The 288,358-nt window shown below is 45.3% G+C and overlaps 1 protein-coding gene across 6 annotated transcripts; it reads left to right on the plus strand.

Moving 5' to 3' along the window:
* The first annotated feature begins 28,541 nt into the window (after positions 1 to 28,541).
* On the plus strand, positions 28,542 to 222,761 carry RASGRP2 (RAS guanyl releasing protein 2). 6 transcript variants are annotated; one of them, XM_088442510.1, is made up of 17 exons: positions 81,451 to 81,494; positions 81,879 to 82,027; positions 85,069 to 85,171; positions 96,055 to 96,105; positions 96,278 to 96,409; positions 98,011 to 98,158; positions 106,263 to 106,436; positions 106,674 to 106,790; positions 108,118 to 108,399; positions 128,231 to 128,308; positions 132,059 to 132,172; positions 137,322 to 137,437; positions 142,970 to 143,111; positions 143,743 to 143,779; positions 154,754 to 154,912; positions 193,290 to 193,356; positions 222,505 to 222,590. In XM_088442510.1, the coding sequence occupies exons 2-16, from the start codon at positions 81,958 to 81,960 to the stop codon at positions 193,346 to 193,348; spliced, it is 1,782 nt and encodes a 593-aa protein (XP_088298636.1). In that variant the 5' UTR covers positions 81,451 to 81,494; positions 81,879 to 81,957; the 3' UTR covers positions 193,349 to 193,356; positions 222,505 to 222,590. The 6 variants fall into 6 exon arrangements, with proteins under 6 accessions (XP_088298632.1, XP_088298634.1, XP_088298635.1 ...); XM_088442506.1 differs by lacking the exons at positions 81,451 to 81,494; positions 193,290 to 193,356 and adding an exon at positions 28,542 to 28,728 and having other exon boundaries at positions 222,505 to 222,761; XM_088442508.1 differs by lacking the exons at positions 81,451 to 81,494; positions 193,290 to 193,356 and adding an exon at positions 47,966 to 47,987 and having other exon boundaries at positions 222,505 to 222,761.
* Positions 222,762 to 288,358: the final 65,597 nt, after the last annotated feature.

Raw genomic sequence — 288,358 nt, forward strand, 5'->3', positions numbered from 1 at the left:
AAAATACACTAAAACAAAACAAAAAAAAATTGGGTGCTAAGCAATAGGTTTTAAAGCCATACTTACGCTGACGGATACGCATCCGCAAATGCGCAAGAAGGGCAGGTGAGCATCTACACAGATCCAACCACCTTCGTTCTAATTGGGCTATAGTCCGCCTGAAGCCCGCCTGAAGCCGCACCTACGCATACGCTTCTCTTTTGAGGCGATTGGGGATGGGGGGCTAGAGGGCCCAAGCGGCAGGCCATAATTTGGACCAAAATGTCCAGCTCTCGCAGTGTGAACGCGGCTGCTCTCATGATGGCAATGGCATGTTTTACAGTAAACAAAAGATGTATGTGTTAAAAGACAAATGATTGGTTAATTAATTTTCATAGTTGACATATGCTAACTTCAATTGGATAATGCATTAATCATGTGACATAAATATTAGAAAATATTGCCATATGAGATTGGCTCAAGGTGTTTATGTGCGATTGCAAAGTTAAAAGTCAATATAACCATACTTAAAATACACATTAGATTTAGAACATGCACTTAACAACATCAAAACATTCAGAATAAATAAAGTAAACTTTAAAAAAAAAGAAAGGTTTACTATAAAAAAGGCTTTGAACAATAAAGTTTATTGACAAATTGTAAATAGAAAAAAAAAACATTTCAACAACACTTAAGCTCATTAATTAAATAATTGACATCAAGCAATTAACAAATGCTCGATGATCGAAACCTGACTTGTTTGCCCCACCAAAAAGACATGCGAGCACAACCATCACAAACAAATAAACAAACAACGAGCGGCTCCCTCGCTAGCTTCTATCGCTCGCTAGCTAGAGGAGGAGCATTGTTCAGGAATGGGCATCAGATTGGTTGCGGGCGACCGGCTGTGCGATGGTAAACAATATGTCGTCTCGCTCGGTCGGCGTACGAGCGAGCGGCCGCTTGCGAGTGGCTCTGAATCAGGTCCTAAGTTTCCATTCACCATTGTCACCGATCACAAGAATCTTCTTTATCTTCAGACGACTCTTCGTCTAAATGCCAGACAGGTTCAATGGTCTCTCTTTTTTGCACGTTTTAACTTTAAGTTACAATTCCGTCCTGGAGTACTAAATAAAAAGGCGGATGCGCTATCACGATAATTTCTGTCTCCTTTGAAGGAAGATCTGCCTCAGAGTCAGACTATATTGAAACCGCTTGTCTTGGCTCCCACACCAATTCTCACACCTCCTCGAAGAAAATTTTTTGTAGATCCTCAAATTCGGAAGAAATTACTGACTTGGGCCCACGCATCTCTCTTTGCCGGTCACTCAGGCATCCACAAAACATACAGGTTCCTGCAACAAACTTTCTGGTGGCCTTCCATGCGAGAGGACGTTCACAAATTCATCATGTCCTGTGCTAAATGTACTGAGCACAAAACCAGTCAAAGTAAAATTGTTGGCCCTCTATGACTACTACCAGTGCCAAATACTCCTTGGACACATGTCTCTATGGATTTTATTTCTGAACTACCATCTTCCAAGGGCTTTAGTACTATTTGGGTTGTGGTTGATCGTTTTTCAAAAATGGCCCACTTCATTCCTCTAACTGGCTTTCCTTCAGCTCCACAGTTGGCTAAAGTCTTTATCCAAGAGATTTTCAGACTCCATGGCTTACCAAGAGAAATTGTGTCTGACCGAGGAGTACAGTTTGTGGCAAGATTTTGGAGGGCGCTCTGTACTACCTGCGGAATAAAATTTAAATTCTCTTTGGCATATCATCCTCAAACAAACGGCCAGACGGAGAGGGTGAACCAGGAGTTAGAAACGTTCATTAGGATTTTCGTGTCCTCTTCTCAAGATGATTGGGTTGACTTATAACCTTGGGCAGAATTTGCCCATAATTTTAGACATCACTCCTCTTCGAACTCTAACTCGTTCTTCACAGTATATGGTAAGCACCCTCGAGTACCAGATTTCCATGACCTACCATCCGTGGAAGTTCCTGCCGTTAATGAATTGATGAGCTAATTTTCTGATCTCTGTAAAGAGGTTCATTGTTCCTTGAAACTAACTTCCTGTAATTATAAGAAGTTTGCGGACAGGAGACATCTTGCCATTGTCCTATTGAGAGTTGGGGACAGAGTATGGCTGTCTTCTAATAACATCCGCTTGAGAGTCCCAAGTATGAGCTTAGCACCTCATTTCATCGAACCCTACCGCATTCTTAAGGTAATAAACCTTGTGGTATACAGATTGGAACTTCCTCCTCAGTTAAGGATTTCCAACACCTTCCATGTATCCTTATTATGGCCGTTGGTACAGTCTCCTCCTAAAAGTACAGATGCATCGGGGGGTTGAGTTTGGAGAAGAGAAGATCTTGGATTCTCGTCATCATTTCAGTGGACATCAGTACCTTATAGATTGGAAAGGTTATGGACCAGAAGAACGGACATGGATTAAGGCAACAGACGTTCATGCTCCTCAACTCCTATAAGCTTTTCATAGAAGATTTCCTGAAAAGCCTTGTGGGCATCCGAAGTCCGCCCTGAAAGGGGGGTACTGTCAGGTTGCAGCCTAGGATCAGCCGTTACTCACCTCAGCGCCGGCTTCCCCTGGTCACTCGTGTGGTCAGGAAACCAGGTGCGGTGAAGGGTGACGCGCTGAGTATTATTCCTAGTGGCAATGTAGACTGCCTTGGTTGTGCTGTGCCTTGGTTACTGCGGTCGACCATCATGGATGCAGCCATGACAGTATGCTTCACCTGACTACCTTGTACCCAATGGTAGCATGGTGGTGCTCAGCTACTGATCTGCCACTGCAGGGTATAAAGCCGGTCTCTGGGCAACAGGAAGTTGCCTGTGCAATGTTGTAGCTTCTGAGTGTATCTTTGCTGTTACCTCACTCCAGGTTCCTCTGCGATTCCTTGTGAAACCAATTTCAGATCTTTGTGCAACAGTGTGTCAAGAACATCTAGCCTGTTTGCCTCTATACCAACTCGTTGTGCTATAGTGCATCCAGAACATCTAGCCAATGTGCCTCTATACCTACTCGTTGTGCTACAATGCATCCAGTACATCTAGCCTGTGTGCCAGCTTTACCTACTCGTTGTGCAACAGTGCGTCCAGTACATCTAGCCTGTGTGCCAACTACATCGACTCTCCATGTAACTATGTCTTATCATCTTGCCTGTGTACATTACTCATACCTGATTCCGATGCAAAGTAGCGTCAAGGACCCCTTTCTAGTGTATCAATCTATGTGCCTATCTCAGCACAGTATTGCGTCAAGGACCCCTTTCTAGTTATAGAGTCTTTTGATGCAGTTTAGCATCTAGACTCTTCTCCTGTGTACTACTCTCAAGAGCTCTCCTTCTCATCACAGGACACCTACCACTATCAGCATTACAGTACATATAGCTATCTCCTGTATTGGTGCTTCTTTTTAGAAGTATATCTCCTGGGCCATTTATATATGTCTCTATTCCCATGGTATCAGACACCAGTCCAAAGGGCTGGAACCTGCCAGTTGGGTGCAGCTAAAACCCATAACCCGATTGGTGGCGTCACTGGAAAACACCTCCCAGCTGGTTAGACTCCGCACCTTTTACTGGTCTCATCAATGTCTGACATCTGTGGATGAGATCATATATATAGGCCCCACGCCTCTGATTCTTCCCTCAACCCGGGACCTCAGCTTTCACTAACTACAAAGGGGAATCCTCTACAGCGGATATGACATTATATAATTATATATATATGTGCATGGACCTTGACAAAGGTCCATGCACAGGACCAAAACGTCGGATTTTGAAATGTTGTAACATTTTTACTGAGATGCAATAAAGAGATGTTTTTAAGAAGACTGGTGAGTGCTACCCCCCTTTTTTTTCTACTTTTATATATATATATATATATATATATATAGACACACATATATACCCACACACACATATATATATATATACCTATACATACACACACACACACATATGTCACACATACCTTGAACACACACACGCCTACTGCATGTCACACATACATTACACACACTTACCTTGCAGCAGCTGCGGGTTGTAGACCTGTGATTAGGATGGGACTTTGCAGGCTGACGCCATGTCATTAGGCCCCTCCCCCTAGCGACAAATTGCCATGATTCTCTGGTCAATCAGGAGGGGCAGAGCCAGATGTTGCGATTCTAATGCAATCATGTCAAATTGGCTCCGCCTCCTCCTGATTGACCTGCAAATCACGACATTTTGCTGCGAGGAGGTTGGGCTTAAGAAGATGGTGCCTGCTCTCCAGTCTATCAGGGGGGTTTCTGGGTACTCTCAGAACCCCCCGTGTGTGCTAGTGGTCATGTTGAAAGGTCTGGGTTTCCAAGTAGGTATGCTTTTACCAATAAATACCAGACAGGTAACAGTAACACTGGAGGCATACCTCCCAACATTTAAGCCTGGCAAGGAGGGCCAGTTGTGCGCACCTGTGGCGTGCCTCTGAAAATAGGGGGTGTGGACTATCAGCAAAGAGCATGGCATTGTGGAAAATGCCGCACCCATGAGCCACGCCCCCATTTTCTTCATCATGCTGGGGGCTTGCCCAGCACTTCGGGAGCTACTGGACAGACTCCCAACCTCTTCAAGAGCCGGCACTGTTTATCTGGATGATGCGCGCCTGCCAGTCACCGCTGCTCAGATCTGCAAAGCAGTGGTGTTAGTGGGTCTTCCCCAACTTCCCCTCGCCCACGGGTGGGACAGTGCCTCTAAAATGGGACTTTCCCGCTGAAATCGGGACAGTTGGGAGGTATGCTGGTGGTGGGTATTGGCTGTCAGGATTACTGTTTTCTCTCTCTGCCCCGGAAATACTACAAGGCTGGCACGAAAAGGATGGTTACCAATCCACATTGTCTTAGACAAAAGAGTCTTAATGTACTCCACTTGCCTCACCTCACTGGACTGACGCTGGACCTCACACACACTGATGCACACATGGGACCCTTGCCTATATATGGTGGGTCTCCACGCATGGCTTCCTGCTCAGTCCCTGAGGTTCCACTTGTATCTTCGTGGTTCGCAAGGGTCCATGTCTCTATTGACACTAATGCTGGATACACACACTATACAATAGTCAGCCCAACAAAGCTAAATCTGACAGCTCGACCCAAGAATTGTTGTGTATGCAACACTAGGGCCCAATGGTCGGCCTAAAACCCATTGAATCTGCGCCCGACATACCAGCATGTGCTGCACAAACTATATCTGTCTCGTCGGAAATGCATCGTACTGACAGTGTAGTATGTACGCATTTCCTCTTATGTCTGCCAATAGTTCATCCTAAACATGACACCATTGTGGACGTTTGTATTTAAATCAGCTATGACATGTCTTCCCTCATAATAAGAATGTAGAGTGTCTGCCGTGTAACTACACATCGCAGCATGCCTTTAGCAGCAACATGTACAGGGTATGCTGGGTTGTATATTTCCATGGCAGCTGGAGGGCCACATGTAGTCAACCCCAGATGTAGCTCTTGCTGATGGCAAGAGTGATAACAATGTGCATGCTACACCACCCCATGTACACACGAATTGTATGAGTGCTGTCACCTGTGCCCAAGTATTCCTGGCATTTGCTTCACTAGACACCTGCAGGAACCCCTTTGACTTCACTTTTGCCCTTTATGATGACCTGCTAATGTGTCTTTCTTCTTCAGGGTCCATAGGGTCCACAGGTTCTACCTTGGGGTATGTAGTTGGAGAGATCCATTGCACCAAACAGCTACAGCTTTAAGGCTCCCAGTATGCACTGGTCCTCCTCTCTATATACCCTGCCTCCAGGCATTCAGTTTTTTTAGTTTGGTGCGCGGCAAGTACCTGTTTAACAGCAGGCTTTTTCTTTTATGATTTAACTTATATAGGACGCAGGTACGGCAACGCCATCCACCTCCGCTGATGCCAAAATGCCAGTATCGCTATATGCCCTGGGGATTTTGGTGGGCCTCAATGAGGCTTAGCTAGCAGCATAGCTGGGGTCTGGACGGCGATCGGATTCACGGAGATGGCAGGTAAGCGATTCCTCGTGAGGGGAATCCTGCATGACGCAGTCAAGGCCTCCGGTGTAGGAGATGCACCAGAGGTGGCTGCGGGTGAATGCCTCGTGTAACGTGTACTCACTAAGGCGGCCGGGGCCATATCGTCTGTCGCAGGGAAGGGGTAGTAGATGCACTAGAGTGCCCGTGCCATCAAAATCACAGCTATGGGGAGATAGGTGCTCCCCCAGCAGCTCCTCCCCTGACCCAGATGATTTCCACCTCTGAGTTGCTACTTCTGACCACCTTGTGTATGAGATGCTCGCAAGGGGCATAAGACACAGTTGTGCGTACTGTTGCAGACTGGTTGTCTCAGAGGTCTGGTCTGTCTCTTTGTATACCTCTCCTCTGGGTCTGGTATATAGTGCTCTATGGCCCTCATTCAGACCCACACGCAAGCGCGTCAATGGTGGGGCACTGCGCACGTGCAGTGTGCGCACTGGGCGTGCGCAAGCCCCGGAGCGAAAGAGAAATTCTCTCGCTCCGGGGCTCACTACAAACGGGGCAGCTGTCGATGTTGATCGACAGCTCGCCCCATTTTGTAGGCGGGGAGGGGGGGTGGCTGGCCAAACGGAGGAACGCCTGCCATTTGGGGGCGGCCCTACTGACATCACGAGTGATGTCAGTAGTGAGTTTGCAGCTCTATTAGAGCCGAAAGCTCACTGGGGCTTGCAGCAGATGAGACCCTACCACAAGGGTCTCGTCGCAAGCCCCGATGGTCACGATGATCAAAACCATCGCGACCATCACCTGGCCGCTCGCTAAAGCTTTGGGTGGTCACCTACAGCTTAGCGAGCAGCCAGGAGGTCGGCTTTAAAAAATAAAAGCAGCCGCCCTCATTCAGAGCAAGCGCTCGCTTTTTGCAGGTGGCTCTGAATGAGGGCCTATGTCCTGCCAATACCCCAGCGGGGCTGGTCAGTTGATTCAGAGTCAATATGCAATAGCAATGGTGGTATTTATGCATTGTATGTGAATTTCATGCTAGCTGCTGTATATATACTGTCTGTTGTTTTCAAACTGGCAGTTATATCTATCACTGTGTTTCTCCTCTTCCATCTGAAAGGGTGTGTGGGGTAACATAGGGTGAAGTGGGTCACATTGCATTTATACTAGGGGTGTGCACCGGCCACTTTTCGTGTTTTGTGTTTTGGTTTTGGATCTGGATCTTTCTTCGTGTTTTGGATCTGGATTGGTTTTGCCAAAACCACCCTTCCGTGTTTTGGGTTCTGGGTTTTGTGTTTTGGATCTGTATTTTTTTTAAAAAAAGCATAAAAACAGCTAAAATCACAGAATTTGTTGGTTTCTCTGCTCCTATGCTATTATTAACCTCAATAACCTTAATTTCCACTCATTTCCAGTCTATTCTGAACACCTCACAATAGTGTTTTCATGTCCAAAAGGTTGCACCGAGGTAGCTGGATGACTATGCTAAGCGACACGAGTGGGCGGCACAAACACGTGACCCATCTAGGAGTGACACTGCAGTGGCAGACAGGATGGCAGTTAGAAAAACTAGGCCCCAAACTGTACATAATGCAAAGAAAAAAAAGAAGTGCAAGATGGAATTGTCCTTGGGCCCTCCCACCCACCCTTATGTTGTATAAACAGGACATGCACACTTTAACAAATCAATCATTTCAGCGCCAGGGTCTGCCACACAACTGTGGCTGAAATGATTGGTTCGTTTGGGCCCCCACAAAACAAGCTGGCAATTAATGTGTCCCTGCACAAACTGGCTCTACAGAGGCAAGATGTCATCCTCATCCTCCTCATCCACCGATTCCTCACCCTCTTCAGTGTGTACATCCTCATCCTCACAAAGTATTAACTCGTCCCCACTTGAATCCACCACCACAGGTCCCTCTGTACCTTCTGGAGGCTGGTCTCCCTGGAAGAGCTGATAATTCATTTTGATGAACATCATCTTCTCCACATTCTGTGGAAGCAACCTCCTACGCCTTTCGCTGACAAGGTTCCCGGATGCACTAAACACTCTTTCGGAGCACACACTGGAGGGGGGGCAACTCAGGTAAAATAGAGCCAGCTTGTACAGGGGCCTCCAAATTGCCTCTTTTTCCTGCCAGTACAGGTATGGACTGTCTGACATGCCTACTTGGATGCTGTCACCGATGTAATCCTCCACCATTCTGTCAATGGTGACAGTATCATATGCAGTGACAGTAGACATGTCAGAAATTGTTGCCAGGTCCTTCAGTCCGGACCAGATGTCCAAACTTGGTCCTGCCTGCCCTGCATCACCGCCAGCGGGTTGCTTAGGATACCTAAGTTTTTTCCTGGCAGCCCCAGTTGCGGGAGAAAATGAAGAAGGAGCCGTTGACGTGTCATGTTCCGCTTCAGCTGACAGTGTGTTCACCAGCAGGTCTTTGCACCTCTGCAGGCTTGTGTCGGCCGGAAAGAGAGACACCACATAGGCTTTAAACCTAGGATCAAGCACGGTGGCCAAAATGTAGTGGTCTGATTTCAACAGATTGACCACCCTGGAATCCTGGCAAAGCGAATGAAGGGCTTCATCCACAAGTCCCACATGCCAAGCGGAATCGCTCCGTCTTAGCTCCTCCTTCACTTTCTCCAGCTGCTTCTGCAAAAGCCTGATGAGGGGAATGACCTGACTCAAGCTGGCTGTGTCTGTACTGACTTCACGTGTGGCAAGTTCGAAGGGCTGGAGAACCTTGCACAACACGGAAATCATTCTCCACTGTGCTTGAGTCAGGTGCATACCCCCTCCTTTGCCTATGTCATAGGTGGATGTATAGGCTTGTATGGCCTTTTGCTGCTCCTCCATCCTCTGAAGCATATAGAGGGTTGAGTTCCACCGCGTCACAACCTCTTGCTTCAGGTGATGGCGGGGCAGGTTCAAGAGTGTTTGCTGGCGCTCCAGTCTTCGGCACGCAGTCGCTGAATGGCGAAAGTGGGCAGAAATTTTTCGGGCCACCCAAAGCGTCTCCTGCACGCCCCTGTCGCTTTTCAGAAAATTCTGCACCACCAAGTTTATTGTGTGAGCAAAACATGGGACGTGCTGGAATTTGCCCAGATGTAATGCCCGCACAATATTGGTGGCGTTGTCAGATATCACAAATCCCCAGGAGAGTCTAAGTGGGGTAAACCACTGGGCGATGATTTCCCTCAGTTTCTCTAAGAGGTTGTCGGCGGTGTGCCTCTTACTGAAACTGGTGATACACAGCGTAGCCTGCCTTGTAACGAGCTGGCATTTCTGAGATGCTGCTACTGGTGACGCTGCTGCTGTTGCTGCGTAAGGTGATACATCTACCCAGTGGGCTGTCACAGTCATATAGTCCTTAGTCTGCCCTGTTCCACTTGTCCACATGTCCGTGGTTAAGTGGACATTGTGTACAACGGCATTTTTCAGGACACTGAGGACACTTTTTCTGACGTTTCTGTACAGTCTCGGTATCGCCTGCCTAGTGAAGTGGAATCTAGACGGGATTTGGAACCGGGGACACACTACCTCCATCAATTGTCTAAATCCCACTGCACTAATGGCGGATACCGGACGCACGTCTAACACCAACATAGCAGTCAAGGCCTCAGTTATACGTTTTGCTTCAGGATGACTGCTGTCGTACTTCATCCTCCTCGCTAAGGACTGTTGGAGGGTCAATTGTTTAGTAAAAGTAGTGGTGTTCCTACTTCCTCTCTGGGATGATGAACGACTCCCAGCAGCAGCAACAGCAGCAGCGGCAGCAGTAGGCGTAGCAATGCAGGATCCTCCAGAGGAATCCCGGATAGGAGAGTCAGTCATGCCAGTGACATGGCCTGCAGGACTACTTCCGATCCTGACTAAGGAGGAAATTGACGAGGAGGGAGTTGACGGTGTGGTTTGCAGGCGCTTGGATACAACAGGACAACGGGATTTAGGTGTCCCTGGACTGCTTACGGTCTTAGCCAAAGTTTCTGAACTTGACAGTAACTTTTTATGAACGCGCTGCAGGTGCCGTATAAGGGAGGATGTTCCTAGGTGGTTGACGTCCCTACCCCTACTTATTTCACCTTTACATATGGTACATATGGCAAGACAGTTGTTGTCCGGATTTGGATAGAAATATTGCCAGACCAAAGAGGTGGAATGTTTGGTCTTCTGCCCAGGCATGACCGTGATGGGCTTTTTCATCCCACGGACAACAACTGTCTCCCCCGGAGCCTGATTTAAACAAACCACATCACCATCAGAATCCTCCTCGCCAACTTCCTCCTCAGCGCCAGCTACACCAGTATCCTCATCCTGTTGTACTTCAACAGTGACATCTTCAATTTGCATATCAGCAAGTGGACTGTGGGTGCTCCTTTCAGCACTTGCAGGGGGCGTGCAAATGGTGGAAAGAGCCACCTCTTCCCGTCCAGTGCTGGGAAGGTCAGGCATCGCAACCACCACCACACTTGGACTCTCCTTGGGGATTTGTGATATCTTCTTAGAAAGCACAGTTCTTCGCTGTGCTTTTGCCAGCTTAACTCTTTTGATTTTTTTAGTGGGAGGAGGGCTTCCATCGTCATGTGAAGCTGAACCACTAGTCATGAACATACTAGGGATCGACCTTAGCCGTTCCTTGCCACTCCGTGTCGTAAATGGCATATTGGCAAGTTTACGTTTCTCTTCAGCTGATTTAAATGTCTTTTTCAAGGTCATTTTCCTGAACTTTGCCATTTGGGATTGTATGTGCCCTCTACTATGACATTGGGCATCGGCCTTGGCAGACGACGTTGATGGCATGTTATCGTCTATGTCATGACTAGTGGCAGCAGCTTCAGCACTAGGAGGAAGTGGTTCTTGATCTTTCTCTATTTTATTTTTATCGGAGAAAGTTTGGTCCTCCATTTATGTTATATCGATTTGATATATACGTGCGGCTAAACACAGAAAATAAAATTTTTTTTGGTTTGGACTGGAGTGTACTTTGGGGGTTACAGCACCCTTTAACGGTCAAGCCAGCCGGCCCTTTACTTATGACACAGGCGCACTCTTGGCACTACTTTGTTGATGCACGTGCGGCTACTGCGCACACAATTCACAAACACAGAAAATAATTTTTTTTTTGGTTTGGACTGGAGTGTACTTTCGGGGGTTACAGCACCCTTAACGGTCAAGCCAGCCGGCCCTTTACTTATGACACAGGCGCACGCTTGGCACTACTTTGTTGATGCACGTGCGGCTACTGCGCACACAATTCACAAACACAGAAAATAATTTTTTTTTTGGTTTGGACTGGAGTGTACTCTCGGGGGTTACAGCACCCTTAACGGTCAAGCCAGCCGGCCCTTTACTTATGACACAGGCGCACGCTTGGCACTACTTTGTTGATGCACGTGCGGCTACTGCGCACACAATTCACAAACACAGAAAATAATTTTTTTTTGGTTTGGACTGGAGTGTACTTTCGGGGGTTACAGCACCCTTTAACGGTCAAGCCAGCCGGCCCTTTACTTATGACACAGGCGCACGCTTGGCACTACTTTGTTGATGCACGTGCGGCTACTGCGCACACAATTCACAAACACAGAAAATATATTATTTTTTTAGCACTTGGGGGGAGCACCCCTGATGGACAGAGCACCCCCTGGACAACACTACAGCACTCCTTTAGGACTGGGACACTGCACAGGACTTTGGAGTGGACACAGCCCCTATGGAGAACTGACTGCACAACACAGTCCAGCCAGCCCCTATGGACTTTGAAGTAGTGGACACAGCCCCTATTAACAACAGCAGCACAGCACAACACAGCCAGCCCCTATGGACTTTGAAGTAGTGGACAACAGCAGCACTACACTACACTACACTACACAGCCCTAACTCCCACCCTCCCTCTTCACTGTCCACAGCCGAGTGAGAAAATGGCGCCGACGCGGGTACCTTATATAGGATCCAAAACCCGCGAGACTCGGAAGGCGGGATGATGACGTTTTGCCTCGATTTCAGATCCGAGTCAGGCGGGAAAAGTCGAGCCTGACTCGGATCAGACTCGGATCGGGGGGGCTCGGGGGGGGTTCGGATTTCAGAAATCCGAACCCGCTCACCCCTAATTTATACTGTACACCTTATACCGATCACACACATGTCTGAGGGTATAGGTGAGAAGGGTGGGCCTCCGGTGCTCAAATCATGTAAATCCTATTTTGCAGGCCTGTCTGAACAGAATTTTGTGCAAAATGGATTGTGTAGTGCCTGTTGTAAACAGCCACCTTTCCTATCCGATACACTTGCACCTACACAAAAGCCATCTTGGGTGGAGTCTTGGTTGCAGGTTTTGTCGAATATGGTGGACAAGGTTGCAGCGTCGCGTGCTCCTACCACAATATTGCCTCATTCTGTGGGATACCCACAGCAGTTGCATCCTTCTATGTACATGTCCCCTAGGAATCCCTGTTTCTGATTCTTCTGCTCACTCTAGTCAGAATATGCTGCTGTCTATAGCCCCTCAGCAGGTGGTACAGGCGAATAGATGAGTGGCAGCAAAGAAGCAGGGGATAAGAGAGGTCCTCTTCAGAAATTGCCTTAGGATTCTGACCCAACCTCCTCATCACACTCTGATACACAGAGTTCTGGGTCTTACTCAGTGGAAGACGACGATCAATCCTCTGTGGATGTCCCCTCACTGGTAAGAGCGGTTAGATCTGTCCTTAGTATAGAAGAAGAGGAGGTAACGCCAAAATGTAAGACTCCGGTATTTAGGCGTCAGAATGTGGCTAAAGATTATTTTCCTTAGTCTGAACAACTGACGAATCTCATGTCTGAAGCATGGTATACTCCAAATAAACATTTTCATGTTACAAGGAATTTAACCTCTCAATACCCATTTGCACTTGGGAGTGTAACTAATGGGAAGTTCCCCCATCAGTAGATGCGCATGTAACTAGATTGATCAAGACCTCTACATTACCCATTCCTGCAGCATCCTCATTAAAAGAGGTTACAGATAGAAAACTTGATAACTATTTAAAATCAGTGTTTTCATTATCTGGAGTTATTACCAGACCAGCTATGGCTGTAGCCTGGGTAGCCAAGGCTATAGTAGAATGGACGAAGTCTCTGGAGGATAGCATGCCTAATATCAAAGAACAGCTGTCTTCCCTCTGTCAGATGCGAGAAGCAGCTATATACTGTATATAGGGGAAGCGGTCATTGATGCAGATTTCTTGGCTTCTAGGGTATCGGCAGCTTCAGTTGCAGCTCGAAGAACCCTTTGGCTAAAAACCTGGAAGGCAGATACAGGTTCCAAGAAAGCCCTGGAATCCTTGCCTTTTGTGGGAAAGGTACTATTTGGACCTGAGCTGGATGACATAGTGTCTTCTCTGGTGACAACTAAATCTGCGGGGTTGCCATCTACGACTACCCCTAAGTATAGGCAGTCGTCAGCTCGGTCCTTTCACCCACAGAGTAGGGCAAAGGGACAGTGTTCCTTTAGACAGGTTAATTCCCACAGGAGACGGCAGACCAAGAAATCCTGATCAACCAACGCGTCCTGCTACCAAGTCTTATAGAAGCCCACTGCATGATGGGACGAGCCTCCTCCTACAGTTTTCTCAGGCCTGGCATCAGACCACGACAGATGCCTGGGTTCGAGAGGTGGTCTCTCAATGTTATACCATTACCTTCCTAAGGCATCCCCCTCAAAGGTTTGTTGGTACAACCCTGCCTCCAGACCCGGTCAGATCCTTGGCCTTCCGGGAGTCTATTGGGGCCCTCCTGAGGTCAGGAGTCATAATTCCTGTTCCTGTGGCGCAATACGGAAGGAGTTATTATTCAAATTTGTTTTTAATTCAGAAACCAAATGGGTCACATCGCCCTATGCTGAATATGAAGTCTCTCAACAGATTCATCCATGTGCCCAAATTCCGTATGGAAACCCTACAGTCAATTATGCTGGCAATGGAGCCTGAAGATTTTATGGTCTCCCTGGACATACAGGATGCATATCTGCATGTTCTGATTGCACGATCCCACCAAAGATTTCTAAGATTGGCGGTAGATCAGCAACATTACCAAATTCAGTCTCTACCTTTCGGGCTGGCCACAGCCTCTCGGGTATTTACCAAGATAATGGCTGTGATGACGGCTCATCTCAGACAACAAGGGATCAGGATACAGCCATATTTGGATGACCTCCTGATATTAGCACAATCGCAGGAGTTGTTACAATGTCATCTTCAGATGACCATTGTCTGCTTACAAGAGCATGGCTGGATAATAAATTGGAAAAAGTCCTCTCTTTCTCCAACTCAGCGGATGATGCACTTGGGGACGCTGTTGGACTCTCTGAGGAGGATTCTCCTACCAGAGGGCAAGAATATGCCACTACAGTCTCATGAGCACAGTCTACTCTGCAAACAAAGGGTGTTGGTTCACCTGGCAATGCAGGTGCTGGGCTCCATGGTATCCACATTCGATATGGTGGCATAAGCCCACTTCCACTCCAGGTCTCTGCAGCAATGGATTCTGGGGGTCATTCAGACCCGCTCGCGAGCACAGGATGCTCGCAAGCGGGTCGATGTTCCCCCACTGCGCATGCGCACGATGGAGGGAGCTCCGTCGTGCGCATGCGCGAGACCCGGCGAGCGACGGGCTCTCCATCGCTCCGGGTCTCGCACCAAAGGGGGCGTGCTGTCGATGTTGATTGACAGCATGCCCCCTTTGGTGGGCGTGCCTGCCAGACGGAGGCGTTCCCATGGGAACGCCTACCGTCTGAAGCCGGCCCCACTGACATCACTAGTGATGTCAGTGGGAGTGATTTTGGCTCTGATAGAGCCAAAAGCACTCCTGGGCTTGCGGCAGCGAGACCCTACCGCAGGGTCTCCGTCGCAAGCCCGATGGTCGCGATGGTGAAGACCATCGCGACCATCATCATGGATGCTCGCATAAGCTGTGGGTGGTCACCCACAGCTATGCGAGTGGCCAGGAGGCCGCTCCATTTTCATGGAGGAGGGCCCTGATTCAGAGCGAGCACTCTGGTCAGAGCGTTCGGCTCTGAATCAGGCCCTCTGTCTCATTGGGATGGTCAGTATCATCGGACAAAGGATCTGATTCAGACCTGCTCGCTAGCTGCTATCACTCGCTCCCAGCGTACGCACATCCAGCGCACGCCCTGCAAGGCAGGTGATCGCACGGCAAGGCATTAGCACGCCCACTATGTCTTGGCGACCAATCACTTTGTGTATGCAGACGCCCACCAGCCATTCATAAGATGCCCACTTGCACACTTTATCTCCTGGAAGAGCATTAAAACATTGGTACATCGAGCACCATCGGATTTGCTCACAGCACTTGAGGTTGACTATACCTGGCCGCAAGCACTGTGATCACTTCAGTGTGAAATACAACCAGGTGACGTGTACAATGACGCTGCCTGCTAATTATGCACGCCTATGAAACGGCGTTGAACCATACAGGCACGCCTGCATTCGTACCTCCACTCCCCGTTTTTAGAGGCCTGCCCCTGTTACCACCCATGAATGGCATCTTCTGTCACTCATTCAACTGGGCTGTCTATGCTGGGCGAGCGAGCGCATCCTGATCTGTCGCAATGGTTCGCGCACGCGCATTGTGATGCATACGCATGCGCAGAATGCAAATATCGGCCATCTACGAGCGATCGCATCCTAGCGATCAGGTCTGAATCAGGCCCAAAGTCTCAGATGATATTCATCTCGCCAGAGGTTTGGCTCTCCCTCGCTTGGTGGCTGGAGATGACTCATTTAGACAAGAGTCATCAGTTATGGGTCCCAGATTGGGTACTCCTCACCACGGATGCAAGTCTGCGAGGAAGGGGAGCGGTGACGGGAAGGTGGACGACTCTGGAGAGTCATCTACCGATAAATACCTTGGAGCTTTGTGCAGTGCACAGAGTGCTCATTCTGGCACAGATCCTACTTCACGGCATGCCTGTCCAGATTCAGTCCGACAACGCGACCACAGTTGCCTTCACCTCAACTGGGAAGCGGACTTCCTAATTCGTCAGGACATACAGAGAATGTAGAATGGGCTCTTCATCCAGACGTCTTTCAACTCCTGGTGGACAGCTAGGGACTACCAGATGTAGACCTCATGGTGTCACGCCACAACCACAAGGTCCCCAGGTACGGCACCAGAACGAGGGACCCCTCTTCGCCTTTGTGGACGCTCTGGCGGTGAGGTGGAACTTCAGGTTGACATACCGGTTTCCTCCAATTTTCTTCCTCCCAAGAGTTGTCAGAAAGTTCAAGCACGAAGGCGGTAGGTTAATACTAATAGATCCGGCCTGGAAAAGACATTGGTTCACCGATCTGACATGTCTATCCATAGACAGGCCACTTCCACTGCCTCTACAACCATATTTGCTAGTGCATGGTCCCTGCCTATATCCGTATTTACCTGGGATGACTTTGACGGCGTGGCTATTGAGGCTTCCGTCTTAAAGGCCAAAGGTTTCTCTGCTTCTGTGATCCAGACGATGATGAGGGCAAGGATGCTGGCTTCGACCTTCATCTATCACAGGATTTGGCATTCATATTTTCGTTGAAGTTCCAAAATAAAATATGATCCTAAGGTTTTCAAGATTTCAAGAGTACTTGCGTTTCTGCAGGCTGGGTTAGACTTGGGTCTGCGCCTGGCTACCTTGAGGGTTCAGGTTTCTACTTTGTCAGTTTGGTTCCAGTGCAGAATTGCCCCCCTGGCAGATGTAAGAACATTTTTGCAGGGGGTTCTCCGACTGCAACTTCCGTTTGTCCCTCCAGTAGCACCATGGGATTTATCCTTGGTTCTCAGGGCGCTGCAAGCTCCCCCCTTTGAACCTTTGGATAAGGTGGACTTAAGATGGTTGACAGCAAAGACACTTTTTGTCCTCGCTATCTCATCAGCTCATAGAGTTTCTGACTTGTTGCTCTCCATATTTGATTTTTCATCAAAATAGAGCTGTCCTTCATACTAAGGCGGGTTATCTTCCGAAGGTAGTATTCCGTTTCCATATGAATGAGGAAACTGCAGTCCCGGCTTTTCAGTCTTCAAACCTGTCTACAGGTGAAGCTTCCCTGGGTGTGGTTCAAGCCCTTCGTATCTACGTGGATCGTACCAGCTCCATCAGGAAATCAGATTCGCTCTTTGTGTTATATGGGTTTCACAAACGAGGCTGGCCAGCAAGCAAACAGAATTTGGCTCGCTGGCTGCGTACAACTATTGCTCAGGTTTATATACGGGTTGATCTCCCTGTTGTGGGTGGTTAGACGTGGCGCCTCAGCTGAACAGCTGTGCAAGGCAGCCACTTGGTCTTCCGTCCATACTTTTATCACATTCTATGCATTTGATACTTTTGCCTCCCAGGATGCTTCCTTTAGGCGGTGGATTCTCCTCTCTGCTCAGAAGCATCCCCACCCTTAAGGGAACTGCTTTAGGACGTCCCCAAGGTAGATCCTGTGGACCCTATGGACCCTGAAGAAAATAAGAGCTATAGTATAACATACTTTAGTTAACTCTTTTTCTTCGAGGTCCATAGGGCACCCACCCTTACGCACCTGGCCTCAGTTGGGATCTGTTCTTTGCTTTTTTTGTATCACTGATTCCCTCTTCGTATTTTGAGAGTGTTTCTTGGGTACATTGTACTTCCTTCTCCACTTTCCGTCTCTTGCTTACAAACTGAATGCCTGTGGCTGGAGGCGGGGTATATAGGGAGGAGGACCAGTGCATGCTGGGAGCCTTAAAGCTGTAGCTGTTTGGTGCAATGGATCTCTCCAACTACATACCCCAAGGTAGATCATGTGGACCCTATGGACCTCGACTGGCATAGAGAGGTCTATTTGAACGAGACGCTTAATAAAGTATTGCATTTGGATTGTATACGTACAGCACCTTAAGGAATTAGTTTGTGCTAAATTCTTTACATAGGAGACTTACTGTCATTTAACAAACGAGGCAGCTTCTTGTTACCATTTGGACAATTATTACATATGAATTAGTCTACAGGCACATTGTGGCTACAAGGACACTATTCTATATTCGCATATTTCAAGCTATATTCTTATTACAGATTTAATTTCTTTGTCATGTTTTTTATTTATATTTATATTTTTAGTATATTTTGTATATCTCACTCTTTATTTTTTTATTTTTCATTCTGTATAATAAATGTGTATTTTATTTATAATAAGCCTTGCTGAAATATTTTTATTTTCAGTTGAGTGATAATAGTATATAGATAATCTCTACTGAATTCCCCCCTCAAGCACTATCCTCTTTTTTGTAGTTTTTGTGTATTACTGTATTGCAGACAGCTGGTAACTGGCTTATTAGGATAAGCAGCAGAGAGTGTGGATGTTTAATTATACAGTCACCTAGCGCAAGGATAAATAGTGGTCGTGATACTGATAAGCTATAAATCTAATTGTTTCACAAAAAAAAAATTACATTGGCTGGTTTCTCTATAGGCCAGGGGCTGCTGCGGCACCCCGGTGACAGTACTGCGGCACCCCAGGGAGCCGCGGCGCACAGTTTGGGAACCACTGATGTAGTGCGTATATTCCACAGCGGCTGTTTTTGGTATTGTTTTGGTTGGTTGGAATTAGTCTAGTCCAGTGGTTCTCAAACTTGGTCCTCAGGACCCCACACAGGTCACGTTTTCCAGGTCACCCAGCAGGTGCACAGGTATGGTCATTACTCACTGACACATTTTGAAAGATCCACAGGAGGTGCTAATTATGTCACTTGTGATTCTGTGAGGAGACCTGGAAAACATGCACTGTTTGGGGTCCTGGGGACCGAGTTTGAGAACCTATGGTCTAGTCCACAGGTTCTCAGACTTGGGGCCTCATTCAGAGGCGGTCGGAGGATGCAAGCGGTCGCTCAGAAACTGGGCGGCCGCCTGCATCCTGACCGCCTGCCTCTGTTGCGGTCGTTAGGCTGTGGGTTAACACCCACAGCTCTAACGACCGCTCCAGTGATGGTCGCGATGGTCAGAGACCATCGCGACCATCGGGGCTTACGACGAGACCCTAGGGTAGGGTCTCCCTTGTCGTAAGCCCCGGAGAGCCTCTGGCTCTGTCTGAGCCGGAAGCTCTCCACTGACATCACTAGTGATGTCAGTGGGGCCTTCCCCAAACGGTAGGCGTTCCCATGGGAACGCCTCCGTTTGGGCTGCCACCCCCCCGGCCCGCCTTCCAAACGGGGCGAGCTGTCAATCAACATTGACAGCTCGCCCCCTTTGGATCGAGACCCGCTACAACCGGCGCTGTCGGTAGTAGCGGGTCTCACGCATGCGCACGACGGCACCGGCGCCGTCGTGCGCATGCTCTGTGAGGGGCCATCGACCCGGTCCGAGCGCATCGGCGCTAACGGTTGGATGGTTGGACAGAAAATCTTTACGTGCGTATGCAGCATTAGACTGAGGGTAGGATGATTAGGGTTTACTGTGGGGAGGTTAGGGTTAGGCACTAGAGGGTGGATTAGGGGTTGAATATTCACCATAATGCTGGATGAAAGGAGGTCTGACCCAGTAGTGACTGTCACATGACCCCGGAGGGTGCAATGGAGCTGCTGTAGCAGGTAAGTCACCGCTGGGCCACCAGAGATGCTATGTCAACATTCTAACATGTTGACATTAAATCAGAATCTACACGCTGAATGTCGACATCATAGCACACCCGCTGCAACCACTATATTAATGTATGCACACTATGTAAGTATGTAGATAAGTGTAAGTATGTGAGAGAAGCAGCTACAACCATAAAATGGCATCTAACAGCCAAGGGATGACGGAGAGCACCATGACAACTTGTACTTACATATACATCTTTCACTTATTGCAGGAATATTATTCAGTGTTTAATATATGTTAAAGTCAGATCACTTTAATGACTTTACTTAATATTTATGCAAACTAACCTTAGAGGAAGACTCAGCTAAGCACCAGGCTCCAATAGTGCTTTGTGTGATGTGGGCTAAACTCTAACTGGCAATTATTATTTCTTCTCTCACCTCATAAAGTCACAAGCTGAAATAAATGAGGAAATGGTGCCGCCAACAGGGCTCTGCGAGTGGGCATCACATGCACACCCCTAGTTACGGCCCTGTAGGTAACCAACACTTGCACCCATTGTGGTGATGAGGGGATGGGCATCCATTGCAGAAGTTTCATTGACCTCACGTGTTGCAATTGTAAGTGAATAGAGCAGCAGCAGTTGGTCAGTAGAACCATAAGGCTGTATCATCATAACAATTTACATGATTTACTAACATTTATCAATGCCATTCAAGCAGGGTTTTTAATTCCTGTGGGTAACTGGCTTCATACGTCCACGGTGTTCTGCTTTATAATATAAATGCAGCTTAAGCAGAATAGTATTCTATTGATCAGGACCACCATGAATGTTACAGGGCCCCCATACTGTATGGTGGGCAGGACACAGAGTGCCTGCTTGTGCATATCAGGCCACTATGTAGATGCTATGCCATTTTTATGCAGCGGAAATCAAGACCACACAATATTGAGGGCATGGTTACACCTCCTTGGCTGGCTTAAACCCCCCATTCGCGCCTTTGCTATTGATCACTATCAGGAAGGCTTTTGTCTATACTGACTAAGCTACGAGGCTGCAGATGCGGTCAGGGGTGCCAAGAGGGGAGTGGGTACTAATTGCCCGGGCTTGATAGAGGGACACGACATGGTGGACCGGGTGCGCTGCCAACCTCTCCCCCTTACCTGTCATCTGCAGCCTGTGTCTCCTCAGCCCAGCACATGCTGCTGTGTGCTGAGCTCCAGTGGGACCAGGCTGGCTGCTGCCGCTGATCAGCACTAGGAATCTACTCTGGCAGTGTAGGAGGGGAGCGATCACACTGATCGCGCCTCGTCCTGGATTTGCCCCTGGCTGAGGGGCACACGGTGCCCACCGTGGAGTGCGCTGTGCCGCTTCGCGGCGCAGAAAATACTATATATATATATATATAATTTTTTTTTAAGGAGGCATGGTCACGCCTACTTACATTAGGCCACACCTCCAGTTTGACCCAGCCCTGGCAAAGCTCACTACAGCTCTGGGTGCAGATGTATTAATCATATGGATCATTCATCTCTATTGCATACACGTCCTGTAACACTGCATGTCTTATCTTTAGTGTTTCAAGCGCGCCAAGTATTTTGACAGAAGCATAACAGACTTCATGCTGGGTTCTACATGAACAATGCCAATGTCCCTGTAGGACAAATAGATTTATATTTTCTCTTTACTACAGCATGGCTTGCAGCACTTCTTTAATTAAACTGAAATAAGGAACTTCCAGGGTCAAGAGATACATTGTAGTTCATGACATTCATTTATTAGCAGTTATTTATATACACACATATTACACAGAGAATATTTAGGGCTCTATTTACTACAATCCGCATTTGTAATGCAGATTGTAGTGTGATATTATCGACTGAATTCGCATTGCGAATTCAGGCAATATCACAGGGATTTACTACAAATCCCTTGCAAGGACAGAGCTTGCGATAAAGCTCTGTCCCTGCGAATCCCCTCCGCACACTAGTCACAGTATTTTCGCAAAAAATACTGTGACAAAGTGCCTGCACATGCGCCGACCGGCCGCCGCTGCTACCCCCCCGGCACTAAGCCCCGCCCCATCATTAAGCCCCTCCCCCGTGATCGTGGACCCCCCCACGACTCCCCCCCCTCGCGATCCCAACTCCCTTAATAGCACTTACCTGCAGTCATCGGTGCTCCGGTGATGTCTTCCTTGCCTCCAGTCAGCTGATATCCCATACTGCACTGGGACCCGATCACCTGATGACCGGGCTGCAGTGCACCATGGGAGACCAGCTGACCGGAGGAAGAACATCACCGGAGCCCCGACCACCGGTCCCTGGACTCAGGTAAGCAAATTTTTTTAGCAGAGATCAGCTTGCGGTCTGTTTAGACCACACAGCTGATCACTGGGACCGGCTCCGGGCTCTGCTCTCCCCGTTAGAGCAGGGCAAGAGTCCGGTAACCGGGGGAGACCCTGGGTAACGCCACCTACAGGTGGCGTTATTATCACAGGACTTTCCCCGGTATTTTTTTACAATTTATTTTTAGTAACTTTGGTCGGATCACATTTCCCATTACAATTATGGTAAATGCGATCTGCTTACTAAAAAAAAGTGATACTTAGGGGTTGGAGTAGAATTTTACGAATTGTACTCCAATTGCCTTGTAATAACTATAGGTGATACTAAAATAATGTGAAAAGGGTGTGAAAACACCCTTTTTCACTTTATTTTAGTAAAAATAATGTTAATAGATAGAGCCCTATGTATCTCACATCAGTCGTTGCCCCATTGAAAAATACAATCTATATACTTTTTTTTTTTAGGAAGTCTATTAACCTAACAGTGTGTTTTTGGAGTGTGGGAGAAGAGTGGTCGACTGAGAGCAAGTCCATGAAAAGAGAACATACAAACTCTGTACAGATAAGTGTCTCTGTATTCACCTGAGCATTTTAAATCAGCACGGATGGTGTAATGCAGGAGTGGGGAACCTTTTTTCTGCTGAGGGCCATTTTGATATATATAACATTATTCATGAGCTAGGTGTAGGCCACGCTCCCTCAAAGTGATGTCATTCGGGGGTGTGGCCACAATTGCCGATGATTAGAGCAATGACTGGAGCATCCTGAGGATGCTTCGGGGAGCTGTAAGGGCAGCGGTGTGACCACCTGAAGCATCCTAAGGACACTCCTGGAGCAGTGCTGCTTAGATTCTGGCTGCAGTGTGCCATTCTAGGCACCATCCTAGCCAGATGAGGCTAGCAGAGAAAAGCTCAGTGGGCCAGACCAAATGAATCCGCGGGCCTTATACGGCCCCCGGGCCTGAGGTTCCCCATCCATGGTGTAATGGTTAGCATAAGTGCCTCACAGCACAGAGGTCTTGAGTTTCATTCCCACCATCGCCCTACCAGTGTGGAGTTTGGATATTCTCCCCGTACTTGTGTGGGTTTTTTCCAGGTACCCCGGTTTCCTCCCACAATACAAAAATATACTGGTAGGTCAATTGGCTCTCCCCCCAAAAAAACAGTGTATATGTGTGGGTGTGCATGTACATGTGGTAGGGAATATAGATTGTAAGCTCCACTGGGACAGGGACTGACATTGTAAATGGCTAAATATTCTCTAGGCACTAGGGTGGCGGTTAGGGGTAGGGATTAAGGTTAGGTGACCCGGAAGAAGACGCTGGAGCAGCTGCAGCCGTCTGGAGAAGATAAGACACCACTGGACCACCAGGGAAGGTTATATCGACATATTGTCTTTGTAGACATGATAAATGTCGACATCACTATCTACATGCTGCATGTAGACAGTTCTCATGTGATATGATGACTGTCGGCAAATCATACCACACCCAATCATGTTCATTAGTCATGTTCATTGGTGGATGACTGAGAGCATATCTGACTTTGCATTGCAGCAGTTAGCCATGACAGTGGCACACCTTAGTGTAGGGATAGCCAATCAGAGCTCCTGCATCAATCTTGTGCATTAAATAGCCATGTATTTTCTAAAATCAATATTATTTTGATGCACCATTAAAAAAAGAAAAAACAAAATTGAAAATCTGATGCATGTGCAGTGGAGCAAGAGAGGTCAGGATTCCCAGGGACCAGTGATGTCACTATGGGGTCCGGTCCACACCGGGCAGAGGAGTAGCGTGGAACCATGGCGCCTGGAGAAAGTGCATGTCATAGCGCCCCCCCTCCCTGTACTGAACTGTGCCAGTGGGTTATGGCCAGCCTGTAGGGGAATACTGAAGTGAAGAGAAAAACAGCAAACAGTGGCAGTATCACGCTGGGCATTGAGGTCTCACTGGGGGAATAGAATGCTTCGGTGATCTGACATTAGCTGCATTGACACGGCTTTATTTATGTATAGCACCTAGGATCTAACTTGTATCTCCTTTGAATCATTGTTATCATTCAATAGAGGAAATTGTATTATATATTCTGATCATTTAACTTAAATTTACAGAATAAATGTGCTACAGTGAAATTCCACAGGATGCACAGCTTATTACTGCAATTACTGCCCCGAGCAGCTGTCACTGGAGTGGGAACACCTATGGGAAGCTCCATTCTCAGCTATGCTCCTATTTCGCAAATATACATTGCACCTATATTAATGTGCATGCTACTAACCATGTCATGTTCTGTCTACCACCATTATTATTATACCAGGTCTCCTAATAATAATAAAATCTGTAACTTATTTAGGATATAGAGCAAACTAACCAAGATAAAGCTAAGAGGCAGCTGTTATACTATGTAGCGCCCCATGAATTCCGGAACTCTGGATGGCGCCCTCTGTCCATTTTGGCACCCGGAGCTCATGCTCCACTGGAACCACCCTCGCTACTCCCCTGACACCGGGTGTCACCTTCCATGTGGGTAACACCAAAATGCCAACTCCTCCTCAGCGACAGGGAGCCAGGCGTTGTACACTAACATCACAGTGCAGCACCCAGCTTGCGGTCACTGAGGACCCACAGTTCAGGGAAAGTCTCTGGGGGTAGCCGGCATCTCCAGGAATCATGGGAACACTCCCACAGTGAAGAAATAAGGGACGCGAAAGGGATCGCTTGTGTGCACCGGCTGTCACCAACCCCGGTTACTAGGAATTTATATACAGTCAGGTGCATAAATATTGGGACATTGACAGAATTTTCATATTTTGGCCTCTATTCACCACCACAATGGCTTTGAAATGAAACAAACAAGATATGCTTTAACTGCAGACTTTCAGATTTATTTTGAGAGTAATTACATCCAAATCAGGTGAAAGGTGTAGGAATTACAACGGTTTCTATATGTGCCTCCCACTTTTTAAGGGACCAAAAGTAATGGGACAAACTAAACAATCCTAAATCTAGCTTTCACTTAATACTTTGTTGCAAATCCTTTGCAGGCAATTACAGCCTGAAGTCTGGAACGCATAGACATCACCAGACACTGGGTTTCAACCCTGGTGAAGCTCTGCCAGGTCTCTACTGCAAATGTCTTCAGTTCCTGCTTGTTCTTGGGGCATTTTCCCTTCAGTTTTGTCTTCATCAAGTTAAATGCATGCTCAATCGGATTCAGGTCATCGAATTGACTTGGCCATTGCATAACATTCCACTTTTTAGCCTTAAAAAACTCTTTGGTTGCTTTTGCAGTATGCTTCGGGTCATTGTCCATCTGCACTGTGAAGCGCCGTCCAATGAGTTCTGAAGCATGAGAATATAATATTGCCCGAAACACTTCATTCATTCTGCTGCGTTTGTCAGCAGTCACATCATCAATAAATACAAGGGAACCAGTTCCATTGGCAGCCATAAATGCCCACGCCATGACACTACCACCACCATGCTTCACTGATGAGGTGGTATGTTTTGGATCATGAGCAGTTCCTTTCCTTCCCCATACTCTTCTCTTCCCATCACTCTGGTACAAGTTGATCTTTGTCTCATCTGTCCATAGGATGTTGTTCCAGAACTGTAATGGCTTTTTTTAGATGTTGTTTGGCAAACTTTAATCTGGTCTTCCTGTTTTTGTGGCTCACCAATGATTTACATCTTGTGGTGAACCCTCTATATTCACTCTTGTGAAGTCTTCTCTTGATTGTTGACTTTGACACATATACACCTACCTCCTGGAGAGTGTTCTTAATTTGGCCAACTGTTGTGAAGGGGTTTTTCTTCACCAGGGAAATAATTCTTCTGTCATCTACCACAGTTGTTTTCCGTGGTCGTCCTGGTCTTTTGGTGTTGCTGAGCTCTCCGGTGCATTCTTTCTTTTCAAGAATGTTACAAACAGTTGATTTGGCCACACCTAATGTTTTTGCTATCTCTCTGATGGGTTTGTTTTGATTTTTCAGCCTAATGATGGCTTGCTTCACTGACAGTGAGAGTCGACGGCAACTGATTCCAAATGCAAATGTCACACCTAGAATCAACTCCAGACCTTTTACCTGCTTAATTGATAATGAAATAACGAGGGAATAGCCCACACCTGTCCATGAAATAGCTTTTGAGTTGATAGTCCCGTTACTTTTGGCCCCTTTAAAAGTGGGAGGCACATATAGAAACCGTTGTAATTCCTACACCGTTCACCTGATTTGGATGTAATTACCCTCAAATTAAGGCCCTCATTCAGAGCCGTACGCTCTGAGCAGAGCGCACGCTCTGAATGAGGGCCGGCCTCCATGAAAATGGAGCGTCCTCCTGGACGCTCGTATAGCTGTGGGTCACCACCCACAGGCTATACGAGCGAGCATTTTGATGGCCGCGATGGTCTTGACCATCGCGACCATCGAAACTGCGAGCCGGAGCCTGCGGTTGAGGTTTTCAACCGCAGGCTCCGGAGTGATTTTGGCTCTATCAGAGCCAAAATCACTCCCACTGACATCACTAGTGATGTCAGTGGGCCGGCTTCTGACGGGAGGCGTTCCCGTGGGAACGCCCCCATCAGGGAGGCACGCCCCCGGCACGCCTACCAAAGGGGGCGTGCTGTCAATCAACATCGACAGCACGCCCCCTTTGATCAGACACAACGAGCGAAGGACTTTCCTTCACTCGTCGCGTCTGGCGCATGCGCACGACAGAGCTCCCTCCGTCGTGCGCATGCTCAGTCCAGAACATCGACCCACTTGCGAGCGGACAGCCGCTCGCGAGTGGGTCTGAATCAGGCCCTAAATCTGAAAGTCTGCAGTTAAAGCACATCGTGTTTGTTTCATTTCAAAGCCATTGTGGTGGTGAATAGAGGCCAAAATATGAAAATTCTGTCAATGTCCCAAATATTTATGCACCTGACTGTAGGTGCTGCAGCATCATGATTTTTGTATTGATTCTAAAATGCATCATGGGGCTGATTCTGAGCCACTTACACAGCTGATGTTTTTCTATTGCATGTGCACGAGTTGTAATACTGATTCAAACATACAGGTTCTGAAATGAATTAGCGATGAATTGGGGGTTCCTGGGTGGTGAGAGTAGGGTGGCTGATCAGAGGCATGGAGCTGCTGCGTCTTATGGCCATGTTATGAGTGTGTCACTGAAAACGGCTGCAGCCCATCCCTGCGATGTCTCTGGTGAGCTGCCGGCCAGTGCAGGGGTTGCTCTGCATGTGTAGTCCCTTGTACAGCAAATGCACATCCGCCATAGCCAGGGAGGGTTCCGGCGGATCCCTTCGCCGGCTAATAGTATGCGGCTAAGGCCATCTTCAGATGGCGTTAGCTGCGAGGGCCAATATCTGGAATGCATCGCATTACGGATATTGGTAAATTTGCGCAGCATCGCATCTCCCATAGAAACCTATGGGGGATGCGACTGCCAGCGGCAATGGAGGGATCACAGCAGGTATCGGAGATACCTGCAGCGGTCCCTCCTTAATACATACGGGAATACTTAGTATTTGAGGTAAACCCCCTCAAAACTGGTGTTTTCGGGGATTATACCTCAAATACACTTTGATAAATGGGCCCCTTAGACACTCAAATACCACTTGGCATGTATTTAGACGCCGCCATCGGTCGCACCATCGACATTTGCACCAGCCCTATGAGTATGGTCTCCATTGTCAGCGATGAAGGGTCTTTGTATGCAGCCGCTTTCAGCGATACACTCATAAGACTGCAGTTATTGGCCCCCGCAGCTAACGCCATCTGAAGATGCCTTTAGCCGCATACTATTAGCCGTCAGAGGGATCCGACGGAACCCTCCCCGGCTATGGCGGATGTGTATGTGCTGTCCACGGGACTACGCATGCACAGCACCCCCTGCACTGGCCGGCAGCTCACCAGAGACATCGCAGGGACGGGCTCCTTTCGGACCCCATCCCGCATGATGCACCCGGCCGATAGGATCGCTTTTTGCAATGCGATCATAGGCGTTACAGGCATTGCAAAAGCGTTCATTGATATATGGGCCCCTAAAGTAGCTTACATTGGTATTCTCAGTCTTTGCACATCAAGACATATGGCTGTACACCAGGGAAGTGCTCTGTAGCAGCATTAGCATAAAGTCACAGACGCGACTGGAGCAAGCGACACAGACGCACATGCGTCCGAATAAGCATGTCTTCATATTCGATCTATAAATCGCGTTTCAGTGGGCATGAATACTTATCGTTTTGAAAAATTGTAGATGCCAATCCCCAGCACACCCATAATACCAACAAACCTGCTTCTAATAGAATATTACTCTGAAATGTGTATATACTGTACCAAAATGTATTAGCAAGTAGCCCTGACTCCCCCATACTACTGTAACCTCTGTACCTCTTTGCCTAGAAATTATCTTTTGGTAATGATGATACTTCTTACAGATCATGTGTAGGAGCCTGGAGATCCCTATAGACACGACCACGTTGTACAAATCATGTAATAACGACAGTAACAAAACGCAGCAGCCTCCCGCGACGCGATGTTAGATCTGTGGCAGCGGCCACACGGGGATAGTGACAGGACTGCCCTGCTCTCGGGCAGCAGAAGAGGATGTTGTTGTGTTGGGGTTAAATGTACTACTACACAGTATGTTGATTATCTGTTGCTGTTTCCTGGCCAGATGCACTGGGAGGAAGTGTAACTTAAATTGTATCAGAGGAGGGTGTTTTGGGCGTTGATAAAGTGACAGACGGGAGCTGTGCGCTGCCACAACTGCTGCAGAGAGGTAAGGGCTATATGTGTGCTGTACTGGTGTCTGGATACTGTTATTGTGTAGTGGTGTGTGCACTTTGCGATGCTGTACTGGTGCAGGTAATACTGTTAATTTTGTGTAGAGTTATATGCACTTTTTGTTGAGTGCTGTTGCAGATAAAATACTGTTATTGTGTAGTGGTATGTTCACTTTGTGTTGTTCTACTGCTATAAAATATTGTTATTGTGTAGTGGTATGTGCACTTTGTGTTCTACTGCTATAAAATACTGTTATTGTGTAGTGGTTTGTGCACTTTGTGTTCTACTGCTATAAAATACTGTTATTGTGTAGTGGTTTGTGCACTTTGTGTTCTACTGCTATAAAATACTGTTATTGTGTAGTGGTATGTCCACTTTGTGTTGTACTGGTGCAGATATAATACTGGTATTGTGTAGTGGTATATGCTCTAGTGTTGTACTGGTGCAGATATAATACTGTTATTGTGTAGTGGTATATGCTCTAGTGTTGCTGTTCTGGTGCAGATATAATACTGTTATTGTGTAATGGTATGTTCTCTAGTGTTGCTGTACTGGAGCAGATATAATACTGGTATTGTGTAGTGGTATGTGCTCTAGTGTTGCTGTACTGGTGCAGATATAATACTGGTATAGTGTAGTGTAGTGGAATATGCTCTAGTGTTGCTGTACTGGTGCAGATATAATACTGTTATTGTGTAGTGGTATGTGCACTTTGGGCCTGATTCAGAGCCGGACGCAATTTGCGCTCGCTCGTCCAGAAAATAGGGGTGGCTATTCAAATCAACTGTTCGCTCTTTGCTATCTGTTCACGCCTCTAGGTCTGAACGAGCGAACAAAACTTGCGGTCGTTTTTTTAAAAAATACGCCCCCTGGCCACTCGCATCCTACGTCAGGTCCACTATTTATTAGATTAATCGAGTACATCGACCAAGGTATGAACTGCTCGCTATTCGTGGGGTTGGTTTTTGCTACCACAATTTTGCGAGCAGTACTGGCTATAAAATAACCCAGTGACGTGGTCAATGACGCTGCTGTTTTAATTATGCACACCCTTAAAATGCCCGTTTTGACCTTTAAGCACGCCTGCGTTCGGCTCTCCACTCCCCGTTTTCAAGCACCTTCCCCGGTTACCACCCACATACGCCTCCTCCTGTCACTCAAATTATGAGGCATTCGCTATTTTGCGAGCACATGAATTTCGACCGCACTGACTGGTTCGCGCATGCGTATAACGATCCGTACGCATGCGCAGTTGGGCAAACATCGCTCGGAGCGAACGAGCGGCCGCTTACGAGCGGCTCTGAGTCAGGCCCTTTGTGCTGTTCTACTGCTATAAAATACTGTTATTGTGTAGTGGTATATGCTCTAGTGTTGCTGTACTGGTGCAGATATAATACTGGTATTGTGTAGTGGTATGTGCTCTAGTGTTGCTGTACTGGTGCGGATATAATACTGATACTGTGTAGTGGTATATGCTCTAGTGTTGCTGTACTGGTGCAGATATAATACTGTTATTGTGTAGTGGTATGTGCTCTAGTGTTGCTGTACTGGTGCAGATATAATACTGTTATTGTGTAGTGGTATATGCTCTAGTGTTGCTGTACTGGTGCAGATATAATACTGTTATTGTGTAGTGGTATATGCTCTAGTGTTGCTGTACTGGTGCAGATATAATACTGTGATTGTGTAGTGGTATGTGCTCTAGTGTTGCTGTACTGGTGCGGATATAATACTGTTATTGTGTAGTGGTATGTGCTCTAGTGTTGCTGTACTGGTGCGGATATAATACTGGTATAGTGTAGTGGAATGTGCTCTAGTGTTGCTGTACTGGTGCAGATATAATACTGGTATAGTGTAGAGTAGTGGAATGTGCTCTAGTGTTGCTGTACTGGTGCAGATATAATACTGTTATTGCGTAGTGGTATGTGCACTTTGTGTTGTTCTACTGCTATAAAATACTATTATTGTGTCGTGGTATGTGCTCTAGTGTTGCTGTACTGGTGCAGATATAATACTGTTATTGTGTAGTGGTATATGCTCTAGTGTTGCTGTACTGGTGCAGATATAATACTGTGATTGTGTAGTGGTATGTGCTCTAGTGTTGCTGTACTGGTGCGGATATAATACTGTTATTGTGTAGTGGTATGTGCTCTAGTGTTGCTGTACTGGTGTGGATATAATACTGGTATAGTGTAGTGGAATGTGCTCTAGTGTTGCTGTACTGGTGCAGATATAATACTGGTATAGTGTAGAGTAGTGGAATGTGCTCTAGTGTTGCTGTACTGGTGCAGATATAATACTGTTATTGCGTAGTGGTATGTGCACTTTGTGTTGTTCTACTGCTATAAAATACTATTATTGTGTCGTGGTATGTGCTCTAGTGTTGCTGTACTGGTGCAGATATAATACTGTTATTGTGTCGTGGTATGTGCTCTAGTGTTGCTGTACTGGTGCAGATATAATACTGTTATTGTGTCATGGTATGTGCTCTAGTGTTGCTGTACTGGTGCAGATATAATACTGTTATTGTGTAGTGGTATATGCTCTAGTGTTGCTGTACTGGTGCAGATAATACTGTTATTGCGTACTGGTATGTGCACTTTGTGTTGTTCTACTGCTATAAAATACTGTTATTGTGTAGTGGTATGTGCTCTAGTGTTGCTGTACTGGTGCAGATATAATATTGTTATTGTGTAGTGGTATGTGCTCTAAATGTGGCTGTACTGGTGCAGATATAATACTGTTATTGTGTAGTGGTATGTGCTCTAAATGTGGCTGTACTGGTGCAGATATAATTCTGTTATTGTGTAGTGGTATGTGCTCTAGTGTTGCTGTACTGGTGCAGATATAATACTGTTATTGTGTAGTGGTATGTGCACTTTGTGTTGCACAATAAGTACTGAAAAACTTTCCCTGTCTTACCCTACCGAGTGACCTTCTGTTCACAGTCAGTGCAGCTAGCCGACGTGCTGTCAGCGGTGTTCACTCTGTCCGTTTTTTGGTAAGCGGCTGCATGATCACTCTGTTCCGTCCTGAGCAATGTGAGCAGATAGTTCAGGGGATCCTCCACGAGAGAGTAAAATCACTGTTGCTGGGTGCCTTCCTTCACCTGGGGATGTACAACAGGAAAAATGCGGTAAAACCCCTCTTTTTGGGGTTTTTACCGCATTTCCATATGCACTAAGCGTCGGCCACCCTATTATCGGTGCGGAGGGTAATGCCAGAAAAACCTGGCATTACCCTATAGAAGCTTATGGGCTTCTTACAGCATGCCGCACCTGTCGCTTCGCCACCCCGCAGTCGCCCAACACTGGCCCTCACCTGAGTCTCCTGGTCGCCGGCCCTAGTCCTCCTAGGTCCTCCGCCTCCTAATCCTCCTCCTAATCTTCTTGCTGGTGCAGGGAGGAGGAGCCCAGGGCTTCCTGCACAGGTCACCAGCAGGAAGCTCCCGAGGCTTGGAGGGGCGGGGTCCCACGGGGACCCCCTCGCCCAGCGTCGGCTGCTTTGCAAATGGCAGCTCTTATCGCAAGAGCTGTCCTTTGAGATACTAATCGCATATGTTAGTACATATGCAATTAGTAAGGTTGGGGTGACTGGCGGAATGTTCACCGCAACCTTAGTACATCCCGCCCATAATACTGTTATTGTGTAGTGGTATGTGCTCTAAGTGTTGCTGTATGGATGCAGATATAATACTGGTATTGTGTAGTGGTATGTGCACTTTGTGTTGCTGTAGTGGTGCAGATATAATACTGGTGTTGTGTAGTGGTATGTGCTCTAAGTGTTGCTCTACTGGTATTGTGTAGTGGTATATCCTCTAGTGTTGCTGTACTGGTGCAGATATAATACTGTTATTGTGTGGTGTTATGTGCACTTTGTGTTGCTGCACTGGTGCAGATATAAAACTGTTATTGTGTAGTGGGATGTGCACTTTGTGTTGCTGTACTGGTGCAGATGTAATACTATTAGTTGTGTAATGGTATGTGCACTTTATGTTGCTGTAATGGTGCGGATATAATACTGTTATACCCCTTTTCCACCAAAATCCCGGGGGTGACCCGGGATTTGGAATACAGGAGCTCATTCAGACCCGTATGCTATGCTGCCCTCTCTCGCAGTCGTCAGTGGGCAGATATGCAAATTCCGCGATCGCACGGCCAGGCTTAAGTACGCCCTCTATGTCTTAAGGCCTCCATACATCAGCAATCTGAAAACCACAATTGAACAATTTGAAGATTTATTGCCCGAACTAAGGATTTCCCAATTGAGCAATCTGCGCCCATACACTACAGATCTTTTTCAGTGATTTGCAGATCGATTGCAGCAAACACAGATCTGGCAATCTTGAAAGGCCCATCATTTTGCTAGAAACGGTCTGCAAATCTGCTGATCATGGCCATACACTAGCAATCTACAGCCCCAATCAATATGTGAAATCCAACATGTTGGACAATCTGATTAAACAATTCCAATCACTTTTTGGTTGCAATCTGCGATCTGTGAAGCCCATACATTGCAGATTTTTATACACAATCGATTGCAAATTGCACGATTGCTGCAATCCATCTCTGATGTATGGGGGCCTTTAGAGAGCGACGGCAGAGTGATTGCACGCCGGTTTAATGACGCCCACTTTTCATTCTAAGCACACGTCATCTCCAGGAAGTGTATGAATAATCAGTAACATCAAGAGCCATCGGAGGTGCTCGCAGCCCTTGAGGTAGACCCTACCCCGCCCAAAGCACTGCCATCACTGCAGGCTGAAATTCAACCAGGTGACGTGTACAATGACGCTTCCATGCCAATTATGCACGCCCAAAGAACGCCGTTTTGACGGTCAGACATGCCTGCGTTCGTTCATCCACTCCCCCGTTTTCCTGGACCTTCCCATCTTACCACCCACAAACAGCATTATCTATCACTCAGAGTAGTGATCAGTCTTTGTGCTACAAGCGCACGATTTCGGAACGCAGTGACTGGTTCGCGCACGCGCACTGCAACTTATACGCATGCGCAGTTTGCAACAATCGCCCTGCTGCGAGAGAGCGCAGCATAGCGAACAGGTCTGAATGAGCTCCTCGGTTCCAAGCCGGGTCAGACCAGGGATTTACCCTATTTCTGAACTTTCGCCCTATTCAATTCCAGGACGTTTTCACCTAGGCAAAAACTCCATAGGCAAAAACAGGCGAAAAAGTTTCCCCACCAAAAGGCAGGAGAAAAGAAGTGTAAAATCCCTATTTTTGAGTAAAGAAGTGGGGACTTGGTTCAGAACCCTTTGGGCACCCCCCTAATGACTAATTAGGCAAAAAAAAATTAAATTTTGGGGTGAAAATGCAAAAAGTGTTTGAAAATTGGGCTAAAGTACTGGGATAGGTATTTTGGGGTGCTGTATGGATGGGACAGGAGTTTTTATGATTTCAGGTTGCTACAACAGGTATATTTTTATCAATTTTGTATTCTGCACTTTACAAACCCCAAAATATACTAGTATCCATTTACATGTACCCCCAATTTAACTACAGCAATTATTTTTCATAAAAAAACATTGCTAAATATCATTTTTCCACACTTATGCAAATATGGGCAGCACAGACGGTGTAATGGTTAGCATTACTGCCTCACAGCACTAAGGTCGTGGGTTCAATTCTCACTTCGGCCCTACCTGTGTGGAGTTTGTATATGCCCCCTGTGCTTGCGTGGGTTTCCCCCGGGTGCTCCGGTTTCCTCCCACACTCCAAAAATATACTAGTAGACTAATTGGCTCCTAACAAAAAATAACCCTAGTGTGTATGTGTGTGCGCATGTGGTAGGGAGTATAGATTGTAACCTCCACTGGGGGCAGGGACCGATGTGATTGGCCAAATATTCTCTGTAAAAGCGCTGCGGAATATGTGTGCCCTATATATAAATAACCGGTAATAATAATAATATGCATGTAACAGCCCTTTGACTCAAAATAAGATCCTTAATTACTTTTATTATGGCTAATAATACACTTCTATATTGATTCCCCAGGTGAGTTAGGCTTTATTGGGGGTACAGACTGATTTCCCCTCAAAAAATTTACCTCTTCGCCAGTTCCGCTATTCGCTTCATTTGCCCATATGCGTTTTCGCCTATTTTACAATTGAATAGGGCGAATAGCAGGTGCGTGCATTGAGTAAGCGGGCGAAAACTTTGCCTCAAAACACGCGAATGAGGCGAAAACATTGCACTTTTCGCTGAACTCAGCTTTTCGTGGCTAATTGAATCCGCTCCATGATGTTCAAAGTATATAGCTTTTCATAGAATGATACTGTATTAAATGTGCATATAATATGCAATGCCCTAACATTGAATACATTATGTTTAACTTTAATATTTAACAATTGCATTTTTTTTTCCACTTACTGTAAACTTGTTTTCTAATACACATTTTCCACCAACAACCCGGGTCTGACCTGGGTTTTCGGACATGGTTCAAACCCAGGTCAGACCCCGTTTATACTGCACCGTTGATCAAGGTTATTCCTGGGTCAGCCCCGTTCACACTGAATCCGGGTCTGCCCAGCTAAACTTGAGGTCACAAAAAGTGGGAGGTGACTGCTCTACAGCCACCAATCAGCTCATTTTAGGCATGACCCGGGTCTGATAACCCAGGTCGCACCATTTACACTGCACCATTACCCAGGTCCATCCCAGTTATTTTTCAGGGACCCTTTTCCACTGAGCTGCTACCCCCCGATCGGAGCGGCGGTCGTCAATGGTTTCTGATCTGTTGTGGAATCGGTGAAATTCTACATGTTAAATAAACCCAATTCGCTGAACATGATCACATCGTGGTCTGCAAATCAGTGAGATACAACATTTCACTGATGTCCCGAACCCGACGCCTGGGTATTGGGGAATTATGTCAATCTGTCTCTAGTGTATGGGGGCCTATATATGAGGAGTCTTTCACATTATTGGTAGGCTCCTCTGGGGGAACTGACACTGTGCATGCACACAGTGTCAGATTCGGGGGCTGGATGGAGGCTGCGGGAGAGGCATAAATCGGTTTATGTTGTCCCAGGGTGGCGTAATCCAATGCGGCCAAACACTGAAAATTGAAGCTTGTCTGAATTTTTAACGTAGTAGGCAGATCGTAGTCCCCATTGATAGCCTTTGCAGGAGATTTCTATTACATATGGTGATTTGCATATGGTGATTTACAACTCACCAAGCTATAGCAACAGATCTTTGTTTCAGACATGTTTAAAAAAGCACAAGGAAAAGTTTTTTTTTTCAGTGTTTATAGTAGCAGAAGATGGAAAGGGACATCAGTTGGCAAAAATATTGGTGACAATAAGGTAGACATTACTCCATTTGTAAAGTAGAGTATTCTGGGGGTCATTCAGACCCGCTCGCGAGCGGCAGTACGCTCGCAAGCGGGTCGATGTTCCCCACTGCGCATGACGGAGGGAGCTCCGTCGTGCGCATGCGCGAGACCCGGGGAGCGACGGGCTTTCCATCGCTCCGGGTCTCGCACCAAAGGGGGCGTGCTGTCGATGTTGATTGACAGCACGCCCCCTTTGGTGGGCGTGCCGGGGGCGTGCCTGCCAGACGGAGGCGTTCCCATGGGAACGCCTACCGTCTGAAGCCGGCCCCACTGACATCACTAGTGATGTCAGTGGGAGTGATTTTGGCTCTGATAGAGCCAAAGTCACTCCAGGGCTTGTGGCAGGGAGACCCTACCGCAGGGTCTCCGTCGCAAGTCCGATGGTCGCGATGGTCAAGACCATCGCGACCATCTTTTTGGCCGCTTGCATATGCTGTGGGTGGTCACCCACAGCTATACGAGCGGCCAGGAGGCCGCTCCATTTTCAAGGAGGAGGGCCCTGATTCAGAGCGAGCGCTCTGGTCAGAGCATCCGGCTCTGAATCAGGCCCTCTGTCAGAACCAAAACTGAACTAAGGGGGTCATTCAGACCCGCTCGCGAGCGGCAGGACGCTCGCAAGCGGGTCGATGTTCCCCACTGCACATGCGCACGACGGAGGGATCTCCGTCGTGCGCATGCGCGAGACCCGGCGAGCGACGGGCTCACCATCGCTCCGGGTCTCGCACCAAAGGGGGCGTGCTGTCAATTGACAGCACGCCCCCTTTGGTGGGCGTGCCTGCCAGATGGAGGCGTTCCCATGGGAACGCCTACCGTCTCAAGCCGGCCCCACTGACATCACTAGTGATGTCAGTGGGAGTGATTTTGGCTCTGATAGAGCCAAAATCACTCCAGGGCTTGCGGCAGCGAGACCCTACCGCAGGGTCTCCGTCGCAAGCCCGATGGTGACCATCACAACCATCATCATGGACGCTCGCTATAGCTGTGGGTGGTAACCCACAGCTATGCGAGCGTCCATGAGGACGCTCCAAAAAAGGTAGGAGGGCCCTGATTCAGAGCGAGCGCTCTGGTCAGAGCGTTCAGCTCTGAATCCCTAAGGCAGAATGGTATGGTCAGAACTGGACTGGCACTCAAAATTAGTACTGGCATACAAACTAATCAGACAACATTTGTGACTTTATTGTAGTGTTAAGGGGCCTATCCATTAGCAGATGTTTTTCTGAACGATGAAAGACAAAAGATATCTATTGAAAATTCCGGTGGCTGTGCTGAAAGATATCGGTCATGTACATGACAGATATTTGCAAAAGACGAACGATGAACGATATTGCATGACATCATTCAGGGAGTGGATTTTTTTCTCTCCAGTGCTTTGTAGCTGCTGCTAATATCGTTCTTTGTTCGTCATTTACCGCATATAAACTGCCAGATATTTCTAATATCTGGCAGCGATATGCGATAATTGACCAACATGTTGGAGAGACAAAAGATAAATTTTATCGGCCGCGGGAGTGCGCATCTGTCATCGTTCAGGGCCTATCCATTAGCAGATAAATTGAACGACTGGACGATATATCGTTAAGTCATTCAATTTATCTGCTAATGGATAGGCCCCTTTACAGGGGAGGTCTGGCTCTAAAGGCGGGTATCCACTTGTCGATTAAAATGAGCGATTGAACGATAACAGTATCGATATCTGGCATGAAAATGTCGCAAACGACCAGCGATGCGCGCTCCTGCTGGTCGTTTCCGACATCAATCATCGTCTGAACATATCGGTCAATCTGCCGTTAACGAGAGATTGACCATGTTCAGGGATGAGGGAGGGTGCCTACACTGAACGAGAAATCATTCAGTGTAGGCACTGCAGGGGAAGAGGAATGACTGTATGATTACAAAGTTGTAATCGTACTGTCGTTCCACTATCTGCTAGTGGATACGCACCTTAAGGCTGCTCTATTTTTACAGGTATATAGATTATTAATTTGGTTTATAATATTACTCCTTTTGGTAAGACAGGTAGTCTCTCAGTCTATGTGCAATAAATTATATACTGTATGTATTTTATATGTTTATTGATTTTGTGTTCTCTGGTCCAATTATAATGCGGACGCACTGTGCATAATTATTTGCGCACACCATATTATAATTGCCTGTTTAAGTAAACCACATTTGCTTATTGGGTAGGAGCATTTATTTTTATACAAAATTTGGTGCATTCAATATATATATATATATATCGGTTCAAATCCCTACGCCGGAAGACCGGCACCAGTGAAGATCCAGCAGGCAGCTAAGGTAAGTACTAACTAACCTAACCCCCTCCTACCTCTCCCTTAGGGGTGCCTAACCCAAACCCCCCTCCCCCACAGCCTAGACCTGTCTCCTGGGGGAGGGGCCTAACCCTAACCCCCCCTTCCCCTAGCCTAACCCTAATCCTCCCGGGGGGGTGCCTAACCCTAACTCCCCCCCCCCCCGGGACACCGCAGCACATCTACATATCTACAATCATAGGATAGAACCAGGGCCGGCCCTACCATTAGGCAGCTGCCTAGAGCGCTGGCCACTTGAGGACGCAGCTGGGTCCCAGAACAAAAACATGTCAGTGGTCCCAGTCAGTGTAGTACGGACCGCGCACTATACAGTAACAAACACACCGGTGCAAGGTAGTTCACTCGTACTACCCAGCGGCTGTGTTTTTGTATTAGCAGCCAATGAGAGTCAGACAGACTCTCATTGGCTGCTGAGCCCACTGCTGGAGCCGGGGTGGAGCTCATTCATGTGCTCCGCCTTCCGACTCCCGTAGTGGGTGATGGGAGAGACGTCATGACGTCTCTCCCATAGTGCTGAGCGTGAGGACGGAGGAGCGAACGACGGCGGGTGCAGGAGAGGGGATTCAGGTGAGTCTTGTGTTATTTGTTGTTGTCTGTGTATAATGGGCACTGCATAGGGGAGACAACTACTGGGGGCACTGCATAAGGGGGACCACTACTGGTGGCACTGTACAAGGGGCACTACTGGGGGCACTATATAAGGGGCATTGCATAGGGGGACCACTACTGGGAGCACTGCATAGAGGGGACCACTACTAGGGGCACTGTATAAGGGCTTTTGTAGCTATCCGAAGGAAGGGGGGGGGGGGGGGCTAGGTTGGAGCGATGCCTAGGCTGCCAAAAAACCTTGCCCCGGCCCTGGATAGAACAGCAAGGAACTTGCAGGTAGTCAGTCATAAAAGAAAATGCTTGTACCTTCCTGCAGATTAATAATTGCTATGACTATTCCAATTGGTCGGAGATTACTATATGCAGCACTGAAGGAGCCTTCTAGGACATATATATGTCTAACTTCACCTGTAAAAATAGTTATTCAAAAAGCTGAAGAGTTGCAACATGTGGCTCTATAACCGGGCACACCTTTTAGAATTGTATGAATAATGATTAAATAATAACGCATAAGAAATAACTTATAAAAATATATAATAAAGCATATATATATATATATATATATATATATATATATACACCAAGCAGGTCTTCCCAGAACAGAAGGAGGCGGCACTCAACCGGACTTGTATTAGAAATTCTAGTGCATATTTAATAAGCCGACGTTTCATAGCCGATATGGTTTTGTCATCAGGGTGTGAAAATGCAACAACATACAGTGATACGTGCTTACCTTATATAGGCTGTAAACATGAATAAGGTGCATTCATTCTGGTGTTCTTACACACCCTGATGACAAAGCCATATCGGCTTTGAAACGTCGGCTTATTAAATATGCACTTGAATTTCTAATACAAGTCCGGTGGAGTGCCACCTCCTTCTGTTCTGGGAAGACCTGCTTGGTAAATACTCTACATAGGAAGGCACCACGGCATATTAAGCAACTACCTGGAGCGCCCATCTACATGAGATTATATATATATATATATATATATATATATATATATATATATGAGTATTTAGAAAAGAAGGCACTCAAAAGAGACTCTAAAATAAAACTTATCTTATATTACATTTTGGCCCAGGACATTACATCATAGTTAATGAGAGGTTCAGGAACTGAGGGCCTGATTCAGACCCGCTTGCTAGTGCCGGCTCCGTCGTGCGCATGCGCGAGACCCGCATAGCCGTCGCTATGGGTCTCGGACCAAAGGGGGTGTGCTGTCGATGGTGAGTGACAGCACGCCCCCTTTGTTGGGCGTGCTGGGGGCGTGGCTAGCCAGACGGAGGCGTTCGGAGGCTCTGATAGAGCCAAAAGCACTCCTGGGCTTGCGGCAGACGAGACCCTACCACAAGGGTCTCATCACAAACCATCTTTTTGGCTGCTCGCTATAGCTGTGGGTGGTCAACGCTCACGAGCGGGTCTGAATTAGGCCCTGAGTTCCTGCTGAAAATTAACACTGGTAATATCCCTTACAGATCAAAATGCTGTGTCACACCCGTGATTTTGATGCGGGTCCCAACACGGATGCGACCTGGCTCAGACCCTTTTCAGACAGGTTGCCCCATTCCCGGATGAGCCATGTCACTGCACATGGGTGCAGTGTCGGCGCTTGGAAATTATATCATCTCCAAGCGCCGGCTGTAAATGTGTCCCGGGTTGCATGACCTGGGTTACCCTTTTACACTACATCGTGACCCTGGTAGATCCCGGGTTCAACCCTTGCAACTACCAGGTTTTTTTAAGGATCCTTTCAGTCTAATACCCTGTTCACATCGCAATGTCTGGCTTTCGCAACGCGCTTCTAATTGTATTGGCTCCCTAACATTCCCAGCACATGCAGGAGTCTGGATGTTTGCCTAACCACCCAAAAAAAAAAATCACTGCAATTTGGCCACTTGTGTAACTAAATTGGACTGATCTGTTTATTCAGGTGGAATGATGGTTCCCATGTTGTCATGGGGGTTATAGTTATTCAAGTTTTTTCATACTCACCAATTCTCACTATGGGGTAGATGTACTAAGCCAGGGGTGGGGAACCTTTTTTCTGCCGAGGGCCATTTTGATATATATAACATTATTCGCGGGCCTGGTGCAAGCCACGCCCATCTGTGTGATGTCGCACGGGGCGGAGCCACAATATTCGGTGATTACAGCAATGCGAGGAACATTCTGAGGATGCTTTGGGGAGCAGCGGTGTGACCCTCTGAAGTGTCCTAAGGACGCTCTTGGCGGCACTGCTGCATAGATTCTGGCTGCAGGGTGCCATTCTAGGAAACCTGCTAGCCAGATGAGGCTAGCAGAGAAAAGCTCAGAGGGCCAGAACAAATGATTCAGAGGGCCTTATACGACCCCCGGGCCTGAGGTTCCCCATCCCTGTACTAAGCCTTGGCTAGAGATAAAGTACAAACCAATCAGCTCCTAACTGTCATTTTTTAAACACAGCCTGTAAAGTGACAGTCAGGAGCTGATTGGTTGGCACTTTATTCACTTTATGTCTCTAAGGCTTAGTATATCTCAAATCAGTTTTCCTTGTTTCTCATTTATTGCTGCTTTTGGTTCCTTTCTGCTATAAAGGGAAAACACACAGATCTGCTCAATCATGTGAGTTGCAGACTTTCAGCTACCAAAACAGGAAGAGGTTGCAGTTCACATGCATTAGCCAAGCGCCATCAATAACGTGTGAATTGAGCGGTCCCATGCTCTATGGTCACAGAGTCTGTGCATCTGCTATTTTATACTGTCTATCTGCTTTATACCAATTCCTTTGCAACAAAAAATACTAACTTTAAGTATTAATTTCACTACTAGTTGGGATGGAATCAGTATGTAATACAGCCAGCAGCATTTTTCGGGTAGCCCCCCGCACCCCGAAAGTGTAGGCAGGTCTCCCGTATCCCGCCCACTTCCAAGTGAAGTGGGCAGGATGGGGAGATTTTCCTAGGAATTCACGGGTCCATCTGGAGGGGGCGGGCTAAAATTCCGCAAATTGCGTCATTTAGCCCCGTCCCATCCTCGCGGACCCGCAAATCGCTGTCTTTTCCTGTGGTGGGGCAGGGCCTAATGACGTCTACAGTCCGGCCAGGCCACCGAAGATGTTTGCAGAGTCTCCTCTCCAGTCTGCTCCCGGGGAGGAGTTCTGCAAAGTCGGTATGGCCTGTGGCATCATATCAGTGCAGTTTTAGGCACTGGAAGACATCCTGAGCGAACTAGCTTAAACCAAAATTTCAAATCAGAGACTCCACTTGGTGGGCACCATGTAGACCTCCATGGCCCTGACGAACTTCAAACATAGCCAAAAACCTAATCCTGGTCAATCTACACCAACATGCCTAATTTAGTGGAGCTAAGTACAAAAACTCTGGCCGTGCATAAAGGACAAACAGACAGACAGACACACACAAACACACTTTCTCGCTTATTATATAGACTAGTTGGGATACTGCCGTTGCCCGGGTTGAATACTGGACCCTGAAGTACACCTGCAGCTTTTATTTGTTTACATTGTCCTCGCCTATAACCCCATTCCATTGATCCTGAAAAGGACCCCACTGTTTGCTAGCATGCATGTAAACAGTGGCATAACTGGTGTGGATGCAAGTGGTGCTGCTGCTATGGTGCCCAAGCTGCCTCTTTGGCCCGCTGCTCCCCCTGCACCCAGACACGCACAGAAGGTGGGCCGGTCCAGTCAGGGCAGGTGAGGAGGGTCTGGATAGCAGCAGTGTTGATTCGGTGCCGGCCACAGCTAATTACAGCTGTCACACCGGCAGGCAGACATGGAGAGATAGCGCCGTCGGTTGCGAGGCAATCTGAGCTTGCGGACTGGCAGCCAATCAGCAGTGGCGGCTACTGATTAGCTGCTGGTCCGCGAGCTCTAATTGGCTCACAACCAGCACCAGATTCTAATTGCGCCGGAACTGTTTATCCATGCATCGGGGGAGGGGAGAGACTGCTGGAGGGAGACGGGGAGGTGTTGCTGGGGACTGCATGTGTAAGAGGTATTACTGTGTGAAATAATGTTATAAGGGGCATTACTGTATGGCATAATGTGTTATATGGGGCACTACTACTATGTGTCATAATCTGTAAAGGACATTACTGTGTGGCATAATGTATAAGGGGCAGTACTACTGTGTGGCATAATGTGTATAAGGGGTACTATGTGGCATAACCTGAATGGGCTCTGTGTGGCATAACATGAATGGGCTTTGTGTTGAGGCAAATGTATGTGTTTTTTTTTAACTCTGGGGGAGCTCTTTTAAGATCTTGCTATGTGGCCCCCAAAGTTCGGACACCGGGGGCCTCAGGGGGAAGGGGGTGAAATACAGCAGGCAATACAGAGGGGGAGGGCAGACGCAGTAAGAGGAAATCCTTATGGATACCTCACTTGTCGGGGGAAAAGTATCACTTTTCCGAAAAGCTGACTCCGCGAAAGAGCAGCTTTTCGGAAGTGATACTTTTGTTAGTGAGGCATGACGAATGCCTTCAAAAGATTTTTTAAACTTGCAGCGAGTTTAAAACATAATTATCACTAGTGATAATTATGTCATTATGAATAGGCCCATAACTCTGGATTTATTATGAACTTGCATGCGTCACAGGTTTTTGGCAGATTGCCAGTTTCCACTGGAGCCAGCCCCGGCACCTGTGTAATTTAAGAGTGTCCCTGTTTTAGAGATTGTGTGACAGTGTGTGGCCATAATGAAGTTCAAACCTAGGCAATAACCTAATCCTGGTCAAACTACACAACCCTGCAACAGTTAGTGGAGCTAGGTCCAAAACTCTGGCCTTGCATAAAGGACAAACACACAGACACGCTTTCTCGCTTATTATATGGATTAGCGCATTAAGACGCAAAATTCAGGAAAAATAACCCAGTCTGGGTAAAAAGCCAAAAGACAGAGGGCCTGATTCAGAGCCGGACGCTCTGACAAGAGCGCTCGCTCTGAATCAGGGCCGTCCTACCTATTATTGGAGCGGCCTCCTGGCCGCTCGCATAGCTGTGGGTGACCACCCACAGCTTATGCGAGCGGCCAAAAAGATGGTCGCGATGGTCAAGACCATCGCGACCATCGGGCTTGCGACGAGACCCTGCTGTAGGGTCTCGCTGCCGCAAGCCCTGGAGTGCTTTTGGCTCTATCAGAGCCAAAAGCACTCCCACTGACATCACTAGTGATGTCAGTGGGGCCGGACCCAGACGGTTGGCGTTCCCATGGGAACGCCTCCGTCTGGGCAGCCACGCCCCCGGCACGCCCACCAAAGGGGACGTGCTGTCACTCACCATCGACAGCACACCCTCTTTGGTGCGAGACCCATAGCGACGGCTTGGCCGTCGCTATTCGGGTCTCGCGCATGCGCACGACGGAGCTCCCTCTGTCTTGCACATGCGCACTAGGGCAACATCGACCCGCTTGCGAGCGGGTCTGAATCAGGCCCAGAGGGCCTATACGATTGACTCGTGCCATGCACAATCATGCTTAATCTTCTACTTTGGTATAATCGTTTACAACACAAAATACTAATCTTAAGTACTTTGTATTAGCAGAGTATTGCACCTGTGAAGGACACTGGGGGCTATGTGTGTTTATTTCACAAAGGGCACAACTTAATATTATGCACTCTCAGATATACAGACACATCACTGCTGTATAAAATGCACTGGTGTCAGTGTACTGAAGACCCACTGCATTGCACAGCAACATATACAAACCATGATAAACACACAGGGGGAGATTCAGACCCGGACGCTAAACTGCGCTCTCTCACAGCCAACAGGGGCCGGGTATGCAAATTCCACAATCGCACTGTCTGGTGTAAGGACGCCTTCTATGTCTTAGAGAGCGACGGCAGAGCGAACGCACGCCGGTCTAAAGACGCCCACTTTTCTTTCTTAACACATGTCATCTCCAGGAAGAGTATGATTAAACAGAACCATCAACAGCCATCGGAGCTGCACACAGCGCTTGAGGTAGACCCTACCCCGCCGCAAGTACTGCGATCACTGCAGGCTGAAATACAACAAGTGACGTGTACAATCTTTACTAATTATTCCCACCCATAAAACGCCGTTTACACGCCCAGCCAGCCTGCGTTCGCAGCACCACTCCCCCGTTCATAAGCACCTTCCCCTGTTACCACCTGCAAACGGCACTGTCTCTCAAATTAGCGTCCAGTCTGTGTACTACGAGCGCACAATTTCCGAGAACACAGGGAGTGAATTGCACATGCGCATAATGATGCATACGAATGCGCAAATGGACGATTATCAGCCATAGCGTGCGTCCGTGGCTTGGCGTTCGGGTCTGAATTGGGTTCACAGTCCAAACAGTAGTTTAACTTGTGCTTGGTTAGCCATGCACTTGCTTCTCTAGTACCCCTGTCTTGTGTGCCCCCCTTAATCTAATATTAATAATCTGTGGGTCCTTTAGTTTAATACAGTAATAAAAATATTTGCCCATTTTGTCTAATAATATAAACTCAAACAGAGCTTATGTTTCCCCTGCTCTCGGGAAACATTTTATTGATTCGCAATCTGGTGACTGCCTCAAATGCCACAGTCCCAATGCTTTATTATCACATAATCTATTGTACTACCAAAAAAAATTAAACATTTGAAAGCTATACTAGGGGGTAAATTTACTAAGAATCGAGTTTGTGTGAGATTGCAATCTCACGTGAGTTTAGGCATGTTTTTCAACTCGCAAATTTACTAAAGACAAACTCGAATGAGTTTGGGAGAGATTTCTCTCTTTTCACTGTTAAAACTTGTGTGAGATAGCAAACTCGAAAAAACTCACCATCGGCCAAACTAGGAAGTACTTTTCATGAAAAAGATGCAACTCGGGAATTTACTAAGATTCAAATAAACCACCTCTTGAGCTGCAAGTTTGCCAGAAACATACACAGATCAGCATGATTTGTGTATGTTTCTGCCTGTATACCTGATGTAAAGTGTTTTTTTTTTTTTTTAAATGATGTAGGGTTCCCCCCCAAAAGCCATAACCAGCCCCACACTTGTCAGCCAGTCCTGGTTCCAAAAATTATGGAGAGCAAAATGAGTAGGCTTCCACCTTAATTTAGGAGCCAGCACCAGGCTGCAGGGCCAGTCCTGGTTTTAAATACAGGGGGGAAAAATTTTGCGAAGAGAGAAAACACTGCAATCTCGGGTGATTAATCTCATCTAAACTCGCAACTAGGGAAAGAAATCTCGATCTACTTCACCATTGGAAAACTCACTTTCAGCTAAACTCACTTCTTAGTAAATTTGCGGTATGAAAAAATGGAAAACTCACTCGAGTTACGGCAAAGTAAAGAGTTTTTAGGGAAAAAAAATCTACAAAACTCGTTTCTTAGTAAATTTACCCCCTAGTAGTCAGACTTCTTCCTACTGACTTCTCCTCCTGGGAAGTGGATTTCTCAATGGGACCAAATATACCTCTCTTGGCTGTTACGGTTACGGATATCACAATCCTCCCCACCTTAGGTGAATTGAAAATTATGTTATTGAGGTCCTTTATCATTTAATATTGAAAAAGTGGTCTTAGCCATATTGTGAGCAGGGCAGGAGTGTGGTGGCGGCCCTGCCCCCTGCTATACAATGCCGATATACCGGCATTGTAAAGAGGTGGCGGGGTTATGATGATCCAGCACGAATCGCATCATCTGCCCCCGACCACCCACTTTCACTCTGTAATTGAGGGGGGGGGATTGTGCATGTGGCGGCCGGTAGGGCAGAGCCGGCCCTAGGCATAGGCTACTGGGTAAATGCCTAGGGGCACACATTCCAAGCATAGGGTTGGTTCAGTTTGACAGCGGGCAGTGGCAGGTCCGGGACAGGCGGTCGCTGTCGGCAGCTTTGCTCTATCTGCCCTACCGCGATCAGAGCTCTCACTTCAGCTCCGATTGGGCGGCAGCTCATACAGCCGGCAGCAGTGGGGAGCAGAGACAGTGGGGGCAGCGGGCAGTAACAAAAATGGCCACTGGAGGACTGCTGCGCATGCCCAGCCGCAACAGCAACTCCTCCCTTGGGCATTTTGCGGAGTCCAGCAGGCTCAGCCTGTCTGCAGGGAGACACACAGTGCCAAACTGAGCATAGAGTGAGGAGCGCAAGCATGGAATATCTGCAGAGCCAGGCAGACTGAGGTTAAGAGGTCACAGTTTTATTGGCCGAGTGAGTGCTGTGCAGTGGGTGTGGGGAGGCTGGGGTGTAATAATGTGTGGCATTATATGTATGAGGGCATTACTAATGTGTGACATAATGAGTAAGAGGCATTACTGTGTGGCATTATGTATATGAGGGCATTACTAATGTGTGGTATAATATGTAAGGGGCATTACTGTATGTCTAAAAGGTTCGCTACTACTGTGTGGCATTATGTTTACAAGGCACACTACTATTTGGTGTAATGTTTATAATGGGCACTCCTGGGTGGTGCAAACTGTATAAAGGGCACTACTGTGTGGTGAAAACTGTATAAAGGGCACTAGTGTGTGGTGAAAACTGTATAAAGGGCACTACTGTGTGGTGTAAACTGTATAAAGGGCACTACTGTGTGGTGTAATGTTAATAAGGAGCAATATGGTGTGGTGTAATGTGAATAAGGAGCAATACAGTGCAGTGTAATGTGAATAAGGAGCAATATAGTGTGGTGTAATGTGAATAAGGAGCAATATGGTTTGGTGTAATGTGAATAAGGAGCAATATGGTGTGGTGTAATGTGAATAAGGAGCAATACTGCGTGGTATAATGTGAATAATGGACGCTACTGTGTGACGTAACGTGAGTAGGAGCACTACTGTAAGGCGCAACGTGTATATGGTAAGAATGTTTGTTTACACATCATCCTCCACCCAACCTCTCCTTAGGCAGGCCTCACGAAAAGTGTGACAAACTTCCCCATCAACAGTCCTAAGGAAGTAGGACCTGTAACGGTGTAAAGCAAACTTCAGAGATAAAGGTAGAAGCATTCAAAATTTGTAGGATGTACAGTGTAAACACGGCCAAGAGCTTCTGTTGCTCTGATACCAGGATGACCATCTACAGCGACTCCCTGTTTTTTGCGCAGAAAAACTTTTGGAGAAGCATTCCATGTGTAATATTTGTGCAGCTCACAGTACAGCAGGGTCCTTGCAAAGTCATCATTTTGACACAGTTGGAAAAAAGAAGTGAATGTTGTTGTGTAATTTGATATAGTCAGAGAGCTGAGAATGCTGGCAAAGCCTGCTAAAGGTCTCTTCGATAATAAACATTAAGATCATGACAAAACATGACAACACAAAACGATTGCTCCGAGGCCCTACCCATATGCCGTGAGGGCCCACAATGAGCGTCCAGAAAAAATTGTGTTTTTTAATTAATTCAAAATTAACAGTAATTAATTTCCATTTTACATTTTTTTAGTTGCCTCCGCCATGTTTTAATACGCTCGTATGTAAAATGTCACGATGTTTGCTTGTAAACTGTGGATTTATATAGAAAGACAGAAGTACAGAAGGACAAATTTTCGCTTTTATATAGCAGAGAAGATAGAAAAGAAAAAATAGTAGATAAGCTAAATCCTTTTGTAATTCCGTACCTGACCTGTAGAGGGCGAAGGCTATGCAAAAATTGTGGTTTTTCATTAATTAAAAAATAACAGTAATTAATTTCGATTTAAATTTTTTTTTTTGCCTCCGCCGTGTTTTAATACGCTCATATGTAAAATTTCATGATCGTGGCTTGTAAACTTTGGATTTGTATAGAAGGACAGAAGGACAAATTTTTGCTTTTATATAGTAGATTGTTCGTAACATTTCCACTCTATGTGATGCTCATTTATGCACCTTGTCTTGATGCTCCCTTCCTTGCATTTCTCATACATTTCTTGTATTTCTGCAACAAGTTTTCTAAAAATCTGACATTGGTGTGGGTTATTGTTGTAATTTTATGCTTAGTACTTCGCATCGTCTTATGTTTTTATTGTCAATTTTGTTTTTTTTATTTTTCTTATATTCACTTTATCTCTCCTTTCTTTTACTTATTTTCTATATTTTCTTATACAAATGTGTTCTTGTATTCAGTTACTGTTCTAAAACCAACTGAAAATGAAGAGGACAGCAACTATGTTGAATGATGTAACCTCGAAAAAATGAAATACTCCATGTACATTTTGTATCTTTGCTTTACTTTGTCGTTATAATGTATTTTTGCTGTACAATAAACAGACTTTTTAAAAATAAAAAAAAACTCCACTTCTGTAAAATAATAATTATATGTGACCCTTTAATCGAATAATAAAAATATGTGCCCTCTTTCATCTATTTGATAACGTGCCATCTTTAGTCGAATAATAATGTGCCCTCTTTAATACATGTAGTTGAATAATAATATGCACCCTCTATAATCTATTTAATAATATGTGCCCCCTTTAGTGATATAATATGAATAATAATTAATTTATTATAATAATAATATATTCATAATTTATTTGTATTATTATTATTAACAATAATATTAATAATTATAAAAAAAAATAAGTGCCCCCTCTAGTTTAATAATGATAATAAACTAATAACAGCAACATGTGTTCCTTTGTATTGCATTATAATAATCTGTGCCCCTTTTTTCTTTTTTTTTTCTAAATATGTGAGTTCCCTTCAGTAGAATAAAAAATGTGACAACTTTTGAAAAAAAAAATACATCTTGCCTCTTTTATTATAATAAGTACTTTCCCACCATTTTTTTTGTAGCACAGTGGATGTAAATACTTTACTTACCATAAGACCCTTCCTCATTGCACCTCTATCCACTAGTATTCCAGCCCAAGGTGTAAATATCTGCAGCTAAATTTATTAGCAGCAGAAAAATAAAAGAAACATAATGTACCTTACCTACACTCCGTACCAGTCATGAATTGCTTACTTGATGTCTCATTTTTCATACTGAGTTAGTGCCTCTAACTAACTTTTGCCATTCACAGATATGTGATATTGGATCATTTTCCTCAAAAAAATGACCATGTCTAATTTGTTTGATTTGGTTATCTTTATCTACTTTTAGGACTTGTGTGAAAATCTGAGGTAGAATGTAATCTCCACCTGGTAGACCCATTATTGCTGCGCGTGGCTCACTGATCCAGCCATTGTCAGTGTACCTCGATAGCTTGCTACAACCTTGTGTGGTTGGCTATCCAAATTATCTTCTTGACACTATTGCATTATTAAAAAGGTTGGGTGCGATCTAAGAGCTTTTTATGCAGTACAGTATTGATATTGATAGTGATAGTCCCATTAAATTTACCAATACTATTGATGCCAGTATAGTAAACTTTTTGGATGCACTGATTACATTGAATGAGGGTGTCATTAGTACTAGAACGGGACCAGGCGGGGGTGCCGACATCGGTAATTGCATACATACTTGCCGGCAGCGACGGAGCGACGGCGGTGGGTAGCGGGGGCCATGCTAGCTACATCATCAGATCTTTCTGTGGAATCGGTATGTAATACCGCCGGCCGCATAGCCGGCAGTTCGAATCCCGGCAGCATCAGGCCAACAGAGGAAGAGATCCCGGCAGCGGCAGCCCGAAAGCACTGGAAATCCCGATCGCCCCCAGGTAAGTACTAACTAACCTAACCTACCCCCTAACCCTAACCCTCTCCCCAAGTGCCTAACCCTAATTCCCCCTCTAAGTGCCTAAACCTAACCCCCCCCTTCCCCGCTGCCTAAACCTAAGTCCCCCCAGGGGGATGCCTAACCCTAACCTCCCCCCGGGGGTACCTAACCCCCCCTTCCCCAAGCCTAACCCTAACCCTCCCGGGGGGGTGCCTATCCCTAAGCCCCCCGGGAGCCCTAAACCTAACCCTACCCCCCCCCCCCGCGGCTGTCCGCTCGCGGCGCCCGGCGTAGGGGTAATGACAGGCGTCTAGATTTTAGATGCCTGTCATTTAACCCTAGCCGGGATTGAGGAGTCGGGAAGCCGGCGACCGGTATTGCGGCCGCCGGCATCCTAAACGTATACCCTTTCTGCATGTACAAAAGATCTGAGGATGCGACGGACAACCCGTGGGAGCGCGCGTCGGCATCGTGTGTACACACTGGAAGAAATGAACGATTTGTCGTTCGGATGCATGGGATTGGCCAAATTGCTCAAGATATAGGCCCTCATTCAGAGGTGCTCGCAAGAAGCGAGCGCTCATTCTGAATGAGGGCGGCCGTTTCTATCTTTTAGTACGGCCTCCTGCTCGCTAGCTAAGCTGTGGGTTACCACCCATGGGAACGCCTCCTTCTGGGCAGCCACGCCCCCGGCACTCCCACCAAAGGGGGCATGCTGTCACTCACCATCGACAGCACGCCCGCTTTGTAGCGAGACCTGGAGCGACGGCTTGCCCGTCGCTATCCGGGTCTCGTGCATGCGCACGACGGAGCCGCCTCCGTTGTGCGCATGCGCACTGGGCCAACATTGACCCGCTTGCGAGCGCTCGCGAGCGGGACTGAATCAGGCCCTGTGTGCGCAGTAGCCGCACGTGCATCAACAAAGTAGCGCCAAGCGTGCGCCTGTGTCATAAGTAAAGGGCCGGCTGGCTCGTCTATTAAAGGGTGGTGTAACCCCCAAAGTGCACTCCAAACAAATAAAAAATTATTTTCTGTGTTTGTGAATTGTGTGCGCTGTAGCCGCACGTGCATCAACAAAGTAGCGCCAAGCTTGCGCCTCTGTCATAAATCAAGGGCCGGCTGGCTTGACTGTTAAAGGGTGCTGTAACCCCCAAAATGCACTCCAAACAAAATAAAAAAATATTTTCTGTGTTTGTGAATTGTGTGCACTGTGGTTGCACGTGAATCAACAAAGGAGCAGCGCCAAGCGTGCGCCTGTGTCCCATAAGTAAAGGGCTGGCTGGCTCATCTCTTAAAGGGTGGTGTAACCTCCAAAGTGCGCTCCACAAAAAATAAACAATTCTTTTTTTTCTGTGTTTGTTTGCGAAATGTATGCGCAGTAGCCGCACGTGCATCAACAAAGGAGCAGCGCCAAGCGTGCGCCTGTGTCCCATAAGTCTGTTAAAGGGTGGTGTAACCCCTAAAGTGCGCTCCACAAAAAATAAACAATTCTTTTTTTCTGTTTGTATGCGAAATGTATGTGCAGTAGCCACACGTGCATCAACAAAGGAGCAGCGCCAAGCGTGCGCCTGTGTCCCATAAGTCTGTTAAAGGGTGGTGTAACCCCAGAGTGCTCCAAAAAAGAAAAAACAATTTTTTTTCTGTTTGTGACTTGTGTGCGCTGTAGCCGCACGTGCATCAACACAGTAGCAGCGCCAAACGTGCGCCTGTGTCATAAGTCAAGGGCCAGTTTGGACATCTGGTCCGGATTGAAGGACCTGCCAACAATTTCTGACATGTCTACTGTCACTGCAAATGATACTGTCACCACTGACAGAATGGTGGAGGATTACATTGGTGACAGCATCCAAGTAGGGATGTCAGACAGTCCGTACCTGTACTGGCAGGAAAAAGAGCCAATTTGGAGACCCCTGTACATACTGGCTCTATTTTACCTGAGTTGACCCCCTCCAGTGTGCACTCCGAAAGAGTGTTTAGTGCAGCCGGGAACCTTGTCAGCGAAAGGCGTAGGAGGTTGCTTCCACAAAATGTGGAGAATATGATGTTCAGAAAAATGAATTATCAACTCTTCCAGGGAGACCAGCCTCCAGAACGTACAGAGGGACCTGTGGTGGTGGATTCCAGCGTGGACGAATTAATACTCTGTGAGGATGAGGATGTACACAACACTGAAGAGGGTGAAGAATCGGTGGATGAGGAGGATGAGGACGACATTTTGCCTCCGTTGAGCCAGTTTGTGCAGGGACGCCTAAACGAACCAATCATTCCAGCCACAGTTGTGTGGCAGACCCTGGTGCTGAAATGATTGGTTTGTTAAAGTGTGCATGTCCTGTTTATACAACATAAGGGTGGGTGGGAGGGCCCAAGGACAATTCCATCTTGCACCTCTTTTTTTTCTTTGCATTAGGTACTGTTTGGGGCCTAGTTTTTCAAACTGCCATCCTGTCTGCCACTGCAGTGTCACTCCTAGATGGGCCACGTGTTTGTGCCGCCCACTCGAGTCGCTTAGCATAGTCATCCAGCTACCTCGGTGCCACCTTTTGGACTAAAAACAATATTGTGAGGTGTTTAGAATAGACTGGAAATGAGTTGAAATTAATGTTATTGAGGTTAATAATAGCATAGGAGCAGAAAAACCCACAAATTCTGTGATTTTAGCTGTTATTATGCTTTTTTAAAAAAAAAATACAGATCCAAAACACAAAACCCAGAACCCAAAACACGGAAGGGTGGTTTTGGCAAAACCAATCCAGATCCAAAACATGAAGAAAGATCCAGATCCAAGACCAAAACACAAAAAATGAAAAGTGGCCGGTGCACACCTCTAGTCTGAATGAGGTCCATAGTGTGTAGGGGCCTTTACTCTCTGTTTATCAGAGCACGGATAATTTGCAGTGATTTGAGTACAGCTGAGATTAATATTGATGATATGATTCAAATATTTTTGAGTAGGGGCTATGAAATTGGGTGTCTACAGAAAGATAAAGCTTCGGCGATGTCAATACCTAGCAAAAGATTACAAAAATGCTGGTCCTAATTGTATGCCATGGATAAATCACTATAATGTGGCCAGTGATAAGATCAGGACAGTTACCAAACAACTGTGGGCTATGCTTAAATCTGATAATGACCTTAATTTGGCTACCACTGATATTATATGATACTGCTGCTCCTGTGGGAAAAACATCAGGGATTGGGTTGTCAAAACTGACATTATTAATCTTACTCAAAGTGAGTCTACTAATTTTCTGCGCCTTAAGAATGGTTGTTATAAGTGTCCTAACTGTACCATAGGTTGGTACATGACCGCTAGTAATAGTTTTTGCCATCCTTCTAGTGGTAAACATTATTTGATTAGACAGAATAAGTTGTTAAACAAAATTTGTTGTTTATATGATAACTTGTCCCTGCGGGAAGAGTTACTTAGGGGAAACTGGTAGGTCTTTTAAAGAACGAATGGCCATGCACCATTCATCGATTAAATATGCGTTACAAAATGGTGGTAGCGACCAACCTGTGGTGCGCCATTTCCAACAGGCAGGACATGGCAGGCATGTCTACTCTTAAATATATGATCATTGACCACATCCCTCCTTCTAATAGGGGAGGTGATGGATCATGTAAATTACTCAGACTTGAGGCATTTTGGGTTCAGACATTGGAGATTTGTTATTGATTTTGCTGTTGTCATAGTCTTATACATTGCTTTGTGATGTGAAACATTTTAGATGTGTTTGTGCCTCGTGATGGTATCTATAGTGCTGCTAAATATGCATACCTCCCAACTGTCTCGCTTCCAGCGGGGGGGGAGTTGGGGAAAGCACAAATCGCTGCCCTGCATAACAGAGCAGCGGGTGTGCAGGAGGAGAACAGATGGCGTGCGCATGCACACGGCATCTGTTCTCTTGTGTACGGGGTGCCTGGGGGCTGCCCAGCATCTCGGAGAGTGCTGGGCACGCCCCCAAAGTGACGAAAACAGGGGAAGCCGCGAGGCTCCCCCCCGGTTTCAATTGACTACACCTCTTTTCCCGGAAGCCACACCCCCTTTCCGCCTTCGGCGTGGGCCCTGTCCCTCCTTCCTTTATTGAAATGATGGGAGGTATGAATATGCAATGTGTAATGTTATGTAAGCAATGTTATATTATTGCTACAATTTTTGTTTATACAAATTTCTATATACAAGTTTATACATTTCAAATTTATAGACTTTATGCTCTGCTGTTACATACTGCTGCCCTTCCAGGTACACAATTTTTATATTTGATATAGTGTTGGCATGGTGATGGTCTCCCAGTGATGATGTCATCAGTGGGTGGCTGTTTCTTGGATTGAATGCCAACAGTGTGAACAGTGTGCTGGTAGTTTATAAGGTTAGTCAGTTTGTATTGTTCTTGTTATGTCCTGAAGACCATGTGAATAATCATCGAAACGTATTTTGATTTACCTACCTGTTCAGCTTGTTTTTACCCGAGTGTTCGCTGAGCTGAGTACCTAAGGCGGGCACCGGGGCAGTTGCTGCTATTAGCGTGAGAGCTGCCCGACTGACATATATATATATATATATAAATATATATATATATATATATATACATAACCCCGGCTTGGGGGTCTACCTATTCGTTCAGGCTAATTTCTAGAACCACTGGACGGATTTTGATGGGGTTTTCACTACTTTACACAGTATTTACAGCATTGGTCGAGGCATAGGCAAGTACGTTGTAGTGTCATGTTTATTATATTTTTTATATATAAACTTGCTCTGACAAGGTGAAATCTGGGATGCAGTTATGATGCCGATGGACGGGATGTTGGCTGTTGAAATCCCTGCGTCGGAATCCCGACCGGGACTAAACATAGGCGCCTAAATCCCGACGCCAGTTTAGATACCGATGCCGGAATCCCGAACTTAAGTGTAGCACGGCGGGTTGGGTGTTAGCCGCGGAAGGGGGGGGTTAGGCATCACTTCTAGGCACTAAGGGGAGAGGGTTATGTTCAGGCATCAGGGGGGGGCTAGGTTTAGGCACTACCGGGGAGGGTTAGGGTGTGGAGTGGGGAGGGTTAGGGTGCAAGAATGGAGGGTTAGGGTTGGAGGCAGAAGGGGGGAGGGTTAGGATACTTACATACCCCTGTCGGGATACTGAGCATCGGGATGCCCTGTCGGCAAGGCCGTAACTAGGGTAGTGTGAACTGTGCCATAGCATAGGGCACCGCAGGGCAGGGGGAGCTGTTCGGGCCTGTACATTTTTTGTTTATTATCATTCTCACTTGTAGCTTCCTCTTCTTTTATCCCCAGAATCTTCTGGCCTCCCCTATCTCTTCCCTGGGCCTTCCCCATGAGACCATGGCCTTTTTGCGGGTGCGTTTCTTATGTCCCTATTTGAAAAATAATGGGAGGGGGCGCCAATGCTCTTTCTGGCAAAAAGTCTAGCTACGGCTCTGACTGCCGGTATTTCATACTCAACCCCGGAAATCTATCTATCTAAATATATCCAGATAAATTCTTGCACTCACGGTATTGTAGGTTCATTTGCAGGGGTGCAAGCATAAAGAGACAAATGGAAGTGCACACTCTAACCATGCTGAACCTAATAATATAACTGCTAAATAGCATCAAAGACGTTCTGTAGCACTTCATACACTTTTTACTATAATCTCCTACTTATGTAGGACTTAATACATAGGCTTTCTTTATTATTCTTTAACCCTCACTTTAAATCTCACACTAGTGTGATGCCATGGGGTGGTTCTGCTGGGTTGGCCATAAGAGTGTTAGGGACCTGCCTGATAGAGGTCACCTGGATGCGGTGGGCAGGCCCATAAGTATAGCCATTATTATGCAAATAACCTCTTTGATGCTATTTAGCAGTTATATTATTAGGTTCAGCATGGTTAGAGTGTGCACTTGCATTTGTCTCTTTATGTTTGCAGCACTACAAGTCTCAGCAGGTAGCACCTCACATTGTGCTTAGGGTGTGCAATCTAGGGCCCCTCCCCCTATGTCATTTGCAGGGGTGCACTCTGTATTGGTCAGCACTCAATAACACATATCTTTATTCAAAACAGAGCAAAAAGCCTTAAGAGCCACTCATCAGATATCATAAGATTATCTGCGGGATGTGCAAAAGGGTGAAATGCGGTCAACCTACGAAAACCCCCGTTTCGGAGTTTTGGCCTCATATCGATCAGTAGCAATCTTTGGAATGCGATACATTCCGGAGCTTGGACCTGGTGGGTAACACCATTTTTAGATGGCGTTACCCAATCAGTGGCGTAACCAGGAGGGTGCGTGTGAGGCATCTTGCCCTTGGTGCCATCTGACAGGCCCAGCAATGGGGGCGGCCATTTGAATTTGGCGCCGGCTGCGAACCAATTACGGCTTACGGACTGGAAGCCAATAGAAAACCGCCGCGACGAGCCAGTTGCTTAGGGCATCCCGCCTTAGGTGAGTACTGAAGTACTTTATTTCTGTGTACCTGTTATGGTACATAGAAACGGTCAGATATGTCAGATGAGCGACTGAACGATTTACCAACGATTTGAACGATTGAAGGATTTTTGCCTGTATTATGGTGCATACACACTGTCTGATTTTCCTTCAGATCTGTACAATAACGATTTAAAAAATCGTTCAATCGTTCATATCTGAAGGAAAATCTGACAGATATGATTTGGACGATTCCATTCATTTTAGGCAAAAATCGTTCAAATCGTTGGTAAATCCTTCAAATCGTTCAATCGTTCATCTGACATATCTGACCGTGTGTATGCACCATAAAAATGAATGGAATCGTCCAAATTTGACTGCAAACACATCAGATGTCAGATATCGTTATCTGACAAACGGGAATGCGCATCGTTCATCGTTCATCTGACAAACATGTCAGATTTTCCTTCAGATATGAACGATTGAACGATATTTAAAATCGTTATTGTACAGATCGGAAGGAAAATCTGACCGTTTGTATGCACCATTACTTTTTGTCATAGAAATAGCATTGATTATGTTATTCTTCAATGCAGCACAATGTATGGATATGATCTTCTAATCAACTTGCAGCAGTTTAGAGAATCTCAACATACAATAAAAAAATGCAATATTTTGATTGTTATTATAGTTTTCAATGTAAAAGAAAAGAGAAATTAAGAAAAAAAATCTTAGAGGAATTTTAACAGATATATAAGAAATATAAGGAATAACAGTGTATGTGCTTAGTTAAGAGGTTGGACTCTTGTAGTTTTAAAGTGCTTTTCTGCAGGTAAAGAGACGGTGGTGCAGTGTTTTCTGCAAACATGCTGCAACAGCTCAGATAATTAGTCAAAGAAAAGATGATTATTTGGCAGTTAAAGTGACAGAAAAACTGAATGTAGTATTTGTTCTTTTTCATCATGTATGGGTTTATGGAATACGCCTGGTGTGAAATAGCCCAAAGACCCCACGCTGAATTTATAGAGTCAACCTCCCCGGCTGGTTCAGCCTGGTGCTGGTTATTGGAGAATAGGAGGAACCCCACACCATTTTTCCCTCAATTTTCCAGTATCGGACCAGGTCAAAGGTCCAGGGCTGGTTATGGACCCTACGCAATTTTATTTTTTTGTAAAAATTAATTATTTCTTCTATTTTTAACATATAACGAGGACTGCACAGATCACACTGATTTATGCAGTGCTTTCAACCCGCCCAAAACTGTGGGAGCTGATTCAGGGAGGAGTAGGAAGTAGAATTTGAACATGACAGGGAGGGACTTATACGCAATTTTGAATATGCGTGAGACAATATTTCTGTGATTATGATGGTGTCCCTCATTTTAAGACCTGAATTTTGCTTGGAGGAACCAAGTCACGCCTCTGTACGACTTGGAACCCCCAAGTTCAGGTGTTTTCAGGTTTCACAGAATCCGAACTGCTCATCTCATATATTAGAGATGAGTGGTTCTGTTTTGGCTTGGATCTTCCCGCCAAGTTCGGATCTCAGAACGAGGCTAAACGTCATCTTTCATACACATCTGAGATGTACTAAGCTCTGGAAAGTGACAAATTGGAATGTGATAAACTACCAGCCAAACAGGTCCTAACTGTCATGTTACCGGCTGTGTTTGAAAAATGGCAGGAGCTGATTGGCTAGTAGTTTTTCACTCTCCAATTTATCAGTTTCCAGAGCTTAATACATCTGCCCCTAAGTTAGTGGCTAACAATCTAATTACACTGGTCAAAGGTTTGATTATTATATTTGTGCAATTGGATTATTATGTAATATTACTATTAGTATTATTCATTTCTTTACAGTAAGTGACACTAATGCAACCAGAGCATAGGCGTAAACTATTTTCCCAAAATTGAAGCTTTATGTGAGTAGTTTAAGTTGAACATATATTAACTTTAAATGCACCTCAAATTACTGTGTATAGATATGCTCAAAGGGGCTGATATAGAGTCACCTTCATCCCAACAATTAGCTTGTATCTAGATTTGTGCATATCATTCACCTACAAGGGCATGTTCATGTACTGTAACTGTAGTCGCACTTTGGAGATACAGCATAATTAGATTGATGTATGCCCACATACGCCTCTTCGGAGGAATAACATTTGTGGGTACTTGGGGTCTGGTGTATTAAAGCTCAGTGATGATGATGACACCAGCAGCGTTATCTAGCTGTTTCTGATTGGCTGCCTGTGTATGAACTTAATTCATTATTGTTAGAACTCATTTAATTTGCAGACATCTGTCCATATTACGTATTTGTCAGTTCCACTTGGACTACTGCAGGAAATAAAGAATTTTAAAGAGATAAACAACTGATGTGAGGATGTTTCTAATTACTTCAAACAAAACCTTTACATTTATGAACAGCACTATTTAATTTGGTGTATTTGATACGGCATTACATTATATTATATTGCTTACAAATACACTGATGCGACTTTTGCATTTACTACTAAAGCTTCCATTTCTTTGTTGTTTTAGCTGTAACCATTCTCATTTACAGGGACATGCAGTCAGGGGAGGCAGAGCCTCCTCTGTCATACTCCTGAGATTTGATATAAAAATGATTAGAATAATACAAAGAAGATATTTATAACTTATAAACATCTTCTTGTTTATTGTAATCATTTTTATAGTTAACACTCACCAGCTTTGTGGAGCGCCCTGGGACAGCAACAGCTCAGCCTCGCTTCTGTGTAGTCAGATGCTGCTTGCAGAGCTAGGGCAGGGCCACATCACAGGCAGTAAGCTGCACAGAAAACAGCATATTATATTTACCTGATAATTTTGTTTCTTCTAGATACCTCATGGCAGCCATTACATGTGGGTTTATATCCCATTATTCCTAATATTAGCCAGGAAGTTTTTTGCCCCCCTCAGGAACGCCCCCCTTAGCGTATATAGGCTCACTCCTCCCCTAGCTCCTTAGTCTTTTTGAGTGTCTCCTCACATTCTGTATGAAGTATCGAAGAAAAAAAATTATCAGATAAATATAATTTGCTGTTTTCTTCTTTCTACTTCATGGCAGCCATTACACGTGGGATATACCAAAGCATAATATATATAGGGAGGGATAATAAATAGTGCAACAGAAAATCTCATACCTAATGATTATAATTATTTATGCCAATGCCCCTTTAAGAACATGGCTTCCAAAATGTGCATTTGAAACATCCAAAGCATAATGCTTAGAAAAAGTATGAACAGACGACCAAGTAGCTGCTGCACAAAATGTCTTTCCCAGACGCTTGAGCCTTCCTAGCCCATGAAGTCGCCATTGCCCTGGCTGACTGTGCCTTCAGATTCTCTGGAACATTACGACCACTTTTCTCATAAACAAACGTGATTAGCTGTTTGATCCAATTCTCTATTGTCTGTTTCTACAAACTGTGTTCCAGAGCCCTGACTTCCAAAGTCTCTATTGGAATACTTGACTCTAAATAATTGTTATTTTTTGGCATCTCTAGAAACTGTGAGGGCGATTCAGACTCATACGCAATGCTGCGCTCGCACGCAGCCGCCAGGGGGCCGGGCATGCAAATCCTGCGATCGCACAGCAAGACATAAGGATGCCCTCTGTCTTAGCATGCGGCGGCAATGTCCTTGCAAGCCAGTGTAATGACGCCCACTTGCCCTTCGTTACGCACGTCATCTCCAGGATGTGTATATAACAATCCGTAATATCGGGAACCATCGGAGGCATACGCAGTGCTTGTGGTAGACCCTACCCTACCAAGAGCACTGCGAGTGCTTAAGTAAAAAAAAAAGCCAGGTGACGTGTACAATGACGCAGCCTTGTAATTATGGACGCCCATAAAACGCTGTTTTGCCGTTCAGACACGCCTGCGTTTGCACCACCACTCCCCCATTTTCCAGGACCTTCCCCTGTCACCACCCACAAACGGCACATTCTGTCAGTCAAACTAGCGGGCCTTCTGTGTTATCTGAACGATCGCTTCCTGATTGCTATGACTGGTTCGCGCATGCGCATTTTGCGGCATGCGCAGACTGGGTACAATCACGTCCGGGTCTGAATCGGGCCCTCTATTCGGTATCCCCGAGACACTACTTCCAACACCCAATTGTACTGAACAGTAACTTTCCACTGGTTGGTAAGTTTGAGAAGTCTGTCCCCTACTGACACTTGTGTCAGGGACTCTGGATTTGTCGATTGTCTCCTATTGTTTCTTCCATAGGACTGATGAAAGGACCTCCTTGTCATCCCTGCAGAATATCTGCCACTATATTGCCGCCCAGGTCTATAACTTCTTGCTTCTTTAAACTGTTGTTTAGGAGATGGCAAAATATACCTGCTCCTTCTATCCTGAGGTAACTTTACAGATTTACCTCCAGTAAACTTAAGTATGATTGCTTCCAACTCCTCTCCAAAGAGCAGCCACCCTTCATAAAGGTAACAGAACCAACCTATTTCTTCAATGTATATCCGCTGCCCAAGAACGCAACCATAGAGCCCTTCTCGCCATCACACCTGCAGATATAGATTTTGCAGAAAATTCTAGCAGATCAAGTGAGGCTTCACACAGGATCTATAGCTTTACTCATTATAGAGAGACTTCTTTGTAAACAATGTCTGGAAATGTTCTCTTCCAAGTCTGTGTTCATAACAGATGCCCAAAGTCTCAAAGTTATAGAGACCGAGGCTATAGACACCAGATTTCAATGAGACCACTGCGGCACTCTGCAATTTCTTAAAGGAGCTTTTCATCCTTCTATCCATACTGTCTCTCAAAACAAGCTCCATCTTCATGAGGAATGGTAGTTTTAGAATCGCACATCAAGCTAATAACTGTTCGTCATTAATAGGATACATGTGATCAATTCTCTTGACATTACCCAGACGTTTATCAACATTTTGCCACTCTTTACATATGATTTCCTTCATAATTTTATGCACTAGAAAATATCTGCTTTTCTTAGATCTGTCTTCAAACAGTAAATCCTGCACATCTTCCACATTCTCTTTATAATTCATAGATTTATATATATTTTTTAACAGACTGTCCACAAGATCCAAGTTAATTATTCTAACTTTATCCTATACTTCACCACACTCTTAAGTAGAGATTTCCTGCATCTCTTGTTCAATCACAAGCAGGACAGATAGATGCAGGGTGCTTCTTTTTACAAATCTTCTTCTTGGCTCCTGAAGCTGGAGACACACTGCAGGATAGGATAGCAACTATCACTATACACCCTAACTATCATATATATTAAAAGAACCCTCTATGAGGACTTACCTCTTTGGGCACATACAGGATTTTGGGGAGAAGGTTTTCTATCCATATTTGAGGACACAGGATCACAGGCAGGATCACTCCAAGTCCAATCTTTTAGAGGAGGGCAAAAGCAGCTCCATAATAATCCTTGTTTCAGCTCCATTTTAAGTCCTCTAGCACCAACGTATGTGCAGCGCGTCCACCGCATAGCCGCTTGCCATTACTAGGAGTACCATTTCGGCCCACCATACCCAAGGTGCGGGGATGGAGGACAGGGAGGGGGGGAGGAAGCAAGCAGCGGTGATATTGTCCGGAGGTCCCTGGGGCAGCGTTAACAGCCTCAGGCGCAGCAGAAGTCCAAATTAAGGCAATAAGTCAAGCATTCACCAGAGTCCATATGACCCCTTCCAGATCGTGGCTGCAAAGAGGCGCATTAACTTGGCATATAAATGAGGTAAGTCCTGGATAAAAATATCAAACTTCCCTACACTGTCATAGCTAGGAGACAGGAAGGAAAGACTAAGGACAAAGGGGAGGAGTGAGCCTATATACCCTTAGGGGCCGGTCCCTAGGGGGAAAAAAAATTCTAATATTAGGAGGATGGGATGTAAACCCATGTGTAATGGCTGCCATGAAGTAGAAAGAAGAAAAAGAGCTAATGGAGGCATGCCACTGAGTATGGGGGGCGTGTCTTGAGCACTGATGGACACCTTGGATGTGTCATGTGACTAGGAAGTGCACTTCAATGTTTAGAGATCGGAACGCAGCAGCAGCAAGAGAAGTCACAATGATGCAGGGAGGAGAAACAATGGACACTGAAGCTTAGTGTATGAGGGGAGAGTAGGGGTGAGACAGGCTCTCAGGACTCAGGTCCATCTCCATGTGTGCCTCCCCAGCCATTGACCTCACTGCACGTCACTGCTCATTTGTACATGTGACCAAGAAATAGTGTTGTTTTTGAGATGTAAGTTTGCCATGGAGATTATGTGGATGTAGTGATGCAGGCACCAAACAGTTAAGCTTTCAGCTCCCAGGATGCCTCACTGTCCACCTCACATATACCCAGCCCCCTGCCACAGGCATTTAGTTGTTCATTTGGTGCGGCAGTATTCAGACGCACCTTTATAACAAGGGAATGCTCAGGCAGTCCCAAGCTTTAATTTTATGTTTTATTTTATTTCTATGTTTTTGAGTTAGCAGTGCTGAGTGTCTGAATTAAGACGCAGGCACTGCGACTCCATCTACCTCCGCCAGGCCGGGGGGTCACAGCAGAGCTTGCTAGCAGCGATGCAGGGGCCCGGACTGCAACCGGACGCATGGAGATGTCAGGTAAGGCGATTCTTCGCTTATGAGGAATCGCGCGGCAGTCCTTGCTTCCGGCGCTGGAGACGCACCGGAAGCCGTTGCAGTGAGGGCCCGGGGCCTTCAGCTCCCTCACTAGACCACCGGGGCCTTAGGGGAGGTAGGCTCTGGCCCGAGCCAGATCCATCAAAGGTTTTCCTGCATCTGGGTCACTCCTCCTACCCTCCTCGTGCGTATGAGATGCTCACAGTTCGTCATCGGGGGTCTGCTGAAGCGGTTTGGTCTCAGGAGGTTTTTGGTCAGTCTCCCTGTATACCTCTCCCCAGGGTCAGGTATATAGTGCTGTATAGCTTTGCGTTTGAGTAGTTGATACAGGGTCTATGACAACTTAATTATATATGCAATGTATGTGTGCTGTGTTGATACTTCCTTTTATTTTCTGACTGTCAATTATAACTACCACTGTGTGTGGTGGTTTTCCTTGGTACTTCACATTTCCTTGTTATTTGTGAAGGCTGACACATTACATTGCATTGTTACCTTTATAATTGATATGTCAAAAGGTAAAGGGAAGCAGAAGGTGGAGGCCCCTATGCTGGTTTCATGTAAATCCTGTTTGGCGAGCTTGTCCCCTCAGGACATTATAAAGGACGGTTTGTGTGCTGTCTGTTATAAAGAACCACCTCACCAGTCCAGTATATCAGCCCTTTTATAGGAGTCATATTGGGTGTCCTCCTTGTGTCAGGTGATGACGCACCTAGTGGATCGTTTGGCTACTCCCACACTGCCTCCTTTAATGGGATACCCACAGCATGCTATGTTTGCCCCTCCTATGCATACTTCCTGGGTGGATGTTTAGGCCCACTGAAGTCAGAGTATGGCCCAGTCGGCTGCTGCAAACAGACCGGTAGTCCTTAAGGCGCCTAAGCGTAGGCTATCTTTTTATCAGTTTGCTCAGCATATAGATTCAGATGCATCATCTGAGGAATCAGATGATGCGCCGGGTTCTTCTCCAGGGTCTGGCTCAGGACAGTAGGACCGTACTTCTACAGTGGATGTTCCTTCTTTTGTGAGAGCGGTTAGATCAATCCTAAATATACAGGATGATGAACTGGTTCCTAGAAAGAAGGCTACAGTGTTTACACAACAGAAGGTGGTAAAAGCTAGGTTTCCTAAATCTGAGCAGCTCACTGAACTTATGGAAGAGGCATGGAGTAACCCGGATAAACTGTTCCATGTTACGAACGGCTACTGATTGTACTAAGTGGGAACTTCCTCCTACTGTGGAAGCTCATGTGACACATTTAGTCAGGAATGCTATTTAGTCAGGAATGATGCCTATTCCATCAGCATCTTCTCTTAAATATCCTACAGATAGCAAAATGTAGATAGCTGAGCGCTTGCAACCGGGTCGATGTTAAGGCCTTGTGCACGTGCAGCGGCCGCACTGCACGTGCGCAAGCCCCGGATTGAGAGAGAATTTCTCTCGCTCCGGAGCTCACTACAAAAGGGGCGGCTGTCGATGGTGATTGACAGCTCACCCCATTTTGTAGGCGGGGCGGGGGTGGCAACACAAACAGAGGCGTTCCTGATGGAACGCTTGCCGTTTTGTGGGTGGCCGCACTGACATCAGCAGTGATGTCAGTGGGGAGCTTCCTGCTCGATCAGAGCAGGAAGCTCCCTGGGGCTTGCGGCCTCCGAGACACAACCTTAGTTTCTCGTCGCAAGCCCCGATGGTCGCGATGGTCTTGACCATCGCGACCATCGACCTGGTCGGTCACCAAAGCTGTGGGTGGTAACCCACAGCTTAGCTAGCGACCAGGAGGCCGCACTTCAAAAGGTAAGCGGCCGCCCTCATTCAGAGCTAGCGGTCGCTTCTTGCGACCACCTCTGAATGAGGGCCAGAGTCTTTGATTTGGCAGCGCTCTCTTGTCGCTGCCCATTTTTGATTTTTCACCAGGATAGAGCTGGAAGGGTCACCTTCCTAAGGTTGTATCCCTTTTTCATGTGAATGAAGAAGTTGTGGTTCCAGCTTTTCATTCTTCAGACCTTTCTGTAGGTGAAGCCTCCCTGGATGTGGTTCGTGCTCTCCGTATCTATGTGGAGCGTACAAACTCTGGGCCTGATTCAGACACGCTCGCGAGCGCTGAGCGCTCGCAAACGGGTCGATGTTGCCCAAGTGCGCATGCGCACGACAGAGGCGGCTCCATCGTACACATGCGTGTCGCACCAAAGGGGGCGTGCTGTCGATGGTGATTGACAGCACACCCCCTTTGGTGGGCGTGCCGGGGGTGTGGCTGCCCAGACGGAGGCGTTCCCATGGAACGCCTACCGTCTGGGGCCGGCCCCACTGACATCACTAGTGATGTCAGTGGGAGTGCTTTTGGCTCTGATAGAGCCAAAAGCACTCCAGGGCTTGCGGCAGCGAGACCCTACCGCAGGGTCTCGTCGCAAGCCCGATGGTCGCGATGGTCTTGACCATCGCGACCATTATTTTGGCCGCTCGCTATAACTGTGGGTGGTCACCCACAGCTATGCAAGCCGCCAGGAGGCTGCTCCAAAAAGGAGAAGGGACGGCCCTGATTCAGAGCGAGCGCTCTGTCAGAGCGTCCGGCTCTGAATCAGGGCCTGTTAGAAAATCAGATGCTCTTTTTGAGCTCTATGGTTTTCACTAATGTATCTCTCAGGTGTACACCCAGGCTGATCTCCCTGTCCTAAATATGGCGTCAGCACATTCTACCCGGTCTGTGGGCCATCGTGGGCGTTTAGTCGTGGCGCCTCTGCTGAACAATTGTGCAAGGCAGCCACGTGGTTTTCTGTCCACACAGTTTTACGCCTTCGATACTTTTGTCTCTCAGGATGCTTCCTTTGGGTGACGAGTTCTCCTTTCTGCAGAGGAGCATCCCCACCCTTAGGGGAACTTATTTAGGACATCCCCATGGTATCCCTGTGGATCCCTATGGACCCTGAAGAAGAAAGTAAGAGTTATGGTAGACTTAACTTTGATAACTTTTTTTCTTCGCGGTCCATAGGGTTCACAGGGCACCCATCCTGATGCACCTGGCTGCATTGGGTAATTTTTCTTTCGGTCACAGATTCCCTAATTCTGAGAGTGTTTCTGGTGTACGATTGTTCTTCCTTCTCCTCTTACCTTCTCCTGCCTGCGCTTATTTATAGAGCTGAATGCCTGTTGCCTGGGGCGGGGTATATGTGGAGGAGGACCGTGAGGCATCTTGGGAGCTGAAAGCTTAACTGTTTGGTGCCTGGATTACTCCAACCACATTATCCCCATGATATCCCTATGGACCCTATGGACGTCGAAGAAAAGAGTTATCAAAGGTAAGTCTACCACAACTCTTATTTGTTTGTGACAGATGTTTCACTCAAACGTTCAGAGCTTAAAAAAGCGACAAACTGAGCGCCTGATTCAGACCTGCACGCAAGTGCATTGCGCTCGCAAGTGGGTCGATGGTGGCCCAGTGCACACGCGCAGCGTGCGCAAGCCCCGTAGCGAGTGAAACCTTCACTCGCTCCGCAGTTCGCAGCAAGATGGGGCGGCTGTCGATGTTAATTGACAGCTCGCCCTGTTTTGTAGGCGGGTAGGGGGGGTGGCTGAACAAATGGAGACAACGGTCTCCTCGCAATGCCGATGGTCGCGATAATCGCGACCATCGCCAGGCCTGCTGGCACAAGCTGTGGGTGGTCACCCACAGCTGTGCGAGCGGCCTGGAGGCTGGAAAAAAAAAAAATACTCCCCACCCTGATGATTCAGAGCATGCGCTCGCAAATAGCGAGCGGCTCTGAATCAGGCCCTCAGGCTTATAATGCATAGATGTGTCCAGACTAAAGATAGGACCATCATCACTATCAGTTTTATTTTTACTGGTTGGGACCAAAAAAATTATAATAATTAAAAAAAAGGCATGCTCTAACCTCCTAAAGGAAACACTGCATGTGTTACCCATTCAAATAGTAGTCTGCCAGGCAGTGCTGGGTCGTACTATAACTTGAAGACTCCAGTGCGATGATAGGGTGAATGAGCCAGTGAATGAACATTTTCAGTAATCTTAAATTTTAGTGCATACAATCTTAGATTAGATCTGTTGACTATGTTTTATTGATGTAAGTCATAGTACTCATTTACTTGTCTGTTAATTTACTGGCATTGTGCCGTCATTCACTGGTCATTTCTAAACCTCTTCTGTTTTTGGTTGTAAAATTGTAACTATTCCTTCAAACGGGATACAGTCAAAATGCCGACGACCGGGAAGCCATCTGACTAAATCCCGGCGTCTAAATACCGACGCGGGACTAAAGACAGGTGTCGAAATCCCAATGCCAGTATCTAGACAGACGGCTTACCGAGCGAAGGTAATCCGGGCAGTGTTAGCCGTAGGGGGGGGGAGGGTTAGGTTTAGGGACCCCCGTGGGGGACTTAGGGTTAGGCACAACCCCGGTAGGGTTAGGTTTAGGGTGCGGTGAGGGGGTAATAGGTTTAGGCACCCCCGAGGGGAGATTAGGGTTAGTCACCACCGGGGGGAGGTTAGGGTTAGGCACCATTAATGGAGGGTTCGGGGGGAGAGAGGGGAGGGTTAGAGTATTTACCAGCCCCAGTCGGAATCTTCAGAATTCAGTTTTGCGGCTGCAGGATTTAGTCAGCCGGCTTCCCGGCCGTCGGCATTTCATACCCAACCCCTTAAAACTTCACACCTAAAATGTATTTTAAATGTATACATATGTAGTAATAATGATGGCACATGTCTCAAATAGTTTTTATGTTGTATCTTCTACATACACCATCCCCTTAATTATGAGAATTTCATTAATTCACCCTAAAGTGATACTAGCTCCAGTTTGGAAAGCATTGGACTTAAATCCTAAGGGCAAATCTGGTCCCCCGAGTACAACTTTGCTGGTCCGCGAGGAGGGGGCGGAACTAAATAACGCGATTTGCGTCGTCTAGCCACGCCCCCTCCATATGGACCTGCAAACGTCTCGGAAAATCTCCCCATCCTGCCCACTTCACTAGGAAGTGGGCGGGATGCGGGAGATTTGCCTACTCTTTCGGGGGTTACCCGAAAAATCGGGAGCCTCCTGGGAGAGTAGGCAAGTATGAGTTGCACACAAGTTGGACAATGTGTTTGTTGAATGATGATATCACTCCTAAAGTGTGATTAAACTTGGTCACAGATTTGATCATACAGTTCAATGACTAGTTAGTAAAAACAGAACATTGCTTTCTTAGTTTTGGTGTTGTAATATATTTTATCTGTACTGTATTTGATTTTGTATCGGCAGGCAGTGACTTTATGTGTAAAATAGTGACATTTTATGTGATTTTATGAAGTCACAGGAGATGCCTTTGTAAAGTGGAACATCATGGCAGAGACCTAGGGCTGTACTACTGAGTCGTTCATTGCTTCACTTCTATATATCTCTACAGAATATATTCCAATATTCTCTGTAGCTTCTGTAACTTTTTGCTTTTTGTGGTGGTACACATTATACATAGCAGCAAGATGTTGAGGTGGGGATTTAGATTACAGGGTATCTTTTTTTAGACACATACCTTATTTCTTCATGACAAGTAGCAGCCATTTTTGTATCCAGTTCTAACTATCGTGTACTAATCGGGATACCTTTAGTATCCCAGCACATGGGAAGCCGGCGCTTAGAATCCCAACACCTGTCAGAATCCCAGTGCCTGCATCCCGACTGCCGGCATCCCTAATGTAAGTGCCAGGGTTAGGGGGAGGGTTAGGGGTTAGGTCATACTTGCCAACTCTCCCTGATTGTCAGGGAGACTCCCTGAAACAGTAGCAATCTCCCTGTCTCTGTGAAGAGCCTAGTAATCTCCCTGATTCTACCTTACCCCCATTGTGAAGATGTTATATATAAAAATAAACAGAGATATTTACATTCAAATGGGATCATTAGTATAATTTCCCTGCATTGGTTTTAAGGCACAATGGCCCTCATTCAGAGCCGTACGCTCTGAGCAGAGCGCACGCTCTGAATGAGGGCCGGCCTCCATGAAAATGGAGCGTCCTCCTGGACGCTCGTATAGCTGTGGGTCACCACCCACAGGGTATACGAGCGTGCAGTTTGATGGCCGCGATGGTCTTGACCATCGCGACCATCGAAACTGCGAGCCGGAGCCTGCGGTTGAGGTTTTCAACCGCAAGCTCCGGAGTGATTTTGGCTCTATCAGAGCCAAAATCACTCCCACTGACATCACTAGTGATGTCAGTGGGCCGGCTTCTGACGGGAGGCGTTCCCGTGGGAACGCCCCCGTCAGGGAGGCACGCCCCCGGCACGCCTACCAAAGTGGGCGTGCTGTCAATCAACATCGACAGCACGCCCCCTTTGATCAGACACAACGAGCGAAGGACTTTCCTTCGCTCGTCGCGTCTGGCGCATGCGCACGACGGAGCTCCCTCCGTCGTGCGCATGCTCAGTCCAGAACATCGACCCACTTGCGAGCGGACAGCCGCTCGCGAGTGGGTCTAAATCAGGCCCTATGATCCCTATGGCTACATGTATTGTCTGAGAAGTATCAGTGTGTTTTTATCACCAAATAGATCTTACTAACTGCTTTGGGGCTCATTTACATTTGGATGTAAGGAAATTTTATGACACGCCTCTCAGATGTAGCAGTACACGCCCAATTTACCGCCGCGCCCATAGGTGCTGCCTGCACAATCTCCCTGAAATGCTTTTTCAAAAGTAGGCAAGTATGGGTTAGGCACTGGGTTAGGTTAGGTTTAGGGTGTGGGGAGGGGGGAAGTTAGGTTCGGGCACTGGGGAGGGAGGGTTAGGGTAGGGAGAGGGGGAGGGTTAGGATACCAACCGTCAGATGTTGGCTTCCTAACCCTGTTGGGATGCCGGCGTCAGGATTTTGATTGCCGGGTTTCTGTCCGCCGGAATTCCGTACCCATCCCGTACTAAACCAGTACCCATCTGAGGTAGAAATTAAATGCTATTAACTGACCTGTTCAGCCCAATTTAACAATTTTTAATCATTTTATTTTTACTATGGTGCCTCTTCCATGGGAAACTGCAGAGATGCTGTTTGGACACACGTTAGGTAGAATTTGGGGCTGCCAAAAGGGTGTACTGGTTCCTATCCTCATCATGTGCGCACACCTATGATTTCAGGGTTTTTTGCCTTTAGCAAATAGTGTTCATTTTAGCACCCTGCACCTGTCACAGTTCCTCTTTCCTTCCTGGGGTTTCACGCTGCTGAGATACAGACCATAGTGTGCTAGAAGCACCAGAGCAGATAGCAACATCCCAGGCAGGAAAGAGGAACTGCGCAGGTTTTGACAGGTGCAGGGTGCTAGAATGAACTCTAAACAAATATACCAATTCCTTTTCACAGCTAGAATTTACAGTTTGCAAGACATAAAATGGAGCACCTTAGTCCCATATCCTACAACAAACTCATTAAATAAATTTCTTTTAAAAAGACTGATGCACATAAACTTTACAGGGGCCCTGCACTATATAGCTAAAAGAACTGCACTACAGAACCCCTGAGATTACAGCAGTGATTAAAGCGCTTTGTCTCTGCCAAGCAGACTCCTGTCACATATCAAGTAAAGTCAAGATGGAAAGCTTCGTACAGTACTGTGAATGCAGATACCAATAGTGATATTTGATAACCCAATCCTTGTCAGTTCTTTTGCATGTTAAATATGCTTAAGCAATGAAGAAAGAAAAATAAAACTATTGAGAATTAGCCCTGGTAGACCTCCATAGGCTTTTGACCATTTGGCTGTTGTCGTTTGCTGCGCTTCTAGTGGTTTCCTGTACTGTAAAGGTGTTCTATATTTAAGAGTACTGTACATGTAAAAACACTGTATTTCAGCAAACTGTTCACTACTCTGTGTGCTCTTACCACTTGGTAAAACCGGATGAGAAAATCGTCTACATCCGAAATCTTCAGGTCCTGGGCAGCCCTCGTTTTCAGTTAGATAGCGGTATTAACAGCGCTTCACAGAGAATGTATATATGTGTGGGAGCTGCTTGACAAGCGAGCAGTCCTATCACACAAAATTATGATCATAGATAAAAAGAGTTATGTCAAGCGCTACACCTTCATGGATCAGAAAATGTGTCAGAAAATGTGGTGGACCAATAGTGATATGAATCAATATAGTGGATGGGAATATAGTGCATCAACTGAACGTTATAATATATAGTTGCTAGTAGCACATAGATAGAGGACAGTTGCTAAGGTGATATCCTTTACTATTTCTGTTTAGATGAAGTACACAAAATTAAAATCAGTGCAAAAATATATACGCTATTCAACACACTGATGATAGCAGTATTAAGATGATGGCAACAATACTGACAATTGGGTGTGTAACAATATCTACCACCACATTTTCTGACACATTGATCCATGAAGGTGTAGCGCTTGACATAACTCTTTTTAGCCCTCGTTTTCAGGTGCACTGTTTTAAGGCATTTAGGTAAAGACACTCTGGATTAGGCAAGTGAGTGAGCCCACTTCCTTGGCTAAGAAACAACCCCACACATGATGCTTTACCGTTGGTATGCCACAGGACGAAGACTTTTGGAGGATGGCCTGGTGTCAAGAAGGGCAGCAAAGAAACCACTTCTCTCCAGGAAAAACATCAGAGACAGACTGATATTCTGCAAAAGGTACAGGGATTGGACTGCTGAGGACTGGGGTAAAGTTATTTTCTCTGATGAATCACCTTTCAGATTGTTTGGGGCATCCGGAAAAACGCTTGTCTGGAGAAGGAAAGGTGAGTCCTGTGTCATGCCAACAGTAAAGCATCCTGAAACCATTCAGGTGTGGGGTTGCTTCTCAGCCAAGGGAGTGGGCTCACTGACAATTTTGCCTAAGAACACAGCCATGAATAAAGAAAGGTACCAAAACATCCTCCAAGAGCAACTTCTCCCAACCATCCAAGAACAGTTTGGTAACAAACAATGCCTTTTCCAGCATGATGGAGCACCTTGCCATAAGGCAAAAGTGATAACCAAGTGGTTCGGGGAACAAAACATCGACATTTTGGGTCCATGGGCAGGAAACTCTCCAGACCTTAATCCCATTGAGAACTTGTGGTCAATCCTCGAGAGGCGGGTGGACAAACAAAAACCCACAAATTCTGACAAACTCCAAGCATTGATTAGGCAAGAATAGGTGGCCATCAGTCAGTATGTGGCCCAGAAGTTGATTGGCAGCATGCCAGGGCGAATTGCAGATGTCTTGAAAAAGAACATCTGACAGAAAGGTCTAAAAACTGAAGCAGCAAACTTTGGGAAAAGCAATACTTGTGTCATTCTCAAAACTTTTGGCCATGGCTGTATATAGATATTACATGAACAACTCTTCTGTAACCAGTGACAGAGCAGTTTGTTAGCTGTTAGTTAACTGTTTATATGACAGATAAGAGGACACATTTTCCCAATATTGCAGCTTGCCTTGTGATGAGCTATTTCATTAGGTGTCGGGCTGAGATGGCCAAAACTGTGTGTCTTGCCATGTGCGCTGTATATTGGACATTTTAGCTGTAGACCTATTCCTTTACTGTTTTTCCCCACTGCATCAACTATTTAATCATACATAACTACTGTATATAACACACAAATTGGGAAGCACGGCTGGAAGGACAGAGGCTTAGCTCACATTAATCATTAATGTCACAATTTGTAAACAAATAAGTAATAATCCTAACAATGAATGAATAACAAGTATTTCATATAAACAAAATCTTTATTTAAAAAAATAAATAAATCTATTTTTTGTTTGATTGTCTTTTCCATTAGCTGCTGTCTCGTGACATGTTATGTTTATCTTCCTTCACAAGTTAAAGTAATTTCATACTCATTGCTGTCATTCTGTCATCAGCCATCTCTGTGCTCATCCCAGTTGTCTCCACCCTGAAGTCCTAATATATGGCTTATTTCTCAGGTTCCAGCTGTGGCTAGATCCAAGTTGAAAAAAGGACCTCTGACACCACGTGACCACTACAGCAGGGCCAGTCAGCTACCAGTGTTACTATCCACATGGGCATAGAGAGGGAATATAAACCTGTGACGAGCAAAGCGAGCCGCCGTGCCCGAAGCGCAGCGAGCCCACGAGGTCTCATTTTTGGCCCCCCGTTCTAAACCTTGCCCCTCCTCCTTTGGTTGCAGGTCACATGGTTGTGATGTCAGAGGTCCTGTCAAGCATCTCGTTCTAGACCTAGCCATGGTATTGACAAATAAAACCACTGAAAAAATTAATTGTTTGATTAAATCTTCCTTTTTACCAGGCCAGATCTTATTGAAATAAATATGGTTACTACCCTGCCCCCCAGAAAAAAAATATTATTGTCTGGCATTAAAAGAAGTAGTTGCAAACTAGCAATATAATTTATTTATTTCGCCCCGACCACTATATTTCATTGTATAGAAGCGTTTTCTTTTAAACTTTTTTTTACACATTATTTTATTGTAGTAGTAAAAGTGGAACACACACCTAGCCTTCCTGTTTCATGCATGCTTCGGGCCACCGCTGTTGCTATAACTCTGCTGCCACGGCAATGAACATTGTTAAAATGCAGCCAAAAAACTATTTGTCCTGTAGTGATAAGAAAATGTAGTGATAAGCAGAAAATGTTCCCTTATTTTGTGATAACTGAGGTTTTAACATGTGACTTACTGTATAATAAATTATTATAACTTCTAATAAATGAAATAAACTAGAACGAATTATGCAACTATTATGAGTAACGTGATATTTCAATGTACGGCATTGGCAGGTACAGTCTCTTTGCCTGGCATATTGTATCTGGTAAGCAAGTTACTCACTACATTGAGAAGCATTTTACTAGCAATTTTATACTCCAGTAAAAACCTGCAAATGGCTATGGTGATGGAACCTATTGGTCCCAATGATGCCATACTCACTTGAGCTGGGAGTTGTAGCGGCATACCAATGTATTTCAGAGGCTTAATCAAGTTATGGAGAAAGGGTCCGCCCTATTAATGTTTTCTATCTGTGGTAATAGATAGGGTACACCTTGTGATGTTTAACCAATAGATACGTTTATTATAAAAATTTAAAATATTGGTGGATTCACAGTGCTCCTGTAGGTATAATGTTCCTCATAAATGATAGCGTTACTGTAGTGATTCACACTGATGAAGTGTATAGGCCGAGGTTGTATTGATTAATATATAATCATAATTGCACTGATGGTACATGGGTGTGGGGGTCGAGTGGGGGTTATAATGCTATGTCTAGCATGGGTTAAGTCTCGATTGTCTTATAGCAAGTTTAGGGTGTATCGTTGTGTCTGGTGGGGCGGCGTCCTGGATCCCCCAGGTGCACAGCTTATCCTCGCTGACTTGCTTCACTCTCCTCCAGGAGAGTGGTCCACTCTGATCCTTCTCTTCTTGGTCGCTTCCATCTGCTGTGCCTCTAGGTAGCAGCGTGTGTCCGGCAACACACGCTGTGGGAACAGCTGTCCACCGACTTGCCGCGAGACTTCCGGGATGCCCGCGATCATGTGAGGTCACGCAGTCCCGGGTCTCAGGCTGGTCAGGCTGCTCACTCGGCTCTAGCCGAGGAGACTTGAAATATAAGCGCTGTGTGTTTCATGGGGTGTGTGGTTCCAACGCGTATCGGCCTTCTGGACTTCCTCAGGGAATAAAGTGATATCATATGTTGGTGTAGTAACTTATTTATAGGCTGGGTTTAGTGAACGCCATCTTGGTTGTGGTATTGTCCACATAGGACTGTGGGCAATGTTACAGTCGCCATCTTTGATATGGTATCAATTGGGTTTTTGAGGTATCTGCGGCCCTCTTGGTTGAGGGATCCACTAAAGCACTATAAGGTCTTGATACTGTCCATATATGTTGGTGGTTATACCTCATCTGCCAGATTATATTAACCTGGACATGGTTATGGGGGGATAGATACTGACTTATTTAGATTATGGGATGGATATTCTCAATAGGATCGTTAATCAATGTGTTAGACAGTTTATTCATTCATGATTACTGCCTTAATTTCGTTATCTAAATTCAGTCCATATGGTTTGAGGGTTTTCATATTGAAAATCCATTTCAATTCTTCCTTATTCAATGTTTTTTCATAATCTCCTCCTCTCCAATTCCTCTCTATCATTGATATTCCTAAAAATTTTAAACCTGATGGATTTTGATTGTGTTTCTCTTTGTAATGTAAGGACAAATTGTGTGTTTCCAAACCTTTCTTTATGTTTCGGATGTGTTCTGATACTCTTACACTTAGTTTGCGTGTGATTCTACCTATATATTGTAGGCCACAAGGGCACTCAATCAGGTAGATCACCCCTGTGCTGTGGCAGCTGATATGTTGTTCAATCCTATAAGTAGTATTTGTGTGATTGGACTTAAACTCCCCTATCCTTCTTGTAGTAGTTTGTATATTTATATAGTTAAGGCAGGTCCCACATTGGTAAAAACCCTCCCGAATTGCAGTCTGGTGTAGAGTTGTTTGTATAGTTTTGATGTGATTCTGGACCAATTTCTGTTTGATGTCTTGGGCCTTTCTGTAGATGATCTTAGGTTTACTGGGTAACACATCTGATAGGTTCTCGTCTTCTAATAGTACATGCCAGTGTCTGTCTAAAATTTGTTTGAGTTTCCTTGTGTCTCGATTGTATTGTGTGATGAATGCAGTCTTAAATGGGTTATTCTCTCCTTCTTTTTCCTTCTCCTTATATACCAGCAATGAGTCCCTATCCATCCCTGCAACCCTTTCACGTGCTTCATCTACCATATGTTCATCATATTCTTCCTCAAGTAGTTGTTCCTTAAGTCCCTGACTCTGGACATGATAGTTCTCTATCTTAGTACAATTCCTCCTAATCCTTGTGAATTGACTGATTGGTATACTCTGAAGCCAGTTTTTGTGGTGTACTCGACAAAATGTAGCTATTGACATCTATGGGCTTCATGTATGTCTTGGTGTGTAGTTCATTGTTTTCAATATATATTGTAATGTCAAGGAGTCTGTTCACTACCCTTCCAAATAAAGAACACATCTTCAATAAATCTGCTCCAGAGGACTAGATTTGCACCGTAGCCATGCCCGGACCAGATGTTATCGTCCTCCTATTGACTTATGAAGAGATTAGCATAGCTCGGCCCATTGTGGTTCCTGTGGTTTGTCGATAGAATTTGTCCTCACACCAGAAATAATTGTGCTTCACAATATAGTGTATGGCTTGCAAAATGAATTGAATCTGTTCCTCCTTTAGAGTATTGTCACTGCTTAAATAATGGTTAATGGCCTCCAGGCCTTGGTCCTGACCTATGACCGTATACAGGGATGTGACATCAGTTGTACACAGTTGTAATTTGTGGTATTCTGCACAACAATACTCCCCCTTTTGTCTGCCGGTTTGATTGTTATTTCTTTGTTCTTACTAAGTTCCCTTAATGCTTGTTGCTCTGCTCTGGTGATATTCATGGTATTACCCTTGTTGTTATTACTGATCTTGTCTACTTCCCTTGTAACCAGTTTCTCAAAAGTGTCCACTAGATGTCCTCTGAAGTGTTGGGGGTAGAATTTGGATCTGGGTTTCAAATTCGTATGTTGGTATTCAGAACTATTTATTTGTTTCACACTTGGTTGGTTATGGTAGTATTTTGCTAATGTCAGTTTACGAACGAACTTATGTATATCTAGATAGGTTTGAAATTTGTCTAGTCTGGCTGTGGGGGCAAACTTTAAACCTTTGTTCAGCAGTTGTTCTTGTGTTTTGGTTAATGTTATATCACTTATATTGATTATGCCATTGTTAATGCTGTTATGTTTGTTTTTTTCTTTGGTTTCTCTAGTGTGTTTTCTTCCTCCTCTCGTTCCCCTTCTCGTGTATCCAGCTTTCTTTTTTGTGTGCTCTTTGTTGTTCAGGACTGGGGACCTGCCTCCTGTTCTAAAAAATATTCCCCCATTTTAGATCACGGTTGTTGGGTGATGTTAGGCCTACTTCTGTGGTCTGAGATCCTCTTCCTAGAGATTGTCGAGCTAATGTTTCATATGTGTCTTCTTCTTCCTCTAAGCTATAAGTGGAAAATGAGGTGTTGGTAGAGATGTCTCCATCCGTTTCTAGTGGAGATCTTTCTGGATTTATCTGTGTTGTTATATCTGTGGGATATTTTACAGTTGTCTTTACTACCTGTGTGTGCAGTTTCCTCATGTACTCCTGGTAAGGCAGATTGAGTCTTTTGTATACCGGAGTTCTCTTGTTCGTTAATTGGTATGTGTCAGTTATTCCACTCCCAGTCGTTGTCTTGTGATCCTTCTTGGTTTTATGGATTGTCCCCCCTCTGTGTGCCCGGGTTTTGTTACTTTTTTTGTGTTCTTTGGGTAGTCTGTCTCTTATTATTTTAGATTTTTTCACAGCTACAATGTTTTCTTGGTTCTTATTAAGTCTGCTTTGTGCTAAATTCTCGAGTACTTTAAACTCCTTATCCTCTCTATATTGGTCTAGGTTGTTATTCAGTATGGTAATCTGTTTGTCAATCTCTACTAATTCTGCATGATGTGTTTGAATTATAAATTGAATCAAGTTCATGGAGCAATCTCGAAGTATGTTATCCAATTTTGTCATAAATTGTGTATTGTCCTTGTTGTGTGTAGACGATTTTTTGATTTTCAGTCGCTTTGGTATAATTGAATTATTCTTGTACCATGTCAGTGTTTGTTTGTCCCACCATAGTTTAGTCTCCTTATATATCAACCTTTCTATATGTAGAAATTTGTCGCAGAATTTTTGCCCAATATCATGGAGTCTTGATGTCCTGTCAAGTTCCGTGAATAGTGTTGCTGCCACTGCAGGTCTGTGTTGTCTTATATCTAGTATCCCCATGTATAGTGGGAGCAGCTAATGCCAATAGTTACAGTTAAATACAATGCAGGGTATTTGGTTCGCCCAGCGCTCACTACTACAGCAGGGTGTAAAATACAGCTGCAGAGAGTAACTGGTCCCTATAGAGGTTTAATCAAGATATGTAGAAATTTCAGAGGCTGTCTTCACTACCTGGCCTACATAGTATTCTCCATTGACCACTACTCCCCAGCAGCAGATGGAGGCATATAACGTTGCAATAATCCTGTGGTTTGTGCTTACAGAAAAGTTACAATGAAAATGGGTTATATACTACAGACATGCAAATGTGCAATAATGCAAAGCAATCATTCAGCCATTTGTTTCATTACTTTACTTTGAGTTTTTGCACATTTGCACCTTTGTACTATGGTACAAAACATGGGCATAGCAGGACACAATTTTACAGCCTGAAATTACATTTAAAATATGGTAGTGGAATTACATCATAAGATAAGTTCAGCTTATTTTACTAACATTTGTTACCATTTATTTATATGGCACCAGCATATTGTGTTGCGTTTTACAATTGATTCATAGTACTGTGTAGGAGTGTGACCTTACCATGATACAGTTTAAGCATAATTTGATCAGGCCACATCCAGTCATCATCATCATCCTGAAGGCTAACATTGAAATAAAACAACCATGTTAAAATAAAACCAACCACATTTCAAACCAGAAGTCATAGCCTGCTAATTCAGGGAACAAATAGCATGGGTCCTCCCGCCAGACCCTACAACCAGAAGCAGGGTAGGACAGGCAAGTCTGCTCGCTTTGTTACAGGGAATCTCACAGCATGGGGGACCGGTTCAGCCAGGCATAATGTGGTGCTGGTTTTTACTTTTTCAGGAGGAACCTGCATTACCAGTAACCAGCCCAGGCTGGGCTCTAAATATTACTGTGCATGAGAGAGCAGACATACACATATCTGCAGAATCTAGCCCGGCAAAGCTGTAAGAGGACTGTTGGAGTTGTGACCTGGTATCTCCGGTACAGCTGACTATTGGCCACAATAAATAGTAATTAAAAACAGCCTTATTGCTGAAAAAAGTGGTCTATTGATAAAACAAAGAATGTTCCTGTTCAGCCCAATTTTCTCGCTGGTCATATTTGGGATCCATCAATTGAACAGCTCTTGTGTATTGTATAGACAGAGTGGCGGCTCCTGCCTATGATCTTGAAGGGGGCTGCCGCTGTGCTGTGCGTCTGAGCAGCACCATGATGTAGGGGAAGAAAAAAAAAAGGCTTGAGCATAGCAACAAGCTGCAGCACCAGTGAAGTGCGCCCCTACTTCTAGGTATTGCATCGGTGGCAGCCCCTAGAAGCACATTACGGCTGGCACATACCCCTGCGCACCCCCACTTCCCTTCTCCCCTGAGGCATCTAGGAACTGCATCAGCTGCTGCCCCTAGAAGCATTAGAGCAGGCAGAAAGGCAGAGGCGTGACTTCCCATTGCAAGCACTGCTGATTGAATTCCAAACTTACTTCCAGCATGTGATTAGCAGATAGTGTTTCCAATTTGAGGGCCTGATTCAGCAAGGGACGCCGTTGCTAATACGCACGCAATCGTCCGATTGTTGCGTACTGCGTATGCATCGCAGTGCACGTGTGCGAAGTAGCCATTGCTGTAGGGACTACGCAGACCCATCGCAGAGTGATTGACAAAAAGTGCTGTTTGTGGGTGGTAACGGGGGGGTGGTCGGCCGAACGCAGGCGTGCCAGTGCGTTCGAACGCCGTTGCAGGGGCGTGCATAAATTATCCACTTCGATGCCCTATACAGCCTGAGGCCTGATAGCGTGCATGGAAGTTAGCAATTTGAGTAAGGTCAGGGCTTGTGCAAGATGCGTGAGGCTGCGATGGTACTCGATTGTACCGATGTTTTCACAGTCCTGCTAAACATTACGGATGTGTATAAGGTAAAGCAGGCGTCCTTATGTTGTGCTGAGATTGCATTGCGATCACAATGGATTAGCATACTATACCGGGGGGGAACTGCGTGCGTTCCGTAGTGAATCAGGCCCTGAAACCACTGCAATCACTGGGGCAGCTGATTTATATTGGTGGGGCTGCAGTGTGCAGCTCTTAGGTAAAATTCGTCACTGTATAGATATCATATAATATGCATCTATTATGAATTGAGGGCCTGATTCAGAGCCGCTCATAAGCGGCCGCTCGTTCGCTCTGAGCGATGTTCACACAACTGCGCATGCGTATGGGTTGTAATACTCATGCGCGAACCAGTCATTGCGGTCGGAAATTGTGTGCTCGCAAAATAGTGAATGTCTGCTAATTTGAGTGACAGAATGAGGCGTTTGTGGGTGGTAACAGGGGAAGGTGCTTGAAAGTGGAGATCAGAACGCAGGCGTGCCAAACGGTCAAAACGGGCGTTTTAAGGGTGTGCATAATTAACAAAGCAGCATCATCGGCCACGTCACTTGGATGTCTTTTAGCCTGAACTGCTCGCATGATTGCGGTAGGAAAATCCTACCACAAGCACTGCGAGCAGTTCATACGCCTTTCGATGTACTTGATTAATCTAATAAATAGCGGAGATGAGCGGCCAGGGGGCGTTTTTAAAAAAATAGCGAGCGCATGTTTCGTTCGCTCGTTCAGACATAGAGGCGTCAACAGACCGCAAAGAGCGAGCGCTCTTTTTAAATATACGGCCCCTTTTTCTGAACGAGCGAGCGCAAATAGCGTCCGGCTCTGACTGAGGTCCTGAGTTGCAGTCAGAGCACTTTATACATTGTACATAACGGAGAAGGTATTATCATTAATAATGAGTTATGTGAATAAACACCACTGATGTTGCAAGAGACCCAGGGGATAACATTCTAGGTAGAGGTTTCCAACGCCAGAGGAAGCAAGCTATGAAAACAGGAAGAAACCAGTAAGATCACAACAGACAGAGGAAGAGGTTACCCAAAATCTGGGAGGGGTAAGGTTGTATAGTGTGTTTACATATCACTTCACCTTTCTGCAATGTGAATAACAATATGAGAAAGCGCTTAATGTATGCCAAACAATAATACAGGTATGTGATTTATCTTAGAGACTTCTGATAAGGTTTTTGTTTCGTAATTTAGGCTCTCTATGCCAAAAATATAATGTATTACTTTCACACAAACCCTGATATTCCTTTCTTTATTGATCTTTAGCACTGCTCCACCTGTTATTTGTGTGTAGGGCGTTTTAACACAGAGCAGCAATTATTTATACTGTATTTCTGGTACTTCCTGGATGATGGGTTTTCGGGTAAAAAAAAAATGATAAAAAAAAAAGTACAGCAATTTATTTTTTGTTTTTGTTATTTTTCATCCAGCTGGTGTGTGTGACAGAATTTATGAACTTTTTGGAACTCATCCTACTGAACCTTTGAAATTGTCAATGAAAAACCAGAAATGGATACTTTGGATCTGGAGAAAGGCCTCACCATTGATGAAATGATAGCAGTATGCATCCAGAACTTTGGTGAGAGCTTAAAAGATAAATGTGTAATTTGTTGACTTTTGTTATTTATTGTTGATGAATGACCTGTTTCTTACAGCAGAAGTAAACATCATATATAGGGTCTGATTCAGAGCCGCTCACTGCTGGCGAGCGCTCGCTCTGAATCAGGGAGATTTTTTTCTTTTTTTTTCTTCAGGCCGCTCGCTAAGCTGTGGGTGACCGCCCACAGCTTTTGCGAGCGGCCTTGGGCCCATTGCGATTATCGCAACCATTAGGCTTGCGTGGAGACCCTGTGGTAGGGTCTCAGCTCTTGCAAGCCCGAGTAGACTAGTGATGTTAGTAGGGCCGCCCACAAACGCCAGTCGTTCCTAAGGGAACGCCTGCGTTTGTGCAGCCACCCCCTCTCCCCACCTACAAAATGGGGCGAGCTGTCAATCAACATCGACAGCCGCCCCGTCTTGTAGTGAGACCCGTAGCAACGGAGCAGCCGTCGCTGGACGGTCTCGCGCATGCGCGCGCCGGAGGTGGCGCATGCGCAGTGGGAGATCATCGACCCGCTTGCGAGCAGGTCTGAATCAGGCCGTTAGAGCATACATACGTGTTATATATATGTATATGTGTTATATATACTAAAACACTTTATATTGTTAATTTTGAAAGGGGTGCTACTGAGGCTGTTATAATAAGAGCAGTCATGAATGGGAATCATCGTCTTCATTATTTGTAACTTTTTTTTCTTCTAAAATACTTTTGGGCTTAGGCTCATTAGTGTTTTAAATAAATTATGAGAGTGACGGGACATTAGAATTGTGTTTATTACATGTCCCTTCTTTTACATTACCTAAAGTGCACGTAAAATTTGAATTATAAGATGAAGTGATTCTGCTTTAGAGATCAGGGACTCGCAGACTTCTCTTGTGGAGTCTGTGACGGTTTCTTGGGACTTTCATATGATTTATCTGATCCCTCCAGTCGTGCTGCTACTGCACATTCTCAAAAAGATTTAGGGGGAGATGTATCAAAGCTTGGAGAGATAAAATGGACAGAGAAGTACCAACCAATCAGCATCTAACTGCCATGTTACGTGCTGTGTTTGAAAAGTGACAGTTTTGAGCCGATTGGTTGGTACTTTATCTCTTTCCACTTAAGGGACATAAGGGAAGAGAGAGGATGGGGAGATAAGGGAAGAGAGAGGATGGGGAGATAAGGGAGGAAAGATGATGGGGAGAAGGGAGGAAAGATGATGGGGAGATAAGGGAGGAAAGATGATGGGGAGATAAGGGAAGAGAGGGTGGAGTGAGAGATAAGAGAAGGGAGAGGATGGGAAGATAAGGAAAGAGAGGGTGGAGTGAGAGATAAGAGAAGGGAGAGGATGGGAAGATAAGGGAAGAGAGAGGATGGGGAACTAAGGGAAGAGAGAGGATGGGGAGATAAGGGAAGAGAGGGTGGAGTGAGAGATAAGAGAAGGGAGAGGATGGGAAGATAAGGAAAGAGAGGGTGGAGTGAGAGATAAGAGAAGGGAGAGGATGGGAGGATAAGGGAAGAGAGAGGATGGGGAACTAAGGGAAGAGATAGGATGGGGAGATAAGGGAAGAGAGGATGGGAAGATAAGGGAAGAGAGAGGATGGGGAGATAAGGGAAGAGAGGATGGGGACATAAGGGAAGAGAGAGGATGGGGAGATAAGGGAAGAGAGAGGATGGGGAAATAAGGGAAGATAGAGGATGGGGAGATAAGGAAGAGAGAGGATGGGGAGATAAGGGAAGAGAGCGGATGGGGAAATAAGGGAAGAGAGAGGATGGGGAGATAAGGAAGAGAGGATGGGGAGATAAGGGAAGAGTGGATGGGAAGATAAGGGAAGAGAGAGGATGGGGAGATAAGGGAAGACAGCGGATGGGGAAATAAGGGAAGAGAGAGGATGGGGAGATAAGGGAAGAGAGAGGATGGGGAAATAAGGGAAGAGAGAGGATGGGGAGATAAGGAAGAGAGAGGATGGGGAGATAAGGGAAGAGAGAGGATGGGGAAATAAGGGAAGAGAGAGGATGGGGAGATAAGGGAAGAGAGAGGATGGGGAAATAAGGGAAGAGAGAGGATGGGGAGATAAGGAAGAGAGAGGATGGGGAGATAAGGGAAGAGAGCGGATGGGGAAATAAGGGAAGAGAGAGGATGGGGAGATAAGGGAAGAGAGAGGATGGGGAGATAAGGGAAGAGAGAGGATGGGGAGATAAGGGAAGACAGCGGATGGGGAAATAAGGGAAGACAGCGGATGGGGACATAAGGGAAGAGAGAGGATGGGGAGATAAGGGAAGAGAGCGGATGGGGAAATAAGGGAAGAGAGAGGATGGGGAGATAAGGAAGAGAGAGGATGGGGAGATAAGGAAGATAGAGGATGGGGAGATAAGGGAAGAGGGAAGATGGGGAGATAAGGGAAGAGAGAGGATGGAGAGATAAGGGAAGAGAGGATGGGAAGATAAGGGAAGAGAGCGGATGGGGGGATAAGGGAAGAGAGGATGGGAAGATAAGGGAAGAGAGTGGATGGGCAGATAAGTGAAGAGAGAGGATGGGGAACCAAGGGAAGAGAGAGGATGGGGAGATAAGGGAAGAGAGAGGATGGGGAGATAAGGGAAGAGAGAGGATGGGGAGATAAGGAAGAGAGAGGATGGGGAGATAAGGAAGAGAGAGGATGGGGAGATAACGAAGAGAGAGGATGGGGAGATAAGGAAGAGAGCGGATGGGGAGATAAGGGAAGAGAGAAGATGGGGAGATAAGGGAAGAGAGAGGATGGAGAGATACTTGCTCATTTCCATTGGTACGTGGTCAGAGAAAGACCATGAAACCATGAAATTACAGAGCCCAGTCCTGTGCTCCCCTAATCCTGCCATATGTGTCAAACTCTAAATGAAGCTTCATGTAAGATATACATGTAAGATATACAGATACCTGTATGAAAGTGGGTGGTGAAAGCTTATATTCAGTATACATATGTATTAATTATGTTGACTATCATACCTCTTACTATTACCATACCTTTCAGTGATCTTTATTTTGTCTTTGTCCCGTTTAGACTCAGATGGAAATACTAAGGATCGAGAACTGCTGCAGATGTTTCTGATGATGCATCCATGGTACATCCCTTCTGGGGATCTTGCCAAGAAACTCTTTGCTCTATATCCTTTTAAAAATACTATCTACATCATGTTTTATTTACCTCTTATAATGTGTGTATATATTACCACCCACAGCTTTAGCGAACGACCAGGTTGATGGTCACTATGGTCAAGACCTTTGTGATTGCGACCTAAGGTTGGGTCACGGCAACCGCAAGCCCCAGGGAGCTTCCTGCTCTGATCGAGCAGGAAGCTCCCCACTGACATCACTGCTGATGTTAGTGTGGCCACCCACAAAAGTAGTAGTAGTAGTAAGGTCCGGAGCGAGAGAATTTCTCTCTCGCTCCGGGGCTTGCGCATGCGCAGGGCGGCCGCTGTACGTGTGCAGGACCTAAACATCGACCCGGTTGCGAGCACTCAGCGCTTGCGACCGGGTCTGAATGAGGTCCATAGTCCATAATATCCAAATGAAAAGAAGTGCATTCACCAGACTTGATCAAAGAAGTGAAAAAATACTCAACACTTTATTCTTTCATATATATCACCGACAGTTGTCCCAGGTCAACGTTTCGGCCAAACAGGGACCTTTCTCAAGACCAACAATATTCTACAAGGTCAGTCATAATGTAGAAACACCCCCATCAGGCACTTGCGTGCTCTTATACAGCCTGCACGTGTGATGCGACCGGAAGTCACATCATCACAAAGAACCATCTATCATATACCACCCTATTAGTGTAGAATACACAAATATATTTCCTCCAATATTGTAAAGCCACCAGAATTGATATGTACCCCAGGAACATCACTCGCATGCGGCATATATCTCTGCAAATACCACCATTAACATCCGGTGGTGCCGCATAACAAATAAAACTCCGGACATCTGGGTAATGTTGGAACGCATAGCCTAGCAACCCTGTGCAGGCTTGTGCTCCACACTAGCCTGAAACACATCGAGGAATTACGTGTAGACATAGCACTCAGCAGTCGTGATTGGAAACACACGATCACTTACATACGGCATAAGTCTCCACCACTCGTGGCGCCGGCCAGAAATGCCGCGCATCGTCTAGCTTCCGGATTTCCGGGTCATATTGGAACGCACAGCTAAGCAACCTTGTGCAGGCTTGCGCTCCATGTTTGCCTGAACCACAAATGTAAACCTAACACTTGGCAGCCACAGTTGGAGTAATCCATAGTAAACTCATTGTATACAGAGCGGGCAAATGCCTGAAGATCCACCCAGATTCAGTATCACTTAAAACCAACGCAAGCTAGCGCTTGTTAAACAATAGACATACACACACCATATATTAACATATATAACAACATACAAAAATACTATTCCAAAAATCATCCAGCCCGATTACCATCTCCTTCAGACACAGTCATGAAAAAATACATGAAAAAAACATAATGTTAATACCAGATAATATCGCTTTTAGAGTACCGATGTATAACACTATGGGGTAAATTTACTAAAGGTCGATTTGCAACTCGATTTGAGGAGTGATTTAGTACTTCTCAAATCGACAAATCAAATGCAGTGAAAAAAGTTTTTTCACTGCATTTACTATGATTCGATTTGTTTTGCGATTTGCAAAACAAATTCGATTTGAGTCGGTTTTGAAGAGTGATTTGCAGTTCGATTTGGCATGTTCATGTCAAAATCGAACGGCAAATCACCCTTCAAAACGAACTGCAAATCCCTGACGCATTAGAAATGCTTCATGCTTTCACTTTCAGCATGAGCAGTTAGTTCTCACACAGATACATGCAGACATCAGTGAGATGCCTGCATGTATCTGCATTGAAAAAGTTTTGTAAAGAGTTAAAAATTAAAAATTAAACATGAGGTCACCCCCCCAAAACAGAACCATCCCGGACTGCTGAAACCCAGTTCTGGTTGACTAAGTACAGGGAAAAAATGACGTAGGGTCTCACTGTACTCAGTACAACCAGCACTGGGCTATGGGAAGCAGGGCTGGTTCTGGATTTACAGGGAAAAATTTGCGTAGGGTCTCCCTGTAAATCACAGAACCAGCCCTGGACCCTTTATAACCGGCGACTGATGCCACAGCCAGGGAGCCCTATCACCGGGCCCCCCAGCCGCAGCATCAGCCCTGACCGTTAGTCAGCCCAGGCCAGGGATCCCTGGGGAGTTGGAGACCCCTTCAAAAAAGGGGTCGCCCTCTCCAGGGCACCCCTAGCCTGGGCTGATTGTGTCAGTCATATGTAAAATTAGAAGTGAAAAAACATTGGACCTCATTCTGAGGCGGTCGCAAGAAGCCTTTTTGGTGCGGCCTCCTGGTCGCAAGCAAAGCTGTGGGTTACCACCCATAACTTAGCTAGCGACCAGGGTGATGGTCGCGATGGTGATCACCATCGCGACCATCGGGGCTTGCGACCAGACCCTAAGGTTGGGTCTGGGCACTCGCAAGCCTCAGAGGAGCTTTCTGCTCTGATGGAGCAGGAAGCTCCCCACTGACATCACTGATGATGTCAGTGCGGCCGCCCACAAAACGGTAGGCGTTCCTTAAGGAACGCCTCCATTTTGGAAACCACCCCCCCGGCCCTCCTACAAAAAGGGGCGAGCTGTCGATCAACATCGACAGCCGCCCCTTTTGTAGCGAGCTCCAGAGCAAGAGAGTTTCTCTCTCGCTCCGGGGCTTGCGCACGCGCAGTGCGCCCGCTGCGCATGCGCAGGACTACCCATTGACCCGGTTGCGAGCACATCGGTACTTGTGACCGGGCCTCAATGACCCCCATTGTCTTTCCAGTAGAACTGCAGGTCCCAGCAAGCCTCCCCCGCATGCTGGTACTTGGAGAACTAAATTAAGGGCCCACTGGGACTTGTAGTTCACCTGTAAAGAAATGTTGCAAGAAACACACACACCTTACAAAGTATAAGTTTAATACATACATACACACTCACACATACTCACTCCAGTGGTCCCCTTGTCCAGTAGGCATCCATGGGTTAAAATAATAAAACGAAAACCCGACCATCGCATTAAGGAGTAATCATCCTAACCAGAATGATTACTCCTTCCCGAATGAAGCACACAGACGCGGCTTCCTCCTTCGAAGCTCCGTGTCTGTTCATTCATTGGCTGAGAGAGGTCAGGCCCCACCTCTCAGCCAATGAACGGCTCTCTCCATTGAAGTCAATGGTGGGAGCCGCAGGATAAACTTTAGTTACCCTGTGGCTGGGACCTGCAGTTCTACTGGAAAGACAATGTTTATCTATTTTTACACAACACCTACAATCAACCCGCCACCCACCGCCCAGGGGTGGCGTGGATAGCCCTGGGCTATCAGCCCAGGCTAGGCGTGCCCTGGAGAGGGAGACCCCTTTTTTTGAAGGGGTCTCCAACTCCCCAGGGATCCCTGGCCTGGGCTGACTAACGTTCAGGGCTGATGCTGCGGCTGGGGTGCCCGGTGATAGGGCTCCCCTGGCTGTGGCATCAGTCCCCCATTAGAAAGGGTCCAGGGTTGGTTCTGTGATTTACAGGGGAACCCTACGCAAATTTTTCCCAGTAAATCCAGAACCAACCCTGCTTCCCATAGCCCAGTGCTGGCTGTACTGAGTACAGTGAGACCCTACGTAATTTTTTCCCTGTACTTAGTCAACCAGACCTGGGTTTCAGCAGTCCGGGGCTGGTTCTGATTTGGGGGGGGGGACTTCTCGTCAATTTTTTTCTAAATTTAACTCTTTATTTGCTTTTTACAGTGAGATACATGCAGGCATTTCACTGATGTCAGCATGTATCTGTGTCAATCCGACCTGCTCATGCTCAAATCGAAAGCATGGAGCAGGTCTATTGTATTGGGGATTTGAAGTCCGATTTTGAGGTCGATTTAAAATCGAATGATAGTAAATAAGTTTTGTGTGTTGGGCTATGTAAAAATACCAATGTTTTTCCGATGGTCGATTTGAGGCCGATTTGACTCAAAATTCGATTTGAAGTCCGATTTTACATTCGATTTGGCCTTTAGTAAATACCCAAAAGCAAAGTCGAAGATAAGTCGAATGAAAATCGCACCTCAAATCACTCAAAATGCCAAATCCACCTTTAGTAAATTTACCCCTATGAGTCCTAACTGAGTAGCACATTTTTATAGAAAAATCGAAAGTGGGTTCATCTCGTTCAGCCCTTTAGGGGCTACAGTATCCAAGTGGTGATTCCACCATGCCTCATTTTTCAATAATTTTAAGCCACGATCACCTCCCCCCAAAAGTGGGGGTATCCAATCGATAATCATACATCAAAGTGTTGATATCTGATGTCTCATTTTCACAAAATGTTGAGCCACAGGTTTATCTGAGGTACCAGTATTGTAGGCCAGACAAATAGAGGACCTGTGTTTGGTCATCCTCTCTCGAAATGTTCGAATGGTCTTACCAATGTAAGTCAATCCACAAGGGCAAGTTAGCATGTGAATCACATGATCCATCTGGCATGTTAAACGGTAACGGAGATAAATCTTCCGTCCAGTAAAAATTTTCCAGTGGTCATCGCACAGCAGGTTGTGCATCCAAGGCACTTATAACAGCCATTCCATTGAGTCAGCCAATTTCTTTCAGTTGGTACTTGGGGTTGCAAGTTAGGTCTTAATAGTGTATCCTTTAGATTAGGGCCCCTCCAAACACTCAATAATGGTCTCTGACTTTGTAGCCTTTTAAATGCCGGTTAACTGGTTACCAAAGGCCAGTGCTTTGTACAGTTCTCAGACTGGTATCACATTGTGTATTTAGGATCATCCGGTTACAAGTCTTATTTGCTTGTTTCACTTCCTTCGATCATCTATTAAATATGTATTTAGCTCTGGTGAGGCAATCTGTCACAATTCTAGGTTGGTAACCACTCAAGATAAACCTCTATTTACATTCCTCCAGTTGAGTATCCGCTCTTGTAATATCAGAATTATTCCTCATTATCCGTAAAAATTGTAAAATGGGGAGCTTCGATTTCAGGGAGTCAGGATGGTGGCTAGAGGCCTTCAGTAATGTAATAAAAAATATAGTGGTCGCTCACATCAGCTTAATAGTATTGCACAGGTGCTTGTAAAGGGTGGGGTTTGCTCTGAACCACAGAAGAAAAGGGTGTTCCCTCCAGCACACTGCAACAATATCAGCAAAAATACTTGAACCCTACATAATAATAGAATTTCAGAGGCATTAGTTGCATACATTTGCAAATATATGATTAAGCGCTGGGCCAGTGTCAAGGCTCCTCTATACCAGCGTCCCTAACATTCAGGGGTTCACGTCTGAGGTGCAGGGTACCCCAAAAAAATCCAGCCAAGGACCATCCCCAGGGCATCAAACGAAAAAAGGTGATAGTGAAGTGTAAAGTATAGATGTATAAAGATAAGCAATAACTGTTAATATAGTAAGGAAGAATTAAAATTACATGAATAATAAACAAACAAATAAAAAGGTGATTTGAAAATGTATCTATGTGAGTTATGTGGTGATGCCCTTAAGAAGCCCAGCCAGATCAACTTAGGGGGGCCCACGCACTAACGCTCACCCCAAAATAATTAATGCTACCTAATAGTAGCACCCACTCTGGGTCATAGAATTACATATTAATGTACTGCATAATAACAGTACATATATACAGTATAGATAAGCCGAGAGCTGACTCACCTAGGAGGTACCCCAGAAACCTCCAAATGGCACTATATGAACCAGCACATCCTCCCAATGCTGGCTCCCTTCATGCCTCTCAGAACTGCAATAAAAAATATAGTGGTCGCTCACATCATCTTAATGGTATTGCAAGGTGCTTGTAAAGGGCAGGGTTTGCTCTGAACCACAGAAGAAAAGGGTGTTCCCTCCAACACACTGCAACAATATCAGCAAAAATACTTGAACCCTAAATAATAATAGAAATTCAGAGGTATTAGTTGCATACATTTGCAAATATATGATTAAGCGCCGGGCCAGCGTCAAGCTGTCATCCAAGCAAAAGGGGGCTACTTTGAGGAATCTAAATTATAAAACATTTTGACTTGTTTAACACTTTTTTGTTTACTACATAATTCCATGTGTGTTCTTTCATAGTTTTCATATCTTCAGTATTAATCTACTATGTTGAAAATAATTTAAATAAACAAAAACCATTGAATGAGAAGGTGTGTCGAAACTTTTGACTGGTACTATATGTATGTATGTATGTGTATATATATTTATATATATATATATATATATATATATATATATCATACTTGCCTACTTTTGAAAAGGCATTTCAGGGAGATTGTGAAAGCAGCACCTATGAGCGTGTGTTACAGTGGGCGTGTACTGATAAATCTGAGAGGCGTGTCCTAAACCTGACTTACATCCAAATATAAACCAGCCCAAAAGCAGTTAGTAAGATCTGTTTGTTGATGAAAACACACTAATACTTTTCAGAAATTCATAGGGATCATTGTGCCTTTTAATAACCAATGCAAGGAAATTACACTAATGATCCCATTTGAATGTGTATATCTCTGTTTTTAATATAACAGCTTCATAATGGGGGTAAGGATGAAATGAGGGAGATTGCTAGACTCTTCAGGGAGACAGGGAGAGTGCTACTATTTCAGGGAGTCTCCCTGACAATGAGGGAGAGTTGGCAAGTATGATATATATATATATCTATATATATCTATATATATATATATACACACACACACACACACACGGGCGCCGAGAGGGGGGGGGGGGGGGGCGGGTACAGTTTACCCGGACCTGGGCTTCCTGAGGGGCCCGGCGGGGGCCCGGGTCTGGTGCCGCCCCTCCCTCCCTCCCTCTGCAGCAGCCCAGCACACAGCGTGTGCTGGGCTGCAGCGGGAGATTGCTTGCGTCTGCTAAGTAGCAGCCACAACAATCTCCTATGCCTGAAGGGGGGAGCGATCACACTGATCGCGCCCCAAACTGGCTTTGCGCCGGGCTGAGGGGCTCACAGCGCCCCCTTCCCGGCGCGCAACGCTGCTTCACAGTGCTGCAAAACACTATTTTTTTTCAAGGGGGCGTGGGCACGCCTTCTGAAATTAGGCCACGCCCCCTCTTTACCTGGCCCGGCATGGCTCTCTACGCCCCTGCATATACATATACACTATGTGCTTTTACATTGAAATTTAGAGTTAAATTAGGACACCACTCACCAATCTATATCTCTCTGCACATTTCAAATTTGTCTCACCTTCACTGCAACATGATTTTGCCCAGTTGCAAATTGCTCCTCTTTTTTTTTTGATTGGCACCTAACTCTGAAAGGCCCAAAGAGTTGCTTCCAAGAGCATCAGTTCATTGCTTCAATATGTTTCCTCAAAAATATATTAATGTGAGCTGGAGAACTTTATTGTTGGAAACATAAATTAAAGAATATTCAAGAGGAGTTATATGTATCAACAATTGGCATAATCAGACCTGGTTTAACATTTCTAAAGTGCGCCAACATAGTTATGGCCATTATAAAAAGAGACTGAAGTAGACTATTATATTGGTTTACTTTACAGTATAATATTAGTCCAATTTATTTACAGTGTGCCTTGATAAAGCCATACAGCGAAACGCCGCGTCGGTCCAGCGGCACTCCACACCACTATGTCCTAATTGTGATAGTCATGTACTTCAGCGCTGCAATCTGAGATGTTTAATGTATTATGATAAAGAGATGTGTATAGCAGCGCAATGTACTAGAGACTACGGTCAGCATATGAGAAATTGTGATAGGAATGAAAATGTGCAGCATTGTCACCAAGCACACTGTTAATGCAATTATGAAGTGCAGTGCTGTTTTATGAAAGGGACTTCCCTGTACATGCACTTGAGCACATAAAGATTTATAAATCAAGCTGAAATGAGTGATAATGAATATGTATGCTAATCTGCATAATTTACTTCCCAGCAATACTTGCACTGACAACTATGAGAAGCCACATGGTCTATGATATATAAATATAGGCTACAGCCTTTTGTGAAAAAATATAAGGGATTGGGAATTTTGCTACAAACATCTAAATGAGATATTAAGAAATAGTATTAATTAAATACAAACTAAAATAAAAATACCAATTTGTTGCTGTGAGTGCAACAGCAATAGAGAGGAATTACACAGCATATTTGCTGTGGTATCCCTTGGTTAAAAATAGAAATAATAAACCTCATACTCATACCAATAGATATAAGATATAATACATGAGTTGACAATTAACCAATAATTACAAGACCATGTATTTGGGATTAATATCCTCTTTCTTTTTCTCATCTAAACCAGTAGTATAATATCCTTGATATGCTGTGAGATATGATGCACCATACATACATTAACCGTAGTACTCAATGCATTAATTTTGTGTGAGGTTAATATGTAGGTGGTGATTTTGTCCATATTGACATTTATAAAAGGACATTCAGTGGATCAGGAGCATACGCTTTTTTAAAATACAGTCATTCACACTACACACACCAAATTCTTTTTAAATATATTTTTGCTTTTTAGTCTCTTGACACTATAAAAAGTTATTAAAAGTTATGTATTATTCTATGGATATTTCTTTTCCTCCTTCCCTTATCAGTATTTAATAACGTGTCCGTGGTAGCACCCCCACCTTTCCGAATTGAGAAAATGATATTTGTGGGGCTTAGTCTAATGAAATATTAGGGCATATATGGTGTCTGGTGCAACCGGAAAACCTTTTTTGAAACTTTAATATATCAAAATGGCCCTTGGAAGAAAAAAGGTTCCCCATCCCCGGTTTACAGTATAATATTAGTCCAGTTTATTTACAGTGTAAGGGGTAAATTTACTAAATTGACAGTTTTTAGAAGTAGAGTTCTTACCCATAGCAACCAATTAGATTCTAGCTATTATCTTCTAGAAGGTACTAGTTAAATGTTAAGTAGAATATGATTGGTTGCTATGGGCAACATCTCCACTTTTAAAAACTCTCACTTTAGTAAATTTTATCCCTAAGTGTATAGGTTGAATGTAGGAGTGACAAAGGGTTAAGATTTTGATGTTCAGGGTTCAGAGATGATATAGGATTTGGGTGAAAGGCGATTGGGATTTGGCACATTTCGGTTAAGGTTATGGTTTGGAAATAGCTATAGGGGAAGGTTTGGTTTTGGTTAGTTGTGTGTTTTACACATTTCACAATACTGCATATTAGGTAACAATTCATTTATGTATTCCGTTAATGTGTGTGATTATCAAACTATTTGTTATTTAAGGAATAAGTAAGTTTAATGTTTTTAGTATCACCCTATTAAAAGCTTTTTTCTTTATCTCTTTAATACATTACCAACACCCTTTGGGTTATTATTTTTTTACTCTCTGTGACAGTGTCTTGTTTATTGGGAAGGGAAAGAGGGGTTGGGCGGATTTATATATGGGTAATAGCTGAACAAGACCAACCAGGAAGATCTCCATGTAGGGTAACACCATGAAAAACCCACATCATACAGTATATTAAGAAGGGGCCCACACTTTGAGAAAAGATGCAGAGAACATTTATTTGCTCGATGCAGAGTTGTCTTAATAGCAGTGTGGGCCCTGGGCAAAGCAATGCACTGGGAATCCTACCCACCCATTCACGGGAAAAAATGTAAATGGTCAATAAAATTAAACCCTCCTGCATGCCCATCAGACCTCCCACACATGCAGAGAGACTCTGTCTGACTGGTCTGAAGCCGGCGGATGAAGTGAAACTGGGACTGAGGTGAGTACTTATCACCGGGGGAATGGGGTGGGGGAGGTTTGATCGGAAAACAGTGCACCGGCAGCCGTCGTATAAAAATATCACAAATTTACCAACTGGCTGCGGCTGCAGGGTGGCGGGTTGGTGGGCCCCTACAAGCTTTGGGCCCTTGGGCAACTGCCCAACAAGCCCAATGGAAGAGATGGCCCTGGCTCGATGTCCATAAGTTTTAAATTGTATGGGAGACTAGTTTTAATATGGGATTGGATTTGCCTTGTGTAATGACTTCACAATAATTAGAAAGGATATCGGTTACTTAAATAGTACACACCAATAAGTTTTGAGAATGTTATTTAGTATGAAAATAACTAAACTAAAATAATGTTATTTAGAATGTTATTTAGTATGAAAATAACTAAAATAATATGGATAATTGATGCATATGCATCAATTATCCACTCAAAAGAAGGGAATATATCCCTGCAAAAAGTATTAATTGGTTAAAAAAATCAGAGATATAACTAAAGTGGAATCTTGACACATTAAAAATATAATAAAAAATATATACAAATCATAAAAATGTTAAAAAGATGAAAGAATAGCAGATTACAAGGGTCTTACTGGGTGTAGCAATTTTCCTTCATTCAAGCTATGCTTTTCATGGTTCCTGACCACTACCTTGGGCTGAACAAAAGAAACAAGGAATATCTCCATGTAGGGTAACACTTTGAAAAACCAACATATTAGATTAAGGAGTGGTTGGCTAAACTATGAAACCCAAGTGACCCACACTTGTAATGTACTCCATTTGGTAACTATACCATTCCCCAATTGCCTCTTGGAGCAGCTGCCCAGGCATCAGAGTTATACTGAATTGCTCCAGTGCGTTAGTGTCAGCCACTGAAAATGACGGCAAATTTCAAACATAATTTCCGTGGGGCCACCAAACTTTATAATGAATAGGCGCCCAAGGCCTCAGTTGCCTTTAGTCAGTTCTGCTCCAGATTGTGTTTTTTTTAATTATTATTATTATTATTATTATTATTATTATTATTATTATTTAGTAACCTAATACACTGAGCTGTTATCTTTTGTGCTCTTGGGTAAAAATGTTTATATGGGTTAATGTTGTTTTTTATTAAACAATATAGCATAGCAAACTATAATTATAAGTATTTACTTCCTATCATTCTACAAATCATTGTGAGATTTTACTTCTGTTTTCCTTGACTACTTTCCACTTCAGAGGCTGGTGATAATGCAGAGCGAGAGAGGATCTGCCATCTTGTAAGGTAGCTGCTTATTCGTGCCTTATTATTTTTATTATTATTACTATTTTTAGATGTAATCAAATGTAAATATTCTATATGTATTAACATGTTCTCAATTTTCAATATATGATCTCTAGTGCATTTGCATCCGAACCCAATCATACAATACAATATACATTTGATGTTTTTGCAGGTTCTGGATAGCTGAATACCCGGCAGAGTTTGATCTCAATCCAGAACTGGGAGAGCAAATTCGAGACCTGAAGAGGGCACTGGAAAACAAGGGAAATCGCAGAGAGAGCAGTCTCATAGACATCGAGAGTGTGTATGTAACAGAGTTTCAGGGATCTGAAGGTGCTAAGTTAAAGTGTAAAATTCACACTTGCACAGGTTGCTGCAGTATGCCAAGTGGTATACACCACATGTCTAAATCTCCCTCTACAGGTTGATTTCCAAGATATTTCTGCCTAAAGGTCACTCTCAATGCCTGGGGATTAAGGAAATGTCATTGAAGAGTATCCCCAAAATCAGTGCGGGAGTGGGTAGTTGTAGCTGAAAGCAAAGGTTTTACCAAACAATAGTGTATATTAATATGGGCAAGTAAATTGTTTTATGGGCAGCGATAATTAACGGGCATCTGACATAGCAATTCAGTTGATTTGGGCGCCCATTAATTATTGTGCTTGTTGCTCCCACAAGCATCTGGTTTAGCCACGTAGAGCAGCTAAACCCGAGCACTGTTTTTTCACACATTTCTGTTCACCACCTCAGTTGGCTGTAAGCAGAAATGTTGGCGGTCGCGGCACTCGTGCCCAATTGGAGAACAATTGACATTCTTCATCGGGCGCCCATTACTGAGTGGTGCACAAAAAATAGTTGAATTCCCCTTCAATGTATCACTAACCTTTTATTGAAGCAGAGTCTCCTTACTAGTTGTTTGGTATATTCCAGTGGTTCCCAAACTTTTTTGAATTGTAGCGCCCTAGTGTATCAGAGTTGTTTTCACAGCACCCCTAAGCCAAACGTTTGTTATTGAGAAATTCAGAAAAAAATGCAGTAAAGTAGTAAAGTGAAGTAAATTGTGCTACCTGTCCTCCTTAGGCTCAGTTATGTGGTGGTCGACAGGTTTGTCTTCTGTTTGTCCATATATTTACATTACATTGACCCTAAATAATTAGATTTGGTGCTGGACCACCAACCTGAGGCACCCCTGCAAGTGTCCCAAGGCACCCCAGGGTGCCGCGGCGCACAGTTTGGGAACCACTGGTATGTTCTATCTGCAATGTGAGATGGGACTAAGAAGGAAAGACCGATTATGCTGGCCATACACACTACAATTATCGGGGCAATCCATCTGATATCGGTCGGATCGCCCCGATAATTGTAGCGTGTGTGCGGGCGACCGAGGGTTAAATATTGCTCGGTCGGGCATGCAGGATTGTCCAGCATACCCGTCCGATGCGATATTTACCCGGTAACTGTCGGCCGCATCGGGCAGTGTATGCCCAGCGCGGCCGACAGACATTTCCTGTGTTCCTTCCTACGGAAGGAACAGGGAAATGTCTCCTCCCCCGGGGTTGGAGCGCGGATGTCGGGCTATACACTGTGAGATTTCTCTCAGTGTATGCGGCGACATCTGCGGCTGGCAGCCGGCCAGATAAAGTGTCTGTCGGTCTGGCAGACATTTTATCTGGCTGTGTATGCCCAGCATTACCCAGGATCTTCTTTGTTTGGAAATTCTGCTCATATTGTAAACGGATGCAAAGTAAATTCAGACACATAACAGAAACTTTCTTTTAAATATTAAATACACTGCATTATATTGAATATATCACATCCCATTTTATTTCTAAACATTATATGATGCTGGCAGGCCTTATTTAGGTAGGTGTTATGTGAATTGGTAATTTCCGCTTTGTGTTACAGCCCATCTTATGGCTGGAAAAGACAAGTGACACAGCGCGGACATGGTGGCCGGATCAGAAAGACATCTCTCCTATTTGATCACCTGGACCCAAATGAACTTGCAGAACACCTAACACATATGGAATTTCACTCATTCTCCAAGATTTTGGTAAGAATATCCATGTTAATTCAGCATGTTCTGACAACACTAAATGTATATGCTTACACTTCCATATTGTAAAGTATCTAAAACTGAGCAAAACCGTATTTTACAAATGTTTATATACTTTATTCCAGACCATTATATAATCACAATTGCTGAGTTTTACGAATATGTAAATACATGAAAATAAATTGCAACAATCCATAATTAAATTAAAGTAATGCTTTGTCTGAATTGTACATAATTGATATATATGAAGTACTTTAGAGGTTTAAAGTTAATGAATTGACATTTAAGTTTTGCATGACAGTGGCCTCCTAATCCATATCATGGTAGCATTTACATATTAATTCATGTTGTAGTAGAGCCTGAGTGATCTCCTAGCTAGTTTCAGAGTTTGTATGAATATTGACATTTTGCACTGCCAGAATAATTTAACAGAACAAAATGATGTTTGGTGCAGATACAGATGAAAAAAAGCCATTTAGAATGCTGGGAAATCACACAGTCACTTTCTACAATATGGAGCAGGAAATTGAGAGCGTTAGAGGAAATTAGGTTAGCAGAAATATTGTACGTGAAACAGTATTGTTTGCTGGGTTGCCAGTTCCTCTTCTTGATACATTCCTTGATATTTGCTGTTACTAAACACAGTTTAAATGCACAGCCTATGCCCTTGTGTGTGCACACACCAATCTATACAGAGCATTTGTATTACTTAAGAAAGTGTTGCTCAACCATTTTGCAGTTGTAACCCCAAGTTTCAGTGTGCAATTGGCTTGCAACCCCAAACTTCAGTGTGTCATTGGCCTTCGGCCCCAAGTTTCAGTGTACCTTTGATCTTGGACCCCAAGTTTCAGTGTACCATTGATCGATTCTAGGACATCAAGTTTCAGCACAGCATTGGTCTGGACACCAAATTTCTGTGTGCCATTGGTCTGCAACCACATTTTTCAGTGTACCATTGGCCTGGAATCACAAGTTTCAGTGTACCATTGATCAGGTACCCCTATTCTCAACGTACCATAGACCTGGGATCCAAAGTAAATTATTTTGTTTATATGATTTATTTAAACATACCTACATTAAATAGCATGTGATATATAATATGCTGTATATTTATATTATGTCGTTTGGTACCATTATGGTTTAATATCTATCCAATAGAATGTCATCTACCCCAAGGGATTGGACATGCTATTCTTTATAAATAACTATTGGTTAGATGACATACATTCTTATTTGAGAGATTTATGATTTGTTTTGATTACAGAAAGGAATCTATTAAAAAATATTTGCTGACATTAAAATAGAAAACCCACAGAGTAAACTGAAAGACAACCTGTAGGTCAGCATGTCTTGTGTGATTTGCACTTCACACTGGAATGTGTTGGTGGATGGGGAAATCACATTACAGCCGTGGTAGCTTTCCTTAAGGTTCTTTTGCTAATAATGAACTTACTCTATCTTGGAAGTACAGAAATATGGTGCATCTATAGGAGAAACTAGAGGAGGAGGTTAAGATCTTTTGACATATAAATCCTTTGTATTATCTGCTTTGTAGTCTGGATATGACTACCCCTTGTTAAGTTCTTTAAACTTACAGATCTATAATAAATATTATTATTAGTCAGACATCTTAAATTCCCTGATTTTAAAGTGTTTTGGGTTTTACACTTTTTCATGGTCCTTTTGGTCTTTAATGCTTTTCAATGTGTTGCGTTTTACACTAAGGGCCAAGTGTAATAGCCTGTGAGTTGCAGTAAGTGCTGAGATTACATTTGATCCCAAATGTCCAGTACAATACAGAAGTCATGTTTTAGTAATGCCAAAGTTGCATAGTCCGACATACCGTGTTTCCCCGATAATAAGACACTGTCTTATTTTTGTTTTTTTGTCAAAAAAACCCCCTTAGGGCTTATTTTCGGGGTAGGGCTTATTTTAATTAAAACATTTTTTAAATCTCCCCCTCCCTGTTGCATGCAGTCTGAATGCGCGCCATTTCCCCACTTACCTTTAGCTTCCTCCATGGTCCACAGCTCTTGATCCGCGGCTCCTCCGACGTTGACCTCGCCCTTCAGAGTCGCACCGTGATGTCACGCGCGCTGACTCCAAAACAAGCTTTATTGAAAGCTTGTTTTGGAGTCTGACTACCGGATCTCACTGTAAGCTGGTGGAGGAGCGGCCCGAGCGGGCCGGGCAGCCTCCTCCAGCTCTATCATTTAGTAAGGGACCGGGTCGGCGGGCGGTAGCAGCGGTGGCCGGGCCTCCTTTCCCCCCGACGGCATCCATTTCATGCGGGGGGTGGAGCTGGGGACATTTTAGTGTAGGGCCGGACAAAATGGGGCTTATTTTCGGGGTAGGGCTTCTGTTGGACCGGGTTTCAAAAGTAGGGGTAGGGCTTATTTTGGACCGGGTTTCAAAAGTAGGGGTAGGGCTTATTTTCGGGGTAGGTCTTATTATCGGGGAAACACGGTAGTACATAGGATTGGAAATGTTTTGTAGTTAAATGACCAGCAGACGGGATGCCGGATGCCGAAATATCAATGCCAGCATCCCGCCGCCGGAGGAAATGCCAATGCCGATATGCCGAAGGACATCAGGATTCCGGCATCGGCATACCGAACGTCGGAATGTCGAACGTCCGGACACTGGTAAGTACAGCTCTGTCCCCGGTGATGGGGGAGTTAGGTTTAGTCACCCCCAGGGGGAGATTAGGGTTAGGCACCCCCCCAGAAGGGTTAGGGTTAGGCTATGGTAGCGTGGTTTTTGTCAGGCACCCCCCCCCCCCCCGGGAGGGTTGGGTTTAGGGTGCGGGAAGGGGTTAGCATTAGGCACCACCAGGGGGAGGTTAGGATTAGGCACTAGGAAGGGAGGTTAGGGTTAGGCACCAAAAAGGGAGGGTTATGGGGGGAGAGGGGTAGGAATAGCTTACTTACCTCCCCTGTTGGGATCTTCAGCCTTCGGGCTTCCAGCGTCGGGATTAGAACCGGCGGCTATTCACATATATATCGTACCCATTCCGTTTTCTTGAGATAGGAACACATTTGACTGTGAAAAGTCCAAAGCATGTGAACAGACAGTTTACATGCTGGAACAACTGTTAAATAATCAAATATGAACAATTAAAAATCACCTTGTTCATTCTCTTCTTACTTTACTTATGGTGGTAGTGGTGGTGCTGGTGTTAGATATTTTTACTCACTTTGCACTGATCAGAATTTTACATGAGCGTTTGACTGTATGATTATTATTATTAGAGCATTAATAGTAATTGTGTAGTTTTTACTATTCAGCCTAATGAAGCTGAGTAAATTAACAGTACAGTTTGGAAATTGTAGCTCATACCACCAATAACCATATCCTATTTATATATCGACATTGAAACTGTTAACACTTCCACATTCTGCTAGTGCTATAATAAAGAGAATTGAAAATACTTTACTTAAGGAACTATTCAATTAAGCTGAAAGAAGGCAAGTTTTCTAGAAGCTATGATGAAAGAGTGTATTTTGTTACTGTCATTTATAATGTCATGGGTCCTACCCCACTATAATATTATTTCACAATGCTGAAAAAGCATTCAACAGAATTTCATGGCAATTTATGCTGAAAACGCTACAACAGTTTGGCATCTCTTGGGATTTTCTGACAGACATTCAAGCATAGCAAAGGTCAAAACTTCCCTTTTCTCCTGCAAACTTTTTCTGTAACGAAGTATACTTGGGTTTATCGCATGTGTTTTCCTCCCTTAGATGTTGATAAGCACTAGGCTAAATTAAAAACTTTCTTATTACTGGCTATGAAGTACTTGATTTAATTGCTAAAATATAGAGGCAACCAAATCCTCCCCCACTCTCCCCCCTGTTTCCTCACTGAAGACTGATCTGGTTTGTTTCTCGCAGGGAGAAGCATCCTGATCATCTATATGTTAGAGATCACTTATCACCTACATGTTAGAGCAGAGATTTTCAACCTTTTTGAACTCGCGGCACACCGAACAAATTTTTTTAAGTACCAAGGCACACCATCTGTCCCCCATGAAGAAAAACACGCACATTGGTCCCCACGGGGGGAAATTAAAGCACATTTATTGGCCTCCACGGAAACCAACAAAGCACATTGGATTCCACATAAAACAAAAATAAAACACATTGGCCCCCATTTAAAAAAAACAATCATACTGGTCCCCACAGAAGGGAAAATAATACACATGGTCCCCACATAAAAATACAATTACACTGGTACCTCCAGAAGGCAAAATAAAACAAACTGGCCCACAAATGAAAAAAAAAAAAATCACACTATCCAGAAAGCAAAATGATATAAATTGCCCCCACATAAAAAAACACATTTACACTGCCCACCACAGACAGCAACATAATACACATTGCCCCCACATACAAAAACGTATTTACACTGTCCCCCACAGACAGCAACATAATACACATTGCCCCCACATAAAAAAAATGTATTTACACTGTCCCCAACAGACAGCAACATAATACACATTGCCCCCACATAAAAAAACACATTTACACTGCCCACCACAGACAGCAACATAATACACATTGCCCCCACATAAAAAAACGTATTTACACTGCCCACCACAGACAGCAACATAATACACATTGCCCCCACATAAAAAAACGTATTTACACTGTCCCCCACAGACAGCAACATAATACACATTGCCCCCACATACAAAAACGTATTTACACTGTCCCCCACAGACAGCAACATAATACACATTGCCCCCACATAAAAAAACGTATTTACACTGTCCCCCACAGACAGCAACATAATACACATTGCCCCCACATAAAAAAACACATTTACACTGTCCCCCACAGACAGCAACATAATACACATTGCCCCCACATAAAAAAACGTATTTACACTGTCCCCCACAGACAGCAACATAATACATATTGCCCCCACATAAAAAAACTCATTTTCACTGCCCACCACAGACAGCAACATAATACACATTGCCCCCACATAAAAAAACGTATTTACACTGTCCCCCACAGACAGCAACATAAAACACATTGCCCCCACATAAAAAAACACATTTACACTGCCCACCACAGACAGCAACATAATACACATTGCCCCCACATAAAAAAACGTATTTACACTGTCCCCCACAGACAGCAGCATAATACACATTGCCCCCACATAAAAAAACACATTTACACTGCCCACCACAGACAGCAACATAATACACATTGCCCCCACATAAAAAAACGTATTTACACTGTCCCTCACAGACAGCAACATAATACACATTGCCCCCACATAAAAAAACGTATTTACACTGTCCCCCACAGACAGCAACATAAAACATATAGACCCCATACCTGGAGCTCCCTGTCCCTCGGTAGCGTTACTGGGCAGATCCTTCAATCCCTCAGCACCGGTTGGTGCAGGCTTGCAGCAGTCACATTCACTGCTCATCAGCAGTGTGAAGTACTGTGCAGGCGGGACAGCGACGCGGCGTGCGTGACCTATGATGTAACGCCGCTGCGTCTCCATTGGTATGGCCCGGGCAGCGGCTGAGCCACGTGGAAGAGCTCAGCGCTGCCCCGGCACAAAGATAGGGAAATAAATAGATACAGCTGTGGGGGGCATCTCCCGGTGGCACACTTGGGAACCGCTCGCGGCACACTAGTGTGCCGCGGCACAGCGGTTGAAAATCGCTGTGTTAGAGAGTTAGAGATCACTTATCACCTACTGTACATGTTAGAGATCACTTATCGCCTACTTGTTAGTTATCACTTATCGCCTACATATTAGAGATCCCTTGTTGCCTACATGTTAGACACTAGCACATGCAGGGGTGGTTTCTGAGTACCCAGAACACCCCCCCTCCTTGACAGACTTGAGAGGCAGGCACCATTTTATTAAGCTCTGCACTCCCAGATCCCGTCCCCATCAGATCTACAGCCCAGCTGTTGCAAGGTAAGTGTGTGTGCAATGTATGTGTGACACACATATGTGTGTATGTATGTATCTGTGTGTGTATGGTATGTGTGACATATGTATGTATACCTGTGTGTGTGTGTGTATATATATATATATATATATATATAATGTGGAAACCCCCCTTTAAAAATCCTGCATTTTAACCTGTTCGAGACCCTGTTAGAGACCACTTACTCCCTACATGTTGGAGATCACTTATCGCCTACATGTTGAAGATCACTTATCACCTACATGTTAGAGATCACTTATCGACTATATATTAGAGTTAGAGATCACATGGGACCAAGGTGCAGTGTGAAAGGAGTATTGAAGCTGTGACCCGGGTCCAACCCGTGTTCAGTAACCTGGGAAAGAGCAGGGTCGAAGTCCCAGCTTTGGTCTGAATGTGGTTTTAGAGCTAACTTATCGCCTACATGTTAGAGATCACTTATCGCCTTTATGCTAGAGATCACTTATCGCCTCCTACATGTTAGAGATCATTTATCACCTACACGTCAGAGATCATTTATAACCTAGAGATAATTTATTTACCACTTGACTCTTTTTAAGATGGGGAGTCCAAAGAATAAAAACGTGAATTGGGAGAACTGAGATGGACCTGAGAGGCATATTATTAATAAATGCACGACTAATGGCTAATTAGTGCACTATAGGAAAAAAATTACAATGCAACTGCGCACTTCAGTTGGGACAATGCATAAATTATTAGTTTTTCATATATTTATTAAAAATGTAAAAAACAAATAAGAACAATACACACACACAATAGTGAAAATAAGTAAAGAATGCAGTACAAGTAAATTGTCACATTAACTCAGCAGGGGATAAACATATATAGTTGTCTTATAAATGCAAGTCACAGTATGTTTGTTCTTATTTGTTTTTTGAATTTTTTATAAATTTCGTATTTTGGAATATTACGTATTTTGGAATATTTGGATATGGGAGACTCAACCAATCAGCTCCTAACTGTTATTTTTCAACACAGCCTTTAAAGTGACATTTAGGAGCTGATTGGTTGGTACTTTGGGATCTATTTACTAAGCCTTGGATGGAAATAAAGTACCAGCCAATCAGCTCCTAACTACCATGTCATAGGCTATGTTTGAAAAATGAAAGTTAGGATCTGTTTGGCTGGTACTTTATCTCTGTCAACTTTATCTCCATCCAAGGCTTAGTAAATAGATCCCAAAGTGTCTCTATCCTCTTTATCTCCATCCAAGGCTTAGTAAATATACCCCATAGATCCCTAAATCTGAATATATTACGTGGCCTTATGCTGAGTTGTACGCATCTCGAGACGCAGCCACATCTACACGTGCACCTTTTTTGCTGCTAGTCATAATCATCAGCGTTTACTTGCACCTGCTTTATAGTAGGCACAAAATGGATATGGGCTACTGAAGAGACATAATGGACATGGGCTGAAAAGACATAACGGACATGGGCCAAAGAGACATAAGGGGGATGCCTGGGGAGACAGAAGGAGGATGGCTCTGGAGACAGAAGGGGTTTGTCTCGGGAGACATTAATAGTACAGAATGTAATTCAGAAAATATGGGGGGCACCAGTCCATTACTTTGCCTGGGGCACTTGGACCACAAGATATACCGCTGGTTTTATACAATATTTTGTAATCATTTTGTGCATTAAACAAAGTTTGTGTACATGGAACCATCAGAAAGCAAAGGTGTCCCTATCTCAGTCACGCTCAAAATTTTTTGTATTTCGGAATATATGGATATGGGACACTTGACCTGTATATAGATTTCTAGAATGCTCTATAATTAAATACACCTAAATCTAGAAAACAATGTAAAGTAATACCTGGGATTATCTGGGATCTTGCGACATTCACCATTCATTACCTTACCAGTGCACAGTTAATTATGGTTTATGTAGTCTTGTTAGCTAGCTGTGTGCAAGTACCTGTCATCCCCTGCATGTAACTATTCATTTCTGTATTTTAATTAAAAACTATAAATACAGCTTCATTTTCTAGTGTTAATAAAAATATCTGAGAAAAAGTTAAGATAGTTAGAAACGTTATATTTGATATCTGATGACATGTAGTACTTTGCTTCTGAAATGCATTACATTGCTGGTTCTATTTTATTTCTAGTTTCAAGATTATCACAGCTTTGTCCTTCATGGTTGTACTGTTGGAAACCCTGTCTTGGAAAGATTCATAGCCCTTTTCAATGGTGTTTCTCAGTGGATCCAGCTTATGGTGCTCAGCAAACCAACTCCACAACAGAGGGCAGCTGTCATTAAACAGTTTGTACAGGTTGCAGAGGTATGTATTCCAGTAGTGATTTACCATGCTGATGTCTCAGACATTTCTAAGCCAAAAATGGGAATATGAATATTTTCTTGTACACTCAAGTCCATGGCACTCTAGGGATAGTTTGTGATGCCTCATTAGGCAAGTGTTTGAAGGTCCTCGCAAATGTATATATTGAATATATGAATAACCTTTTTTGGTACATAAGGTGTTATTTTAAATTAACTAACAACTGCTTCTTTACTACAGACACTTCTACAGCTTCAAAACTTTAACACTCTTATGTCTGTTGTTGGTGGTCTCAGCCACAGCTCTATCTCCCGGCTGAAAGAAACGCAATCTCATGTGTGCGCAGAGACCACTAAGGTAAATGGAGTACCATATGTTTTCTGCATCCTGAGGTTTATTTAGCCTGTGTTTGGATCCTCCCTGGGGTATGTAATATTCCATAATTGTGGCACTCGGAATAAAGAAGAAACTGGAGGCAAGGTGGTATAGACCATCGTTTTATTGCAACTAGTACATTTTTATCAGGATGCACCCTGACGAAAATGAATACAGTAGTTGCATTGAAATGTTGGCCTACACCACCTTGCCTCTAGTTCCTTCTTTAGTCCAAGTGCTGCGATTATGGGATATTATTGTTGTTCTCCATCATTGTGAGAGTCTTTGGAGGGCACCGGACTGCTTATATGATTAGGAGAGTGCCGCTGCTTAGCCATTTGAATATGTATACAGGATATATATTTTTATATATATATATATATATATATATATATATATATATATATATATAGATTATATTAGTGTAATATACTAAATTGTTTTATAATATCTAGATTGCAGAACCGTGTGAATCCTTTCCATAAAATTCAATTGAATTATTATAAATTGCATTAATCACATAAAAAGACGCATTTAAAACATGTTGTTATCATAACAACCTAAAAAGGTAGTTCATATAAAGATATCCGAAAAAAAAAGTCTTGTAGCAAAAAATGTGTGGAGTATGTTCACCAGAACATACTCATGTACTTTGACTCCATTATGGATGGATTAGCACTGTAAATTGTGTTGAGTGCAGGTATATTTACCAACGTCACTTTGTCTCAATGAGAGGTATATGGAGCAGTCTCAGCGGGGTTAGAATAATCTGTAATCTGTGCAGTCCCTTACTTTCAGAGTCTCCCAGGTATGCTGCTATATCAGGTGGCTTGAACTTTGAAGTGACCGGATCTATATATATATCTATCTCATATGTGGGAAACTGACACTCCAATGCTTAGTAATAAGTACTTGCGCCCGGTGCCTTCCCCAATGACCTGCCCGTGCTTGGAGAGTACATGTAGGGGCGGCACTCATCAGCGACTGGATAAATGATACACAACTCCATTTGAATTATCAACGTTTCAGGACTTTAATACATGTCCTTTTTTTGTATCCTGAGGAAAGGACATGTATTAAAGTCCTGAAACTTTGATAATTCACGCTCTTGAAGGTAAACCACATCTGGTTAAGATGATCACCTCATAGAAATGTATTTGTTTCAAATTGAAACTTGTGTACAAAGAATACCAACTGACTTTCAAGTAAACACACAAGGCTTACTGAGGTTAGCCACCTTGTAATAAAGCAGATAATACAAAACTTAGCATTAACTAAAGTTTGCATCTCGCTTTGTCCTGTTTGATAGGTGTACGATTCTCTGTTGGAGCTCCTTACCTCCTCAGATAACTACTCAAGGTATAGACGCAGGTTTGCACTTTGTCAAGGTTTCCGTTTTCCTGCTCTGGGCGTACACCTAAAAGACCTTATGGCTCTGCATGTGGCACTGCCAGACTGGACCGACAAAGCCAGAGGGGCCATTAACATCTCTAAGATGCATCAGGTATATAAAGTTGTTCATGAACTAACGGAAACCCAGAGGCAGAAACTTACAGTGACTGCAAACAATGATCTTCTCAACTTGTTAACGGTAAGAGACTTAAAAACAAGCAAATATAGTATATTACGAAGAAGAGAGATTCAGTTACATTTAGATGCAATATTACAACATTACAGATTTTCTGTGTTTTTTTGCGGCCTGATTTTTTTGTGAGAGAAAATGTAAATCGTGAGGTTTTTTTTAAGACAAATTAGTGTTAGTTTAAAACTTGATCAAAATATCTTACTATGAAACATACTGTTGCCTCACCATATAACAATATTTTCAAATTTTCTAATGTTTCTTATTGTATGGTCCTAGTATTTTAAATACAGCATGTTTAAAGTATTTTGTCACTGTTTTAGAAAATGCCTTACAACTTTCCAGCGATTTTTGTTGCAGTTTTTTTCAAAGGCATAACCCATCATTGCCTTGGTTTGGAAAATATATATAGTTTTGCTTTTAGTAAATCTCCTGGCTCAGAAAGCATACGTAAAATTTTCCAAAAACATGTGGCTTTATAAAACCGTTGCTTAGTGAATCTCCCTTGCCAGTCTCCGGACCCTCATCGCATAGTAGGCAGTGGCAAACGCAGAATTTCTAGAGGGGGATTTCCAAATGCATGATTTTAGAGCGACTTTGGCCAGTCCATGAAGGGGGCATAATTAGACTTAGCCAGCTATAATATGTGTCATATCAACTACAGTCATAATTCCAACATATACAGGGCCAGCAAACATAGTTTATCCATTAGATGCGGCGATAGGACCACCCTATCTGAGCTGGACATATATGTACTCATTGGTTTCCTCGTGCACTGGATAGTGTATGTTATCCAGTATTACTAATTATTTCACATAGGTGGTGTATAGTAGTGCACCCCCAACAGTGCATGTTTTCCATATCTCCTTTTTGGTGCACAGGTGTAATCATTACTGGTTGTGGTATTTGTGATACTGAGTACTTTAAATCATGCAGTTCTAGTAATAATGCATAATAAACTGTTATTATGGTCATGGTTTGGGCTGGGAGGGGGGTTTCCAGGCAACCGGAAAACCCCCTGCATTTGCCTATGATAGGGGAGATGTGTTATTAAGGTACTTATTGTAAGGTGCTTTGCATCTTATCATGGCAAAGCAGAAAGCAATAATACAGAGACATATTAACATTTCAGCCAACCCTTCAACCATCCCTGCACGTCCTGCAGCACATTAGCTTAGTGCTGATACGCTCCATGATGCCGCCTGGCCGGCCCCAGAGCACATGCACAGGTTCTTTTAAAAAAACAACGCAACATCTCATGCACATACGGACGCCACCTCTGTTATGATTAGACTACAGCTGATAAAGTGTAAGACTATATAAAAGTCCTTAGTTTTTTGTGTTTGTTTCAGAATTTGTCAACAGTTGCTAGGTTGTTTAGGTTGTTTTGTTTGTTCTTGGTCAGGATTGGCCTATGAGGGATCTTAGGGGAGTGGCTATTCCTCTGACATAGGGCAGTTGGTGATCACAGCAGCCATCTTGCTGGGTCGTGGTTGTCCCTCTCACCCTTCCTTTTGTTATTTCCAATCTTGTTTTTTTCTCATGTTACTAACTCGTTATTCTTAAGGTACTGTTGGGCTTGAAGGCGCTACAACCAGTGGCCACATAGGGTGTAAGGAGTAGTTGTGGGGCACTTACCCTTTGAAGGATGGCTAGTATGGCCTAACTCTGCGGGAGCACTTTGGGTGTCTGTCTCTGCGGACACGCTCGTACTATGCTTTATTAAGGAATAGTGAGTCTTCACAGCTCAGCTAACATTTGCCACAGGGGGCGTTTCAGTCGCTCCCTCATTAAGTAAATATTGTTGGCTGGAGCTGAGTGTTTGTAGCGTCCTTCTTTGCCACCCAATTAAGTAAAATAGTCAGGGTCATTCTTTTATTAAAAAAGTTAGGACCTTTAAACCAATGCAGTCTGTGTCCATGTGGTTATTTTTAGTATTAAGTTAAGATATTTTGGTTGTATATATTATTGATTAATTGCAATAAATTTATGGAAGCCTTAATACTTTGGCCAGGGGACCCAAACATGGTATGATTTTTTAAACGATATTGCCGTTTTCGACCAATTGGAATGACATTTAATTTAAAAAGTGCAGTGTGTAGGGATGCCGATGCGCGCTCCCGCTGGTCGTTGGTCATGGTCGGTGATCAACATGCAGAAAGATCACGGACCTGTCTTTCACGATACGCCACACATCGTTCCGTGTGTTTGCATGATGAACAATGTCATGGCTGACAAAGATGCATGCACAGATCGGGGAGATCTGTGATGCATGCATCTGTGTGTAAAATTCAGACATAGATTGATTGATTGATTGCAGTGATATCCGTCTGTGCTTTGGTGTAAAAAAATTTGTAAAACAGTGTAATTTTTTTTTAAAAAACTGCGTGCTCCCCCCCCCCTAAAAAAAAATCACAACCAGCCCTGGGCTTTGGAGACCCAGTATTGGTTGTGCTAAATACAGGGGATAAAGGATGTAGGGGCACCCAGTATTAAGCACAACCAGCATTGGGCTATTAAGAGCCAGCCCTGGTTGCCAAGATACATGATACAAACTACGTAGGGGTCCCTTGCATTTAACGCAACCAGCACTGGGCTCTGAGCTGGTTCTGGAAATACAGGGGACAAAAAGCATAGGGCGTCCCCTTTATTCTCCATAACCAGCACCAAACTTTTTCTAGTGGGGGGGGGATGGTAATGCCAGAACCAGGGAAACCCTTTCACCGGGTCCTCCGGCCACAGCATTACCCCTGACCGCTAGTCAGTCCAGGCCACGGATCCCTGGGGAGTTGGGGACCCCCCCCCAATAAAAGGGTCCCCCTCTCCAGGGCACCCCAGGCCTAGGCTGATAGCCTGCGGCATCCCTGGAGCAGTGGGTGCCAGGTTGATTATGTAAAGTGTGGTGTGATTGATAGAAGTAAAAATATAATCTTTTGCAGTGGAACTACAGGTCCCAGCAAGCCTCCCCCACATGCTGCTACTTGGACAACTACAAGTACCAACATGCAACCACTGCAAAGGAAATATAAAAAAAAACAACAGAACACACACACCGTGAAAGTAAAAGTTTATTAAAACATACATACACACATGCACACTCGCACTCACTATCTCACATACTTACCTATGTTTCCCTGTAGTCAATTTGAATCCACTTGTCCAGTAGTAATCCATAGGTACCTGTAAAAAAAATTCCATACTCTCCTCATCCTATGCTTGAATAATGTCCTCTTCGTTCCATATAGGCATCCTCTATGGACAGTACTTCCCGAATGATGACTCAGCGACGGGATTTCACAATAGAAATCCCGTTGCTGAGCGCTCATTGGCTGAGAGAGGCGAGTCTTCCGCCTCTCAGCCAATGAGAAGTTCCCACCATTGACTTCAATGATGAGAACCGCGAAAGTAACCTTAAGTATTTTGGCAACCAGGGCTGGCTCTGAATAGCCCAGTGCTGGTTGTGCTTAATACTGGGTACCCCTACGCCGTTTGTCCCCTGTATTTAGCACAGCCAGTACTGGGTCTCCAAAGGCCGGCGCTGGTTGTTCTTTTGGGGGGGAGGGCATGTTGTTTTTGTTTTTAAATTTTACATCTGTGTCTGATTTTTTTTTTCACACAGATGCAGGCATCACAGATCGCACTGATCCGTGCAAGCATCTGTCTGCTATAGTTCACGATCTAATGATATGCAAATCATTAGATCGTTCACGATAGATCTTGTGATACATCGTGCAGCATTTGCTGCACAAAGTGGCTCTCATTCAGTGGCGGTCGCAAGAAGTGATCGCTCTCTCTGAATGAGGGCGGCCGCTTCTTTTTTTTAGTGCGGCCTCCTGGTCGCTAGCCAAGCTGTGGGTTACCACCCACAGCTTAGCGACCGACCAGGGTGATGGTCACGATGGTCAAGACCATCACAACCATCGGGGCTTGCGACGAGACCCTAAGGTTAGGTCTCGGCAACCGCAAGCCCCTGGGAGCTTCCTGCTCTGATCGAGCAGGAAGCTCCCCACTGACATCACTGCTGATGTCAGTTCGGCCGCCGACAAAACGGCAGGCGTTCGCTTGGGAACGCCTCCGTTTGTGTAGCCACCCCCCCGCCCCGCCTACAAAACGGGGCGAGCTGTCGATCAACAGCCGTCCCTTTTGTAGTGAGCTCCGGAGCGAGAGAGATTCTCTTTCGCTCCGGGGCTTGCGCACGCGCAGTGCGGCCGCTGCACGTGAGCAGGTCCTTAACATCGACCCAGTTGCGAGCGCTCAGCGCTTGCGACCGGGTCTGGATGAGACCCAGTGTCCTGGAGCTGCCAGGGAGAATTCAAGGGAGATCGTTAAAGAGATTGGATCGTTGCCTACATTGTACCGTGTGTAGGCACCTTTACAGTCAGGCACTGCATCATAGTCAAACAGTACACTTATCAACAGGTAATCCTGCCGATATGTGAATAATCGATAAGCCAGGAAGCTTATTGTTTTATAATAAGGTGTGACGGATTACCGATGACATACGATTGTATGGCAATGGTAATCCGACAGATTTTATAAAAAAATTATATTGTACGTGTATTGCAAATACCATAGAGAAAAGTGGTTTACTCTATGGTAACTGCTATAATACATGTGGATATTTGATGAATGTGTCAAATTGCACTGGAACTAGTGCATTTGACACTTACTGATGATAGAGCGGGCAAAATTTACTAAGCGGCGGGTTCTAAAACCTGGCGGTTTTGGCGGCGGTTTGGCTATCCGCAGATTTACTAAGGCCAAAACCACCGTCAAAACACATTTTAGAATAGAATAGAACAGGGTTGTCATTCAGAAACTGCTGCAAAACCGCCACCAAACCCCCGGGGTTTAGAACTCGCCGTGAAACCGCCACCAAACCGCCGGGGTTTAGAACTTGCCGTCCAATCGCCGGGTTTTAGAACCTGCCACTTAGTAAATTTTGCCCAGCGTGTTGCTTGCAATATCTATTTAAGAAACAAGCTCAAGGGTTCAAGATTAATCCATAGGTACATTTAGTCACAGGTGATTTCCTGAGCTTAAATAGTAGTTATCTATACAACTCTGTCACCTGATGCTCTTTTAAATTAGCAAAATGCAATCTCAATGATTAAAAAGTATATCTCAAATAGCTAACGCCGCTCCCCAACATTTCTAAATAGACAAAACACAAGTGGAATAATAAATTACTCCACTTAATTGGTGCGCGTAATAGCAGGTATAAAAACAATTATTAATACTATAAAATTAGGAAACAATAATCTTCAGTTAGACAATAAAAAACATATAATCATGAATCAGTAATAGTGAATAAATGCAAAAATTTATACTAAGCAGTCCAAAAGCCCCAAATCCTCACAGTCCTCAATTATGCTCACCTCTCCGGGGGCTTTATTTACTACAATCCGCATATTGAATGCAGATTGTAGTGTGATATTACCGAGTGAATAAGCCCCGCCCCCCGCGATCGCGGACCCCCCCCGAGAACCTCCCTTAATTACACTTACCTGCATGATCCGGGCCTCCGGTGATGTTCTCCATGCCTCCGTTCAGGTGATCTCCCATACTGCACTGGACCCAATCACCTGATGACCGGGCAGCAGTGCACTATGGGAGACCAGCTGACTGGAGGGAGAACATCATCGGAGCCCCGATCACCAGTCCCTGGAGTCAGGTAAGTAAATATTTTTTTGTACTTTTTTTTAACATTTTTTTAGCAGAGATCAGCTTGCGGTCTGTTTAGACCACACAGCTGATTACTGGGACCGACTCCCGGCTCTGCTCTCCCCATTAGAGTGGAGCAGGAGTCCGGTAACCGGGGGAGACCCTGGATAACGCCACCTCTAGGTGGCGTTATTATCACAGGGCTTTCCCCGATAATTTTTTACAATTTATTTTTAGTAACTTTGGTCGGATCACATTTCCCATTACAAATATGGGAAATGCGATCTGCTTACTAAAAATAAGTGATACTTAGGGGTTGGAGTAGAATTTTACGAATTCTACGTCAATTGCCCTGTAATAATAATGGGTCTAATTCAGACCCGCTCGCGAGCACTGAGCGCTTGCAAGCGGGTCGATGTTGGCCCAGTGCGCATGCGCACGACGGACCCGGCTCCGTCGTGCGCATGCGCGAGACCCGGATAGCGATGGCCAAGCCATCGCTATGGGTCTCGTACCAAAGGGGGCGTGCTGTCGATGGTGATGGTCTTGACCATCGCGACCATCCTTTTGGCTGCTCGCTATAGCTGTGGGTGGTCACCCACAGCTATGCGAGCGGCCAGGAGACCGCTCTAAAAAAAGAGAAGGATGGCCCTGATTCAGAGCGAGCGCTCTGTCAGAGCGTCCAGCTCTGAATCAGGGCCTAGGTGATACTAAAATAATGTGAAAAGGGTGTGAAAACACCCTTTTTTACTTTATTTTAGTCAAAATAAATAGAGCCCTAGGTGTAGTATGCAAAAAGGATCAAAAATGCATTAATAGATATAACCACAGAAGAAGCCTGCATTAATCAGCTGATGAATTACTCCACACTGTGCTCCATATAAAACGCCCACAGATTATTTGCTGGTCCGGCTCATCAGAATGGAAAACAGGATATCTTTTGTAATGGATTTTGTAAGCGCTCGCTCTGAATCAGGGCGTTTTTTTTTTTTTAAGGAGCCGGCCTCCTGGCTGCTCGCTAAGGGAACGCCTCCGTTTGTGTAGACACCCCCCCGTGCCCGCCTCCAAAACGGGGAGAGCTGGCAATCACAATCGACAGCTGCCCCGTTTTGGTGCGAGACCCGTAGCGACGGAGCGCCCGTCGCTGGCCGGGTCTCGCGCATGCCAGAGGTGGCACATGCACAGGGGGCATACATCAACTTGCGAGCGCATAGCGCTTGCGAGCATGTCTGAATCAGCCAAATAATCACCTTATACAGAGATGATTATTTGTTACAATAGGAGCGATCTTTTAGTCTCCTTGTTACCAGCTACTTGATCACATGGGGTGTCTGACTCCAGTGCAGATGGATACCGGCCGCTCTATTATGAGACGTCTTACAGTCTCCTTAGTCAGCCGGCCACTCTATCACAAGCAGCGGCTGGCTCCGATGCACATAGAAACCCGCCGCCTCACGTTTAAGAAACAGTCACTCTGCTGAAAGATCAGTGAGCTTAGGGCCTGATTCAGGTTGGATCACAAGGCTGCAGACGTACGCAACCGGTCGATATTTTCGTTCTGCGCATGTATTGCTCTGCGCAAGACGGCCACTGTGATCGGTAATGCGAAGCAGCGGACACACAGCGGCACAAAGAAATGATTGACAGGAAGTTCCGTTTGGAGGTGAAGAGAGGGGGTGGTAAAAGAATGCAGGCGTGTCTGTGCGTTTGAACGCCGTTACATGGGCGTGCACAATTAAGCCCCAGTGACAGCATAAGCAGCCAGAGTTCTGCATGGTGACAGGAAGCTTTGCAGCTTTTGAGGCATGTCAAGCTCGCGCATAACTCTGTGTATGGCTCCGATGTTACTCTGTTATCAATGTTTTCGCTGACTTGCGGATGTATGTAATGGGAAGTGGGCGGCTTTATGAGCTGGGGGCGTCTTGGTATGGTGCATTCATTTGCATATTTTTGCTACGCACGGGTGCGTGCGATTGCAGACTTGCGATCCGTGCTGAATTAGGCTCTTTATCCCGTCCTCAATTGATACTGTGATAGATTGGACATGCTCACAGAACAGGGCCCTCCTATCCGGTTCAAATGCAGGCGTTCAGCGCTGCGTTGATAGTCTCGTATACCTCACCACACTCACAATTGGCTTGTATAACTCCTTAAAATCACTCATAAACATTTAGGTGGTCAGTACTGGGTCCTACAGAGTCCCAATACTTTGTAATTGACGCGTTTCTCCATCTGATGCAGTGACGGTTTCCTCAGAAGATAAGTAACCTATCTATTTGTGAACCAAGCTCACGAGTTCAAGATTAATCCATGGAAACATATGGGGGAACATTTAGTCACAGGTGATTTCCTGAGCATCTAAGGATGTATGACAGCAAATATAGGGGTAGATGTATTATAGCGGCACATATAGTGCCACTATAACTTTTTCTGCTTTGCCTCTTTAACAAGGGTGAAGCAGGAAGCACTAATGATGAGATGTAAGAACATCCTAGTGCTGATGCGCTGTGTCTCACTCCCTTATGGCTCCACTGGGCATGGCGGGATGTTGCAGGCATCGCAAAATCCTGCGTGCAGCCCCGGAACCTGCAGCCACTGCAGCAGGGACAGTGCTGTCCCTGCTGTGGTGGTAGGGAAATGCCAGCTACAGCTGTCGATATCGATAGCTGCTGCTGATGGACCGGTCAGGTGAACTGACCGGTCATACATTGCCATCTTATCGGCACTGCTATCTTGTAGATAGCAGTGCCGATAATGACAGAGGCTCACAGGGGTGTTTCTAGATAGGAGGGGGCCCCTCTGCAGTCTCCGTCATGGGCCCCCTCTGTCAGGCAGTGCACTGAGTCTAACAGACTCTGGGCCTTAGAGTGTTCCCAGAATCTATAGTGCATGCGCAGGTCACTGGGAAAATGGCTGCGGCGGCCATTTTCCCTCTACTGCACATGCGCAAACAACAAGAAAATGGTTGCAGCGGCCTTTATCACGCCTTTTTTTTTACAGCGCAGACTCCTGCGCCGAAGTGGGACTCCGGACAGGTAAGTATAATATGGGTGCAGGGTGTGCAGCGCGGGACCCCCCTTGGACATAGTGCACCTGTCATTTACCACCCTGCCTCTCAATAATACATTGGGGAGAAGTGGTATCAATGCACATAACGTGAGCTGATATCGCTATGGCGGTTCATATATCTTCCCCACTGTTCCTTAGTTGCACGTAATGCTGATGTCCACAGAGTTGAGGGATTTTATTGCTACTATGCATGTGCTAAATCCCCTAAACCTCGTACACTGTGTGTAATAACAGAGGGGTAGTTGTGATTGAGACGCATGATATCAGAAATGTGTTGGGCATTCTTAGAGGGCGTCTCTGTCCCTGCACAGTCAGACACAAGCTTGTACACCAGGTGAAGGGCTGATACTACCACATAGTCGCAGATGCATCTACGGCAAAAGACGCTAGAGCGGTCGCAGCAACGTGTGACTCAGAATCAGGCCCATAGTCTTCATTTACTGTGTGCAAATACAAAAGGGGCAATATGCATTAGGTACAGTAATGCGCCCACCATCCCTAACTCAGTAATGGGTTTCATTGCTAGTTTTATCCTGAAATATTTAAATACCATTGCAGGATAATCAACTGGTTAAAGCATCTGTTGGTCAATTGGGAGGGAGGCTGGTATTAGTACATACAAAACCATGGCTTGGGCAATACAAATGTCACTGAATGTCAGGAAAGTGTTTGTGACTTGTCCTTACTCTGATGTGAGAATTATTTTTTTATTTATTCAGCCATCAAGAAACCTAGGCAAGTTTATCCTTTTAGACATTAATTATTTAAAATGAAAATGGGCAACACCTCCACTTATTTGTTTTATAAGCTTTAGTAAATCTACTCCTGTATTTTAAATGACGTACTCCATGCTCTTTGTCTCCCCGTTTTTCCAATATCGGACAAGGCAGAAGTGCCAGCGCTGGTTATGCTTACAGGAGGGGACCAAACTCTTTGGTTTTTTCTTTGAATTATTTAGGTATTTCCAGCAAACATGCTGGAAACTCGCTGTAATGACAGCAGTGTACGGCTTTATAATCCACTACAAATTACAGGAAAGTTGCCGACCTATTGTATTCGACAGTTTTCAGATCAAACTCATTGAATATTCGCAGCAGGTTCCAGCGAGTTTAATATCGCTGGATACTCAGAAGTTATTACATTTCCCCTTTGTGTGGATCCGGATTTTTTTGTGATTTCTGATTTTTCTGTGCGTGAATCTGGATATTGTGGTGTATTTATTATGGATCCAGCTTTTACTGTTGATCTGACTCTTTCTGTGTGTTTAGTGAGGATCCGGCTTTTTCTGTGTATTTAGTATGGATCCGACTTTGGGCCTGATTCAGAGCCGTTCGCTATTTGTGGTCGTTCGTTTAAAAACAAGGGGTGGCTATTCAAATGATCCGTACGCAAATTGCAGTCTGTTCACGCCTCTAGGTCTGAACGAGCGAGCAAAACATACGCTCGTTTATTTGTTAAAAACGCCCCCTGGCCGCTCGCATCCTACGTCATGTCCGCTATTTATTAGATTAATCGAGTACATCGACCAGCGTATGAACTGCTCGCTATTCTTGTGGTTGGTGTTTGCTACCACAAATTTGCGAGCAGTTCTGGCTATAAAATAACCCAGTGACGTGGTCAATGACGCTGCTGTTTTAAATATACACACCCATAAAACGCCCGTTTTGACCTTTAAGCACGCCTGCGTTCGGATCTCCACTCCCCATTTTCAAGCTCCTTCCCCTGTTACCACCCACATACGCCTCATTCTGTCACTCAAAATAGCAGGCCCTCGCTATATTGCGTACCAACGATTTTCGGCCGCACTGACTGGTTCGCGCATGCGTACTAAAAACCGTACGCATGCGCAGATGTGCAAACATCGCTCGGAACGAGCGTACTGCCGCTAACGAGCGGCTCTGAATGAGGGCCTTTGTCTCTTAATCTGGCTTTTTCAGCGTATTTAGGACCTGATTCAGAGATGGTTGGTATTGCAGCCGTGTTCACAGTCGTGGGTCGCAATAGTGATTGCTGAAATATGCAAATGTTTATCTCATCCTTCCCTTTGTGCTCCACCATGCGATGGAGTGTGCGAGCACTGAGACAATGGATATTGTAAACATTGATGCAGCATCGATCAGGGGCGGATTTTCCACAAGGCAACATAAGCGGCCGCCTAGGGCCCGGCGGGTCCCAAGGGGCCCGTTGCCGGGGCCCCACAAAATTGAATGGCATGTAGTCAAAATCCATTACTTTGCTGTGCCTCTAAAATCATCCCAGAGGAGCACAGTGTGCACCGTGTGACGTCATGATGTCACGCGGACCCTCCACGCACACCCACAGTGTCTGCACTGTAATGAAGTCTGCTCTACACAGAGCATTGGACGGGAGGTGAGTGGCCTCCAGGCTCCAGCCAGCCCCACTAGGGGGCCCTGCATCCACCTGCATAATGCTGCTGGTGCAGAGAAAGACATATTAGGGAGGAGGCTGCTGCGCTGCCTATGAGGAGAGGAGAGTTGAGCCAGGTCTGTGCCTGCGCTGCAGGGGTGAAACTACTTTATCTGGAGATGCAGGTAAAAGATTCCAGCAACAACCTGCTATAGTCTGGGAGGTTGTGATGTTTCCAGCACCCACCTGCTAATGCTATAGATGGTGGGGGTTGTTTGTCTTCTTGTGCTGTGTGAATGCATTATAAATGAATAAGTCTGTGTCAGTGTGTGTCAGTAAAGGGTATTGGTCAGTAAATGGTGTCTGCGTCAGTCAGTGGTATCTGTCTCAGTTAGTGTGTTTGTGTCAGTAAGTTGTGTGTGTCCGTAATGGGCATCTGTGTCAGTAAGGGGTGTCTGTGAGTAAGTATGTATAATAATGTTCCAGTAAGGGGAATCTTTCAGTATGTGGTATCTGTGTCAATAAGTGTGTGTGTCAGTAAGGGGTGCCTGTGTCAATAAGTGTGTGTGTCAGTAAGGGGTGTCTGTGTCAATAAGTGTGTGTGTCAGTAAGCGGTGTCTGTGTCAATAAGTGTGTGTGTGTGTGTCAGTAAGGGTGTCTGTGTCAATAAGTGTGTGTGTTAGTAAGTGTGTCTGTTAGTAAGTTGTGTCTGTGTCAATAAGTGTCTGTGTCAGTAAGCGGTGTCTGTGACAGTAAGTGTGTCTGTTAGTAAGTGGTGTTTGTCAGTAAGTGTGTTTGTTAGTAAGTGGTGTTTGTCAGTAAGTGTGTCTGTTAGTAAGTGGTGTCTATGTCTGTAAGTGGTGTCTGTCAGTAAAGGTGCCCATCCACTTGTAGATGCGGGGACGATGGCACGATTCCGTCATCGTAATCCCGTCGTATCCTGTGGGGTGAAGTGCATACACTGAACGTTCAGACGTTCAGTGTATGCACATCAATCATCCCCGAATATGGGCAACCTGACGACGGTCGTCAGGTTGACCGTCATGTTCGGGCGATGTTAGATGTCGGAAAGCGGGCCTCGCTGGTCGTTTTAGACATTTAAATGCCCGATTTGCAGCCGATACCTGAGCGATTGCACGATTCGTGGATGGGAACCTTGAGTGTGTCTGTTTAGTAAGTGGTGTCTGTGTCAGTAGATGGTTGTGTTAGTAAGGTGTGTCAGTCAGGGCTCTATATCATTACATAATTATCACTTGTGATAATTGTTTTAAACTTGCTGTGAGTTTAAAAAATGTTTTGTAGACATTCATAATGTTTCCCTAACAGTAGTATCACTTCCAAGAATCTGCTCTTGTTGCTGAATCAACTTTCTGGAAAAGTAATGCTTTTCCCCCTTACACCTGCCATGTCCCTCTGGATTTTCCCGCAGCCAGTGTTCCGCTACTGTGTGTAAACCCCCCAATCCTTTCCCTGGTGTCTGCTATGTCTCCCCCGTGTCCTCTCTCCTTCCCCTGCTGCTGCATCTTCTCTCCCTTGTCTCCTCCACCGAGAGCCTGGACGGGAGCATTCACCCCCCATCCTCTCTCCCTCTCCCCTGTTGCTGCCGGGAGCCGGGGCAATGTGTGTGTGTGGCTTTGGGACTGTGTGTGTATCTAGCTAGGGGGGCAGTGTGTGTGTGTGTGTGTAAAATTGCATGCAGCTGAGGGAGCGGGGCCCCAAACTGATATCTTGCTTAGGGCCCCATGAGGTCTGAATCCGCCTCTGGCATCAATCATAGATTAGACTTTTGTAGTAGCCTAGGTCTACCCTAGCTACTCTCCTCAAATCCAATGTCCTCTGAGGCTGTGGATTTGCTTTTAGGAATGCAGCAGCGTTCCCAGAGACGCCCATGAAACAGCTCCTTTTGCGCTCACTTTAGGTCACCTCCCAGTCTCCACCCTAAAACGACCAGGGATCGCAAACCCTTTCTCAAGTGTTAGAGATGCCGTATGCAATTCCAAAACCATCGGACACGAGTTCGCCCATGCGCTGTAAGGGTTTTCAGGACTTTTCGTGCATGCTCACTAGCAGAAAAACGCTGCTGACACATCTACACTGCATTTGTCTCTGAATCAGTCCCTTGGTGTGAATCCAGCAGGATCAGGTTTTTAACCATGACTGATTTAAAATCACCTTAGCACTGAGAAAGTTGCTGATGGGTGATCTGATTAGAACATAGGGGCAATGCTGACCAGAGTGATGCTAATTACAGGTACCCATTTCTCCCACCACCACCATACAGATGGTGTATTTATATCTCCCATATTGTAAGCCTGGCCTGCACTGCCACTACTTTAGGTTATACAGTATGTGACAGTTGTAGGGATTTCAGAATCATGTCTAAAAATCTAGCCCTGAAAATTATATTTTATGCAATTCTTCCCACATGTTTTGTTTAATCACTTATTTCTACTTCAGGGTCCATAGGGTATCCACAGAATACCTTGGGGTATAGGTGATGACGTCAGGCATCGGGCACCATAGAGTTAAGTTTTCAGTCCTCCCAGAATGCACTAGGGTCCCCCTCCTATACCCCGCCCCCGAGCCAAGGCATCTCAGTTTAGTTTGGTGCCCGGTCAGAGTCGGATGCACCTGTTGGAGTGGGGGCTAAGAAGAGCCCCTGAAGTTTTCTTCAAGCAGCTGCGGCTGCACATCTGGAAGTACAGCATGGACAGTCAGTCCTGACGTCCATGCTGTCTTCCCTACACCCCCGCCGGTACCAGAACGCCGGTACTGATCCGGGGATGCTGGTAGGCATCTGGGGTCACAGCTAGCGGTGACCCCAGATGTTCAGGACCATGGCCGGAATCAAGGGGGACAGCAAGGTAAACAGCGGGGTCCCGCGGTGGGTCCCCGCTGTTACATGGTCCAGAGTCCCCAGGCAGGGGGCTCCCTGGGGACTGGCTGCAGCGTGGAGCCAGGTTCTAACCTGCGCTTCCACTACCCCCCTGGGACAGCTGGACCGCGGCAGAGCAGTAGCGCTGCGGCTTCCCAGGGGTTAAATGCATGCCAGGGGAGCGCGCCTTCCCTGTCTCACAGCCGGCGCCTCCCCCGCTGCACACAGCCCTCTCTGCAGACGCTGACTGGTCCTGTGTCAGCGCTCCTCCCCCAGGCCGGCCTCCTCTCTGCTCCTCGGTGGCCATCTTTGGAAGAAGCATGGTGAGCGCTGCTGGACGCTGAAGAACGGTGGCATCGTGGTCTGGGTCCCCCTGCATACCTCTCCTCCGTTGGATAAGGTCTGTGTATGCAGCGCTGTGTCCTACCAGGCTCTGAGTCTGTGTAGTTGAGGATCAGCGCTGATAGTGCAGGAATTGATTTCTTTGCATTGTATGTGACCTATGCTAGCGTCTGCTGCCTGTACTTTCATTTTCTATCTGTCAGCATTTAACTGTCCCTGTTCTTTCTGCTAAAGCCCTTGCGGTGCGGTGCTTGCAGGGTGGTCTCACACTATACTAACGAGTATCAGTGAGAGGGGTCACATACTTACCATTATGTCTGAAAGTGATTTTCCTCTCCAGCTTTTATGTACTACATGCAAGGTACCTATAGTGGAGGGGGACGGCAGTGCGACGGTGTTATTCGTTGATGCGACCAATTACAGTCACGGCTCCGGTACAGGAACCGCCCTGGGCTTGTTTTGCCAAAGCGCTTACAACCCTCGTGGCCAGTTAGCTCCGCAGCCTGCCCTCACTCAGATGGGTTTGTCCCAGCAGTCAGTGGTGTCGTCACCCATGCAGAGTTTCCCAAGACAATTGATGATACCCCACAGTCTCCCTATTTCCCCTCCTCAGGTCTCTCAAGAGCCTGCGTGGGTTCATTCGTTAACAAGCGCTGTACAGCAGTTGTCAGAAGTGTTGCAAGGTAAGTCTGTGATGCGGCCTCACAAGCGGCAGATGGCGTCTCTGTATGCTCCTTATGAGGATTACGACGGGACGTCCGATGATGGGTCTTTCTGACCAGGAACCTTCCCGTCCTAAAGAGTCGGACGCTAAGTCTAAGGTGTATATACCTGGCCTTATTCGTGCAGTCCGTACTGCTTTAGTTATTGAGGATGAGGAGCCTCCGGTATCAAAGTCCAAGTACGCCTTTTTCAAAGATGTTAAAGGAGATACCACGGTGTTTCCTCTTTCGGGGCAATTAGTTGACCACCTGGAGGAAGCGTGGAAACAGCCAGGCAAACAATATCAGCCTCAAAGGCGTTTAGCAGTGGCGTATCCGTTTGCGGACAATTATTTTGCCAAATGGGAATCCCCGCCTCAGGTGGATTCTCATGTGACACGCCTTGTCCGTAGTGCCACATTACCCATGCCATCCATGTACTCCCTTAAGGATGCTACGGACCGCAATGTGGAGATCTGCCTGAAGTCCGTCTATTCCCTTGTGGGGGGGGGGCAGTGCGGCCGGCTATGGCCATTTGCTGGGTTGCCCGAGCTATGGAGCGCTGGGCTGATGCGTTGGAGGTGTCCTTCGATTCCGACTGTTCGGCTGAGCAGACGGAGTTGATCGGCAATCTCCGGGATTCGGCCACTTATATCAACGAAGCGGCCTTGGATATTAGTACCCTGGTGTCTCGAATTTCTTCGGCAGCTGTGGCTGCTCGTCGCACCTTGTGGTTGCGATCCTGGAAGGCAGACGCTGATTCCAAAAAGGGTTTGGAGGCGATACCTTTTAACGGAGAAGTTCTCTTCGGTCCGGACCTGGACACGATTGTAGCCACGCTGGCAGCAGCTAAATCGGCATGTCTCCCGTCGACTGCTGTTCCTTCTCGTTGAGGTACTCCGTCCTTTCGGTCTTATAGGGCCGAGGGTAGGCCTAAGACACAGTCCTTTCCCCGACCGGCTGGCCCCAAGAAATCGGCCAAGCCCCGGAAACAGGCCTGGAGTACCAGACGTCCGGCCCCTAAGCCAGATGACAAGCCTGCGGCCTGACGGTCCGGGCCTCCCTTTGGGGGATCCCAAAGTGGGAGGCCGCCTGCTGCAGTTCGCCCGGTGTTGGTCGGTCACCACGACAGACACTTGGGTTCTCGAGGTGGTCTCACACGGGTAGGCCCTCTCCTTCCGGCACAGACCCCCGGCTCGATTCTTCACCACGGCTCTACCATCAGACCGGAACAAAGCCATGGAGCTGCGGAAGGTTTTGCACACTATGCTCCAGGCTGGAGTTATAGTGCCTGTTCCATTCTCCCAGAGGGGCCAGGGTTTCTATTCCAATCTCTTTTTGGTGCAGAAACCCAATGGGTCGTTTCGTCCGATTCTCAACCTCAAAGCTCTCAACAAATCTTTGCGGGTGCCGAAGTTTCGGATGGAGACCCTACGGTCCATCATTCTGGCGCTGGAACCTGGGGACTACATGGTGTCATTGGACATACAGGACGCTTACCTGCATGTCCCTATTCTTTTGCGCCATCAGCAGTTCCTCAGGTTTGCAATCCGCAACGACCACTTTCAGTTCCGGGCGTTACCTTTTGGCCTGGCGACAGCACCACGTGTTTTCACCAAGGTGATGGCGGTCATGGCGGCTTCCCTGCGGCTGCAGGGGGTCCGCATGTTGCCGTACTTGGACGACCTTCTCTTAGTGGCAGGATCTCCGGAGCTCCTTCTCCGCCACTTGGTCCTGACCATTGCACTACTGCAACGGCACGGCTGGTTGATAAACTGGCAGAAGTCCACCCTGATCCCGTCTCAGCGGATTCTGCACCTCAGAGCCTTATTGGACTCGGGACAGCAAAGGATCTTTGTGATGGGGGAAAAAAATCACTGCCTTACAGTCGAGGGTGCGCAGTTGTCTGCAGAGCCGCCGAGTGTCTCTGCACTCGGCAATGAGGTTACTAGGCTCCATGGTGTCGGTATTCGACATGGTGGAATATGCCCAGTTTCACTCCAGACCTCTGCAGCACCTGATCCTGTCCAAATGGAATGGACTGCCTCAGTCTCTGAAATCCCAGTCCTCACTCCGGAGGTTCGCCTGTCCCTTGCCTGGTGGTTGCAGATGACCCATCTCAACAGGGGTCGTCCGTTCTGGGTGGCAAATTGGGTCCTGTTGGCAACGGACGCCAGTCTTCGGGGCTGGGGAGCAGTTTCGGGTCCACACTTGTTCCAGGGCAGGTGGACTCCGGCGGAAGCGGAGCTTCCAATAAACATCTTGGAACTCCGAGCGGTTTTCAATGCTCTCCAGCAGGCACATCGGGTTCTCCAGGGTCGCCCAGTGCAGGTCCAGTCAGACAACGCTACCACCGTGGCCTACATAAACCGGCAAGGAGGAACCCGAAGTCGGGCGGCTCTCGTAGAGGTGTCTCGGATCCTGGTATGGGCGGCGCGCAATCTTCCGGCCATATCAGCGGTCTTCTTCCCGGGAGTGCTAAACTGGGAGGCGTACTTTCTCAGTCGGCAGGACGTACCTCCCGGGGAGTGGTCCCTGCACCCGGACGTTTTTCAACTGCTGGTGGACAGGTGGGGACTTCCAGAGAACGACCTCATGGCGTCCCGGCACAACAACAAGTTGCCGGTGTACGGGTCTCGCACAAAAGACGAAGAGGCGTCTCTGGTGGATGCTCTGTCCGTCTGGTGGACGTTCCGGTTTGCTTACCTCTTTCCTCCGGTTTCCCTTCTTCCACGGGTAATCCAGAAATTCAAACAGGAAGGAGGGACGCTCCTGTTGATAGCTCCCGCATGGCCCAGACGGCACTGGTTCTCAGACCTTCAGGGTCTACCGGACCTTCTGTCACAGGGTCCTTGTCTTCACCCGGAAATGCCTCGGCGGTCTTTGATGGCATGGCCGTGGAGACGGCCATGTTAAGGTCCAGGGGGTTTTCCAGCTCTGTAGTGCGGACCATGCTAAGAGCTCGGAAACCGTCTTCCGCGAGAATATACCATCGCGTATGGCATACGTTCTTCCAGTGGTGTCGACCGAGAGGTTATGCACCGCGGGAGTTTCGTCTGTCTCGGGTACTCGCCTTCCTACAGGCGGGACTGGACCATGGGCTTCGCCTTGCTTCTTTGAAGGTGCAGGTTTCTGCCCTGTCTGTCTGGTTTCACCGTAGGATTGCTACAATCCCCGATGTACGCACCTTTATGCAGGGCGTTCTACGTATTCAACCGCCTTTTGTTCCACCTGTGGCTGTGGTCCTGAGGGCTCTCCAAGGACCGCCGTTTGAACCACTGGGCTCAGTGGATCTTAAATGGCTAACAGCTAAGACTGTTTTCCTTCTGGCCATAGCTTCGGCCAGACGTGTTTCTGATTTAGGGGCTCTCTCTTGTAGACCCCCTTTCTTGATTTTTCATGGGAACAGGGCAGTGCTACGCACTCGTCCTGAATTTATTCCCAAAGTTGTTTCCCAGTTTCATGTTAATGAGGAAATAGTTGTTCCGGCTTTTAACTCACCTGGTCTTTCGGTGGGTGAGGCCACTTTGGATGTGGTGCGGGCCTTAAGGACTTATGTTGACCGCACTTCTTCGTTTAGGAAGTCGGATGCCTTGTTTGTCCTCTATGGCTTCCGTAAAAAGGGTTGGCCTGCTTCAAAGCAAACTTTGGCAGCCTGGATCCGTATGGCAATTTCTGAAGCTTATCTTCATGAAGGCCTGCCAGTTCCTCCTTCTGTGAAGGCTCATTCCACTAGGTCTGTGGGTCCTTCGTGGGCAGCTCGACGTGGTGCCTCTGCAGTCCAGATCTGCAAGGCTGCTACGTGGTCCTCTGTCCATACCTTCGTGAGGTATTACAGGTTTGACACCTTTGCCTCTCAGGATGCTTCCTTCGGGCGGCGGATTCTCCTTTCAGCACAGTAGCGTCCCACCCTTAAAGGATACTGCTTTGGGACATCCCCAAGGTATCCTGTGGATACCATATGGACCTTGAAGTAGAAAATATGAGATATGGTAAGAACTTACCTTTGTTATCTCTATTTCTACGAAGTCCATAGGGTTCCACAGGACTCCCACCCTGTCGCACCTGTGCTGCAGATGGGCTTTACTCTGGTCACCGGTTTTTCCGTCTCCCTCTGGTGAGAATGTGATTCTTGTGTGTGTCCAGATCTTTTTTCTCTCTCTTCCTTCTCCTCCTCCGGCCTATGGCTTGGCAACTAACTGAGATGCCTTGGCTCGGGGGTGGGGTATAGGAGGGGGACCCTAGTGCATCCTGGGAGGACTGAAAACTTAACTCTATGGTGCCCGATGCCTGACGTCATCACCTATACCCCAAGGTATCCTGTGGAACCCTATGGACTTCGTAGAAATAGAGATAACAAAGGTAAGAGAACAAAGTTGCAGCCAATTTACATGGAACTGCGTTAAAGCAAAATGGGACTGAGTACATATAATTGTAACAATCCTATGATAGAACATGGAGTTTTCATTTTTTATTTAATTAGAAAGACAAGTTCAGCAGAATCATTATAATAAAGTTGTAAGATATGGCAGATTGCAGTTGCCACTCAAAACTGAATATGAAAAAATATTATTTTGAATATATCGTTATTTAATATTGGCACTTGATAACTGAAGCCTGCTGTTTAATATTTTACTTTGGCAACTACCCGTTGGCAACTGCTGAAACCTAGAACTTGATCACATTTCCAATGATCTTTCACAGGGAAATGATGTGAGTGAATGCACTAAACTGATAGTAAATGTTATTATTTATCTTATTTTCAGAGTTAAATGAAATATTTTCTCTTGATCATTTTGCCCATGTCAATTCTGTATATTAGGTTTCTCTGGACCAATATCGATCAGAGGAAGAAATTTACCAGCTGTCTCTTCAAAGAGAACCAAGGGCACGTTCATCGGTAAAACTGCTGTCATGCTGCAGACTGCCTTCTGATGGAAGTGTGCATACTCTTTCTGTCTGCTGGGGGTGGGCCAGTAGAGTAGGGAGGGAAACAACGCAGGGATTGAGGCATGAAGGGATCAAGCAAGAAATAAATATAGTAAAGTGAATACTGTTGGATTAAACTTTATGTCCATGTGCACAGCATGACTGACTATGCATCCACCATTCTTTGTATATAGGGCTCATGAGATGGTATAGCCAGGTACACACTGGAGCAATGTCGGCTAATATGCTGTTTATCGTAACATATCGCCTACATCACTCAGTGTGTAAAGAACTCTGCTGTAAGATGCAGCCCTTTTATTGCAGGCCCATGATTATGACAGAGAAAGAAAGTGAAGCTTTAGAACACACTGAGGACACACTAACCCAATTCGTAAATAGCAGTTCATCAACCTATTGTTGGAATCGCCACCATTGTTCATGTTTCTTTTTTAGAAAAAACCTTCAGTGATAGGTGTGTGTTAAAAACTCCCACCATGAACACTTTCTGCACCACTCCCTTGTCACGCTGAAGACTTATTTCATCATCTAAGAATTTTGTAGAGATGAGGGGAGGAGAGGTATTCGCAGTGGTGTGAGGTTTCTAGGTACCCTAGTCAAAGCTTCACATTGACACCCATCCCACAGATTCCCCAATACACTCTTCCAAACCATTTACTTAAAGTGTTTATCAAAGTTTATTACAATGTACCCAATCATTTTTCATATACACATCCTTTCTGTAAATGTATTACACTTTGTTGCAAAACCAGAGCACCCAGTATGCCCATTCACCTCCACCCCATTTACCAAATCACCCTTAACTCAGAATCCATTAACTTCCCCAATCCAGCACTCATTAACCCATTCCTTTACAAGAATCCATTAAGCAACTCACCCTCCCAGCACCCATTAACACATTCATTCACACTGTCAGTACCCTAAATGTCCCTCGACCAGGAATGACTCACATCCAGCACCCATTAACCTATTCCCTTCAACAATTCATTAATTAACCACCAAGAAGCCATTAAAAAGTCCCCTTGTCTGCCTGGCTTCTGGTCATTCAGCTCCTCGTTCTTTTGTTCAGCCTAAAAATTGGCTTTATGAGAGGGAATAGGAGGAGATGGGAGAGAAAAGAGGAGGAGAGGGAAGAGGAGGAGATGGGAGAGGAAAGAGGAGGAGAGGGAAGAGAAGGAGATGGGAGAGGAGGAGATGTGAGAGGGAAGAGGAGGAGATGGGAGAGGGAAGAGGAGATGGGAGAGGAAAGAGGAGGAGAGGGAAGAGGAGGAGCTGGGAGAGGGAAGAGGAGGAGATGGGAGAGGGAAGAGGAGGAGATGGGAGAAGCAAGAGGAGGAGATGGGAGAGGGAAGAGGAGGAGATGGGAGAGGAAAGAGGAGCAGAGGGAAGAGGAGGAGATGTGAGAGGGAATGGTTGGGAGCCCATGCTACTGTCTGCATGCTGCACCTGCAATAGGATGACGGCCGCACCTGCAACAGGAGACGATACTGACGGCCAGAGGAGCAGGCTGCAGGTATAAATAAAGAATAGCTGATGCACCTGTCCCCAGCAATAAGCATGATAAGGATATCAGAGACAGCCTTCTGTTCTCTCCCAGGTAACCTCAGCAGGCCGCCCCTCAGGTACCTGTACTTCTAGGCAGCTGCCTAATGGAAGCGCCGACCCTGGAGTGGTGAAAAGGTGAATGAGAAGTTGCCTCCTAGGGCCACCCATGGCTGCTTGCTGTGTGTTACCATATTCGATATCTCTCACAGAAAAGTCTTTATCCGAAGACAGTATTTTAAATGTTTTTTTTCTTCCTGCACACAACACAAATAAAGAACAATTAAAAATATAAAATGAGTGCTAAAGTTTTTTATTAGAAAGCATAAACATATATAATGTTTATAGTCTTTATAGACTTTTTATGGAGGCAGGGTTAAGTCCAGATGTTAAACCGCAATGGTGGTCCATGATACAATGTCTATAGCTGCTGGCCCTATCTATCCCTATCTTAGTGCTGGTGATCTTCCAACTTTCCCCCCATCCAGAGGGGTCCAGCATCTCCTTCAGCGGGATTCCGGCACATGCAGTTTGGGCAGCCGTGGCACTGGATGATGACGTCAGACCCTGGCTGTGGACTTCTCGGACTTAGCGGTGGATTGTCTTTCTTGCCGCTCACCCTTTGTGTACTTCGCCGTTAGTACTCCTCCACTCACCAACGCGTTTCGGACATTATATATGTTTCTATGTTTTCATGTTTATTATGCATTTAAAAAAAAGTTTTAGCGCTCATTTTATATTTTTAATAAACTGGTACCCCATATTGAGCTGGTTAGATAACAAACATAAGCACAGGACACTTTAAATACAAGACAAAAAGAACAATTCAGATGTTATTGTTCTTTTAAAAATGTACATATATTAGGAATCATTCAAACAAAGAAGTAAAGGAAAACAACTAGTAAAGGGACCTGGCATATATGCTAAGTTACCTTAGTCTGCCCACTGCTCCACCTCCTGCTCTCATCCACCCCGTATCCCCTCTCTGTCTGCTGCTCTGACACTTCCCCCTCTCTGTCCAGCCCCGCCCCCTCTATGTCTGCTGCTCTGACACCTCCCCCTCTCTGTCCAGCCCCGTCTCCTCTGTCTGCTGCTCTGACACCTCCCCCTCTCTGTCCCGCCCCGCCCCCTCTATGTCTGCTGCTCTGACACCTCCCCCTCTCTGTCCAGCCCCACCCCCTCTATTTCTGCTGCTCTGTCCTGACCTGCTTTCCTCTCTGTCCCACCACCCCCCGCTCTGTCCCACCAGACCCTCCGCTCTGTCCCACCCTGTTCATGTTAACAATAGTCACCCACATTTTTTCTGCCAATAATTTTTTATGCTACCTCCTTTATCATGTGTTCCCTTGCATCTTTTAGATTGTAAACTCATTTGGACCAGACCCTCTTTAATTTCTGTTTTATATCATTGTATGTAATCTGTTTGAGTTCTGGTCTTCTCTATGTACAGTGCTGAATACATAGAAAGACAATAATATTATGCACCGAGATATGAAAACCATACAGCAAATATTTTACACAAATGTACTTTGTACACAAATCAGTATACAAGACTTGCTGGATAATAGCAGAATCTCTGTAGACAGGCTATCTGAGATATCCTGCAGATTATGTGGAGGACAAATTAAAGAAAATGTAAACCATGAAATAAATATAGAGGGGCTGATTCAGAGTTGAATGCAAGTCGGGCATAATTACTCCCGCATTGATGAAATGCGCATATTTGGCCGTATGAAGAGTTGTACACATCTATGTCTGCTTTCTGAGAGCTTGGTTTGATGTCGGTCACCATCGTCAGTGCGCACTTCCACTAACCCTTTCTTTGGTGCTAGAGATACACCTGAAGATTGGCATACTTATGGGTACTCACAACTCTGCACAGCCCGAAATTCTGTCTACATGCGTTAAATGAACTTAACTTACATAAGAACACCCCGTCACAGCCCAGTTACACCCCTTGGAGATGTGACTGAAATGCGTATAGCTCTGCATCACTTGTATATGCGTACGCTTGATTCCAGAGCACGCACAGTGCAAAAATCCCGCAAGGTACGCTCCGCAGACGTATGTTCAACTCTGCCTCAGCCCCAGTGTCACTAATGATAGAGAATCCTTGATTTTTATAATAATGTATCATAAATTACATTTTTGTCTTCTTCAGCAAGCCACTGTCAGTTCCCCTCCTTCTCCAACACTTCCCATGGAGGAATGGGCTTCTCTCAAAGCAAAGCCAGACCAAGCCTTGTTATGTCAACACATAGAGAAAATGGTTGAGGTCAGTACATCATTTTGGTCCATATGGTGAAAGAAGGAATGTTACAGGACTTCTCTTTAGATTATTTATGCTGGGGACTACAAGTACTCTATAGTACAAAATTATCTGCATGAGGTGAAGTATATACCCATTGGTTTTTTTACGTTAACAGATTTCACCCAAGAGAGAAATAGATGCTTCCCATTGGTGTAGACCACTGCCGTGGTGGTGGGGGTGCAGTGGGTGATGATCCGTGTGCAATGGGAGATTCTTTCTCAGCTACTGACTTTAATTGTCTTTTTATTACTTCTAATTGTGGCCACAATAAGATTTTCCATCCAGATATATACCATATTTTGCCAGAGTTGTCAAAAGAGCACCTATTTGAGTAAGTAATCTCATTATTTAAACTATTGTTAAAGCCTTCCTAACAGATAAAGTTATACTCCTTAAGGGGCCTATCCATTAGCAGATATATTTCTGAGCGATGAAAGACAAAAGATATCCCTTGAAAATTCCGGTGGCTGTACTGAACGATATCTGTCATGTACATGACAGATTTTGGCAAACGACGAACAATGAAAAAAATCACATGACATCATTCAAGGAGTTGGATTTTTTTCTCTGCAGCGCTCTGTCGCTGCTGCTAATATCTTTCGTCGTTCATCGCTTACCGCATATAAACTGCACGATATTGCTAATAATATTGTACAGCTATATGCGATTATTGACCAACATGTTGGAGAGATGATAGATGCGATTTATCGGCCGCGGCAGTGCGCATCTGTCATCGTTCAGAGACTATCCATTAGCAGATATAATGAACGATGCCCCTTTAGAAGATTTTTTTTCTCTGATGGTATTCAACAGTACCTTTATTTTGGTGTAATTTTTAATTCTTATAACTAGTTCCTGAAACGGGAAAAAATCTTGTATCAACTTGTAACTTTGTTAAGGACCACCTCTGCAACTAATATAGGCTACACACTTGTCCAGTCTTCGGGAGATCCGACTCCCAATTGACTGGTCTGCCCGACATTGGACAGGTGTAGACCCTCCGCTGACCAACCTGCACACCCGATTCTGGTCGCCTGTCGGATCTCCTGGTTTTTCATTATGCTTAAAAAGTAGGAGTCCCGACCGCCGACCAGGCAACTGATTTTGTAGTGTGTAAGCTGTGGAGACCGATGCTGGCGACCTATATCCAGTCCTGGCATCCCAACACACCATCAGCGTGGCGGCGGTGCGGGATCCTGAATCATCCGCCACTGTGGCGGGCAAGGCGGTGGGAGATGGCAGTGGGAAGATGCATGAGGTGGCTAGGTAATTATCTATGCAGAGTTTGGCAGCAGTCGACAGCACGGCTTCCCATTTCAAAAATGGCATTGCGGTGCCATTTTTTAAATTCAAGATGGCCGCAGCTCGCCAATCATGGCTAGCCACTTTATCACCCTGCCCCCTTTTATGTTGGCTTATATAAGCCAGCACGATGCAGCGGGTGTCAGTCCGACGGTGGAGGAGGAGCGATGAAGAGCTCCTGTAGACGCCGGGGAAGTCCTGGATGAGCAGCGGCCATGTAAAAGAGCTTAAAGGCCACCGCCCCCCAGGTGAAGATGCAGCAAAATAAATTATTAAAACATTTGGGCCTTGTTTTTATTTTAATATTTATTTTACAGGAGTACTATAGGTACCAGTGGGCCCCTTAATGCCCTGCCTGCTGGTACTTGTGGTTCTCAAAGTACGAACATGTGGGGGAGGCATGCTGGGACCTGTAGTTCCACCTGTAAAAGACGATATTAAAATTTACTAATGGACTATCAACTCGGTACCCACAGGCCAGGGGGTTTAGCCCTGGCCTTGGGTGCCCTGGAGAGGGGGGACTCCTTTATTGGGGGGTCCCCATTTCCCAAGGAATCTCCGGCCTGGGCTGACTAGTTAGGGGAGATGAATGCTTTGGCCAGGAGACGCCCGTCAAGTGTGTCACCTGGCTGTGGCATTACCCCCACCTGCTAGTGGAGACCGGTGCTGGTTCTGAAAATACGGGGGACACCTACTTGTTTTTTAGAACTAGTGCCAGCTCCAAGAGCCTGATGCTGGTTCATCAAATATGGGGTATTTTGTTCCCTGTATTTTCTGAATCAGGGCCAGCTCAAAGAGCCCGGGGCTGGTTATGCCTCTGTGGGGGGGGGGGAGCCCATGCCGTTGTAATTTGTTTTTTGGAAACCTGAAATTCTGCCCCATCTAATAATCAGGTTACTAATTCTCAACCTCCCCTTCTTCACCATTATAATTAATTAAATTCCTCATTAATAAATCCCCTTTCCTGCACAGCCAAATGTATTTTTTCAGTAGAAACACATTGGAGGGCTGCTGAAAATTTGGACAAGTGAGTAGCGAGGATTGGATGTATAATCTGCGAGCAGGTCTGCTGTAGGATCAGTGGTTTCACAAAGTGGGGTGTTAGCCACATCCGAGTGTCACCCGCCGAGGGGTGACACCAAAGTGCAGACTCCTCCTCATTGACAGGAGATGGGTGCTGCACTGTAGCATTACATGCAGCACTCGGGTCCTGATACAATGACACAGGCTGGTCCCTGGGGGCAGTCCGCATCTCCAGACCCCTGGAGTGACTAAAACGAGGGTTCGGGCCACGAGGCCACGCCATCTACCCACGAGCCCACGCCCCCTTCGCCGCGCGCACTACTATCATCTCTGCGGCCCATCCTGGGTATCACCAGGGTGAGTGACGCCACTGAGTAGGTTTGTATAAACAGTCTGATCTACCATGGATTAGACAAGTCTGTACCCAGCATAAGACTAGTCGGAGAACAGACCACATATCAATCAGCTTCTAACTGTCATTTTACAGGCTGTGTTTGAAAAATGACAGGAGGTGATTGGCTGGTACTTTATCTCTCTCCACTTTATCTCTCTGCAAGGTTTGATACACCCCCTCCCCCTAAGAACATCCTTATTCTTCAAAATAACCTGAATTTGGGACAGGTATAGCACAAAAGCTGCCAGTTTGAACTTGGCTTGGAGCACCATGTGAATGAACTATATCCTTCCATCTTACTCAGGTTCTCCTGACATCCCTGAATTAATATATGCAAATTGTGAAATTACAGCCAGGACCGTTCCTCCCATGAGATGAGGTGACAATCTTGTATCAAACGGCAACATTCCAATCTTTATTGTGCTTACAGTTTCATACTGTATATGAAGCCATTGTGATTACCAGAACAAAGACAGGCAGTAGCACAACATACAGTAATTGAAACCGCCTATACAATTTCATATAGAATAGACACAGCCGACTTACAGAACATTACTGTCATTCACTGGTAAACATATATAATGTATCTTGGAAAGTAAATACAATAAGGGTGGTAAGGTTGTAGGAGAGGGGAAATGAAGATGACTAAGGGTAAACAGGTGGGACATGAAATGAGGGGTTCTAGTTGTTTGGCTCTTCTGTGGTTAATATAAATAAAGTTAAAGGTTATTGATTATGAGTAGGTATCAAAGTCCTTCTGAAGAATTATTCTGGGAAGCGGGTCTCTTGTATAAGTACCAAGTTTTAGCAAAATGGTGAGACTTATTGCTTGATGTGATCTTCTCAATTCTACGTTGCAGTTGATGTAATGAAGGGAGCTCAGGATGCTTCAAATGACTGCTTACCAGACATTTGGTTGTGTTAAGTATCTGAGCAGCCAGTTTGTTGGTGTGTTGTCTAATGCCTTAATTAGAAAAGTTGGAAGGTATGAACATATATTTTTAGAGATTGGAAGCTTGGGAGAGTTGTTTACCTTGTCCTAAGGAGATATCAGGGCAAGTCCACCATATATGGAGGTATGAACTTACTGCAACATAGCCTCACCATAATAAGATGGAGGCTGTGGTGAGCAATACTGTATATCTTACTTAGCTTAGTAGGTGCCTGGTCCTATGATTAGTATACCGTTTTTTTTATGTGTGTGGAGATGAGATTGTGGCCCATGCATTATTTGGCATCTTGGCCATATCTGCCTTATGTTTTGTAATGGATGAACGTTTGGCGGTGAGGAAAAAATTTGAAATATTTGAAATCATAATTTTTGTTAAAAGTTTGTGGTAACGATCACCTCAAACTGCTTTATGGGTTTGACATTGTCAGGTTGGTCAGGAGGTACTCAGCGAGTTTTGCTTCTGGGAAGTAAAATTTTTGTCGCAAAGTGCTAAATGATAAACAGGATTATCTCTCTTAGGACGGGATTCAATTAGCCTCTGTAATTTACCGCATGAGCAAAAAAGGTGGTTGCCTCGGGCTTTTATCCAGGCTATTCAAATACAAACTCTTTGTTTTTTTGCACAGTAAAATGCGGCTAACACATGTTAACCCATAGGTTTCAGATTCCGTACCCGGACCTATATGCTAACACGTTTGCGACACCTCCATCAGGCTCGAACAAAAATCCGCGTTAAATGCTGCCTGTGGGCGTATCGCGGGCTGTAACTGGATGACTAATTAGCCCGTGGTTAATCACCGCGGCTAATTGAATCCGGCCCTAAGACGTCTACCGCCATCCTTATGACCCATGTCAAACCATATAATGAATTTTGTTTGGGGACTGCCGGGAAGTAATCCATGATTGTGCCATATAGGAGTAATGTGGGAGGTAAGGGAGTCTGCAGTAATCTAATATTTTACAGGAAAAAAGAACACCATGGTGAGGAACGGCTTAGATCCATGTTTAAAAGATAACTGGTTATAGAAGATAGGGCGAGCACTTCCCAAAATAACATCTCTAAATCAAACCACCATAATGTGCACTTAGGAGCATGACACCTTACTTAGCAGCAGAGAGGTCATATAATATACCTTTTAGAGTAAAAGAAAAAAAATGTGTGGAAATAAAGAAACAATATATATTGTATATAAGAGTTTCATTGAAAACATCTGGGAGTTTGTAAACCTTTTTGTTCAAACCCTGAAAACATCTGTAAATCTGATTAGCTATCAGCTATTTTACTACTAGTGTACTTCCTATTATTTTTTACTGTTGTACCACCACCCCCTAACTGGCTTAGGGATAAATAGATTAGATCTATAATTGTACTTATTTTGTGCTTGGTTTTTCATATGGTTTTCTGTCACACCACTAGCCAATGATGTTCCCTCTATCCACAGTCCGTGTTTAGACTGTTTGATGAAGATGGTGATGGTCACATCTCCCATGAAGAATTCCACACTGTTCGTAGCAACTTTCCCTATCTCTGTGCTTTTGATGAGATAGACCAAAATCAGTAAGTGTAAGCCCACTTTCTTCCATTAGGAGACAACCTATGTTGGAAGAGAAGAACATTGTGTACAGTATTTGCGCAACGTGCTCCAAGGGCAACACTTGTCCCCTTTAGCAGCTAACTTAGGTCCCAGTGGGTGCTCTACAACAGGCCCGGGCCAGGGTAATTACTATACACTCCCCCTTCTCTCTTGGCGTTCCTGGACCTACTAGTAAGTGCTTTATGTAAAGCACTTTGTGATGTGTAGATGCTGTACAAAAAAACCCTGTAAGAAAACTTCATAAATAATTACTTATCTACATCATTTTTACATTTATTTTATTAAATTACATATTCTTTCTATGCCAACTGTGAATATGTGAATGTATGCTCAGAGAGATTAATATAAATTTAAACCATAAAAGAGAAAAACAAAGTGTTAAACATTAAACATGTAATTATGTTTAAAATTGTCTATCTTTGTTTCTCATGTCATTTTTATTTTTTTGTATGAAATATTGGGAAAAACATCCAGATTTTGTTTTTTAAGTACAGGTCAACTTAGAGAATGGCATTGAAGGCTTTTCCTGTGCCCTCAACAAAAATGTTTCTCTAAAAAGGATGTTTTGTCTGTGCTTGTATATTTAGTGCAGAGCTAGATGTTCTATTTTAGCTACTTGTTTTGTTGTTTCTTTGTGTCTGCTTAGCATTATGTTATCTTTCCTGTATTTACTGAGTACATCCTCAGAGCCCCTGTGTAAAAAGTGTATTTTTAAAATATGCATATTGGTCCTCATTCAGAGATGTACACAAGCCCGATGGTTCACGGTCTGCGTCTTCTAACGCAGACTTCCTGACCGTGGGTGAGCAGTTCCGGTGCCTATTCTGAGTAAGCTTAGGCTTAGGGAGGGAGCTTGGACTGTACGCCCTAATTTTAAACATAAAAGAGGTGCTACCATGCAGAGACTTATAGTACAATGCAGCAAAAAGAAAAAGCAAGTGCACACAGAGCCATATTTCCCGCTAGGCAACAAAGGCACCCGCCTAGGACCCTTTGTGTCCCAGGGGACCTGTGGCCACGGTTGTAGACAGGATCGCGAGCTCCGTTGAAAATGTCAGAGGACGTGCGCCACACGGTCTGGCTGAAAAACTGTGCAGCCAGGGGCGTGTTAAGAGAGGAGGGGGCCCGTGTTCACTTCCCATCCGGGGCCCCCTCCTCTCTCCCCGGCTGCCGTCAGCGAACTGACAGCAGCAGTAGATTCCGGGCGGAGTGTGACCGGAGTCTACTGCACAAGTGCAGTTCACCGTGAAAATGGTACGGCAGCCATTTTCCCGGTGATTTCCTACTGCGCATGTGCAAAACGCCGGGAAAATAGCTGCGGCGGCCATTTTCAGCAGCGTTACTCCATGGGACATCGGAGAGATAAGTATGAGAAAACAAAAAGTATGGGTGCAGGGTGTGCAGTTCGGGCCTCCCCTGGACCCAGAGGCCCGTGTGCACCGCACACCCTGCACCAATTATAAATACGCCCCTGCCTGCAGCTGCTTAATTTCTGCACTGACAGTCAGTTCCAGGGGCGAACGCTAGTTCTTTCTGCTGTGCATGTGACGTCATGAAGCACAAGCATATGACATCACACGAGAGAGGAGTCAGGACACGTCCAGAAGTGAGAAGACGAGCAGCCAGGTGCATGCTTGTGGCTGCACCTACAACCTGAATGGCTGCTATTAAATACTGTATAGGAGATGGGAGCCTGCTACTATATGTGGGTGGGTGGTGCTGAATACCTGGCTGCTATTAAATACAGTATAGGAGATGCGGGCCTGCTACTACAGATGTGTTCTCACTCATCATTGCTACTGTCGCGCCAAACAGCTCACCACGGCGAGCCTGGTCCTGTGAGACTCTGCTAGCGACGGACATCTTTTTTTGCAGAAAATGCATCTAAGGGCCTAATTACCTACGGAACGCAACTGTGAATGCAATAGCGATTACACACGCAGTACAACTGTGATAGTATGCTAAATCATTGCCATCGCAGTGCAATCTCAGCATAACATAAGAACGCCTACTTTACCTTACACACATCCGTAATGTTTAGCAGGATTGCGAAAACATCGGTACAAACGAGTACCATCGCAGCTTCACACACACTTGCACAAGCCCTGAACTTACTAAGAAATTGCTAACTTCCATGCATGTTATCAGGCCTTAGGCTGCGTAGGGCATCGCAGTGGATAATTTATGCATGCCCCTGCAACGGCGTTCGGCTGACCACCCACAAATGGCACTTCCTGTCAATCACTCTGCGATGGGTCTGCGTAGTTTGCGTACACGCACTGAGATGCATACACAACAATAGGCCGATTGCGTGCGTATTAACAACTGTGTTCCTTGCTGAATCAGGCTCTAAGTCACAATGCGATGCGGCTAGGACGCACCAGAAAACTCCTTAGTAATTTGATATGCGACATATCTGTGTGCAACTGAGTAAATCAGCATGTGAAGTGCAACGATCCAGCGGCCGCAGCTTTTTTCCACACCAAGTTCCGTTAACAGACTCCGCTGCACAAGTGTCACATATCAAATTGACCGGCACAGTCTCCTGGTGCGTCCTAGTTACATCGCAGTGCAACTTTACGTATTGTCTGCAAATAAAGACGCCCGATACTAGCAAAGTTGTACGGGACCCGATGGCTCACTCACGCCAGGCGTATCATGGTGCATGGCATATTGAGGTAGATGTGCAAGGACACATCTGTATATGTAAAGTTTAAATCAATTATTTTGAATTAAATATACAGTGGTTTTAGTTTCCTATTTAATGTTTGCAATGTCTGCTGTTTAAAGCTTTAAAAAGTTGAATACAAGTAAGAAAAATTACAAATAATATAAGGGGCATGAATCAGTAACGAAAATATAGTGCTATATATTGTTTGAGGGAGGGGGGCCCAAACCGATATCTTGCTTATGGCCCCATGAGGTCTAGATCCGGCTCTATGTGCACACTGCAAGGACTAAGGGCCTTATTCAGCTTTGGGACTAGAGTAAGATATAGCAAGTAATACCCCTTTTACACCAGAGCTAAAACCCGGCTTATTGCAGGGTTAACCCGGGTAACTCCTTGGGGTAAAAGGTGACAGGGTTGGATTCCCGGGTGGAGTGACCCGAAAATCCAACCCAGGTAACTTGCAGGGTTTAACACGGGAATAACCCGTGAAACACTGCAGTGTAAACGGCGCAATCCGGGTCACAATGACCTGGATCGTGCTGCATGCCTGCCAATTGGCCGGCTTCAGTGTTGCTTGGAGATGACGTCATCTCCAAGCGTCCACTTTAATGCCGTAAAAGCCGGGTCTCTGCAGACCCGGCTCTGGTGTGAACGGCGCCAACTCGGGAATATCCTGGGTTGGCGTTGGGAAAATTCCGGGTCTGAACGGGTTTGGACCCTGTTCCAACCTCCGGGTCAGACCCGGAATTTCAGTATAAAAGCGGTATCACTGTGCACCTGGACAAACCATGTTGCAATGCAAGGGGTGCAAATACATAAAAAAAATTGCATGCAGGGTAAATACTGGCTGCTTTTGTATGTAGCCCATAAATACTGCACAGCTTTATTATTACACTGCACTTTAGATATCAGTTTGGACACCTACCTACCAAATCTAAATCTCTCTGCACATTCTAAATCTGCCCCACCTGCAGTGCAGCATGGTTTCACCAAGATGCTCAGTTACTTGCTATAACTTAAGCTGCATACACACACAACGATTGAGTTAATGAACGATTTTAGTAAACGATTTTCTACCTTGAAAAAATGAACTAAAATCGTTTACTAAAGTTGTTCATTTAATATGTTCATTTAAATGTAATGAACGATTTTTATGAACTACAAATGATTTTTGCATATTAACTTAATGAAAATCGTTGAGTTGACAAGTCTGACTGAACTACAAACTACAAATGTGAACGCGCATGAACAATAATCGTTCATCGTTTGACTCAGAAAGTGAACGATTTTTTCAAACGATTATCGTTAAACGATATCGTTTAACAATAATCGTTCAAAAAATTGTTGTGTGTGTATGCACCTTTACTCTATTCCCAAAGCTGAATCAGGCCCTAAAAACAATGATCGTCAAAATAATCCTGATATACTCCATGTTAATTGATGAGTATAAGTGAGGTTCTTAGTACATGTTTGGCCAAAGATGCTTGCCCATCAGCCACCTCAAGGTGAACTCCATCAGATGGTTCCCTAACATTCCTAATATTAACACATTATGTCAATTTTTCCAGGACTTACCTATAATAGTGCCCATTCTATTATGTAAACAGGAATGTATGAACCTGTGCTGGTGTAAAACACCTAAGGGCAGATGGGAGGGGTGTTAATACCAAGCAGGAGTCTCAGCCTTCATGTGTACATTATATACACAAATGTAGAGGAAAGGGGGAGGGAGCTTGGACTGCACACACTAATTTTAAGCTTACTCAGATGGGTGAGTACTGTGCCCATGGCGACTGATTGTCATGATGGTGATCCAATGCTGTGTCTTCGGACACTGAGCCTGATTCAGGTTGGTTCACAAGGCTGCGTTCGCACGCACCCCGCTCGCTGTGAAAATATGGTAATGAATGCAATCGCACGCCAACCGCAGCTCTATACCAAGATGCCCACCACTGTATATAAAGCCGCCCACTTCCCATGGCATGCATCCGCAAGTCAGCGAAAACATCGGTAACATCGGAACCATCTGCACAGTTGTGGTTGTCCTGACCCTACTGCACAAACTGCTAAACTTCCTGCCGCCATCTAGACCTCTGCCAGCGTATACAATCGCAAGGGCTTAATTATGCATGCCCCTGTAATGGCGTTTAAACGCCCAGGCATGCCTGCGTTTCTCTGACCAACCCCCGTCACCACCCTCAAACGGTCACTTCCTGTCAATCACTATGTGAGGACTCTGCATGCTCACTGCGATCGCTTCCCTTTGGCCGGTACGCACACTGCGTCTTATGCGCATGCGCAGAATGCAAACATCGGCTGGCTGCGTGCGAACGCAGCCTTGCGATCCAACCTGAATCAGGTCCCCTGTACTCGGATTGCAGATGCCGTCTTTTTCCTACAGACACTTCCTGCTGCATTACCATATGTTAGCATTAATGCTGCATCCAAGCACACAGCAGTATGCTAACTACGTCCATCTCTAAATCAGGACCATTGCTAACTGGATGCATTTTGCTAGAATAGGAAAAACTCCTACATTATGGTGAATGCAATACAATGTAAAACACACGCTTTTTAACTGGTGACCTTTTAAAATTAGGATTTTGGTCAGCACTTGCCACCGCGCTTTTCAAAACTGTGCACATAGCTTTAAATATATGCATTAATCCATTTATCACGCATCTTCATAACACCGGAATTAAGATTAGATATGTGCTTTAGGCGAACAAGCAAAACGGCCTCTATAGATGTGAGACCTCTCTGTAATGGTCTGCACTCCAAACAAGTGTACAATAATGTGTTATGTTTTGTGTCTTGTGTGTAGGGATGGAAAAATCAGTAAACAGGAGATGACTTCATACTTTCTGAGAGCCAGCTCCGTGTTGGACTGTAAAATGGGATTCATCCATAATTTCTCAGAGCGGACATTCCTACGTCCTGTGTCATGTCAGCACTGCGGAAACCTGGTGTGTGTCTATGCCACAAAATATGTCAGTTCGAACATTAGTTTAAAGATATCTCTAAAACTCATTGATAAATTGGTACAAAACTTATACATTATAATAAATATATGTAAACTTAAGCATAATCATAGTAACCATACACAACATAATTATAGTAAAGTATAGCCATTCTGTAGATGTGAAGGTGTAAAATGACTACTGTTAACCACATGAATACGTGCGCACCGACATCTGAACTGTATTTACTAGACATATCACATTATAACAACGTAAAAGAACAAGTGGTACATCCCGTAACTTACTCAATAAATGTTGTTTTATTTCTGATTACTAGTGTGTTTCAACAGATTCTGCAGGTAGAACTCTGGGTGTCCATGACAAGTCTGTATGTGGCAGCAGTCCTTAGCACACTCTGATTCATCTACTGCATACTGTAGATGTATATCATTTTATACAATAGTTGTGATTTCGGTAAGCCTAGATCTAGACTCCAGAAACTTTTATTTGATGAAAAAGTGGGAACTTCTTTTAAGACGCATTTAACAATTTTGATATTTCATTGTGTTGTAAGCGGACTTGAGATGATATGACATTGTGATATTATTGTAACAAACTGTGACATTGTCTCTTACAGATACTTGGAATCTATAAGAAGGGACTGAAATGTCGAGGTAATATTTAATGTTCCTCATTTGGTAGTAATGATCTGCCAAGGTCTTTTATTACTTTCCATATATGACCTCTGGTAAAGTTTCCGTGCATATTACAGACAAGGACATCTCCGCTATAGCCCTAACACTATTTTATGTGTACCGTTAGTGATTAGTCTACAGATGTGTCCACATACATCTATCCTCTGTGCGCTACAAGTCGAGTTACACTTAATGCGTGAGCGATGCAAGTCTTAGTAGCATAGAGCGACTTTTCGTGCGACTTTCCTTAAAATTTGTGTTATTCTCAAAGCGAATAGTACATACAAGCAGCTTATGTGATTAAAATGATATGTGGTATGCCTATATTCTGTGTGCGACTGCAGTTATATCTGCATGCAAAATGCTACGTTACAGTGTCATCGGCTGTGACACTGCAACATAGCATATCGCATGCAGATACAGCCGCAGTCGCACACAGAATATAGGCATACCACATATCATTTTAATCAGCATGAGCTGCTTGTGTGTACTATTCTTATTGCTTTGCGAATGAGATGCATTTTAAGGGAAAAAGTAGCACTAAAAGATGCTTGGCGCTAGCGAATCACATCAGAGCATGGCACTACTAGAAGGGCTGTTTATTGTGCAAGGAGGCTAGATGTACTGTATGTGGACACTTCTGTACATACATTTTCTCCGCTTACATCTCTACCTGGAATTCATGAGCCTACATATCTACTACAAACTTAGAATTCCTTCACTCATATGCTGTTCCTGATATCTCTATTACTGCCAACGCTCCATCATCACATCATAATTCCCAGGGCTGTACAGGATGACATTCTGGTTGTTTTTGTGCACAAGACTAACAAGATTATTGTCAGCTTAACTATTGCAATTTCCTTCTACTTGACTTAACCCCTTACAGATTCTCATTCACAGACAGGTATTTGCTAATTCTTGCTGCTTTCACTTATATCTCCTATCATTAGTCTGCAATGTGACTCACAGCTCTTCACATCTCTGTATGTATTACTCCTTATTATTAAACTGACTGTCAGGTGTTTGTATTATTAGAGTCACATATTAATAGTATTGAATTTCCTTGTAATGTTTACAGTTGAGAGTATATGAACAGAAGCAAAGGAAAAGAAAAGAAATGTCATACGTGGTGCACTTAATATTAAAACATAACTTTTAATGTTTCATAGATTAATACCAAAATATGGAACAAAGAAATAGCGAAAATAGGTAAAAAAAAAAATATAGAAGTGTCACAAAGGTCAAGAAAATGTGATTTAAAAACAGATTGCGGCACATGTACCTGCCTCTTATTGTGTCACGATAAAGGCGGCTGTTGGGATTATCAATTTATATGTATTGTTTGTAATTATAATATGAGGATTTCCTTATCATTCATTTAATATATCCACAAAACGTATTATGTATCTTCTCATATGATTGACACTGTTGGTTTCAATAGGATTCAGCCAATTAATATGTGTGTATGAATTGCCACATGAATAGTTTATAAACCCAGGATACACTGCTTTATTCTAGCATAACCACATCTGTAAAGACTTTACTTTGACTAATCCAGCAAGTCTTGGATTTGGTGAGATGTTATAGCACTGGAGAGTGTATTTGCATATATTATATGAATTCCCTCTATTGTTAGCACACACAGGAAGTACAGGTCATCAAGGGGTAGTTTATTTGGATAGCTAGTATAATTAGGGTGAGTAAAATTCTGCTAGTAATTGTCTATTTAAACACCACATACAATTCCTTAATTCCTCAAGGGAAATATCCAGAACGGAATTATTCTCAATACTGGTGTAATATACCCTAAAGCAATGTTTGAATGGAGTTACTTTTATTGCAGCAAGTGTTTCTGGGAAATAATATGAGATATGGTAAGAACTTACCCTTGTTATCTCTATTTCTACGAAGTCCATAGGGTTCCACAGGATACCTTGGGGTATAGGTGTGACGTCAGTCGCAGGGCACCAAAGAGTTAAGCTTTCAGCCTCCCAGGATGCACTAGGTCCCCCTCCTATACCCCGCCCCCGGGCCAAGGCACCTCAGTTAGTTACCAAGCCATAGGCCGGAGGAGGAGAAGGAAGAGAGAGAACAAAGATCTGGACACATACAAGAATCACATTCTCACCAGAGGGAGACGGAAAACCGGTGACCAGAGCAAAGCCCATCTGCAGCACAGGTGCGACAGGGCGGGAGTCCTGTGGAACCCTATGGACTTCGTAGAAATAGAGATAACAAGGGTAAGTTCTTACCATATCTCATATTTTCTACTTCAGGGTCCATAGGATATCCACAGGATACCTTGGGGATGTCCCAAAGCAGTATCCTTTAAGGGTGGGGACGCTCCTGTGCAGAAAGGAGAATCCGCCGCCCGAAGGAAGCATCCTGAGAGGCGAAGGTGTCAAACCTGTAATACCTCACGAAGGTATGGACAGAAGACCACGTAGCAGCCTTGCAGATCTGAACTGCCGAGGCACCACGTCAAGCTGCCCACGAAGGACCCACAGACCTAGTGGAATGAGCCTTCAGAGAAGGAGGGACCGGTAGGCCTTCATGAAGATAAGCTTCAGAAATAGCCATACGGATCCAGGCTGCCAAAGTTTGCTTTGAAGCAGGCCAACCCTTTTTACGGAAGCCATAGAGGACAAACAAAGCGTCCGACTTCCTAAACGAAGAAGTGCGGTCAACATAAGTCCTTAAGGCCCGCACAACATCCAAAGAGGCCTCACCCACGGAAAGACCCGGTGAGTTAAAGGCCGGAACAACTATTTCCTCGTTAACATGAAACCGGGAAACAACTTTGGGAAGAAACTCGGGCCGAGTGCGGAGCACTGCCCTGTTCCCATAAAAAACCAAGAAAGGGGGTCTACAAGAAAGAGCCCCTAACTCAGAAACACGTCTGGCCGAAGCAATGGCCAGAAGGAAAACAGTCTTAGCTGTTAGCCATTTAAGATCCACTGAGCCCAGTGGTTCAAACGGCGGTCCTTGGAGAGCCCTCAGGACCACAGCCAAATCCCAAGGCGCCACAGGTGGAACAAAGGGCGGCTGAATGCGGAGAACACCCTGCATAAAGGTGCACACATCCGGGATTGTAGCAATCCTACGGTGAAACCAGACAGATAGGGCCGAAACCTGTACCTTCAAAGAAGCAAGGCGAAGCCCATGATCTAGTCCCGCTTGCAGGAAGGCGAGAATCCGAGACAGACGAAACTCCCGCGGTGCATAACCTCTCGGTCGACACCACTGGAAGAACGTATGCCACACGCGATGGTATATCCTCGCGGAAGACGGTTTCCGAGCTCGTAACATGGTACGCACCACAGAGCTGGAAAACCCCCGGGACCTCAGCATGGCCGTCTCAACAGCCACGCCGTCAAAGACAGCCGAGTCAGGTCCGGGTGAAGGCAAGGACCCTGAGACAGAAGGTCCGGTCGTAGCGGCAACCGCAGAGGACTGTCCACGGACAGACCCTGAAGGTCTGAGAACCAGTGCCGTCTGGGCCACGCGGGAGCTATCAACAGGAGCGTCCCTCCTTCCTGTTTGAATTTCCGGATTACCCGTGGAAGAAGGGAGACCGGAGGGAACAGGTATGCGAACCGGAACGTCCACCGGACGGACAGAGCATCCACCAGAGACGCCCCTTCGTCTCTTGTGCGAGACCCGTACACCGGCAACTTGTTGTTGTGCCGGGACGCCATGAGGTCGATTTCTGGAAGACCCCACCTGTCCACCAGTAGTTGAAAAACGTCCGGGTGCAGGGACCATTCCCCCGGATGAACGTCCTGGCGACTTAGAAAGTCCGCCTCCCAATTTAGCACTCCCGGGATGAAGACCGCTGATATGGCCGGAAGATTGCGCTCCGCCCAAACCAGGATCCGAGAGACCTCTACGAGAGCCGCCCGACTGCGAGTTCCTGCTTGCCTGTTTATGTAGGCCACGGTGGTAGCGTTGTCCGACTGGACCTGCACCGGGCGACCCTGGAGAAACCGCTGTGCCTGCTGGAGAGCATTGAAGACCGCACGGAGTTCCAAGATATTTATTGGAAGCTCCGCTTCTGTCGGCGTCCACCTGCCCTGGAACAAGTGTGGACCCGAAACTGCTCCCCAGCCCCGAAGACTGGCGTCCGTTGTCAACAGGACCCAATTTGGAACCCAGAACGGACGTCCCTTGTTGAGGTGGGTCGTCTGTAACCACCACGCAAGGGACAGGCGAACCTCCTGGGTGAGCACAATCGTCTGGGACTTCAGAGACTGAGTCAGCCCGTTCCACTTGGACAGGATCAGGTGCTGCAGAGGTCTGGAGTGAAACTGGGCGTATTCCACCATGTCGAACACCGACACCATGGAGCCCAGTAACCTCATCGCCGAGTGTAAGGACACCCGGCGGCTGTGCAGGCAACTGCGCACCCTTGACTGTAAAGCAGAGATCTTGTCCTCCGTCACGAAGATCCTTTGCTGTCCCGAGTCCAATAAGGCTCCAAGATGCAGAATCCTCCGAGACGGGATTAGAGTGGACTTCTGCCAGTTGATTAGCCAGCCGTGCCGTTGCAGCAGTGCAATGGTCAGGTCCAAGTGGCGTAACAGGAGCTCTGGAGATCCTGCCACCAATAACAGGTCGTCCAAATACGGCAACATGCGGACTCCCTGCAGCCGCAGAGAAGCCGCCATGACCGCCATCACCTTGGTGAAAACACGTGGTGCTGTTGCCAGGCCAAAAGGTAACGCCCGAAACTGGAAGTGGTCGCTGCGGATTGCAAACCTGAGGAACTGTTGATGGCGCAAAAGAATAGGGACATGCAGGTAAGCGTCCTGTATGTCCAATGACACCAAGTAGTCCCCAGGTTCCAGCGCCAGAATGATGGACCGTAGGGTCTCCATCCGAAACTTCGGGACCCGCAAAGACTTGTTGAGTGCTTTGAGGTTGAGAATCGGACGATATGACCCATTGGGTTTCTGTACCAAAATAGATTTGAATAGAAACCCTGGCCCCTCTGGGAGAATGGAACAGCCACTATAACTCCAGCCTGGAGCATAGTGTGCAATACCTTCCGCAGCTCCGTAGCCTTGTTCCGGTCTGATGGGAGACCCGTGGTGAAGAAGCGAGCCGGGGGTCTGTGCCGGAAGGAGAGGGCGTATCCGTGGGAAACCACCTCCAGAACCCAAGTGTCTGTCGTAGTGGTCGACCAACACTGGGCGAACTGTAGCAGGCGGCCTCCCACCCTGGGATCCCCCAAAGGGAGGCCCGGACCGTCAGGCCGCAGGCTTGTCATCTGGCTTGGGGGCCGGACGTCTGGTACTCCATGCCTGCTTCCGGGGCTTGACCGATTTCTTAGGGCCAGCCTGTCGAGGAAACGACTGTGGTTTGGGCCTGCCCTGGGCCCTAGATGACCGAAAGGACCATGGTCCCGAACCAGAAGGAGCAGCGGCCGACGGGAGACAAGCAGATTTGGCTGCCGCCAGCGTGGCCACAATCTTATCCAGATCCGGACCGAAGAGAACTTCTCCGGTAAACGGCAACGCTTCCAGACCTTTCTTGGAATCTGCGTCCGCCTTCCAGGATCGCAGCCACAAGGTGCGACGAGCAGCTACCGCTGCTGAAGAAATTCTAGACACCAGAGTACTAATGTCTAGAGCCGCCTCGTTGATGTAGGTGGCCGAATCACGGAGATTGCCAATCAACTCCGCCTGTTCGGCCGGACAGTCGGATTCAAAAGAAGCCTCTAATGAATCCGGCCAGCGCTCCATCGCTCTGGCAACCCAGCAAATGGCCATAGCCGGCCGTGCTGCCCCCCCTGCAAGGGAATAAGCGGACTTCAGGCAGATTTCTACCTTGCGGTCCGTAGCATCCTTAAGGGAGGACATGGATGGCATCGGCAATGTGGCACTACGGACAAGACGGGTCACGTGAGAATCCACCTGTGGAGGGGATTCCCACTTAGCAAAATAATTATCCGCGAACGGATAAGCCACCGCCAGGCGTCTCTGCGGCTGGTATCTTTTGCCAGGTTGTTTCCACGCCTCCTCTAAATGGTCCACCAACTGACCCGAAAGAGGAAAGACTGTGGCATCGCCCTTCACATCTTTGAAAAAGGCATACTTAGATTTAGCCGCTGGGGGAACTTCGTCCTCAATCACCAAGGCTGTGCGGACCGCCCGAATAAGTCCAGGAATATATACTTTGGACTTAGCATCAGCGTCCTTAGTATGGAGAGGTTCCTGATCGTAAGGATCCAGAATCTCCCCATCATCAGACGTCCCTTCGTCATCCTCATAAGGAGCGGACAGAGACGCCACCGGCCTTTTATGAGGCCGCATCACAGACTCCCCTTGCAACACATCCGACAAGTGCTGTACAGAACTCGTCAGGGAGTTAACCCACGCTGGCTCCTGAGAACCCGGGAGCGGGGAAATAGGGAGACTGTGGGGTACCACCAATTGTCGTGGGAACCCCTGCATGGGTGACAACACCACAGACTGCTGGGACAAACCCATCGGAGTAAACGCGGGCTGCGGAGCTAACTGGCCCACTAAAGCTGTTAACGCCTGAGCGAAACAAGCCCAGGGCGGCTCCTGTACCGGTGCTGTAACCGTAATAGGCCGCGCCATGGACAAACACTGCCGGCAAAGGCCCTCCGCGCTACCCTCCCCCTCCGCTAACGGTACTTTGCACGTGGTACACTGTAGCCGGAGGGGAAAATCACTTTCAGACATGATGGCACCACGTATGTGACCTCTCTCACCAATTAAGTATTAAATAGGCGAGAGACCACCCTGCAGCACCGCACCGCAAGGGCTTTAGCAGAAGAACAGGGACAGTAATAAAGCTGACAGTTTAGAGCAGCGCTAGCACAGTCACATACAATGCAGAGAAATAACAATTCCTGCACTAACAGCGCTGATTACTCAACTACACAGACACAGGGCCTGGTAGGACACAGCGCTGCATACACAGACCTGAGCCACAGCGGAGGAGAGGTATGCGGGGGGACCCAGACCACGATGCTTCCGTCCAGCGCTTCCAGCAGCGTTCACCATGCGTTCTGGAGAAGATGGCCGCCGAGGAGCAGAGAGGAGTCTGGCCTGGGGGAGGAGCGCTGCCACAGGACCAGTCGGCAGCATGCAGAGAGGGCTGTGTGCAGCGGGGGAGGCGCCGGCTGTGAGACAGGGAAGGCGCGCTCCCCTGGCATGCATTTAACCCCTGGGACGCCGCAGCGCTACCGCTCTGCTGCGGTCCGCTGTCCCAGGGGGTAGTGGAAGCGCAGGTTGGTCGCCTGGCTCCACGCTGCAGCCAGTCCCCAGGGAGCCCCCTGCCTGGGGACTTAGGACCATGTGATCAGCGGGGACCCACCGCGGGACCCCGCTGCTTACCTCTGTCCCCCTTGAATCCGGCCATGGTCCGGAGCATCTGGGGTCACCGCTAGCTGTGACCCCAGACGCCCACCAGCATCCCCGGATCAGTACCGGCGTTCTGGTACCGGCGGGGTGTAGGGAAGACAGCATGGACGTCAGGACTGACTGTCCATGCTGTTCATCCAGATGTGCAGCCACAGCTGCATGAAGAAAAAGCTTCAGGGGCTCTTCTAGCCCCCACTCCAACAGGTACACCCGACTCCGGCCGGGCACCAAACTAAACTGAGGTGCCTTGGCCCGGGGGCGGGGTATAGGAGGGGGACCTAGTGCATCCTGGGAGGCTGAAAGCTTAACTCTTTGGTGCCCTGCGACTGACGTCACACCTATACCCCAAGGTATCCTGTGGATACCCTATGGACCCTGAAGTAGAAATGTAGATGTCACATTCAGTATGAGCAATAGTAACACTCCATACTGATCATTACAGTTGAACACAATAGTCCCTTGTTCCGGGACTCAGGGCCTGATTCAGACCCGCTCGCGAGCGCTGAGCGCTCGCAAGCGGGTCAATGGTGCCCTAGTGCGCATGCGCACGACGGAGGGAGCTCCGTTGTGCGCATGCGCGAGACCCGGATAGCGACAGCCAAGCTGTCGCTCCGGGTCTCGCACCAAAGGGGTCGTGCTGTCGATGGTGAGTGACAGCACGCCCCCTTTGGTGGCCTGCCAGGGGCGTGGCTGCCAGACGGAGGCGTTCCCATGGTAACGCCTACCGTCTGGGTCCGGCCCCACTGACATCACTAGTGATGTCAGTGGGAGTGATTTTGGCTCTGACAGAGTCAAAATCACTCCAGGGCTTGCGGTCACCGAGACACTACCGCAGGGTCTCGTCGAAAGCCCGATGGTCGAGATGGTCTTGACCATCGCGACCATCATCATGGACGCTCGCATAAGCTGTTTGGTGGTAACCCACAGCTATGCGAGCGTCCAGGAGGACGCTCCAAAAAAAACCAAAAAACGTCCTGATTCAGAGCAGGCGCTCATTCAGAGCGTCCGGCTCTGAATCAGGCCCTCAGTGCTCACAAACAACACATATAATTTATATGCATATAAAGAACATGAGGTCAGGTAACATGTGCCGCCACCGACGCAGCGTTTCACTCACAGGCTTTGTCAAGGCAAGCCGAATCTTACATCAGGGTATCCTTATGTATCCTTATCCTTAGGTTTGGACTAATCCAGCAAGTCTTGGATTTGGTCAGATGTTATTACACGGGAGGGGATGCAGTCTGGATGCCGACTGTCTAATCCCGGCAAGTGTTTAATGACCAGTATTGAAATCCCAACACCTGTCATTAGATCTACGCGGGAGCCCGAAGCTCGGCTTACCGATCGAAGGTAAGCCGGGTGCGGACAGCCGCAGGAGGAGGGTTAGGTTAGGTGCTCCTGGGGGGGATTTAGGGTTACTCAGCGCCCGGCTTACCTTCGATCGGTAAGCCGAATATCGGGCTCCCGGCGTAGGTCTAATGACAGGCGTTGGGATTTCGACATTGGTCATTTAAACACTTCCCGGGATTAGATGGTCGGCATCCAGACTGCATCCCCTCCAGTGCTATAACATCTCACCAAATCCAAGACTTGCTGGATAAGTCCAAACCTAGGAGTTCATGTAAAGTCTTTACAGATGTGGCTATGCTAGAATAAAGCAGTGTATCCTGGGTTTATAAACTATTCATGTGGCAATTCATACTCACACATTAATTGGCTGAATCCTATTGAAACCAGCAGTGTCAATCATATGAGAAGATACATAATTTTTGTGGATATTAAATGAATGATAAGGAAATCCTCATATTATAATTACAATACATATAAATTGATAATCCCAACAGCCGCTTTTATCGTGACACAATAAGAGGCAGGTACATGTGCCGCAATCTGTTTTTAAATCACATTTTCTTGACCTTTGTGACACTTCTATATATTTATTACCAATTTTCGCTATTTCTTTGTTCCATATTTTGGTATTAACCTATGAAACATTAAAAGTTATGTTTTAACATTAAGTGCACCACATATGACATTTCTTTTCTTTTGCTTCTGTTCATATAATATATATGTCTGTGGTAGTACCCCTCATTTTGTATTATTTAACCTTCAGGGCATATCATACGAAGGCCTTTGTTCTCCTTTTTTGAGAAGTAATATAATTATTCTTGTGCGACTACACACAGGGAGCTCCGTCGTGCGCATGCGCCAGACGCGACGAGCGAAGGAAAGTCCTTCGCTCGTTGTGTCTGATCAAAGGGGGCGTGCTGTCGATGTTGATTGACAGCACGCCCCCTTTGGTAGGCGTGCCACCCTGACGGGGGCGTTCCCACGGGAACGCCTCCCGTCAGAAGCCGGCCCACTGACATCACTAGTGATGTCAGTGGGAGTGATTTTGGCTCTGATAGAGCCAAAATCACTCCGGAGCTTGCGGTTGAAAACCTCAACCGCAGGCTCCGGCTCGCAGTTTCGATGGTCGCGATGGTCACGACCATCAAAATGCACGCTCGTATAGCCTGTGGGTGGTGACCCACAGCTATACGAGCGTCCAGGAGGACGCTCCATTTTCATGGAGGCCGGCCCTCATTCAGAGCGTGCGCTCTGCTCAGAGCGTACGGCTCTGAATGAGGGCCAAAATGCTCTATTGAGTTGAGAGTATATAAAATAAACCACAATTGGTTGTTCTCTATAAGATGATAGGAACGCTGCCAATATGATCTCCTATGGGGGCTAACTCAATTAGCTACAAGATTCCATCGGATCCTCATGCAGTGTCGTTCCAGGGGATAGTAGTAGTAACAATCCTATTGGGATGTCAGCAAAAATAAGCAATGTTTTTATTTACCATGATACCCAGAAAAGTGCGCAGTCGCACACTGCGCAAATCTCTAATGGGAGCTTGTGGCTAATTGAATTATCCCTATTGTTGACACAGAAAATGCGCCATATACAGATGTGCCCTCATACATCTAGCCTCTGCGTGTTAAACAGCCCTTCTAGTCGCGCCATACCATGGCATGACTCGGTAGCGCCAAGCGTCTTTTCGTGCAACTTTTTCCCTTCAAGTGCATCTTATTCGCACAGCTTCTGCTGAATAAAATGATATGCGTCATGCCTATATTCTGTGTGTGGGTGCATCTGCAAGAGAAAAGCTACCTTCTGTGTCACAGCCGATGACACTGTAACATAGCATTTTGCATGCAGATACACCCGCAGTCGGCATAGCGATCGTAATGGATTAGTATAATATCACAGTTGAACTGCGTGAGTAATCGCTATTGCATTCGCAGTTGCGATCGGTAATGAATCGGGCCCTTAGCCCATTTGCACCTTCCCCCATCCCTAATTACCACCATCAGCCACAAGTGGAGATGCATACAGCTCAGAAATGCCTGCATCTACATGTGCTCGGCTATGGAGCGTGCGCAGTGAGAAAACGTTCAGGATCTGTGTGCAAAACTGTCTCTGCATCATTCCTTGTGTGACAATTGTGAGGATATATAAGATCACCTGAAACAATTACTGAGCTACCCCTTGGTTATGTCTTTGTCTGCAGCCTGTGGGGTCACCTGTCACAAGCACTGTAAAGACCGACTCTCAGTTGAGTGCAAGAAAAGATCTAAAAGTGTCTCTGATAGAAGAGAAAATTCACGTCAAGGGCGTCATTTTTCCTTTACCCTTCCAAGGTCCTTTAAGAGATCTCAATTACCACCAGGTACCCTAAACATCCTCATTACACTTTATCATGTGTTCCCTATCCCTGTCTCCTATTATCTCTTATCTTTACTGTTTGTCCTACCTTGTCTCATGTTTGTCCTTTATCCATACTGTATCTCTTATATTTTCTACCCATAACTGTCTATCAGGTCTTATTCCACTCCCATCTTCCTTCCTTTTTCCTGTGGAAGCACCAGTGCAGCCTGTTTAGCTTTTATAGCAGTGGCGTCACAAGGAGGTGCGGGCCGCACCTGGGGCTCACCCGCCGAGGGGTGACACCAAAGTGCCGACTCCTCAGTGACAGGAGCCGGGTGCTGCAATGTACCATTACGTGCAGCACTCTGCTCCTGACACAGTGAGGGAGCCGGCATTGCACAGATTGGTCTCCAGGGGGCAGTCCACACCTCCAGGACCCCAGGAGTGACTAAAACAGGGGTTTGGCCCATGAGGCCTGGCCCCCACGAGCGAGACCAGGCCCCCTAACCCCTAGGCCACGCACCCTACTATCATCTGCCAGGATTCCGCACAAGGTGTCACCTTGTTGAGTGACGCCACTGTTTTATAGGATTATGATCGAGACAGTGCAAAAAACCTGCTCTAACTGCTAAACAGGCTATGATGGGGCTTCAGCATAAGTAAGAAGTGGGAAGGAAAGAAAAAAAGAAAAAGTTCTCATAAAGTTTACAATAGCTTGGTATGCATATTTAATACTGACTGTGTAAAAGCAATATTTTCAAACTACTACACTACTGGGCACTCTCTCTCTCACTTGCAATATATATATATATATATATATGGAGAATTAGGCCGCACACAAAACTGTTAGCAAAAATAGCGGGTGCCAGGATAATGTATAATATAGAACTAAGTCCAAATAAGGACAAAAAAATCCAGCACACCATTTATAGTCAAAAAGATATTTAAATAGTACCAACAGGGTAGAGAACAAGCCATTTGCAATAGTATAAAAAATGTATACTCAGCACATATTCAATGGGTCAAACATAGTCCGGGGAGCCACGCTCTGAACCCGGTGGGCTCCAACAGCCGTTTCGTATCACCTTCCTCAGGGAACTACAAGTTACACTCAACAAATAGGCATGCTATATACCCCCTGAAATCACCCAAAATGAACTCACCTGTGCCGTGCCAGCCCGCGCACCAAACTCCCCCGCCCGGACCATGTCTCCACCGTCCACGGCGATGCACACACGCTCCGTCCGCCATACCGGATATGACGTCATCCGGAACGAGCCTGCCTCAGCCGGGGATCGGGGGAAGGCATCTTGGTTCCTAAGTGCCGGAGATGACGCCGGCAGTCACAGCACAGCTGACCCCATATAAACAAAACATACAAGTTAATCATACTTTAATCAATATAACATCAAAAATTAATAAGCGGCATAAGACAAACAACAAGACACTAAGAAAAAATATTAAAAAAGCAGATATATAGATATAGATCTACAATCCCAACAGATGACAAAACATCTGCAGAAACTGACATAATGTATGCTTCAAGTACAGAAAAAGATGAATACATTTATCAATAAGCAGCGAATGAATATTAAAGAGATATCATAATCATAGTCAATGCAGAGGGCCAAACCACACCAAAGCAATATTGATCAATATATTTTTTGGAAAATCTTATGAATTTTAATCGCCAACATAAGGCGCAAATGTAAATTCCTCGTTTAGCCCATGGGGAACCATGATTCCAAGCTCGTAAATCCACTTGCACTCTTGTTTCAGAAGCAATCTATGCCTATCCCCACCTCTACGCAGGGGGGGTATATGGTCAATAGGCATTACACGGAAGTCTTTCAGAGAATGTCCCTCCATGACAAAATGTCTAGCCACTGGAGGTGTCGAAGGCTCCATCTTAATGTAGGCCTTTTTAATGGAGGACCTGTGCATTGCGACTCGTTCTTTCAGCATTCTGATGGTTTTGCCCACGTAGATCTTATTACATGGGCAGATGATTATATAAGTGACAAACTTCGTGTCACAGCACATGCGATACTTCAAACGATATACAGTTCCATTCATAGGGTGTATCAACGTATTGCTTGTTTTCATAAAGCGGCAATTGACACAACCAGTACATTTGAATGACCCTCTCTGAGGATTTAGCCAATGTGTAGCACAATGGCTCACTGAGCTGACATCGGAGTGCGAGACCCTTTCTCTCAAATTTCTGCTCCTTTTGTAACAGAAGAGTGGTACGTTCTTACAAATGTCCTTTAATATCGGATCTGTTTGCATAATGTGCCAATGGCGCAAAATGGCTCACTTAACTAACCCTGGGGTAATAGAAAAAGTGCTGGAAAAAATAATTCGCATATCTTTATCTTCATCCTTAAAGGATGTTTTTAACAGGTCCTCTCTTTTTAGGAGCAGACATCTCTGTATTGCTTCCTTAACTTCTTTCCGAGGATAACCCCTCTCAATGAACTTGTTGCCCATAGTTTCCAGTGCCGTTAAAAGATTGCGCTCATTTGATGTAATGCGCACTACACGGACAAGTTGAAAGTAGGGTAAACCCCTTTTGAGGGGTAATGGATGAAAACTCGTTGCCTCTAAGAGCATGTTCTTATCTGTTGGCTTCATAAAGATTTCAGTTGAAAACTGACCATCAATAATCCTCACACAAACGTCTAAATAGTCAATACATTCTGTACTGTAACTATAAGTAAATCTAATTGAGCCTGGCAAATGGTTCAAAACCTCTACAAACTCATGGAGAGCCTTCTCCCCTCCAGTCCACAGCATAAACAGGTCATCAATAAATCTAACATAAAATAAAATAAATCGTGAAAAAACCTGATTGGCCATAATATGTAATTTTTCATATTATGGCCAATCAGGTTTTTTCACGAAGTTTGTCACTTATATAATCATCTGCCCATGTAATAAGATCTACGTGGGCAAAACCATCAGAATACTGAAAGAATGAGTCGCAATGCACAGGTCCTCCATTAAAAAGGCCTACATTAAGATGGAGCCTTCGACACCTCCAGTGGCTAGACATTTTGTCATGGAGGGACATTCTCTGAAAGACTTTCGTGTAATGCCTATTGACCATATACCCCCCCTGCGTAGAGGTGGGGATAAGCATAGATTGCTTCTGAAACAAGAGTGCAAGTGGATTTACGAGCTTGGAACCATGGTTCCCCATGGGCTAAACGAGGAACTTACATTTGCGCCTTATGTTGGTGATTAAAATTCATAAGATTTTCCAAAAAATATATTGATCAATATTGCCTTGGTGTGGTTTGGCCCTCTGCATTGACTATGATTATGATATCTCTTTAATATTCATTCGCTGCTTATTGATAAATGTATTCATCTTTTTCTGTACTTGAAGCATACATTATGTCAGTTTCCGCAGATGTTTTGTCATCTGTTGGGATTGTAGATCTATATCTATATATCTGCTTTTTTAATATTTTTTCTTAGTGTATTGTTGTTTGTCTTATGCCGCTTATTAATTTTTGATGTTATATTGATTAAAGTATGATTAACTTGTATGTTTTGTTTACATGGGGTCAGCTGTGCTGTGTCTGCCGGCGTCATCTTTGGCGCTTAGGAACCAAGATGCCTTCCCCCGATCCCCGGCTGAGGCAGGCTCGTTCCGGATGACGTCATATCCGGTATGGCGGACGGAGCGTGTGTGCATTGCCGTGGACGGTGGAGACATGGTCCGGGCGGGGGAGTTTGGTGCGCGGGCTGACACGGCACAGGTGAGTTCATTTTGGGTGATTTCAGGGGGTATATAGCATGCCTATTTGTTGACTGTAACTTGTGGTTCCCTGAGGAAGGTGATACGAAACGGCTGTTGGAGCCCACCGGGTTCAGAGCGTGGCTGCCCGGACTATGTTTGACCCATTGAATATGTGCTGAGTATACATTTTTTATACTATTGCAAATGGCTTGTTCTCTACCCTGTTGGTACTATTTAAATATCTTTTTGACTATAAATGGTGTGCTGGATTTTCTTGTCCTTATTTGGACTTAGGGCCTGAATAAGAGCTGAATGCTCTGACCAGAGCGCTCGCTCTGAATCAGGGCCCTCCTACCTTTTTTGTTTGAGCGTCCTCATGGACACTCGCATAGCTGTGGGTTACCACCCACAGCTATAGCGAGCGTCCATGATGATGGTCGCGATGGTCTTGACCATCGCGACCATCGGGCTTGCGACGGAGACCCTGCGGTAGGGTCTCGCTGCCGCAAGCCCTGGAGTGATTTTGGCTCTATCAGAGCCAAAATCACTCCCACTGACATCACTAGTGATGTCAGTGGGGCCGGCTTCAGACGGTAGGCGTTCCCATGGGAACGCCTCCGTCTGGCAGGCACGCCCACCAAAGGGGGCGTGCTGTCAATCAACATCGACAGCACGCCTCCTTTGGTGCGAGACCCGGAGCGATGGAAAGCCCGTCGCTCCCCGGGTCTCGCGCATGCGCACGACGGAGCTCCCTCCGTCGTGCGCATGCGTAGTGGGGAACATCGACCCGCTAACGAGCGTACTGACGCTCACGAGCGGTCTGAATGACCCCCTTAGTTCTATACATATATATATATATATATACATATATATATATATATATATATATATATTAGTGAAAAAAGTGAGCGCCTTCAGTGCAAAAATATTTTAAATGTACAGATACATGTCCATTGTACTTTAAGGATTTCCACTGTCTCTGTAGGAATCTTTAGAAATCTTCTTATATTGCTCCCATGTTGAACATACAGTATATGGGAAAGCAAAATAGTGTGATACTGATAAACATATATAAATCTGTGCTCTCATGCAAGAAAAAAAGTGCCAAAAAATGGCCAATTCCAGAAAATGATAATATTTTCTTTTTATACACCACGGTGAGTGTAATACAACACATAACACGTGCCTTTAGGTGACCTGCACCAAAATGTGAATTTTATGAAGAATTATAATGCTCGTACCAACATTAGTTGGATCAAACTCTGATAGAATGCTGCAACTCCCACAGATGGTTTCCTTGTGCCAAAGGTACATAAATATGCAGAGAGATAAAGAGAAACAGCCTCCAATCATGTGATATCACGTAAATACACACTTATAAAATAACAACAATTAAAGACCGGTACAATGAAGTAAAAATAATCAGCTTATCTGTCTCAGTATAAGAGGTGACCACAGGAACTCCCAATGCGTTTCGTCCCGCTGTATTCTCTGGGGACTTCTTCAGGGGAATAGCACTCTCCGGCCGCAGGTACCAACCTGCACTCTCTGCAGGTTGGTACATATATACATGTGAAGGCATTTTTATTACATATACGTACATACAAACTGATTCTCTGTCTGAGTATGGCCTACTATCCACAACACGCCAGCAAAACGCCCATAAGACGGCCAGGACTACCCTAATACATTTTCAACACATTTCTGAGACCATGCATCCCATTCTCAACATGCACATGCTATCTGGATGCATGTGCAGTGCTACTCAGACACATGCACAGAAGAAGAAAAATCGCTTCACTGCGTCCGACATCACCGGTGTGTCTGACTCAGAATCAGGCCCTTTGTAAAAACGCTCCAAAAAAGTATCAATACTCCTCTTTTTTGCCGGGTTGTATTGCGCAAGGATAGTGTATTATTTAAAGCGCTGTCCCAATATACATTTTTAATACATAGTAGGGATAATTGCGTTTAAAACGACTTTACACACCACGATGCCAACTGAAAAAATTGCTGAAAAGTCCCCAAAGCCTAGAATATAAAGATATATAGAATTTTGGATCTATTTATCAATTTGCAGCGATAGAGAATCTATCGCCACAATTTATCAATTAAAATTCGCTTGTGTATGCGCTTGTGGAACTTCCACTTCTGTGGAATAAGGAAAATAAAAGTTGAAATAAAAAAATATTGAATACTTTCTTTTGAATAGTTTACCTATAACAATTACATACGAGGAGCGATATCTCTATTATTACTTTATAACTAGGATACTATCACCAATATTCTGAAACATAGACATGTTATTCCACAATGCACATTTAGAATACTGATGTGCAGGCTTGGATTGGTTCAGATTTTCCCGCCAAATTCAGATTTTTCCAGCCGAAAATCGTGTCTCAGAAAGAGGCAAAACGTCATCTTTCATGGACAAACATCATCTTTCATGGATCTTTTGTCCAGGAACGATGATGTTTGTCCATGAAAGATGACGTTTTGCCTCTTTTTGAGACATGATTTTTGGCGGGAAAAATCTGAATTTGGCGAGAAAATCTGAACTAATCCAGCCTGCGCATCCCTAATTTAGAATAATAACTAGTATGGACCCGATTCTGAGTTGCATGTTCATCTGTAGGAGTCTGCACCCAGAGGATGTTAGTAAACAGTACATGTGCAGTAGCATATTTATGTGTCTTTGCGTAACTGTACAATTCTGAGTTGGGTGCATCTCGGAAGTATCTCTCGGTCAGTGAAATGGGCACTTCAGAGCAGCTACTTTGTTGACAAACAGCGGGCAGTGTGGTTATATGCATGAGGCTTATTAGCAAATGGTACAGTATCTGGTTGCAGATGCCAACCTTTGCGTGCAACTCAGACTCAGGCCCTAAATTTATTAGTAGGGCACTTTGTACACCCTGTTTGTAATGTGATGCAATAATACGTCATTGCAGATTACTTAGGACATCTATTAATTAGGGGTGAGCGGGTTCGGATTTCTGAAATCCGAACCCCCCCGAGCCTCCCCGATCCGAGTCAGGCTCGACTTTTCCCGCCTGACTCGGATCTGAAATCGAGGCAAAACGTCATCATCCCGCCTTCCGAGTCTCGCGGGTTTTAGATCCTATATAAGGTACCCGCGTCGGCGCCATTTTCTCACTCGGCTGTGGACAGTGAAGAGGGAGGGTGGGAGTTAGGGCTGGCTGGGCTGTGTAGTGTAGTGCTGCTGTTGTCCACTACTTCAAAGTCCATAGGGGCTGGCTGTGTTGTGCTGTGCTGCTGTTGTTAATAGGGGCTGTGTCCACTACTTCAAAGTCCATAGGGGCTGGCTGGACTGTGTTGTGCAGTCAGTTCTCCATAGGGGCTGTGTCCACTCCAAAGTCCTGTGCAGTGTCCCAGTTCTAAAGGGGTGCTGTAGTGTTGTCCAGGGGGTGCTCTGTCCATCAGGGGTGCTCCCCCCAAGTGCTAAAAAAATAATATATTTTCTGTGTTTGTGAATAGTGTGCGCAGTAGCCGCATGTGCATCAACAAAGTAGTGCCAAGCGTGCGCCTGTGTCATAAGTAAAGGGCCGGCTGGCTTGACCGTTAAAGGTTGCTGTAACCCCCAAAGTACACTCCAGTCCAAACCAAAAAAAAATATATTTTCTGTGTTTGTGAATTGTGTGCACAGTAGCCGCACGTGCATCAACAAAGTAGTGCCAAGCGTGCGCCTGTGTCATAAGTAAAGGGCCGGCTGGCTTGACCGTTAAAGGGTGCTGTAACCCCCAAAGTACACTCCAGTCCAAACCAAAAAAAAAATTATTTTCTGTGTTTGTGAATTGTGTGCGCAGTAGCCGCACGTGCATCAACAAAGTAGTGCCAAGCGTGCGCCTGTGTCATAAGTAAAGGGCCGGCTGGCTTGACCGTTAAAGGGTGCTGTAACCCCCAAAGTACACTCCAGTCCAAACCAACAAAATATATATTTTCTGTGTTTGTGAATTGTGTGCGCAGTAGCCGCACGTGCATCAACAAAGTAGTGCCAAGCGTGCGCCTGTGTCATAAGTAAAGGGCCGGCTGGCTTGACCGTTAAAGGGTGCTGTAACCCCCAAAGTACACTCCAGTCCAAACCAAAAAAAAAATTATTTTCTGTGTTTGTGAATTGTGTGCGCAGTAGCCGCACGTGCATCAACAAAGTAGTGCCAAGCGTGCGCCTGTGTCATAAGTAAAGGGCCGGCTGGCTTGACCGTTAAAGGGTGCTGTAACCCCCAAAGTACACTCCAGTCCAAACCAAAAAAAAAATTATTTTCTGTGTTTGTGAATTGTGTGCGCAGTAGCCGCACGTGCATCAACAAAGTAGTGCCAAGCGTGCGCCTGTGTCATAAGTAAAGGGCCGGCTGGCTTGACCGTTAAAGGGTGCTGTAACCCCCAAAGTACACTCCAGTCCAAACCCCCCAAAAAATTATTTTCTGTGTTTGTGAATTGTGTGCGCAGTAGCCGCACGTGCATCAACAAAGTAGTGCCAAGCGTGCGCCTGTGTCATAAGTAAAGGGTCGGCTGGCTTGACCGTTAAAGGGTGCTGTAACCCCCAAAGTACACTCCAGTCCAAACCAAAAAAAAAAATATTTTCTGTATTTGTGAATTGTGTGCGCAGTAGCCGCACGTGCATCAACAAAGTAGTGCCAAGCGCGCCTGTGTCATAAGTAAAGGGCCGGCTGGCTTGACCGTTAAAGGGTGCTGTAACCCCCAAAGTACACTCCAGACCAAACCAAAAAAGAAATTATTTTCTGTGTTTGTGAATTGTGTGCGCAGTAGCCGCACGTGCATCAACAAAGTAGTGCCAAGCGTGCGCCTGTGTCATAAGTAAAGGGCCGGCTGGCTTGACCGTTAAAGGGTGCTGTAACCCCCAAAGTACACTCCAGTCCAAACCAAAAAAAAAAATATTTTCTGTGTTTGTGAATTGTGTGCGCAGTAGCCGCACGTGCATCAACAAAGTAGTGCCAAGCGTGCGCCTGTGTCATAAGTAAAGGGCCGGCTGGCTTGACCGTTAAAGGGTGCTGTAACCCCCAAAGTACACTCCAGTCCAAACCAAAAAAAAAATTATTTTCTGTGTTTGTGAATTGTGTGCGCAGTAGCCGCACGTGCATCAACAAAGTAGTGCCAAGCGTGCGCCTGTGTTATAAGTAAAGGGCCGGCTGGCTTGACCGTTAAAGGGTGCTGTAACCCCCAAAGTACACTCCAGTCCAAACCAAAAAAAAAATAATTTTCTGTTTGTGAATTGTGTGCGCAGTAGCCGCACGTGCATCAACAAAGTAGTGCCAAGCGTGCGCCTGTGTCATAAGTAAAGGGCCGGCTGGCTTGACCGTTAAAGGGTGCTGTAACCCCCAAAGTACACTCCAGTCCAAACCAAAAAAATTTATATTTTCTGTGTTTGTGAATTGTGTGCGCAGTAGCCGCACGTGCATCAACAAAGTAGTGCCAAGCGTGCGCCTGTGTCATAAGTAGAGGGCCGGCTGGCTTGACCGTTAAAGGGTGCTGTAACCCCCAAAGTACACTCCAGTCCAAACCCAAAAAATATATATTTTCTGTGTTTGTGAATTGTGTGCGCAGTAGCCGCACGTGCATCAACAAAGTAGTGCCAAGCGTGCGCCTGTGTCATAAGTAAAGGGCCGGCTGGCTTGACCGTTAAAGGGTGCTGTAACCCCCAAAGTACACTCCAGTCCAAACCCAAAAAATATATATTTTCTGTGTTTGTGAATTGTGTGCGCAGTAGCCGCACGTGCATCAACAAAGTAGTGCCAAGCGTGCGCCTGTGTCATAAGTAAAGGGCCGGCTGGCTTGACCGTTAAAGGGTGCTGTAACCCCCAAAGTACACTCCAGTCCAAACCAAAAAAAAAAATATTTTCTGTGTTTGTGACTTGTGTACACTGTGGCTGCACGTGCATCAACAAAGGAGCAGCGCCAAGCGTGCGCCTGTGTCCCATAAGTAAAGAGCCGGCTGGCTCATTTCTTAAAGGGTGGTGTAACCCACAAAGTGCACTACTCTCCAACAAAATAAAAAAATATTTTCTGTGTTTGTGTGCGCTTTAGCCGCACGTATATATCAATATAACATAAATGGAGGACCAAACTTTCTCCGATAAAAATAAAATAGGGAAAGATCAAGAACCACTTCCTCCTAGTGCTGTTGCTGCTGCTGGGAGTTGTTCATCATCCCAGAGAGGAAGTAGGAACATCACTACTTAAACAATTGACCCTCCAACAGTCCCTAGTGATGAGGATGAAGTACGACAGCAGTCATCCTGAAGCAAAACGTATAACTGAGGCCTTGACTGCTATGTTGGTGTTAGACGTGCGTCCGGTGTGCGCCAATAGTGCAGTGGGATTTAGACAATTGATGGAGGTAGTGTGTCCCCGGTTCCAAATCCCGTCTAGATTCCACCTGCATCCTCAAAGCAGCAGCGACAAGCGTGCGTCTGTCTGTTAAAGGGTGGTGACACCCTCAAAGTGTGCTACACAAACAATAAAAATATTGTTCTTTTTTTTCGGCCTTTGTGAAATGTGTGGGCTGTAGCCGCACCTGCCTCCTTAAAGCAGCAGCGACAAGCGTGCGTCTGTCTGTTAAAGGGTGGTGACACCCTCAAAGTGTGCTACACAAACAATAAAAATATTGTTCTTTTTTTTCTGTCTTTGTGAATTGTGTGGGCTGTAGCCGCACTTGTATCCTCAAAGCAGCAGCGACAAGCGTGCGTCTGTCTGTTAAAGGGTGGTGTAACTCTCAAAGTGCCCCAAAAAATAAAAAACTATTTTTTTACTGTGTTTGTGACTTGTATGCGATGTAGCCGCACTTGCATCCTCAAAGCAGCAGCGACAAGCGTGCGTCTGTCTGTTAAAGGGTGGTGACACCCTCAAAGTGTGCTACACAAACAATAAAAATATTCTTCTTTTTTCTGTCTTTGTGAATTGTGTGGGCTGTAGCCGCACTTGCATCCTCAAAGCAGCAGCGACAAGCGTGCGTCTGTCTGTTAAAGGGTGGTGTAACTCTCAAAGTGCTCCAAAAAATAAAAAACTATTTTTTTAATGTGTTTGTGACTTGTGTGCGATGTAGCCACACTTGCATCCTCAAAGCAGCAGCGACAAGCGTGCGTCTGTCTGTTAAAGGGTGGTGACACCCTCAAAGTGTGCTACACAAACAATAAAAATATTCTTTTTTTTTCTGTCTTTGTGAATTGTATGGGCTGTAGCCGCACTTGCATCCTCAAAGCAGCAGCGAGAAGCGTGCGTCTGTCTGTTAAAGGGTGGTGTAACCCTCAAAGTGCGCTCCACAAACAATAAAAATATTCTTCTTTTTTTTTCTGTCTTTGTGAATTGTGTGGGCTGTAGCCGCACTTGCATCCTCAAAGCAGCAGCGACAAGCGTGCGTCTGTCTGTTAAAGGGTGGTGACACCCTCAAAGTGTGCTACACAAACAATAAAAATATTCTTTTTTTTTCTGTCTTTGTGAATTGTATGGGCTGTAGCTGCACTTGCATCCTCAAAGCAGCAGCGAGAAGCGTGCGTCTGTCTGTTAAAGGGTGGTGTAACCCTCAAAGTGCGCTCCACAAACAATAAAAATATTCTTCTTTTTTTTTCTGTCTTTGTGAATTGTGTGGGCTGTAGCTGCACTTGCATCCTCAAAGCAGCAGCGACAAGCGTGCGTCTGTCTGTTAAAGGATTACATCGGTGACAGCATCCAAGTAGGCATTTCAGACAGTCCGTACCTGTACTTGCAGGAAAAAGAAGCAATTTGGAGGCCCCTGTACAAACTGGCTCTATTTTACCTGAGTTGCCCCCCCTCCAGTGTGTACTCCGAAAGAGTGTTTAGTGCAGCCAGGAACCTTGTCAGCGAAAGGCGTTGGAGGTTGCTTCTACAAAATGTGGAGAAGATGATGTTCATAAAATGAATTATCAACTCTTCCAGGGAGACCAGCCTCCAGAACGTACAGAGGGACCTGTGGTTGTGGATTCCAGCGGGGACGAATTAATACTCTGTGAGGATGAGGATGTACACACTGAAGAGGGTGAGGAATCGGTGGATGAGGATGACATCTTGCCTCCGTAGAGCCAGTTTGTGCAGGGACAGATTAATTGCCAGCTTGTTTTGTGGGGGCCCAAACGAACCAATCATTTCAGCCACAGTTGTGTGGCAGACCCTGGCGCTGAAATGATTGGTTTGTTAAAGTGTGCATGTCCTGTTTATACAACATAAGGGTGGGTGGGAGGGCCCAAGGACAATTCCATCTTGCACCTCTTTTTTTTCTTTGCATTATTTACAGTTTGGGGCCTAGTTTTTCAAACTGCCATCCTGTCTGCCACTGCAGTTTCACGCCTAGATGGGTCACGTGTTTGTGCCGCCCACTCGTGTCGCTTAGCATAGTCATCCAGCTACCTCGGTGCAACCTTTTGGACATAAAAACACTATTGTGAGGTGTGAGGTGTTCGGAATAGACTGGAAATGAGTGGAAATTAAGGTTATTAAGGTTAATAATAGCATAGGAGCAGAAAAACCTACAATTTCTGTGATTTTAGCTGTTTTTATGCTTTTTAAAAAAAAAATACAGATCAAAAACACAAAACCCAGAACCCAAAACACGGAAGGGTGGTTTTGGCAAAACCAATCCAGATCCAAAACACGAAGAAAGATCCAGATCCAAAACCAAAACACAAAACACGAAAAGTGGCCGGTGCACACCCCTACTATTAATATAAATGACTGAAATGTTTCTACATATATCATGTAAGCAGAAGAGGCAGCCACGGTCATTTACAATACGTCTTTTTTTTTATCAAACACAATTCTCTAACTTTTCACACAGTAATTTTTTTTTTTTTTTTTTTTTTATTCAGTTGTTTTCCAAACTTAAAAAAGTTCCCAAACCAGCATTACAGATTTTTAGGCAAGCATATCACTAAAAGTCAATGTTTTTACTGCTCTATGTATCCATTATTTATATTAATTACCTTTAGGAGAGTGGCCCCACCGTACTATCATATAAATAATGTGCACTGATTGGCCTCACAGATGCCTGAATCTGAGAGTAATCTTTCCTGATGTTAGAGGGGCTGCCTGTGCAGCTGAAAGACATGTTTGATTTCACAGGTAGAAGTAGGAACAGGAACAATTGGCCAGTTACTGTCATAAAAAGCTGCCCTTTCCCTGCTCCTCTCCAGCTCATGCCACCCAGGCCTGACCTTCATTATCCTAGCCATGCAATCACTAGCACTGCATCTCGCAGCCCAACTTGCTGGGATCAATAGTAAGATGTTAGAATGACTAATGGGTTTGTGAACCAGAACATGCATGGCTGCGCCCCCCATCCCGTTGTGGCCCGCTAAGCCCCACCCCTCACAGAAATGGGCGTGGCCACAGTGCAGCTGGCCCGTGGGGAATTACCCGATTCCCCAGCAGCCCAGTCCAAGTCTGGCAATGCCTTCAAGCAAGTAGAAGAAAAAACAGCCGTATAGTTGGAAGCATATAGTGGTATCCAGAGAGGTACAACCAAAAAACTCATATTAACAGGAGAAGACTAGAAGAAATTAATTCAATTATTAGGCAATTGAATGTATTCACTTGAAGATAGCCAGCTACAATTTGGGAGCATATGAAATGGGAATGAGGGAAATGAAAGTGGGCTTCCCAGCTGGCAGTCCCCTTATTTCTAAAAACATTGTAGCCTTAAACATTTTTGTGGCACCATTATCCCTAGCTCTGCAAATGGAACATTGTTTTACTGCATGCTATCTGGTTCCTTGCACAGTTAGTGTCATCCTATGCAACCAAGGTGGTAAGCACAGCTACAGTGCAGGTGACACAATATTGCTGATTGTCACATTAGCGACTGCCACTTAAGCTCCTCCCTCTCATCCAGTTTGTGGCTATATTGCTTTGAATGGATGTAGCTAGACAAGATAAAAATGTATAAGATATTTATTTGTGACAGCATTATGGAGGCACACAAAAAATGAGAGGTAAAACTGATGTTAGTGGGAACAATGGTCTATCATTGTGTTCAGAGGGAAGACTCTGGGATACTAAACAGCAACAATGCTCTTCACCCAATGTTTCCCAGCTTACAAAGGAGCTGGTGTGTAGCCCCCCCTACATAGGAAATTCTCTGTCTGTGCCCTCAGACACATTTTACACCTAATCATTTCACAGGACAGCTATGTCTTATGTATGCTGAAAAGCAGAGGCTGCTCATGATATTTGGCCTTGTAGAGTTTGCAGACCCACAATATCTGCAGCAGTTTTTTAACCTGATAGGATTGCAGGAAGGTTGTCTGCAGGGGACAATGCTTCCTCATCAGCACTGTGGCTGCACCTGCACAGACACCAATATGTCCTTTGTATAGTCTAAAATTGATCACCCCTAATATGTGATGCCAACATCCATGGTGTCTCATCTAACATCCTCCCCCCACATCTATTCTGAGCCACAGTAACTTAGGCTAAGTAGCTAAGAATTGACAAGAGTCTTCTCCATCTTTAACACACTATTGTTTTTTTTTTATGAATGTTTATTTTACATAATTATTGTTTTACTTTTAATCAATAACTAATTTATTCCGGCAGCTCTAGAATACCATTAAATATTATACAAAATAACTACCTAAAAGATAACTAATACCCCTTTCAAACATATCAAGAATCCCGCGTTATTGCTGGGGCTCGGCCAAATTACCCACGACTCGCTTATGTCTGAATGGCACCAACCCAGGATCACAGTCCCAGGTCGGCCATTGACCAGGGTTTGTCCCGGGACTTTTGTTTGGGGCTACCTGGAGGGGGCCGAGCTGTTTTGAGGGGCCAGGGCGTCCTCCTACAATAGCAAACAAACTGTCAGCGCTGGATCTGGGGAGAGAAGTCAGTGGTTAGACAGCCCTTATAACAAAGGGTGAAGACCAAGTACCTGATGGATTGGAAAGAGGTGTCCGGTCCGTGCTGCAGTGTGTAGAAGTAGCCAGGGCACACTAACTCCAGAGGCACTGTCCATTTTTGTGACGTCTGGTGGCTGGAGAAGGGGTGTGTAATTGTGTGAATGTGTACAGGGGCGATTTAAGAGAGGAGGGGGCCCGTGTGCAGCCTCCGTTTGTCGCCCCTCCTCTCTGACGGCGGCTCAGCAGCACTGAGCGTTGTAGATTCTGGCTTCATGACAGAATCTACAGCGCATGCGCAGGTCTCCGGGAAAATGGCGCCCGCGCCTACTGTCCTGGGGACATCTTTTCTATGCATGCGCCGATCACTGGGAAAATGGCTGCCTCCATTTTCCCAGTGAGAGTTTGCTGCTCTACAGCGCCGGTCCGGCGCTGCGGAGCAGCACTTCGGGAATCGTCAGAGAGGTAAGTATAATTACCTGTGGCTGCTGAGTTTTCGGTGTGGGCCCCCCTGGACCCGTGGGCCCGCACACTCTGCACCCATTATAGATACGCCCCTGAATGTATATGAGTGTGACGTGTGTGTGTATGTGTGGGTATGAGCGTGACATGAAAGCAGCCTGGCAGCCCTTGCTGTTAGAATGCCAGGGCAGACCCGGCTTATGTCTAAAAGCAGTCAACCCGGGAATTTCCTGAGTCTCAAGTGTAGTGTGAAAGGGAGTCCAGAGCAAAACCCGGGTCTGAGCAGGGAAATTCCCGGGTCATATGTCTGAAAGTGGTATAATTAAGAATTATGTAAAGAAGTGAGGAACTAGTTAATTTGATTCATTGAGTGATTGCCCTCTGCTGTGAATATAAAGCAATGACAATAAAGATGTTTGAGTCCTCTGACCGGTTGAACAGCAATAGAAGAGGGGTCCATACATCATCCGCACATGTATATAAGCGCTCAGGCAGGATGCTGTCATTTATTTATACGTTTATTATACATTACTGATGCAGTACCTGTATTACAGCCTCAGCATACCAAGGGACAAAAAGAAACACGGTGAACACTGATAAATGTATACCTTTAAATCTAGGGTTATACCCTTTTCTTTCACTAAGCATTGATTGGTACACTTGGGACATTGCAAGGACGGTGCTGGCTGGCACTTGAATTCTCTGACGGTCTTCTATAACGTGGCCTGATTCAGATGTCGACGCAAATGCCATTGCAGCTGCGATCTCTCATGGATTCGCAATTGGAAAAATATGCTAATGTGCCACTCGCCATCCAGTACTTAGAAACGCCTACTGAAAGCATGTGACATCAGCCGCTCACACACAAAACCAGAAACATCGAACGCAAATCAGGAGGCCATCAGCCTCCCTTATAGTTTGCTGAAACGCATTAGAAAACCAAAAGGATCTAACTAAGGAGGAGAGAGAGAAATTTGCTTTTCATGCGATCTTAAGTGACTGCATCATATAGCCATAAACACAGCTGTTGGAAATAACAGTGGTCATTGACAGCGATCTTGCCACTGTAGCTGCTGGCTCTTGGTGAGAGGCAACGGGACATTGCGCACTGACATAATTTCTGTTCCGATATTTTACATATAGGAAACCTTATCTATCTATCGTTATTGATTATTATACTTTTAGCCATCAGATATCTGCTTGTTGATTTGCTTATTACAGATGTATCATATTTGATTAGACTAGTGTTTGACTTTTTTTTATACAGTTTTATATTGTATGTTCTAATATTGTACTATAGTATATACTTTATTTCACACATTTTTGTTTCATTTGCTGCATCCACACAATATCTACCCACCCAGGGTAGTACCTAAATGCACCACATTCTAGCTCCTGTAGAACTTCCTGCCATCACTGTGATAATACCAAAAATATTAACCAGAAGCAAAATATTTGCTTGAACATGCACCAATTCACAGTTATTGAATAGTAAGTTAGCTAAAATACTAGTCATTTTATCTAGCGTACCTGTTTTCCTCCCGACACAACCACAGACACCTCACCATGCATACATGGAGTAGCAAGCTCAGGCATGGAAAATACACTGTTATTTCAAAGCACGGAGTTAATTTTCCAGCCATGCCATTAATGACAGCCTCAGGCTCCAGGCTAAGACCATAAGCTGTCACATCCTCCACTCTCACATCCATTCCCTCATCATCAATGTGTTCCCAGAATCTGATTTGAAAAATGTCAAAGCTGCCATGCATTAAGACTCATGTAATGTAAGCAACAGAGCGGCCACTGTACTACAACAGTAGCAAAAGGAAACTGTTCAGTGACTTGCACTGCAGTGGTACCAACATTGATGCATCACAGTGTTATCAGCATGTCCTAAAAGTAATTATAAAAAAAATACTACAGCAGTGTCAACATGTGGAGAGCTTGGTAGGGACAACATAAAATGGCCATTTGTAAATGGGGCCACACTGGTGTCTCCATCCCCCCTGCTTGTGAGCCCCCGCTGGTGGCCCCAACACATGAAATGGCCATTTGTAAATATGTGCCCCGCAGGTGTCTCCACCCCCCCCCTCCCTGCCGCTATTGTACCAAAGACAATAGATGCTTTTGTTTTTTTAAATAAGCCCCCGCTGGTGCCCCACACTCCCGCTCATTGGCCCAACTTAAATCATGTTGGTTTATGTGCCCCCGCTGGTGCCGGCCCCCCATAGGCCAGTTTGGACCTGCTGGCTGAAAAATAGATAAAAAAAGCTTACCTTATATGAAGTGTTTGGGGCCTACTGAGCTACAACTCCTCGTGCTGTGTTCTCAGCTTCGCGTAGTTCACAAAATGGAAGCCGGGGAGTGGCTACCTAGACAAAATCGTTCATCGTTGACATCGATTTAAACGATAAATGAAGATCGATGAATGAAGTCTGACAAATCTGACTACAAACACATAAGATGTCAGATATCGTTATCTGAAAAACGTGAACGTGCATCGTTCATCATTCACGGTTGCACACATGTCAGATTTTTCTATCAGATTTGAACGATTGAACGCCATGGCATGTCTGTACAAGGTGTCCATGCATCAACTTAAACTTGATGAAAATTAAATGACTGCATCAGTAGAGGAATGTCATAATTATATCATGGCTGCTTGAGAATGGCTACAGTACATATAAACAGGAGTTGAAGTTGACTTAGGGAATACACTTCCATCAGTGGAAGCTCCCATTTGTCATTTTGAGCGCATCAGCTCTTTTGCCCTAAAAGAAGGTTGTTGTACGTATCTGTTATTCTATATTTGCTGTCTGGCCCTAGCTGATTACTCAGAAATGTGCTCTATTACTATAATTATCTATTCAGCAACAGGGCCATACGTAATGCCAAGTGACTGACCCTTTATAAATCAATACATGCACAGACAGCCCTTTTACACATTAGTGATGTTGGATGTGGTTACCATGCATAGCAAACACTTTTACTAGAGAGCAATTTTACATTGACCATTTAACAACCAGGTTACAAATATGTGGCAAAACTTAAATAACTGTTTCAAGACACGTCAACATAATGAGATTTCCCCTAAGCACTAGCAGCTAACTGGCTTCACCTGTGCAGGTACAGATGTGTCCACCTACAACACCATGCAACTCGGTAGCATTTCACATGCAGATACACCCGCAGTTGCACATAGAATATAGACATGCTGTATATCATTTTAATCAGCAGAAGCTGCTGATTAAAGTAGCACTAAAGATGCTCGGTGCTACCGAGCCATGCCATGGCATGGCGCGACTAGAAGGGCTGATTAACACACAACGAAATAAGATATATGTGGGCACATCTGTATGTGATTGGGGAATTAGTTCAGCTGACACTGCCCTCTCCTGACTGTCCTCCTACCTCTCTGACAGATCCTTTTCTGTCTCCTCGCATGACTCCTCTTCCCCCCCACTTCCACTTACAGTAGGTGTTCCCCAAGGTTCTATTCTTGAAACTCTCCTATTCTCCCCCTATACATCCTCTTTAGGTGCACTCTCAGCTCTTTTGACCTCCAATAACTTCTCTATGCAAATGATACTCTGATCTTCCTTTCCTCCCCTGACATATTCCCCTCTCTCCTCATTGGTATCTCCAACTCTCTCTTTGCTATCTCTTCCTGGATGTCCCAGCGCTTTTGTAAACTTAACATGTCTAAGACTGAGCTGATCATCTTCCCATCCTCCCACAATTTCATTATCAATTGATGGCACAACTATCTCCTCTAACACCCAAGTGCACTGTCTTGGAGTTATCCTTGACTCCTCCCTTTCCTTCAAAACCACACATTCAGCACCTCTCACAGTCCTGCCATTTCCATCTCAAAGATATTTCCAGGATCAGACCCTTTCTCACCCTAGTTACTACTAAAACCCTCATCCACTCACTGTTCATCTCCAGATTGGATTACTGTAACCTCCTCCTATCTGGCCTCCCTGACTCCCACCTTTCTCCACTTCAATCTGTCCTCAATATGTGCTGCTCAGCTCATCTTCCTCTTCAAATGTTCTACATCTGCCTCTCCTCCCCTACAAGCCCTACACTGGCTCCCCTTCCCCCTTAGAACTCAATTCAAGGTTCTTACACTCACTTACAAAGCCCTTACCCAATCCTCTCCCATTTATATCTCTGACCACTTCTCCCTTCACACTCCTGCCTGGACACTTTGCTCAACAAATGCATGCAGTCTTCAGCCAACTGATTACTGCCTCCCACTCCTGCCTCCAAGATTTTGACCATGCTGCTCCCCATCTCTGGAATTCTCTCCCTGTCACTATCAACCTCTTCACCTCTCTACAAACCTTCAAACAGACTATCAAGGCCCACTTCTTCACCATAGCCTTCCAGCTCTAATCCGAACCCACTATTCCATGTTCCTTCCTACCTGTCTACCCCATTTGTCTAACGCCTGTTTGTCTGCCCCTCCCCTTTAGAATGTAAGCTCTCACGAGCAGGGCCCTCTTCCCTCATGTGCTTCTCCTTACTTATACTTTCATCTACTCCTTACTCCCCACAAGGGCATCTAACACTTAGTTGCTGACTCCTTGCTGGTTTTTTTGAGTGTTATAATCGCTAATGCAGCAATGTGCATAGACCATATCCTTGTCCTGTTTTGTATTGTACTGTAAGTCACTGGTTTCTTGTGCACTTATTTTTTATGTACTTTGTAAGGCACTGCTGAACATTTGTGGTGCCATATAAATAAAGGTTAATAATAATAATAATAATGCCTCGGATCTTCTCCCCTCCTGGAGCAAAATTATTAACCAGAAGGCAGAAGTGCAACAAAATTTCACAGCAATTGAGCGTCACAGCAGGACAAGCTGTTTCACACAGGTGCAGTGTCTGGACGGGTTGAGGTTAATTTACCGCTACCCAGAATGCCGGCCAAATTCCTACTGTGGAAGGCTGACCTGGGACTAAAGATAGGTATCGAAATGTCGACGCCTTTCTTTAGCCCCACACTGAAATCCCGACTGCCGGCACCCCGAATGAGATAAGCCGGGGGCATTTAGGTTGTAGCCGTGGAGGAAGGGGGGGGAGGAGAGTTAGGTTCAGGCACCCCCAGGGGGACTTAGGGTTGGGCACCTCCTGGGGAGGGTTAGACATGGGGTAGTTAGGGTTAGGCACCCCCAGGGAAGGTTAGGTTTAGGATGCAGGGTTGGGGTCAGGCACCACCGGTGGGGGGATTAAGGTTAGGCACTCCCCAGGGAGGTTAGGGTTAGGCACCACCAAATGAGGCTTAGGGGGGGGAGAGGGGAGTGTTAGGGTACTTACGTGCCCCTGTCGGGATGTCCTCCTGTTGAGCTTCCGACGGTATTTCATACAGATTCCGTCTGGACAGTACAATGTTCGAGTTTTGCTTTTGCTTCATCATTCCACACTATTTGTAAATTCCACATTAATAGTACAATAATATATACATACTGCAGAAGAGGTAGAAGTGTGAGACACTCTTGAGAGATTTATAATGGTCCAGGGTTTGCTTTTAATGGAGGCTCCAAGGTGCTGAAGAATGAACGTTAAGTCATTGTTTGCAGCATTATTGCATAATACTACACTGTACTTGTAGTAACCGTACGATCACTGTCTATTTAGCCTCCGGGCGCCTGATATGAACTTAAGCCACTGTACAGTCATCCAGTTTTATTACATAATTCTATGCTGCACTTGCAGTAACCTTACAGTCATGCAGCTTTATTACATACTACTCGGCACTTGCAGTATTCTTACAGTTATGCAGTATTATTGTATAACACAATGCAGCATTATTACACAATACTATGATACACTTGCAGTAACCTTACAGTTATGCAGCATTATTACTAGGGGTGAGCGGGCTCGGATTTCTGAAATCCGAACCCCCCCGATCCGAGGCCGATCCGAGTCAGGCTCGACTTTTCCCGCCTGACTCGGATCTGAAATCGAGGCAAAACGTCATCATCCCGCCTTCCGGGTCTCGCGGGTTTTGGATCCTATATAAGGTACCCGCGTTGGCGCCATTTTCTCACTCGGCTGTGGACAGTGAAGAGGGAGGGTGGGAGTTAGGGCTGGCTGGGCTGTGTAGTGTAGTGTTGTGCTGCGCTGTGCTGCTGTTGTCCATAGGGGTTGTGTCCACTCCTTCAAAGTCCATAGGGGCTGGCTGGACTGTGTTGTGCAGTCAGTTGTCCATAGGGGCTGTGTCCACTCCAAAGTCCTGTGCAGTGTCCCAGTCCTAAAGGGGTGCTGTAGTGTTGTCCAGGGGGTGCTCTGTCCATCAGGGGTGCTCCCCCCAAGTGCAAAAAAAATAATTTTCTGTGTTTGTGAATTGTGTGCACTGTGGCTGCACGTGCATCAACAAAGGAGCAGCGCCAAGCGTGCACATGTGTCCCATAGGTAAAGGGCAGGCTGGCTTGACCGCTAAAGGGTGCTGTAACCCCCAAAGGGCACTCCAAACAAAATAAAAAAATATATTTTTTTGTGTTTGTGAATTGTGTGCGCAGTAGCCACACGTGCATCAACAAAGTAGTGCCAAGCGTGCGCCTGTGTCCCATAAATAAAGGGCCGGCTGGATTGACCGCTAAAGGGTGCTGTAACCCCCAAAGGGCACTCCAAACAAAATAAAACATTTTTTTCTGTGTTTGTGAATTGTGTGCACTGTGGCTGCACGTGCATCAACAAAGGAGCAGCGCCAAGCGTGCGCCTGTGTCCCATAAGTAAAAGGCCGGCTGGCTCATTTCTTAAAGGGTGGTGTAACCCACAAAGTGCACTAGTCTCCAACAAAAAAAAAAATATATTTTCTCCTATCCGGGATTTCTCCTATCCGGGATTCCTCCGGAGGATCCTGCATTGCTACGCCTCCTGCTGCTGTTGCTGCTGCTGGGAGTCGTTCATCATCCCAGAGAGGAAGTAGGAACATCACTACTTTTACTAAACAATTGACCCTCCAACAGTCCCTAGCGAGGAGGATGAAGTATGACAGCAGTCATCCTGAAGCAAAACGTATAACTGAGGCCTTGACTGCTATGTTGGTGTTAGACGTGCATCCGGTATCCGCCATTAGTGCAGTGGGATTTAGACAATTGATGGAGGTAGTGTGTCCCCGGTTCCAAATCCCGTCTAGATTCCACTTCACTAGGCAGGCGATACCGAGACTGTACAGAAACGTCAGAAAAAGTGTCCTCAGTGTCCTGAAAAATGCCGTTGTACCCAATGTCCACTTAACCACGGACATGTGGACAAGTGGAACAGGGCAGACTAAGGACTATATGACTGTGACAGCCCACTGGGTAGATGTATCACCTTACGCAGCAACAGCAGCAGCATCACCAGTAGCAGCATCTCAGAAACGCCAGCTCGTTCCAAGGCAGGCTACGCTGTGTATCACCGGTTTCAGTAAGAGGCACACCGCCGACAACCTCTTAAGAGAAACTGAGGGAAATCATCGCCCAGTGGCTTACCCCACTTAGACTCTCCTGGGGATTTGTGATATCTGACAACGCCACCAATATTGTGCGGGCATTACATCTGGGCAAATTCCAGCACGTCCCATGTTTTGCTCACACAATAAACTTGGTGGTGCAGAAGTTTCTGAAAAGCGACAGGGGCGTGCAGGAGACGCTGTGGGTGGCCCGAAAAATTTCTGGCCACTTTCGCCATTCCTCATTGGTATCTCCAACTCTCTCTTTGCTATCTCTTCCTGGATGTCCCAGCGCTTTTGTAAACTTAACATGTCTAAGACTGAGCTGATCATCTTCCCATCCTCCCACAATTTCATTATCAATTGATGGCACAACTATCTCCTCTAACACCCAAGTGCACTGTCTTGGAGTTATCCTTGACTCCTCCCTTTCCTTCAAAACCACACATTCAGCACCTCTCACAGTCCTGCCATTTCCATCTCAAAGATATTTCCAGGATCAGACCCTTTCTCACCCTAGTTACTACTAAAACCCTCATCCACTCACTGTTCATCTCCAGATTGGATTACTGTAACCTCCTCCTATCTGGCCTCCCTGACTCCCACCTTTCTCCACTTCAATCTGTCCTCAATATGTGCTGCTCAGCTCATCTTCCTCTTCAAATGTTCTACATCTGCCTCTCCTCCCCTACAAGCCCTACACTGGCTCCCCTTCCCCCTTAGAACTCAATTCAAGGTTCTTACACTCACTTACAAAGCCCTTACCCAATCCTCTCCCATTTATATCTCTGACCACTTCTCCCTTCACACTCCTGCCTGGACACTTTGCTCAACAAATGCATGCAGTCTTCAGCCAACTGATTACTGCCTCCCACTCCTGCCTCCAAGATTTTGACCATGCTGCTCCCCATCTCTGGAATTCTCTCCCTGTCACTATCAACCTCTTCACCTCTCTACAAACCTTCAAACAGACTATCAAGGCCCACTTCTTCACCATAGCCTTCCAGCTCTAATCCGAACCCACTATTCCATGTTCCTTCCTACCTGTCTACCCCATTTGTCTAACGCCTGTTTGTCTGCCCCTCCCCTTTAGAATGTAAGCTCTCACGAGCAGGGCCCTCTTCCCTCATGTGCTTCTCCTTACTTATACTTTCATCTACTCCTTACTCCCCACAAGGGCATCTAACACTTAGTTGCTGACTCCTTGCTGGTTTTTTTGAGTGTTATAATCGCTAATGCAGCAATGTGCATAGACCATATCCTTGTCCTGTTTTGTATTGTACTGTAAGTCACTGGTTTCTTGTGCACTTATTTTTTATGTACTTTGTAAGGCACTGCTGAACATTTGTGGTGCCATATAAATAAAGGTTAATAATAATAATAATAATGCCTCGGATCTTCTCCCCTCCTGGAGCAAAATTATTAACCAGAAGGCAGAAGTGCAACAAAATTTCACAGCAATTGAGCGTCACAGCAGGACAAGCTGTTTCACACAGGTGCAGTGTCTGGACGGGTTGAGGTTAATTTACCGCTACCCAGAATGCCGGCCAAATTCCTACTGTGGAAGGCTGACCTGGGACTAAAGATAGGTATCGAAATGTCGACGCCTTTCTTTAGCCCCACACTGAAATCCCGACTGCCGGCACCCCGAATGAGATAAGCCGGGGGCATTTAGGTTGTAGCCGTGGAGGAAGGGGGGGGAGGAGAGTTAGGTTCAGGCACCCCCAGGGGGACTTAGGGTTGGGCACCTCCTGGGGAGGGTTAGACATGGGGTAGTTAGGGTTAGGCACCCCCAGGGAAGGTTAGGTTTAGGATGCAGGGTTGGGGTCAGGCACCACCGGTGGGGGGATTAAGGTTAGGCACTCCCCAGGGAGGTTAGGGTTAGGCACCACCAAATGAGGCTTAGGGGGGGGAGAGGGGAGTGTTAGGGTACTTACGTGCCCCTGTCGGGATGTCCTCCTGTTGAGCTTCCGACGGTATTTCATACAGATTCCGTCTGGACAGTACAATGTTCGAGTTTTGCTTTTGCTTCATCATTCCACACTATTTGTAAATTCCACATTAATAGTACAATAATATATACATACTGCAGAAGAGGTAGAAGTGTGAGACACTCTTGAGAGATTTATAATGGTCCAGGGTTTGCTTTTAATGGAGGCTCCAAGGTGCTGAAGAATGAACGTTAAGTCATTGTTTGCAGCATTATTGCATAATACTACACTGTACTTGTAGTAACCGTACGATCACTGTCTATTTAGCCTCCGGGCGCCTGATATGAACTTAAGCCACTGTACAGTCATCCAGTTTTATTACATAATTCTATGCTGCACTTGCAGTAACCTTACAGTCATGCAGCTTTATTACATACTACTCGGCACTTGCAGTATTCTTACAGTTATGCAGTATTATTGTATAACACAATGCAGCATTATTACACAATACTATGATACACTTGCAGTAACCTTACAGTTATGCAGCATTATTACTAGGGGTGAGCGGGCTCGGATTTCTGAAATCCGAACCCCCCCGATCCGAGGCCGATCCGAGTCAGGCTCGACTTTTCCCGCCTGACTCGGATCTGAAATCGAGGCAAAACGTCATCATCCCGCCTTCCGGGTCTCGCGGGTTTTGGATCCTATATAAGGTACCCGCGTTGGCGCCATTTTCTCACTCGGCTGTGGACAGTGAAGAGGGAGGGTGGGAGTTAGGGCTGGCTGGGCTGTGTAGTGTAGTGTTGTGCTGCGCTGTGCTGCTGTTGTCCATAGGGGTTGTGTCCACTCCTTCAAAGTCCATAGGGGCTGGCTGGACTGTGTTGTGCAGTCAGTTGTCCATAGGGGCTGTGTCCACTCCAAAGTCCTGTGCAGTGTCCCAGTCCTAAAGGGGTGCTGTAGTGTTGTCCAGGGGGTGCTCTGTCCATCAGGGGTGCTCCCCCCAAGTGCAAAAAAAATAATTTTCTGTGTTTGTGAATTGTGTGCACTGTGGCTGCACGTGCATCAACAAAGGAGCAGCGCCAAGCGTGCACATGTGTCCCATAGGTAAAGGGCAGGCTGGCTTGACCGCTAAAGGGTGCTGTAACCCCCAAAGGGCACTCCAAACAAAATAAAAAAATATATTTTTTTGTGTTTGTGAATTGTGTGCGCAGTAGCCACACGTGCATCAACAAAGTAGTGCCAAGCGTGCGCCTGTGTCCCATAAATAAAGGGCCGGCTGGATTGACCGCTAAAGGGTGCTGTAACCCCCAAAGGGCACTCCAAACAAAATAAAACATTTTTTTCTGTGTTTGTGAATTGTGTGCACTGTGGCTGCACGTGCATCAACAAAGGAGCAGCGCCAAGCGTGCGCCTGTGTCCCATAAGTAAAAGGCCGGCTGGCTCATTTCTTAAAGGGTGGTGTAACCCACAAAGTGCACTAGTCTCCAACAAAAAAAAAAATATATTTTCTGTGTTTGTGTGCGCCTTAGCCGCACATATATATCAATATAACATAAATGGAGGACCAAAATTTCTCCGACAAAAATAAAATATTGAAAGATCAAGAACCACTTCCTCCTAGTGCTGAAGCTGCTGCCACTGGTCATGACATAGACGATAACATGCCATCAACGTCGTCTGCCAAGGACGATGCCCAATGTCATAGTAGAGGGCACATACAATCCCAAATGATAAAGTTCAGGAAAATGACCTTGAAAAAAACATTTAAATCATCTGAAGAGAAACGTAAACTTGCCAATATGCCATTTACGACACGGAGTGGCAAGGAATGGCTAAGGTCTTTCCCTATGTTCAAGTCTAGTGGTTCAGCTTCACATGACGATGGAAGCCCTTCGACCACTAAAAAAATCAAACGAGTTAAGCTGGCAAAAGCACAGCGAAGAACTGTGCATTCTAAGAAGATATCACAAATCCCCAAGGAGAGTCCAAGTGTGGTGGTGGTTGCGATGCCTGACCTTCCCAGCACTGGACGGGAAGAGGTGGCTCTTTCCACCATTTGCACGCCCCCTGCAAGTGCTGAAAGGAGCACCCACAGTCCACTTGCTGATATGCAAATTGAAGATGTCACTGTTGAAGTACAACAGGATGAGGATACTGGTGTAGCTGGCGCTGAGGAGGAAGTTGGCGAGGAGGATTCTGATGGTGATGTGGTTTGTTCAAATCAGGCTCCGGGGGAGACAGTTGTCCGTGGGATGGAAAAACCCATCACGGTCATGCCTGGGCAGAAGAACAAACATTCCACCTCTTTGGTCTGGCAATATTTCCATCCAAATCCGGACAACAACTGTCTTGCCATATGTACCATATGTAAAGGTGAAATAAGTAGGGGTAGGGACGTTAACCACCTAGGAACATCCTCCCTTATACGGCACCTGCAGTGCGTTCATAAAAAGTTACTGTCAAGTTCAGAAACTTTGGCTAAGGCCGTAAGCAGTCCAGGGACACCTAAATCCCGTTGTCCTGTTGTATACAAGCGCCTGCAAACCACACCGTCAACTCCCTCCTCATCAATTTCCTCCTTAGTCAGGATCAGAAGTAGTCCTGCAGGCCATGTCACTGGCATGACTGACTCTCCTATCCGGGATTCCTCCGGAGGATCCTGCATTGCTACGCCTCCTGCTGCTGTTGCTGCTGCTGGGAGTCGTTCATCATCCCAGAGAGGAAGTAGGAACATCACTACTTTTACTAAACAATTGACCCTCCAACAGTCCCTAGCGAGGAGGATGAAGTATGACAGCAGTCATCCTGAAGCAAAACGTATAACTGAGGCCTTGACTGCTATGTTGGTGTTAGACGTGCATCCGGTATCCGCCATTAGTGCAGTGGGATTTAGACAATTGATGGAGGTAGTGTGTCCCCGGTTCCAAATCCCGTCTAGATTCCACTTCACTAGGCAGGCGATACCGAGACTGTACAGAAACGTCAGAAAAAGTGTCCTCAGTGTCCTGAAAAATGCCGTTGTACCCAATGTCCACTTAACCACGGACATGTGGACAAGTGGAACAGGGCAGACTAAGGACTATATGACTGTGACAGCCCACTGGGTAGATGTATCACCTTACGCAGCAACAGCAGCAGCATCACCAGTAGCAGCATCTCAGAAACGCCAGCTCGTTCCAAGGCAGGCTACGCTGTGTATCACCGGTTTCAGTAAGAGGCACACCGCCGACAACCTCTTAAGAGAAACTGAGGGAAATCATCGCCCAGTGGCTTACCCCACTTAGACTCTCCTGGGGATTTGTGATATCTGACAACGCCACCAATATTGTGCGGGCATTACATCTGGGCAAATTCCAGCACGTCCCATGTTTTGCTCACACAATAAACTTGGTGGTGCAGAAGTTTCTGAAAAGCGACAGGGGCGTGCAGGAGACGCTGTGGGTGGCCCGAAAAATTTCTGGCCACTTTCGCCATTCAGCAACTGCATGCCGAAGACTGGAACCCCAGCAAACACTCTTGAACCTGCCCCGCCATCACCTGAAGCAAGAGGTTGTGACTCGGTGGAACTCAACCCTCTATATGCTTCAGAGGATGGAGGAGCAGCAAAAGGCCAATCAAGCCTATACATCCACCTATGACATAGGCAAAGGAGGGGGTATGCACCTGCCTCAAGCGCAGTGGAGAATGATTTCCGTGTTGTGCAAGGTTCTCCAGCCCTTCGAACTTGCCACACGTGAAGTCAGTTCAGACACTGCCAGCTTGAGTCAGGTCATTCCCCTCATCAGGCTTTTGCAGAAGCAGCTGGAGAAAGTGAAGGAGGAGCTAAGACGGAGCGATTACGCTCGGCATTTGGGACTTGTGGATGAAGCCCTTCATTCGCTTTGCCAGGATTCCAGGGTGGTCAATCTGTTGAAATCAGACCACTACATTTTGGCCACTGTGCTCGATCCTAGGTTTAAAGCCTATGTGGTGTCTCTCTTTCCGGCCGACACAAGCCTGCAGAGGTGCATAGACCTGCTGGTGAAAACACTGTCAGCTGAGACGGAGCGATTCCGCTTGGCATGTGGGACTTGTGGATGAAGCCCTTCATTCGCTTTGCCAGGATTCCAGGGTGGTCAATCTGTTGAAATCAGACCACTACATTTTGGCCACTGTGCTCGATCCTAGGTTTAAAGCCTATGTGGTGTCTCTTTTTCCAGCCGACACAAGCCTGCAGAGGTGCAAAGACCTGCTGGTGAAAACACTGTCAGCTGAAGCGGAACGTGACACGTCAACAGCTCCTTCTTCATTTTCTCCCGCAACTGGGGCCGCCAGGAAAAAACTTAGGTATCCTAAGCAACCCGCTGGCAGTGATGCAGGGCAGGCAGGACCAAGTTTGGACATCTGGTCCGTACTGAAGGACCTGGCAACAATTTCTGACATGTCTACTGTCACTGCATATGATACTGTCACCATTGACAGAATGGTGGAGGATTACTTCGGTGACAGCATCCAAGTAGGCATGTCAGACAGTCCGTACCTGTACTGGCAGGAAAAAGAGGCAATTTGGAGGCCCCTGTATTTTACCTGAGTTGCCCCCCCTCCAGTGTGTACTCCGAAAGAGTGTTTAGTGCAGCCGGGAACCTTGTCAGCGAAAGGCGTAGGAGGTTGCTTCCACAAAATGTGGAGAAGATGATGTTCATAAAAATGAATTATGAACTCTTCCAGGGAGACCAGCCTCCAGAACGTACAGAGAGACCTGTGGTGGTGGATTCCAGCGGGGACGAGTTAATACTCTGTGAGGATGAGGATGTACACAACACTGAAGAGGGTGAGGAATCGGTGGATGAGGACGACATCTTGCCTCCGTAGAGCCAGTTTGTGCAGGGACAGATTAATTGCCAGCTTGTTTTGTGGGGGCCCAAACGAACCAATCATTTCAGCCACAGTCGTGTGGCAGACCCTGGCGCTGAAATGATTGGTTTGTTAAAGTGTGCATGTCCTGTTTATACAACATAAGGGTGGGTGGGAGGGCCCAAGGACAATTCCATCTTGCACCTCTTTTTTTTCTTTGCATTTGCATTATGTACAGTTTGGGGCCTAGTTTTTCAAACTGCCATCCTGTCTGCCACTGCAGTGCCACTCCTAGATGGGCCACGTGTTTGTGCCGCCCACTCGTATCGCTTAGCATAGTCATCCAGCTACCTCGGTGCAACCTTTTGGACATAAAAACACTATTGTGAGGTGTGAGGTGTTCAGAATAGACTGGAAATGAGTGGAAATCAAGGTTATTGAGGTAAATAATAGCATAGGAGCAGAAAAACCCACAAATTCTGTGATTTTAGCTGTTTTTATGCTTTTTTAAAAAAAAAATACAGATCTAAAACACAAAACCCAGAACCCAAAACACGGAAGGGTGGTTTTGGCAAAACCAATCCACATCCAAAACACGAAGAAAGATCCAAAACCAAAACACAAAACACGAAAAGTGGCCGGTGCACACCCCTAATTATTACATAGTACTACGCTGCACTCAATAACCTTACAGACATTGCTTGTGGCATTATTGCATAATACTACGTAGCCTTAGGGCTCTATTTACTACAATCCGCATATTGAATGCATATTGTAGCGTGATATTATCGATATTATTTGCATTGCGAATTCAGGCAATATCACAGGGATTTTCTACAAATCCCTTGCAGTGACAGAGTTTGCGAGAAAGCTCTGTCCCTGCGAATACCTTCCGCACACTAGTTACGGTATTTTCGCAAAAGATACCGTAACGAAGTGCCCGCGCATGCGCCGTCCGGCCGTCGCTGCTACCCCTCCCCTCGGCGCTAAGCCCCACACCCTGCGATCGCAGACCCCCTGCGCCCCCCCCTTAATAGCACTTACCTGCATGATCCAGTCCTCCGGTGATGTCCTCCATGCGTCCGGTCAGGTGATATCCCATACTGCACCGGGACCCGATCACCTGATGACCGGGCCGCAGTGCACTATGGGAGACCAGCTGACCAGAGGGGAGACATCACCGGAGGCCCAATCACCGGTCCCTGGAGTCAGTTTAGACCAAATAGCTGATCACTGGGACTGACTCCCGGCTCTGCTCTCCCCGTTAGAGCGGAGCAGGAGTCCGGTAACCGGGGGAGACCCTGGATAACGCCACCTCCAGGTGGCGTTATTATCACAGGGCCTCCCTAGGTATTTTTTTCACAATTTATTTTTAGTAACTTTGGCCAGATCACATTTCCCATTACAATTATGGGAAATGCGATCTGAATACTAAAAATAAGTGATACTTAGGGGTTGGGGTAGAATTTTACGAATTCTACTCCAATTGCCCTGTAATAACTATAGGTGATACTAAAATACTGTGAAAAGGGTGTGAAAACACCCTTTTTCACTTTATTTTAGTAAAAATAATGTTAATAAATAGAGCTCTTAGTCATGCAGAATTATTACATAATAGTATGCTGCACCAGCAATAACCTTACAGTCATGCAGCATTATTGTATAATATGATGCTGCACTTGCAGTAATCTTAGTCATGTGATATTATCGCATAATAGTACTGTACCCTGCACTTGCAATAACCTTAGAAACATAGAATTTGACAGCAGATAAGAACCACTTGGCCCATCTAGTCTGCCCCTTTTCATTTATCCTTTGGCAACTTCAACCCTATTTGCTCATTACGTCTCTCTTAAGGATATTCTTATGTCTATCCCAAGCATGTTTAAATTGTTCCACCGTTTTAGCTCCAACCACCTCTGATGGGAGGCTATTCCACTTATCCACTACCCTTTCTGTGAAGTAATTTTTCCTCAAATTTCCTCTGAGCCCAACTCCTTCCAGTTTCAGTGCATGTTCTCGTGTTCTTGTACATCTCTTCCTTTGAAGAATGCTTCCTTCCTGTCCCTTGTTAAAACCCTTCATGTATTTGAAAGTTTCTATCATGTCCCCCCTTTCCCGTCTCTGTACCAAACTATACATATTAAGATCTTTTAGTCTTTCTGGGTAAGTTCTGTGCTGTAGGCCATGCACCATTTTACTTGCCCTTCATTGTACCATCTCTAATGTGTCTATATCGTTCTGTAGATATGGCCTCCAGAACTGAGCACAGTATTCTAGGTGAGGCCGTACCAAGGACCTATACAGTGGCATTATCTCTTCTTTTTCCTGCTACTGATTCCTCTCCCTATGCAACCAAGCATCTGACTTGCCTTACTCATTACTTTGGTGCATTGCTTGCCTGCGTCCAAGTCATTTGAAATGGTGACTCCTAAATCCCTTACCTCCTCTGTATTTTCCAATATAGAGTCCTTGACACTATATTTAGCCTTTAGGTTATTGAGACCCAAGTGCATGATTTTGCATTTTTTTTACATTAAACTGTAGTTGCCATGTTCTTGCCTATTCGTCTAGTCTACCTAGATCCTCAGTTATTTGTTTTCCCCCTCCTGGTGTGTCTACCCTGTTGCATACTTTTGTGTCATCTGCAAATAGGCATAGTTTCCCTTTAATACCATTTGCAATATCACCAACATAGATATTAAAAAGCACTGGCCCAAGTACAGATCCCTGGGGTACTCCACTGGTAACCTTACAGTCATGCAGCATTATTGTATAATACTACACTGCACTTGCAGTAACCTTACAGTCATGCAGCATTATTGTATAATACTACACTGCACTTGCAGTAACTTTACAGTCATGCAGCATTATTGTATAATACTACACTGCACTTGCAGTAACCTTACAGTCATGCAGCATTACTGCATTATACCCCTTTCACATCGCAAACCCGGCTTTGACCCGGGATTTTGAACTCGGGTCCAGCCCTTTCACACTGCACCTTCGACCAGGGTTATTCACGGGTTGGCCCTATTCACACTAAACCCGGGTCAGCCATGTAAAACCCTGTGGATGTAATTAAAAATTTACTTTCCAAGCTCACAAAGATAAGGTTACAAAAGGGAACAAAAGAGAGGGGTAGGGACAGCTCACAGCATTGCAAGAATCATGGCTGATGGATTACCACTGTGTAGCCCTGAGTTCATGAGTGTTTATGCTTTACTGCTGTTTGATTCAGCCAGTAAGAGCGTGATACAGCTTCTGGCAGCATAGTGTACAGTTCACATCTTCATCACTCCAATTAGCCATCACTGTAATGACAGTAGTGGTAATAAACACTTTCAGACTGCTGGAATGCTGCCTCTGCTATTGTCTGCAGTGTGCTGCCTGTGTGTCTGGCTGCTGACATCAAGTGAGACCCAGGAATATCTAGTCAGCGGTGTTTGCTGAGTCCCCGGTTAGATAACCCGGGCAAGGACCGTTCACACTGCACTTCAACCCAGCTTGTTCCCATGTTCAACCCTGCTCAGGATTTTTTTTTGGTTTCGCATTCACACTGCACCTCGGCCTGGCAATATCCCGGGTTATTTTTGCGATGTGAAAGGGGTATTATACTACGCTACACATGCAGCAACCCTACAGTCATGCAGCATTATTGGATACCAAAAGATAAATATGCTCCAAAGAGCATATATATATCAGGCGCGCTCTATATATAGAAAATATGGTTAAATAGCTATAGAAGCAGCTCTCAAAAGAGGTGTTTGGGGACACCTCATACAGCAAATGGAATACAAAAATATACAGAAGAAAGCGCTAAATATAATCAATAATTGATGGTCACCAACTCGATTGCAAATCTTAATTGCAGATATCAACTTGCCGCTTGCACTCTGTTTTTAAGCATATGACACAAGCCAGGTTAATTTGAGGGTAATTACATCCAAATCATGTGAACGGTGTAGGAATTACAATGGTTTCTATATGTGCCTCCCACTTTTTAAGGGGCCAAAAGTAATGGGACAAACTAAATCCTAAATCTAACTTTCACTTTTTAATACTTTGTTGCAAATCCCTTGCAGGCAATTACAGCCTGAAGTCTGGAACACATAGACATCACCAGACGCTGGGTTTCATCCCTGGTGATGCTCTGCCAGGCCTCTACTGCAAATGTCTTCAGTTCCTGCTTGTTCTTCGGGCATTTTCCCTTCAGTTTTGTCAAGTGAAATGCATGCTCAATCGGATTCAGGTCAGGGGATTGACTTGGCCATTGCATAACATTCCACTTTTTAGCCATAAAAAACTCTTTGGTTGCTTTTGCAGTATGGTTCGGGTCATTGTCCATCTGCACTGTGAAGCGACATCCAATGAGTTCTGAAGCATTTGACTGAATATGAGCATATAATATTGCCCAAAACACTTCAGAATTCATTCTGCTGCTTTTGTCAGCAGTCACATCATCAATAAATACAAGGGAACCAGTTCCATTGGTAGCCATACATGCCCACGCCATGACACTACCACCACCATGCTTCACTGATGAGGTGGTATGTTTTTGATCATGAGCAGTTCCTTTCCTTCTCCATACTCTTCTCTTCCCATCACTCTGGTACAAGTTGATCTTTGTCTCATCTGTCCATAGAATGTTGTTCCAGAACTGTAATGGCTTTTTTAGATGTTGTTTGGCAAACTCTAATCTGGTCTTCCTGTTTTTGTGGCTCACCAATGGTTTACATCTTGTGGTGAACCCTCTATATTCACTCTTGTGAAGTCTTCTCTTGATTGTTGACTTTAACACATATACACCTACCTCCTGGAGAGTGTTCTTGATTTGGCCAACCGTTGTGAAGGGGTTTTTCTTCACCAGGGAAATAATTCTTCTGTCATCCACCACAGTTGTTTTCCGTGGTCTTCCGGGTCTTTTGGTGTTGCTGAGCCGTCCGATGCGTTCTTTCTTTTTAAGAATGTTACAAACAGTTGATTTGGCCACACCTAATGTTTTTGCTATCTCTCTGATGGGTTTGTTTTGATTTTTCAGCCTAATGATGGCTTGCTTCACTGATAGTGACAGCTCTTTGGATCTCATATTGAGAGACAACAGCAACTGATTCCAAATGCAAATGTCACACCTAGAATCAACTCCAGACCTTTTACCTGCTTAATTGATAATGAAATAACGAGGGAATAGCCCACACCTGTCCATGAAATAGCTTTTGAGTTGGTAGTCCCATTACTTTTTGCCCCTTAAAAAGTGAGAGGCACATATAGAAACCGTTGTAATTCCTACACCGTTCACCTGATTTGGATGTAATTACCCTCAAATTAAATCTGAAAATCTGCAGTTAAAGCACATCTTGTTTGTTTCATTTCAAAGCCATTGTGGTGGTGAATAGAGGCCAAAATATGAAAATTTTGTCAATGTCCCAATATTTATGCACCTGACTGTATGACCATAAGTCCACTGGCTGGTACAGGAAAAAAAATTATATTTGTATAGTTGGTATAGACACTCCAAGTCCTTAACGCGTTTCTCCGTTCCTTAAATTGTAACGGTTTCATCAGAAGGTCGACTGGTGACCATCAATCAACTTTATAAAGTTACATATTTATTGCTTGCGGACACTGGATTTCCCAATTTTTCCTTCATTGACTGTATACTCGGCATAAACAACTAAGCACTGGTGTGCAAAAAGTCTATGATCTATGTCTACCCATTGAATTATATTGCTGGTGATCTTTGGATTACATATAGTAATTTTTTCCATATTGTAACAACTTTGTTGTGCTTTATAGTTGGTATATGATATATATTTTGAGCATTTTTTACCATTGCTATTGAATTTTATTGATCATAATTGCTATTGATATTATTATGTGTTGCAATAAATATTGATTATATTTAGCGCTCTCTTCTGTATATTTTTTTATTGCATACCACTACGCTGCACTTTCAGTAACCTTACAGTCATGCTGTATAATTACATAATACTACGCTGCACTTGCACAAGTAACCTTACAGTCATGCGGTATTATTACATAATACTACGCTGCACTTGCACAAGTAACCTTACAGTCATGCGGTATTATTACATAATACTATGCTGCACTTGCAATAAACTTAGTCATGTGACATTATTACATAATACTACGCTGCACTTGCTGTAACCTTACAGTCATGCGGTATTATTACATAATACTGTGCTGCAGTTGCAATAAACTTGGTCATGTGACATTATTACATAATACTACGGTGCACTTGCAGAAACCTTACAGTCATGCGGTATTATTACATAATACTGTGCTGCACTTGCAATAAACTTAGTCATGTGACATTATTACATAATACTACGGTGCACTTGCAGAAACCTTACAGTCATGCAGCATTATTACATGACACTACTCTGCACTTGCAGTAACCTTACAATTCTTCAGCATTATTACATAATACTTTCCTGCACTTGCAGTAACCTTACAGTCATGCAACATTATTACATAATACTTTCCTGCACATGCAGTAATCTTACAGTCATGCAGCATTATTACATAATACTTTCCTGTACTTGCAGTAACCTTACAGTCATGCAGCATTATTACATAATACTTTCCTGCACTTGCAGTAACCTTACAGTCATGCAGCATTATTACATAATACTTTCCTGCACATGCAGTAACCTTACAGTCATGCAGCATTATTACATAATACTTTCCTGCACTTGCAGTAACCTTACAGTTATGCAGCATTATTACATAATACTTTCCTGCACTTGCAGTAACCTTACAATTCTTCAGCATTATTACATAATACTTTCCTGCACTTGCAGTAACCTTACAGTCATGCAGCATTATTACATAATACTTTCCTGCACTTGCAGTAATCTTACAGTCATGCAGCATTATTACATAATACTTTCCTGCACTTGCAGTAACCTTACAGTCATGCAGCATTATTACATAATACTTTCCTGCACTTGCAGTAACCTTACAGTCATGCAGCATTCTTACATAATACTTTCCTGCACATGCAGTAACCTTACAGTCATGCAGCATTATTACATAATACTACGCTGCAATTCCAGTAACCTTACAGTCATGCAGCATTATTACATAATACTTTCCTGCATATGCAGTAACCTTACAGTCATGCAGCATTATTACATAATACTACGCTGCACTTCCAGTAACCTTACAGTCATGCAGCATTATTACATAATACTTTCCTGCACTTCCAGCAACTTTACAGTCATGCAGTATTATTACATAGTACTTTCCTGCACTTCCAGTAACTTTACAGTCATGCAGTATTATTACATAGTACTTTCCTGCACTTCCAGTAACTTTACAGTCATGCAGCATTATTACATAATAATACTTTCCTGCACATGCAGTAACCTTACAGTCATGCAGCATTATTAAATAATACTACGCGGCACTTCCAGTAACCTTACAGTCATACAGCATTATTACATAATACTTTCCTGCACATGCAGTAACCTTACAGTCATGCAGCATTATTACATAATACTTAGCTGCACTTCCAGTAACCTTACAGTCATGCAGCATTATTACATAATACTTTCCTGCACTTCCAGCAACTTTACAGTCATGCAGTATTATTACATAGTACTTTCCTGCACTTCCAGTAACTTTACAGTCATGCAGTATTATTACATAGTACTTTCCTGCACTTCCAGTAACTTTACAGTCATGCAGCATTATTACATAATAATACTTTCCTGCACATGCAGTAACCTTACAGTCATGCAGCATTATTAAATAATACTACGCGGCACTTCCAGTAACCTTACAGTCATACAGCATTATTACATAATACTTTCCTGCACATGCAGTAACCTTACAGTCATGCAGCATTATTACATAATACTTAGCTGCACTTCCAGTAACCTTACAGTCATGCAGCATTATTACATAATACTTTCCTGCATATGCAGTAACCTTACACTCATGCAACATTATTACATAATACTACGCTGCACTTCCAGTAACTTTACAGTCATGCAGCATTATTACATAATACTTTCCTGCACATGCAGTAACCTTAGTCATGCAGCATTATTACATAATACTACGCTGCACTTCCAGTAACTTTACAGTCATGCAGCATTATTACATAATACTACGCTGCACTTGCATTAACCTTAATGTCATGCAGCATTATTGCCACGATGAGCTGGTGGTCACTAGGCCGTTGTGGTGCTGTCCCTGGCTAACACTGGGAACTAATAACTGCCACGGATGCACTGCTAGGCTTAATGATAAGCGGGCGACAAACAAATGACCTGTAATAGCTAAAGGACCATTCTGATCACGTTATTTCATTTACACCAGACTTGTACTAATGTACAATGCTTATTCTAAACCAGTGTTTCCAAATCCAGTCCTCATGCCCCTCCAAAAGCTCATGGTTTATCTGTCTGTGGAAATTACTGACCCAGCTAAGTAGAGTCAGTCATCTATGCAGGATTAAAGAAATCCAGAAAACATGAGCTGTTGGGGGTGCATGATCACAGGATTTGGAAAACACTTCTAAAATATGGCACATACTGTACTTCACTAAGCAGCACAAAGGTCTAACCTTATGTACACCTGAGACCTCTGCATCTCAGCTGTCTTTCTTATTTTATAGCTCGTTCTAAGATCACTGCCCCCTCATTTCCTCTTCCTCTGCGGTTCACACCAGTGAAATTGCTGTAATTTGCTGGAGGATTTATAGGGCCTTGGGTATAGTTATTGCCCCTGCCACCTAGGAGATGCTGGAATGGGAAGCCCAGGTCTGGGAGCTTAGGCAAGTATGGCCCCAGTCTGTTGCTAGGCATCAGGAACATTCTGTGCCCTAAACTTTGCATCCATGGTAGTCTCGTTGTCCATAGGGTAAGAGAACAGAGCTGTGAACACAATATTCTGGCCCTTTCAGACACAACAGTGGATATTAAGTAGCTGACCACTTTTATATAATGTTAACCTTGACTGTGTGGCATAATTTGTTATTTTCCCTTCGTACAAGTTCATTATGTCAGAATGTGTTCCGGAGCAGCTAATCACTCAAAGATTTCTTTGTGGTTTAGAGCTAAAAGAAGAAGATCCGCAGGTGGAGGAGGATGGAGTATTTGATGATCGCTTATAATCAGCACAGTGAGTAATATTATTGATGAGAATACAAAGGTTGGGATAGTTGATAAAATGAGAGTGAAAGCATATTACAGTGTTTTTAGGACAGTCCACAGTTGCAAACTAGGATAAAGAACAGAAATATATATTGAAATATGGATAAATCCTAAAAACATGTGCCTAAATGCTGGGAGACTACAGATGACTCATGTTAATGGGGATAATTCAGCATTGCACGCAAGTGCGCAGGACCCGTACTGCGAATGTGCAGAATAGTCCCTACGTGATCGCACGCAGCCCCTTCTATGCTTCTTCCTGATTTACAGGCAGAGGCATTTAAGGGGCGGGAGCAGCCGGCGTTCCCAGCCATTTTCCGGGAGTGGCAAGGCCAGGGGCTGTGTCCACGGATGCAGTTTCCTGACCTCGCTAGCCGGCCAGCTTGAGTAAGCTGAGGCACCTTCCACCATTGTGACCAATGGTTGCGATGGTTATGCCAGCCTGCGACCGCAAATGCAGCAGGGGGTGTCCTCCTGTTGCATTCGTGTATATTTACAAGTTAGGAATTGCAAAGGTGCTTGCGTGCAGCTTGCACTTCAGTCCTAAGCTGAATCACCCCCAATGTTCTGTAGCAGAAATAAAGGGCCTGATGCAGAATGATTACTATGACAATGTGTGAAGCATAGATTGCAGACTTTTGCTTTGCTCATGCCCAGGACGGAATGTAATTATGAAACCGGCGGACGCGATGCCATCGGTCTCAATACAAACAAGGAAATCCTGACAAGGGACTTAAGATAGGTGTAGAAATACCGATGCCAATCTTAATCCTGCCACCCCGAACGAGGTAAGTCCGGGGCACCCTTACCGTTAGACACGGGGGGGAGGGTTAGGTTTAGGGAGCGTAGCAGGGTTAGGTTTTGGGGGGGAGGTTAGGGTTAGGCACCCCCACGGGAGGGTTAAGTTTAGGGTGCGGTAACGGGGGGTGTAGGTTTAGGCACTATGGGGTTTTTCTACTTCGGGGTCCATAGGGTATCCACAGGATACCTTGGGGTATAGGTGTGACGTCAGTCACAGGGCACCAAAGAGTTAAGCTTTCAGCCTCCCAGGATGCACTAGGTCCCCCTCCTATACCCCGCCCCCGGGCCAAGGCACCTCAGTTTAGTTTGGTGCCCGGCCGGAGTCGGGTGCACCTGTTGGAGTGGGGGCTAGAAGAGCCCCTGAAGCTTATTCTTCATGCAGCTGTGGCTGCACAACTGGATGTACAGCATGGACAGTCAGTCCTGACGTCCATGCTGTCTTCCCTACACCCCGCCGGTACCAGAACGCCGGTACTGATCCGGGGATGCTGGTGGGCGTCTGGGGTCACAGCTAGCGGTGACCCCAGATGCTCCGGACCATGGCCGGATTCAAGGGGGACAGAGGTAAGCAGCGGGGTCCCGCGGTGGGTCCCCGCTGATCACATGGTCCTAAGTCCCCAGGCAGGGGGCTCCCTGGGGACTGGCTGCAGCGTGGAGCCAGGCGACCAACCTGCGCTTCCACTACCCCCTGGGACAGCGGACCGCAGCAGAGCGGTAGCGCTGCGGCGTCCCAGGGGTTAAATGCATGCCAGGGGAGCGCGCCTTCCCTGTCTCACAGCCGGCGCCTCCCCCGCTGCACACAGCCCTCTCTGCATGCTGCCGACTGGTCCTGTGGCAGCGCTCCTCCCCCAGGCCAGCCTCCTCTCTGCTCCTCGGCGGCCATCTTCTCCAGAACGCATGGTGAACGCTGCTGGAAGCGCTGGACGGAAGCATCGTGGTCTGGGTCCCCCCGCATACCTCTCCTCCGCTGTGGTCAGGTCTGTGTATGCAGCGCTGTGTCCTACCAGGCCCTGTGTCTGTGTAGTTGAGTGATCAGCGCTGTTAGTGCAGGAATTGTTATTTCTCTGCATTGTATGTGACTGTGCTAGCGCTGCTGCCTGTAATCTTTTCTTCATCTAAACTGTCAGCTTTATTACTGTCCCTGTTCTTTCTGCTAAAGCCCTTGCGGTGCGGTGCTGCAGGGTGGTCTCTCGCCTATTTAATACTTAATTGGTGAGAGAGGTCACATACGTGGTGCCATCATGTCTGAAAGTGATTTTCCCCTCCGGCTACAGTGTACCACGTGCAAAGTACCGTTAGCGGAGGGGGAGGGTAGCGCGGAGGGCCTTTGCCGGCAGTGTTTGTCCATGGCGCGGCCTATTACGGTTACAGCACCGGTACAGGAGCCGCACTGGGCTTGTTTCGCTCAGGCGTTAACAGCTTTAGTGGGCCAGTTAGCTCCGCAGCCCGCGTTTACTCCGATGGGTTTGTCCCAGCAGTCTGTGGTGTCGTCACCCATGCAGGGGTTCCCACGACAATTGGTGGTACCCCACAGTCTCCCTATTTCCCCGCTCCCGGGTTCTCAGGAGCCAGCGTGGGTTAACTCCCTGACGAGTTCTGTACAGCACTTGTCGGATGTGTTGCAAGGGGAGTCTGTGATGCGGTCTCATAAAAGGCCGGTGGCGTCTCTGTCCGCTCCTTATGAGGATGACGAAGGGACGTCTGATGATGGGGAGATTCTAGATCCTTACGATCAGGAACCTCTCCATACTAAGGACGCTGATGCTAAGTCCAAAGTATATATTCCTGGACTTATTCGGGCGGTCCGCACAGCCTTGGTGATTGAGGACGAAGTTCCCCCAGCGGCTAAATCTAAGTATGCCTTTTTCAAAGATGTGAAGGGCGATGCCACAGTCTTTCCTCTTTCGGGTCAGTTGGTGGACCATTTAGAGGAGGCGTGGAAACAACCTGGCAAAAGATACCAGCCGCAGAGACGCCTGGCGGTGGCTTATCCGTTCGCGGATAATTATTTTGCGAAGTGGGAATCCCCTCCACAGGTGGATTCTCACGTGACCCGTCTTGTCCGTAGTGCCACATTGCCGATGCCATCCATGTCCTCCCTTAAGGATGCTACGGACCGCAAGGTAGAAATCTGCCTGAAGTCCGCTTATTCCCTTGCAGGGGGGGCAGCACGGCCGGCTATGGCCATTTGCTGGGTTGCCAGAGCGATGGAGCGCTGGGCGGATTCATTAGAGGCTTCTTTTGAATCCGACTGTCCGGCCGATCAGGCGGAGTTGATTGGCAATCTCCGTGATTCGGCCACCTACATCAACGAGGCGGCTCTAGACATTAGTACTCTGGTGTCTAGAATTTCTTCAGCAGCGGTAGCTGCTCGTCGCACCTTGTGGCTGCGATCCTGGAAGGCGGACGCAGATTCCAAGAAAGGTCTGGAAGCGTTGCCGTTTACCGGAGAAGTTCTCTTCGGTCCGGATCTGGATAAGATTGTGGCCACGCTGGCGGCAGCCAAATCTGCCTGTCTCCCGTCGGCCGCTGCTCCTTCTGGTTCGGGACCATCGTCCTTTCGGTCATCTAGGGCCCAGGGCAGGCCCAAACCACAGTCGTTTCCTCGACAGGCTGGCCCTAAGAAATCGGTCAAGCCCCGGAAGCAGGCATGGAGTACCAGACGTCCGGCCCCCAAGCCAGATGACAAGCCTGCGGCCTGACGGTCCGGGCCTCCCTTTGGGGGATCCCAGGGTGGGAGGCCGCCTGCTACAGTTCGCCCAGTGTTGGTCGACCACTACGACAGACACTTGGGTTCTGGAGGTGGTTTCTCACGGATACGCCCTCTCCTTCCGGCACAGACCCCCGGCTCGCTTCTTCACCACGGGTCTCCCATCAGACCGGAACAAGGCTACGGAGCTGCGGAAGGTATTGCACACTATGCTCCAGGCTGGAGTTATAGTGGCGGTTCCATTCTCCCAGAGGGGCCAGGGTTTCTATTCAAATCTATTTTTGGTACAGAAACCCAATGGGTCATATCGTCCGATTCTCAACCTCAAAGCACTCAACAAGTCTTTGCGGGTCCCGAAGTTTCGGATGGAGACCCTACGGTCCATCATTCTGGCGCTGGAACCTGGGGACTACTTGGTGTCATTGGACATACAGGACGCTTACCTGCATGTCCCTATTCTTTGGCGCCATCAACAGTTCCTCAGGTTCGCAATCAGCAGCGACCACTTCCAGTTTCGGGCGTTACCTTTTGGCCTGGCAACAGCACCACGTGTTTTCACCAAGGTGATGGCGGTCATGGCGGCTTCTCTGCGGCTGCAGGGAGTCCGCATGTTGCCGTATTTGGACGACCTGTTATTGGTGGCAGGATCTCCAGAGCTCCTGTTACACCACTTGGACCTGACCATTGCACTGCTGCAACGGCACGGCTGGCTAATCAACTGGCAGAAGTCCACTCTAATCCCGTCTCGGAGGATTCTGCATCTTGGAGCCTTATTGGACTCGGGACAGCAAAGGATCTTCGTGACGGAGGACAAGATCTCTGCTTTACAGTCAAGGGTGCGCAGTTGTCTGCACAGCCGCCGGGTGTCCTTACACTCGGCGATGAGGTTACTGGGCTCCATGGTGTCGGTGTTCGACATGGTGGAATACGCCCAGTTTCACTCCAGATCTCTGCAGCTCCTGATCCTGTCCAAGTGGAACGGGCTGACTCAGTCTCTGAAGTCCCAGACGATTGTGCTCACCCAGGAGGTTCGCCTGTCCCTTACGTGGTGGTTACAGACGACCCACCTCAACAAGGGACGTCCGTTCTGGGTTCCAAATTGGGTCCTGTTGACAACGGACGCCAGTCTTCGGGGCTGGGGAGCAGTTTCGGGTCCACACTTGTTCCAGGGCAGGTGGACGCCGACAGAAGCGGAGCTTCCAATAAATATCTTGGAACTCCGTGCGGTCTTCAATGCTCTCCAGCAGGCACAGCGGTTTCTCCAGGGTCGCCCGGTGCAGGTCCAGTCGGACAACGCTACCACCGTGGCCTACATAAACAGGCAAGGAGGAACTCGCAGTCGGGCGGCTCTCGTAGAGGTCTCTCGGATCCTGGTTTGGGCGGAGCGCAATCTTCCGGCCATATCAGCGGTCTTCATCCCGGGAGTGCTCAATTGGGAGGCGGACTTTCTAAGTCGCCAGGACGTTCATCCGGGGGAATGGTCCCTGCACCCGGACGTTTTTCAACTACTGGTGGACAGGTGGGGTCTTCCAGAAATCGACCTCATGGCGTCCCGGCACAACAACAAGTTGCCGGTGTACGGGTCTCGCACAAGAGACGAAGGGGCGTCTCTGGTGGATGCTCTGTCCGTCCGGTGGACGTTCCGGTTCGCATACCTGTTCCCTCCGGTCTCCCTTCTTCCACGGGTAATCCGGAAATTCAAACAGGAAGGAGGGACGCTCCTGTTGATAGCTCCCGCGTGGCCCAGACGGCACTGGTTCTCAGACCTTCAGGGTCTGTCCGTGGACATTCCTCTGCGGTTGCCGCTACGACCGGACCTTCTGTCTCAGGGTCCTTGCCTTCACCCGGACCTGACTCGGCTGTCTTTGACGGCGTGGCTGTTGAGACGGCCATGCTGAGGTCCCGGGGGTTTTCCAGCTCTGTGGTGCGTACCATGTTGCGAGCTCGGAAACCGTCTTCCGCGAGGATATACCATCGCGTGTGGCATACGTTCTTCCGGTGGTGTCGACCGAGAGGTTATGCACCGCGGGAGTTTCGTCTGTCTCGGATTCTCGCCTTCCTGCAAGCGGGACTAGATCATGGGCTTCGCCTTGCTTCTTTGAAGGTACAGGTTTCGGCCCTATCTGTCTGGTTTCACCGTAGGATTGCTACAATCCCGGATGTGCGCACCTTTATGCAGGGTGTTCTCCGCATTCAGCCGCCCTTTGTTCCACCTGTGGCGCCTTGGGATTTGGCTGTGGTCCTGAGGGCTCTCCAAGGACCGCCGTTTGAACCACTGGGCTCAGTGGATCTTAAATGGCTAACAGCTAAGACTGTTTTCCTTCTGGCCATTGTTTCGGCCAGACGTGTTTCTGAGTTAGGGGCTCTTTCTTGTAGACCCCCTTTCTTGGTTTTTTATGGGAACAGGGCAGTGCTCCGCACTTGGCCCGAGTTTCTTCCCAAAGTTGTTTCCCAGTTTCATATTAACGAGGAAATAGTTGTTCCGGCCTTTAACTCACCGGGTCTTTCCGTGGGTGAGGCCTCTTTGGATGTTGTGCGGGCCTTAAGGACTTATGTTGACCGCACTTCTTCGTTTAGGAAGTCGGACGCTTTGTTTGTCCTCTTTGGCTTCCGTAAAAAGGGTTGGCCTGCTTCAAAGCAAACTTTGGCAGCCTGGATGCGTATGGCTATTTCTGAAGCTTATCTTCATGAAGGCCTACCGGTCCCTCCTTCTCTGAAGGCTCATTCCACTAGGTCTGTGGGTCCTTCGTGGGCAGCTCGACGTGGTGCCTCGGCAGTTCAGATCTGCAAGGCTGCTACGTGGTCTTCTGTCCATACCTTCGTGAGGTATTACAGGTTTGACACCTTCGCCTCTCAGGATGCTTCCTTCGGGCGGCGGATTCTCCTTTCTGCACAGGAGCGTCCCCACCCTTAAAGGATACTGCTTTGGGACATCCCCAAGGTATCCTGTGGATACCCTATGGACCCTGAAGTAGAAAATATGAGATATGGTAAGAACTTACCCTTGTTATCTCTATTTCTACGAAGTCCATAGGGTTCCACAGGACTCCCGCCCTGTCGCACCTGTGCTGCAGATGGGCTTTGCTCTGGTCACCGGTTTTCCGTCTCCCTCTGGTGAGAATGTGATTCTTGTATGTGTCCAGATCTTTGTTCTCTCTCTTCCTTCTCCTCCTCCGGCCTATGGCTTGGTAACTAACTGAGGTGCCTTGGCCCGGGGGCGGGGTATAGGAGGGGGACCTAGTGCATCCTGGGAGGCTGAAAGCTTAACTCTTTGGTGCCCTGCGACTGACGTCACACCTATACCCCAAGGTATCCTGTGGAACCCTATGGACTTCGTAGAAATAGAGATAACAAGGGTAAGTTCTTACCATATCTCATATTTTTTGGGGGTTAGGCACCACTAAGGGAGGGGAAGAGGGGGAGGGATAGGGTACTTACCTGTCCTGGACAATAGGTGCAAACCCATGCACGCGTGAAGACTTTTGTGATTCTGATTATGCCTACTTGCACCTGGATAGGCAAGATGGGGATTCTAACGTAAGTGGAGAACACACAGTTGTGAACGATTGTATATCAGTACAAAGATGCATATACTGTACATGTGTCAAGGCCATATTACTGTATTTACAGGTGATCAGGGGCAGGTGTAAATAGTGGAGGTTCCCTGCACTAGCGAGCTGCTTGTGATTTGTAGTTTGCTAATGAGCCACTGCTGCTCACCTCAATTACGCTTTTCTCTGCATGTTTAGGTAAAACTTTTATTTGTGAAGACAGTAAGTTGTTTCTGCTGTATTAGAGAGGTTGCAGCAGTTTTATTAACCGAGTATTGAATGCATTTGTTGCAAATACAATAAATGATTAATATCATGGTGCAAATGGAATGTAAGTATATGTGACATTTACCTGGCATAAACCAGATGCATTGGCTATTGTTGCTGACCAGCACACATCCTGAGATAGTTGTCACTTTGCATAAAAAACACTTGCAGCTTTTTTAAAGGCGCCAAGTTCCACCTGTAATTCGGTGCAGAATTTCAGACAACTCTGCATCAGCTTCATAGCATATAACAGAAGTGTGGCGAGGTAGAGGAGGAATGCTACCATCGGTTTATTCCTGAAAGGCAGCACAGTGCAGCTCATTTTTCACTCTTACTTGTTTTTAATTCCAAGGCATGTGGGCTGTCCAAAAAAGGGTAACATGTTTAGTGGGGGCATCTATGTGGATGATGGACAAAGCTACTTAGGTGTTCAATAAGTTATGTTATTACACATAAGTGTAAGTCAAATGAGCAGAACTTTGGGAGAAATATAAGGGTGAAAGTGAAAATGTAATAGGCAGTACTTTCAGCTGAGTTTTTCATTTTTGCAAACAATGCACGTTTGAGCCATGATATAAAATCTGCAATGATTACACAAACATCCCTGTAGATGGACAGTGAGATAACTCTTAGGGCATGAAACTAGTGAGGTGTATTAAAATAGGCAGAACAACACTAAATAAAATTGTTGTGGCATGCAATTTGTTTTGCACTTTAAATTTCATTGGATGCTACACAGCAGTTAAATTAATGCAGCATTTCTTCTTTGACGCGTTCCTAATATGACAGGGAAACAATGCTGCCCATTGACTGCTAGGTGTCACTAGGGGAACTTCAGATTAAAGTGCTTGGACAGGAATGATGTGCTCAGTGAGAACAGGGTTAACACCCATCTTATCCTCTGCTGTCCTAGCACATAGTACTGCACTTTGGGTGGTGTCACACAATCTACAAAGCTCCAGCATTTGGTAGCTAAGGGTAACACACTGTGAATCTGAAGTAGATTCCTAGTTCCTGTCACAATCTGCATTTGTTCAGCTACAAAATGCTGCCATTTTCCTGGCTTGTGTGTCACCACCATATGACTTAGGGGCTTGTTTAGCAAACTTATTCTGTTCTTAAAAAATGCAGAAATGGCAGAATTAAGTTTCATCCCATATTTAACAAGACTATTATTGCTATAATACTGAACTAAACTGTATGCAGCCGCCGCCCAATAGTTTTCTACGGGAACACACAGGGCCAGGTTAACAATGGGAGGGATTGAGCTACAGCTCCTTGCCCCCACATAAACATAGGCCCATCATCAGCATGATGATGACAAGCTGCCTAGCTGGTCACATAGTCAGCCATAAATTATAACTAGTACAATAGTTTTTCTAGTTTTCTCACAAAATTATGCATTTCTTCTATCTTTATGTATTTAGGGAGACAGTGGGGCTGATCGTGTATGAGGTGTACACACGCATTGGGCTCTGGCCAGACGCACACAGCACTGGTTACAGCTCCTCCCCTTCTCAGTATAGGCCCTTGAACATTTTCAGCCTAAAGGCACAAGTGGCCCTTAATACGGCCCTGGGGACGCATTGCTAAGGCTATTTAACAAACGCCAAAAACTTTGCTTCTCTGAGCTTGTCTCTGTTAGCTAACAACAGCCCACTAACCCCTATGGGGCAGCAACGCTGGAAAAGGAACTTCTGATCTCTTCCTAGTGGGCTGGAGGTATTCTGAATAAAAATGGTGACCTTTCTACCAAAGCGGCATTACAAAGGCTATCTTACATTGTTACGTGTTATATCAGCAGATACAGTTGATAACTGACAGTTCACTACAAAATGGTGACCCTTCTACCAAAGCTGAGTGACATAACAAAGGCTGTTATGATGTAAGCAAGTCACATGGTCAGCATTCTGAGGTTAAAAAAAGAAATCACATTTTCCATGCATTTTGCTATTGCTATCTATTTGTAATATATTCTATCTTTTTTTTATGCAAGTAAATTGTATTAATTTTAGATGGACAAATGCAGAGAAAATAAAATACACCCTTTCATGACAAGAAATGTCCAATACAAACATAAATAAATAAAATATAACAATAGACATTATATTATTTTTCTTTTGTTAAATATTAACATATCAGTTTAGACATAGCGTATTATAAAAATTTTTAGTAAAGCCTGGCAACTTTGAGAAGCAGGCCTCAATTAAATGTTTATAAATGATGGATAGTACATAAGACTGCGACAAAACTAGTTGCTCAAAAGGCAACAAGCTGCGAGACCCTACAGAGAGAAGTTCTTTAGATTGTACGAAGTGTTTCATTTGGAGATAACGCCATATCTCGTTATTAGGCAAGCTCCATTTAGCTTGAATATCAGTAAAGGACATCACTTCGGAAGGACCATACAACTGACTCACACATGAAATGCCAGCTTGTGACCAGTGTTTAAAAGCCTGTCTCGAGTTACCTGGAGGGAATGAAGGATTATCAGTTAAAGGGGAGTAAGTTGAGGAAATGCACTTATGACCCCTAATTTAATGGGGGGCCTAAAGTCGGGTGAGAAACTGTAGGCAAATGCGGGAGCCAAGTCAAAACAGATAAGGGGGGGGAAGGTGTAGAAAATAACCCTCAATAGTCACCAATTGCTTAGTCGATCCTGCCCTAGCCCAATCTAAAGGCCCTCATACATCAGCAATTGATTGCTGCAATCGTGCAATTTGCAATCGATCGTGTATAAAAATCTTTCCTTTTTTCAATCAATTGTGTCAATTCTGCGATCTACAATCGATTGAAAAAGGGAAAGATTTTTGTATACAATCGATTGCAAATTGCACGATTGCTGCAATCAATTGCTGATGTACAATTAGCATTGGTAAAGTTTGCAATAAATAAATTACACAAGGTAAGATATTCATTTTAATTACATCCTCCCAAACCAGGAGATGCCTTAGGTTGCCCATAAGGTAAGGTCCTGTCGGATATTTGCGAGAATGGGAACAAAGTTAATTGAGTACACCGTACAAAAGTCTCTGGGAAGATTAACACCTAAATATTGTAAATGTGATGGATTCCATTTAAATGGAAAGGCCTGTTGCAAGTTGGTAAGCACAGTAAAAGAAACCATAAGATTCAGAGCTACTGATTTAGAGTAATTAATTTAAAAAAAGGATAATTCACTGAAGGTGTAGTACTCCTTCATCAAGTTTTTGTGGCTGCCATAATCAGTGTGCGCATTGCTAATCAAGTTATCCGGACTGAATCATTCACTACGGTCACATGATAGCCATCCGGTCATGTGACTCCATCACGAACAGGACTACAATCAAGCTTCGCGGTCTGGAGGAACAGAGCCAGCAGGGGAAGGAGCGGTGTTTCCCAGGGTGAGACAGGTAAGTCCCCGGCTACAGGGGGAGACACGCGGCACGCTACTCTAGCAAGCGGTGGCGCCGGGCTGTCTTCCGTTGAACATCAGCGTCATCCCCTGTGCACAAAGTCGGAGGCTGCTTGTTCATTCAAGCAGCTTCCTACACTTACACTGCGAGTGGATCACGCTTTGCCAGGAGGCCACATCTCCCCGGTGACTACACCGTACGCCTATCCCCGAGAAGACCACCCCGGGCATCATACCCTACATTGGTCACATACTTTTCCATTTAAACAGCGGGACGCCGCTTCTTGTTTTACAAGCCTGATACACAGCATCCAGAATCTACTTTGGGACTGTGCATTTACAGTGGATTGCATCATTTACATTAGCACAATTTTTTCAGTCTGATATTCAATATCTACCAGCCTCTTCTTTGTATATGTATATTATATATTTTTGAAATAATTTTTTCAATCTCTTGATGTTTTGGTAGGATATACATTCGTGTGCATGTGCAGTTTTTCTGATTTTTATGGTTTAGCCCTTTTTGGTAATAAATTTACTTTTACAATACATTATTTGCAGTGTTTTGGTGGGGATTTGCAGACTAATTGTTTTATACAATATCTGGGTAGAGGTGGGATTAGCTAAATAGTTTTCATACCATATACTATATAGACATTGCTACGTGCTAGCTGAGCGCAGTTTATTCTCTTTCTTCTATAATTTAGGGATTTAGTCAGTTATCCCAAATGGCAGCTCGCTTGCATTTCATATCCCCTATTTTTCTTGGTGCGCTAGTACTCTACTGTTCTATATAAGAGTTACCTGACTGACACTTACTAGCAGCAAGAGATTTTTAGATGGGACTTTTGGACATCAGATTGAATAGACAAGATAGGGCCCATACCCCCTTTGCAGACTTAATTAAAGATCCTCCACTGAGTAACCATGGAGATACATTCTGTAATACATTTTTAAAGTTGGAGAAATTGATTATCAGGGAAACCAGGATATGGTGGGACACTCACACGTTGAAGTGGTATCGAGATAACAAGATTATCCCGAAAGGTTTACATATTAAAAAAAACACCTAGTCATAATAAAGAGGATTTAGATTTCATGAAGGAATGGAATAACATCTTGTCAGATTGTTCTTACAAACTAATTCAGTTGTTAATAGATAATCACGAGAAACAACTACAGGCTCTAGATGAGGAAATCAAATCTCTAGATCAGGCATTAGATCCCTACAAAGATGATAAGGAATTTATTGCCCTATCTACTCTTACACTAAATAGAGTGATTAAAGGAGAGACCAAACTTATTGAAATAAAAAAAAACAAAATACTCAGAGACAAATTTGGATGTAATAAGTCTTCACAAAAGACATCAAAACATATGAGAACAACTAATAAAGAACTGAAAAAGAAGAATTTCAACCCTTCCAAAAATATTAATCCTAGAACACCCAATTTACCAGAAATTGAATTTGACATACCAACAGTATATGTAAAAACTCCATAAAACCGATAAAAACAGTACATTTCAACAAATAACGCAGCAATCACAGAGAAATCAGCAAGATATAGAACATTTATCTGAACTATCTACATGTAGTTCGATAACAGAGACATCTTTTTCCATTCATGAGATAGAAGACGATCCACACTATGAGGATTTGGCTAGGACATCATTAAGCATAGGTTGGAATATTGGAAACATAGTAGAAACACCTAGCAGAGAAATACAGCCTTCCAACATAATCCCAAAGACCATCAATTTTGAAGAATGTGTTTCCCAACCACCAGTTTTTTCAGAGGAGTCTCTATACAAAACACCACTAACAATACACAATATGAACCCGAACCCAGGAAAAAGAAAATTAGATGCACAAGAAGGGGATGTAGGGGGGGGGGAGAAAAAAGAAAGACGTGGAATCAAACAATCACAAAACCCATTACACCAGATCGAGGCATATTCAATCTGAGTGATATTACCTTGACAGATGAACATTTGAAACTTTTAGATAAAGGCCTGAAGTTTGCTCCAACTAATAACATCAGAAAATTCCACACTTACCTAGATCTTCATAAGTTTACTCGAAAACTTGCTTTAAAGAAATATTTTTCATCAATTACCCCCGTAGAAGTGAGGAACACGGCTGGTATGAATACCAATAAACTTACAGATCTGAAACCGTTATCAACATTCTATCCCAGTCATATGAAAGGGGCGCATGTTGAAACTTTCACAAAATTGGTGGAGAAAGACATTGAAAATATACACATTAACAATAAGTATGACAATATGACAAAACAAGAAAGGATGACATTACGAGAACTGCAGGAGGATCATTCTATCATTATAAAACCTGCAGATAAGGGGGATGGGATTGTAATCCTCAATAAAGCAGATTATATGGAAGAGGCACAGAGACTTCTCAATGACACAACAACATATAGGGTTCTGAGCAATGATCCTACACAATGATTCGCACAAGAACTAAATACTCACCTACTTAGAGGCATTCGATTAGGTGTTTTGACTAATCAGGAGCACCAATTCATTGAAACAAAACATCCAGTGACTCCAGTGTTCTATTATTTACCTAAGGTGCATAAAAATAAAAACAAACCATCGGGTAGACCAATTATATCAGGGATAGGATCCCTGACATCAAATTTTTCTGAGTACATAGACAATATATTACAACCATATGTGACCAAACAATCCGCATATCTCAAAGACACTACTCAGATTCTGAATATCTTAAATGATGTACAGTGGGAGGATGATTTCTGGTTAGTGACAACCGATATCACCTCCCTATATACGGTTATAGACCATACTCAAGGCATTACAAGTATCAGATACCATTTAAATAAGAACGATTCCCTGACAGATATCCAACGGGATTTCATCATTGATAGTATTCTGTTCATACTCAAGCACAACTATGTTTGGTTCAATGATCAATTCTTTCTGCAAACCACTGGCACCACCATATGTACGAGGTTTGCCCCGAGCTACGCCAACCTCTTCATGGGTTGGTGGGAGGACCGCCATATTTGGGGAGGGGCAGAGCTTGGGGCAAACCTTATACTCTGGAAGAGATATATAGACGATGTCTTCTTCATTTGGCGGGGGGATGCAGCCACACTGAAACCATTTTTGACCACTCTCAATGGGAATGATAATCAATTAGTTTTCACAGCCAATTACAGTAAGGAAAAGGTGGAATTCCTAGATCTCAATATATTTATTGAGAAAGGGAAGATATACACTAACACTTTTAAAAAACAAGTAGATGTGAACAGTTTTATATTAACCACTAGTTGGCACCACCCTAATTGGCTTAATACTATCCCCAAAGGACAGTTCATGAGATTGAGGAGGAACTGTTCTAAAGTAAGTGATTATAGGACACAAGGTCAACATCTAGCAGCACAATTTCTTGAGAAGGAATATGACAAAGACTCTGTACTTAAGGCATTTGATGAGGTGGGAAGTAGCAATAGAGAAGATCTACTCAAATATAAGAATACCGACATGAGACAGACTAAATTTAAAGATGAGGTCCTTTTTATTACACAGTATTTGAAACAAGCTAAAGAAGTCAGGCATATCCTGAACAAGCATTGGCCGATATTACTTGGTGATGACATACTGGCCAAGCACCTACCTCCAAACCCAAGAATTATTTACAACAAAGCACCGGATTTAAGAAAGAAAATAGTATATAACCACATTCCACCAAAGCAATTAAAACAAACCACCCTAGACAATGTGAACAACAACGGTTTTTACCACTGTGGTACATGCCTTGGCTGTACTAACTACGGCTATAGATCTACGAAGCCCATCGTGACATTCATGTCATGCACGACAGGAAAGGAATATCCCATTAAGAGTATGATCACATGTAGTACCAAAGGGGTCATTTACATGTTAGAATGTAGTTGTAAAATACAATACGTAGGCAGGACTATTAGACACCTGAAGACCCGCATTAGTGAGCATATTAGGAATATTAAAAGAGGAGTGGAGGAGAACAATTTATCAAACCATTTTTTAATCCATCATAATAGCGATTCGAAATCACTTAAATTCCTGGGTATGGAAAAAGTAATACATAACTGGAGAGGTGGCGATTTTGATTATTGGATTAACACCAAAGAACTTGAATGGATATATGAACTTAAGACATTTGCCCCTCGAGGACATAATTTGGACAACGAAATTAAATCCATTGTATGTAAAAAAAGGAACTAAAGATACATATCACAGCCAGTAATAAGGGGCACTATAATGCCATCGATTGCTCATAATCAGCAGATACCCCACATAGTGATGATTCAGATATCATCACTTTCATTATCCATTTTTTACCATCGAGCACTATGTATTTCCAATGACCACTTACATATGGAGCATAGGAGGAATATCTTTACGTGCATCTATATCCATAGTGAGCCATTGACATCATATTTGGGGTGAACTTATGATTTAGGCAACATCGATATTATCCTTATCATACCTATGCCTGTATGGGGCTATCTATTTTTGGAACACAATATGTACTACCATAGTCCATTAGGCCAATGCATGTGTTACATATGATTGCTGTATACAAACCTGCTCTGAGTTACTTACAACTTACTATATTGTAATTTAATTTACTTTATTTGATTTATCACATCCATGACGTGATTTAATTTAGGGAAGATGGCATACTGAGATCATTGTAATTCCGTTTCATACAAAAGCTACAAGACCCTCCCACTGTGGATATGACCAATTAGAGAGAGGGTTCTCCACCATTTAACTCTAGAAGCAACAATACCATTTACTCCTTGATAAAGGCCATTCAGGCAGAAACGCGTCGGAGTTCACTCTTACATCCAGTTAATTTCCTGTGTTTTTGTGGCTGCTGTAATCAGTGTGCGCATTGCTAATCAAGTTATCCGGACTGAATCATTCACTACGGTCACATGATAGCCATCCGGTCATGTGACTCCATCACGAACAGGACTGCAATCAAGCTTCGCGGTCTGGAGGAACAGAGCCGGCAGGGGAAGGAGCGGTGTTTCCCAGGGTGAGACAGGTAAGTCCCCGGCTACGGGGGGAGACACGCGGCACGCTACTCTAGCAAGCGGTGGCGCCGGGCTGTCTTCCGTTGAACATCAGCGTCATCCCCGTTGCACAAAGTCGGAGGCTGCTTGTTCATTCAAGCAGCTTCCTACACTTACACTGCGAGTGGATCACGCTTTGCCAGGAGGCCACATCTCCCCGGTGACTACACCGTAAGCCTATCCCCGAGAAGACCACCCCGGGCATCATACCCTACATTGGTCACATACTTTTCCATTTAAACAGCGGGACGCCGCTTCTTGTTTTACAAGCCTGATACACAGCATCCAGATCTACTTTGGGACTGTGCATTTACAGTGGATTGCATCATTTACATTAGCACAATTTTTTCAGTCTGATATTCAATATCTACCAGCCTTTTCTTTGTATATGTATATTATATATATTTATAATATTTTTGAAATAAGTTTTTCAATCTCTTGATGTTTTGGTAGGATATACATTCGTGTGCATGTGCAGTTTTTCTGATTTTTATGGTTTAGCCCTTTTTGGTAATAAATTTACTTTTACAATACATTATTTGCAGTGTTTTGGTGGGGATTTGCAGACTAATTGTTTTATACAATATCTGGGTAGAGGTGGGATTAGCTAAATAGTTTTCATGCCATATACTATATAGACATTGCTACGAGCGCAGTTTATTCTCTTCTATAAGTTAGGAAGGAACACCATGGGGTTTGTAATAAATCACCAAAAGATCATCAGCGAAAAGAGCTAGTTTATGTTCTAAGGCCCTCATTCAGAGCCGTACGCTATTTGCGGTCGTTCGTTTAAAAACAAGGGGTGGCTATTCAAATGATCCGTACGCACATTGCAGTCTGTTCACACCTCTAAGTCTGAACGAACGAGCAAAACATACGCTCGTTTATTTGTTAAAAACGCCCCCTGGCCGCACGCATCCTACGTCATGTCCGCTATTTATTAGATTAATCGAGTACATCGACCAGCGTATGAACTGCTCGCTATTCTTGTGGTTGGTGTTTGCTACCACAAATTTGCGTGCAGTTCTGGCTATAAAATAACCCAGTGACGTGGTCAATGACGCTGCTGTTTTAAATATACACACCCATTAAACGCCCGCTTTGACCTTTAAGCACGCCTGCGTTCGGATCTCCACTCCCCGTTTTCAAGCACCTTCCCCTGTTACCACCCACATACGCCTCATTCTGTCACTCAAAGTAGCAGGCACTCGCTATATAGCGAACAAACGATTTTCGGCCGCACTGACTGGTTCGCGCATGCGTACTAAAAAGCGTACGCATGCGCAGATGTGCAAACATCGCTCGGAACGAGCGTACTGCCGCTAACGAGCGGCTCTGAATGAGGGCCTAAGTCTCCTATCAGTAACCCTAAGATATTAAGATTAGCTCATATAGCCTGAGCTAAAGCCTCCATGCACAATACAAATATTAATTCAGACAAAGGACAACCTTGGCAGGTTCCGTTTGAGAACATACTTCGGTTTTTGCTGGCCAGTGAAAACTGGCGTGTGTGAAATTGCCCTTAGGGAGAATGTTTATGTGAGCTTCTAAAGACTGAGCCGAAAAATTATTTTCATCAGAGACTGCATTAAATGCTCGAAGCATCAGGGGTGTTAAGGCGTCACTAAAGTCTTATAATAGGAGATCAGAAACCCATCTGGACCAGGGCTCTTGCCAGATGAATTGCCTGTCCAAGCTTCTCCAGAGTAAAGGGCCTATCTAGATCTATTTCCTCTTCCTCTGATAGTTTGGGAAAGTTAATGCTCGAAAGATATGTTGCCATCTATCGCCTCGGAACCTATCCCAGTGACTGACCCAAGTGGACCCTCTGCCAAGTTATAAAGCCCGGAGTAATACAAATTAAACGCCTTCGCAATTTCGGAGGTTACGCAGCAATCATGCCCCTATCTATCTAACATTATTTTCATATATAACATTTAGGTTAAAATAAGCTTACATTGTGACATGTCATATCAGAAGATACAGTTGATACAGTTCTCTACGAAATGGCCACCTTTCTACCAAAGCTGAGTGACATCACAAAGGCTGTGATGTAAGCAAGTCACATGGTCATTATACTGAGGGGAAAAATCACCTTCTGCATGAATTTTGTTATCTATTTATAATATATTCATAATCTATCATTTAGGTTAAAAGCTTACTCTACAGTCAGTACTCAGTCGGCATATTAACAGATACATTTGATAACTAAGTTGTTTATCAAGTTACATAATCAGTCTATTGAGGTTATAAATCACATCCTACCTGCATTTCACAGATATGGTCTCTCTCTCTCTCTCTCTCTCTCTCTATTATTTAGGTTAAAATAAGCTTACTCTACAGTCAGTACTCAGTCGGTATATTAACAGATACATTTAATAACTAAGTTGTTTATTAAGTTACATAATCAGTCCATTGAGGTTATAAATCACATCCTACCTGCATTTCGCCGATATTCTCTCTCTCTCTCTCGTTAAAATAATCTTACACTACACAGTTAGTAGGGCTATTAACAAATACAGTTGATAATTAACAGTTCTAATAGCATGTCAAATCAATAATATCTATCTATCATTATTTTCATATATAACACTTAGGTTAAAATAAGCCTACCTTACATTGTGACATGTCATATCAGCAGATACTGTACAGTTCTCTATGAAATGGTCACCTTTCTACCGAAGCTGAGTGACATCACAAAGGCTGTTTGTGATGTAAGCAAGTCACATGGTCATTATACTGAGGTGAAAAATCACCTGCTGCATGCACTTTGCTATTGCTATCTATTTCTAATATATTCGTAATCTATAATTTAGGTTAACATAAGCTTACATTACTAGGTCAGTAGACATATTAACAGATACAGCTGATAAGTGGCAGTTATATAGCCAGTTAACTCAATTTAAAATAAGCCTACCTTACATTGTGACATGTCATATCTACAGAAACAGTTGATATCTGACAGTTATCTACAAAATGGTGACCTTTCTACCAAAGCTGAGTGACATCACATAGGGTATTTATGATGTACCCAGTCACATAATCAGTATACAGAGGTGAAAAATCACCTCCTGCATGCATTTTGCCAATCTATTTCTAATGTATTCATAAGCAATCTATCATTTAGGTTAACATAAGGTCAGTAGACATGTTAAAAGATAAAGCTGATAACTGACAGTTCTACTATAGCAAGTCACATAATTGACCTATTGAGGATATAAATCACATTGTACATGCATTTCACAAATACTATCTATCTATCTATCTATCTATCTATATATCATTATTTTCATATATAACATTTAGATTAAAGTAAGCCTACCTTACATTGTGACAAGTCATATCAGAAGTTACAGATGATATCTACTGATATATACTGAGGTGAAAAATTACATTCTCCATGCATTTTGCTATTGCTATCTACTGTATTTATAATATATCTGTCTATCATTTAGGTTAAAATAGGCTTACACTAGGGGTGTTTTAAGAGAGGAGGGGGCCCGTGTGCAGCCTCCGTTTGGGCCCCCTCCTCTGTCAGCGGCTCATCTCAGCACACTTCGCTGTAGATTATGGCTTCATGTCAGAATCTACAGCGCATGAAAATGGCACCCGCGTCTACTTTCCCGGGGACATCTTCTGTGCTCATGCGCATATCACTGGGGAAATGGACGCCGCCATTTTCCCAGTGAGTGGTAGCTGCTCAGCAGCGCCGGTCCGGCGCTACGGAGCAGCACTTCGGGATCGGCGGAGAGGTAAGTATAATTACCTATGGGTGCAGTGTGTGCGGTGTGGGCCCCCCTGGACCCAGGGGCTCGTGTTCACCGCACACCTTGCACTCATTATAAAGACGCCTTTGGCTTACACAGTCAGTAGGCAAATTAACAGTTAGAGGTGATAACCAACAGTTCTATAGCAAGTCAAATGATCAAACAAATCATATCCTACCTGCATGTCACCAATACTATCTATCTATCTATCATTTTCATATAACATTTAGTTTAAAATAAGCCTACCTTACATTGTGACATGTAATTTGCTGATATAGTTGATAACTGACAGTTTATATAAAATGGAGACCTTGCTAAAAAAAAAGCTGAGTGACATCACAAAGGCTGTTTATGATGTAAGCAAGTTACCTGATCAATATACTGAGGAGAAAAATTACCTCCTAATGGATTTTGTTATTACTATCTCTTGCTAATATATTCATAATCAATCTATCATTTAGATTAAAATAAGCTTACATTACAAGGTCCGTAGACATATTAACAGACACAGCTCATAACTGACAGTTGTATAGCAAGCCACATGATCAATCTATTGAGGTTATAAATCACATTCTACCTGCACTATTTATGTCTATCTATCTATCTATCTATCTATCTATCTATCTATCTATCATTAATTTCATAAATTACATTCAAGTTAAAGTAAGCAAACTTTACATTATGAGATGTCATATCAGAAGATACAGTTGATAACTGACGTTCTCTACAAAACAGTCAGGGTCAGATTAACAATAGGATGGAGGGAACTACAGCTCCAGGCCTCCACATAAAAATAGGCCCATCATTAGCATGCCTAGCTGGTCAAACAGTCTATAGATGATAAGTATTAAAATTGTCCTTCTAGTTTTCTTACAAAATTATATATTTTTATGTATTTAGGGAGACAGTGGGGCTGATAGTGTATGGGGCATATACAGGCACTTGGCTCTGGTTACACCCACATAGCACTGGTTACAGCTCCTCCCCTTCTCAGTATAGGCCCATGTGGTCTTGAATACAGCCCTGGGGATGCATTGCTAGGGTTATTTAACAAGTTCTGGAAACATGGCATCTCTGAGCTTGGATCTGTTAGCTAACATTGGTCCGCTTACCTCTATGGGGCAGCCACGCTGGAGAGGGATTTTCTGATATTTTTCTGTTGGAATGGAGCTTTTCCGAATGCCCATCTCAGGGTTTTCAATTTGCACATGCACGGCCTGGTGACCGAGCATCCCCAGTTGCACTGGCCAGGTCTAAACCATAAAGTAAAGTGATAGTTGTACAGTAATTATCACTTTACTTTTTACTTATAGCCGGAACAGAGTCTTATCAGAGCCCATGTCCTGGTGACTGCTCTCTGATAAATTTCCCCAAAATAACATTCCGAATTGCCACGATATGTTAATTTTCAGGCCATTAATGCAAATTTTAGTGCAAAATATTTGAATTAAATTTTAGCATAAAAAAAATAGGAGAACACATATTTTCAGAGACAGTTGGGGCTCCATAGAAGACATCAGAAGGTGCAGATACACTGGATTATATACAGTATCAAACTATGTGGAACATTTGGTAAAAACATCATCAGTGAGTCTATTGAAAAAAACACATAGACCCATGTATATAATAAAAAAAAAAACTATGAATGAATATTAAAATAAAAACAATAATATCAGGACAAAAGGGAATGGAGGGAGGGGAAAGAGTAAATACAGAAAAGGAAGAACAAGAAAATAGAGTGAAGTCGCTCTGAATCAGTTGTTATATATTATCGACACCCAGAACCAATATAAAAGGAATCGGCTGAAAGCAGTACTGTGATAGAGACTCAACAATCAATTTATTTTCAGGGGGCCTGCAACTCTCCTGCAATTCAGGGCAGACCCATGGAATATAGGGAGGGTTGGAAGAAAGGATGTTTTTGAAGGCCACAGAGTCCTTGAAGTCCATCCATCAGAAGCAGGTGGTTCTGAAGGATGCATAGCCCCCATCTGCAGAAGTCAATATATTATCTATTTCCATATAAAAATTACATTATTAAACCAATACAGCACTGTTGGAAGAGAGGAGGAGCACCACCGTACAGGAATAACTGATTTAGCAGTGTTATTCAAGTGGCACAACAGGGATTTCTTATATTTTGAGATGGGTATGGATGATAAATGAAACAGCCAGAACACAGGTTCTGTCAGAAAGGTTGAGCACCTCTATCCAAAAGGGTTGAATTATAGGGCATTGCCACCAAATGTGAAGCGGGTTGTCTGGTCCGTTGGAAAAGCGCCAGCATATATTAGGCACACTGATACCCATTTTAGGAAGTGTATCTGGGCATCACAGCGCCCAGGGCACGTGCCCAGCTCGACTCCCCCTGGTTACGCCACTTATAACCAGTGACCCTTTTACTATAATAACAACGGGACAGCAACTTGTATTGGGTCTCTACAACACAAACACTGGAGGAACAGTAATGGGATTATCTGAATATTTTTTCCCATTTGCCTTCCAATTCCTCACCAAACTCATGGCCCCAAAATTTTGTGAAATGAGGGAGGTTTAAGATAGTATCTACCGACAGGAGATTATAAATCAAAGAAATGGCGTGTGTCGGAGTGGCAGAACTGGCACATAATTGTTCAAAAGGTGTAGGAGCCATAAACATGACCTCGGAGGACCAAGAGTTTGTAGGAAATGGCGAATCTGTAGATATTACTGTGAATTTTAATAAATAGACCAATTATTGTGGCTAATATGTTTATTGATTCATTCACATGGTAGAAAGTCATGCTTTATACTTATGACTCACATTATATGCATTCTATTATGCAGTTGAGAGGTAGTATTCATTTAATGTTAATAACTTAACTTTATAGGGCGCAGCGCCATACAGTAATAACAAATTACTTAAATATTGCAAATAATATATAGGATAACCATAAACTCAATTATAAAATTAAAGAAAAAAACTGAATGCACATTTGATATAATTTACCAAGCACAAATCTACTAAAGTCTATATTTGCATTATATTGTCTAGGATTGCAGAGCAATTTGCACGGGAGAGGAATTGGCCAATTCTGTGGTCTTGTTAAATGCAACTAGGTGTGCAAAGACGGGGGCATAGGCATTCATGTTTTGTGGTGTACAATGCGTGCGCTTTGTAAATGAGACCCCACTGGATGAATATCTCTGCTGGTAATATACATTTTGTTATACTGATGATATTACAGTAATAAAGGTGCCCATACATTGGAACAAATTAGCGAGCATTTAAATCTATGTAAAGTTTGGACACACATGCATGTACCTGATTCAGAGTTGTATGCTAATCTTGTCACGGCTGAAACAGTGTCAGATTGGGGCATGAAGGGCCCACGGGGGAATGCTATGGCAGGGGCCCACTGAAGGGGTGTGACCAGTATTGGGTAGGTGTGACCATTAATTGGAGGGGTGTGGTCATCCCAGATTATTACAACATCAATAACCAGCAGTGGCGTAACTAGGGTCTTTGACGCCCAGGGTAACCTGAAAAATGCCCTCCCCCCCCCCCTCTTCGGTGCGTGTAAAAAAAATGGGCATGACCACAAGGAGCATGTCCATTGAAAAAATGGGGGCGTGTCAACATGGCATGCCACCATTTCTCGTCACTCTGGGAACATTCCTTTCCATTGCATATGCACCTTAATGCCCCCAGTAGTAGTGCCCCTTATACAGTGCCCCAGTCAGTGTCCCTAAACAACTGGCTTAAGGCGCGCTAACTGGCTATTCAATTAGCCAAGAAAAGCCGAAATCCGCGAAAAAGTATAACCGATCGTGACTTTGTGCCAGTCGGAAACTTATCTCCGTATTCAATTCCAAATTGTTTCCGTGTACGCCGAAACGCAAAAAGATTCGCCTCTGAATAGCACGAGAAAAAAAAATTATTTTATTTTGGGGTGCAAAGGTGGGGAAACCTCTCAGCACCCTTGGGACAGCCCCCCAATGGATAACTTCCTAGAAAAATTCCCTAAAAAAAAAAAAAAGTGAGAAACACCCCAAAAAATTACTCTTAAAATCGGGGCGAAAAAGTACAAAGTTGGGAACTAACATAAAAAGTAGTGAAATAGACTTTTTGGGGGTCTGCAAGTGTGGGTGAGGTGTTTTTATGATTTCAGGTGCTTGCTGAAGGTGCGTTTTTTAAAACATCACTTTGGCGGCTTTAAACCTTGCTTGCACCCTTTTTCAAGTACCCCAAATTTGACAGGACTACTTATTTTCACCAAAAAAACCTGCTTCATGCTATTCTTCACCACTTGTGCAAAGACGCTAATTAGAAGCAATTGCCACTACTTAAGTACCTCAAATAGCTTCATTAGGGCTATTTGGGCACATATAGATCCCCAATGTTAGTGCATCTTTTGGGGAGTGTCAGGCTGATTTCCCCAAATCTGACAGCACTTTTCGCCTGTTTGACATTCACCGGGTTGCATTTTCAGGTCATTTGGAATTGAATACGGCGAATAGTGGGGGCGAGCACAAAAAAGTATTTGTAGCCAAAACGCGTGAAGCAAGCGAAAAGTACGGCAGAGGAAACGTTATTGCAGGCAGGGCCGGCTCCAGGGGTCAGAGCACCCTGTGCCGGCCCATCATATGGCGCCCTCTCCTTCGCTGCGCGCGACCGAATTTGGGGGCGTGGCCTAATTACCATAGGCCACACCCCCTATGTGACGTTATTCCAAATAACGTCAGGCTGGGGGTAAAGCCCAGCAATCCGTCACTGGCTGGGCTTCCCCTAGCCCTCTTCCGTCAGTGAATGGATGCCGCGCGCCGGGGGTCCGGCACCGCCGCACAGCTCCGGCGGTGGGGGTCGCCAACCTCCCAATTAGACCACCTGCGGGCCACTCCGGCCCGCGGATGCAGCAGCGGGACACTACTGTCCCGCTGAAATCGGGATGCCGGGGAAGGGTGCCGCCCTCTAGGGGTGGCTTCCTTGTGCGACCGCCCCCTAGAGCCGGCCCTGATCGCAGGTGCGAAACTAATTGAATGCGGGCCTAAGTTCCGGGCGCGGGGGAAACAACCGAATAGCTCTGGGAACTATTTCCCGGTGCTATTCACATCATTTTTAATTGACTTGCCCCCAATGTGGACGGTATGTGTGGGGTTTTTTTAATTCCACTGGGAGATGTTTAAAGTAATGGGCCCAACGGATTAAGTAATGGGCCCAACGGATTAATTATATTTATTCGGGTGTCCAGTTCATTACTCTTGAAGCTCCCAGAAGCACTGGGTTTAGCTGTGCATAGCAATGTGTCACCCACAATAATGCGTGACTGAGTGAACAGCATTTGAATTGATCCATTGGGCGCCTATTACCATAGGCACCACCCAGACTAATTGAATTCCCCTGTATGTGTTTTATATATTTCCTGTGTGGCCTATGGGCCTGATTCAGCAGCAAGTGCAACTGCATACACAGATTAAGCGATTGCCTTTGTGCATGTGTATAATCAGAGTGAGCGACAGGCTGTTAGCGTTTGGGGGTGGTGACCAGGGGCTGGCTGGCAACTTTTAGCCTGGGGGGCAGGCACAAGTAAGTGGCCCAGTTTTTCCACCAGCACATTGCAGTAGCCATTCTACTTACCAAAATACAATACAGGGACTATTCCTCAGTGACCACCAGATCAGGGAGCGTTGCAGTGATGTGCCATATAATGCAGAGAGGTTCGCAGTGATCGCCAGATCAGGGAGCGTTGCAGTGATGTGCCATATAATGCAGAGAGGTTCGCAGTGATCGCCAGATCAGGGAGCGTTGCAGTGATGTGCCATATAATGCAGAGAGGTTCGCAGTGACCGTGAGATAAGGGAGCAGTTCAGTTATTTGCCATATAATGCAAAGAAGTTCGTAGTGATCGCCAGATCAGGGAGAGTCGCAGTGATGTGCCATATAATGCAGAGATAATGCAGAGAGGTTCGTAGTGATCGCCAGATCAGGGAGAGCCGCAGTGATGTCCCACATAATGCAGAGAGGTTCGCAGTGATTGCCAGATCAGGGAGCGTTGCAGTGATGTCCCATATAATGCAGAGAGGTTCGCAGTGACCGTCAGATAAGGGAGCAGTTCAATTATTTGCCATATAATGCAGAGAGGTTCGTAGTGATCGCCAGATCAGGGAGAGTCGCAGTGATGCGCCATATAATGCAGAGAGGTTCGCAGTGATCGGCAGATCAGGGAGAGTCGCAGTGATGTGCCATATAATGCAGAGAGGTTTGCAGTGACCAACAGATCAGGGAGCATTGCAGTTATATGTCATGTAATGCAGAGAGGTTCGCAGGAGCCGCTAGATCAGGGAGCATTGCAGTGGCTGCCAGATAATGCAGAGCATCCCAGAAATCGCCAGATAATGCAGAGACCAACAGAGACCCATGTATAACACAGATATTATAAATATCTCCTAACACAAAATAATAATACCCGCCATAAACACACATTATTACACCAACCCCAGCACAGACACTATTAAAACACCCCCCCCCTCCCCCCCACAAAAAAAGAAAAAACACCTCTCCCCATTGCATAAGTATCCCCACTGACACTTACCTGTCTGGAAGGATCTGTCTGGTCCCTGCGGAGCTCCAGGTACAGAAAGAAATAAAAAAGACAAGATAGAGTTGAGAGGGGGCGGAGACTCGGGTGAGGGGGCAGGGTCTTGGGCAGGGCCAGGAGGAGGTGGATTAAAATAGAGAGGGTAGAAGAGTGGGCTGGATCTCCTGGTGAGGGGCGGAGCATTAGCTGGAGACAGGAAACAGTTTAGAACAATGAGTGAGGGTAGAGGAGAGGGCGGGGTCTTGACCGGGACACTGACAGGAGTAGATTCAGTAGCAGGGGATAGCAGTGGTGGAGACTCAGGGTTTTCAAGCAGGGAGGGGACTGACACAGTCTCATCTCAGACAGGAAGCAGGTAGTGTACCAATGCATAGTGCAGAGCCCCTGCTGCGGAGCGGACTCGGAAGGAGTGCTCAGTGTGCAGCTACAAGCTGCATGGATGTGCCAGACAGCAGGGTAACAGGCAGAGGATGCTGCCCAGCCGCTCTGATGGTTCTATTGTTGGAGCGACTGCAAAGCACTTTCTGCCTGTCACCCGGCCGTCAGTCCTGCATGTGCAGTGACAACAGCCATCACTGAAGGAAAAGTCCCGGCCCGGGGGGCATATGGCACCCTGCCCCTCTGCTCAGCCAGCCCCTAGTGATAGTGTAGTGGTCAGAAAAACTGCAGGCGTGCCTGTCTGTTTGAACGACGTTGCTTGGGGGTGTATAAATTAGCCACTGCCATTACTTACGTAGTTTCAGAGACCACTGCGTGTGACAAGAGTTGCAGTGTCAGCGGCAGGTCAGACCTGCTGTAATTGCTGCGTGAGTGGTTGATGTGCGTCGATGATGTTTATGCAGAAGAACGACAGTAAACAGATGTGAGAAAGCAGTAGTGCTTTGGCAAGCAATAGCATATTATTGCAACTGCGTTCCGTGCGAATTCGCAGAGCTGCGATCGTTGCTGAATTAGGCCCTATGTGTTTGTTTTTTTCTGAACGGTGCCAATGTGTATGTGATTATTTATTTTTTCATGCAAAGCTTATGCGATTTATTTATTTCCTTGTGGGACCCTATGTGTTTTTTTCCTATGTGTGCCAATGTGTTTTTTTTTTCTCATGCAAAGCTTATGTGATTTATTTATTTTCTGCGGCAGGGGCATATGTGTTTGATCTTTCCCTATGAGTGTGCATAAATTTTTTTTTCATGCAAAACTTTTTTTTTTTTTTAAATTCTTCTTGCAAAACGTATGAGGGAAATTCAGTTCCACTGGGGAATGTTTAAAGTAATGGGCGCCCAACGGAAATTATATTTATTCGGGCGTCCATTACTTTTGAAGCACCCAGAAGCACTGGGTTTAGCCATACATAGCGGCTAAACCTGTCTAAATCCATGGTATCAGCAGCCAAACTGCCGTTTCAGCATTCAGACCTGGACATTTCACATGGCGCTCTTATTTTGAGAGGCCACACCCCTCTTGACACATAGCTACGTCCCATGATTCATTGGCCACGCCCATGTTGTGTGCGCCTTCGAATGCCCATACCCCCACTTCAAAATTCCAACTTCGACCACTGCATATATACATAAATAATATACATACATATAAAGTGTACATACTGTATATACCTACATAGAATAGGCAGCTGGCAGGGAGGCAGTTACAGGAGGGGCTATTACATATCAGAGGATGTAGAGATTAGAACCACATGTAGGGACGGGGGATGTGGATGGGAGGTCATTTTTATTGCCCTGGCCCCTTTGTTACCTGCAGCCATGCTCTGGGCAGATGCCTGGGGATATTTACTGCAGGGAGACATCGATGCAACATGACACAAAGCACCTACCAGACAGCAGCTATGATGGGAAAGAGAAGCACTGCAGGAGTCTAGACAGGAGAGGGTGGGTCTGAGTGAGATAAACCCAGCTCATTGGTGGCTGGTCCCAGGGGAGGGGCCAGCTAATGAAACCAGCCGGCAGACGATATAAAATGTTAACAAACCAGCAGTGACTGACCAGCGCGGGAGGTCAGACAGGTGATTCAGACAGCCCAGAGGGAAGGTGATCGGCAGTACACAGAGTGAAAACGCAGACTGCAGCCGTCTACTGGGACAATCAACAGCCTAATGACTGCCGGGAAAACAGCTGCACTGTGCAGCCCGTCCTGCTTTAATTAACAGCGCAACGAACCTGGTCTAGGCCCCGACCCTCCAGCGATAGAGGGCGTGGCTATTAATCACCAGGGCCCCATCAATTCCCCGACTGCCCAGTCCGGGCCTGCTAGTGAAGCTGCTTACAATACGAAGCCGCTAGATCTGACTCCTCTATAAAATGGTTGCGACACTCCTGCGTTTTTCCAACCACCTCTTTATTACCACCCATAAACGACCATAACTGTCATGACCACAGACCTAGCGGATATTTTTATCAGTGCCATTTTTTTGCAGTGGAACACTTCTCAACTCCCTCAATTTGTTACTTATGAAGGCAAAACCTTATACCATATTTGCCTTTATTTATGATTGTATATCCCAGCTACACAGAGCTACAAGCGCCTCTTTCCAACTTAACTTAAAACATTAAATCAGATTATAAAATTAGGATCCTCACAATGGGCGTGATGCAGAGCTGAAAGCTCACCAGTTTGCAGAGCGTATTTGCCTGTTTTCCACTGGACATGCTCCAGAACCAGGCGTACGCCAGTACGCACAGTGCAGACAAGTTCACATTTCAAATTCATCTCCACTTACGCCTTAAGGGAAATTAATGCATACAACTCTGCATACTGGCAAGTACACACATTTAATTACGTACCCGCAATTTGGGAGCTGTTACATCTAATTTGCATTGAACTCTGCATGAGGTCCAAGGCCAGCAGCTATGTAACTTCCATAAAGGAAATATTTAAATGTTTTACAATTTGTAAAAAAATGACAGATGTTTCTTTACTTTTCAGGTGACCAAAATTTTGGAAACTCATTCACTCCCGGGAAAAGACGAGGAACTGTCTGGGCACAGGCATTCTGTATCGTGTGCTGATCTCTAAAAGTCACCTTCACCACTCCCAGAAGCAGCTTACTTTCATTGTAAGGCATGAGAGTCTCAAGGGGCTATAAAGGTGTAGTAGAGAAGAATGTTTCCACAGGATGATCGCTGTATTTTAAAATAATATAAAAATAAATGTACAGATCAATTTCTGTGTCATTTTTTTTTTTTAGCTGTGTTATAATTAATTATGAAATAATGAATAAATAGTTAATTCTAAAAATATCACTACGTAACAAGAAACACTTTTCTACATGTAAATACAAATATGAGCAGTCCGAAAAAGCGCTGTCCCCAAGCTGAAATTTACACACATCGTCTCTTATTCTGGCGTTAAAGAAATTATACTCTCCAATATGAAGAAAGATGTGACATGTGGTTATGCTTCAATATATAATACTTTGAAACTGTTGGCAGTAGCCCATCTGATAACTCACCTAATCAAGGTGAGATGCATTCCTGTAAAGGTATCATTAAATCTTCCCACACAGTCAATCGTTAATTGGTCATGAATCAATGCTCGTTTCCTTCTGGAAATAGACTCAGCTGGGACCAGGTATAGACGTTCCACAAAAGGTTTCTTTATGTCCACAGATACACGTTATTCTAACTTCATACAGGCACCAGTGGTTCTCAAAATTTTTTATTGTGTCTTATAGTCTCTGCAATTTTTTCATTGTAACCCTAGGCCAAAAGCTCCAACTGATATACTCAAAAATTATTGAAATAAGAAAATTGTGCTTACTTGCCATTCTTGGGTTCTATTACGTGGTGGTATACACGGTTCCTCTGTTGTTTATCTACGTTACTTCTAAATGGCAGCCACCAGTACTGGTTTTGCCTATCATATCAAGCAGAAGAGAAGGAAAGAAAGGTGTGAAAAGTGTAAGGCGAGAGAGGAGACGGTATTGTGCAAGTGGGTGGTGGGAACAAAAGGGAGAAAATGGGAGACATACACACAAAGAGGGGAACATGGCATACATATAGAGATATGGGAGACGTTCGTAGTGCATTTAATATGCGCGGAGGTAAATTAAACACCCGAACCTGGGGGTGACCTCTTTTTCTTATAGGAAAGGGTTGATTGTGGTGAGTTGAGATTGTGGGTGGGGTTAGAGCTTTAGTATATGGGGGTGGAGTTTGGGAGCCATTTTAGTGTGTGCTGGTGGAAGGCATTTTAGACAGCCTTCCTGGAGTTGTTCCCATCCTTTCCCCCCCATTTTACTTGTGGTGTCAGCTTTCTAGTGGTGGGAAAGAATGGTGGCAGTCGCCATCTGCTTTAGCAGCTTGAGGTGCTCTCCCGTTCAATACATGATTTAGGCTGATTACACCCTAATGGGGTCAGCGGCATCACCGATCTCGGTGGGCCTCACGTGGTGTTATTGAGCGGGAGGTGGATACCTTAGGCAGGATAATGGGCTGGCCGATTGCCCCACCATTTGGAAGAATGACGTAGTGCAGTTGGTGATATTGCATTTTGGGGCCGTTCTTTCTGCACCACCATACTGTGTCTGTCTCTTTGCTTTCTCTTATTAGCTTGTTCATTTACAGTCAATTATAGTTCAGTTACTTATTAGCTTAAAATGTAAATATATTTTAAATACATTTAAATAAATTAAAAAAATAAAATATAAATAAATAAAGCTGGCCTTTCTTTCCCCTTATGCAAGTCTCAGTGTCATTATTTCAGGTATTACATTGTGGTTTACCCTTTGCTGGCTCGGAGAGGGCACTCATCAGGTGATGGGGAGTTTAAGGTACACACACAGGTTAGAGACAGAAAGCCCCAAATAACTATGGTGAAAGGACAATAGAGGAGGAGCAGAGACACCGACATGATGGTGCAAAGATAGGTGGTGGAGGAATGGAGCAAGGGTGGGAAGTGGAGGAGAGTGGACTATATTTACATACAGTTCTGCGTGAAATTGGGACTCTATGTGCAGGAAGCTGAGGAGAAAGAGAATGATGGGAGGGGCACGGGCTAAGCAGGACAGCATGTGCAAGTGGCCGCATGCTTCTACAAGGCTACATGCAGCGTGTAGCCCAGCCTACAAAGATGTTGGCCTAATTATTTGATTAGGGATTTTATCCCCGCCCGCGGCATCCCTATGAGTGCGATTGTTATGTTCTGGGTTGCTTGTGCACCCGGGGTGGTAGCAGGAGCGATCACAGAAGCAGATTTGAAAATAAAACTAGGATTTTTAATAAGTGCTTGAGTAGACATATAATGTGGCAGTAAATAAAAGTCCAGGAAAATATAAATGTGCACAAGAGTTCTGTGGTGGGAGCAAAAGGGTTAATGTCCAGGTAGAAACAATTAGAGCAGTCCAGGTGTGCAGGTAGTGAAACTGAAAATAATCAAGCCAGGTTTGCAAGTAGTGAACTGAAAATAATCAAGCCAGGTTTGCAGGTAGTGAACTGAAGCGCAGGATGTCAGCAGGCTCAGGCACTCAGGTATGGGCAAGGGTGGTGGAGGTAGCGGGGTAGTCCAGTGGGAACTAGGAGCTGACTGGCAGACAGCGAATTCACAGGAACAGGAAAGCACAGAGAACTCCCTCTCAGCTAGGCTGAGATACACGTTGCACTGGCAAAGAAGGAAGGCACTGACCCTTCCTAAATACCCCATGCCGTGCTGTTACTGGCCGGAGGGAACATGTGACTCACCAGGATTGGCCAGCCGCATCACATGGCCAGAAGGCAAGATGGCGGCGCCCATGCCAAACGGAACGGAGACGCCGCCAGGCCTCACCAGCGCAGAGTGACAACAGGGCCGCACAACAACGCGTGCAGCCAAAGCCCCCCGCCAGACACCAGCTCCGCCACCAGACAGCCCGCGCCACAGCGACCTCACAGGTAACACCCGCTTAGCGCCATGCTGAAATACCCTGGCCGTGACAGTACCCCCCCCTTTTGGGGTGGCCTCAGGACACTCACCAGGCTTCTCCGGATGGGCAGAATGGAATCTCCTGATGGGCGTGGGAGCGTGGACATCACGAGCATCGGTCCAGCAACGTTCCTCTGGACCGTAACCTTTCCAGTCCAACATATACTGAAGATGACCTCTGCGCAGACGAGAGTCCAAGATCTGGGTGACTTCAAACTCAACTCCTCTCTCCGTCTGGACTCGAGGAGAAGCAGGTAGAGCATTATGGAACTTATTCAGGACTAGGGGCTTTAATAAGGAAACATGGAAGGAATTGGGAATTTTAGGTATGGGGGTAACTGTAAACGGTAGGCCACTGGATTAATGACTTCTGTTATGGTGAAGGGACCGATGAAGCGGGGTGCGAATTTCATAGACGGAACTCTTAGACGAAGGTTCCGAGTAGACAACCAGACCTGGTTTCCTACTTGCATGCGTGGAACTATTCTACGCTTCTTATCGGCCTGGGTCTTAAAGCGAGAGGATACCTTCAACAAATCAGACCGTACTTGAGTCCAGATGGCAGCAAAATTCCGCACCATGTCCTCCACGGCCGGAACATCGAAAACAGGCAGGCTTCGGAATTCGGGAACACGAGGATGAAGGCCATATACAACCTGAAATGGCGTTTGGTTAGTTGACGAGTGGTAGGAAGCCTTATGTGCAAACTCAGCCCACGGCAGCAAGGCAGCCCAATTGTCCTGGGAAGATGACATAAAAATTCTTAAGAAAGTCTCTAGATCTTGATTAACTCTCTCGGTGGAGCCGTTGCTTTGCGGATGATAGGCCGTGGAAAAGTTTAACTTCACTTGAAGAACAGAACACAAAGCCCTCCAGAATTTTGCAGTAAACTGCACACCACGGTCAGAGACAATTTCAGCAGGAAGGCCATGTAGACGAAATATGTGTTGGACAAACAACTGTGCCAGGTCAGGGGCAGAAGGTAACTTCTTCAACGGTATATAGTGGACCATCTTAGAAAATCGGTCTATTACAACCCAGATAGTGTTGAAACCTTGAGAGACTGGCAGGTCTGTGACGAAATCCATTGAGAGATGTGTCCATGGACATGATGGAGTAGGTAATGGAAGCAATTCCCCAGCTGGAGCTTGTCGTGATGATTTATGCTGGGCACAGGAGGAGCAGGAAGAGATAAACTCCATTATATCTGCCTTCATAGAAGGCCACCAATAGTGTCTTTTCAGGAACTCCAAGGTCTTTCGAGTGCCTGAGTGCCCTGCGAAGTGAGAGGAATGTGCCCAAGTGAGAAGCTGCTTCCTTAATTTCGGGGCCACAAATGATTTTCCCGTAGGAGGCTGAAGTTGTAATGTGGCGAAAACTCTTGATTCCAAGACAGGGGTATTGCTTTGATTTTCAGATTGATCATCACAGAGGAGAGATCTCGATAGGGCATCAGCCTTCTGATTAAGTGCTCCAGACCGGAAGGTCAGGGTGAACTGAAACCTGGCAAAGAATATTGCCCAGCGGGCCAAACGAGGACTCACACATTGGAGGTTTTTGAGAAATAGGAGATTTCTATGGTCCGTAAATACAGTAAATGGAAACTTGGCGCCTTCTAGCAAATATCTCCATTCCTTCAATGCCAACTTTACAGCTAGTAGTTCTTGCTCACCTATGGCGTAGTTCCTTTCGGCAGGAGAGAATTTTTTAGAAAAGAACCCACACGGATGGACTCGGTTGTCCTCATAACGTTGAGACAAGACTGCTCCCACAGCTTCAGATGATGCGTTTACTTCCAACAAAAAAGGCCTGTCCAGATCGGGTTGTCGAAGAACTGGTGCTGAGATAAAGGCCTGTTTTAGAAGATGAAAGCAGACTCTGCCTCAGGTGACCATTGGGCAGGATTAGCACCTTTGCGGGTCAAGGCTGTAATGAGAGCCAGCAGTGTAGAAAATCCCTTAATGAAGCGTCTATAATAATTTGCGAAGCCCAACAATCTCTGGATGGCCTTCAGTGTCTGAGGTCGGGTCCAATCCAGAATTGCCTGTACCTTCTTGGGGTCTATTTCTAAACTGGAGCCAGATATTACATAGCCGAGAAAAGGTACACTGGGCACTCCAAAGAGGCACTTCTCCAGTTTGCAGTAAAGGTGGTTCTCTCTCAAACGGGTCAAAACTTCTTTAACATGTTCTTGATGTTTAGCCACAGAGGGTGAAAAAATCAGTATGTCATCCAGATAGACAACAACCGAAACATATAACAGATCCCGGAAAATCTCATTAACGAAACTTTGAAAGACAGCAGGGGCGTTACACAATCCAAAAGGCATTACTAAATACTCGAAATGTCCATCTCTGGTATTAAAAGCGGTCTTCCATTCATCGTCAGCTCGGATACGAATGAGGTTGTAAGCCCCTCTTAGATCTAATTTCGAAAAAATGACAGAGCCCTTGACCCTATCAAACAACTCAGTAATCAGGGGAAGAGGGTATCGATTCTTTACAGTAATGTCATTAAGGCCTCGATAATCGATACATGGTCTTAGACCACCATCCTTCTTGCCAACGAAGAAAAACCCAGCTCCGGCAGGTGAAGTAGAGGGGCGAATGAACCCCTTTGCCAGGTTGTCCCGGATGTATTCGGTCATGGCTTGAGTCTCAGGCAAGGACAGCGGATAGGTACGACCACGAGGTGGTATCTTATCAGGTATCAATTCAATTGGACAGTCCCATTCCCTATGAGGGGGTAAGATATTTGCTTGTTGTTCAGAGAAAACGTCGGCGAACATCTGATATTCCTTGGGAATGGCAGAAGAAACTAATGGAACTGTCTTTCTCACAGGTCGAATTTTTGGAAGACAGGATTTCTGACAGTCCATACCCCATGACAGAATCTGCATAGAACTCCAATCAATCCTGGGATTATGTTGACGTAACCAGGGTAGACCAAGAACAATTTCTTGAGAGGCCTCTGATATCATATACCATATAATTTTAAGGACTCAGAATGAAGTGCCCCAATTCGGACCAATACTGGTTGAGTCTCTTTGGTGACTATCCCGTTAGTTAGAGGGCGTCCGTCTATAGAGGTCAGAGAGATGGCATGGTTGAGAGACAAACAAGGAATCTGAAATTTATCTATGAAACTAGACGTTATGAAATTTCCGGCTGCTCCTGAGTCGAGTAGAGCAGTAGCAAAGACAGGTTTGGGTTTAATATTCAAGGCTAGGGTAATCGTGAAATCTTTAATTTTTGGAGACGGGTTCATAAATCCTAACTTGATGTCTCCAGGGTCAGTTAGGATTTGGCATTTCCCGGTTTACGGGGGCAGGAGATCAGCAGGTGACCGGACTCTCCGCAGTACAGACAGAGGTTCTTTTGCATTCTTCTCTGACGTTCTTCTTTAGAGAGGTGTGTATGATTCACCTGCATAGGCTCCTCTTCAGTAGGGGAAGGAATGGGACGGGTAGAAATGGAGGGGGTAAATGACCTTTGCCGGTCAGTTCTGTTTTTTTCAGCCTGACGTTCCCTGAAGCATAGGTCAACTTTGATACACAACGAAATCATGTCGTTCAGATTAGTAGGAAGCTCTCGAGTGACTAGATCATCCTTTAGTCGGTCTGACAACCCATGCCAGAAGGTCGAGGTGAGGGCTTCCTCATTCCATTTGAGCTCTGATGCTAAAATTTTAAATTGCACGGCATATTGACTGACAGGAGGGACCCCTTGTCTCAGTGTCATGATGTTTGATGATGCTGATACAGTACGCCCAGGTTCATCGAAAATCCTCCTGAAGGATGACACAAAGCCTGCGTAATTATCCAGCAGCGGATCTGAGCGCTCCCAGAGTGGGGAAGCCCATCCAAGGCATGGCCGGATAACAGAGAGACTATATAAGCCACTTTAGTTCTTGCAGTTAGAAAGTTGTCAGGCTGCAGGGTAAAATGTATGTCACACTGATTTAGGAATCCTCGGCAGAGTTTAGGATTGCCGTCAAATTTATTTGGTAAAGGAAGACGTAAGCGGGGAGATGATCTGCCTCCTGTATTCCCAGACACTGATGCGGATGTAGATGCTGGTACTTCAGGGGTAGAAAAGGAAGTTTGCAAACTATCCTGTCGCTTGGACATCTCTTGCAGAAATTTAGCCATCTGATGCTGCATGTTTTCCAGATTTTCTAAACGACCAGAAATGCACCTGAACAAATCCACTCCTGACTCCTGATCCGTGGCCGGCTCCATGGGGCCAGTGCAAACTGTTATGTTCTGGGTTGCTTGTGGACCCGGGGTGGTAGCAGGAGCGATCACAGAAGCAGATTTGAAAATAAAACTAGGATTTTTAATAAGTGCTTGAGTAGACATATAATGTGGCAGTAAATAAAAGTCCAGGAAAATATAAATGTGCACAAGAGTTCTGTGGTGGGAGCAAAAGGGTTAATGTCCAGGTAGAAACAATTAGAGCAGTCCAGGTGTGCAGGTAGTGAAACTGAAAATAATCAAGCCAGGTTTGCAGGTAGTGAACTGAAAATAATCAAGCCAGGTTTGCAGGTAGTGAACTGAAGCGCAGGATGTCAGCAGGCTCAGGCACTCAGGTATGGGCAAGGGTGGTGGAGGTAGCGGGGTAGTCCAGTGGGAACTAGGAGCTGACAGGCAGACTGGCAGACAGCGAATTCACAGGAACAGGAAAGCACAGAAAACTCCCTCTCAGCTAGGCTGAGATACACGTTGCACTGGCAAAGAAGGAAGGCACTGACCCTTCCTAAATACCCCATGCCGTGCTGTTACTGGCCGGAGGGAACATGTGACTCACCAGGATTGGCCAGCCGCATCACATGGCCAGAAGGCAAGATGGCGGCGCCCATGCCAAACGGAACGGAGACGCCGCCAGGCCTCACTAGCGCAGAGTGACAACAGGGCCGCACAACAACGCGCGCAGCCAAAGCCCCCCGCCAGACACCAGCTCCGCCACCAGACAGCCCGCGCCACAACGACCTCACAGGTAACACCCGCTTAGCGCCATGCTGAAATACCCTGGCCGTGACAGCGATGTGACGCACAATTGGGAATTACTGGACTACAAAATCTCCACACAGTAACATGATAAAGAGGGGGAACATGTGAACAAAGCACTTAATCTAATCAAATTATTTTCTATTAGAATTAATTGTAACATCTTTAAATACATCCGTCTCCTCCCTGATATTAACAGCGACATGTGAACAGTAGACTAAAAATGTCAAAAATCTAAATATAACATTACAGTTAATATGATGCAATTGTGCATAACATTTTTAAACCTTAAATTCCATGGTCTCTTTTTCCACAGCATTGTCTGTAAAACAATATGTTCCGCACTTCTACATTTGTAGTGTCAGAATAATATATTGAATCAAATTAGATTCTCATGTTCACTCTGTTGCAGCTCAATCATGTTTAGCCATAGTTAACAAAGAAATGAATAATATGGAAGACTATATTTCTTTCAGTATGTCTCACCAACTGTTTATTGGTTCCTTCATTGTAGGTGATGCACCTGATATTAATATCTTTGGATCTAAATGAATAATATTGAGTCCTTCATTTTCTCCATTCATCTATAACTTTACTAGATAATGAAAACTAGTCTGTCATTACACCCACTTTCTAGTGTCCCAGCTTAATAATCATTTTTTATCTCAGCCTCCTTCTTTGCACAATATTAAATCACTTACAAACAAAACACATTGCAGCAACGCGCGTCACTTAGCCATATTGGAGAAAAAAGACAGCGGTACAAATATACAAATATTTTTTTCCTCATAGACCAGATTAACTGTCTGATATCAACATGTGTGAATATGTCTTTTTTTTGTTGCTGTATTTAAGACTATTAATCATTTAGCAAATCTTTTTTTCTTTGACAGTTTTGGAAAGAGAGCGCAAATTTGTGCTATAAAAAGTAAAACTAATCCATTGTGTACAATATGTACTTAATCTACCATGTCACCCAGGGGCCAGGCCATTTTAACATATGGGCACAGTGGGCAGCTGCCCAGGGCCCCACAATTCTAGGGGCCTTTGAGCAGGGGATGGGCTTGGCCCGGGGGGCATCTATTGGAGTGTGCAAACACTCCATTCATAGGCCAGCCGTCTAACGCTGGTTACACCTAAAGATTTATCTGTCCAATCTGTCTAGTTGGAACGAAAATCTTGCAATGTATAGGAGCTCATAAGGTGTAGGTTTCTGGGTTAGCAGGATGGTATATCGCAGATATATTGCAAATCTGCATTTTATGGAGGATATTTGAAAATTTTATTGGGCCCTTCAGTGGAATTAATTAATGCAGATTTGCAATATATCTGTGGCTGCTGGAAAACGTGAGTTATCAGGATAATAAGAGCAGTATGTTAATACATGAGGCATACATCCTCTGTGGCTGCTGAAAAACTTGGAGATATCAGGACAGTAAAAACACTTCTGGTGAAGTCAAAATAATGATGAAATGCTTTATATATTTTGAAATTAGAAGTGATTTTCAGCAGAAGAAGCTGTATTACTATTGATGTACGAATAGAGTTTTAAACTTTTTTGTAAATAAATGTCATTGATTTACAAAGACTGAAAGGCTTCTTACTATTTGTGGGGTGATATTGGTGCAAGCATTCTATTTCAGAAGAAGACCTAACCATCCTGCTTACCCAGAAACCTACACCTTATAACTGCCTTTCAAAAAGTAGGGAGCACCACTGGACAATATTTTTAATAAGCACTCCCGGGGACGTATGTGTGCATATGTATGACTGCATGTACATGTGTGTGTGTGTGACTGTATGTATGTTTATGTGTATGACCGCATGTACGTGTGTGTGTGTGACTGTATGTATGTGTATGTGTAGGCTACAGTTATCATTTATATGTTGAAATGTTTATGTTTTTTAAGGCTTATACTGTTCAAAAGTCTGTTGATTAATCTTTGCTTTACATCGTGTATTTTATGTTTAAACATTGATTTTGTTGAAAGTACAGTACCAATAACTGTAAAGGTTTAATTGTATTGACCATTTACATTTTTATTCCCATGATTGGGTGGGTAGGGGCCCCAGTGCATTGCTTTGCCCAGGGCCTACAATACTGTTAAAACGGCCCTGTCAGAGACTAATGCAGAGTTGACTGTACGCCTGTCTCATCTAGGGTATTTTCCCACGCAAGTATTGGCGATGTAGTATTGTATGTATTTCATGTTACTGGACTGTAAGGGCAAGGTCACCGAGGGGTGTTTCGATTGAACTGTGGGCTATGCAGAGGGGTACATAAGGGTAAATGCACCTGTTTCCAGGCATATCCTTTTGCACCCAAAAAAGGCTGTGCAAGTGGGTTCTGATGATGATGACGAGTAGCAAACCGAGCATATGGATAAGAGGCATATGCACCACTAGATGCATACAGTTCTGCATATCAGCCAATATATACATTTATACAATGCGGAGCATTTACAGACGATCAGTCCATCAGTGCACAGCACAAAGCTCATGCCTACACCAGTGCAGATAGACATAACTCCATCTTCAGATGTTGTCATGTTTTTTACAATAGTTTCACGTTACGGAAGTGCCCAGACCCCATTGTAATTGTAAGTAACATTGTAAGCTATGGGCCCAGCTTTTGCCTTCAGTGCGAACAGAACCAGCAGAGATCTCCAATGAGGAGAAAAGGCCTGTATTCCTTTTATATATAGAGCCCTTAATCTCTGCCAGCTCAAAGCTCATATCAAAAGTTTCTATGTTTTCTGCGTGTTTGCATTAGTTTCCTGCTGGTAGTCCCACTTTCTGCCCAAATTCTTAAAAGTCATACTGGCAGTTTAATCTGCTAAAGACAAATTAGGGCTGATGCGTGTATGAGTCTGTTCATGTGATAGAGAATTTAGTCTGTAACTCCAAAGGGACAGGGACTAATGTAAATGATCAAACATCCGCTGTGAAGCACCGCGTAACATGTAGGCACTATATAAATAAAGGATAATAAATATAATTTGCAGAATTCAAGAGGTCAAAAAACATTTTATATGTACACCTGTTAAAGTATATTCACATATTGTATTTTATGACCTCTTGAAGAGTTAAGTTACTTATATTATGTAGGATTCTCACTTTATTTTATACATAAATCCAACACGTTAGCTGAACCTCTTTTACACAGATCAATTAGCAGTTTCATAGTGCAGACACAGAATAATAGCATCAAACATGAAGCAAAATAATAACACTAGATCAGTGCATAAATGAAAGCCACCTGCTTTATCACAAACACAGAGCCACCTCACTGACGTAAAACATCTATATACAATAAATGTTTCAGCATAGGTCCTATCAAATGAACACATAGGAAACAGTGGTAGGTGACAAAAACAGTCATACATATAGTACCAACAACAGTCCCTGACTGCACTGGGAGAAACATTGGGCAACTCAGTAATAAAACATAAACATTAAAACAATGATCTAATTAAATTGAGATAATGAGCCGAAAAACTCTCTGAAAGAACAATAGTACAGTATAAATTGTCTCTCAAATACTGTTGTCAAATGAAGGAGAAACTACATCCTTACATGCATCCAATAAATACACAAGACACTTCTGATAGTAAACCATTGCCAGAGACAGTGTTTCCACAGGAAAGCTGGTGTAATATACATTTCATCAAAGTGCTCAATCAGAGGTAAATGCTTCTGCTCGGTTTCCCCCGGGTAAAACTCTCACAGAATAGCGCCTATGTTTATGCATTTTTTGTGTATTGACATAGAATAAATGCATCACCCTGCATGACCTCTTTCCATCAATACAATGATTCCCAAGCAAACCTCACCATGGCCATGTAATTTACCATTCACCAGCTTCCGTTCAAATCATATGATTTGTTTTTCTCTACAGGTTGTTTGTTTTTGCAGAAAAGCGTTTGATACATACAATGTGCAGAGAACCAGTACTCTCAGCTTCTTCTACTAGACACAGCTGCTGTATATTGTTTTTCCAATTGTTAAATCCAGCTATAATTATTGTTGTTTGTATTCATCATATGTTATTCCATATTCAAAATTTGAGTTTGAAATAAAGGTCAATGTGAAATAATGCACCAACAAAAACCAGAGGGTCAAGACTGAGGGCCCCATTGCGAGACATAACCCCTTCAGCAATCGCCAAGTGCATTCTGCATCGGACTCAGGGGGCTTATTCAGCAGTGCACGCTAGTGCGATTTCCTCACAGCACGTGCGCAAAACACCGGAAAAATGGCTGCGACTGCCATTTTCCGGTGTTTTGAGCAGCGCTGAGTGACCATTATATAACATAGGTATTTGTAATGCAACTGAAAATGATGCAGTTTATTCTTTTGCTGGTTACTTGTATTTGTTTTCTTATGTAGGGCAGGATGTTCATTTCATAGCAGTTATACTTGTTCAGATTCTCATTTTTATTTTGAGTGACACTCACCAGTTACTTCCCCTTCATCCTCAGGAAATAGACGCCTTCTGAAAGGCGCCTGGCATCTTTGTGAAGTACCTGTGCTAATGTGATGAAGACTAAAAAAAAAAATACTTTGTATGTTACTGTCTTGCTCAGTTTCAACTTCAAAATTATCGAAAAAGCAGTATGCAAAAGCTTGTATGTCTGTATACAAGAGGCAAACTGTAACACCCGCAGCATTTGCTTGGACAATTATTTGCATGATTATGGTCTTTTCAGTTAATTTATATGCAGATGTATGGTAATTTCTGTAAAATTGTTCCCAAAATTATAAACATTTTATATAATGAATATTAAACAGAAATAAATTTTTACAATTATTTGAAGTGATTTTGTGCGTACTCAGCACCCTGAAATGATGCCCGTATTCTGTCAGTGTTGGTGATATTCAGCCCTTCTGTCAGCTCGGGGTATTGTCAGCTTTAACTCCTCCTCATAGGAGGCAAATTCTATGCAAATCGATATCCTAAATAGGTGTCTATCTCCTATGAACCCAATCAAATTATAGAAGAACAAGATTCTACTTATATAGGGCGGATGACGCAAAGTCAGGGCCTGATTCAGGACTGATCGCAGCACAACATAAGGACGCCCACCTTACCTTACACACATCCGTAATACTTTGCAAGTCTGCGAAAACATCGGTAACATCGAGTACAATCGGAGCCTCATGCACACTTGCACAATGTCTGACCTTAATCAGGAATTGCTAACCTCATTGCACGCAGTGATAGCCCAAGCTGCGTATGGCATTGCAGTGGCTAATTTATGCACGCCTCTGCAACGGCGTTCAAACGCTCTGGAATGCCTGCGTTTCTCCAACCACTGCCCCGTCACCTCCACCAAACGGTACTTCCTGTCAATCATTCTGCGATGGGTCTGCATAGTCACTGCATTCGCAGTCCCGATCGCAGTGGCTGGTTCACGCACTGCAATGCATAGGCACGCACAGAACGCAACAACTGGCCGTTGCGATTGTAACTGAATCAGGCCTTTAGACCAGCAACAACCATACAATACAAGTCACAATCATTTCAATAAGTTGATGGACCCACTTTGGTAGGTTTCATGATACTAATCCTCAAAATTGCCGGCTACTAAAACCGGTGACTTTGAAATCTGCTGGTATTTCAATGCAATTTTTGTAGGTGTGACTATGTCTAAACAGATAAAGTCTTTGGTCATGAGAGCGTTCACCCACGTGTGCTAAATAAACTAATTTTAATAATTAATTAACCCCTGTTTTTTATATTAATGGAATTCCTCTTAAACGGATTAGTGCCACAAGATTGCACAAAAGCTAATGTGGTCATCAAAGTAACACCAAACAAATATATTAATATAATAATTAATAATAATAATGATGATAATACTATTTTATAAGGTAAGTTTTAAGCTGTATCTTCATTGTGCAATTCATGTCATGTATTTGATCTTTGCAAAAGCATCCAATACAGTTCCACATTGGCAACTGGTATAAAGTACGAGAGAACTAAGGGGTATATTTACTAAAGTGCAGGTTTTAGAAGTGGAGATGTTGCCCATAGCACCAATCAGATTCTAGCTATTATCTTCTAGAAGGTGCTAGATAAATGATAAGTAGAATCTGATTGGTTGCTAGGGGCAACATCTCCACTTCTAAAAACTTGCACTTTAGTAAATATACCCCTAAGTCTAGATGAAAAATATAAGTATGGCAAGTGAACTTGCTCAAAGGAAAGGGTAGTTATTAGGGGTGTGCACCGGCCACTTTTCGTGTTTTGGTTTTGGATCTGGATCTTTCTTCGTGTTTTGGATCTGGATTGGTTTTGCCAAAACCACCCTTCCGTGTTTTGGGTTCTGGGTTTTGTGTTTTGGATCTGTATTTTTTTGAAAAAAAGCATAAAAACAGCTAAAATCACAGAATTTGTAGGTTTTTCTGCTCCTATGCTATTATTAACCTCAATAACCTTAATTTCCACTCATTTCCAGTCTATTCTGAACACCTCACACCTCACAATAGTGTTTTTATGTCCAAAAGGTTGCACCGAGGTAGCTGGATGACTATGCTAAGCGACACGAGTGGGCGGCACAAACACGTGACCCATCTAGGCGTGATACTGCAGTGGCAGACAGGATGGCAGTTTGAAAAACTAGGCCCCAAACTGTACATAATGCAAAGAAAAAAAAGAGGTGCAAGATGGAATTGTCCTTGGGCCCTCCCACCCACCCTTATGTTGTATAAACAGGACATGCACACTTTAACAAACCAATCATTTCAGCGCCAGGGTCTGCCACACGACTGTGGCTGAAATGATTGGTTCGTTTGGGCCCCCACAAAACAAGCTGGCAATTAATCTGTCCCTGCACAAACTGGCTCTACGGAGGCAAGATGTCATCCTCATCCTCCTCATCCACCGATTCCTCACCCTCTTCAGTGTGTACATCCTCATCCTCACAAAGTATTAACTCGTCCCCACTTGAATCCACCACCACAGGTCCCTCTGTACGTTCTGGAGGCTAGTCTCCCTGGAAGAGCTGATAATTCATTTTGATGAACATCATCTTCTCCACATTCTGTGGAAGCAACCTCCTACGCCTTTCGCTGACAAGGTTCCCGGCTGCACTAAACACTCTTTCGGAGTACACACTGGAGGGGGGGCAACTCAGGTAAAATAGAGCCAGTTTGTACAGGGGCCTCCAAATTGCCTCTTTTTCCTGCCAGTACAGGTATGGACTGTCTGACATGCCTACTTGGATGCTGTCACCGAAGTAATCCTCCACCATTCTGTCAATGGTGACAGTATCATATGCAGTGACAGTAGACATGTCAGAAATTGTTGCCAGGTCCTTCAGTCCGGACCAGATGTCCAAACTTGGTCCTGCCTGCCCTGCATCACCGCCAGCGGGTGCTTAGGATACCTAAGTTTTTTCCTGGCAGCCCCAGTTGCGGGAGAAAATGAAGAAGGAGCTGTTGACGTGTCACGTTCCGCTTCAGCTGACAGTGTGTTCACCAGCAGGTCTTTGCACCTCTGCAGGCTTGTGTCGGCCGGAAAGAGAGACACCACATAGGCTTTAAACCTAGGATCGAGCACGGTGGCCAAAATGTAGTGGTCTGATTTCAACAGATTGACCACCCTGGAATCCTGGCAAAGCGAATGAAGGGCTTCATCCACAAGTCCCACATGCCGAGCGGAATCGCTCCGTCTTAGCTCCTCCTTCACTTTCTCCAGCTGCTTCTGCAAAAGCCTGATGAGGGGAATGACCTGAATCAAGCTGAACAGTGTCTGAACTGACTTCACGTGTGGCAAGTTCGAAGGGCTGGAGAACCTTGCACAACACGGAAATCATTCTCCACTGCGCTTGAGTCAGGTGCATACCCCCTCCTTTGCCTATGTCATAGGTGGATGTATATGCTTGAATGGCCTTTTGCTGCTCCTCCATCCTCTGAAGCATATAGAGGGTTGAGTTCCAACGCGTCACAACCTCTTGCTTCAGGTGATGGCGGGGCAGGTTCAAGAGTGTTTGCTGGCGCTCCAGTCTTCGGCACGCAGTCGCTGAATGGCGAAAGTGGCCAGAAATTTTTCGGGCCACCCAAAGCGTCTCCTGCACGCCCCTGTCGCTTTTCAGAAAATTCTGCACCACCAAGTTTATTGTGTGAGCAAAACATGGGACGTGCTGGAATTTGCCCAGATGTAATGCCCGCACAATATTGGTGGCGTTGTCAGATATCACAAATCCCCAGGAGAGTCTAAGTGGGGTAAGCCACTGGGCGATGATTTCCCTCAGTTTCTCTAAGAGGTTGTCGGCGGTGTGCCTCTTACTGAAACCGGTGATACACAGCGTAGCCTGCCTTGGAACGAGCTGGCGTTTCTGAGATGCTGCGACTGGTGACGCTGCTGCTGTTGCTGCGTAAGGTGATACATCTACCCAGTGGGCTGTCACAGTCATATAGTCCTTAGTCTGCCCTGTTCCACTTGTCCACATGTCCGTGGTTAAGTGGACATTGGGTACAACGGCATTTTTCAGGACACTGAGGACACTTTTTCTGACGTTTCTGTACAGTCTCGGTATCGCCTGCCTAGTGAAGTGGAATCTAGACGGGATTTGGAACCGGGGACACACTAAAAGTAGTGGTGTTCCTACTTCCTCTCTGGGATGATGAACGACTCCCAGCAGCAGCGGCAGCAGGAGGCGTAGCAATGCAGGATCCTCCGGAGGAATCCGGGATAGGAGAGTCAGTCATGCCAGTGACATGGCCTGCAGGACTACTTCCGATCCTGACTAAGGAGGAAATTGACGAGGAGGGAGTTGACGGTGTGGTTTGCAGGCGCTTGGATACAACAGGACAACGGGATTTAGGTGTCCCTGGACTGCTTACGGTCTTAGCCAAAGTTTCTGAACTTGACAGTAACTTATTATGAATGCGCTGCAGGTGCCGTATAAGGGAGGATGTTCCTAGGTGGTTAACGTCCCTACCCCTACTTATTCCACCTTTACATAAGGTACATATGGCAAGACAGTTGTTGTCCGGATTTGGATAGAAATATTGCCAGACCAAAGAGGTGGAATGTTTGGTCTTCTGCCCAGGCATGACCGTGATGGGCTTTTTCATCCCACGGACAACAACTGTCTCCCCCGGAGCCTGATTTAAACAAACCACATCACCATCAGAATCCTCCTCGCCAACTTCCTCCTCAGCGCCAGCTACACCAGTATCCTCATCCTGTTGTACTTCAACAGTGACATCTTCAATTTGCATATCAGCAAGTGGACTGTGGGTGCTAATTTCAGCACTTGCAGGGGGCGTGCAAATGGTGGAAAGAGCCACCTCTTCCAGTCCAGTGCTGGGAAGGTCAGGCATCGCAACCACCACCACACTTGGACTCTCCTTGGGGATTTGTGATATCTTCTTAGAAAGCACAGTTCTTCGCTGTGCTTTTGCCAGCTTAACTCTTTTGATTTTTTTAGTGGGAGGAGGGCTTCCAGCGTCATGTGAAGCTGAACCACTAGTCATGAACATACTAGGGATCGACCTTAGCCGTTCCTTGCCACTCCGTGTCGTAAATGGCATATTGGCAAGTTTACGTTTCTCTTCAGCTGATTTAAATGTTTTTTTCAAGGTCATTTTCCTGAACTTTGTCATTTGGGATTGTATGTGCCCTCTATTATGACATTGGGCATCGGCCTTGGCAGACGACGTTGATGGCATGTTATCGTCTATGTCATGACTAGTGGCAGCAGCTTCAGCACTAGGAGGAAGTGGTTCTTGATCTTTCTCTATTTTATTTTTATCTGAGAAAGTTTGGTCCTCCATTTATGTTATATCGATTTGATATATACGTGCGGCTAAACACAGAAAATATTTTTTTATTTTTGCAGGAGAGTAGTGCACTTTGTGGGTTACACCAGCCTTTAAGAAATGAGCCAGCCGGCTCTTTACTTATGGGACACAGGCGCACGCTTGGCGCTGCTCCTTTGTTGATGCACGTGCGGCTACTGCGCACACAATTCACAAACACAGAAAATATATATTTTTTTGGTTTGGAGTGTACTTTGGGGGTTACAGCACCCTTTAACGGTCAAGCCAGCCGGCCCTTTACTTATGACACAGGCGCACGCTTGGCACTACTTTGTTGATGCACGTGCGGCTACTGTGCACACAATTCACAAACACAGAAAATATATTTTTTTTTGGTTTGGACTGGAGTGTACTTTGGGGGTTACAGCACCCTTTAACGGTCAAGCCAGCCGGCCCTTTACTTATGGCACAGGCGCACGCTTGGCACTACTTTGTTGATGCACGTGCGGCTGCTGCGCACACAATTCACAAACACAGAAAATATTTTTTTTTTTGGTTTGGACTGGAGTGTACTTTGGGGGTTACAGCACCCTTTAACGGTCAAGCCAGCCGGCCCTTTACTTATGACACAGGCGCACGCTTGGCACTACTTTGTTGATGCACGTGCGGCTACTGTGCACACAATTCACAAACACAGAAAATAATTTTTTTTTTGGTTTGGACTGGAGTTTACTTTGGGGGTTACAGCACCCTTTAACGGTCAAGCCAGCCGGCCCTTTACTTATGACACAGGCGCACGCTTTGCACTACTTTGTTGATGCACGTGCGGCTACTGTGCACACAATTCACAAACACAGAAAATAAATTTTTTTTTGGTTTGGACTGGAGTTTACTTTGGGGGTTACAGCACCCTTTAACGGTCAAGCCAGCCGGCCCTTTACTTATGACACAGGCGCACGCTTGGTACTACTTTGTTGATGCACGTGCGGCTACTGCGCACACAATTCACAAACACAGAAAATATATATTTTTTTGGTTTGGAGTGTACTTTGGGGGTTACAGCACCCTTTAACGGTCAAGCCAGCCGGCCCTTTACTTATGACACAGGCGCACGCTTGGCACTACTTTGTTGATGCACGTGCGGCTACTGCGCACACAATTCACAAACACAGAAAATATATTATTTTTTTAGCACTTGGGGGGAACACCCCTGATGGACAGAGCACCCCCTGGACAACACTACAGCACCCCTTTAGGACTGGGACACTGCACAGGACTTTGGAGTGGACACAGCCCCTATGGAGAACTGACTGCACAACACAGTCCAGCCAGCCCCTATGGACTTTGAAGTAGTGGACACAGCCCCTATTAACAACAGCAGCACAGCACAACACAGCCAGCCCCTATGGACTTTGAAGTAGTGGACAACAGCAGCACAGCGCAGCACAACACTACTCTGCACTACACTACACTACACTACACAGCCCAGCCAGCCCTAACTCCCATCCTCCCTCTTCACTGTCCACAGCCGAGTGAGAAAATGGCGCCGACGCGGGTACCTTATATAGGATCCAAAACCCGCGAGACTTGGAAGGCGGGATGATGACGTTTTGCCTCGATTTCAGATCCGAGTCAGGCGGGAAAAGTCGAGCCTGACTCGGATCTGCCTCGGATCGGGGGGGCTCGGGGGGGTTCGGATTTCAGAAATCCGAACCCGCTCACCCCTAGTAATTATAAATGTAACATATCCACACTGGGGTGACATAAGGGGCGTTTCTATAATGGGTGCAGGGTGTGCAGTGTACACGGGCCCCTGTGTCCAGGGCGGCCCACACCACACACCCTGCACCCATAGTCTTATACTTACCTGTCCGTAGTGCTGCGCTGCAGAGCAGCAGAAATCACTGGGAGAATGGCGGTGGACATTTTCCCGGTGACTCACGCATGCGCAATACAGCTGTCCCCCGGAAAAACCAGAGACCCGCACATGCGCAGTAGATTCTGGCACTGAGCCAGAATCTACTACAACACAGGACTGCTGGAGAGGGGAGGGGGCCCACACTGAGTCTGCACACTGGCCCCCTACTCTCTTAAAATGCCCCTGGGTGACATTTTGAGTGGTGTTAGGTTAGGGTTAGGCACCACTAAGGGATGGTTGGGTGGGGAGAGGGGTAGGGATAGGGTACTTACCTGCCCTGTTGGGATCTTCTCCCTTCGGGCTGCCGGCGTCGGAATATGAACCTGCGGCTATTCAGCCGCCGGGACTTCATACCCATTCTGTTAAAAACACAGAATAGCAACCTGTTATAGAAAGAGTTAGGCAAAATAGCAAACTGGCCCATTAATTAGATTATATTTAATGTACATAAATGCAGGGCTATGCAAATAGGCTATGTTAATAACTATGCCACATATACACTAAGGGGTATATGTACTAATGTTCGATTTTGGATTCAATTTTATGGTTGTTGAAAAATCAACTAAAATCAAATCAAATTGAACTTCAAAATCACTCATCAAATCCCTCATTTACTACTAATGGATTTTGTATTCGATTTCAAAATAGACTAGTGATTTCTTGTTCGATTTTGGATGCCCATGTCTAAATCGAACCACCAAGTAGAACACAAATTGAACATCAAATCCCCAAAATGAGACACCTGCTTCATGCTGCCAATTTTAGCATGAGCAGGTGCCAATTACACAGAAACATGCACAGATCAGTGAGATCCGGGCATGTTTCTGTGTGAAAAAACCTATAAAAATAACATTGGTTCCCCCCTAAATGCACAACCAGCACTGTGCTTTTCAGAGCCGGTCCTGGATGTGAAAATATGGAGGAAAAAAGATGTAGGGTTCCAGGGTTCCCCTGTATTTTCAACAACCAGCACCAGGCTCAGTGAGACAATTCTGGTTTGGAAATACAGGGGACAAAATGAGTAGGGGTCCCCGTAATTTCCAAAACCAGCAACAGACTCTTTCTAACGGTTGTGTAATGCCACAGCCAGGGTACCCCGGCCAAAACATACCTGAACGGTGGGGACCCCCCAATAAAGGAGTTCCCCCTCTCCAGGGCACCCCATGCCTGGACTGATAGCTCGGGGCTATACCCGGCACCCCTGGCCGTTGGGTGCCAGGTTGATTGTGTATAAAAATAGGACAAACAACATTGTCTTTACAGGAGAACTAGAGGTCCCAGCAAGCCTTCCCCCATGTTGGTACTTGGAGAACCACAAGTACCATCATGCGGTGCTTTAAGGGCCCACTGATACCTCTAGTTCACCTGCAAAATAAATATTAAAACAAAGACAAGACTCACATACCGTGACACGAAAAAAGGAAAATATAAACTAAGGGCTCTAGTTAAGCTGGTGACAATTTACTAGTTGAACTGCAGCCCCCTAGAAGGTACTGCCAACCTTCCCAAAAAGTATAACCCACTTATGAAGTACTAGACCCCAAAAAATGGAAAGAACGGTTCAACTAGTTGGAATAGGGTTGCATATAATCAATTTATTAAAATAGTGCAATAAAATTATTTAATACCACACAGATAAAACAAGGAAAATCCTAAAACATATATCAGATTAATATATAAAAAAAAACTCAATTCACAATATTCTTAGCCAACAGCACCATTTATCATTAGTAGCATCATTAGTAATTAAAAAGTGGCATCATTAGTAAGCACACATCTAAAGAGCATTAATAACCCATATAATCTAAAAAAAACTTGCAAATTTCCATAGGGTTGTTAGTATGCCAGGCTCTTCACAAATTGAATAGAGGTGCTTGATACTCAGCTCCTTTTTAAGTTACAATAGTTGTCTATTGTATTTACAAGCAGCCACAAAGGTTAGAATATTTTTTATAGACTAACTAAAGACAGTCCCGAGTGATTTATAGTCGTACGAGGAAGCCGCTGACGATACAGTTTAGGCGGAGAATATTGTGAATTGAGGTTTTTTAATAAATTAATATTTTATATATTAATCTGATATACTGTATGTTTTGGATTTTCCTTGTATTAAATGATTTTCATTGCACTATTTTAATAAATTGATTATTTGCAACCCTATACCAACTACTTGAACTGCGTTTTCCCTTTTTTGGGGTCTAGTACTTCATAAGTGAGTTGTAGTGTATGAATTGAAACACAAACACATATATATATATATATATATATATATATATAAATATATGGGTTGGGTATGAAATCCCTAACCCTAACCTCTCCCTGGTGGTGCCTAACCCCCTCCTCTATCCTAACCCTTCCATGGGGGGTGCCTAACCCTAAGTCCCCCCCGGGATGCCTACACCTTCCACGAACATTATTTAAATTCAAAGCTAACACTAAATTAAGTAGTGCTCACCAACTAATCAATCCCCTGTATTTCAGTAACCGAGCAATATAGCTCAAAAATCTATTGAGACTACGAAAACTGAAAAATATTAATAAAATTTGTAATGATAGAATAGTCACATATTTAAGGTATACTAAAGCGGAGTAAGTATAATATGACATAAAGGGGTCGATTTAGCATTTTTGTGAGATTTGCCTTCTAGTTTGCAAATCAGAGATTTAGTCAATTTAAAACCTATGCCAGACCAACCAAAAATCCAACTTTAGACAGTTTAGAATAGCGGACCAACAATCAATATTTTTACATCGATGACTATAACCAGAGATTTACTAATAGTCGGTTTGAAAAATGACCAAAAACCAACAACAAAGCCACTCAAACAATAGACCAGTCAGTGGGAGAAACACTTCATAGATCAGTATGATCTGTGCAGGCTTCTTAGGGTTAAAAGAACTGAAATAGTTTGAAAAAAAAAGGCATGCACCAGAAACAGACTGAACTAGTCGGGGTGGTAATGCTATCATAGCAGGGGGACACACAGCGTGGGGTCCCCCTGCCATCACATTAACCAGCCCCAAACTGGCCAACACAGGCCTGGAAATCCTCAGAAAGTGTGGACCCAAAAAATTAATTGGGGTCCCACCTCCCGATGATCTTCCTGGCTCTTCCCCGCACCCCTGGAGGCGGTGGGTGTTGTTCTTTACAGTGGAAGTACAGGTCACAACAAGCCTATCCCAGCATGCCGGCACTTGGAGAATTACAAGTGCCAGCATGCCTGGACATTAAGTGTCCGCTGGCACCTGTAGTCCCACTGTAAAGAAAATATTACAATAACAGGACACATACAACTATTGTTTTAACCCTTTATTAAACACAATCACACTTCATTCTTACCTACTCCTTGGATGTGCTCTGCCCTCGGTCCCCTTGTCCATGTTATAGTCCAGGGTCACAGTAAAACAAAAAAACGCATGTACTATGTACAAAACTATTCCCCATATGGCCATTCACACGTGGGACTCTGCACTACACAATGGTGAAGCGCTAATTGGATAAGAGACAGACACTCTCAGTCAATCACCAGATGGTTTCAATGGCAGTATCTGCTGATTGGCTGACAGTGTCCAGAACAGGCTGAAAGTTCAAAACCAAAGACATTTACACCTGCAAAATCAGACTGACATGGACATCAAGTTTCAAATGAAGTTGAAACCCGACGGATAATAAATATACGGATTTTGCGGCCAGAAATCCTGTCTGTCGGTCGATTTTAAAATTAATCTATATCCAACCTTTAGTTAATTTATCCCAAAGTATTAAAATGCAAACAAGGTTCCTAAAAACAAAAAGAATGAAAACAGAAAAGAGCATTCACACCTGTTCTTGTAACTCCAGAGACGGAGAAAGCAGAAAGTTTGGTCAAAGTTTCAGTAACCAATTGATTCCTTACGACTGATAATAGATAAAAGTTTATCCTGATTTTTAAGCACATTTTTTCTTCCCACATCCACTCACAGAACTCCTGTTAGAGGCTAATTGGTTTTACAACCTGAGCTGCTTCTTTTGTGAGCACGACAATGTCTAGTGTTGAAATGTATAATTTATTATATATTTCCTCTGGAACATACCAGCGTCATAATAATAGATTCAATAAAAGTGCATACATTGACTCACAGATGTATACTAGACATGTATATGAAATATATATAATTTAGATCAATGCTTAATTTCTATGTAGTCACTGATCTCTAAGCTTGACACATATCTTGGGCCTAGGTATGAATTAGGAACAATATTTCTTTGATTTATACACTTTTTCTGGACATTTTGATTTTATCTTGTGCTAGAGACATTCAGACTGAATGAATGAAACCCCTCCTGCTGGTCCTGTGTGGAAAGCAGGACAGAGACCACAGCAGGGTGCCTGAAGAGGTCAAATGTGCAAGGGATATACAGTAAAATCATTTTAAACTTGCATGGAGTTTGCAAATAACATACAATGAACTCTTGCTATTTGAATTACCACAACACAAGAGATCAATAAAGAGATGATATAATCACTGGCTTTAAGAAGAATAACCTGGGTGCATGTTCAATTGTTCAACAGCATAGGGCGTATTCAATTTGGCTGCGAAAAGTCGGAATCGGCGATAAATTTTCGCAGATGACGTCATTTTCGCATTTTTCAATTATCCCCGTATTCAATCACAAAGACTTTTCGCCGGTGCAAAAAGTCTTTGTAAAAAAACGGGGATAAGTTTTCACCATGTTTTACATGGCAAAAAAAAGTGCAGAATTGGGGTTTAGGGGTGCAGGCTTAAAAAAAATAGCATGCACCCCTGAGAATAGCCCCTAAAAATTAACTGTGTCAAAATTTTTTTTTTAAAAAAATAGGGACAGCCCAAAAAAATAAATGTAATTTTGGAGTTAAAAAAAAAAAATATGGGGAACAAGTTTTTAAATAATGAAATTAACTCAGGGGGGTTCCCAAGTATGCGGCAGGTGTTTAAAAGAATGCGGGTGGTAGCGGCAGATGCATTTTTGAAGAATTTTCTAAATTCACTTTAGGGACTTAAAAATATGCTTGCACCCATTTTGATGTACCCCAAATTTGATGGAAATAGTTATTTCCCCCCCCCCAAAAAAACAAAGTGCTATTCTTCACCACTTCTTCATAGCCGCAAATATGCACCTGCCGCGGCTATTAGAAACCCCGACTTCCTTCAGCAGGTAAAAATGGGGGTACCCATAGTGATCCCCCATGTCTAGACATCTTTAGGGGGGTCCCTGGAATATTTCCAGAAAATACCCGTTTTTTGGCAATACTTACCTTTCTGTCGGCTCCCTTTTTCGTTGATTTCTAATTGAATACGGGGATAAAGCGTGCACGCGCCTGATACTTTATCCCCGGAAACCTCTGATGTGGAGCGAAAAGTCCAGCACGGACTTTTCGCTCCAAATTGAATACCCGCCATAGTGTACATAATTTCACATTCCTTGGAGCATCCAACTCAGACATTAAGAAAAGTAGCAGTTTCCATTCTTAGCAGACATTTAAAGGAATTCTATTTTAGCCAATTTATGGTGATCAATATGTACAAAGTTGGTGAATACACCTGTGCACCTGCTGGGTGACCTGCAAAATGTGAACTGTGTGGGGCATTGACTGCGTGGGGGCCTAGCTTCTAACTGCCATAACACAGTGTTTGAAAAATTACAGTTAGGAGCTGATTGGTTGGGACTTTATCTCTGTTCATTTTATCTCCATCTAAGGCTTAGTAAATAGACTCCCAAGTCCACAAATAAAATTCCACAATGTTACTACGGCTACTGTCGCACTTTGAAGTGCTGTCCACAAGAAACAAAAGGTTTATGTTGTAATTTGGTAAATATGGATAATGAATGGTATTTCTGTGATACCCGAGAGGCAGATTAATGTCTGTCTTATTTTTCATATCAATTTGCTGCTCCTGAGCACTACACAACAGCACGCCAAGGACCTGATTCAGATGTGGACGCAATGCGGATATTTACCCAGTTGAGTGATTATCGGCCGACTGTGCATGCGTCACGTTACAATGCGTGCTCGCCAAGATACTTTAGTGATGCCGCTCGCAGTGAGGATTTCTTTGCAAAGTGATTGACTTTCAGGTCCTATTTGGGGGCGGTTATGGGAAGTGGAGGCAAAAACGCAGGTGTGTCGCGGCTATTCCTCAGCGTACTACTGCGATCCTGTATGCAAAGTGGGCATCTTAGTACATTAGCATAGCAGCTGCATATGGGATGTGATTGTATTAGCGTAGATCTCTGACTCAGGCCCACATCCACAAATAAACTTCCTCAGTGGTAATACTGACGCACATTGAAATGCATTGCAAAATAACTTTATGTATTTTTATTTGTTTAGAAACACTTTTAATATTGTTGTTATATACAGACTGTAGGTACGTAGATATTTCCCAGAATGTCCCCCGACACTCCGGCACCCCCAATGGGGTTATTTGCTCCGGTGCCCTCCTGGAGGAGCACCGGAGCAAAACAAGCAGGACTCATAGACTTATGACGGTGAACCCTTCACACAGGGTATTTATTGAAGTCTACGTTTCGGGGATGATAACCCCTTCCTCAGGACAAAATATATATATACTGGTCTTATGCTTTCGTCAGGAAAGTTATTAAAGATAACTGAAACGTTCATTCATATACAGCGAGGTCTCCTGCTATTATTTATATCACTTGGAACGAGTCCTGTGAGTGCTGCAGCATAAGACCAGTTTCTATTTGCTCACTGCACTGATGGCACACAGGCAGCTACATCCTTAGAAGAAGTGAGTGCCAGCCTATACTGTGTACTGCTAAGCACAATACTCACTCCTTTCCCGCCGGCTGAAGTCCATCCCCTTCTATGAGTGACAGCTGCAGCAGGGCAGCAGGTGAGTCACACACGCAGACACTGCATTGGGAATTGTCCCTGGAAATTTGAGTACCCAAAACTGTCTGGGATCCTGAGATTGGATTTCCTTTTCTTAATGCAGGTCGAACCATGAAGTGGATGGGCTACAACCAGGGGAGGATTCAGAAAAAAATGACATGGGGGGGGGGGCACTGTGATTGGGGTGAGTATGGCTGTGTGGTTTGGCGGGGGAGACCGAGTGGGGATGAGGCCCCACACGTCTGCTGTGAATACATAGGGGCATATTCAATTGTGTGCGAGAATAGCAATAACCTGCACCTGCGAGGTTTTTCCTGCAGCTGCGGGTTTTTTGCTATTCTATTAGGTGCGTGTTTTTTTTAACACGCATCGGGAGGTTTTTTTCCACACACCTCCTGAGCAAGCGTGATTTTTCCTAAATACGATGATTTAAGGAAAAATCACCGGGACTTGCTCTGACACCCCCGCGGTACCCCCCCTTAGGACTAATTAAGCAATTGGAAATATCCAATTAGCTTAATTACTCACCTTCCTCAGCGCTGTCTTCTGCATCTTCTTCTGCATCCAGCGTCGGGAGCCGGCTCTTCTGCTGCAGGGTGAGTATATCAGTGTGTGTGCTATATGCAAGTGTGTATGTGTGTGACCCCCGATGCGGTGTGTGTTTGTCCCCCCCCGGAATGGGCGCTGGGAGAACTACATCTCCCAGCAGCCCTTGCTCCTCCCATCAGCCCCCTCTCCAGTAAGAAGAGAGAGGGGAAGCCACTGGGAGCTGCGGAGACCTGGCAGGTAAGTGACTTTTTTTTAAAAAATTCCGCGGCGCAGGGTTTTCGTTGATGAAAACCCCGCGTCCACTGTTTTTTTAATTGAATCCCGCGGGTATTGGGAGTGCGCATATCCGTGGGATTCCGAAATTGTCCGCAAGGGGAGCAAGGTTTTAGCCTCGCTAAACCTTGCGGCCAATTGAACATACCCCATAGTGTCCACCTAAAGTTGTGCCAAATGTTATAGCAAATTAACATCTCACTTATATTTTGAGCAGCACAGCGACTGACGTTAGTAAGTAGAAGTGCTGCTATGAAAAATTAAAGTAAATGGACGTCGGTGTGGGGGCCCCCTAGGCCCCCAGATGCTTTATGGATTATGATAGTGTGAAATTAAGTTTAGATGCATTTTCTGCACTTATGCCACCAACTGAGACTAAAATGTTAGGCCACTTAAAAAGAAGTATAGCTACCTACATTTACTAGTCTGTCACACTCTTCAATGGACAAAGGCCCTCATTCAGAGCCGGACGCTCTGAGCAGAGCGCTCGCTCTGAATGAGGGCCGTCCTCCATAAAAATGGAGCGTCCTCCTGGACGCTCGTATAGCTGTGGGTCACCACCCACAGCACATAGGAGCGTGCAGGATGATGGTCGCGATGGTCTTGACCATCGCGACCATCGCCAGTGCGACCAGAAGCCTGTGGTCGGGTTTTTCGACCACAAGCACTGGAGTGATTTTGGCTCTATCAGAGCCAAAATCACTCCCACTGACATCACTAGTGATGTCAGTGGGGCCGGCTTCTGACGGTAGGTGCTCCCTTGGGAATGTCTCCGTCTGGCAGGCACGCCCACCAAAGGGGGCGTGCTGTCAATCAACATCGACAGCACGCCCCCTTTGATCAGACACAACAAGCGAAGGAAAGTCCTTCGCTTGTCGCGTCTGGCGCATGCGCACGACGGAGCTCCCTCCGTCGTGCGCATGCGCAGTGCACACCATCGACCCACTTGCGAGCGGACAGCCGCTTTGCGAGTGGGTCTGAATGAGGCCCAAAGTATGCTGATCTTACCCAGGACCTCTATATGACATTATACTGCAAACTTTTTAACAAACTGTGCTGGGGATTCTACATGTTTGTGACTGATACTGTACATAAGGACAAGTTATTCTCCCTCCTGCAGAGCAAATAGGAAACTCTGACCAAACAGACAAGGGAAGTAAAGGGTAAACATTGCAGAGCCACCTGGGCTGAGGCATAACATTTCCATTGTAGAAGAAGAAGTAATAGTTTATTAAATGAAGAATGTCACTTTTGTAATAGTTCATCTTTAAGAACATACCGAATTGTAGTATATAGAGTACTTTGCTAGGCAATTACTAAATATACATTGTAGTGACCTCCATACAATGCAGAGAACATTTTAGTGACCGCAATATCATACAGAGCACATTGTAGATTTTGCCATACAAAACAACCCATCCTAATCTCTCTTATGCAACACAGAGTACATCCCAATGACCGATATATAATACTGAAGGGGGATTTCCAATTGCTGGATTTCAACATGATTTCTCAATTCCAAAACTCAAGTACCACCAACAGGTCGTGTTTTATGGATGTCTTTAATCATGCACAGGTGAGATAATCTATTTTGCTGGGTCAGTAATTATCCCACCTGCTTCCACAGACAGAACTCCTGAAAACCTGCTCTCCTTCAGCCATTCCACCTCACCTTTCCTCCTTAGTCAATCCATCTTCACCTCCATAAGTCTCTCAGCATCCGTGTGCCGGGCTAGCTGACGCTGACTCAGGGGCGGGTTGGAAATTAAAAGTGGCCATGGAAAAAATTCCCTGGTCCTAGGTAGATTTGCTAGCATTGGAAATTGGGAACTTTGTGTGCACCTAAGTAAAAGGAGCTGTGGCCTTGTGGCAAGGGACATGGGCCTTGCATAAAAGGCCATGTTCGCGAGTAACGCCCCATGTTTTTGGCATGCCCCCTGTCCCTCTCTCCAGTGAATAGACACAAAGTGCATGTGCATGGCATCTATTTACAGCTTGCTCTGCTAAGCAGAGCAGTATGTGAGAGGGGACCTCCTAATCCCCCACATAGGAAGAAGCTCTGTCTCACAAGACAAGGATGGCCTCATTTCTCAATGCTAGGAAATCCTCCGCAGGCTGCTCTGCTTGCTATGACAGGCGCCAGTGGACTGCTTGTCAAACAAGTGCATCACAACTTGCAGTGCTGATTCTAGACCAAATAGAGCCCAGGGAAAAAATTACCCGGTATGTACTTAGAAATGTGATTTCAATTGCAAAGGACAGGTCTCCTGATAAGAACTGTCCTTTGTGATAGCCTCGGCTAAAGGGACTTCCAGGTTCAACACCCAGAAGTCCCTCTCGCGTCCTTCTGCACATGCGTAACTGGGGGAGCTGGGAGGGATCCGATTGGTCCATGTTTTTTTTTTTAGGGTAATGTCATCTAAAGATGGCGTTATCCACCAGAACTAAGCATTCCGGTGCGTAGTACATATGGGAAATTCGGTAAAACCCTTGAAAATGGCATTTCCGGGGGTTTTACAGTATTTTTAAGTTAAGTACATCCCAACCCATACAATTTATTTGTATGCACTAAATAAAAATAAACCTTTCCTATATGGTCATTTCTCTACAACGGAGAACCTCTGCTGAAATTGATCCTGGGCAGACAGCATCTTCAAGCGGTATTTGGTATTCATGTAGATCACATGGTCCAGAAGATGCCTATATTTTTGTAGAAATATATCCAATAAGGAACCGGCCATAATAACGACCGCTGGGATTCCGGCGGTCAGAATGCTGGCGCTGGAATCCCGAAAAACTAGGCACTAGAGGGACGGTTAGGGTTAGGCACCAAGGGGGAGAAGGAAAAATTACTGTAGCGCTAGTAGAAACAATAGATACAATTTAATATCAATTATAACAGTAGATAAAACAATGTAGCATGTGCACAAAAATCAATACACTGTTTCTTATAAAAGGTCAATGTAAAAACTCTTTGAAGAATGGTAAATATATTCCAAAGTAGTATATACACAATTATTGTGATATCAGGGAGAACTTCCACTTAGATATGGCCCCAATGGGCAAATTTTCACCAAGTGATAAGCTGGTATATTGTTCTCCAAGTCAACTTAAATAGTAAGTTTCTTATTGGAGCCGTGATATATGGTAGCTTTATCTTGCTGCTCACCTGATTCTCAAACAATGTCTGGTGGGAGAATTCCAGTAGCGTGTGATTGAAAAGGCTTTGCTATCCACGGCAGTATAACCAGAAGCAGTCCCAGACCGATGTGCCGTCTGTGGAAAAGCTGCCACTGTATGAGTTCAGCCGGTGGGGTGAGTATAATGCACTCGTCCGGGGAAGTGGATGCAGCTGCTGCCGAAAGTGTTCGGGTCTCGACCTGAGAGAGCTAGCGCAGTCTGAGTGAGAGATAGCTCAGACCGCGGGCAGAATGTTACACTCTCAATCAGGGAGGCTGTGGGATGCAGCTGCTGACCGGCAAGTAGTTAAAGGGTTTCTCTCATTCCAGGGGAAGTACGGAGAAGCAGGTCTGATTCAGAGACAGTGTATCGCCCTGTAGCCTCAACACCCAGAAGTCCCTCTCGCGTCCTTCTGCACATGCGTAACTGGGGGAGCTGGGAGGGATCCGATTGGTCCATGGTTTTTTTTTTAGGGTAATGTCATCTAAAGACGGCGTTATCCACCAGAACGAAGCATTCCGGTGCGTAGTACATATGGGAAATTTGGTAAAACCCTTGAAAATGGCATTTCCGGGGGTTTTACAGTATTTTTAAGTTGAGTACATCCCAACCCATACAATTTATTTGTATGCACTAAATAAAAATAAACCTTTCCTATATGGTAATTTCTCTACAACGGAGAACCTCTGCTGAACTTGATCCTGGGCAGACAGCGTCTTCAAGCAGTATTTGATATTCATGTAGATCACATGGTCCAGAAGATGCCTATATTTTTGTAGAAATATATCCAATAAGGATGTGGCCATAATAATGACCGCTGGGATTCCGGCGGTCAGAATGCTGGCGCTGGAATCCCGAAAAACTAGGTGCTAGAGGGACGGTTAGGGTTAGGCACCAAGGGGGAGAGTTAAGTTTAGGGTGCAGGGAGGAGGGATTAGGTTTAGGCACTAGGGTGGGGAGGTTAGGGTTAGGCACCGGGGAGGGGTAGGGTATGGAGAGGAGGATTAGGATACCGACTGACAGGTGTTGATATCCTAACCCTGTCGTGATGCCAGCATCGGGATTCTGACCGCCAGGATCCCGAGCGCTGGTATCCCGTACCCAGCACATCCAATGTCATCATCATACCACAGAGGTTCAACCGGGCTCATGCTTCCTGTGTCATCTCCTGCCCCCTGGGTCTCTCCAGCCTCATCCCTCTCTACATCTTGCAAGCACCACCCCCTGCATCTCTCCAAAACCATCCCCCCATGACTCTCAAACATAACTACTCTGGGTCCTCAGCCTCACCTCCTGCGTCACCCCATTTCCATTATCCTGCTCTGTGTCCCTCCATGTCCACCATCCTGCCATGAGTCCCTCCAGTGCCACCATCCTGGCCCATCAACCTTCAGAGCCACCATCCAGCCCCGTCTCCCTCCAGCACCACACTCCTGGCTTGTCTCCCTCCAGTACCATCATCTTATCCCGTTTCCCTCCATCGCCACCATCCTGAATCATCTCCCTCAAGTGCCACCATCCTGTCCTGTCTTTCTCCAGCACCATCATCCTGTCCTTTCTCACTCCAGTGCCACCATCCTGCCCTCATGCCATCTCTGTCTAGCACCACCATCCTGCCCTCATTCCCTGTCTCCGTCCAGCACCACCATCCTGCCCTCATTCCGTCTCCCTCCAGCACCATTACCCTACCCTTAAGCCCTATCTCCCTACAGCGCCACCATCCTGCCCTTTCTCACTCCAGTGCCAGCATCCTGCCCTGTCTGAGTCCAGCACCATCATCCTGCCATCATGCCCTGTCTCCCTCCAGCACCATCATCCTGCCCTCAAGCCCTATATCTTTCCAGCACCACCATCCTTCCCTCATGCCCTGTCTCATTCCAGCACCGCCATCCTGCCCATATGCCCTGTCTCCCTCCAGTGCCAACCATCCTGCCCTCATGACCAGTCTCCATCAAGCACCACCATTCCACCCTCATGCCCTGTCTCCCTCCAGTGACTCCATCCTGTCCTTATGCCCTTTCTCCTTCCAGCATAACCATCCTGCACTGTTTCCCTCCAGCATCACCATCTTGTCTTCATGCCATCTCCTTCCAGCACCACCATCCTGCCCTCATGCCCTGACTACCTCCAGCACCACTATCCTGCCCGCATTCCCTGTTTCCCTCCAGCGCCACCCCCACTCCTTACCTTCTCTCTTCTTCTCCATATGGCTCCTCATTCCTTCAGATTCTAGTTGGTTCCTGCCACAAGAGGAGAAGGGGAAGGCAACAGATGGTAGCACCGCCCGCATCTAGAGGTGTGTCAGGACCAGGGCCAGTTCTAGACCAACGGGGAACCAATTTCCTTTATTGCCCCCTCTCTCTTAACAGAAATGAACATATCTCTGGACAATACCTTCAAAATATCAGCCTCAGAGCCCCTTCATGCCACTTTATATGCCTCAATGTTCCATCATATCCCTTTATATAACAGTTCTCAGCCCCTTCATGTTCTTTTATGCTCTGTGGATACAACAGACCGACTTTCATTTAGGATGACAGTCCACAACAAGAAGTACCTGGCTCAGAGCCACAGTCTCAGGATTTTACAAGGGGGGGTTCCAAATCTATGCAATTGTACCACCGCAATACCTATATTGTAATCATCATATTAGCATACTAGATAGATGTAATTTGAAATATCCTTGCTTTCAATAAAACATGTTTTAAGACTGAAGGTGGATAAAACGTGGGGGTACAATGTTATCGTGTGGCCTTATGCTGTCTTCCCGCTGCTGCTGTCCCTGTAAGTTTCCCTTAGTACATAGTGGGGATATTTTCATTAAAAAAATGAAAATATCCACCGCAAAACAGATCCTTAATATTTGCTGTAGTTGCGCAATTATTAATACATAGGGCCCTTAATCCCTACTCTGATCAATTACCTTACTATCTGTTGATTCTCTTTATTTTGTTGCTTTTTCCTTTCCTATAGGTAAAAGGGAGAGGGGCGGCATCGGACCCGGGCCCCCACCATCTCAAGCTGGTTCCACAACCATAACAATGACTTCCTTATACATCATTGACCTCCATAGTCACAAAGTCAATAGAATACAGTAGAATTATACTGGCATCCCTAACATTAAGGGGTTCATGTCCGAGAAGCAAGGCATCCCAAAAAATTCCAGCCAAGGACCATCCCCAGGGCATCACACGAAAAGGGGAAAAAAGGTGATAGTGAAGTGTAAAGGATAGATGTGTAAGGTAAATCAATAAGTGTTAATGAAATGTGAAGAAAGAATTCAAATGACATAAATAATATATAAACAATTAGAGAAGTGATAAAAATATTCTATGTGAATTAAGTGGTGATGCCATGAGAAAGGTCCAGCCAGAACAACCCCGGGGGCCCCACTCCCAAATGCTCACCCCAAAATAATTATTGCTACATAATAGTAGCACCCACTCTGGGTCATATAATTATGTACAGTCAGGTCCATAAATATTGGGACATTGACAGAATTTTCTGATTTTGGCCTCTATTCACCACCACAATGGCTTTGAAATGAAACAAACAATATGTGCTTTAACTGCAGACTTTCAGATTTAATTTGAGGGTAATTACATCCAAATCGGGTGAACGGTGTAGGAATTACAACAGTTTCAATATGTGCCTCCCACTTTTTAAGGGGCCAAAAGTAATGGGACTATCAACTCAAAAGCTATTTCATGGACAGGTGTGGGCTATTCCCTCATTATTTAATTATCAATTAAGCAGGTAAAAGGTCTGGAGTTGATTCTAGGTGTGCCATTTGCATTTGGAATCAGTTGCTGTCAACTCTCAATATGAGATCCAAAGAGCTGTCACTATCAGTGAAGCAAGCCATCATTAGGCTGAAAAATCAAAACAAAACCATCAGAGAGATAGCAAAAACATTAGGTATGGCCAAATCAACTGTTTGGAACATTCTTAAAAAGAAAGAATGCACCGGAGAGCTCAGCAACACCAAAAGACCCGGAAGACCACGGAAAACAACTGTGGTGGATGACAAAAGAATTATTTCCCTGGTGAAGAAAAACCCCTTCACAACAGTTGGCCAAATCAAGTGTCAAAGTCAACAATCAAGAAAAGACTTCACAAGAGTGAATATAGAGGGTTCACCACAAGATGCAAACCATTGGTGAACCACAAAAACAGGAAGACCAGATAACAGAATGCCAAACAACATCTAAAAAAGCCATTACAGTTCTGGAACAACATCCTATTGACAGATGAGACAAAGATCAACTTGTACCAGAGTGATGGGAAGAGAAGGAAAGGAACTACTCATGATAGAAAACATACCACCTCATCAGTGAAGCATGGTGGTGGTAGTGTCATGGCGTGGGCATGTATGGCTGCCAATGGAACTGGTTCCCTTGTATTGATGATGTGACTGCTGACAAAAGCAGCAGAATGAATTCTGAAGTGTTTCAGGCAATATTATATGCTCATATTCAGTCAAACGCTTCAGAACTCATTGGACAGCGCTTCACAGTGCAGATGGACAATGACCCGAAGCATACTGGAAAAGCAACCAAAGAGTTTTTTAAGGCTAAAAAGTGGAATGTTATGCAATGGCCAAGTCAATCCCCTGACCTGAATCCGATTGAGCATGCATTTCACTTGATGAAGACAAAACTGAAGGGAAAATGCCCCAGGAACAAGCAGGAACTGAAGACATTTGCAGTAGAGGCCTGGCAGAGCATCACCAGGGATGAAACCCAGCGTCTGGTGATGTCTATGCGTTCCAGACTTCAGGCTGTAATTGCCTGCAAAGGATTTGCAACAAAGTATTAAAAAGTGAAAGTTAGATTTAGGATTGTTTCGTTTGTTCCATTACTTTTGGCCCCTTAAAAAGTGGGAAGCACATATAGAAACCGTTGTAATTCCTACACCGTTCACCCGATTTGGATGTAATTACCCTCAAATTAAATCTGAAAGTCTGCAGTTAAATCACATCTTGTTTGTTTCATTTCAAAGCCATTGTGGTGGTGAATAGAGGACAAAATCTGAAAATTCTGTCAATGTCCCAATATTTATGGACCTGACTGTATATAATAGCTTCAGAGACCAGCGTACCCAGTTTTAAATACAGTAAACACTGCCCGATCGGAGCTGAGCTCCGATCGCGTCAGGGGTTTGAGTTTCGTGATATTTGTATTTGGGCCCACACAGTCGGGCCGCATAAAATGTTTATTTGGGCCGCATGTTTGACATGCCTGCTGTAGAAGATCGATCTTTCTGAATTTTTGGAGTTATCCTGGACACATGGTGTATCAATAAGATCGATCTAGAAATAGTGGTGACTATGGTCTTACCTTCCTGTCCAGCATCTCCATTGTAACTCTACATGTGCAACCTTCTCCTTTTTTTTTAGCTGCACGAATGTGACCTTTTCTCCATATGGGGTCTATTCATCATAACTAAAATTGATGATGATTTAATTAGGTTTAGAACTTTTATTGCGTTCTACCTAAATAATGGAGGCATTCACCATTCCTCCTCTACATAAGTATCTCTTCCAAAAAGCTGTTATTTTTGCGGAGACAGCTTTTTGGAATGGAGATACATTTCTTTGCCTGGTCTAACTTATCGCAGCTATAATCTGTGCTGTGCATGCACAGCTTCCATTCACAGAAGACGGAAATGTGTGCAGCGTGTCTACAGGCAGCCGCAGGGTCCGAAGAAGCATTACAGGTAAGTTTACATTCAGGGGCACCAGCTCAGGGCACCATAAGGGGGCACAAGCTGGTATAATTATAACACACCAGCAGGACTGGGAAATATAAGCCTACAACAGTGCCGACAGGGGGCACAGGCGTGTTAAATTATAACGGGAGGAGGGAGCAATGAAGGGGGACAGAGGAGAAGCTCACAGCCGCTGCAAACAGCGATGGATATCCCACTGCTAGACAAGCTGACAAGTTAGTGGCAGCTTGTGCAACCATTCGGGGGCTGTACGTCATCTCAGGATGGCATTCAGTGTCAGTCAAATTCTGAAAAAATATGATTTTTGGAACTTAATGCATAGCATTATTTCTACATCCCCATACTAAAGTGAGGGGAGTGTGGTTATTATCGTGGCAAGAGTGTAAACAGGAGATATCAGCGATATCTTTTGTGTTACTAGGTTAATGAATGTGGCGCTCACTTAAAAATAACATTTATGTAAATCAATATAAAAAAAACATAATTTAAAGGATGATTAATGGACCCCTATGCAACTGCGCATGAGTGGAAATCCTTTCGAATCTGGAAAACAACTCAATATTATTTCCACAATTTTTAAGTGTATTGAATACAAAGATGCTGATTCCTTATTGATCCAAAAGATTCATAGCGGATCTCTGGTTGGCCATCCCTAGCTACACTTAAGCTGGCCACACACTAGACCAACTTACATCCAACCAGCCAACTTGTTGATTGGTTGGAATCAGGGCCGGCCTGAGCCTAATTTTTTTGGTAAGCGGATATAAATTTTGGCGCCCCTTCTGAAATATTCCCGATTTTTCGGCGACAGAAAAGGGCTATTTAATTGCACAGCCTTTCCCCGCGCAGCGGGGATTTTTTTACTGTAATTAGTGACGGTGGAAACCCTGCATCTAATTGAATAACCCCCATAGGCTAAAAAAAAACACATTAGCCCCAACGTGAAAATAATTATGCTTTTATGCTTTACAAAAAAAAACAAACACATAGGCCCCACATGAATATGTATGAAGTCCTTATACAGCAGGACCACCCTTGGTGCTAAGACAATTATACCCAAAGATACATATTCAGGGATAGGGTGACAGCACTGGGTGACAGGGAGAGGGTGACAACACTGGGTGACAGGGAGAGGGTGACAACACTGGGTGACAGGGAGAGAGTGACAGCAGTGGATGATGACATGGAGAGGGTGATAGCACTGGGTGACATTAAGACGGTGACAGCAGGGAGAGTGTGACAGCAGTTGGTAACAGGGAGGGGGTGACATCAGTAATGCCCTAATATATTATGCCACACACATGTAATGCCCTTTATAATGTATTATGCCACACACATGTAATGCCTTTTATAATGTATTATGCCACACACGTAATGCCCTTTATAATGTATTATGCCACACACATGTAACGCCCTAATACATTATGCCACACATGCAATGCCCTTTATATTGCATTATTCCACATACATGTAATGCCTCCCCCCAGTGTCGGAACTAGAGTAGTGGGCCCAGGTGCAAGAACATGTCCCCCCCCCCAGTCCCGTGTGTGTATCCTGATGAAGGGAATGTAACCCCGAAACATTGAAAATAAAAAACGTTTGTTTATGGAGGTAGAAGTCTCTGGAGTGACGCCTATTTACCAAAAAAAAAAAAAAAATAAATTATATATATATATATAAACTGAAGTATATGCCAGCCTTTAAATAAAGTAAAAATACGCTATGACTTACCACACTGTCTCTCAGGCTGTAGTTCTTGTCTTCCGTCTTTTGTGCAAGGTCTTCTTGATGACAGTGCCCCAGCCTCCTTCATCTTCTGCCCATCACCTTCCACTGCCCCAGCCTCCTTCATCTGCTTCTGCCCTTTCACCTTCCTCTGCTTCCAGCCCATCACCTCCTACCCCCATCACCTCTTCCTCTACCTCTCTCATTATCCTCTGCTTCCTGCCCCCATTACCTTCCTCTGCCTCTAGCCTCCTTCATTATCCTCTGCCCCCTTCACCTGCCTTTGTGACCTGTCACCTTCTGCCCCCCAGTCCTCATTATGTTCCTCTGGCCCAGCCTTCATCTTCTTCTGCCCCCTTCACCATCCTGTACATCCGGACTCCCGCAGCCCTCGGCGGGCTTCCTAGTTGAGTCAAGGTCCGGGAGCTGGGATTCCTGGAGCCGGGACTGCAGTCTTCCCCCTGAAAGTGGCGCAGCGGCATTGTGATGCCGGCTGCGCCCTTACAGTTTGGCGCCGTATGCAGCTGCGTACTTGGCGTAACGGGAAGGCCGGCCCTGGTTGGAATGAAAATCTGGTAACGTATGGGAGTAAATAATGATCAGCAATTTGCTCCTAAATGCCAGAAAACAGATGAAAATGGTCGATCAGACAAGTTTGTTAAATGTTTGATCTAAACTATTTGTTCAAACAACAGTTTTGGTCCATTTTCCAGTGTTTGGGAGCAAATTGCTGATTGTATTCCTTACCAGATTTTCATTCCAACCAATCAACTAGTTGGCTGGATGGACAGATAATCTTTAGATGTGTGGCCAGCTTAAGTAGAGAAGATTATGGGGCTGACTTTACCCAATGGCCATTACTGTGGCCAGGAAGAAATCTTGTTCCTTATGTGAGACCTCACTAACAGCTAGTGCACTGCATTTTGATATATCTGGATCCACATAATAAAAAAGTTGAACTTGACAGATTTGTTTTTCAGCCTTACTAGTTATGTAGCAACAGTTAATTCATTAATTTACATGCATTAATTTACATTAATTGTGGATTGGCATTGAATTATTTTCATTCAAACATTAGAATAATATTATGTTAATAAAGAATAAGTATCATGTTGTGACCATTCATTTGAAACATTTTTTTTTATATTTAGACAGGTTGATGGTGTAACCCGTCCTTTTAACTGTTATTCTTGTACTATTGATTGACTGCAAATGTCTTTAAACTAAGCTGTGGACCATGGTGCCAAGATTTTAAAACCACAGTAGGTACAAGCATGATGAATCCAGATGCTCGCATCCAGAAAAGGTTGGAATGCCAGTTATGGTGGTTTATAGCAATTATTTAGCAATGTGACTGTCATTATAATTAGACTTAGTACACTAAAATCAGAACATAATAAATCAGAAAGATGCAAATAGCATAGATTTTTACAGGGCTGTCTTAATAGCAATGTAGGCCCTAGGTAAAGCAATGCACTGGGGCCTCTACCTACCAATTCACAGGAATAAGAATGTAAATGATCAAGAAAATTAAACCTTTAGATTTACTGGTACTTTCAAATCAATGCTTAAAGATTAAAAACATGATGTAAAGTGAGGATTATGGACTCTACCTCCCTCTTCTTTTCTCCAGCTCGCAGTGCAGTTGTGCACTGGAGTTGTGATTAAATTATGGGAGGCCCCTGAAAAAGAGATTAATGGGTGGATGTGCCCCAACTTTAATCCAGCTCTGTGGCTGCAGGCTGGTAGGATGATTAAATTATGGGGGGCCCCTGAGTAAGGGGAGCCTGGGTGGATGTGCCCCAACCTTTAAACCAGCTCTATGGCTGCAGGCTAGTAGGCAGATAGAGAATGCTGTTTTGCTGCTTTGATTGTGTATAATTCACAATCAGAGTGGCCAGAGAGCATCTTTCTCTGCCTTCCCCTCAGTCAGCAGTCCAATGCACAGTGGGCCTGATTCAGATCCGCTCGTAAGCGGCCGCTCGTTCGCTCCGAGTGATGTTCGCACAACTGCGCATGTGTATGGGTTGTAATACGCATGCGCGAACCAGTCATTGCGGTCGGAAATTGTGTGCTCGCAAAATAGCGAATGCCTGCTAATTTGAGTGACAGAATGAGGCGTTTGTGGGTGGTAACAGGGGAAGGTGCTTGAAAACGGGGAGTGGAGATCCGAACGCAGGCATGCCAAACGGTCAAAACGGGCATTTTAAGGGTGTGCATAATTACCAAAGCAGCGTCATTGACCACGTCACTTGGTTGTCTTTTAGCCTGAACTGCTCGCATGATTGCGGTAGGAAAATGCTACCACAAGCACTGCGTGCAGTTCATACGCCTCTCGATGTACTCGATTAATCTAATAAATAGCGGAGATGATGTAGGATGTGAGCGACCAGGGGGCGTTTTTTTAAAAATAGCGAGCGCATGTTTCGTTTGCTTGTTCAGACATAGAGGTGTCAACAGACCGCAAAGGGTGAGCGCTCTATTTAAATATCCGGCCCCTTTTTCTGAACGAGCGAGTGCAAATAGCGTCCGGCTCTGAATCAGGCCCAGAGTGAACTGCAGCACAATCTATGCAGATGCCCTCCGGCCTAGCCTGTTCCTGCTCAAAGGCCCGTAGACCTGTGGGGCCCTGGGCAGCTGCCCATTGAGCCCATACGTTAAGATGGCCCTGGAGGAATGGGTGTGAAGTCCCTGTGGCTGAATAGCCGCTGGTTCATATCCCGATGCCGGTAGCCCGAAGGAAGAAGTTACCGACAGAGGAGGTAGGTACACTAACCCTACCCCTCTCCCTCCTCTAACCCTCCCTTAGTGGTGCCTAACCCTAACCTCCCCCCGGGGGTGCCTAACCACGCACCCTTAACCTAACCCTACCAGGGGGGTGCCTAACCCTAACCTCCCCCCGGGGGTGCCTAACCCTAACCCCTCCTTTTCCTAGCCTAATCCTAACCCTTTTGGGGGGCCTAACCCTAAATCCCCCCGGGGGTGCCTACACCTAACCCTCCCCCCCAAGGCTAACAGCTAGAAAGCCCAGTTTACCGGTCGGGATTTTGGCTGTCGTGATTTTGTCGTCGGGCTAAAGATAGCTGGTGGTATTTCAACGCCTATCTTTAGTCCTGGATCAGGATTCTAACGTACAGATTCTAACGGCCGGCATCCCAGCCGCCGGTAAATTAACTACATCCCATCCTGGATTTTTACTAAGCAGTATTTTGTATGTGGTTAGCAAAACATCACATATGGTAAGTAATATTGTTTTTATAGCCAAGATTCCGTATCTGGTTGTCAGGGGCGCAAAGAGAGCAAGGTGGATTAAACAGTTTCTGTGGCCCGGGAAGTGCATCTTGCCCACACGTTATTAGTATTGGAGCCTGAAAGGTCTCTAGGAAAGTTTGGTGATTGGTGGTTTCTAAAGTTCCAAATGAAAGATTACAGCAAATCAGTGCTCGAAGTGGTAATTTTGAAGTGGGAGTATGGAAATTTTAGATGAAGCCCCCGCCCCCCAAAAAAAGTTTTAGGGACTTTGACAATGAGATTCGGCCTCTGCATCCATCACAACCCTGTACCTCATACTACCTACTTCCCTCTCCCACCCCCTGTACCTCATACTACCTACTTCCCTCTCCCACCCCCTGTACCTCATACTACCTACTTCCCTCTCCCACCCCCTGTACCTCATACTACCTACTTCACTCTCCCACCCCCTGTACCTCATACTACCTACTTCCCTCTCCCACCCCCTGCACCTCACACTACCTGCAGGCTGCTTCCCTCTCCCTGCACCTCACACTACCTGCAGGCTGCTTCCCTCTCCCTGCACCTCACACTACCTGCAGGCTGCTTCCCACTCCCTGCACCTCACACTACCTACTTCCCTCACCCACCCCCCCGCACTTCACACTACTTGCAGGCTGCTTTCCACTCCCTGAACCTCACACTACCTGCAGGCTGCTTCCCTCTCCCTGAACCTCACACTACCTACTTCCCTCACCCACCCCCCGCACCTCACACTACTTACCTACTACTACTACTACCTCTCATTCCACGTCCGGAGTCCAGTTTCTCCTCCTCCTGTCCTCCGGCTGTCGGTGGGGCTCCGCGTGCGGCTCAGCATCCTCTCTTCAGGCTTTACACATGGCACCAGCTGTGAAACAATCAGTATGGACCTCCGCAAGCCATGATTGGCTAGCGTCTGGTACCAAATTTAAAGGGCCACCAATGATGTTTATTTTTGATTGGCTGCCGGTCTGTGATTGGTTCACGACCGGAGCCGGTATTCTTTTTACTGTGGCTGCATCTGTCCTGGTATCAGGACCCGTTTCCCGCTGCTCGGTCAAGCCAGCAGTGCACTCCAGAGAGATGTGTCCCCTGCTGCAGGGCCAGCTCCAGGTATGCTCGGGGCTGTGCGGTCGCACAGGGGCGCCGGTGTCCGGCAGTAAGAAAGCTTCGCCCTTCTCCCTTATGGTAGTAGTGCAAAATGTAAGCACAGGGGGAGGGCGCAGTGTGGGAAGGGGCGGGGGGAACACGGGACGGCGCAGGGTGCGGAGACACCTAGCGGCGGACCTGCCCAGCGGGACACATCTCCAGCAGCTGTTTTTTAGTTCCAAGCGCGACTGCTAAGTTGGAGTTCAGACACAGGTTGAAGTGGCGGTATGGCATACAGCTGTATACCGGCTCACTTCGAGCCCTGCCGCAAATCATATTTGAGCTACAGAATACCACTGGTTTTCAGCTCAAAACCCATTTGTGTATTAAAAAGCCTTATTTTACTGAATGATCCCAGAACATCTATTAAAGGCCCTTCCTCCTTATATTTGATAGGAGCCACAGGGCAGAGGGGATAGTAGAAGAGAGGAATGTTTTGTATTTGTTATCAAATTAATTTGCGAATCCTGAAAGTTATCTAGTGCTTTTCCGTTATTGTTGTTAGTTGTTGGTTGTTATTATTACTTTTTGTTGCGTTATTTGTGTAGCAGTTGGGTGTGACTGGTAATGGGGTTTGCCATGCTGTCAATTGCGTAAGGCTCATTAAAACACACTGTGGTACATTTAACAGAGAGATATGCAAAAGTTGCGTCTGACGGGATGGAACGCCCTAGTTTTTAGAATAAGGGGGAAATTCATTTATCCACGGTAAATTAACGCAGCTAATTGGTCTCCCAGGACTATCCAACTAGCCCTGAAGTGCGGCCGCCTGTAGCAGTTACTGGGGATTTTTTTTGGGGACCTCAGCAGGCTACATTATCATAACCCTGTTTTCTGGAAGTTGCCAGTCAAAAAGCCTGTGGCCTTATCACAGATTCTATGGGGCAGATTCAATTGGGCGCGAGGTTTAGCGAGGAAAAAACCTCGTGCCCCCCGTGCCCAATTTTGGAATGCCGCGGGTATGCGCGCTCTCGATACTTGCGGTATCCAATTTAAAAAATAGTGGTTGCGGGGTTTTTAGCTCTGAAAGGATATTACCAGCATGGTCACTTTAAGGCTTCTGTGATCGCAGCACTGATGGGAATCTCCTTCTTTTGTTAGTTGACAGGTCTTTACAGCCGTTCATAATCTTTCCTGCTTTCCGAGGCCTTTAAGAGTTGTCGTAGGGGTTTGCCGTCGGTGCTGACTCCCGCAGTCCCTTTGACTTGCAGCTTTTGGGGAGGTTTCTTGGGGTTATGACAAGGTGGCTTCTTTCGATTTAGGAGTTGCTCTCTTCAGTTTAGCTTTTCAGTTGCAATTTTGGGGGTTGTTGGGGTCAGTGTGATTGTAGTGTCATGTAAGACTTTGCTTTCCTCAGGTTTATTGTTTAAATATACTGTGTTCAGGGCTTCGGTCATGTCGTGCAGGCTTAGGTTCTACAGGACAGAACAATTAGTAAGGGGCAAATGGCTTACCTTACAAAGGCTGGAGGATCCCTCTATTTGCCCTATGCGACTTGTTCCTTGTAAATGGGGTGTCGCCCTTCAGACGGGGCCCAGTGGTTAGTACGTGCCATTTTAACTCCTCTCTAAATTTCAGTTTACTGCTGTTCTTAGGTGAAGTTTAGCTGAGCTGGGTTTAGATGGTGCTTGTCATGCAACTCATTGTTTAGGATTGGGGCCGCGTCTGGCGCAGCTTTTGCATGGGTGTCTACCGCTTACATTCCAGGGATTGGTAGGTGTTAGTTTTAGTAGCGCTCCCTGCTTCAACCCGAAAGCGTTGATTACCCACCAGTTTTCAAATGGCTAGCATTTGATAAGTGAGGGTGTGAAGGGACTTAAAAATTTTTCCTCCCGGGAACCTTGATCTGGCCCAATTTGTGTTCACGGGCGGTTTTTTAGTTTTTCTTTTTCACTCCGGTTACCTGTACCCCCTTTTTTGCATCCCTGCTAGTTAGTGGTTGCTATGTTTTTTCAGTTTTGTATGCTTATTGTGGCTTGGTTTTGGTGCGGTGGCTCCCGGTCAAGGTTATTTCTTTCCTTACAGTGGAGGAAACAGAAGATGAGCAGGTTTGGCTGTTGGGCATGTTTTGGGCTGAGAGGCATGGTTTGGCATAGATTGCCAGTTTGTTGCATGGTGGACAGCATGTTCAGTTGATAGGCGTGCGTGGCCTCCAGTGTGCATCTGTTCAGGATTTATTGGTTGATTCGGCAGTTCGATGGGGTGCGCCTGGCTGATTGGTGTTGTATATTGGCTATAAAATGTGAAGGGCATGGAGTTGATTGTACACTGCGTGAGATTCTGGATGACGTCAGTTTGCTGTGGCTGACTGTGCACATTGTCTGAATGTATGTGAAGGGCGTGGAGCTGATTGTACGATTGCGGGAGATTCTGGATGATATTAGTTTGCTGTGGCCAACTGTGCGCATTGTCTGATCAGAGATGGTTCCCCATTTGATGCGGCGGGGTGTCCGTAATCATAAAGCCTTGTTATGGGCAAGGAAAAAGGTCAGTGTAGCTTGACCAAGAGTGTGTGGTCATTTGGAGGCTTGGTGGTTAGGCATAGGTTTTTAGACTCTCACCTTGCTAGATTTTTCGTCCTGATGGAGTACACCTTAAAGCTTTGGGTTTAAGGTTGTTTATTATGAATTTGTTGTTTATCTTGGGCTAGTTTCTTTCCTTTGTGGGTGGTGAGCCAGTTTTCCCTTGGAAGCTGGCTTTGGCTGGAGCTGTATCTCAGTGGCTTTATGTGGCGCAAGAAAACATTGTGAGGGCGCTGGGCCTCAATGTCCATGACAAATTTATCCTTCTCTGTGCGGGGGGACCCTGGCGCTTTTTGTATGGAAGCGTTCGGACTGTGCCCAGGAGGGAGCCGAGTCCTTCACAACATAAGTGCATCTATAGGAGGGACGTTTCAGTCGTCCCCCGAGTTGTTCACATCAAGAAGGCTGGAACTGAGGGACCTGATAGTACAAAGGTATGTCTAGTTAGTAGCGCAATGTAAGAGCTTGTTATTGAGTATTGTAACTAGATCTAATGAGTCAGCATAATGGGATAGAGTTTAATGTAGTAGTGAAATGATAATAAAATGACAAGGTCTGAAATAGGTATAGATGAGAATGTGTTACACAATTCAAAATATACAATTAAAAATGCACAATGTGTACATGGGAAAATATGTTGCACAATTTAAAATACACAATAAAAATTTGCATTCGCAAATGTCTGACGGTATGGTGAAAGAAAAAACAGTATACCGTCCAATGGAAAATGTAATACAGGTAAAGTGGGACTGTTGGAACAGTCCTAACTATATTAATACCAATGCTGATGGAATTTGTGTGACACAGGTGTAGATTTACTGTCCATTGTTGTGATGTCACAGAATCATCGGAAATACAGTTCAGCAATCTGCAGGTTAATAACGATGGTATAGAGGACGTTGGGTAGGGTCTGGTAGATAAATGAATGTTTGGTGAGTGCATGCACCCCCTACCTCATCCTGAGTGGCAGCCCGGTGGCTGGTTGCAAGAGTTGTAAAGATGTGAGAAAAGCCTCCTTCTAGATGCAGGGTGCCGGTTCCCTGTGTGAGACAACGGCTGCCGCCTAGTTGGAGAGGGGCAGCTGCTTCTTCAGTCGCTCCGGCGGAGGGTGTGCACAATTCCCTCACTGCTGGTGTAGTTGTTCCTGGGGTCCGTCCGGCGACTCGGCGAGTAGAGGGGGCGTGGCCAACGCGTTTCACCCGCTGGAAATTGTGCGGGCTTCGTCAGGGCTGTGTGGATGTGAAGTTTGCAGGATGTCCTTTATTTAAAGGGCTTGCTCTGTCCCTCCTTAATTGTTAATTGGGAGCCAGTTTGCAGGCATCAGCAATAAATGAGTTTGTTAACCACTTGTGGTCCTGATTGTTATGGTGTCTCCATTTAAATCCCATTCTCAGTATACACAGCATATAGCACAAACGCATATAGAGTGGAAATCATATAGGGTAAGGATCATATCAGCCTAAGTATGTGTACATAAGGAATAGTAGGTAGTTAGTTTATCAGGTGATTAACTCACTGTTTATCAGTATATTTATTGCTCGCATAGGTGCACCTGGTAGTTTTTGTAAACAGAGTGGAAGTACACTGTAGGGAGTATATTGAACAATGTAAACAAAAGTTGAAAGTATGGAATATAATATATTGATATAAATAAAAATAGGTGTTGAGGGTGTTTTTAGAATCTTAAAAATTTTTAGTTATGCAGTTATGATATTTTAAAAATTTTAGTTATGCAGTTATGATATTCGTAGAGTCTAAGGTTTGGTGGTACTGAATTGTTCTGGATCAGATATTATTCCTATGTAGAAGTAGTTGTCACTCATATTGGTTGATAGATATTGGTCTCTTTTAGAGTATTATCTTGAGCTCCTTGATGTGAAAAGGATTAGCTTGCAGTGATAATTGCTGCATAACCAGATCTTCATGAGAGGTCTCCCAACTCATTACTGGTCTGGCCCGACCCTACTTAGCTTCCAAGTTCGGAAGTGTTTGGGCGTGACCAGGGTGGTATGTATGTAGGATGCACTTGCATAGCTTAATTTCATTTCTTGGGGTTCATTCCTTCAGGAATTCTGAGAATTCAAAGTCAATATTGAGACCTTTAGGTGCAAGGGTTTTCAATTTATGTATCCATCTAGATTCTTCTTGTGACATGGAACATAAGTAGTTACCACCTCTCCATGCTGTTTTAACTTTCTTTATTGCGGTGAACGTTAGAAGGTCAGGGTTTCCGTTATGTTTTTTATTGAAGTGATCGGGTACACTATGGGAATCTAGCTTATGCTTGATATTCCTTATATGTTCTCCCATGCGGGTACTTAGTTTTCTAGCTGTTCTGCCTATGTACTGTAGGCCACATGGGCATGTGATCATGTAGATGACCCCTTTGGTGTCGCAGGTCATAGTATCCTTAATCTTGTACGTAATTCCAGTGGTTTTTGATGTGATTTCTGTTGTTGGCGCTGTGTTTCTGTGTTTTGATGTGCTGCAAGCTATACATCTATTGCAGTGATAGAATCCAGGATTTTTTTCCCCTAGCCAGGTTCCTTCTTTGAATTTGTTCTTTCTTTCTGGGGGTAGGTGATTCTTCACTAATTTTCGACTGATGTTCTCCGCCTTTTTGTAAGTGAATTGTGGTCTTCTAGAAATTATATCTTGTAGAATGTCAGCTTTCATCAGTAACAGTAAATGGGTATGGATGATTTTCTCTATATGTTTGTATTGGTCATTATGTTGGGTAATAAATCTTGCACTTGCATTTTCTTCTGTTTTTTTCGTGTATGTCAAGAGACTATTTCTATCTGCATCCCTTGCAGTAGATATTGCTTTGTTAATTGTGACTGGGTTGTATTTTTGCTTCAGAAATTTTGATTTGAGATGTGCCGATTGTGTTTCGAAGGTAGTTAGGATTGAACAGTTTCTTATGATTCTTTTAAACTGGCTTCCTGGGATAGTGTCGAGCCAATTTTTATGGTGGTTACTTGTTGGTGGTATGAACCGATGGCAATCTACTGATTTGGTGAATGTTTTTGTCTGAATATTTCCATCTTCAATGAATATTGTTAGATCCAAAAAGTCAATTGACTTGGTGCTGAATGTGGCAGTGAATTTGAGGTGCTTGTCATTGGCCCTCATTCAGACCCACTCGCAAGCGGGCGCACGTACGTTAGGCGTACGTACAAAAATATTTAAATTCAATGGCTCGCTCGTATTTTCGTTCGCATCTAAAATTCCTCCCTAAACTCTGACGACCCCTCCTCTAACTAACGAGCGTACGAAATAGCGAGCGTACATCCCCGAAATGGCTTGAAAGGAACGCACGCACAAGTATAAACAGGAAGTGGCCTTGTCAGATGTCGATTACCTGCTCCTTTATTCTGCCTACCTCCCTCAATCGTATCATGCCAATCAATGTATCAATTAGCTTAATTGTTTGTTTTTTTTCAACACAATGCAAGAAACTTTACTCTTGTCCGTGTTTGTGTTTACCCGCAGAATACGTACGGATGAAACATTCGCTTTTATTGTTCAAAAAACATGTGAACCACAATTAAAGAATTGTTCTATTGCTGTGGATCCCCGCATATTTCCCTGGGTTCATTTCTTTATTTAAATTTGCTTACGCATGTCACTGCATCAAGCCTATCATAACTCTCCAGAGATTTCTGGCCCTGTCGAACACATGACTCATACACTAACCAATAAAATTGCTCCTGTTAATTTCCAAAATACATTAGCCAATCAGAAAATTTTTACACACTTTATCAAAAATGATTTTTAAGAAAAACACCATTGCCATCATGAGAGCCTCCGCATTCACCAGGTGCAAGCTGCTGGTGCTTACGGAGGTCATGGATCGCCGGATCACCAGCCAACCTCAACCCATGACCAACCGGCAGAAGCGCTCCGCGTATGCAGAGGCACGGTCCCGCCTGCGGTCCTTCGGCTCACGCCGCAACATTGGGCAGCTGGAGCGCAGGTGGTCCGACCTGCAACGGCGAACGCCCCGCTTGCTGGCATGCTTTCGCATGCAGATCTTGGAAAGTAAGTGTTATGTATTGTGGTTTTAATGTTTGTGTTTGTGGGGCAAACTGCGTGTGCATGTTTTCCTGTCTGTCCTATTTATTATTTGTACTCATATCTGCGTGTGCATGTTTTCCTGTCTGTCCTATTTATTATTTGTACTCATATCTGCGTGTGCATGTTTTCCTGTCTGTCCTATTTATTATTTGTACTCATATCTGCGTGTGCATGTTTTCCTGTCTGTCCTATTTATTATTTGTACTCATATCTGCGTGTGCATATTTTCCTGTCTGTCCTATTTATTATTTGTACTCATATTTGCGTGTGCATGTTTTCCTGTCTGTCCTATTTATTATTTGTACTCATATCTGCGTGTGCATGTTTTCCTGTCTGTCCTATTTATTATTTGTACTCATATCTGCGTGTGCATGTTTTCCTGTCTGTCCTATTTATTATTTGTACTCATATCTGCGTGTGCATGTTTTCCTGTCTGTCCTATTTATTATTTGTACTCATATCTGCGTGTGCATGTTTTCCTGTCTGTCCTATTTATTATTTGTACTCATATCTGCGTGTGCATGTTTTCCTGTCTGTCCTATTTATTATTTGTACTCATATCTGCATGTGCATGTTTTCCTGTCTGTCCTATTTATTATTTGTACTCATATCTGCGTGTGCATGTTTTCCTGTCTGTCCTATTTATTATTTGTACTCATATCTGCGTGTGCATGTTTTCCTGTCTGTCCTATTTATTATTTGTACTCATATCTGCGTGTGCATGTTTTCCTGTCTGTCCTATTTATTATTTGTACTCATATCTGCGTGTGCATGTTTTCCCTCTATTTCTGATTTATTCATTCTACTCCTATTTGGCTTATTTTTTGGGTTGTTTTTTTTTTTTTGTTTTGGTGCCCGGATTTGTCCATAAACTAACCGAAATTTCTTTGACATATTTTAGGGGGACAGCCAAGACTCCGCCGTCACCGTCCGTCCAGACGGCGTTCCCGGCCACTATCCCCAACCCCCAGCCAACACTCCACCCCAAATCTTTCCCCTATTCCCCACTCCTCCCCATCCTTCCCAGACCCTCTCCCGGAAATGTCGGGCCTCCTTCCCCTCCGTCCCACTTCCCCCTCTCCTCCACCCACCCCTCTTCCAATTACCCCCTCCCCGGAGTCCATCATAACTCCTCCCCATTCTTTGGGGAATGACGGATCCTCCGAGGAGGATCATGGAGGCATTTCCGGAGCTCCCGTTTTGGCTCCCGGTATGTTTTTATTTTGTTTTTTTTTAAAGCACAAACTGTATGTAATCATGTGTCGTGCCTTTCTTCGTGTTTTTGTGGCTTGACTTTTGGTGATTTTGCAGTTTGCCTTTACCTCTTCCTGGTGATTTCAACATACACATATCACACCTGTGGGAATTTGTACATAGGCCTTGTATTTTTGGCAGCACCCCCTTTTTTTTTTTTTTTTAGGTTTAGGAGTGATTTGGTTGTGTTTTTGTTTTTTTAATGTGGATTCCCTATTGTTGTATTAACCCACACACTTTTCTCACCCACAGAGGAACAGAGGCGTCGGCAAGAGGTGGCAGATTGTGTTGGCCAGATGCGGCAACATGTAATCGGCATTCTGGTGGCCCTCGACCGGCTGTCTGGCCTCCTTCGCCAGTAGTTTTTTTATTTTTGTTAACGTTTCTAAATAAATTTATTCATACAAATATACGTTCTGGCTCATTTTTTAAATCCAAAACCAAGATAGTTTAGCATGACATAAGTAGACTGTTCCTGCAAGGATTTCCCTTTTTTAAAAGTTAGATTGTGTTTTGTCTTTGTATGTCAAACAGACACAAGAAACACATAACAGTAACAATGTCATTTCCCTTTTTGGGTGTAGTGTCAATTACATATTTCTACATTTTACAGGTTCCTAGTTGGTGCGCAAGCTGCTTAGGCCAATCTTACAAATCCAAAGGTTGGGCCAGGCTTCCTTTTGGTGTGGGTTGGGAAGCTGAAAACATATTTCAGTTTAGCTCAACTGGCGTCAGTACTGGATTACCCCTTAGTCAAATGTAACTTGTGTTAACCTGGTTACACTTGCTGTTAACATCCCAAAAAAGGAAGACCATTTCACTCTCCAAACATTTATTCACAACATAACAGAGAAAACAAAGTGGTCACTCCCAAAAAAAGGACACACTGATAAATTCAAATACAACACATACCAAGAAATATTTAAATAAAAACAAAAAATCAAGAACTGGTTGACGAAGGACCATGCCAACATGATTCCACAAACATGGCGTTGCAATATGGGTTCCAGAATATATGCCCAAAAGGACCAGATCCAGGTTTGGTAAGGGTAGCAGGAAGTAGTGAGCGTTGGAGTGCCAAAGATTATGTGAACAAACAGAAGATGGTGAGAAAAAAAACACAAAATTAGATGTTCGCAAACAAACACAAACACATTAGGTATAAACACTGTAGTTTTGTTACAACTTACCTAAAAAATCTGGCCACCACATCATCGCGTATGGCCCCCCCACATACTGACCTCCGACCAACCTCGGGGGGGCCATCCTCAGGTAAGGCATCCTCTGGCTGCATTGGGACACCACTCCTTATGGCAATGTTGTGAAATATCCCACACAGGACCACAATTTTAGACACCATATCCGGCACATACATGAGCTCGCCACCAGAGCGGTGGAGGCATCTGAATCGGCCTTTTAAAAGGCCGATACAGCGCTCCACCACTTGCCTGGTGGCTGTAAGTGCGGAATTATACGCACTTTGTGGCCCTGGTGTGGGAGCCAAATAAGGAGTGAGCAGCCAGGACATGCAAGGGTATCCACTGTCTCCTGTGAAAAAAAATAGCCAACATCAGGAACACTGTGTATCAAGCTTAACATTGTTATGTACTAAAGGTCTCCACTTACCCAGAAGCCACGCATCACCAGCTTGTAGGTTGGTTAATTTCTGCCATATCCCTGATTGCCGGATGACGAAGGAGTCATGAGCACTTCCTGGTAATTTAGCATTCAGGGACAGGATCTGGAGGGAGGCATCACATACCACCATTACATTCAGGGAGTGATAGTGTTTACGGTTTCTAAATATTGCCTCCAGCCGTGCTGGAGGCTGAAGTGGTATGTGAGTACCATCCACAACCCCTATGATGTGTGGGAAGCCAGCTATTTGGTAAAAATTGGCCTTGGCCACACTAAGGGCACCCATATCCAAAGGCATTTTAATAAAATGATGGAGGTGCTTGAAAAGTGCCTCCATCACTGCCCTCAGGATCCGGGAAAAGGAGGATTGGGAGATGCCCGCCACTATTCCCACCGTTGTTTGAAACGATCCTGAGGCACAGAAATGTAACACCGCCATAAATTGCGTCAGTGGTGGTATTGCTGTTGGACTGTCAATTTGCCGCTCAAGATCACTTTCTATTAATGAGAGAGTGTATGATGATTTTGGGAGGTAGACGGTAGCGTCTTAAAACCTCATCGGGCATTCCAAAAAGGGTGACACGTGTTCGAAATATCTGGGGCCTTGCATGCCTACGATGCCTACGCCTGGGACGAGTTTGAGGTTGGTCGTCTTCCGGGAGCAGGGCCAGAACAATTCGCCCCAGATCTACCTAAAATTCAAAGTTTACAATGTAAGGCTTTTGAGCCACCCCAAAAGTAACATAAAACAACTTAGCCTTATGATACCATCCATAGCTGCTTACATGCCGGGGTATTGTCATGATACGTATAAACTGTAAAAAAGCCAAAAATGAGACATCAAAAATTTAGAGGGTGATTTTATGTTTGTCAAATTGGTGCAAGCCAACACATAAAATAGGCGAAACACACATTTGGCCATCGATGAAAACGACATTGCACACCGTACGTCAAATAGGGGTCAAATGGACCCCAAAAATGGAAAAGGGAAAAGCAAAACTGGTTTACATGATGAATAAGCCTCGAAAAATGCGTTAATTAGTTCGCAAATGCAAGTCACTACACCAACAGTCAAAAATGCGTTAATTAGTTCGCAAATGCAAGTCACTACACCAACAGGCAAAAATGCGTTAATTAGTTCGCAAATGCAAGTCACTACACCAACAGGCAAAAATGCGTTAATTAGTTCGCAAATGCAAGTCACTACACCAACAGGCAAAAATGCGTTAATTAGTTTGCAAATGCAAGAGAAAAAATGGACTTACCCAACTCGAATATATAAGATTTCCAACAAAAAGGTCTTTGGGTCCGAAAGCCAAAACAAACTAAAATAGATGAAATTAGTGTAAAAAAAAAAATATAAAACCAAAAACCAGAAGTAGACACCAATTGGCCACAAATTAGACTGCACAAAACTTACCAAATCAGGAAACGATGGAAAAAAATAAACCAAAAAAATGCGAACGGAAAACCAAAACAACTGTAGCAAAACAAAAAAAAAACCAACTCCGCCAAATCCTCCAACCGCAAACAACCAAATCCAACCAACTTAACCGCCAACAATCCAACAACGCAACCTCGACTCCACACACACCAAGCCATTTAGTGTTTATTTTCCCGCACAAATTAAGGATGAATCATAGGGATGCACAATCAATGATGCGGCCGCAAACTAAGGACGCATGTATAAATACGTCACGAAATCACAGTTAATTTCTGGTTGATTTCATTCTGGAAGCAGAGACATGGCTTCAGACCAGGGAAACAATGGCCAAAAATCCGGCGGTAAGGCCTTCATGCATTTTGTCTCAATGATTCTTTTAAAACATAATATTGTGCAAGTTGTGAAGTGGCTAAATCTGCATATTTACCCAAATAGGTGAGGAGGATGACATGGAAGAGACTGCTGGCCCCAGTCAACCCGCCAAAGCTGCCAAAAAAAAAAGGCAGCCACATTTCACAAGCAAGGAGATGGAGGTTTTGATCCAGAAGTGCGTTGACTTCCTGCCCCAGGCAGCCAGGAATATGAGCCAGAGCCAGAAGTGGAGAATGTGGGAGGAGGTCGCCGTTGCTGTCAATAGGGTGGGTGATTATGTCCGTCTAGCCCGGGATGTCAAACGGCGGTAAGTAAACACTTTCCCATCCTATAAACAAACCCCATTGTAAAACAAAGGATAATGGTTCCAATTTCATTCCACAGATGGGCAGACTTCAAATATCGTCTCAAGCAAAAACTTGCCGACAGGGCTAGGCATGCAAGGGGGACAGGTGGGGGTCCCACCCCTGTGTCATTGGAGTTGACAGACTTAGAAGAGCTGGCACAGGGGTGTGTGCAGGCTGTGGAGGTGTTTGGCGTGTCCAACATGGATACGGACATGCCAGACTTTGCGGCTCCTCATGTTGGCCAAGGTAAGTCTTGTGATGTCACCAACTCTGAAATGCTATTGTGCCAATATGTAGATTGTAATGTGAGTCTTTTCGCAATTTTCCTAACAGAGACAGAGGCGGATGAGTCTGCTCCAGAGGGGAGCCTTGGCCGCAGAATTTCTGCTGGCTCTGCAGGGGAGGAACCAGTACATCCGGCTGAGGACCCTGCAGAAGCCAGTCCAGGGCGTGCCCCCTCGCAGGCAGTGGGCCTCCTCACAGAACTCAATTTTAAATCGGATTTCCATACGGAGATTCTGCAGAGGATGGACGCCAGTCTGATACGGGTGGCTGAGGCCCTGGAGCAAAATGCTGCGGCCAACGTGACCATTGCTCAGGCCCTGGCGGAAAATACCAGGGCCAACATCCGCATCGCCGATGCCCTGGAGCAGCTCGTTCGCCAGCACATGGTGGAGCCGACCTCCCTTCCTGCCGGAACATCCGGATCCTCCACCTCTGGCACAACATCAGCCAATCCTCCAAATGTGCCTAGCCCTGTGCCTAGTCCAGAGGCCACAACATCTGCCTCTGGACAGGCCAGCCCGATGGCATCCCGGACCCGGTCTGGCGCCCACCCTCACCCAGCCAAACGGGCGAGAAAACGGTGACAGCAATGGCGACTTTGCCCACACTCCTTCTGTGCTTGGCTCATATTCCTTTCTGGTCAAAACTTCCCTCTCCTTTCTTGTGAAATTTTTTTAAATTTGGTATTTACGTTTATGTTACCAGTTATGGCTTTTTTTTTTATTTTAACAAATATCTTTGCCACAAAAAAAAGGCCAAAAAATATTAGGCCAATTTGTTTGTGTTTAAACAATAAATTTAAAACAAAAAACTGACATTGTATTGTGACATTATTGTACAAATGGGTTACATTTAATCCTGGCCCTAAAGGCAAAAACTGACCCTCTTAAAAAAAAAAAAAGGCCTCTTTAAGGAACGTTTAAAAAATCACATAGCGATGCAAATTCCACAGTAAACCAAAAAAAAGGGGAGCTAATTAAAACATGATGACATTATTGTTACAATAGGCCATAACCAACAAATTGTGTCCAAAATAAAACACCCAAAATGTACGCTAATTGATTGTGTAATCATGACATTAGCAGCTCTGATTTCCACCTGCGTACGCTTTTGTGCTATCCCAATAAACTGCTTTCCAAACACATACCAAGCCGGTTTTCAATCCAACACTAATTACTTTACTGACCAGCCGCGATTAATCGCTGCACCATCGTTGAGTCCCGGGACGGAGGAGAAGGCCATCGCCAATGTGGTCGAGTAATCCTGACCCTAAGCTGTGCGAGCATTTTGAAGGGAAAGCGGATGTTCCAGTGACGTATGAGACGGTCCGAACACATTTGACGTTCGCATCTGCTAATGTATGTACGCCCCAAAAACGCCTCGCCACGCCTGCGTTTTTTCATCGCCACCCCCGTCAACACCCAAAAACGCCCTGTTCTGTCAATCACATTTGACATGTCACTTCCTGTACGCTATTTTAGGAACGAGAGAAAAAAAGCTCGCAATCTGCCGTACGCACATGCGCAGTGTAACACCGACGCATGCGCGGTTAGTCAACATCGGAACGCAACGAGCGTACTGTTGTTAACGTGCGGCTCTGAATGAGGGCCATTGTGGTTAATATGGTTCACAAATTCGTTACATTTTTTTGTTTACAAAAACTACCAGGTGCACCTATGCGAGCAATAAATATACTGATAAACAGTGAGTTAATCACCTGATAGACTAACTACCTACTATTCCTTATGTACACATACATAGGCTGATATGATCCTTACCCTATATGATTTCCACTCTATATGCGTTTGTGCTATATGCTGTGTATACTGAGAATAGGATTTAAATGGAGACACCATAACAATCAGGACCACAAGTGGTTAACAAACTCATTTATTGCTGATGCCTGCAAACTGGCTCCCAATTAACAATTAAGGAGGGACAGAGCAAGCCCTTTAAATAAAGGACATCCTGCAAACTTCACATCCACACAGCCCTGACGAAGCCCGCACAATCTCCAGCGGGTGAAACGCGTTGGCCACGCCCCCTCTACCGCCGAGTCGCCGGACGGACCCCAGGAACAACTACACCAGCGGTGAGGGAATTGTGCACACTCTCCGCCAGAGCGACTGAAGAAGCAGCTGCCCCTTTCCAACTAGGCGGCAGCCATTGTCTCACACAGGGAACCGGCGCCCTGCGTCTAGAAGGAGGCTTTTCTCACATCTTTACAACTCTTGCAACCAGCCACCGGGCTGCCACTCAGGATGAGGTAGGGGGTGCATGCACTCACCAAACATTCATTTATCTACCAGACCCTACCCAACGTCCTCTATACCATCGTTATTAACCTGCAGATTGCTGAACTGTATTTCCGATGATTCTGTGACATCACAACAATGGACAGTAAATCTACACCTGTGTCACACAAATTCCATCAGCATTGGTATTAATCTAGTTAGGACTGTTCCAACAGTCCCACTTTACCTGTATTACATTTTCCATTGGACGGTATACTGTTTTTTCTTTCACCATACCGTCAGACATTTGCGAATGCAAATTTTTATTGTGTATTTTAAATTGTGCAACATATTTTCCCATGTACATATTGTGATTGTGCATTTTTAATTGTATATTTTGAATTGTGTAACACATTCTCATCTATACCTATTTCAGACCTTGTCATTTTATTATCATTTCACTACTACATTAAACTCTATCCCATTATGCTGACTCATTAGTCCAATATCTTTAGATCTAGTTACAATACTCAATAACAAGCTCTTACATTGCGCTACTTACTAGACATACCTTTGTACTATCAGATCCCTTTCTTGGTGATATTGGGGAAACCACCAGTGTCTAGAGCTGCAATAGTAACTCACCTTCACACTCCTAGTTTTCAAGGAGCGCACTTACACCACTTCATTCATATACCTGGAACTGAGGGACCGACTCCGACCCGTTTGCTAGGCTGAGTTCCAACGTAGCCTGCCAATGTTTGCACTGTGCGCATGCGTATGCATCGCAGTGCGAGTGCGCGAACCAGTCCATGTGATCATGAAGCGATCGCCCCTTGTACACAGACACCTCGCTAGATTGAGTGACAGGACGAGGCATTTGTGGGTGGTGACAGGTTGGTCGATGGAAACGGGGGAGTGGTGGTGCAAACGCAGGCGTGTCTGAAAATCTTAACGCCGCTTCAGAGGTGTGCATAATTAAGACGCAGCATCATAGTACACGTCACATGGTTGAATTATACACTGAAGCACTCGCAGTGCTTGCAGTAGGGTATGGTCTACCACAAGTGCTGTGTATGCATCCGATGGTTCTCGATGTTACCGATTGTTGCATACACTTCCTGGAGATGACGTGTATAAGTGGGCATCTTAAGACAGGCTGGTGGGCATCTAAATACACACCACGATCGCACGCTAAGACATAGCATACTTTAGCTGCATGCGAACGCATCTAGCGAGCGGGTCTGAATCAGGCCCTGAGATTGCAGCGTCTTTAGGCCACCTCGGATAGGTGAATTTATTTAATTGATAAATAAAAGCTGTGACCTTTTAGCCAAGTTGTATTGTATCCGTGTCTTTATATATTAGTTTAAGTTTAGTGTTAAGATGAGATGAGGTTGGTTTAGAAGGTTAATTAGCAATAAACCAATGGAGGTCTTATGGATTTCCATTTATTACAAATTACTGGAGCATTAAAGGGCTTATCCTCACAGTCACTGCCCAGGAACGCCCAATACATTGGAAAGTTCATGTGGCTCAATCAGTCCTGCGACTCTGTGTGTACATACCGTGGGACACTTGCAACATCTTAGGAATTTAAGACGCATACGCATTCACAAGTATGTGAACAATGGCTTCAGTGTCGGACTGGGGCATGAAGGGCCCACCAGGGAAATGTAATAGAAGGGGCCTGCTGAAGGGGAGTGTAGTAGGTGTGGTCATTAACTGGAGGGGTGTGGCCAAAGAGTTTTATGAAATTAGAGATGAAAATATTATGAATGGAGGCCAGATCATTGCAGACAGATCTAGCATTCCAGAAAGTGCCCAAGAATGTTTTAGAGGGAAGTGGGGAGATGTAGCAGGATTACCGGCAACCAAGATAAGGAGCGGGGTTAGTAGGAATAGGATGTAGATGGAATATTTATAGGTGAGGGGAGTATTGTGGCAAGAGTAAGTAGCTGAGGTGATGTAACTAAGAGTGGATTAAGGTGGAGACAAATGGGTAAGGCGAAGGGTGAGTTGGTTGGGAGGAGGTAGAGGAGGAAGGAAGGGGCCGAGGTAGCAATTTGGAGCAATGTAAAGTGAAGGGACATAAACAGAAAATTTAGCAGATGCATGGGTGTCAGGGCTATACCTGTGCTGCCATTCCACAGTCCTTCATGGAAGAACTCCCATCCTGCTCTGTTATACCCCTTTTACACCGACTTAAAAATCCCAGGTTGATGCACGTGAACGCGCATCAACCTGGGTTTTTTTATTGGTGTAAATGGATCAACCCGGGTCCAGTGACCTGGGGATCCAACCCAACTAGCTTGCAGGGTTGAGCACTGCAGTGTAAACAGAGCGACCCAGGTCACGATGACCCAGGTCGCGCTGCATGCTACCCGATTGTCCAGTTTCAGTGGCGCTTGGAGATTATATCATGGAGATGATATTATCTCCAAGCGTCTACTGCCACACCTCTCCCGCCCTCCCTGCCTCCGGACCACTGTGGAGTAAGGTAAGGGGGTCGCGGAGGGGGAGGGAGGGTAAGAAGTGCTGCTCACCTGCGCCGGAGAGCCGGGTCAGTGTTGACCCGGGGCGCCACAGTCTAAAAGAGGGGTCTGATCCGGGTTGGAAACGTGTCCCAAATCCTGTGTCAGACCCGGTACTTTGGTGTAAAAGGGGTATTAGTGGGATACTTTTAAGGCCTGATTCTGGGTCGGACACTATGTTGATGCCGGACACAGATGAACATTTTTTTTCCTTTTTACTGTGTACGCATTTAGATTAGAGATGTGTGCCGACCCCCTTGTTTTGGTTTTGGATCTGTATCTCCTCCGAGGTTTTTTATCTGGATTTGATTTTGTAAAACCGCCTTTGCGTGTTTTGGTTTTGGATCTGTATTTTCTTCAAAAATTTCTAAAAACTGCTAAAATCACATAATTTGGGCGTCTTTTTATTCCTACTGTATTATTCACCTCAATAACAGTGGTGTCAGCAGTGCGGGGGTGCCAGCGGTGTCCTCAGTGCAGCGGTGCTGGCGGTGTTGGCAGTGCAGGGGTGCCAGCAGTGTCCTCAGTGTGGGGGTGCTGGCAGTGTCGGCAGTGTGGGGGTTCCAGCGGTGTCCTCAGTGCAGGGGTGCTGGCGGTGTTGGCAGTGCAGGGGTGCCAGCAGTGTCCTCAGTGTGGGGATGCTGGTGGTGTCGGCAGTGAGGGGGTTCCAGCGGTGTCCTCAGTGTGGGGGTGTCGGCAGTGTGGGGTGCTGATGTTGTCCTCAGTATGTGGTGTCTGCAGAGCAGGTGTGCCAGTGGTGTCCTCAGTGCGGGGGTGCTGGCAGTGTCGACAGTGTGGGGTCATGACGGTGTCCTCAGTACATGGGTGCCGGTGGTATCCTCAGTGTGGGGGTGCCAGCAGTGCGGGAGTTCCAGCGGTGCCCTCAGTGTGGGGGTGCCAGCAGTGTGAGGGTACTGAAGGTGTCCTCAGTATGGGGCAGCAGTGCAGGGTGCTGGCAGTGTCCTCAGTACAGAGTGCCAACAGTGTCAGCAATGTCAGTGGTGTCGGCAGCAGGGGGCAACGGTGTCAGTGTGGAGCGATGGGTGGCATTTTTCTTTCTTTTCCTGTGCCCATTGAAGTCTAAGGGAAAGCGCTTATTGGCTGAGAGCAGTAACAGATGGCTCTCTCAGCCAATCAGCGGCAAGCCCATTCAATTCAATGGGACTTTAAAAATGGGACTTTAAAAATGGCTGCTCAAGATCCGACAGTGTGATTTCAAGGTTTTGCCTCTGATAGGGCTCCAGGGAGGGCTGGGAGATCCCCTCAGATCCCCGAAGTTTGGGTGGGCTCAGTTCTACATACTAGAGATATGTATATATTATATATATATATTATAGCATAATAAATTAGATACTGTTGACCTGATTTAGAGGTAGACACTAATGCATGTGCAGCTGACATTTATTTGAGATCTGCAGCTGTGATTATATGTAAATGCTAGTCTCAGTCTTCCCCTCGTTTACTTGCGAGTGACAGACATTGGAAGCCCTGGGATGCACACTCTCAATGTCCATGGACAGTGAAAATCTGCCGGTGGACTGAAACACTCCACAATCGTGATCACCATCAACACTATCTCTGAACGTGGCTTCTGTGGCTGTGGCTCCGCATATGAGAATGCAGCAGAATTCACTGACACCCCATGACACTCCCATAACATGCTCATGACACTCCCATAATATGCCCATAACACGCCCATGATACTCTCATAACATGCCCATGACACTCTTATAACATACCCATGACACTCTCATAACACGCCCATGGCAATACCTTGATACACCCATGACAATACCTTGATACACCCATGACACTCCCATAACACACCCATGATACTCATAACACGCCCATGATACTCTCATAACATGCCCATGATACTCTCGTAACACACCCAGGATACTCTCATAACACGACCATGACACTCTCAAAACACGCCCATGGCACTCTCAAAACATGCCCATGACACTCTCAAAACACGCCTATGACACTCTCATAACACGCCCATGACAATACCTTAATACACCCATGACACTCCCATAACATGCTCATGACACTCTCTTAACACGCCCGTGATACTCATAACATGCCCATGACACTCTCATAACACACCCATGACACTCTCATAACACGACCATGAGACTCCCATAACATGCCCATGACACTCCCATAACATGCCCATGAGACTGCCATAACACGCCCATGACACTCCCATAACACGCCAATGACACTCCCATAACACGCCCATGACACTCTCATAACACGACCATGAGACTGCCATAACACGCCCATGAGACTGCCATAACATGCCCATGAGACTGCCACAACACGCCCATGACACTCCCATAACACGCCAATGACACTCCCATAACACGCCCATGACACTCTCATAACACGCCCATGACACTCTCATCACACGCCCATGACACTCCCATGACACTCTCATAACACACCCATGACACTCTCATAACACACCCATGATACTCATAACACGCCCATGATACTCTCATAACATGCCCATGATACTCTCGTAACACACCCATGATACTCTCATAACATGACCATGACACTCTCAAAACACGCCTATGACACTCTCATAACACGCCCATGACAATACCTTAATACACCCATGACACTCCCATAACATGCTCATGACACTCTCTTAACACACCCGTGATACTCATAACATGCCCATGACACTCTCATAACACACCCATGACACTCTCATAACACGACCATGAGACTCCCATAACATGCCCATGACACTCCCATAACATGCCCATGAGACTGCCATAACAAGCCCATGAGACTGCCATAACACGCCCGTGACACTCCCATAACACGCCCGTGACACTCTCATAACACTCCCGTGACACTCTCATAACACGCCCGTGACACTCCCATAACACGCCCGTGACACTCCCATAACACGCCCGTGACACTCCCATAACACGCCCGTGACACTCCCATAACACGCCCGTGACACTCTCATAACACGCCCGTGACACTCTCATAACACGCCCGTGACACTGCCATAACACTCCCATGACACTCCCATAACACGCCCATGACACTCTCATAACATGCCCATGACTCTCCCATAAAATGCCCATGACACTCCCATAACACGCCCATGACACTCTCATAACACGCCCATGACACTCCCATAACACGCCCATGACACTCTCATAACACGCCCATGACACTCTCATAACACGCCCATGACACTCTCATAACACGCCCATGACACTCTCATAACACGCCCATGACACTCCCATAACACGCCCATGACACTCTCATAACACGCCCATGACACTCTCATAACACGCCCATGACACTCTCATAACACGCCCATGACTCTCTCATAACACGCCCATGACAATACCTTGATACACCCATGACAATACCTTGATACACCGATGACACTCCCATAACATGCTCATGACACTCTCTTAACACGCCCGTGATACTCATAACATGCCCATGACACTCTCAACACACCCATGACACTCTCATAACACGACCATGAGACTCCCATAACATGCCCATGACACTCCCATAACATGCCCATGAGACTGCCATAACACGCCCATGACACTCCCATAACACGCCAATGACACTCCCATAACACGCCCATGACACTCTCATAACACGACCATGAGACTGCCATAACACGCCCATGAGACTGCCATAACACGCCCATGAGACTGCCACGACACGCCCATGACACTCCCATAACACGCCAATGACACTCCCATAACACGCCCATGACACTCTCATAACACGCCCATGACACTCTCATAACACGCCCATGACACTCCCATGACACTCTCATAACACACCCATGACACTCTCATAACACACCCATGATACTCATAACACGCCCATGATACTCTCATAACACGCCTATGATACTCTCGTAACACACCCATGACACTCCCATAACACGCCCATGACACTCCCATAACACGCCCATGACACTCTCATAACACGCCCATGATACTCCCATAACATGCCCATGGCACTCCCATAACATGCCCATGACACTCCCATAACATATCCATGACACTCTCATAACATGCCCATGAGACTGCCATAACACGCCCATGACACTCCCATAACACGCCCATGACACTCTCATAACACGCCCATGACACTCCCATAACACGCCCATGACACTCCCATAACACGCCCATGACACTCTATAATATACCCATGAAACTCTCATAACACGCCCATGACAACACGCCCATGACATTCTCATAACATGCCCACAACACTCCCTTAACACGCCCATGACACTCCCATAACATTTCCATGACACTCCCATAACATGCCCATGACACTCTCATAACACACCCATGACACTCTCATAACACACCCATTACACTGCCATAACACGCCCATGACACTCTTATAACACACCAATGACACTCTCATAACACGCCCATGACACTCCCATAACACGCCCATGACACTCTCATAACACGCCCATGACACTCCCATAAAATGCCCATGACACTCCCATAACATGCCCATGGCACTCCCATAACATGCCCATGACACTCCCATAACATATCCATGACACTCTCATAACACGCCCATGACACTCCCATAACACGCCCATGACACTCCCATAACACGCCCATGACACTCTCATAACACGCCCATGACACTCCCATAACACGCCCATGACACTCCCATAACACGCCCATGACACTCTCATAACACGCCCATGAGACTGCCATAATATGCCCATGACACTCCCATAACACGCCCATGACACTCTATAATATACCCATGAGACTCTCATAACACACCCATGACAACACGCCCATGACATTCTCATAACATGCCCACAACACCCTTAACACGCCCATGACACTCCCATAACATTTCCATGACACTCCCATAACATGCCCATGACACTCTCATAACACATCCATGACACTCTCATAATACGCCCATGAGACTGCCATAACATTCCCATGACACTCCCATAACATGCCCATGATACTCTCATAACACGCCCATGAGACTCCCATAACATGCCCATGACACTCCCATAACATGCCCATGAGACTCCCATAACACACCCATGACACTCCCATAACATGCCCATGACACTCTCATAACACGCCCATGAGACTCCTATAGCATGCCCATGACACTCCCATAACATGCCCATGACACTCTCATAACATGCCCATGACACTCTCATAACATGCCCATGACACGCCCATGACACTCTCATAACATGCCCATGACACTCCCATAACATTCCCATGACTATGGATGTGCAGGTTCGGTTCCCTGAGAACCGAGTCCACCCGAACTACAGGGATCCGAAGCCTGACTCGGATCTGAAAATGAGGCAAAACGTAATCATCCTGCTGTCATATTCTTGCGGGTTTTGGATTCTATAAAGGTCCCGTGATCACCGACATTTTTCATTCCGGCTGTGGAGAGTGATGAGGGAGGGAGCTGTGAGCTGTGGTGGGCTGCTGTGCATAGGGGTTGGCTACAGTTGTGTTGCTTAATATCCATAGGGGCTGGCTGTTATCCATATATAGGGGCTGGCTGGCTTGTCCTGTCCATAGGGGCTGGCTGTAGTCCATAGGGGCTGGCTGGCTGTAGTGCTGTGTTGTCCAGGGGGTGCTCTGTCCTTCAGGGATGCTCTTCACCCACCCCCAGTGTGAAAAAAGTAAAAAAAAATAGTGTTAGCCACACTTGTCATCAGTGCAGGGGTGCTGTGCTGCTGTCTGTTAAGGGGCTGCTGCCTCTTTCAGGGGTTCACCCCAGTGTGACAAAAAAATAAAATAAACAATTTTTTTTGTGTGGCGTGTTAGCCACACCTGTCATCGGCATAGGTGCGCAGGGGTGCTGTGCTGCTGTCTGTCAAGTGGCTGCTGGCCCAAAAATTAAGCCAATTTCTTTTGTGAGCGTGTTAGCCACACCTGTCATCGGCATAGGTGCACAGGGGTGCTGTGCTGCTGTCTGTTCTAGGTGCTGTTGGCTCAAAAGAAGAAAAAACTATTTTTTTTTTAGAGGGATCAGATACACAACCACAGCCTTACAACACATACCAACAACGAAGTTATACAGTAAGGTGTTTTAACTGTAACAAAGAAGGACACATGAGAAGGGACTGTACATCGAGGAATTGGAAGCCACCTAAGAAGGAACACTTAGATACATTCAGAGAGGGCACCCACAAGATCTAGGAAATTTCCAACAGTTGCAGGCTCACATAGTGACAGCAAACACTCTGCTGGAGAATGATAGTCAATGCTAGGGGTCAGGTCATACCTGCAGTCTACAGCCAGTCAGGTTAACTGAGAATAATAGGGAAGAACCTACAATGACAGTTGACATATCTGGAACTAAACACACTTTTCTTGTAGATACAGGGGCGACCAGATCAGTGATAAATTCTCCGTTTAATTTACAGGTTACCAACAAAACCATAGCAGCAATGGGAGTAACGGGGATGGTACAGCATTACCCTCTAACCAGATCTGCAGAAGTTACTATCGGGCCGGTGCAAACCAAGCATTCCTTTCTCCTGGCAGCGGCGGCTCCTACTAACCTGCTGGTAAGGGATTTGCTGTGTAAAATGGGATATGTTATATACTGTACTCCTGATGGTATATACCTAGATATACCGGAGAAGGTTGCGCATGAGGTACAGGATATATTGGATACACCACAAAGGTTAAT

Source organism: Taudactylus pleione, unplaced genomic scaffold (genome assembly GCF_031769625.1).
Source record: "Taudactylus pleione unplaced genomic scaffold, aTauple2 ptg000313l, whole genome shotgun sequence".
NCBI classification, from domain to species: Eukaryota; Metazoa; Chordata; class Amphibia; order Anura; family Myobatrachidae; genus Taudactylus; species Taudactylus pleione.

Excerpts from the sequence above, each read along its gene's own strand:
- RASGRP2 (XM_088442506.1), top strand. The coding sequence starts at position 81,958 with ATGGATACTTTGGATCTGGAGAAAGGCCTCACCATTGATGAAATGATA. Across the intron at positions 106,437-106,673 it reads AGTTTGTACAGGTTGCAGAG|ACACTTCTACAGCTTCAAAA; the intron begins GTATGTATTCCA and ends TCTTTACTACAG. Across the intron at positions 106,791-108,117 it reads TGTGCGCAGAGACCACTAAG|GTGTACGATTCTCTGTTGGA; the intron begins GTAAATGGAGTA and ends CCTGTTTGATAG.